A 275,501-nucleotide genomic window follows, 5' to 3' on the forward strand; every position below is an offset into this window, starting at 1 on the left:
TCCTGCTCTCTACTCTGGGGAAACTGCCCCAGGTGGACCAGTCCACATTTATGCAGAGTATACAGTTCATTCCAGTGCCAATGGCCTGCCCAGAGAGGACAAGGCACCTCCTTGTCCACCCCGGGGTTCTGGTGGATCCGAGCAACTCCAGGGCACCAACTTTACCAGGTCAACCACACTCTGGCTTCTTGTACTTGGATCATGTTCAGTTTCTACAACATCTGGTACCCAGGCTGCTTCTATTCTGACTATTTGCACAAGACTTGACATGTATCCCAATCAATTTCTTCTTTCTTTTTTTAAATTTATTTTTCTAACGTATTAAAAAAAAAAAAAACAAAGACAGACACAAGGAAGTAAAATACCCATGCTCTAGACCAGTGCCCACAGCAGGTAGGACTGGGCAAAGCCAGGAACCAGGAACTCAAATCTAGGAATTCCGCACAAGGTAGCAGGTACTCAGGCACTTAAGCTAGTACCACCGCCTTTCAGGGCTCACATGGACAGGAAGCCAGAATTAAGAGTGGGAGCTGCGACTTGAACCAGGTATTCCAGTGTGCAACCTGAGTGTCTCAACTACTAAATTAAATGTTTTCCCTTTTATTTTTTTTTTTGAAGAAAATTATAATTTTATTTCTTAGGATTAAAAAAAATCATTTATATGTGGGATGTATGTGTGTATGTGTGTGTTTTGCTTCCTTCCAATTTCTCAAAACTAAGTATAGAATCGGAGCTCGCTTAGAATCCATTTCCATCATTCCTATTTCTCAGAGAAGCCCACAGACTCCTGTCTGAGAGTCTTCCCCAAAGCCCCCTACCCCATTGCTCCTCCTTTTTGCCACAGAGGTGACCTCCCCAGAATCACCTTGCCTAATCATTCATCATAAAGTGGCCCTATGCTATTACCTTACTTTACCATTTAGAGCATTCCTGAGATATTATCTATTAAATGTGTTTACTTCTTTATTCTCATTCTTTGCAACAGGACCACATGAGAGCAGGATGTCATCTGCCTACCCGGATCATTGGATTTGCACAATGCTCAATGGATGGACCGGATGGGTAGATTAATGGATGGTGGTGTGTGGAGGAATGGATAAAAGAGTAGATGGATGGATGGGTGGTTGGGTGGAGAAATGGATGGATTTTGGGGTGGGTAGATGGGTAAATTTCTGAATAAATGCAGAGTTTGTCCATGAGTGCCGACGAAGTGCTTTAGGTGGGTGGATGGATGGGTGGGTGGGTGGATTGATGGATGGACAGAGTTTTTCAATACTACTGAAGCATCTCAGGAAGTCTTTCCAGCCCATCTCACCACTTATTATCCTTGTGACCTTGGGCACAATGCTTAATTCCCCTAAGTCTCAACTTCCTCATTTGTTGGCTATCATAGGGACTGTATCATAGTTTAAGTAGTTTATGAAACCCTTAAATAGCACAGCATTCAGGATAACACACCACACGACTGTAGTCTGAGCAGGCACACATTTTTTCATGGCATGTACACAGAGCACCAAGGAGCCCGCCTGTGCCTGCCAATACTGTCCTGATCGCTAGCCTAGTCACGCAAGGAAAGCGAAAGGCAGCCCAGCTTCATTCTTGGCTACCCCTCTCTCCCTTTGAAGTTCACAGAACGTTTGCTAGCTGACCCCACCCAAGCTGACGTCAAGTTCATTTTTTGCCCTTGGCTGTGCTGAGTCCTGTTGCCTAGGAATGGAACATTTGAGTGCCTCTGCCAGTCTCCCGGGCTTCCCAGGGCCCTGGCCTCTGGCAGGAAGGACAGACTGAGGGTGTGGCCTGGTTTTTCTGGTGCAGGGAGGCGGGAAGAGAAAAAAGGTCATTCCAGAGGACGGAAGAGTGTGCTCAGGGGAGAGGGAAGGAATGGAGGGTGAGAAAAACACTGGCTGGCAAGGTCCAGGATTCTCAGTATTTGCAGTGTACTTTAAAAATCCATTTGTTTATTTCAAGGACAGAGAAATCGGGGTTGAGTGGGAACCTTCCATTTCAGATCTGGGTAAGGCTGAAGCCAGGAGCCAGGACCTCCATTCTAGTCTTCCACACGGATGGTGGAGACTCGAGCCTTCTGGCCATCTTCTGCTGCTTTCTCAGGAACATTTGCAAGCAGATGGATCAGAAATGGAGCGGCCATAACTACAACTGGCCTTCTGAGCTATCAAAGTCTCATGACCATTCTGCAATGCAATCTAATTACAGATAGTGCCACTGAGGCTGAGAGATGTTAAATAACTTGTCAATTCATAAGAAGGGAAGGAGGAGGGAAAGAAGGAAGAAAGGAAGGAACAAAGGAAGGAACAAAGAAAGGAAGGAAAGAAAAGGCTCCCTCCTTGCCTCTCAAATCAATCAATACAATTAAAAAAAAAAAAAAGAGGGAAAGAGAAAGGCAGCACAGCCTCGGACAGCACTGCAGCCAGAGGTCAGTTCCTGTGGCCGGAATATGAAGGATGCTTCCTTCCTCAAGATCCCTTGTAAAACTGCCATTTGGGTTTTAAGGGTTTGGAGTTTTCCCCGCTTCTGTTGTGGAATTAATACGTTTCCAGCATATGCGCAGAGGAGGGGCGCCACCTGCAGGTCAGAGTGTGCAGTTCTCAAACTTTTCCTTCTACAGACCAAGCGAAGGTTTGGATTTGCCCAGCCATTCATCCAACTCTAGTGAATTCCCATTCCTTGGAGACACTGTGGAGTGTGCCGAACGGATCTAACACCAATTACTCAAGAGGGTAAGTAAGTCTTTCGAAAAAAGACTTCCTGCACAGGATAGGGACAAGCTGGGATTTGAACCCTGGTCTTTGGATTCTAAAGCATGTTTGTTTTTTGTTTTTTTTTTTTTAAGAGAAGAATTAGTTTTTTTTTTTATTGCTTTGAAAGGCAGACCTATGGGAAAAGTGGGAAGCATCTTCTATTTGCTGGTCCACTCCCCCAACTGGCTGCAATCTCCAGTGTTGAGCCAGGCTGATACCAGGAGCCAGAAACTCCATCTGTGTCTCCCATAAGGGTTGTGGAGGATTATGTGTGTTGGTGATCATTTGCTGTTTCCCAAGTGCAGCAACAGGATGCTGAATTGGAAGTGGAGCAGCTGGGACTTGAACCAGCACTCAAAAATGGATGTAAACATTGCAAGCGGTCACTTAACCCACTTCACCACAACACCAGTCCCTGGAACTCACGCTTAACCTTTACATTAAAATGCAGCCATTAAACAAGTTGGAGATGGAACATGTCATCTTTCCCTGTCTCCTTCTCCATTGCCCATCTCCATACATGGTACTACCTGCCTTCTAATCCCACTGCCCCAGCCAAAAACCCCACACCTAATCACTCACCTAATTTGTTAAGTCTGCTCATAAATGCTTTTTCATTTAAAATGCTTATATGTGATGTGTTGAAGAGGCAGAGAAAGAGAGAGTGAATGCCCTACGCTGGTTCAGTCCTTGAAAGCCCACAACAGTGGGGACAGAGCCAGGTAGCCTGCCTCAGATATTTTGTTGTCGTAGTAAAAAAAAAAAAAAAAAAATCTGACTGTTACAAAGCCCTAACCCCCAGTATGTGATTGAAAATTAGACCTTGGGCTGATGCTGTGGAGTAGTAAGCTAAGCCTCTGTCTGTGGCACTGTATCCAATATGGGAACCAGTTCATGTCCCAGATGTTCCACTTCCCATCCAGATCCCTGTTTGTGGACTGGGAAAGCAGCAGAGGATGGTTCAAGTCCTTGTGCCCCCGCACCCACATGGCAGACCCAGGAATAGCTCCTGGATCTTGGTTTTGAATGGCCCAGCTCTCTGGCTCTTGTGGCCATTTTGGGAGGTGAACCAGCAGATGGAAGACATCTCTCACTGTCTCCCTATCTCTCTGTAACTCTTTCAAATAAAAAAAAAAATAAAAATAATAAAAGATTACCTTTTAAGATAGAACCGAGTTACCATGGGATTATTAGCTTGGCCCTAACCCCATATCACTGATGTGCTGCTAAGAAGAGGGGACCAGGACACAGAAAACCCAGGACAAGCAGGTGAGGACACGGCAGGAAGGTAAGCCAGGAGAGTGGCCTCAGGAGGAGCACCTCCTGCTGAGCACCTGCAGAGCCCAGACAATTCTTGCTGCTTCAGCCATTGCCTTTGAGGCATTTCCTTACAGTAGCCCTTCAAATGGATCCAATCCAGAGGAGAGAACAGCTTGAAAGAGGTTGAAGGACTTGGTCTGTGCAGCTACTTAGCAACACACGACTTGCATTCTGCCCTGGAATCACTGCTTTCCATTGTGTAGCCACTCTCCTGACTCAGACTGTATTGTCTGCTTTCTTGATTTGGGGACATCTCATTACTGCAAGGGGGAGCCAGGGTTCTTCTCACTATTCCTAGACCCTCTGGCTGAGCTGGGCGCTTTGTGACCATGTGTTTTTTTTTTTTAAAGATTTATTTTTATTATTTTCTCATTGGAAAGGCGGATATACAGAGAGGAGAGACAGAGAGGAAGATCTTCCATCCAATGATTCACTCCCCAAGTGAGCGCAACGGGCCGATACTATGCCGATCCGAAGCCAGGAGCCTCTTCCGGGTCTCCCACGCAGGTGCAGGGTCCCAAAGCCTTGGGCCGTCCTCGACTGCTTTCCCGGGCCACAGGCAGGGAGCTGGAAGGGAAGCGGGGCTGCCGGGATTAGAACCGGCGCCCATATGGGATCCCGGGCGTGCTAGGCGAGGACCTTAACCACTTGCGCCACCGCGCCGGGCCCGACCATGTGTTTTTTGTTATGATTTTTCACTTTAGTTATTACTGTATGATTGCCACATTTGAAGGGGTAAGCAGGAGCCCCTTGGCAAAGTCCCAGCCTCCAAGAGAAACGTGCAATGGAGCCACTGTCTCCAGAAATGGAGCATGACTCAGCTCTGAATCTCCAAATATAGAGTGGGGGGTGACTGGTGTAAAAAAGTCATGCATAGAACTTGAAGTTAGAGCTGTTCTATTTAGAAAGGAAGAAAGAACGAGGAACAAGCAAGTCCGTGTGTGTGTGTGTGTGTGTGTGTGTGTGTGTGTGTGTGTGTGTCCGGGCACACTCTTACTCACTGACCTTCAGGGTTTTGGAAAGGAGGCTGTGAGGAGCTGTGCCTGTGATTCTTTTCTTTAGGTCATAAAGACAAAGTGATGGGTTCTGCACAGTAGTCTAGAGGCTAAAGTCCCCACCTTGCATGTTCTGGGATCCCATATGAGTGCCAGTTCTGGTCCTGGACACTCCTCTTCCCATCCAACTCCCTGCTTGTGGCCTGGGAAAACAGTGGAAGCCGGCCCAAAGCCTAGGGACCCTGCACCTGCGTGGGAGACCTGAGAAAAGCTCCCGGATCCTTGTTTTGGATTGGTTCGGCTCTGGCAGTTGCGGCCACTTGAAGAGTGAATCAGTGGGTAGATCTTTCTGTCTCTCCTCCTCTATGTATACCTGACTTTCCAATGAAAACAAGTAAATCTTAAAAACATAATAATAATAATGTGGTGCTAAGCTGTGAAAGGGGAGTGGACAGCAAGAGGTGGAAGTCCCTAACAGCCCCTAAAAGCTGAAGGTGAGCATCCCAGGGAGCAGAGCTTGGCAGGGGCTCCTCCTGAGACAAGGTGGCAGCCTGCTGGGTGTCAGAGAGCTCTATGCAGGGCAGAGCTGCCCCACCAGGTTGTAGATAATGTTGGTAATACAGGTAAAAGAAGCTAGCGAGGACACGCATCCACAGTAAAGGGCCTAAGGCCTGGAACACAGTTGGCTCCTGTAGGAAGGTTCTAGAAGGTGCCATCAGGCCTGGGGCAAAGAATGTGAGATCACCAAGCAACTGACTATTCAGTGTGTGGCTGCAGCCCAGGGCTTGCAGTTCTCTCAATGCCGTGGGGCCACTAACCTCGCAGCAGGGAGAAGAGAAAGCCAAGATCATAGCCCAAAGGCACCAGGAAAGAAGCCCTCGCCTCCCCCTGGCTCCCTCTGCTGGCAAACCCTCATCCTGGGTTCACAGTTAAGTGCCTGGGGCACATTCTCCCAGAGCAGGTGCAACAAGGGAAAGTGGAGCTGGGAGGCAGTCCACTGATAACCGCAGGAGCCACGGCCAGGCTTGAAGACAGGCACTGGCCTCTGTCTTTCGTGAAGAGTTCCATAGGAGGTAGTCTAGGGTTTGTGGGCTATGAGCTCTGAAAATTGGCTTGAGGAGGCCAACTGTCATTACACAGAAGAAGTGCAGCAGATGTGAGGGGGTGACAAAAGGATTGAAACATCAAGGAATTAAAATGTAAGTTTATTTTGTTGCAAAAAAAAAAAGAACATTCACATGTTTTTTTTGTTTTTAATTTAAAGATTTGTTGTGTTTATCTGAGGGCAGAGAGAGCGCGTGAGCTTCCAGAGAAGGTAAAGAAACCTTCCCTTCATCACACTGCCTGGCAGATGTGGAATCTGATGACCAAGCTGCCGGACTCCCTGGCCTGCATTCCACACCATTATGTGCACAGCCTGGCGCACACAGGCAGATGTTCTCATCTGAGCTGCTGTCTGGGCTGCGTGTCGCAGGGAAATCATACTGAGTGCCCTGATCGAAGGCAGGTCAGGACACCCAACCAGAGGGAAATCCTCACGACCCTGTGGCAAAGCCTTCTCCTAAAATGTCCCAGACACTTGGAGTTGAGAGCTGAGGGCTCTGACCACTCGGTGGCACCTGGCCGATCGCTAGGCCAGCTCTGGCTGGAGTGGCTGGCTAGGTTAGGGTCCTGTTTTCAGGCCCTCTTCTCATGCTCCCTCCTTTCACCTTGGCAGATGGTGAAACATTCCCCAATCAAGGATAGGACATTTGCTTGGCAATCTCTTAAGACTTTACAAATGTGACAGATGTTCCCTGGGGGAGTCTGATCACATATGCAAGATCAGGTTTAACAAAATAAACGCTAACATTCTTATCCCTGCATTTGGCACTATGTTGGTCTAATTTCCTTACAATCTTTCCAATTCTGACAGCAACCTGGGAAGTTAGGTCCCTGATGAAAAAACAGGAGTACTAAAGGACAAAGATAAATTGTTTCACTAAAGTGATTACTCTGTCAAGGAGACTGTTAGATGGGATTCTTTGGGAAGGTGGGGACCGCAAAGATCGGCAAGGTGGACATAACGCTCGCTCGTCTCTGAATCCACCTCCTCGTGTACGTTCAGCGTGCTACGGAAATACAACGTACGGGATTCACCGCAACATTAGAAGGAGCTAGGGCCAAATCCCAGTCATGTGACAGAAAACTTTAAAAAATTATTTTATTTGTTTGTTTGAAGGGCTTTTGAGAGAGAGAGAGAGAAGGAGAGAGAGAATCTTCCATCCTATTTTATATTTGCCTAACAGTCAACAGTGACCAGTACTGGACCAGAGAGAATCCAAGAGCTCAGGCCTCCATCTGGGTCTCCTGCGTGGTGAAGCAGCAAACACAGCACTTGAGGTATCTTCTGCCCTTTCCCAGACACATTAACTGGGGACTGGATCAGAAGTAGAGCAGTAGGGACTTGAACCAGTGTTCATACGGGATGCCGGTGTTGTAGCTGGCAGGTCCACCTGCTGTGCCGCAATGCTGGTCCCCAGGGACCCCTTTTCTTTGATGAGATTGAGTGCTCATAACAGTTCCGTGTGTCATGTGAAGGAGTTTGTAAAGCAACCATCCCCAGGTGACAGCAGTGCTGTCTGCCTCCAAGTCAGGGTTAGGAAGGTGATGCGTCCCTCTGCAGCAAAGGTTGAGCAGGTTTGCCAGGCACTCCCATTTAAAGTCAGGCCTCCACCAAGCTTGGAGCTGTTCCGCTGTGACATAAATGCAGCAACTTCTCCATGACCCATGGGACTAACGAAGCAAGGAGAGATGACAAAAACACAACCCTCCTGTGTGCTGTACCACAAACGGCAAAGTCTTGTTTCTGACCCCGGAATCTGGTGTCTCCCACCAGCACCAGTGAAGCTGTGGCTGGCTGACTTATGACCCTTCGTAGTTCTTAGCACTGTCACCCAATGACACACACTTTCTTCCCTCCCATTGCACTTTAATCTCCTGCCCTTGGGCTCCCAGCACAGCGTGAAGATGTTTTGGCCAAGCCATTGCCAATCACAGGTAACTGCCCTTTGGAGAGTGTGCTTGACCCCCCAGACAAACTCCTCCCAGACTTCTACACCCCTTGACACCAGGGGCACACTCTCCTTTCAAAGCGTTCTGCTGGGCCCGGGAGCCCTCTCCTGCGCCTCCCTCATCTGGTCCCTGCCCTGGCTCCTTTCCACTTAGCAGTTCCTCGGATGTCTTGCTAGTCCTTGTGGCGCTCCACCTGCCTTCCCTGGCTGATCTCACTTGCACTGTGGGTGTCAGGAACCTTGTCATATAGTGAGGATGACACCCCAAATTCCAGCTCTGCTCCAGGCTCCTGAGTGAAGTTCTGCAGCCTGGTGGTGGTGAGCAGCTTCACCTCCAGCTTCAGTGCTCCAAGTAGAAGCCTGGCCCATCATCAATATCAGCTCATCCCTTCTAACCTGTATCCACTCTCCTTGAGATGCTCACAGCCACTCCATCGCTCCAGGAGCCATCCTTGTCCCCCTGCTGTATTCCACACCGCAGAGCCACTCTATCATTGAGTGTTGTCTTTTGAACTATTTCTAGCATCCATTCCCCATCCTCTTCCGATTCACTCCTGCTGCTGCTGGACCCCTCTGGATCAGATCCTTCCTGCCTCAGACTATTGCCGTGTCCTGCTAACGGTACTTCCTGGCTTCTCTTGGCCCTTGTAAAGCCTTTCCATCTCTGTTCCTTAAATATAAGCCAAATCAAGCCACTTCCCTGCCTAGCTCAGTATGTCCAACGTTATCCAGCAACACAACCCGCCATGCTTTCTGACTCTATGTCTCACTCCTTCTCTTCTTCAAGTATTTCTCCCATTGGTCGCCCAGAGCCGCTATCATTCAGAGTGGAAAGCAGGTAGGGAGGAGGTGTCTAAAACTCAAGCAGAAACACTAGCTGGCTTTAATATGTATGGTGTGGAACCAGGAAATCACACAATGTTGCATTAAACACTAGCCATTCATCTTTTTTTTAACCTACCTCAAACCCAAAAATGAGAGCATTTGGTTTTTCTTGAAAAGATAAAAGTCGCAGTTTGCATCAGGTGCCACATTTCTATCCAATTACTCACCATCAGCTTTCCCTCCCACCCCCCTGCTTACTTCTCAGGGTCGCCTTGAGAACCAAGCCCAAGATTCCTTCATTCTACCCAGGGAAGGGCTCATGGACTGCGGGTTTCTTGATGCTGTATGCATATCTACGAACATGGCATTCCACATGCGTGTAGCGTTGGTACGAGTATGGACCCAAATATGACATGTCTCCTAAGTATCATGGCTACATAAATATTACGGATAACGGACGTGTACGCGCATACATTTGATGTCTTCGTTCTCTAAGCAAACAGAACCAACACTCCTGACTGTCCACCAGGAGGTGCCAAGGAGGCGAAAGTCCTGCGGTACCTCGGCGGTTGTGGAGGTGGCGATGGATGCAGCAGCGATGGAACCCGAGCTTCCCTTTTAAACAATCTGTATAAGTCAAGCAAGCAGATCCGCGTTATTTGGGAGGGAACCTGGTCGCAATACCTTTCCCGTGCGTAGTGCCCGAGCTCGCCGACCTCATGGAGAGACGCTGGAGGCGGCAGCTGGAGCTCCGTTGGCGGCTGCAGCCGGCAGTAACCCGACCCCGCCGGCGCGGGGACTGAAGAGGCGCCGGGGAGAGCGGCAATCTGTGAACAAAAGCCCCTGGCGCGGGGCTGGAGCCTGGGGACGTGAGTAAGTGAACCCGCGCTGGGAGCTGGAGCTGCGGGTACGGGCGCTCAAGGAGCCCATCCCGCCGGGATGCGCTGGGGAAACTGGTGGGCATTTAGAGGGGACTGACTGGGCGGAGGGGCCCTTGAGTGCCTTCCGACTAGGAGGCGATCGGGTGCGTCTAGGAGGCTGTGGCCGCCCTCTCCATTCCTCGCGTGCAGCCGCTGGGGGTTGGGGTGACAGAGGCAGGCAGAGCTCCTAGCAAGCCTTGCCTAAGAAGCGGCAGCAAGAATCCGCCAGCCCTCCCGGAAGGTCCTTTGGGGATTTCTCTCAGCCCTGCCAGCACCCATGGGTGGGTGGGCCCCGCGCATGAATCTCCTTGGGCAATGAGAAACCAACCCTCACCTTTTCCCCTTAGGCAAACGGGATCCTTGTGGCCATGCACTTTGGGATGAACAGGTCTCTTTGTTGTTCTTGCAAAGCGGCAGCCCGCCTAAGCTACCAATACACTAATCCTCCCGGGAATCCTCCAGCGCCTCCCTCCCCGGTGGCCGCCTGTACCGCAATCTTTCCATTTTAACCTGCAGCAGGAAGGGGCGCGCGTCCAGCGGGCAAGACGCCAACGACCAGCAGTGGCGGCAGGGGGCAGGTGGCCTCCCCGCAGGCCTCCACCCGGCACGCTGGGGCTGCGCTCTGAGCACCCGCGGCCCCCATCCCCGGCTCCCCGGCCAGTGTTTTCCAGGGCATCGGGTTTGGGATTTCCGTTCCACCAGGCCTCTGAGCCTAATCCTAAAGAGGATTAAGCGGGGAGAGATGGCTATGAATGCGGAGGGGGCGACAGCTCTCAGATGCGTTCCCCTATGTCCCTCTCTGTCCCCCGCAGAGACTCCAATCACGGACGCGGCTCAACCATGGTGGACCCGGTGCCTGAGGAGGAGAAGGAAGGCGCCGAGCCCAGCGACGGCTCGGGAGGGGATGCGGCCGCGGCGTCAGTGCCCCCGGAAGCCCAGGGCGCCCAGCAGCCCGTGGCCTCCTCAGCGTCTGCCTCGGCTGCGGCTGCAGCAGGACCCGGCAAAGCCGAAGTCCCGTGCGCGGCCGAAGGTGGGCGGCGGGAGCAGTCCCCGCTGCTACATCTTGACCTCTTCAACTTCGACTGTCCCGAAGCCGAGGGCAGCCGCTATGTGCTGACCAGCCCTCGCTCGCTGGAGGCCTGCGCCCGCTGCGCCGTCAAACCCGTGGAGCTGCTGCCACGGGCCCTGGCCGACCTGGTACGCGAGGCCCCTGGCCGCTCCATGCGGGTGGCCACCGGCCTGTACGAGGCGTACGAGGCAGAGCGACGCGCCAAGCTGCAGCAGTGCCGGGCCGAGCGCGAGCGCATCGTGCGCGAGGAGAAGCGGCGCCTCTTCACGCCGTTGGGCCCCGCGGCCGTCGCGGCATCGGCCCCGAGTGCGGGCAGCAGCAGTAGCTGCAGCAGCGCTAGCCTGCCGGCCTCGCCAGCCCCGCGCGCGCCCCGCAAGGCCTCCTCTAGTCCCTCCCCGGCCCGGACCCAACCTCCGCCCGCGGGCTCTCGGACAGGTAGGAAGAGCCACTCGCTGGACTCTCTTTCCCGTCGGCGGGAGGGCGCGCTCAGCTCCGAATCCGGCGCGTCCTCCTCGTCCTACAGCGGGGAGAGCCTGCGGGAGCTGCGCTGGCCGCCGCGGGCCTCGGCAAGGAACAGCTATCCGGCGGGGTCGGCGGCCTCCGCCCCTAACCCTCTGGGCCGCCCTTCCGCCCTGACCTTGGTTCCCATCACCGGCCGCAGCTTCAGCCTTGGTGACCTGAGCCACTCGCCGCAGACGGCGCAGCACGTGGAGCGCATCGTGCGTCAAGTGCGCGCCGAGCGCGGCCTGCGCGGGGTGCCCGAACGCGACCGGAAGATAGCGGCTCTGATGCTGGCTCGCCATCAGGAGGAGCGCCTGCTGCTGGAACAGCGCGCCGCGGCCCATGGGCAGTGGGAGCAGCAGCGCGTGCGAGCCGAGCAGCGACGGGAGCGCGAGGAACGCGAGAAGCAGCGTGCGCTGGAGCAGGGCCGCCGTGCGTGGGCCGCGCAGGTGGAGGAGCGCCGAGGCCGTCGGGGCCGCGAGGAGCGCGAGGCGGCACAGCAGCGGCAGCGGCAGTACGAGCGCAGCGAGGAGCGGCGCCGGGAGCTGGCTGAACGGCAGGGTCTGCTGCGGCGCGAGCGGGTGGAGCGCGCGGCGCGGGAGGACCGGCTGCGCAAGCTGCAACAGGAACAGAATCTGAAGCAGCGCGAGGAGGGCCTGCAGGAAGGGCGCCAGCGGGCCGAGCAGGTGCGCAGGGAACGTGCCCAGCGCGCGGCCCGCGCCAAGCAGACGCAGGAAGGCCAGCTGCGCCGGGAGAAGCGGGAGCTGAGCCGGGCCGAGCGGGCGCGCCACGAGGCGCTGCTGCAGGGCCGGGCCCGGCAGCAGCGAGAGGAACGAGAGGGCCTGAGGAGCTCCTTGGAGGCCAGCTTGGGCCGCGCGCAGGAGAACTACGAGCAGGTGGTGGAGCAGCGCACCCGGGAGCTGCGGGAGCGGGCCCGGCGGGAGGAACTGCAGGGGAGGCGGGCCAAGGAGGCAGCCGAACGCCAAGAGCGGCAGCACCAGGCGCACTTGGAGGCACTGGCCCGGGCCGGGGAGCGAAGGTTGCAGCACGCGACGCAGGTGGCCGAGGAGGCGGTGCAACAGAAGGCGCGGCGCGCTGTCCAGACTCGGCTGGAGAAAGAACGGACCCAGCGTGCCAACAAGGAGAAGGTGGAGAAGGACGAAGACTGCCGCCGGCGGGAACTGATTCAGGCCATCGGGCGCAAGCTGGAGCGCAGCGAGCAGCTGTCGAGGGAGCGGCGCAGCGCGCTGGAGAGCGCCCGCTCCACGGCCCGGGCCTCCTTCCACGTGCGGGAAAAGGTTCGCGAGGAGACCAACACGCGTTCCTTCGACCGCATGGTGCGGGAAGCCCAACTCCACGCCAGCTTGGATCGCAAGTGACCGCTGCCCTGCGCCGATCCAAGTGGCACGCTACTGAGGCAGTGTGAGAGGGTGGACTGGACGTGTGGGAGCTACCTGTCAGGCCTCCCTTTGTTTTTAAACACTCACTTACTTTGGAGATGACGCGGCACAATCTTTCCTTGCACCTGACCCTGATGGCTTGCACACCAGCCTTTGCCAAACTCCTCTACGTGTCTTGAGGGTTGGAATAGACAGGGATTTGGGGGTGGGGTGGAGAGATTGAAGGTGATTGTCCCGCACCCCCTGTAACAGTCCTGTTTTCCCTTTGGGACATTGGTGTCTGGGAAGACACTTGGGTTGCTGCACTGCTCACCTCCGTGGCTCTGACAAGGCGAGTTGCACAAAGGCTAGTGGCCTCCAAGAGAAGCACAGCTCCTTGAAGGTGTCCGGGTGCCCCCAAGGGACCCCAACCGTTATACTGATTTGTGTCTGCTTGACTTTTCGTTGGTCACCTGAGCAAATTTTCAACCGAGTCCCCTAGGTTTTCTGGTTAGACAATCATCCCAAGATGATTTGTGTCTTTTTGTTTCCACTTTCCTGATTCTCCCAGAGGGCACAGGAATCTGGTTGGTTTGATGATGTTGTTTAGCTTTAATGGAAATCCCAGCCCCACCCCCACTCCAGTGGAGAAGCTGTGGTCCTTAGGCAGCCGTGCTGCACTCTCTCGGACATCCTTGCAGGATGGGTTCCAGGGAGTGGGCATCTCCTGTCCACCTCCCAGTCAGGGCCCAGGGCTTCACAGACAGTAGCCATGCCTTAAAAAGCGGAGCCACCTTAAATTTCTGGTCCCAAATGCAGACTCAAGGGTGGGCCCCAGGCATTTTGGGGTGCAGGGTTCCCTCTGTGAAGCACAACAAGGGTCTCTTTGGCTGTGGCTGCAGATGGTGTTGAAACTGCCCTTGGCTGAGGGTCGTACTTACTGTGGTTGCTGATGTATCCATCCCTCTTCCCTTCTGTCCCCTGTAACCAAAAGGTATTTCCTCCATCTCTCTCATCTCTCTGTCTCTCGGTGCCTCGCCTTTCCCACCCTCCAGATTAGGTGGTCAAGATTTCTCTCTTGGGACCTCGGGGTCTGCTGGACCCAAGGCCCACTGCAGGGTTCTGTGAGACTCTTCTCTGTGCCTTTCCTTGACCTGGAGCTGGGAAGCAGGTGGGCCGATGTCCGCCTGGTTTGTTTCTGGGAACTTGGATTTCCTGGCCTTGCATTGTGGACACAGATGGTTATTTAGCCTTTGGGGAAAACACTTGCAACAGCAGATCCCAAAGGCTGTGTTCCGTTGTCACCAAGGTGATCTTACCCCACCTTCCCTCTTGAAGTGCTTCCCTTCCACGAAGCCAAAAGTGGCCCCTAGCCTTATCCACCCCTTAACTCTACCTTCATCAGAAAAGGTCAAAAATGAAACATTTTTTTTTTTACAGTAAAGTAAGATCAGGAAATTTTTTTAAAGTACCAAAAGGGGAAAAAAAAAGGCAATCAGGGTAAAAAAAATTTTTTTAACCTACATTAGACATATTTCCTGTGGATTTTGCTAGGCAGAGTTCTCCCTAAAATGCTTGCACACACACACACCACTTTGTCAGCCCCCTGTCCCCACCTCACCCCCTCGTATGCCGACAAGTATAGGAAGTGTTGTGTAGAAGGAAGTAGTGCTTAGCTGGTGCACTGAAAACGTTGTGAAGCTAGGAAAGGAGCTGTGTCCTAAGGAAGGTTACTTAGTGAATGGTGTACAGTGTTTTCTTGTTGGTAACCAGGTTGTCAGTGAGCTGTAATGGTGTTGTTCGTGAGTCAGGAGCATTTAACTAAAAGGTCCGTGTGATGCTGGTTTTTACCCTGTGGTTCCTGAGTTTGCTTACCTGGCTTTTGAAAAGTCACAGAATGTACCACCACGATGAGATCATTAACTTCCAAATCATGTGATCATTAACTTCCAAATCATGTGTGCTCATATGAGGAAGCAATCTGGTCTTTGGGATGAAGCTCCAAAAGGTATACAGGTGAGCTTCCCTGGCCCTTTTTACTCTGTTTTCTGATTCACTGGGTCCTTCTGGCTCGATTATCTCTCCAGGTTTCCTTGGTTTCCCTACCTCTCCAGTGGGGATCGTGTCTGCTGCCCAGAACCCAAGTGTCCCTCCTTGTTCTGTGGCTGTGGACCTGCGGGGACAATCACTACAAACACGAAGGGTCACATGACTGTACCGGAGCCTGATTGAGTAATACAGGCGAAACAACTGATGCAGAAAGAAGTGATCTTGAAAAGCACCTTGCAGATCACAATGCCATGTGTGATGGAAGGCCCAGGCCTGGGTGTCACCAGCTTAGAAGTGAGCACTTGGACAGAAGCAACATGCAAAGACTTTGGATTCTTAAAAGAAATTCCACAGAGTCAAGTAGAAGTAAAAGAAAAAGAAAGGCCAAATCTACTCACCAGTAAAGAATGGTTCCCTCCTATTCTGGATCATCTGCTCTCTATTCTAGCAGAAATGATCATGTTTTTTAAAGAGGAGCTGTTTCCAGAATCTTCTTGGGGTCCCCTGTGGTGGTTTCTTATTCCTCAGTGCAGCCAGAGAACATTTTGTGGGGCACAGGAAAGGTGAGAGGTTAAGGTTACTAATGCATATTCCAATGGGCCACATTGTCCCTGAGTGGCATTCCAGTGCTGTCAATTGGCCTAAGAGTACCAAGCTGGAAGTTTCCTTACTGCCCAGGAGATTGTAGCCTTGAAATGACTACAGACCTTCACATTTCCCTCTTGGAACATCTCCTTGTTCAATAAGCAAAGACTGTGCAGTGGAGTGACACGGAAGGAGATGGGTTGGAAGAAGCTTTAGTTCGCTGGTTATCAAGGAAGCAAGCAAGATCAAACCATTTCAGATGAAATCTTCGGTGAAGCTAGTTCAGTGTCCTTTTAAGGCAATGACCAATGCCTACACAGCATCTGGACACTAAGGCAGAAGTTTCTTCTTGGAAACACAGACTGGGACTCTTCAATGGGGGCAGTAGCTGGGATTTGTTGAAGAAAGTATCTGTGAGATGCTGAAGCTAGACAAGTGTCTTAGTCCATTTTACGTTGCTCCAACCAAATACTGAAGGCTGGGTAATTTGTAAAGAAGTTTGTTTAGCTTGCTGTTCTCAAGATGCAAGAACATGCACTGACATCTGTTTGGTTCTGTGAGTGCCTCACCGCTTATGGCATCACATGGTAGAGACTACACAGAAGTGAAAATGGGAGGCAGGAAGTAAGAGAGTGGGGAGGGGCCAGTCTTAACTCTTTTGTATCAATTGCCTTCTTGGGAACTGAGCTGCTCCTTCATGGTGCACTCCGCTGTACAAAACCTTCATCAGCCTTTTCACGAGAGTGGACTACCCAAAGACCTGAGGCCCCTGCACTGAGCTCCATCCTTTCACTGCCCCACCACCTCACTCCTGCCACTCTGGGAACCAGCACAGGATCCTTTGAAGAGCAGACAATACTCTCACCACAGTGATGAGAATGTAATTTGTGTTCAGTCTCTTGTGTAGAGGCCTCCATCCATCACTGCCTCTCTTGACACAGAAGGCTGGCTCTACAAGAGCAGCTGTTTCTTGCTTGGCGTTTAATCCCCACGCAGCCAATGGTCTAGCACTTCCCACGTGGGAAACAGAAATGCTGGATGGAGTGAGGGTAGAGGGAGGAATAAATAATGGGCATGTGATGGTTGACCAAAGTGAATCTGTATAAGACAAATCAGGTAGACAGTCCTCCGTCCAGTCAACAGATAATCACTGACGCCGGCTATGTTCCAAGCACTGCTCTTGCTGCTGGTAAAAACAAAAACCACTAAGTCTGTTTAATGATTGTCCCTTGGAATCGTTAAGTGTTGTGATGTTGTGAACAGATATTTTTGCTTCTCCCACCTGGCTTCCCTACCTTGCCACCCAGGTATCCCTCCACAGGCCGATCCAATGGTGGACCAAGCCTTTTCCATTCGCTGGAGACAAGCCGCACACCAGTCAACCATCATTAAGTTATTGTTTCTGTCTTTCCCTCAGAGATGATTTGATGAATCTGTTCAAATGTAGAATGTCATGCATCCAATCAACTCTAAATGGCAGTAAAAAGATTAATCACCTTCAAGGTCATTATGTGTCACACCCTTAAGAGAGGTGACATAGCCAGTGCTCATGGAGTCAAAGAATGGAGCCACTGACCATCGTAAAGGTTACAGACTCTATCCTTCAGTTATTGCTGAGTTAAGAAAGTCAGCATTTCCAAAATTTTTCTGTTTTGTTTTTTTTTAAAAAAAACTTTAATCTTATTTGAAAGGCATAGAGACAGATAACTATACACCAGAAATCCCTCAACTGCTGGTTTAGTCTTCAAATGCCCGCAACACTCAGGGCTGAGCCAGACCAAAACCAGGAGCCTGGAATTCAATCAGCATCTCCCACATGGGTGGCAGAGACCCAACTACTTGAACCTTCACCTGTTGCTTCCCAGGGAGCACATTAGTAGGAAGCTGGATCAGAAGTGGAGCCAGGACTCAAACCAGGCACCGGTACATGGGCCTCTTAACTGGTATGCACAGAATGCCCGCCCTCATTACTGAATGGACAAGAGTATACACAATATCCAAGTTCTCAAGACTCGTAATTGTAGTTTCTTGGTAGACTTGTCTTTTCTGCATTACATGACCACATCTCCACCTTGCATGTCCCAGAAGCATTTGACAGATGAGCACAAAGAAGCTTGGCATTGCTTGGCATGTCCTGGAAGGGGACTGTCAGAGGGTGGGCATTTGGCACAACTTAGACTCTGCTTGAGTCACCTGCTTCCCACACATGGGTGCCTGGTATGAGTCCTGGCTTTTCCACTTCTGATCCAGCTTCCTGCTAATGTGCACACCCTGGGATGCAGAAGGTAATGGTTCAAGTATTTGGGTCTCTGTCACCTACACAGGAGACCCAAATTGAGTTCCAGGCTCCTGACTTTGGCCTGGTCCAGGCTTTGTGTTATGGGTATTTGGGATCAACCAATGTCCCTCTCTGCCTTTCAAATAAATTGAAGGTATATATATGTTTTAAGAGGCTTTCAGGAATCTAGCAGCTGACAACCTCAGTTTTAGAGATGCTTTTATTTGAGTCTGTGCTGTATTTGGCTTTGGGTGTCTGATGTAGCACATCAGTATACATCTACACTTGGGGTTTGTTGATGTGTATCTTTGCACAAAGGCACGTTATGTGTCCACGTGTGTCCTCTGTTATGGGGAGGCCCCTTCCATTCCCCTGCAGTCACCCAGTGCTTCACTACTAACCCTGAGGTTGTCCTAGCATCAATGGGGCAGGGCTAGAACAGATGGAAGAACTAACAGCCATGATTAGGATATGGGATCAGGGTTGGGAGGTGATGCATTTCTGGAGGAATGCAATTGATGTCATCGCTTCCAATGCTATTCCTTTGCAGTTCAGCACCAACAACAGTACTTGAAGAAGTTCGGGAAAGACAATGTTAAGATTGTTGCAAAAAAATTTTTGAAATCCATGCCTATGAAGAGCCTCAAAAAAAGTTTATGGAAATACATTTATTAAATAATATGTATGGATTTCAAGTATCTTTTGCAGCAAAACAAACATCACTTACTTCCATTTTCCAGACTTTGTGAGGTATTCTCTGTCATGTCCCACACAAGCATGAGAAACAAGGCCAAGCTGCCATTTTGATGCATCCGCCCTTTCTTCCTCTCCCCTAGTACTGTCGCAATGGCATGCTTTTGTGTCAGACACTTGCACACTGCACAGGACTCTGAGCAACCTGATCCATGTGCACTCGCACACCACGCCCCCAGCCATTCCACTTCCACGTTCTTGCAGAGGGATGGAATGTGAAGCCATCTTACTCTTCCAAGGAACAATAAGCTCTGAAAAACCAAGCTGCCCCTTGGTGGGCATTCATGGCCTCCACCTACCTCCAGTCCCAAGGCTGTCTCAGGCTCTGGGATGTAAGACTGGCGTCTGTGTTTCCTAAAGCCGTCACTGAGCCTTCTGAGTGATGAAACATGTTCCTTGTGCCACTGTTGGTCTCTTTCCCAGAGTGTCCTCTCATACATGGTGAGAGATCGAATGGGATATGAAATTTAGATGCCAAAACATTGACATTTGGGGAACACAGCAGAGTAACAAGATGTGTACAAGGTCTCGATAATGCAGTCCATGTGGTCAAGACCACTTCAGGGCAAAGAGTCTATAAAATGGAAACAATCAATAGATTCTGCTTGGTAGAGAGTCATTAAACATGTACGTGCTTAGAAAACAGCACAGCTGGGGGCTAAAGACTCTCAATTCCTGGGCGCTGTGATGCTGGATTAGGATGGGTAGGAAAGGAGGATTAAACTTTAGCCAAGTTGACTCGAATGGTAGCTCCTTCTGGAATAAAGGAAACGGCTCTAGATTTGTGGTTCCCACAGTAACAGACAGTAGCCTGAGGTTTGGAAAGCAGGTGGGATTATGCTGTTTACCAAAATACCTTGTTTGGCAATAAAACTGACATCTGATGATAATTGTGGACATTTTTTTTTACACTTCCTACATGATGACTAAAATGACAAGACACTTTAAAGATTTATTTTTTTTGGACCCGGCGCGGTGGCGCAAGTGGTTAAGGTCCTCACCTTGCATGCCCGGGATCCCATATGGGCGCCGGTTCTAATCCCGGCAGCCCGCTTCCCTTCTAGCTCCCTGCCTGTGGCCCGGGAAAGCAGCAGAGGACAGCCCAAAGCTTTGGGACCCTGCACCCACGTGGGAGACCCGGAAGAGGCTCCTGGCTTCAGATCGGCATAGCATCAACCGTTGTGCTCACTTGGGGAGTGAAAGCCAATGTGTGCTAAGCACTGATGCTATGCAGGTAAGCACTACACCAATGTGGTAGGGACTGTGGTTATTCCCATTTTACAGATGATAGAATGGAGACATCCGGTTAACAGCTGAGGGCTCATCCTGAGGTGGCTACTTTGAAGCCTGTAGCATCCCAGGAGCTTAAGGACAGCAGTATCTAGCTCCCTAAGTGGTGAGCCCCAGTCTACACTCTCTGTGCCCACCTGGAATGAGGCAGGATGCAATTCAGCTAGCTGGCTGGCACTGGGACGCTCCAGAGGGCCCCCCTGCCATAAACCATTCCCATCAGTTCAGTGTTACAGCTTCTGGGGGGTGAGACCCTGCTCCTCAATCCAGGTCATCCACATGGGTGGCAGGGAGCTAAGTACTTGAGCCATCACCGCTGCCCCCTAAGGTCCCTAAGGTGCCTCCCAAGAGGCAGATATTGAACCCAGCCACTCCAGTCTGGGGCATGGGCATCTTAACCATTAGGCTCAGCATCTGCCCCCATTCTTCTTCTGACTGCCATTGTGCTACAGCTCTCTCTGATGCATGCTGGGTCCTTGGATTCTGACCTTACTGAGTGCTTGTAAGTGTCCAGGTCTTACTTCCAATTTTCTCTAGGTGTACAGTTTTCTAGAAGGCTTCATCTCAGTAAAGACAGAAGAAGAAGAAGAAAGAAGGCTAGGGGGAGGAGGAGAGCTGTCCATTAAAGTGGTTGGATTAAAAATTTGCCCTCTTTTTCTTTGTTTTTGAGCTGCTAGCTGTCCAAATCTTTTTTCCTTTGGTTGTTGCCTGCCTTCATTTGTTCACACATAGGTCAGTGTTTCAGTGTTTGCTTTCCTTACTAGGTAGAGCTAGAGAGTGCCTGAGAAAACCTAGCAGTTCACCTGAAGCCAGAGGGCTGGACCTACTTGCTCCTGCTACACCAGTAACATCTTCCAGACAAGCACTTCCTGCTTCTTGCTAAAAACCCATCACCAAACAACAAGTGAACTGAAGTTGTTTGTCTGATGTGGATCCTGGGTGTCATTGTTGGCTTCTGTTGCCACAGGCAGGCTGAGAACTGAACCTGGGCTTCCACTTCCTACAGCCACTAAAAGAAGCAATACATCAAAGGGGGGGGGAAGAGAGGAAGCAAAAGCTCCTGGGAAGGGAGAAGGTTGATGTATGAAAGGATATTCATATAAGTACAGGGGGGGAATTTGGCTCAAGACTGCGGTTAATGGTCCCGTCTCTCCTGTTGTAGGGTCTGGGTTCAAGTCCTGACTCAGATTTTGATTCTAGCTTCCTGCCAGTGTACACCTGGGGGCTAGCAAACCTATGACAGCAAACCTAGTTGGGTCATTAGCAGCCAGATGGGGTTCCTGGCTGCAGGCTTGCCCAGTTCTGTTTGCTATACAAATCTGGGTTATGGATCATTGGATTGTACTCGGTCTACTCTCTCGCCCTTTCAAAAAACAAAATGCACAAGCAATGAGCATATGTGGTTGTTTGTGCTTATGATGAGAACAGTTCACTATTTGACCCACTTCTTCTCCACATGGGCATCAGATTGGATCTCCTCTCTGCCTCAAGGAGAACAAAGTTTGCAGCCTCTTCCCAGGGAAAGGCAACATGCTCTGCCACGTGGAGGGCACAACTGACAACAGGTGCATGACCTGAAGACTTCAGTGCACAGGGCCCTGGACTTAGCAATGACTGATTGATTTTTTTTAAAATATGTATTAACTTATTTCAGAGGCAAACTTATATAGAGAAGGAGGGAGAGAGAAAGAGAGAGAGAGATCTTCCATTTGTTAGTTCATTCTCTAAATAGCCACAATGGCCAGAGTTGGGTCAGGTGCAAAGTTGAGAATCTGTAACTACATTTGGATTTCCCATGTAGGTGGTAGGGGACCAAGTACTTGAGGCTATCTTCTGCTGTTTTCCTAAGTACATGAACAGGATGCTAGATCAGAAGTAAAAGAGCTAGGATTTGAACCAGCTGTTTAGAATGCTGGCAGCACAAGTGGCTTCATCTGCCATGTCACAAAACTAGCTAGAATGATTTTTACATTTTGTTCTAGAAAAATTTATTTACTAGTGATAAGTATTTATTACTTATTATATAAACAAAGTCTCTCTGGCTCTCTCTCTCTCTCGCTCTCTCTCTCTCTCTCTCTCTCTCTCTCACACACACACACACACACACACACACACAGAGCCTTCCATCAGCTGATTTACTCCCCAGCTGGTAGGGCTGAGACTAGGCCAGGGTTAAGCTACGAGTCAAGAACCCCATCCAGGTCTCCAATGTGGTTGACAGGGGCCCAAGCACTCGGGGGTCATTCCCCACTACTTTTCCCGGTCATGTCAGCAGGGAGCTGGATTGAAAGCAGAATGATCAGAACTTGTATCAGCACCCTCATATGGGAATTTGGGATGCTGGCATCAGCAGCAACGGCTCAACACACTGTAACACAATTTTGCCCTTTGGAATGATTTAAAAAGCTATAGATTATAATTATTGGGCAATTGATGATCTATAGCTGATTTTCTTTAATATTCTTTTTGTCAAATTCTGGGAAAAGTGCCAGATTTCCCTGAAGCTTTCAGTTCTGCTGAGTAATATGAACCTTCCCTATTCATCTAATTTTGACCTACAGAGCAGCAGACAGTATGGTGACAGATGTCCTAAAATGGACTGCCTGAAGCCCCTACTGGAACTGGGTGTGGGGAAGAGATGCCCAGATGGCCAGGACACCCAGATCCCTTGAGGAGCTGGCCCAGACAGGCCAAGGGCAGCCTGCGTGCACACACGGACTGAGAGCTGCAGCTTTTCTGCCTGCATGAAGCATAACTGCCGTGCACCGCCCAAACAGTCTCCTCCCCCAGGCTGGGCTGCAGACAGTTGCTTTCACCAGAATCAGCAAACTCTTCTGCAGAGGCTGTGTCCTTCTGTCTGACAGCGGCTCCCAAGGCTCTCAGCACGCTGCTGCCTGCCCAGCATACCAAGCAGTAAGTAGTGTCTGGGGCTCCAGGCTTTCCGCTGCAGCCAGCATCCCTGGCACCAGCTCTACCCTCCAGGGGTCCTTCCCGCCCCCCCCCCCCGCCCCTGAATGTGGCTTTTCCACAAGCCCACTTGTTTCCAGGTGGCAGAAATCTGCCTGCCACCCAACAATGTGCTTCTAAAACCTTCTCCATGACAACGCAGGGTGGTGAGCATGAGCTGCAGGCTCGGAGCCAGCCAGAGAGAGGCCCTGAGGCAGGCAGTGCAGAGAGGCACAGAGGTGGCTGGGGACACCAGAATGCTGCTTTGGCAATAAGGCAGTGTGAATGAGGGGAGGGTGAAGGGGGCACAAATCCACCCTGAACCCAAGAAGCCTGTCTCAGTCTGCGATCTGTAGCAGAATCTGGAAACTAGATAATATACAAAATATAGAAGCTGACCCCAAGCTGCAGCCGGCAGAAGCTAAGAGATGGCCCTCCAGGGACAGGACTGTGGGATTCCGTTTTCTACCACCAGAGAGAGCTAAACCAGCATCATGGCCTTGCGACAGCATTTCCTTCCTTTCATAAACACTAGTCTCACTCCTACTTATTTACTTCTTGAAGATGTATTCATCTATTTGGAAGTCAGAGTTACAGAGAGAGAGACAGAAGGAGAGACAGAGAGATCTTCCATCTGCTGGTTCATTTCCCAGATGGCTGCAACTGCCAGGGCTGGGTCAGGTTGAATTCAGGAGCAAGGAGATTCCTCTAGATCTCCCACATGGGTGCTGGAGCCCAAACACTTGGACCATCTTCCACTGCTTTTCCCAGGCTGTCAGCAGGCAGCTAGATGGGAAATAGAACAACTGGGATGCACACTAGTGCCCTTATGGAATGCTGGCGTTACAGGCAACAGCTTTACCCATCATGCCATAAGGCAGTCTCCACCCCAGTCTCACTGTGAGGCAGAAGGCAGCAGCACCCCCCTGCTCTGGGGTGAGCTCAGGTCCTAAAGGTTTGTCTATACCCCCAGTTTGGAGCGCTCCCAAGAGCTGCTGCAGGCGCCAGCCACATGGTAGTGGGACATGAGTCGTGCATGTGGAGGTGTGCCTAGGACTGCGGTTGGTGCTGCGCATGTATTCCCTGATGCAGAGGCTGGCGGAGTGAGGCAGGCAGGCTGTGTCCTCCGGAACCTCAGGCATAATGAGAGCCACTAGAACACTCAAAGAAGAGTCTGGCCAAAGAAATGCAAGTGCTAATAAATGTGGCAGTGTCTAAATGCTGCCAAGGTCACTGCTCTTGGGAAGTGTCTTCAAGGAAAGGCTGGCCTGGGGCCAGTGTCCATGCCTTGCAGATTTGACTGCCAAGTCCTTGGAGCGTGTCTAAGTCCCTCTATGCTGTGACCAGAGGAGTCTACCAGGTCTCTCTTATTCTAGATTTATAGACAGCTCTCTATAGTTGTACAGGTGCAGAAAATAAACTACAAAAAGAATTTGCACACTTTTTTCCAATTACACTTGATAATACAGGGGCTGGTGTTGGCACTACAGTTAAGACTCCATAGGATACACCTGCATCCCGTGTCGGAGTGCCCACGTTCGGGTCCTAGCCTGCTCTGACTCCAGCTTCCTGCTGACGGACACCCTGGAAAACAACAGGTGATGGCTGCAATTGTTGGATCCTCATCACTCGTGTGGGAAACCCAAGCTGAGTTCCCAGCTTCCACCTGTCCCAGTCCTGGCCATTGTGGACATTTGGGGAGTAAGCCAGTAGACAGGAAATCTGTTTCTCTGCCTTCCTCTTTGCTTCTCCCCGACTCCATCTCTCAAATAAAAATAAATTTTTTTTAAAAATTGAACTTGATATGTAATTTTATCCCCTTGTTACCAAAATTTAAAATTCTAATTTTGTCTAGGTTTTCAAGACAAACATAATCTCATGAGGGTGAGCTCACTTCATGAGTTTAATCAGAACATCCCAGGGATAAATGATATTGCCTTTGGCTCTCCTGGCTAGAAAATATAGTGTGTGATTAAGTAGCTGTGTGTGAAGCAAGGAGGTGGACGGGGCACTGATGGACCCTGAGAAATCTGCGTCAGAAGGAAAGAGAAGGCTCCTCGGAGGAACACAACCAAGGGAGAAGAGAGATTAGGTGATGTGCCCAAGGCCACAGTTGCAACAATGGATTCAAAATTCTAAGCTAACTGCTCATGCTCACAGGGTGTCTGGAAAAGAAAAAAAAAATGTAGATTGGATTTGACTACTGTCCACATGTCCTCTGGGCGAGTACTACTTACCACGACCTACTCTGACCAATGGGACATGAATGAAAGCTCTGGAGGGTTTTTTTTTTTTAAGATTTCTTTATTTTCATTGGAAAGTCAAACATACAGAGAGGAGGAGAGACAGAGAGGAAGAACCTCCGTCCAATGATTCACTCCCCAAGTGAGCCCAACGGCTGATGCTATGCTGATCCGAAGCCAGGATCCAGGAACTTCTTCCGTGTCTCCCACACGGGTGCAGGGTCCCAAAGCTTTGGGCCATCCTCGACTGCCTTCCCAGACAACAAGCAGGGAGCTGGATGGGAAGTGGAGCCGCCGGGATTAGAACCGGCGCCCACATAGGATCCTGGCACATTCAAGGTGAGGACTCTAGCTGCTAGACTTCCTTTCTGGCAGAGCTAGTTACCCAGAAGATAGGAAAGGCTATGGGAGACTACAGGAGTCACTGGCAGAGGGTGACAATGGCATGACACAGCAAGGAGTAAATGAAGCGGGCAGAGCAGCAAAGCAGTGCCTGAGAGGGCTGGGCCATTCTGAGTGCAAGAGAAGCAAGGTGCAGGTTTGGCTCTGAGGCCTCATGATGCCTGGGGGTTGAGTCCCAGGATGCATAAGGACCTCCCAGACCTGCAGGTGTGAAAGTGAGCCTGATCTTTAAGGTGACTGATCCATGGGATGGTTGTGAAAGATCATTCGTAGACATGGGGTCTCCATCCCACCCAGGGCAGGAGCCCTTCCCACTGCATACCTGAGGGTCAAATGCCATTATCAGTTCAAGCACATTTGGTGCCTGGGGCCTTCCACACCTGTGCAGCCAGGATCCCTGGCAGACAGTTCTGGGTATCCTGATGCCCTTATGAATAGTCCAGCACAAAGAAGACAGCCTGTACAGCCACAGCGAGTGCCTAAGGCTTGGATGTCCACACACATGTCCAATCTATCTAGCGATGAAAAAGTTTATGGAGGCCAGAGCTCCACCCACGCCCAACGGAGTACGAGTCCCTGTGTGAGACACTTCTCTTCCCCGAGACCGAGACCCTGGGCTGTCTGATTTCCCACCACCAGGACTGCTGGGTGTGTTCTTTCACTGCTCGCCTCCTTAGCTACAACCTTGAAGAAAAATCACGCTGAGATTTGCAACGGATTTGGCCGATGAATTATTCAGCATGGCTCCTGACTCAGGGGAAGTATTTGGTTTCTGATGCCTCTGAGCTGGGGAAACCATAGACAGCACGTGGCAGGATGTATCTGCTGGGGTCTGAGCGAGTAGCTGGGAGGAAGAGAGCAAGCGAGGCAGGGGAAGACAAAGAGGAAAGAAACACACAGCAGAACTCTCCTCCAATCCTATCTTAGATGCACCCCAGTACTTGAGCTCATTCTGGGTTTCAGCTGTGGTTGTGGGAACTTTCTGCAGCAACATTTCCCCTTGTCCCCGGGACTGCATAGGAGTTAAGGGATGGGGTGCAGACCTTGTGTACCCCAGAGCCTTGATCTACAGCAGGAACTGGAACTCCAGTGCCAAGAAAGAACCAAGCCTGTGAAGGCCACCCTCCACCTCAACTTAGTCCTGTTTCCAGAGTAAGTCAAGGAAGAGAGATGGGGAAAGGCTTTCTTCAACTGCCTTCCCAGGCCATAAGCAGAAAGCTGGATGGGAAACAGGACTGCCGGGATTAGAACTGGCACCCATATGGGAACCCAACGCATGCAAGGCAAAGACTTCAGCTGCTAGGCTACTGTGTGCCAGGCCCCCCAGTTCCATCTTTCATGGCAGTGGAACTATGGGCATATCACTAGGGCACAGAGTGAATGGGGTGAAAATGAGATCACAGGATCTGGCCAGAGACCCTCCAGTCCCGTCCTATCACAGCAAATGCAAGCTGGGAAGCGTTCCTGTGCTGCCAGACCAGGCTACCTGGGAACAGGAACATTTTCAAGGAGGCTAGGGGCTTCTCCTGAACCCCATGGTGAGGAAAGGCGAGGCAAAGGAGAAGCATGCCAAGCAAGTGAGAGATTCAGAGATCCTCGCAAAGCAGGTCCAGGCTCCCCATCTCATCTGTGCCCAGAGAGGAAGGGCATGTAGAGCTAGGGCATTTCCTCCTGCCCTGGGCACTGGCATGTTTCAGTCTTGGCATCAGTCTGTTCCTTAGACAGGCCTGGAGCTGATGCCCCGCTCCAGCTTCTAACTCCAGCTTCCACTAATTCAGAACTTGACGGGGAGAAGGGATGGCTTGAGTTTGTTTTGGGCTTCCTGCCCTCCACAGGGGAGACTTTAATTGAGTTCCTAGCTCCCAGCTTCAAGCAGCCCAGCCCCAGCAGCTGTGGGCATTTGGTGCCTAAGTGGAACGAGATCTCTGCGGTCAGTAGTCTGACTCAGACTGCTCATCTTTAGAAGGGAAAGCCATGGAGACAGCAGCCCCCAAAGGGTGGCTGGGGAGAGCACAGTGCAATGCATGAGCGATGGGCACCAAGGAGCCTCCCAGTAGCACATCGGGTCTGCACAGGTCCCCAGATGCTCACTCCCTTGATGGTACAGCCCTCTGTCTGCAAGCTGCTTAAATGCTGAGAACAGAGCACATGCCAGAGGCACCCTAACAATGCGTGGTGGCAGGCCATCTGGTCCCCGCCTACCTCTGCAGCTGGTGTGTACAGTTAGCATGAGAGTTTTAGAAGAGTTTCACAACTTCTGCCAATCAGGCACCAGGCAGCCTCATGTCAGGATGGGGTCACTAGGATTTGCAATCTGGTCCTTAACGCTACAGTTGCAGAAATCCTTCTGAATCCTGATGGCTCCCAAGAAAGAGGTGCATGCCAGCCCGCCCTGCCAGGCTATTCTCAACAACACAAGGCTATTCTCCATGGGGGTGGGGAGGAGCACCCCCTCCTTTGCTCAGAGCACACACTTGCTGGGACTGCGTAACTCCACTCAGCATACATAGAGACCAGGAATTCCTTGGAGAAAGACTGGAGCCACAGGGCACTGGGTGGGCTCCCTGGGTCTCGTCTGTTGCTCTGGTGCAAGGACATGGTGATGGCCCACCACAACCTGCGCATCGAGAGTCTTCGTCTGCTCAGTGCCTGGAGGCCCTGAGCCCTTCTACAGCCTGGACCAGCTGCTCCCTTGAGAACCCTGGTCTCTCCTTTTTCTTGAACTGTTCTACCAAGCAAACTTGAGGGCATACACACACAGACTTTTTTTTATCTGCAGGTTCACTTCCCAAATGGCTGCAAACAGTCAGAGCTGGCACGAGCTGAAGCCAGGAGCCTGGAGCACCATCGGATCTTCCACATGGACAGAAGAGGTTCTAGTATTTGGCCTTCTGCTGCCTTCCCAGGTGTCTTAGCAGGGAGCTGGAATGAAAGTGGAGCAGCCAAGGCTTGAGCCAGTGCTCAGATGGGATGCCAAAGTGTCTCAGGTATTGACATAATCCATGCACCACACACAGGCCCAATAATGAGCATTTTAAATTTCATTAGCGTGTAGGAGGTATTTAGAGTGTAGGGCATTGTACTCACAGGGCCTGGCCTGTTTTGTTTTGTTTTGTTTTGTTTTAAGATATGACAGAATGACAAAGGGAGAGAGATGGACTCAGAGATTTTTCCACCCACTGGTTCACTCCCCAAATGGTTGTTACAGCCAGGTTCGGGGCAGGAGTTAAATATTCTATCCTGGTCTCCCATGTGGGCAGCAGGGGCCCAATCATTGACTGGTGGGGGACGGAGGGTGTGTGAGGGAGAGGGCACCCTTTGCACCTTCCCAGGCAAATTAGCAGGAAGCTGGATGGATATGGATGCTGACTTTGCAAGCAGTAACCTAAACCACTGCACTACAGTGCAGACCCCAGGTTCATCCTGTCTTGGAGGAAGTGAGTGGGACCGTAATATATAGTTATCAATTATAAACTCGCACAGCAGAAGAAAGGGATCCATTCCCTAACTGTGCCTTCTGAACACAGGAAGCTCTAGCCAGCTGGAGGAGATGATCTGGGGATTCCTGTGCCAGCAAGGGTACCTGGCGCTCCCTGGCGGGACCGCGTGATGTAGCCACTGATGACTGCGGAGACCCAGGACTCCACCTCGGCCTCTACAATCTCAACCAAGGAAGCCCTTTGCCCAGCACAGGCAGCCCTAGAAGACCGTCGCTGACTTTGCAGACTAGATCCTGGGATCCTTTGCTCTGTGAATCTGACTTTCCAATTAAAAAAAAAAAAAAAAAAAACCTTCAAAGAAAAAAAAAGCATGAAGCCTTAACCCAATAGGGCTGGCTCCCCTAGAGGAAGAGGAAGAGAGAGGTAAGTGTCTGGATGAGTGATTAAAGCACCTCAGTTGATGCTTAGATTCAAATCCCGGCTCCTGATATCAGCTTCCTCCTGATGTGCACCCCGGGAGGCAACAGGTGCTTGTGCCCCAGCCACTCTACCAACCCACAGTGGAGGCCCAGCAACTGGAGAGTGGCCCAGCAACTGGAGAGTGGACCAGCAGATAGGAGTTCACAGTCTCTGCCCCTCTATGGATTTAAGATAATTTTTTAACGTTAAAGCTGGAGATGCCAGCGGATGCACCTGTGTCTTGCCGTGCAAGCACAAAGGGATCGTACCAGCACTCAGTAAGTGGACAGTCACCTCTGAGCCAGAGGAAGCATCACCGTGAGAACTGTGACAAAGGAGTTTCTGCTGTTTAGACTCCCTCCCAGCGTGTGGTGCTCTCCAGGGGCTCTGGCTGCCTGCTAGAAGGCAGATGCTTGCTGCTCTAGACCCACAGGCACCTGCCCAGGCTCCCTTCCCAGGACTCCAAACACCCTCACTTGCTCCACTCTATTACCCAGGGAGCCCTCAGTGCCTTGAGTGATGCAATGACTTTCTCCACTATGTGTTGCTTATCCTGTCTGTCTCTCCTGCTAGCAGTGTGAGTAACCGTGAGGACTGGCACTTTGCCTCTGCACCACTGACATAGCCCAAGGCCTAGAACAGTGCCTGGTGCCCACTGGGCATCCACTGCATCCCTGTCTGGTAAAGCAATGACTTTTCCTTCTCAGAGGTGCAAAGAGAACCTGAGAGTGGCTCCTGTTTACCTTGCATCTCTAAAAGGGAAACAGCCCAACATGGCATGTGGGTGGACACAAGGGCTGACTAGGCTTGACCATGGCCCTGGCTTTGGACAGCCAGTGGGAAGTGTGTGGCTCAGGAGGTTACAGATAAGGGCAGGTGGCAGGGCCTCCCTCCTTTGAGAGTCACATGATTGGTTTCAACAAGGAGCTGGATTTCCCCAGTTGAAGCAGGGACCTCCTATGCACACAGTGAGTGCAAAGGCCCAGAGACAGGCAGCTATGTGGGAATTCCGATTTGCAAGGAGATGAGGAGATAAGCCCAGAAGGGGCGAGAGTTATCTTGCTCAGGCACTTGCACTTCATTGTGTTGGGAGTCTGGGGCCCCTGAGGGACTTGGACAGGGAAAGCAGGCTGGGTGAGTGACTTGTTAACGTCCAGGTGGCTGCCAGAGGAGGAGAAGCTGGAGGAAAGGAAGCCATTTGGGAGAGGTTATTTCAGCAACCCAGTGCGCCTGCACACACTGGAAGATGCACGAAGCCCAGAAACACGCATCCGTGCTAACTGGTGACAGCCATGCCCAGGCAAAGCTAGCACCCCAGGGTGGGAAGCCCAAGCCCAGGGAGGGCAGCCTAAACCCAGTGCCACAACCTATACCCAAGTAGCTTTGTCTCTCTCTCTCTCTTTTTTTTCAACAGGCAAGTGTCAGTCAAAACACTTCAGCTTCAGCCTTTTCCTTAACAGCCGCCCATTAGGCGGTTGCCATGCCGACCACTGCCGACCCAGTCTTCCAGAAGCAGGAGCTGAAGGCCAGAAAGGATGTGGTCCTCCTGCTGAGGTGGTGGCTGCCGCCCACGTCCCTCATCCTCTGATGCAGCAGTCTGGGCCAGCACACCCCTACAAACACACAGCTCACTGCACACCCCCTACAAACACACACACACACACACACACACATCCTCTTCACTCCCACCCAGCTTGAGTGCACTCACCTAAGCCCGTATTCCCCCGACACATGACCCAGCCGAGTCGGGAGAGACCTGGGCTGCAGAGGGCCAGCTAACCTCCTGGGGATGGCCCCAGGATGCTCTGTGTGGGTGCCAAGCTGGTGCTCCCACAGTGGGAGGGAGCAAGGTTATAGCATAAAGATGCAGGGACAGGCAGAGCACTGACCCTCTCACGGCCCTCATTCTGAGGCCTCCCAGCGTCAGAAGCCTCCATGTTCTGTCATCGCAGCCAGAAATATCCCCTCTCCAGTGCCCTCTTCTCTGTTAGCTCCCATCCTTCCCTTTGGCAGCATCTAGAGAAATCACTTCCTGGGTCGGCATGGCAGAGTGGCCTAAGCCACCACCTGCAATGCCAGCTCCCATCCCCCACCGTAGCAGAGTTCCAGTGCTCCTTGCTAAGAAGCACAGAAGGCAGCCCAAAATGGCCCAGGTGTTTAGGCTCCTGCCACCCATGTTTGAGACCTCGATGGCGTTCCTGGCTTCAGCCTGGCCCAGACCTGGCTGTTGTGGCTACTTGGAAAGTCACCAAATGCAAGATTTCCACTCCTCACCACATCCCCGTCTCTCTCTCCTCCCAAACCATGATCCACCTTTCAAATAAGTAAATATTTTTTTTAAGTAATCACTTCCCTCTTCTGTGTTTCAATTTCCACAGCTTTTCCATCTTTCTGCTCTTCCGAAATTGTGAGGGTAGAAGTGAGATAGGGAAGAGAATTGGTCACAGTGACATGATAGGGATGAGAGACAGAGCAGTGCAGAGAGAGGCACAAACACTCAGAACCCCGGCGCAGCGGCTGGCAGGTGGCATGGCCAACCATCATCAGACTGCTGCTGAAGGGCGACCCATCCCACTGCCACACAGGGGACAAGAGTGGCCATAGCCCCCAGCTCTCTCCCTTTCTTGGGAATTCTGCTGTCCTTGGAGGCCTCGGTGTCCCAGTTTCATATCATGGGCTTCATCCTCAGTGTCAGGTGGAATGAGATTCGACAGAGTGTGCTTGGTAGGCGTGTGTGTGTGTGTGCGTGTGCGTGCACCCCACAGAAACGGAAAATCTTTTTGAGTAATTGGACACTGGAATAGCAGGGTCCCCTAGGGGCTGGTGAGGGAAATGTGGACGTTGTGTGGATTTCTGCGTGACCCACCTGGGGCAGGCTCCACAGCCGACCTGCACTCACCCCAGCGTCTGTGTCTCCTGCCCGCTGCCCTGAGCCGTACCAGGCATAGTACTGACCGAGGATGCCACCCAGTGGCATTGTGGCAGGTGCCACCTGCAGTGGAAATGCTGCCAACAGAACTGTGGCACTGAGCTTTCTTCTAAGCTTCTTATTTTATACTTTCAGAACAGACCTATTATAGATTCAGCTAGTCATAAATTCTTTTCTTGTCACAGAATGCACAGGAAGTAGGAATGCCAGAAATTGGCTTGGGTCCTTCAGGAATTTTGCATTTCAAGTCTGATCCCTGTCTTTGCCGGCGGCGTCCAAGGCATTGGGGCTGTTGGTGATGAAGCATCTCTCAGGAGACTGTGTACAGAGCTCACTGTCATATAAGTGGCGTCTTTAGAAACCTTTGTTACAGGGACTGGCACCACAACATTGTAGGCTAATCTTCTGCCAATGGTGTCAGCATCCCATGGAGGTGCCTGTTCAAGTTCTGGCCACTCCACTTCCAACCTAGCTTCCTACTTATGGCCTAAGAAGGAGGAGGAAGGCCTAAGTCCTTGAACCCCAACACCCATGTGGGAGACTGGAAGAAGTTCCTGGCTCCTAGCTTCAGATTAGCTCAGCTCTGAGGGTCAACAGGTGGCCGTGCCGGCTCTTCTCTGTGCAGACAGACCGCTATGGACAGGTCCCCCTCCACACAGCTCGAATGATAGGAAGGCGGCACCTGTTCATCTGGTGGACAGTTGGAAGCTTCTGGAAGATCCCCCAGAGCAGAAAGGCCCTGAGAAACAGCAGCACTGGAGAAGGGTTTGAGATCTGCGCCCATGCAGGACATAACAAGAACATGCTGCGTAGAGGACGGCGTACCCCGCTTACACAGCCTAGTGACATCATGGCGTCCTGATGGGCGGAAGCTACACAGCGCTAAGTCACTTGACCACACCGTTCCAGGAGGAGGCCCTGGCGCTCACACAGTGCACAACGGCCAGTACACACACCCCTTTTACACAGCCTTTCTTCAGCTGCCTTTCTTCAGCCCCCCACCCCCACTCCAGAGCCCCACATTCCCAGCTGTTCCCATTGGCTGCTCTCTCCCTAAAAGGGGTTCTGTTTATTCCGTGGGACTCAGAGCCTGGGGCAGGCGGGAAAACAGGCAGGGGAGGGGGTCTGTGGAGGAAGGCAGCAGGGGAATGGATGGAGGCAGAAGGAAGGACCTGGGGGCGCGAATGAGCACCCAGACGTCCCGAAGAGATGAGCCAGCGCTGAAGATTTCTGAGTAGATTCTCAAGGCTGCCAACAGAATATCCCCATTTTTGAGTAAAGGCATGAATCTGTCTCTAAAATGTCACATTTGTTCAGCGGACACCAGAAAGAATACTACTAGCCTGGAGCTCAAATGGTCTGCAAGCTGCACCGGCATCTCTCTCTCCCCCCATCAGAGAAGAGGATGCGAGGACAAAGAAAGGGCGAAGCAGTGCGGAGGTGCCTGGTCCGTGGTGAATTGGTAATGAACAAGGTTGGAGCCGCCTTTTGTTTCCCATCTGAGAGAGAGAGCAACTGCGGGACTGAGCACCAATCACTCAGGACCTTGGCAGTGACAAAGCCCGCCCCTTCCTACAGGAGCGCGCCCAGGGCGCAGGCCGGCTCGGCGCCTGCTGCCACCTGCTGCAGAGAGGGAGGCAGTGCACCTGCCGGCGTGCCTCAGCACCGGGCAAGGGCGGCTGAGGGAGTGGAGTTGGGGCGATAATTGGGAAAGGAAAGGGTGGACACCCACTTCCCCTGACTCTGCTGTCTTCAGATACAAGCAAGACCCTCTCCCCACTAGCCAAAAAAAATTGTCAGAAGGATAAGATTTCAACCAAGTTTTCTTAAATGTATGCTTATGGAATAGTATTTATTTAAAAAAGGAAGTAAATTCTGGGTGCTGCTATGATGTTAAAGAACCCTAAGGACACACAGACATCAAGGGTGACCAATTGGTCTGGCCTTTAAGGCTAGTTAAGAGGACCCAGCACGAAGTCCCAGTGGCTAAATCCTCACCTTGACATGCACTGGGATCCCATGTGGGTACTGCTTTGTGTCCTGGCTGCTCCACTTCCCATCCAGCTCCCTGCTTGTGGCCTGGGAAAGCAGCAGAGGATGGCCCAAAGCCTTGGGACCCTGCATCCATGTGGGAGACCCTGGAAAGCTCCTGGCTTCAGATTGGCTCAGCTCTGACCATTGTGGACACCAGGGGAGTGAAGCAACAGATGGAAGATCTGTCTCTCCTTCTCTCTCTCTGTGACTCTTTCAAGTTAAATAAATCTTTAAATTAAAAAAAAAAATTTGCTGCATAGTTCTATTTATTTGAGGAATCTAAAGGGGAAATCATTGTTTACCAGGTAAACATTTTGTAAGATGGGAAGTCTGGGACTGGTTGCACAACAATGCAAACACATTCACCACTGCTGAATTGCATACCTACAAACGGCTCAAATGACAGATGTTGTCAAGTATGTTTTGCTAAAAATGAAAAAAAATGGAGCCTGTGCATCCTTTTAGAATAGCTAAAAACGAGGCAGGCATGTGGCACAGTGGGTGAAGCTGTTGCTCGGGACCCCCGCATCTCTTGAGTGTTCTGAATCTGATCTCACTGCCTGTGAAAGCACAGCAATGATGGCTCAGTCGGATGCTTGCCGTTAATGTGGGGTACCTGGGTGAAATTGTCAGCGCCCAGCTTGGGCCTGGCCAGCCCTGGCTGCTGCATGTATCATGAGAATGAACCAGCAGCTTTGTCTCTTTCTCTGCCTTTCAAAAAATTAAATAAAAAGAAAAGATGTTTTTCATGAGCCTTTGGCAATCCCCTTGTATAATCGTTAAACAAAGCAAAACCCCTTCCTCATCAGGAGAGGCGGCTGTCAGCTTGCAGTGGAGACTGCGAAACTAACAGGTCTTAAAACTAGGTGTCCTTCGAGTTCTGTTCATGGTCTATGCTGAACTTGGAAGAAAATCCCGCTGGTAGACCTGGGTACGGAGAAACAGTCAGGACCTCAGGGTGGGAGCGCAGGTTCCCCAGTTCACGATGAAGAAGTACAGGAGGCGACTTGGCCAGGAGTCCTTGATTTTAGCCAGAGAAACATGGACTGGGGCGTGCGGATGGCCAGCTACAATCCCACCCTCAGCCTGCAGGGGGCAGCATCTCTCCAGCAACCGCCATATCATGTCCTTAAAAAACACTGCAGGGTGCACATTTAATTGGTTAAGAACAAGCTTTTGTTTTTACAAATTAAAAAAAAAAAATCAGATCGATGTATTTCCAGTAAGGAGTTTCCACCCCTATATATTTTCACTTGGAGAGGCCAGTCTTTTTCTATTTCCTGCCGTAGGTACTTAGCAAGCTTTTAACAAATAAACACTTATGGGCTGATCTTGTTGAAGATAACCCAGACTTGCCTGAGGCATTTAAAGCCCAGGGTGAAAGTTGGAGGAAAGGAAGGAAGGAGGGACTGGTACATCCGATGCTGTGAACGGCCGTGCACTCCCACAGGCATGTTAAAAATGTAACTGCCAACAAAAAGGAAAAAAAAAAAGTATCTGCCACGGTGGTCATACTAACAGGTATACGGCTTCAGGGTGATGAGGCAATGAAGGCTCGATGAGGGCTCTGCCTTCATCAGTGGGTTCACTATTGCAGGAGGGGGTCTCTCACCCCTTTGCCCTCCCGCCAGTCGGTGAGGAGACAAAAAGGTTGACCCCATTCGCCAGCACCTTGATCTTGGGAACAGCCAAAGCTGTAAGCCAACGACCCCACCTCAGCTGTGGCAGCACAGACCAATCTCAGGCCCGCTCTTTCCTTTCTGCTGAAATTGGAAATATCCACAGAGATCTTGCTCCCAAGGCAAGCCACCAGTCACGTAATTCTTTGGGAACAACCAAAAATAACGGTAGCTTGGGTGTGTCTATGTTCCCGCCATTGGATAAAGCAGTGCGGGTTTATGCAGGTTTCTACGTGGACTCAGCCCTCTCAGACACATTGTTCCCTGGGTACCCGACCCGACTCCCGAAAACTGGCTGAAGCCACAGTTGGGAAAGGGCCACAGCGATGTGAATGTCACCAAGCACTCCTGCGCAGGGGCAGGGCTGCCCTGCAAGGGTGTGTGTGTGTGTGATCTCCCTGCAGGCAAGTGTGTATTCCCCAGTCCTCTTGCTGCAGGACAGTCTATGGGCTCCCCTGGGGTGGGGATGGAGCCCGCAGCTTCCCCTGGCCCTGCACCACCACTTGTCCCCCTCTTAGAACATCTTGGCTTCCCAAGCAGCCCAGACTCTGCACTGCGCACTGAACACCGCCAGAGTCCCAAGAGTGCCCTGGTGGCCGATGGCTCTCTCTTCTGCAAGTCCAACAGACCCCTGCCTGGCCGCAGGCCCATCTGCTGGGGTCCGCGGTCACTCAACCTCAGCGGGGCAAGGTTCTGAGGGACAGGAGGCAGATGGCTGCCAAGTGGGGAGACATCTGTGGTCTCACGCCCAGCTGTGGCCACAGCCACCTTCTTCCTTCCTGGGTTTTCATCACGTCCCCTGGCAGAGCCTCATCCCACAGCCAGTGCAGGCAAGGCTGTGGCCCTGTGCCCTGGGCTGCCAGCCCACCGCCTTTTCTTCTCGACCCCCAACATGTGGTGTGTCTGTGAGGGCAGAGGTAAAGAGAGGGCCAGAAACCCAGGGATGGGGGAAAGGGAACTGGGATGTGAAAGGCAGGGTCACAGCAGGCGTACAGTCCTCCCCAGGGAAGAGACACCTTGACCCGAAGGAGCCAAGGCCACCGAGAGGAGCCTTCCTCACCCCCGCCCCAGCCCCTGAGCCAGCCAGCTTGGGCCCCAAGGAGACAGCCGGCTGGCACTGAGGGAGAGACAGGCCCCAGATCCACCAGGAGAAAAATGAGGTGAAGCCAGGCCTCCCCCCGCCAGGCCATCCCCTCCCGGTGGAGAGCTGATCCCGGAGGCTTGGGAAGGGTCCACGTCACTTTCCAGCGCCGCTGCTGCCACGAGGGAGCGCAGAAGGGGCGGCAGGCTGGGCCGCCATGATGTGGTAGATGGACTCCCGGAAGCGCTGGTCCCGACTGAGGCGCTTGGCCACTTCCTTCAGCTCCTCGATGTTGTTGGCCTCCAGCTGGGAAGTCATGAAGGACTCGGAAGGCTTCACTGGGAAGACAGCGCCCGTTGGGCCTGCACTGAAGGTCCAAGGCCCGACCCCACCTCCACCCCAGGTGCTGGCTGGGGGCTTCCCCCCTGGGCTCCTGGGACTCCAAGAAACCCCAGACTATTTGCCCAAGGCTGCTCGGGCCAAGTTCCCCGGAGCTGTACTGGCCAGGCTTGGTGCAGGACCAGCGCTGCCTGCTAGCCACGCTGTCCCTCCCCCAGCAGGCCGTGGCCACCCAGCCCGCACTCACTGTCATTCCAGGAGGTGCTGGAGCGGCGCCGGTGGAAGCGGCAGCTCTTGATGCGGCGCGTGGCGGCCTTGTGGATGTACACCGAGTTCTTCATGATGACTGGCATCTTGGCTTCCAGCTCGGCGTTCCGGATGCATTCCTCAAAGAACCCTGCGGCCAGGCCCAGGAGGGGTGAGTGCCATCCGCAGCCTCCTCTCTCCCCCCACCCGTCACCTCCCAAAGCCCCGGTGGGTGCAGCTGGCCTAGGTTGAGTCCATTGCAGAGCCACCTGCAGAAGGGGCCCCCAGGCCCCTCCAGCCGCAGTCTGTAACCTTCTCACACAGGTCTGCCCCAAAGGAGCTCTGAGACTTAAGAAGGGACGGAAGCTCCAGGAGTCCCACTCCCTGCACCCCAGGCCACCAGCTGGAAGGAAGCAGTGCCCCATGCCAGTAGGCAGCGTGGAGCAGGATCCCATCGTGCAGCCTACTTGCCAGGGCTGGGGTAGGGATAGGGCAGTTGGGGGAGGGGCAGTGCAGGAGGGCAGAGCTTACTTTTCAGATGGCTAACATCCGCCCGCATCCTCTCCTCCTTCTCCTTGTTCCGCACCTTGGAGTTGAGGCCTTGTTCCAGACTCCGCAAGGCGCCCTCTGCCTCCCGCAGCCGCTTCTCCAGGTCCATGCGGACCTTCACCTCAGCCTGAGCAAAGCGGGGGAAGTTAAGGGAGAGGCTGGGTAAGCTTTCCCAGATTCCTCTTGGCTCAGTGGGCTGGGGTGGAAGTTACTAGAACCAGCCTCCGTGGCTGACAGCCAGCAGCCATCTGTACCCAGGCTCACCGCTTCCCCTCCTGTGGCTCCTCCTCCATCTCCCCGGGATGGGACCTGCTTGCCAAGTGCGCCCAGATCACTGGGAACCTTGCAGAGTGTAAGGAGGGGCCCAGTCCCCTGGGAGGGAGGGAGACACCCCCGCACCCTGAGCTCCTGCTCGGCCTGCTGCTTCTCCGCTGTCAGCTCCTGTAGTGAGTTCTGCAGCGCCTGTGACTGGCTCGAGTAAAACTCCCGCTCCTCCTCCAGGGCCCGTGAGCGCGCTTCATTCTCCTTCATCCTGCAGGGGCGCAAGAGGGGGCTGTGACCTAACTGCTCAGTGACCAGAAGCAAGGGGAGGCTGGCCCTTCCCAGACACCTGGCTGGGGAAAACCTCCAGCTTTCCCTGAACTTTCTGGGACACCACCCAGATGACGGCAGGGACAGCCTGATGGGAACCCCCTGCGTAGACTGAGGTCCAGGACCCAGGGCTTGCCGGTTCTGTGGCCTCATCAGAGGAGCCCTCTGGGGCTGTTTCCTCATAGGTACCAGGACCTGAGAGACTCAGCCCAGTCTGCCAGGAGCACCCGACTACAGCCCTCGACAAAATGACTAAGTCGGCTGTGGGCAATGCATGGTCTCTTCCCGTCCGCCTAGTGGGCAAACTGAAGAGTCAGCAGAAAGAATGAAGAGTCCGGCGTGGCCAGTGCCAGTGAGAGCCCAGGGGTTGTGAGCACCGGCTGGAGGCGCTCCTCACCGCTTCTCTGCCAAGAGCTTCTCCTCCAGCAGCTGCCTCATCTTCTCCTCAATCTGACGGAGGTTGTTCTGCAGGCTGCCGCTGGGCGGGGGCGGCTGCGGCTGGTTCTCGTTCTCCTCCAGCATCTCCAGGGTTTTCTTTTTCTCTAGGGAGAGCTCCTGGGCAGGGGGAGGAAGGAGAGCAGGAGGCGCGTGGGTGGCTGCCCTCACCTCCGTTTTCATCCCTCCTCTCTGTCTCCTGTGATGGACACCAAAAATATTTCCTCCCCCTCAGGTACAAGGCCAAGATCTCCCTTACCAACCACAAACACCAGGTGGTACTGCTGTGATTTCATATGGTTTAAGTGTCCACCAGTATTGTGTGTATTAAAATTAAACTTGTCAGGCCTGGCACGGTAGACTAGAAGCCAAAGTCCTCGCCTTGCATGCGCCTTGATGCCCACATGGGTGCCAGTTCGTGTCCTAGCTGCTCCACCTCCCATCCACCTCACTGCTTGTAGCCTAGGAAAGCAGTAGAGGACAGCCAAAAGCCTTGGGACCCTGCACCTGCTTAGGAGACCCAGAAGAAGTTCCTGGCTCCTGGCTTCAGATCAGCTCAGCTCCAGCTATTGCGGCCACTTGGGGAGTGAACCAGCAGATGGAAGATCTTTCTGTCTGTCTCTGCTTCTCTCTGGAAATCTGTCTTTATAATAACAATAAATAAATATTTTTTAAAAAAGCTAAATCTGCCTCCCCACTTTGTAAATCTGCCTTTCAAATAAACATAAATAAGTCTTAAAAAAAAATACTCATGGGAACCACCTGCCATAATGTGACGATAAGGACACAAAGGCACCCCAAGCAAAGGCCCAGTCATTGAATAGAAATGAGAAAGCTGCTTGGTTGTCAAGGCAATCAGTGGGTTCAGTAGCCTGCACGGGTCATGTCCCACACCCCGGGCTCTCTCCAGGCGCTGGGCTGAGTCTGGTGAAGTTCACAGCTTGGAAACCTAGAGTGTGAAGTCTCACACCAGCTGCACAAAATGCCACGGGCGCCCTGGGCTCAGAGCAAGCACCTGCACAGAGCCATCCGAGGAGGCTGGCTAAGGAGACATTGGAACTGAGTCTTAAGAGGATGCATAGGAGTCGTCCGGGCAGAGAAGAAGTGGGAAGGTTGTGATGCATAAAAGAACAGCGTAAGGAGGCTGCAAGAGCTTGGCTTCCCCGGGGCACAGAGCTCAGGGGCTGGAGCAGGGGTTGCACGGCTTTGCAGGCAGAGGAGGGCGGCAGAGCGGGGTGGTAAGGGAAGAGAGCTGGGACCGCTATCTGCACTTTGTCCTGGGCACACACCACCTGTTCATGAGCTATTATTAGACATAGGTGACCTGGCAGTTCATTTTCATTCTTGTTCAATTTCACACAGCAGCACAAGAAGGACGCAGAAGATGGCTCCACAGTCTACTCTAACCGTCAGCCTTAAAGAGGGTGGATTTCCTGACTGATCCTAGCAGGGGCAAGCTGGGATTTGCTCCCTGAGTCTGAAATCAACCAGTGCCTGCTCTGGGTCTCAGGTGCTGCCTGGGGCAGTAACCCAGGGGCATATAGCCTTTCAGTCCGTGCCCCTTGGGCTCTGCTTGCTTTGCAGATAATCCATGAGGAACACTGTAAGCTAACCAGCATCAGGTGGCCCACCCGGTGGGCAGCAGCTCTCACCTCCAACGTCTGCTGCAAGGATTCCGTGAGCTGCCTCAATTCCTTCTTCTCTTGCTCCACGCCCTTGAGGCACCGAGCGGTCAGTTCCAGCTCCCTGTGGGCACGGAGGGCGAGATGTGGCAGTGCCCACCTCCCTCCAACCTCCTCCCCACAAAGAAATATTTCCATGTCCCCTCTCAATGGGGCCCCAAAGTATGCCTGGTGGCCAGCCCCTCGGCATGCCTGGATCCCAAAACTAAAGGAAGGAAATCCCAGCCAAGCAAGGCTGGAGTCACCTGCTCCAGGGGTACACTCAGCCTGTCACAGTGATGAACCTGAGGTTACTCCAAGGCAAAGAGAGGCGTCTGAGAATGAAAGGGCCTCACTCCACAGCCCCAAGCTCCCTAGACAGCATGTGTAACATCCGTATGCATTCTGACATTGCACATGGCTAAGGCTTCTTTCTGGGATGACAAATTGAAGCTATATATGTGGGAAGACCACTTGTGATTTTTCCCTCTCTTAAATACCTGTCTAACTGACTCTCTTTCATAAGGCTGTTGCAAGAAAAAAATGTACAAGATATCACTAAGAAAAAGTGGTGGTAGTGATGATGATAATGGTGATGAAGGTGGTGGCAGCAATGATGGTGATGGTGGTGATAGTGACACCATCCAACTAAAAGGTATGGCAATGATGGCAGCAATGATCGTGATGGTGGTGGTGGTACTAGTAATATCACCAGTTGGGTGATCGGGTAATGATGGTTAATGATTATGGCAATGGGCATGTTGATGCTGAAGGTGATTATCAATATCACCCAGGGCACTAGTCATCAAATTTCTGGCTAGACCACATCAGAATCACCTGAGGTGCTTTTTTAAAAATATGATGGCTGGATAACACCTTTGAGAGATTCTAATTCAGTCAGTAAGCATAACATGTAAACACAAGGCGGTTTCAAAAGGTTCATGGAGGGACAGCATTGGGGTATAAGTGAAACAGCAATATCCCCTATGGGCACCAGTTTGAGTCTTAGCTGCCTCTCCTCTTCCAACCCAGCTCCCTGCTAATGCACCTGGAAGAGCAGAGGAAGATGACCCAAGTGCTTGGGCACCTGCCACCCGAGTAAGAGACTCAGATGAAGTCCTGGCTTTGGCCTGGCCCAGCCCTAACTTTTGCAATCATTGGGGGAGTGAACCAGTAGAGAGAATCTCTGTCTATCTATCTCTCTCTTTCAAATAAATAAAATACATCATTAAAAGTTCATGGGAAATGATTGTTAGAGAAAAACTATACATGAATTTCAAAGGTTTTTTTTTTTTTTTTTTTTTTTTTTTAAGCACCAAAATAAGGATCTTTTAATTCTTCCAAGCACTTTTTTCAGGACCGTCACACATGTGCAAGTGACAGCATAGGAAAGACTGCATGACAAAAGAAGAAGTAGGGGGTCGGTCTTGGCCCTCCAAGCCAGCCTGCTCCTGTCTGACACAGAGGAAGAGGCATCCAGGGGAATAGGCATATTGCTCAGAGGGGTATCTGCCTGCAGTCACCCACGCCGCATGCTATAGGCAGCAGAAATGACCCATTTGCGGGGATGGGAGTCCTGTCTCTCCTTTTGGGCACCCCAAAGGCCCAAGCACTGGATGGACTCAACAAAGCGGTAAGCCCTGGGTGGAACCCTCTCCAGGCCTGGCTGTGGGCTCTGCAAGGCCAAAGTGGGACACAGCTTCCCCTCCCCTCTTCCTCTTCCCCCCTGCCCTCCTGCAGCCAGCACCATCACCTCTTGATTTGCTCCTGCTCCATTCTCAGCTCCTGTACCACCTCCTCAAACTGCTGCTTTTCAGCCTCCAGCACCTGGTTAAGGCGCTCCAGCTCCTGCACAGAACCAGAGAGGAAGAATCAGTGGTAGCCGGGGATCCCAAGATCAGGAACCCCCACTCTGACCCAAGGGACTCCCTGGGATTGACGATGGTCTGGGGCCTAGGCTGGACCAGACTTGGAATGAAGACCTGAGGAGCCCTGGCACCACTCAGTGACATAGTCTTCACAAACTCCAAGTCTGCAATGGAACTTGACTGGTAAGAAGGCATGTGGCATGCGGAAGGTAGAACTTAGAAATGATCCTGATGTTATTTCCCATGGCTGGATGTGCCTGGAAAGCCAGACATCTAATCCCCTGTGTGCTCCAGGATACCATCCTGATCCCTAAGGCAGATTGACTGGCCCTTCAGCCCACTGAAGGAGGTGAACAGGCACTTCCAGGAAACATCCCTTTGCTAGAAGTGGCAAAGAGAAGCCATTCCCAACTCAAAAGTTAAGGAGTAGGATTTTTTTCCCCATGGCATCTGGCGGGCAATGAGCATGAGTGTGTTCATTCTGTCAGTCCCAGCAGCGGGGAAGGGCCATGAAGCCCATGATACATCCCAGGGCACTAGCCTAGCATCACCCAGAAAGGCTGTGCCCTCCCCCCCCGGGGATTCTTTTGTTTGGAAGTCCAATGGCAAGTGGTATGGGCGTGGGGATACATTTCTGGTAAGGTTTGGCTTGAAGTATTTTTATGACAACTGCTTTGTCTCTCCACATTTTGCACCATGGGGATATGGGGGCAGGAAGGGGAGAATTATTCCTACATCCACTTTCTCATTTTCTAGTTCCAAATTGCACTCTTCATTTTTAGCTGGGGCCTTTGTTCTCAAATACAGTGGAGACCCACAGGAAGCAGGACTGCCCACAGGAATGAGCTGCCATTGGCTTGAGATGTGGAGAAGGTTTAATACATAGAGTCTGATTTAAAGCCCTGGCCCTGACCTCTACCCCTAACCTGCTTCACCCATACAAACACTATTCCCTTCCCTTTTAGTCACTGTTGGTGTCAGGACACGGCTCATTCATTATAAACCAGTCTCAGTTCGCCAAACGTTGTCCTCCCAAAAGACACTCACTGGCATTATGAAAAAATTAGAGATTTCAAAACATTTTTTGCACCCAAAACCCCTCATCTGTGCATTCCATTTTCTATAAGCTTGTTGAAGTGCCTTCATATCCTGAGGCTGTACCTGGGCACACTGTGTGGCTGCAGGGCACCTGTTCCTGCTGGGTGGGCCGGGAGACTGGGTGAAGTCCATGCAAGGAGTGTACGCAGAAACAGGGTAATTCCATCAGTGCCCTTACTAGACCGGGGGTGGCGTGCTGGGGTCTCTTCCCCTGCCACTAGCAAGAGCAGAGGCTCCTCCAGCCTGGATCCCCAGGAATGGGGAGCAAAGAGTGGAACTCGCAGCTGACTGCCACCCTGGAGTGAGAACTGCAACTTTGCTGTTAAAAGCCACACATACCTAGGGATACGTTTATTGCAGAGGACATAGACTAGCCTGCATCTAAAGAGTTAAAATCTCATCTTGTCAAACCCCTTTTTTAATAATAAAAATGTTCAGAGCTTCAAAAAAGCTTGAAACTCCTCTATTCGAATAAGAGATATCTTCAAAACGTTCGTGGAAAATGCATACAAGTAAAAAAAATTCAGTGCCATAACAGGTCAATCCTTCAATGCAGTGCTGGCATTCTATATGGTGCTGGTTTGTGTCCCAGCTGCTCCACTTTCAATTCAGTACCCTGCTTATGAACTGGGAAAACAACGGAGGATTCTGTATCCACATGGTAACACCAGAAAGAAGTTCCTGGTTCCTAGCTTTAGATTGGCTCAGCTCTGGCTGTTGCAGCCATTTGGGGAGTGAACCAGTACATTGAAGAGTTCTCCATCATCTCTCTCTGTAAAATCTGCCTTTCAGATAAAAATAAAATAAACTTGTTAAAAAAAAAAAAAACTATGCATGGATTTCAAAACTTACTACACGGAAATAAACATGTCTGCCATTTTCCCAGAAACTTCTTGAAGCCCCCCATACATTCTCAGTAGCTGACACATGTATTACTATTGATCAACTTCTCTCTATTCCCAGATTCTAACAGAGCTGACCGTGACATCGTCGAAGCCCTTTGTCATAGTGTACAACTCTCCACAATGGTGTCTTTTTGTATTGCACACGAGATTACCAATGGCCGGCAGTCCTTAGGTGACAGGATGGGGACTGGCCAGCCGAGAGTCAGAGAGAGGTCAGAGGACAGAGATTTTCAGCCTCATTACCAAAAGCTGGTTGAGTTGATGGCCAAAGGTCAATGATTTAACCAGCCACGCCCATGTGGAATCTCTAGGTGAACCTCCCAGGACTGGTTTGGGGCCCTGGGCAGTGGAGGAACCTGGAGGGTGGCATTCCCCAGCAGGGTGGAGGCTCAGCATCTTTGCCCAGATGCCTCACCCTCCACATCTCTTCACTGGTGTCCTTTGCAATATCCTTTATAACCAACTGGCAAATGTGTTTCCCTGAGGTCTACAAACCACTCTAGCAAATCGGTCAAACTCAAGGAGGGAGGTCAAGGAGAACCCCAATTTCCCTGATATTCTTCTCCCACTTGCAATCATTTTCCTTTGCGTAACAGAACCCTGAGCTGTCTCCTCGCAGCTGATGGTAGCAACAGGTGACTGATGAATGTCCTTCCTCTGCCTAGCATTGATGAGGATTCTTCAGATACTTTCATGGAATAATGGAATTAAACAACAAGTTCATTTTTGTGTCACAATTTTGGAAACTCATACATAGTGTTTTTCATAATTCACATGTCCAGGAGATGCTAAAGGAGGGGCTCAAACCCCAGACAGTGAGGTGAGCCAGGATGGAAAGCTCCATGCACTGCTGGCGGCAGTGTCAGTCAAAGATTCCGGAAGGCAATTTGGCAACTGCATCAGGAATCTTCCAAGCTCTTGCCATTTGTAGCTGGCATTTGGTGCAGCAGCCAAGTCACTGCTTGAGATATGTGCATCCCATATTGGACAGAGGGCCTGGCTCCTATGCCTTCCAGCCCAGCTTCCTGCAAATGTACATCCTGTGAGGCAGGAAATGATGGCCCAGGTGTACTTGGGGCCCTGCCACCCACATGCTAGATGGATTCCTGGCCATGGCTGTTGCAGTCATCTGGGGAGAGAACCAGCAGTTGGAAAATCTCTTTCTTTGTCTCTTCACTTCCCACACCTGCTACCTTTGCAATGACTGAGTCTGGTACCCAAGCAGACCTTAAGAAACAGCAGTGATGAGGTTTCTACCACACTTATGGGAGACCCAGATTGTGTTCCTGGCTTTAGCTCTGCCCCAATCCCAGACATTGTGGGCGCCTAGGTAGTGCAATAGCAGGAGAGAGTTCTCCTCTCAAATAAGTAAAAAAAAAAAAAAAAAAAAAAAAAAATCACTAAAAAATTTCCTAAGAGGGTAGTATTATAGAAGCTTCATGAAGCCACCACCTGCAGTGCTGACATCCCATATGGGAGCTGGGCTGAGTTCCAGCTGTTCAACTTCTGATCCAGCTTCCTGCTGATGTGCCGGGAAAGCAGCAGAGCATGGTCCAAGTCATTGGGTCCTGGCACCATGTGGGTGCCTGACCTAGAAGAAGCTCCTGGTTCCTGGCTTTGGTCCAGCCCAGCCCTGGTCATTTGGCCATTTGGGAAATGAACCAACAGATGGAAAAATGTCTGTCTGTCTCTTCTTCTCTCTCTGTAACTTTGTCTTTCATTGCAAAGTCAGATAGAGAGGAGGAAGATATTCTGTCTGCTGATTCACTCTCTTTGGCCACAATGACTAGAGCTGAGCCAATCCAAAGCCAGGAGCCAGGAGCTTCTTCTAGGATTCCCACACAGGTGCAGGGTCCCAAGGCTTTGGGCCATCCTCCACTGCTTTCTCAGACTACAAGCAGAGAGCTAAATGGGAAGTAGGGCCACCGGTACACAAACTGGTACCCATATGGGATCCTAGTGCATACAAGGCAAGCACTTTAGCCCATAAAATAAATCTTAAAAAAAAAAAAAAGAAACAAACAAAAACCATTTTAAAACCTTGTTTTCAAATAATGTTGAATGAAAATGGTGTGTTAGTTAAAGTGTCATAAAAAAGCAAACCACAAATCTGAATATATCCAAGATAATGTTAGAGATACATTATATAAAAATAATACATGGGGGAAGACTGAAATGAAAAACACTAAAAACTTGGCAGCAGTTATCTGTTAATTACATTAAAAGGGACAAAGTGTATTTGCTTATGCATATTTTTCCATGCTTGCTACAAGGAGCAGCAGGAGAAATGGTAGTCTCTTACCACTAAGAAGGAAAAAGAATCTTGACTTCAGCCTAGACTGGCCTGGCCCTAACCATTGAGAGTTTTGGGGGTGAATGGTGTGAACTAGCAGTTGGAAAATCTGTGTGTGTTTGGTAGGGGAGGGAGGCTGAGTTTCCCCACCGCTCATCACTCTGCCTTTCAAATAAATAAACAAACATTTTAAAAAACAATTAGAGCAGCAACCGCTGATGTAGAAAATAAGAAATCAAGAAAGAAAATCAACAAAAACCCCACAATCTGTTGTTTCTGGATCACTAAAATCTATAAGCCTCTAACCAGTAGGAATAAGAGAGAGAGAGAAACCAAGTCACAAGTTACTAATTTCAGAAATGGACGAGAAGAGGGAACATCACTACACACTCCACAGACAAGAAAAGGTCAGTAAAGCGATATCGCAAACAAGTACATGCCATAATCGTGTAGCTAATGGGGACTGTTCCTGTCAAAACTCACAAGAGAAGAAATGGATAATGTGAACAGACCTAACTACATTCAAGAAACTGAATCAAGAATTAAGAACCTTCCAAAATGGAAAGTAGAAGGCCCAGATGGGTTGACTGGTAGATTCCATCAGACATTTAAGAAAGACATGATATGTCTTTATATGCTCTTCTGGAAGATTAAAGTCTAGGGAATACTCCATAATTCATTCTAGATTGCCCCTAAAATCAAAACCTGGAGAACATAGTATAAGAAAATAAAACTGGGGCTGATGTGATAACTCAACTGGCTAATCCTTCATCTGCAAGAACCAGCATTCCATATGGGAACCAGTTTGTGTCCTGGCTGCTCTATTTCCAATCCAGCTCCCTGTTTATGGCCTGTGAAACCAGCAGAAGATCATCTAAAGTCTTAGGACCCTTCACCCTGAAGAGTCTCCTGGCTCCTGGCTTTGGATCTACTCAGCTCCAGCTGTCCTGGTCATCTAGGGAGTAAATCAGCAAATGGAAGATCTTTTTCTGTCTCTCCTTCTCTCTGTAAATCTACCTCACTAACAAAAATAAACAAATCTTTAAAAAGAACTAAAAAAGAAAACTATAGTCTGATACTGCTCATGAACATAAATGTAAAAATTCTCAGCAAAATTTTATCAATCCAAAACCAATGATATACAAAAAATTCTATTCTACTACCAAGTGAGATTTATTCCAGGTGTACAAAGCTGGTTCAACATTCCAAAATCAATTAACCTTAGGGTAGGCAATGCTCTCTATCACTTTGCTTTTCAAAAAACGAAATCTTAAAAAAAAAAATTAAAGGTCACTCAAACTAACACCATATTTAGTGATGAAAAGCTCAAAGTATTTCCTCTAAAATCAGAAACAGGGCAGGGAGTTTCCCTCTTATAAGTGCTTGCTAACTTTCTCCTGGTAGTTCTAGAAATGCAGTAAGACGGGCAGGCATGACTTTGACCTCAGAGGGGTCAACTGACACGCTCAAGTTCACATCATAAGGGGTCAGGTGGGTCATGGGTCTCGCTTTCGACCATAACGTCCGTCTGAGACCACACAAGTCATCAGACATCGGGCCAAATGCCTTTCCGCACAGCTTGGGGCACATGCAGATGCTCTCCGAGTTGCAGAAGAGATGGGAGGATACAGAAACAGGATAAGCAAGCGAAGGAAGGAAAACCCAGCAGAAGCGTTCAGGTGTGGCCAAAGCAGAAACAGAATCTGACCCGCAAGAGGAACCTGGGAGGAAGCATCTCCTCAACTGCCCAGCCAGGCCTCCACTATAGGCACCAGCTGGGCCCACATTTGTACCAAAAAGACAAAAAAAAAAAAAAAGAGTCCACAAGCTTTCGGCTTCCTCCTTCAACGCGCTGTGGCACTAAGTGAGGCCTGTGTGTAGCAGATCTCCGCTGTCCTAATTTCCTGATAAAGACCTAGATAGAGTGTCTAAATTTTCCTCTAGCGGCCTGCTGCCCCAGATTTCTCCTCTCTGATGGATAAGTCAGTCTCCCTCCCCACTGGTGCCCAGGCTGTCACTCTGTGCCCCACTGGACTTCCAGAATCACCTGTTTTTAAGTTGCTAAGTGAACAGAAGAAGTCCCACCAGAAACATACGGGACCGTGCGAGGAAAACATGAAAACTTAAAGTCGGGACCTGGATGACAGACACGGAGGCCCATCCGTGGGGACAGAGAGGAGGGAGAAAAGAGACTCCATGCTGATCCTCAGGACCAGTCCTCAAATCTGTGCCTCCAAATAACATCCTTAATTGTTGTGGTGTGAATATTTTCTTCCCTTTATAATCAATAAGATGATTCAGAAGTCCTGCCAGGAGAGTAAATAGGCACAACTAACTGATCTGGGAAGAAGGAAAACAAAGGTGTATTTTTCTATCGGATTAAAGTCTTGGGGAAACGTGCTGCAAGAACCAAACCTGTGGGTTTAGGGCAGGCTTCCAGCCTAGCCAGGAACACACCTGTGTTTTGTGTCAATTCCTGACGCTGGGTCCCAACTCCAACTTCCTGCTAATACAGCCCTCCCTGGGAGGCAGTGGTGAGAACTCTAATAATTAGCTCCCTACACCCACATGGGATGCCTGGATTGAATCCCCGGCCCCCCAGTTTCCACCCTGAGCCTAACCCCAGCCACTGAGAGCACTTGGCCATTGACCAGGAGATAAGAGCTTTCTCTGGATGTAGATGGGCCGTCCTGTTCACACACTGAGTCATCCCATCAACATTGCTCAAGCACGCATCTCCCAGGGCTGTGCCAGGCCTATGAAGGGGACATGATGCCTCTGGGCTGTAGGACCCATTTGGGAGCTCCCAATACAAACTGGATGGGAAGGGCAGGGATTCCTGAGAGACAAAGTCACAGTCAGGCACTGAGCCAAGGCTGGTGGCGCTTGTCCAAGGACCGGCTCAACAGGCAAGAAACAAAGTGAGTGGGCAAAGAGAAGTGGGCTAACTTGGGCGCTCCTTCTGAGTGTCCTAACAAACCACTCTGCACCCTCAGGCCTCAGACAGTTCACAGTGGATCTGGTCTATAACTAATAGCAGCATCATAACACTACAACGCCATTGCGTGCATACTCTGCACCACGCACTTTTTATACACAGCTTCTCACTTGCCCCTCACAATATCAGTTCTATTATTACCCCCATTTTCCAGATGAGAGATTAAGTAACTTGCTCAAGGTCAGGACCAGTGTAGTGGCACAGTGGGTTAAGCTGCCCCCTTATAACACCAATATCACAGAGCACTGGTTCATGTCCCTGCTGGACATGAATCCCTTTCCTGGAAAGAAATGCACCTTGGAAAATAGCAGAGGATACCTTGAGTGCTTGGGATCCCACCACCCACCCCACAACATTCCAGGCTCCTGGCCCATCTCTGGCTAATGGGACTTGTTGAGGAGTAAACCAAGCGATAGAGGATCTCTTTGTCTCTTGGTCTGTTCTTCCCCTGGGTCACTTTTCTCTTTCAAATAAATTACTCAATCCTTTTAAAAAAATCACCCCCACCCCAAAACAAAGCAAAACAAACAAAACAAAACTTGCCACACTTTGCCCAAGGTCATACAATGAGAAGGTCAAACACAGGTCCGGGTGGCGTGGCTCCAGAGCCTGTATGCTGACCACTGCCCTGCCCTGCCCTCCGGGGGTAGTGATGGCATCTCCGGGCAGGCAAGGTCCACACTGCACACAGATCTGCACGGGAGAGCACTACAGCGGTGCTCCACCTCCCGATGACCCCAGAGCCTCCCCGTGGGTCCCTGCAGTGGAATCAGGCCTGCTGGGGACTTGTTCTCAGGATGTGACATGGAGGACATGAAGGCACCTCTGAGCTCATCAGACCAAATCAATCACACTCAGAAGCCCCTGTGTGGGAGAAGGCCATCACGACCTGCAGCGGACGCTGCTGCCATGCAGCTCCTTGCCTCCTGATGCCATGGATCATGTTTCTGGTTGGTTTCTTCTAGGGTCTCTCAGCTCACCCTTTGTACATTCCTTTCAGGGATTGGCTTCTCACCCAGAAGTAACACAAAGTCCCGCCCAAGCACGGTCAGTTCACATGGCTTCCTGCTCCTTCCCGTTCCTCCAGGGCCCAGCTTTCCCACCTTAATTTTCTAATACCAGGAACACAAGCAAGGACAATCCAGCCAATATGAAAGACCCTGGGCATCTACTGGGCATACCCACCTCTCTCTGTTCCCTCTGAAGACACAGTTCTTCCGTCTCTTCCATCAGTTTGTCTGCCAAGGCAAATGCACACATACACACACACATGAAAGATCCATTCCAGAGCCAAAGGCCTGGAAAGGCAGGGGCCCCAGGTGGCTCTGTCACCCCCGGCACTTACCAAGGAAGAGGTGCATCCTGCTACCCAGGGGTGGGGGCGGCTATGGTGACAGAAGCTGCTTCGCTGGCCTGCCCTGCGAACCTCCCATCCCTTCTGCTTTGAGTGCTCATAGGGTGGCTATAGCCCTCTGCTCTCTCCCAGCCATACTCATGTCTGGCCAGAAGGAGCGGGCAAACTGCTGTGGTGGGAGGGAGAGGTGCCTGTGTGCTTCCCACAAGCTCTTACAGGTGTTTTCTTGTGTTGCCTGGTTCCTGTACATGCCTAAAAGTTATGGGCTATTTCTCTCTCCATTTTAAGAGGTAGAAATTTTAGACCTAGACAGGCAGGCTGTCTAAAAACGCACATATCCACAACTCTTAAGTGACCAGGCTGGGGCCAAAGCCCAGGTTCCTAATTACTGGGCACCTCTGCCTCCAGCCACCCTGGCTAAAGAGAACATGTATTGCACCAGAAAACTCTCCAGGCATCAAGCTTGTCTCAGGCATCGCTTAGCTGGCCAGGTCCAGCCTGAGAAACCTGCATCTTCGATTGATATTCCCCCATCAAGCCCTGGGCTATATCATCAATCCAGCCCTCCAACCAACCTAAATACTCCTGCTTTTCCTTAGCCAACTGAAGCCCCTGGGCCTCCAGGCTTTTGATCATGGCTTCTCCCAGCTGGGCATTCTTCCAAGTCCTGGGGAAGGAGGACAGATGGGACAGAGGAGAGAAGCGGAAGAGACACAAAATCACTGACATTGAAGGGTGGAGGGGAATGCACCTGCTTTGGACTCATTCATCCTTCCTGAGCCTCAGTGTGCACTGTCTCTAAGAGCCAGGCTCAGCACCAGCATCCATCAGTTACAGTCACTGGAGGTTGGCTTGGGCTGCAAAATGCCTCCCCTCCCCACCCCCGCCGCACTTGCACAGTAAGGAAGAGATTTCTTGCCAGCAGACCATTGTCTACACAGCCGAATGCTCTCCATCTAGCACAAGGCCAGGTGCAGCACACAGTGCACTTGTTGGATGAAATGCAGGGCCCTGCTAGTGTCCACAGGGGTTGGGGCAGGGCTGAGCTATCGTGTGATCTGGATCCTGAGTTACAAAGCACTAGCTGAGGCCCCTGCTCCAGTTCATTTTGAGCCAGTGGAGTAGACAAGAATATGGAGAGGTGCCAACTCCAGCTTGGGATGTTGGGTCCACTCCAATGATGTCTACGCTGCCATCTTATGACTTTAGTCACGAGCCAGGTTCCCTTGGGTGGCCGTTATAGATGCTCCAAACCCTGGTTTGTCTCTGTGCCCATCAAGATTTCAGAGAAGAGGCAGGGAGTTCAAAGTCAACCAAGCCCATGCCCCACCCCCCCCAACCCTCCCTGGCTCACACACTTACACCTTCCCAGACTCCTGCAGCATCTCCAGCCACTGCGTCTGTTCAAACTCAGACTCTGCCGCCAGCAGGATGTTCCCCTGCCAGGGAGAGGGGCCATGGAAGCACCTGAGAGTCCCAGCTCTGCTCTCCCACCTCCACCCCCACAGCTTGGGACACCCCACCCCTCCCAGGCCAGGCTGCCCCAGACAGCGAAGGCAGCTTCACTTACATGGAAGTCCTGGTGGGAGATCTTCATGGCATAGGGCATGCTGGGCTCTTCCTTGGCCTCCACTAGGCAGCCCCCCAGGGGGATGACACCCTGAGGAAGAATCAGAACAAGCTGTCCCCACCCTGCCCAGCTCGGGTCATTCAGAGACCCTAGCTAAGAGCCATAGGCCAGAAGTCAGACTGTAGCAACAGGCAGCTCCACCACCCCCACCAGTCCTGCAGCCTCCTGGCATTCCCTCCATGGCCCTGCTAGCCCTCTCCATGGAGCCCTGGAGAGGGATTCCCTCACCTTGGGATGAATATTGAAGTACTTATTGGTCTCAAAGCTCTTCTTCTCACTCTCAGAGTAGTAAAGTAGAAAGCTCTCTTTGATGATGAAAAACCTGCAGTAGGCAGTGGACAAGGAAATAGGGAGGGTCCTTCAGATGCTAAGAGCACTCTTGGGGCCCCATACTCACAGTGGAGCTCATGGGGATGCTGGCTTATGCTTGTCCACACCAACTCACACCCCACATCAGCACAAGGGCCTCCACTGGTTGTGGCCATCCTTCCCGGCAATGCTCACACACCAGGGCAGTGCAGTGGAAGACCCAGGCCCACCGTCTAGCTCAGGCTACCTCCTTCCCCTGCCCTGACGCATCACCCTTGGCACAGCTGTATAGAGGTGGTTCTGTCCCCGAGCATCCTCAGCCCTTCGAACTATCACCTCCCGGCTTAGGGTCTCCTGAAAGCGTGGAGGGAGGAGCGGAAAAAACAGGATCCCAAGTTGGGTATTCAGGTGCAGTCACACAGGCCGGCCCCCTGTGACTGGTTGCTGCAGCCCTGAAGCCCACACAGGATGAGTTCAGAATTTCCTTGTGTCTCTGACTGTGTCACCACTCCCTTTCCAAACCTCAGGTCACTGCAACTTAAGTCTTTGCAGCTGTCCGGAAGCTGACAGCCTTGATGCCAACAGGTGGTATACATGGCCTGCCCTGGGGACTCTCACTCTTGAATAACTGAGTACCCTCCACCCAGCGCAAAGCCAGACACAGCACACACCTGGCTGATGACTGGTGCTGACTATGGCAAGACATCACATGGCCCCCTGGGCAAAGTTCCACTGGGCTTTCAAGCAAGTCCCAAAGTTTGGGGTCACCTGGTATGCCTGTCTGCTTCCTCTATGGTCCCTGCAAGCATGACAGTGATGCGGGGGAAGTCAACAGACTGTGATGAGCCTGCAAACTGTTGTATGCATGTGTGTGTGTGTGTGTGTGTGTGTGTGTGTGTGTCAGGGGGGTGGATGGAAGCAGGGGTTCAGAGCAAGGTATGTTGGAGCCATCTGGGACAGGCTCACAGTGGCCAACAGCTCTGTCTTCAGTGACAGAGTGTCCATAACTTGCTACTGGTCATGGTGGAAGGATTTACATCATGAAAATAAAATTCTAAAAACAAGAGCTAGTTGGTAAACCTTTACCAGGGTACCAGTGGTTGAAACAGCCCTCTTGGGGCCTAAGGGGCCAGAGTTCTGACACAACATGTAAAGCTGTAGTTTAAAGTGTTATCATCCTATATAGGCACTGGTTTGAGTCCTGGCTCTACCATTTCTGATTCAGCTCCCTGCTAACAGTCTGGGAAAGCAGCAGAGGATGGCTCAAGTGCTTGGGTGCCTGCACTCATATGGCTGATCCAGAAGAAGTTCTTGGCTCCTGGCTTTGAACTAGCTTAGCTCTGACCACTGTGGTCACTTGGGGAGTGAACCAGCAGATGGAAGATCTCTATCACTCCATGTCTCTGTCTCATTCACTATTTTTCTGTAACTCTACCTTTCAAATAAAGAAATAAATACTTTTTAAAGATTTTTAAATTTTTATTGGAAAGGCAGATCAGATTTACAGGAAGAAGGAGAAAGACAAAGATCTTCCATTCACTGGTTCACTTTCAACAGCCAGAGCTGAGCTGATTTGAAGCCAGGAGCTTCTTTCGGGCCTCCCACGCGGTGCAGGGTCCCAAGGCTTTGGGCCGTCCTTGACTGTTTCCCCACGGCACAAGCAGGGAGCTAGAAGGGAAGTGGAGCAACCAATCCTTGAACCAGCACCCGTATTGGATCCTAGCTCATGCAAGTTGAGGATTTAACCACTGGGTTATTGTGCTGGGCCCAAGAAATAAATGCTTTGTAATATTTTTTATTTAAAAGGTAGATTTATAGAGAGAAGGAAAGAGAGACCTCTCTTCTATTTGCTGGTCCATTTCCTAAATGGCAGCAATGAAGAGATGCTGAGCTGATCTGAACCCAGGAGCTTCTTCAGGTCTCCCACATGGGTACAGGGGCTCAAGGACTTGGGCCATCCTCTGTTGCTTTACCAGGCCACAAGCAGAGATTGGAAATGGAATAATTGGAATACAAACTGGCACCCATATGGGATGCCAGCGTCACAGGGTAGAGGATTAGCATGTCGTACCACTATGCTGGCCCCCAAGAAATAAATCTTAAAAGAAAAAAGAAAAAGTCATGAAGTCAGCAAATTCCTGAAGGCTCCACCCCCACACCATCCTTCGCAAGGCCACAGCTGTCAACCTGGGACTGCTGCCAGCTGCCCTCCTCCTCTCCCGGCTCTGGGCTTTGGCCTCACGCCTCCCTATTGTCTTCATCTTCGCTGACCCTCTCCACTCAGGCATGTACCCAATGCAGCCCTGTGGAGCCCAACCTGCTAATGCCAGCTCCTCCCTGGGAACACTTGAAGCCCACCTGCTGCAGTGACATTCTAGGCGTCCCCTGGCCACCCAGGGTGGCTACCGCTGCCCTCCAGAGTGCCTGAGCTCCTAGCATATGCTGGGTTCACTGCCTCCTCCACAATGTCTGCAGGGACCAGAACGTGGAAACTGGGCTGCTGCATCTGTAACAGCCTCCCTCCTGCTCTCCATCTGGTCCACCCCTGGGCACCAGCCCAGCCCCATGCCGCTGGAGCTCCTCCGGCACAGCCTGACTTGGCTGTGTACTTGGCACTTGGTACTTACTGCCACACCCTCCTGAAGAGTCTCTAGAGACCAGGGCTGTGCAAGGTAGGCGTCCTCTGCCTGTCCTATGGAACTGCAAAGAATTAAGAGCACAGGCTTTGGGGCCAGACAGACCCTCCATTTCCAGCTGTGGGACTTAGGGGAGCAGTCAGCTGACCACCCTGCACCTCAGTCTCTCCACCCAGAGAATGGGGGTAATGACACCTACCTTAACTAGCCATGGTTAGAACCAAATGCAATTTTATTCATCGCTCTGCCCCCTTCCTAGATGCCCCAGGACAGGGAGAAAGGGTGAGATGAGAGTGACAGGCTGCCCTCGGGCCCACCTCTGCTCCTCCTCTGCTGCCTCATGGCTTCTGAAATCCTGCTGTGGACTGCATTGTGCCTCATCCCCAGATGGGACTGAATTGGAGGCCAGGTCTTTAGGGATCATGTTGGATGAGGACCTAAGAGGAGGGCCCTTATTCAGCAAAGCTGTGGCCTCCATTTCTGTCTCTGCCTTTCCCTCCGCTCCCTTCTGCTTGCTCTGTTTCTCTCTCCTTCTCCCTCTGCCAGGTGAGGACATACCAAGATGGCAGCCATCTGTAAGACAGGAAGAGAGCTCTCCTGAGACCGATCCCAGCCTCCCAGCCTCAGGACTGTGAGAAATGTACATGAATGGTACCTCGTGGCCTCGGCTGCCTCAGACACATCCCTTCTTGCCTCCCCACTGCTTCCGGAGCCCCACTCCACTCAACAGAGCACAGGCATGGAGGAACCTGGCTCCTCCAGCTTCAGCCACAGGTGCACTCTTAGGTTTGCCCAGTGTTCCCCCTGCCTCTGTAAGACAGGGGAACTGACGCCAGTGCTGCGGTATAGTATGCAAAGCTGCCGGCTGAGGCACAGCATCCCCTTTGGGTGTTGGTTCAAACCCTGCTGTACCACTTGCAATCCAGCTTCTACCAATGCAACTGGGGAAGCAAAAGAAGATGGATCGTGTGCTTGGGCCTCTTCATCCACGCGGGAGACCAAGAAGAACCTACTGGCTACAGACTGGCCCAGCTTGGACATCTGGGGAGTGAATCAGTGGATTGAAGATCTCTTTCTTCCACTTCTTCTTCTCTCTATAACTATGCTTTCCCCATCCCCATCCCATTTTTTTGAAGATTTATTCATTTTTATTGGAAAGACAGAATTATAGAGAGAATGAGAGACAAAGAGAAATATCTTCCATCCACTTGTGTACTCTCCATGTAACCACAAAGGCCAGAGTTGAGCCTATCTGAAGCCAGGAGCCAGGAATTTCTTCCTGGACTCCCATATGGTACAGGGTCCTAAGGCTTTAGGCCATCCTCTGCTGCTTACTCATGCCACAAGCAGGGAGCTGGATGGGAAGCAGAACAGGTGGGATACAAACCAACGTCCATATGGGATCTAAGTGCATGCAACGCAAGGAGTAGCCACTTAGTCACTGAGTCATCGTGCCAGGCTTGTAACTATGCCTTGAAAAAAAAAAAAAAGGACAGGGTCACTGATGTGGGCCACCTATGGCCTATGTCTTTGAGAGTTGTAGTGACAACTACCTTACTGAGCCTACAAGTCAGCAGGAACTCCCTCTCTACCAGGTGCCTGACACGCTGGTGTGGGTAAGAGAGAAAACGGCCTTTTCCACAAAGCTGGTGGGAGAATTAGGGGTTAGATAGTGAATGTATGAGCAGATGCTCATAAATGCCATGGAAGAGAATAAAGCAGGAGTTGGGGGGGGGTGGGAGGGGACTGGGAGTGATAAGGTATCAGACAGCATGGCCAGGGACAGCCTAATTAAGAAGATGGCCTTGAGCGAGTGGTGGTGGTCCAGGCAGAAGAGCTACAGATGCAAAGGTCCTGGGAGAGAAGTGTGCCTGGCTCCGAGAGCAACTGCAAGACTGGCAGCATAGATCACACAACAAAGCAACAGCCCGGCTCGCAAGCCATTCCTGCCCGCAAGCCATTCCTCCACCCAAGCAGTGGCTGCATTTGTGCAGCTAAGTGCATTTGATACTCCCAGTTGACTTAAGTGCTCTTTGCATTTTACCAGGGCAAAATATAGCAGAAAGGTGCCAGCTCTTGCTCAGAGTCATGCTGCTGGTTGGCTCTGAGTTAGAGAGGCAGCCACAAAGGTCTGAGGGCATGAAGAGCATGGCCCATGTTGCCCAGCAGAAGGCTCACCCCTCCTGGCTGCTGTGAGAACAGATCATTGGGGCCATCATGGCAGGGCAGGAGAGGCGGTTTCCATATGAGCTCCCTGCCGTGTGTCATCAGAGATCAAGAGAAGAGCCAGTGGCTAGAGGCTGACACCTGGGAAGAAAATGTGACGTTCATGTCAGAGGTCGATCACCAGTGCTGGCTGACTCCTCTCCTGGTCTCAAAGAATAGTACTTCATGGCCACTGCTGTGGTGCAGTGGGTGAAGCTGCTGCCAGTAACAGCAGCATCCCATAGAAAGGTTCCAGTCCCAGCTACTCCAGACCCCTGCTAATGCATCTGAAAGGGTAGCAGAAGATGGCCCAGTGCTTGGGCTCCTGCTATCCACATATTTTCACCTCTAGCTTAAAGGGCCCCTTGCAAAGTGCCAAGACATTCGCTTTCCTAAGTGTTTTATTGACATCATCTTGTTTCAGTTCCTCACAACTCTCAGAGATCAAGTGTGGAAGCTTTATCTGGTGAGGAAACTGAGGCACTACCGTAAGCACTTGTTAAGCGCAAATGTGGAACTCGGAGATCTCCATAGATAAAGTCCAAGTTCTCAGCTGTGTTGGTCCCTCCTCCTCCCATGACCTGGAAGGACTTGTCTTCCCAGAGCTTGTCTTTGTAGGTGACTGCTGTATCACCTGGTATAGCCAGCCACATGTAATGCCAGACCCTGGCATTTAGTGGTTTACCTTCAGGGTGCTTATAACTGAATGTAGGAGGGAAAAGGCAGGCATCAATAATGTAACAAATAGCTATTTTACCAAGCTGTTGCTTTGTGCCAGGCAGTATTATAGGAATGACATTGAAAAAAAAAAAACCAGATATTTATTCATCTGAAAGAATGAACAACAATGAGAGTGAGAGTGAGAGCAAGAGAGAGAGAATGAGAATTTTCCGTCCACTGGTTCACTCCCCAAATGGCAACAGTTGAAGCCAGGAGCCAGGAATTCCATCCTGGTCTCCCATGTAGGTGGCAGAAGCCCAAGTCCTTGGGCCATCTTGTGCTACCTTCCCAGGCACATCAACAGGAAGTTGGATTAGAAGTAGAGTTGCTGGCTCTTGAACCAGCACTTGGAAATGCAATGCTGGCATCACAAGTGTTGGCTTAAGTCCCTGGACCACCAGACTAACTCCAACAGGACTGAATTCATTCACTCCTCAGAGGAGGCAGATGAGGAAATGGGGCGGAGAGAAGTTAAGTAACATGTCCCAGATTGCACAGTTGGTAAACAGAGGAGCTAGGATAACTGGAAAGTGCCAGGATTGGGGCAACATTGCAGAGCACCCTACAGCATGGCTGGGCCCTGCTGGGCATGCAAGCCAATGCTGTTAAGCATCTGAAGGTATGAGAGAGGTTTGTGTGAGGAGCCAGAAGAAGCAGACAGGGAGAAATGAGTGGTTTAGAGATTAGCTGAAGACATTCTTGACAGGAGGTGATGTTAAAACAGTGTTTGGAAGAACGAATAGGAGTATCTTGGGAGTTTGGGAGGAAGAGAAGGGGACAGACATGTTCCAGACAATGGGAACAGCACATGCAAAGAACAGCATGTCCAAGGTTATGGAAACATGGCAGGTTCACTGCTGACAAGTGCAAAAGGGTTGATCCATAGGCAGGGAGAGCGGGCAGGAGGGGTGGGTTAAGGCCAGAGAGAAAAGTGGGACCTGAGCAGGGCAAAGGGAGGTCCGTCCTTGCAAGGAGACCAGGCCTGTGCAGGAAGGAACAGTTGGGGAGCCCTTGGTGGGTTTTCAGCAGGACACTTGTGAAGGTCAATCATATTAGACAGAGGAAGGAGGGTCTTGAGGGGTCCATGCAAAACAAATGGGAAAATCAGAGCTACTGAGAAATAAAATCAGCAGGTCTTGTTGAATAATTAGACAAGGACAAGGTGAACAGTCTGACACCATGGTGAAGACTTCTACTTGAGTGACAGGATGATCATAAGTGCTCTCCAACAAGACCTAAGCACCCAAATAAGGACCCCCAGGTGCCAACAGGTTTCTCTACTACTGTTGTATGTATCCTATTAAAAAATTTATGTATGGACCCAGCACAGTAGCCTAGTGGTTAAAGTCCTTGCCTTGTACGCACTGGGATCCCATATGGGCAATGGGCACCATTTTGTATCCTGGCTGCTCCACTTCCCATCCAGCTCCCTCCTTATGGCTTGGGAAAGCAGTCAAGGACGGCCCAAAGCCTTGGGACCCTCACCTACGTGGGAGACCTGAAAGAGTTCCTTGCTCCTGGCTTCGGATTGGCTCAGCTCCAGCCGTTGCGCTCACTCGGGGAGTGGACCATCAGATGGAAGATCTTCCTCTCTGTCTCTCCTCCTCTCTGTATATCTCCTTTCCAATAAAATTAAATAATTTTTTTTAAAAAAAGTTAAAACAAAAGATTTCTCTATTTTCACTGGAAAGGCAGATACACAGAGAGAAGAGACACAGAGATTCACTGCCCAAGTGGCTGCAACAGCCAGAGCTGAGCTGATCCGAAGCCAGGAGCAAGGAGCTTCCTCCAGATCTCCCATGTGGACACAGGCTACCAAGGCCTTGGGTCATCTTCCATTGCCCTCCCAAGCCACAAACAGGGAGCTTGATGGGAAGTAGAGCAGCTGGGACATGAACCGACGCTGTAATGGGATCCCAGCACATGCAAGGTGAAGCCTTCAGCCACTAGGCCATCGCATGGGGCCTGGAGAAAGGCCTTCAGTGCTGCCAGATGCAAATGTCAAGTCTGGGAGCAGGAGCTGCAGGAGGGCTTGAGATAAAAGAGGGAGAGAGATTTGAATTTGAAGAAAACTCCTGAGGACAGAGGGAAGCAGGAGGGAAGGGGGTGCTGAGGAGGGGAGATCCTGGAGAAGAGGTAAGAGTCTGGGCCCCAAAGACGCCATCATGTCCGGGGTCCGAACAGCTCGAGAAACCAGGGAGCTAAGACTCAATTTGAGCGTGTTCGTGCACACAGAGCCGAGCCGCTTTCATTTAATGGCACCTCTGTGTTCTCTCCCTGGAGGCGAGCAATATGTTGAGTCCTGACCTGGGGTTGTGTAACAAGGTCCACCCGCATGGAAGACAAAGACACACAGGAGGGGTCGGGGTTCAGGACCTCCTGGGGCCAGCAGAAACCATGCAACTTCCTCAGGACAGCAGAGTGGGTCTGGACGCTTCGTTTACCTCGTTTTGTGTGGGTAGTAAGAATACAGTGGATGTCTGAGCTTTCCACGGGACATGCAGCCTGGGCCTCTCTCTCTCCAGGCACAAACTTCCAGAAGAGGCCCAGCACCCAGCCTCCCAGGCCCCTCAGGGAAGTGGGTGGTGAACAGGAGTGTGGGGCTGGCACCAGGAAGGCCAGCTTATCAGATATGTCCTTTTCAGGAGTGACAGGAGGAAAGCAGAAACAAGAGCCCACTGTGTCCCTGGAGCCTCACTGTGTGTCTTTTTTTGTCCCATCTGGGTGGCCTGGTTGGCTCTTCCTGGCTCAGGCTGTTTGTCTGGCACCAGGAAAGCTACCTGGGAGACACCCGTGCTTACAGATAAGATCAAATTCAAGGGTGCTTGAGGTGTTTTCAGCACGATTGTCCAAATCATACGGCAAAAAGCACAGAAGTGCCGACTGACAGAGCTGGAGCGCTGGCAGCGGCACAACCTGATGTCCACTACCTGGTGATACCCTCTAGGCCTTTCTGGAACTATCCGCTGAAAAGCCACATCTGATCCACCCTGGTCATGCAGCTGACCTAGAACTTTCCCCCATGCCCACAGATGTTCTCAAAAGACATGGTTTACTTTTTATTTATTTTTAAAAAGTTTTGTTTTATTTATTTATTTTTGTTTAATTTATATCCGAAAGGTAGCGTTTCAAAGAGAGGGAGAGACAGAGATCTTCCACCTGCCGGTTCACTTCCCCAAACAGCCACAAAGACCCGGCCAATCTGAAGCCAGGGGTTTCCCATGCATGTGCAGGAGTCCAAGGATTTGAGCCATCCCCCACTGCTTTCCCTGACAGGGGGCTGAATGGGAAATGGAGCAGCCAGGATACGAACTGGCATCCATGTGGGCTGCCAGTGCCCCAGGCTGAGGTTTAGTAGGCTATACCAAGGTGCTGGCGCCAAAAAGACATCGCTTATTTTTTTAAGTTATTTATTTTGAGCTTATCTGAAATACAGAAAGACAAAGATGAAGAAAAATCTTCCTCGCATTGATTCATACCCTAAAGGCTTGCAACAGCCAAGAATGGACCTGGTCAAAGGCAGGAAGTAGTGTCAACAGCCTAAGATAAAACCTTGGCCCTAAACCACTCTGAGAAGAAAGTCCTCCCGCTAAACATTTTTGGCTTGGTGACAGCCATCTGCAAAGAGCCTCAGTCCGTACAGGTTTGAGATTTGGGGCCACGCGGCCCCTTTCTCAGAATGGGTTGAGCTGGGACTTAGCACCTGCAGCGCCATGGCGGAGGAGAGCCATCAGCCTCAGCCATCAGCCTCACCCTCTGCACGCCTCTTCCCAGTCCACTCACCTCTGCTAATCAAGGCTTTTGGTTGCTGTGGGTAACAGATTCCGCCTATTGAGAGCTCTGGCCCGGGAAGGCATTGAGGGGTGGGACTGGGGGGAGCTGGAGGCAGAGGCACTAAGACTGACCCACAGGGGAAGAGGTTTTCTGGAACCCAGCTGGCTGCAGCCGGTTCCATCCTGCCACTGGCTGTTTATGCAGCACCGAGCCTCTACAGACCCCCTCCCCTGGGCCACCCCAGCCAGGCATCGATCGCCCTAATGGCAAGACTCTGCAACAGCCGGCCTCCGCTGCCCTGTCCCCAAGCTTTCCTGTGGCTGCTGACCAGTTCAGGTTCAGACACTCCCTTTCACAAATGGAAATGGGAGTCCAGGGGGTTCTGCTGGAAAGCAAGAGGGTTTGCTCTGAGCCTCATGTCTCCCCCACCCACCCACTCTCCAGAGCCTCCCTGGGTGGCTCTGTAGACGACCCAAGGCTAAGAGGGGCAGTGTGTGTCTGTGTGTTTTCCCAGACATGGCGACAGGGACACAGACCTACAGTGGCCATGAGGGATGTCACCTCTTTCCTGAGCCCCTGGGAACAAGGATGGTAGCTGTCGAGTAGCTATAAGAGATGGAACACAGGGAGCTGGGAGACTGGGCTCAGAGCTATATTTGAGGAGCAAGTATATTTGTTGGCCCTGGATGGTTTCTGGGGTGATTCCAGAAATAGGAGGGGACCCTAAAGCTCTCCAGTCTCCCCCACCTTCACCTTGGGTGTGTCTTCAGCTGGGAGGGTTACGCCGACACTTCCCAGCCTTGGATCCAAGTGCGGGTAATGGGGCCAGAAATCCACCCAGTACCTGCGTGGTGAGGGAAGGCAGGAGGGATAGCTTAGGGGGGAAGGGCAAGTCATGGACTTGGCATTTCCTGGGGGCTGCAATCAAGTGAAAATGCCTGGTATGAAGAATGATGGATGAGAGGGTTCAGGCTCATGCCAGACCCCACAGAGCAGAAGTACTGGCTGCCCGGGGTAGCAGAGGCAGAGGAAGTAGGGAGTGGGATGCAGAGGAGTCTCCTGCTAGAGCTCCCGGGATCTCCAGGCTGCCTTCCCAGTGCCGCCCTGCTAGAGACAGGCTGGCCCCTCAGTGGAGGCTCCAGCTCCATGAGCAGTGCCTGGATGCCTGTCACACACTCTTCCCACTGCCCCAGCCTTTGCTGGAAAGATCAGAGCTAAGCTTAGCTGTGGGGGACCTCAAGGGGCCTGTATCCCATTAAATCCCAGGGAGAAGGCTGTCAGAAGTAACCACAGCACATGCACGCACCCAGCTGTGTAAAATCTGAAAGGCACTCCAAAGCTCCATTTGTTCTGCGGTCTCACAGAAATATTTAATTATTCATCAAGGCAGAGCACCAGAGCTAACCACTCCTACTCCCCCGTGAGCCTCAGAACCCCGCCCCTCCCGCCCCTGCGCAGGACCACACTCGTGCTGTGGGGCGGGGGATTCGGGACATCCAGATGAACCCCTGATTTCCTGGGTGAGCCAGAGTCCAGTTCCAGAGGGCACACAAGTTCCCCGTTATCCATACCTCGCAGCCCCATTTGTAAGGGCAAAGCGGACTACTGGCTGCTTGGGAATCTCCTCAGAGTTGGGGACCAGGAAGCTGGTGTTTAAGGACAAGGTGGGGGCAGAGCAGTCCCTTCAAAGGATCCACCCCTGCCTGACTGGTTGCTTGTTCCCTCCCCGCCGCTCCCAGCAGCGCTCCACCTGGTCCACATCACAAATATCCACACAGCGGTTAAGAAGCTACTTGGAGCGTCTGGGTTCCAATCCCAGCTCCAGCTCCCCACGAATGTGTGTGCACCCTAGGAAGCAGCAGGTGGTGGCTCCAGGACCTGGGGCCCTGCCACCTATGTGGGAGACCTGGATGACAATCCTGGCTCATGGCTTCAACTTGCCTCAGCCAGCTGTTGGGGGGCATTTGGGAAGTGAACCAGCAGACAGATGGAAGATCTCTCTCTATGCTTTTCAAATAACACAAGCAAGTCAATAATTATACACATGAATTACAAATAATTGCATGTAATCACATATAATTACATGTAATTACAGATGCTTATTTGCTTATTTGTGTTTATTTATTTATTGTTGATTTCAGCGGCAGAGATAGCAGCCTTGCTAAAGAAGCCGGCCCAGGGTTGGGAGTGGGCGGGAAGCCCCTCCCGCGCATCAGGGGAGGGAGCTGGCACCGGTGTCCCGGGAGGAGACCATCTCTGACTGGAAGATGGGTTTGACCCTCCACGGGAGATTGTTGTTTCCAACCTGGCCCAGCCGGGCCCTAGTCACAGTCATCCGCATCTCTTCAGCCCACCAGCGCGTGGCCCGCTGCGGGACCCAGGCCCATTCTCCAGGCCAGCGGCCCACCCCACGCCTCCCAGCCCTCGCGCCTGGATGTCCCTCAACCCCAGCTTAAGAACCAGGGACAGACTTCGCAGAGTGGAAACGGGGCAGGTCAAGGTCACAGCGTGGTAGTGGGGAAGCAGAGGCTGGGGGGCGTCCTCAGCCACGGGGGGGGGCCCTCCCGGTGGTTTTCTCGGGCCGGAAGACGCACACTCACCGCCGGGACCACTTGGCCGAGGACCTCCCGAAGGGCCGTTTCCACAGCACCCCGTAGAGCTGCACTTTGGTGCTGATATCTAGCGCGTCGGAGTCGGCCTGCTCCAGGGACGGCGACGGCGACACCGAGTTGGACTTGGACGTGAACATATTGCCTCGGCGGGGCTGCCCTCGGCCCAGCCTGGCCCTCCACTGAGGCCGACAGGGACAGGGCGGGCGGCTGGTGGCCGTGGACAAGTGGCTCCTGCTGGGGTCTCGGGGCACCGTCGGGGATGCGTCCCAGTGAGTCGTGGCCCCGCTGGCCCCAGCCGGGAGCTGCCGCATCCAAACGCGAAGGGGAAGCGAATGCGCGCTAGGGCGAGCGGGGCGCGCAACCCGCGACTCCTACTCAGGTTCGGGATTGCGGCGGGCCCGGCGGGAACTGGGCGGGAGGGTGGCTCAGCCTCGGGCGGCAGCATCTTCCCCCCGCCCCCCAACCCCCGCCTACTCCCTCCCCCACCCTCCCCCCTCGCCCCACCGCCCCACAGCCCCAATTCTGGTGGCCCCGATTGGCTGGGAGTGGCAGGTGAGCCGGAGGGAGGCAGGCTTGGAGCGCCAATCAGGACGGGCGCCGGCTGCGGAGCTGGGCTCCGTGCGCCCGGAAGGTCCTGGCGGGTCCTCCCTCCCCCGGGCCCGGGAATTTGCCCACAGACCTCGCTGTCCCCAACTTCAGGGGTCTTTGCCCCACCCCAGGTTCTCTGTGGTGGTGCGGAGCCTAGGTGGGGCGGGGAGTGGGTCGTCGGAGGATGCATGTGTTTGGTGATGGGCTGGGGCCAGGGGCTTGGTTAGACTTGGGTAAGTGCCCACAGGCCCGCCCCAAGGAGAGGTTCGGTCAGGGAAGCCGCCCCGCCCCGCTCCTCCCGCGGGTTTCGCCTCGCGCAGCCGCCTAGTCGGGATTGGATTTCTCTTCCCGGAACTGGACGGTCTGTGTCGGCATTTGGCACTCGCTGCCAATCTGGAACTGTCACTGCGGCTCGTGTTCTGATTTATTCTCTGTGCTCCTGGGTCGTGTTCCCTGCGTTCGGTGCCCTGCCGCTTCCGCTCCCCGCATCCAGGTCGGGCTCTGCCGGTCCCTGCCCTCTCGGCAGGTGGAAGCACTGGGTTCCTGAGGCAGGAGACCGCCCGGACAGCTAGCACGCCCCAGCCACCTTATTCCAAAGGAGGGAGCCAGGGCTCACGCGTGCCCATGGGGCTGCCACTGGCGGGCGATCTGGAGAGAGAGCTTAAACACAGCTCTGAGCAGTCCACGACACTTAATTCACTTGCCCCAGTGAGGCATTCACTTTTTTCTCCAGAAAGTTCGTGGGAAATAGATAAAAAGTGAGTTCTATTTTGGTGCGAAAATATTTCACAAACCACCCAGACAAGGGTTTTTCAAAATGTCTGTGAAAAATACATGGTTGGAGCAAACGGATGGGGTATACCTGTTGTCTTACCTGCCTGGCTCTTTCTTATCTCTTACCCGCCCTCAGGAGTTTCTGCCTCAGGAGTTACTTTTAATGTAGTTAAGGAATATAGTTAAGAAGGGGGACCTTCCAGGGGGGCTTCCTGAGTCTCCATCCAGAGGGGCTACCTGCCTTGGGGGGGGTGGGTCTCTCGCGGCTGGGGGTTCTCTGCAGTACACCCCAGGACGCAGCTGGACACTGGACTCCAAGTGGGAGGAAACGAGCTGGAAGATAATGATGGTGAGCACCCAGGGGTGGGTTCCAAGGGGATATTTCATGTTTGTGCCTATGTTTGACATATGTTCAAATGCTTAGGAAGCTTCCCACTTTGGGGCAATCTTTGTTTTTCCAAGATGGAAGCTAAAATCCATGTTAGGAATGATGAGAGAAATTTGGGTTGCCAAGCCGGGTGGGGAGCAGGAGGGGGGAAAGGTTTTTGACCTTGCAGGTTAATAAATCCTGTCTCCAGTGTCTGTGCTCAAGTCCCAGCTGTGCTCTGGACTCCAGCTTCCTGCTAAGGCGTGCCCCAGGAGGGAGCAGGGTATGGCCCCAGGGACTGAGTTCCTGCCCCCTGCGGGGAGACCTAGACTGCCTGGCCCCTGGCCTGGCTGTTGTTGGCATCTGGGGAGTGACCTAGATGGTCTCTGTCTCTCACTGTCTCTACCTCTCAAATAAATTTTTTAAATAAGGCTTTTGTTTTTCTTAAATTCTGCCACGTGATGAAGAGGCAGAGAAGAGGACTGAATCCATTGACAGCTGCTGCCCACACACAAAGAAGTATCTCACATTTGCGAAATGTGTGCAGACACCAAGGCAGCCGCCACATCCGTCCTTGTCCCTGTCCTAGCAAGGCCACCAGCATACATGTCCTTCTAGGGACTGTCCTCCGGACGCAGGGCTGTCCTCACCCCGTGTTATACCGCCAGCGTAAGCAACCGTGTTTCCTTCCCCCGTGTGACCTGATGCAGATGCCCTGGGTTTATGGGGACAGACATCTGGGTGCTGTCTTGCCCCTTTTCTGGCTAGCATCTAGAAAGGCTTGATACACCTTCCTATTTCTGAGCATCTCTTGGTCTCAAGAAACCTGAGGGGTGGAGGGTGCTCATCGTGGGCAGGGGGACAGGACAGGGAGTTGTGACAAATGTGAGGCAAGTGTAAATGCAAGCAGGTGCCCTTCATGGAAGGCGGTGCCCTGCTCTGGACCTCGGGGGTAGCTGCAGGTTGCATTCTCAGTGCAGGAGCAGTGCAGACTCTGGCTGCAGCACAGTGGCAGGGAGATGGGCTCCAGGCAGCCTGGGGACAGCCGTAGCTTTCCACTAAGGCCACCTCCTCCAAAGCGTGCTTTAGGGCTTTGTTCTTGGAAGCGTCCTTGTAGCCCAGGCTCTCTATGCCACCCTCCCCCCACCATTCATTTCAATAAATTCATTCCTTTTCTGCTGAATCAGGTCAGTGGTGGCCTGGGCTGCTTGTGGTAACTAGCCAAGAGCAGAGACCAGAGGGGAGCACCGGAGACAGGCAGGCTGCCTGGCATCATCCAGAAGTCCTTTCCCAGGGCTGAGAGAGCCCTGGGAAGGCCCTGGGGCTCTCAGAGCAGAATTGGGTGCAGGTTTTTCTCTGATTAACAGAAAGGATCCTGGGGGAATCCCAGTGCCTATAAAACTGTACCACATAATACAATGTTAATAACAATTAAAACAAGTAAAACTTAAAAAAAAACCAGAAAGGATCCAATCCTTGCCTGCCCCCTCTGCATGCCAAGACTTTAGCTGACAGGTGAAGGCTCTGCCACTTGCAGCCATTTGAGGTCAGCAGTGTGAGTCTGATGGAGCTTTGGACACTTGTGTGCCTTCTGTCCCCCTGCATGAACCAGTCTGGAGCTGCCAGGTCAGGTCAGCCCTGCAAGAAGCCCACTTGTGCTTCCCCAGTTGGCGGGAGTGCTGGCTGTTTAGCTGATAGTTCTGCTGAAGACAAAACAAGCCAAGTGCCAGCCTAGCCCCTGACCTGATCAAGTGCGTCAGGGCTGCCTGGTCTTATCTGGAACCAGGAGAGAGAGCAGTCAGGCCTGGCTGGAGCCGCTGTGGCAGCCGCCGCTGTGTGTGGTGTGTCCCCCAGGGGTGCCTGTGTCAGAGGTTTGGCTCTCCATGGGTGGGGGCGAGGACCTCCACAAGGTGAGCCTCGAAGGAGGTCCTCGGGTCATTCAAAAGCATTATCAAAGTAGGATTCCTAAGGATCTTGTGACATTGAGCCAGTACTGTGTGGTTTCCTGTAGGGTGATGCTCCTGCTATCATCACTGGCCATGAAGCGACAGTCAAGGGCAGGGGAGTGGGGTTCTTGCGGGGCCAACTCCCAAACTGTGAGTTAAACAAACCTTTAAAATGCTGGCCTGCCTATGCATCATTACAGCAATGAGAAACTCAACAAAGCACCAAGAGCAAGATGTCAATTTGGTTTCCCTTGCACTAGACTGGGTACAAGGGGATTTCAAAAGTTGATGGAATAAGGGAATTAAGAGATTTTACTGCAATTAGAAAAAAAAAAATCCATGCCTAGTCTTTTTGTAATTTGCATTTTCCATGAACTTTTAAAAGGCCCCTTGTAGGTTTTGCTGTCAGCAGTAGGATCAACCTTTTGCTAGGTTCCTGTCCTCTCACTGCCCAGCTGCTCACCCCCGAGACCCCTTCCCCTCCTCTCCTGCTCACAGGAGGGCCTTCCTGGCCTTCCAGCCACCAGTTACTTCATGGCACTACTGTGAGCTCTAGGTGTCCAAGGGAATTTGCCCTGGGCTGCACAAGGCTAGGAAACGCTGAAGACTCAAGAGCTCCCTCCTGTGGGTGATGTGTGCATGAAAACATTCATTTTGTTTCTGGCAGCAAGTAGTGTTTGATTTGGGGTGAGGGATAGAGGTGAATTCTGGCCAGCAAGCCCATAGCCATTCATTGTTCCAGCGTCACACATCCTTTCATGGCAGCCACTAAGAGAGCCGGGGTGTTGGTCCCTCGTGCAGAAAAGAAGTGTACATTTATGGGGTCAGTACAGAGGCTGTGCTCAGTGAAAAGGTCTCAGACAGGTTACCTTACCTGTCATCTTGGGATGTTTCTTCTAGACCCAACAGCATGTTTTTGTTTATTTTGTCTTGTTCCCCCCCACCTGACACACACACACACACACACACACACACACACACACACACACACACACACACTCCTGGTTTTTCCAAATCCTGAACAGGATGGAAAAAGGGACAGAGAGAACATAATTGAGGTTCCTGGTTTCTGTCTGGCCCAGGCCAGGTGTTGCAGCCATTTGAGGGGTGAACCAGTGGATGTAGGTTTTCTCTGTCTCCCTCTGTCACTTTTTCAACCTAAAATTGCTATTGTAGCAAAGCTGCGGGGGGCAGGGGGGGGTGTGAGCAGGCAGCATCAGCTACAAAAAATCTCCAACAACGGTGGCCTAACACATTCTGTGATGAACTACATCCCATTGTAATATCATCACCGCAAAATAATAACCATGGCTGACACTCTTGCTCCCAGCATGCACCTGATGCCAGGTTACTTCTGACACTTCCTAAAAGGAAGGAAAATGAGAAGTCACCAAATTGCTGGAAATCTCCACCCAAAGCACCACCCTTCCCACCTCCCCATCTCCAGATCACATAAAGGGGTGACCTGTCACTTCACAGGAAGCAGCCTGCTCTCCAGCCCTGCCTACACTGAGTGTGGACTTCACCTGGCTAATAAATCTTACCCTGTTAACCCGAATTCTTTTCTGCACTGGAGAGAACCTGGACCTACCACAAGCCAGCTCCACCTTGTGGGGGTCAGAGGCGTCCCTAGAGACATTATCACTTGGAGCCTGCTGACTACTGTACTGGAGGACAGCTGCAGTCAGGCCAGCCAGGACCACAGCTCATTGCTCAGAGCAGCAGTCAGAATTATAAAGACCATGTCTAGATCCAATTTGCTGTTGAGTTTTGAAGCAGCACAAACTCCCACATGTGCCTTTTCCTCCTCCAGCCAGCAGCACCTCCTAGGCACATGTTCTTGGTAGCCATCAGGCCTCACCCCTGAAGGATTTCCTGCCCACCTCCTAACTGCGTCCTCTGCTGGCTAGGCTCGGGTCTCACAGCCCCTGACCACACCTGCAGGGCCCGGAGCTGACTTGCTTCGTAATGCTTTGCCCACTGTGTTCTCCCTAAGTGCCGAATTCCTGTGTCACAAGGCACAGTAGCAGTGACTTAGCACCCTTAGAAGGGCTTCTATCAACCCAGCGTCGTCAAATGCTTCCTCCCACCCACGGCCACCCCTCCCCTACAACACCCACACAAAGTTTCTCAATTTCTATTTAAAAAGCTGGGCAGTGCTAACTCTGCGGCAATCAGCAGCTCCCCCAGAAATGGGATCCAAGTCTTCCAATCCCAGAATCCATGAAACATGGCTGAAGACTGTTGACACTGGATTAGGAACCCAGTGAACTTCCCACCTGGACACTCACTCCCCAGATGGCTGTGCCTGGGTGACGCCAAGGGCAGACATCACAACTCCATCCTGATCTCCCACTTGGATGGGGAAGTCATCCCCCTCTGCTTTCCTAGGTGCAGTAACAAGCAGCTGCAGCAGCAGAGCGGCGGCGGCCTGACCTGGTGCCCCAACATGGGCTGCCAGCATCGCAAGTAGACAACTAAGCCACTGCACCATAGCAACATCTCCCTCGACTTCTTGATGATTTTTTTAAAAAAGATTTATTTTTATTACAAAGTCAGATATACAGAGAGGAGGAGAGATAGAGAGGAAGATCTTCACTCCAATGAGTCACTCCCCAAGTGAGCACAATGGCCGGTGCTGTGCTGATTTGAAGCCGGGAGCCAGGAGCCTCTTCCGGATTTCCCATGCGGGTGCAGGGTCCCAAGTTTTTGAGCCATCCTCAACTGCTTTCCCAGGCCATAAGCAGGAGCTGGGTGGGAAGCGGAGCTGCCGGGATTAGAACCCGGAGCGTTCAAGGTGAGGGTTTTAGCTGCTAGGCCACGGCGCCAGGCCCTGTGCCTGATTTTTCTGTTGCTAACTTGCAAACAGACCTCTCCAATTGGGAGGCAGAGGCAAAGCAACATGAGGTCGGCAGCGCTTTCTATCGGGGTTCAGGCCTGCAGCTGAGGAAAGACGACATGGAAATGGTGGGGTTCCCTCAAGGTAGTGTTCCCTCAAGGTAGACCAATTCATTCAACCACAGTTTACGGAGAGCCTGGAGGTGATACCCTGGAGGGGGAGAAAGACTGAAAAAGTAAGAATATGAAAGTTGATCCAACGGGACTGGTGCGGTGGGACAAGCCAAGCCACTGCTTGGGACAGCCACATCCCATGTCAGAAGCTGGCTTCCCTGCAGCTCTGCTCCAGCTTGCTGACAGCATGGCCGGGAGGGAGCAGATGATGGTTCACATACTAGGTTCCTGCTAGGACACAAGGACAGAGTTCCTAGCTCCTGGCTTTGGCCTGTCCTAGCTGACAGACGCAGACATTTGGGGAGTGAATCAGTGGATGGAAGATTTCTGTCTCTCCACATCACACTATCTTTCAATAAAATTCCCTCCTCTAGGGGAAAAAAAAAGTATCAACACTACAGAAAAAAGAATCAGAAGAGCATAAGGAGCCCGAGGGTGCAGACCGCTCAAGTAGGTGGCCACTGTCGGCCTGATGCAAGCAGACCTTGGCTCCAGACCTGGAGGCGAGGAGGCTGGGGGAACAGCAATCCAGATACATGGCTGCTGACTTCGTAGATTATAAAATACCATGCTACGAAGTAGCTCATTTGTAAAAACAAACATACATACACACACACACACACAGATAAAAAGAATGGCTGGGTATTTTAGTCAAGTCCTTCCACCACTACTAAATTAGAAAAAAAAATTTCCATTTTGTTTGAAAGACAAGGATCTTGGGAGATTCCCTGGTTCACCCCACAAATGCCTACAGCAGCTGGGTCAGGACGAAGCCAGAAGCAGGAGCCCGCTGGCGTACCCCGGGAGGGCGGCAGGAGCCAACTGGTCCTCACCTGCTCCCTAGTAGGTATATTAGCAGGAAGCTGGAATTGAAACAGGAGCTGGGATTTGAACTCAGAAATCACAGGAATTCCACATTAACACATCTCCTTTGCTGGTTTCCTTCACGAAGAGTGCTTTTCCAGTAACCAGCTGTAGTATGTGTGTTACATACAGAAAACTGGCACAAAGCAGAGGTCTCAATGACACATGGCCAGATCTAGCATTTATTATATTAAAGTAAAAAGGGAAAGGGACCCAGCATTAAAGTCCACAGGAGAGAAAACATTGGCCAAATCCACGTTTTACTTCTATTTAAATCTCTACGTCCAGGGTTGGCTGCTAACAGCATCCATACAGACATACTATGCCTTTCCAGGTGAATCTGCCTCGGCTGGCATGTTGCCTGCTTATCTTTCCTGGGAGATGCTTTCATGAACAGTACTTGCTAACCAAGGTAAGGCAGCACAGCATGTTAAGCTGCCACCCGGGACCCCTTCTGCTAAGTCAGACTGCCTGGTTCAAGTCCCAGCTACTCTGTGCTTGCAATAAAGCGTCCTGCTAATGTGCCTGGGATACGGCAGGTGGTCCCTGCCGGACATGGAGACGCAGATGGAGGTCTTGGCTCCTGGCCTTACTCTGGCCCAGCCCTGACAGTTGCAGCTATTTATGGCGTGAACTAGCAAATGGGAGATCTTTTTGTCTTCCAATTAATCTTTTTTAAAAAATGGTAAGGCAAAACCCCAAACAGTGACTCCATGTTTTCTGTAGATAAGATGCTACCTTGCACTCAGTCTTCCCTTCCTTCCCTAAAGGACGTGTGTGTTGTAGGAACACCTTTCCAGTGTCTTTCACAGCTCTGTTACCTTTCATGATGCCCCAGTGTAGGTCTGGTTTGGTCTTCAAACAAGCTGTCAGGAGGACTGCAATAAGCCACTCACATAAGATGTGCACTAATAAAAATTTAATATCATAAAACAAATCAGGAAACAATTATTTAACCATTCACAATTAAAGTGGAAAGAGACAAAATCATAAGGCAGCCATCCATGGAATGATTTCATGTTTACAAAGGATCCAGAAAAAGGGACATTTAAAACTACTGCCCAGGCCACCGAGCCAAGGCAATTGTAGTGTGTTCCTAATCTCCCAGGAGACTCCAACTTGCAGGAAGATGCTGAAAGGTCAAGGCCAGGCTCCCGTGTTCAGCAACTGTGTTAGATCTATTGATGGCCGTCTCATCCTTTCTCATAAGCCACTGATCTTCAGGTCTCCCACGGTGAACTGAGGTGTCTCCAGCTCACACAGGTTACGTCCCGAGGCTTCAAATCACAGCAGCTCCAACAGTGGGTGTTGGGGGCCACTCTGTAGCAAGCAGGGAGTTTCCAACCCAAGGATGCGTCCCCCACAGAACATCCATGGAGGGCTCTAACCTTGCACTGCAGCAGGGGCAGGGGTGGATCTGGTCTTTACTCTCAGTCCAAGGGATCCGAAAGGCAGAACATTCTGGGCTGGGAGGAGGCTTGTGCTGTTGACATAAATTTCCCAGGTTCAGAACCCAGCTACTGCGTACCAGGGACGTAACACCCTGCAGCGCTGGTGTGTCCTCCTAGTTCTAATTCTTGAAAAATTAGGTAAACACCAAGAAATCGGCTGCTACAAAAAAGAAATCACACTTTCCCCCTTTCTACAAAGAAATGACACTTCAAAACAGCCACTCCCTTTCTTTTTTTCTAATGAGCTAAAACACTCCAACAAAGGCAGCTCAGCTATTTTGAAATAAAAAGATGAAGTGGGGCAGGGCAGGTGGACAGAACACACAGGCTTTTTGATTAGTTCCATTTCCAACAGTATGTACTGGTGTAGTTCCTTTGCCCAAAACACAGAAAACTGAATCCAATCTGGCACATCACCGTTTTGGTGAAATGGCAACTGAGAGTCGGGAAGGGGAGCGGGTTAGTGTTGTTCTACTTCACTTGCCTCTAGGAGGACACTTGGAACCTGAAGTCTATCTCCACTGGGAGGAGGGAGCTGAAATGCAATTAGATATTCGCTTTGGTTCTGAGGCAGGACCATACTCTCCCACCACTGACCTCACCTCTTTGGTAGCCAATCATTCCATCTGTAATCATGGCAGCAATTCCAGTTTCACCAGTGTCTTCCAACGTGTCAGAGCAGTAAGGCATCCACATCTCAGGAGGCAGTTTTAAACACGAGGAACGGAACCAAAATGTGCCAGAGGGAGCACTAGTATGGCCTCTCGTGGGATACTGCCCACGGCAGGAACAAGCCTCCCTCTGCATGGGCTGCTGGCTCCCCTGGCTGCCTGGGAGCCCTGGAAGGTGTGTATGGCTATTTCTGCCTGCTGCCCAGGAGAGGAACAAGCACCTCCCTAAGCAGCAGCTGTGCAATCTGGGAAAGCCCATTGCTTCTGAGAGCTGACAGGTCTGGAAAGGTTTGTTAACAGTGAGGTCCATGGGGGAAGGCAAACTTGGAAGTTGAATGGTTCAATCCTTATGAGATATTCAAGCCAATTTTTTAAAGCAGGATGGCAAGGCACTGCTGAAAGAGACTTTGGCCAGCAGACACAAACTTCTGCCCATTGCACACATCAATATTATAGAAAATACTACTATCCAAACCAAGCCAGACTCTAAAATCTTTCTGTCCCTCTTTATTTTAAAATGTTGTGCAATGGTTGCCAGCCACTATATAGAAAGACTACATTTTTTTTTTTTTTGCTGCTTTCTCCATTGCAGCCAGCAGAGGGTCTGCAAGTTTACTTCCACAGCTGCTGACCCAGTAGTGACAAATCTAGAAAAGAACAAAAAAAAAAAAAAAAAAAAAAAAAAAAGCAACCACGGCATGCTGGCTTCTGCCTCATTTTTTTTATAAAACATTTTTACAAATGACTAAACTCACTACCCTGAACAAATCAGTCTTTGTTCCCTCTTAATGTGTTTTGAAATGGTACAGAAAATCAAAATAAATTAATAATACATTATTATACACTTATTTGACAAAACAGGGCTTATGCAAATTTTGGCAAATATGAAAAAAATTCCCCTAGTTTATTAAACACTTTCTGCTATCTCAGTTGTCTGAAGGTGATGGAGTCACTCACACGAGGGGGTGGTATTTCAAGGACTTAACAAACTGCACTTGACACAAAGGTGACTTCCGTGAAGGACAGACACTGTTAGCATCACCATCACAGTTCAGTAAGTGGTTGTCCTCGCGAGGATTCATCTCACGCAAGGATGGACATCGCCATCAGCAGTGAGCAGCAGGTGGTGGGGAGGGAGCCCAGAGGGAAACAGGAGAAGAAAAGCAGGGAAGAGATGAAGAGACAGACATGATTTCAATAAGCTTTCAACCGACAGGCAAACACTGCCCAGGTGTGACACCGACAGACCTTCCTTACTGTTTCAGTCAGGGCCTCCTGTGAAAAGATACACAGCACCCCAAGCTGACCAAGTGTTTAGCCAGAGAGAAAAACACATATAAGAAACAACAACAACAAAAATTTCACAGGTTTTGGTAGTCTTATTTTTAAAAGGTTACTACAAAGATGTCAATAATTACTCAAATTCACTTAAAATTTAGTATCCCTTCATTTCCAAAGATAAATTGTGTTTTAATTGTTCTCAAAGGAAAGCATAGACCTGACCTTAGCTGAACTCAGCTCCTCTGAACAATGTGCTAGGGCCAGGTGTTCTGCAACAGAGAACATGACAAGCAATGCTCCAAAGGCCTGGTCACCTCTTCAGCAGCCAGCTCCACCCACGAGGGATGGCAGACTGTACTGCGAGAGGCACGTGCAGAATGAGTGTCTAAGTCTCTGCTGACATGCCTTTCCAGGCACAGCTCTTCCAAGTATAAAGTCACCTTCGGTGACTTGCATCAATTCCCCAATGGACCGCAGTCACCCTCATCTCTAAGAGACTGGGTGCTAAGACCTTCTCTCAAGGCAATGGCCCAGACGCTAAAGCTTCAGGCCTACATGGTGAGAACCATATCACACATGGATGAATAGGCACCAGAGCCTTGAAACCAACAAGAAAGACTTTAGATCCGTTACAGAACATTGTACCTTCACAATTACTATTTCATTGTGAGTATGAAGGTCTCCACTTTTCTTTAAAACTAAATTCCATCTTCCCTGAGAATAGGGTTAATAGAAACATCGAAATTCAGAATCCAAAGACAACACAATGGAATGTCTATATCTAATTGTAATGTGTTGCTTCTACTCTAAAAGCATTCCCATTTCTCCAGGTTTTCATCTCACCTCCCTCCAGACTCTAGGAATACAGGTGGAGATGGGCAAGGCCAGACAAGAGACTGAGGAAGTGAGAAGCTCTCACGAGCCGCCTGTTCTCACTGGAGGACAGCCACAGTGTGGGGCTGGAGCCTGAACATCTAGTGCTGGTGTCCTATTGACAGGATGAGTGGGATGAGACAACCTAGAACCAGGGCTGCCACCTCCAGGCGACTCAGGCCTCGCCCTCCCGCGGTGTCCGGTTTGTGGCTGTGCCCCATTCCGCCCACTTCAGGGAGGACATGTACTGTGGCCACGTAAAGAAAGGTCCCGGCAGAGAAAAGCATGGCTACTCCAGTGGCATTGACCTCTGACAAGGCTTCTTTACTGCTCTGTGAATTAAAAGAGAGAACGAAAAAACGGAGTCAGGTCAGCCTCAGGAAAGAAGTCCCCATGCAACACTGACTATTCACACCTAGAACTGTTCGGACACGTGAAGCTGTTTTGCATTCAGAGTGATTTTATCGTACTTGTTGACAAGAAGGTTCCAGATAGGCCTGGAAAATAATAGTAATGGACACATTTGCCTTAAGAAATTTTAGTATAAACTGGCAACTTATAATTGTGTGTGTGTGTATGAATATATATATGAGTATTTATGGAGACATACAAAATATGATTTACAAACACAATTAAATCAACCTAAGCAACAGATCTATCACCCCAAATTACGTACCATTTTTGTGGTAGGAATATATAATATTTATTCCCTTGTAATTTTTAGATATATAATAATATTCTATTATGAACCACATTTATCACATTTGCTATTTAAAACAAACTTGGAGGGCCAGCTGAACAGGTTTTCCCGGCATTCTTCTTGCGATGGAGTCCACAGCACATTAATGCAGATGTCTCAGGCATGAATCCATGTACGCTCTATCTGACAAGCATTCCCTGTGCGCCAGGTTCTAGGCCAAGTGCCTGAGATGCAGTTAGCAATCAAGATACAGTAGCTGCTCTCACGGAGCTTAAAATCACCTCATAAGCTAATCACCATGCAGCTAATTTCAACTTTTACCATTAAAAAAGTAGACTAAGATGTCTAATTATAATTTAAGAAAAGAATATGCAGAGAGGGTGTTTGTTTATCCTATGTGCCACCTTGGGTTGCACGGGTTCAATCCACCTCTGGCTCCAGATCTCAGCTTCCTATTAATGAATTAACCATTTCAGCCCCTAGGAGGTGGCAGATCCTACCCCACACTGAACTCCCAAGCCCCTGGCTTCTGACCGCTATGGACATTCAGGCAATTCATGGGATTGTGCTCTCCCTTTAAAAAAAGAAAAGGAAAGAAAAAAGCTCTAGGGCCCTGCGCAAAGTGTAGCGTTAAGGTCCTTGTCTTGAACGTGCTAGGATCCCATATGGGCTCTGGTTCTAATCCTGGCGGCCCTGTTTCCCATCCAGCTCCCTGCCTGTGGCCTGGGAAAGTAGTCGAGGATGGCCCAAGACTTTGGGACCCTGCACCTGCGTGGGAGACCGGGAGGAGGCTCCTGGCTTCGGATTGGCTCAGCAGCAGCTGTTGCAGCCACTTGGGGAGTGAATCTTCAGACAGAAGATCTTCTTCTGTCTCTCCTCTTTGTATATGCACCTTTCCAATAAAAATTAATAAATCTTTAAAAATAAATAAATAAATAATAAAGAAAGTTCTAAAAACTTACATTGACCCGTGAAGTGATAAAAAATATATTTGGGGCCTGGTGCAACTGCTTAGTGGATAAATCATCGCTTTGAATGCTCCGGGATCCCCATATGGGCGCCAGTTCTAATACCGGCAGCCCTGCTTCCCATCTAGCTCCCTGCTTGTGGCCTGGGAAAGCAGTAGCAGATGGCCCAAAGCCTTGTGACCCCGCACTCATATGAGAGACCCGGAGGAAGTTCCTGGCTCCTGGCTTAAGATCGGCTCAGTTCTAGCTGCTGTGGCCACCCAGGGAATGATTTTTTTCACTGTCTCTCCTCTCTGTAAATCGTTCTGATAAAAAAAAAAATCTTTAAAAATTCATATATTGTATATTTGATCTTAGTTATAAGGCCAAGAAGTGATGAGAGTAATTTCTTTGAAGCCTTATTTATTTGAAAGAGTTACACAGAGAGAAGAGGCAGAGCACGTGCTCTGGTTTGTTCCCCACATGGCTGCAATGGACAAGGCTGCCAGACTGAAGCTAGAAGATAGGGGCTTCAGAACCTCCCACATGGGGGTAGACACTTAAGCACTTGGGCTATCTTCCACTGCTTTCCTAGGTGCTGGACTGGAAGTGCAACAGTCAGGACTTGAACCAGTGCTTATGAGATGCCAGCAGTGGTTTGATCGTCTAAATAATATTTTTAAAGGAACTAGATATCGGGGTGGCAGGGTGGCATACAGGCTAATTCCCTGCCTGTGGCCATGCCAGCATTCTGTATGGATGTCAGTTCATGTCCTGACGGCTCCACCTTTGACCCAGCTCTCTGCTTACAGCCTGGGACGGTAGTGAAGGATGACTGAAGTTCTTGGGCCGTGCACCCACATGGGAGGCCAGAAGAAACTCACGCCTCCTAGTTTTCAATCAGCTCAGCCCTGGCCGTGGCAGCCACTTGGAGAATGAGCTAGTGGATGCAAGACCTCACTCTCTTTTCTTTGTTAAATCTGTCTTTCAAATTAAGTTCACACATACACACACACACACTTTTTAAAAAAGGATCAATGTATATTCTCTTGATTGAAAGAAGGTAAGGTTGAGATGAACTTGAGATGAACAGAAAGGGGTTCTGTAACAATTAACTCCTGAGATCAATAACCTCTTGATTAACAGGAAATGAACCATTTCATGTTTCACATATCCCTTTCAGTGCAAGTTTTATTTTATCAAACACTGAGTCGATCTGACACTCCAAAGTCGATGACCTTCACAGAGGGCACGTGGGAAAGCAGGTGGAGTCAGTGTGGTTCGAAGATTTTCCCAGCAGGTAACCTTAGGCAAAAATGGGTAGGGCTGTTGCTGCTACACAGCAGCCCAAACAGTTACAAAGCGCAGAAAGGTCCTGCTTGGAAACAGAATGCTGACAAATGACACAAGTCACACCGGGTCTGCAGCCAGGAGAAGAAGGCGGGTCTTAGCTAAATACCGTTCCAGCTCTGCATGTACTCTACTCTTGCCACTTACGATTTATGTGGCTACCTCAACATTAAGCGCTGATGGCTCTGACTTACTGGGTAAGTTATGTGTTAAGTATTGAAATAGTATCACATACTTGTGCAAATATTCTTGGAACTTTTAAGGAAGTTTTCTAATCAGATGAACAAGGAAATGCTAGATTTAATGAAAACAATTGACTTGGAATTAAGACATACCTTCATAGAGGCTTTTACTTTTATCTTTAGTTTGTCAGGGCCATTTAGTTCAAAACTTCAACATTCAAAAATCACAAGGTGCACACACGTAGCCTAGCAGTTAAGACACCTATGTTTTCTCATAATGGAATGCCCGCTGGGCTCAACTCCTGGTTTTGGCTCCCAACTCCAGCTTCCCCTAGGTGCAGACCTCAGGACGCAGAATTGACAGTTCAAATTAACCAGGTGCCAGCCAGCCACATGGGACACCTGGATTTGGTTCCTAGTTTTCAGTTTTGGCCAGCCCTGGCTGCTGTGGTTACTGGGGAGGCCATCCAGTAGATAGGAAGTCTCTGTCTTTCTCTGTCTCAGAAATAAGTAATAATTCAAAAGAAATCTTATGTTCCAACAGAAGCAGCAGCTTATCTAGATAAGCTAGAAATGCTTACCTTGCTTAGTCCTAAGTATGTCACCAGGGACATAACTGGTGCTGCCAGTGCAAAGACCAACAAGTGCTTTCTGATCCGATTCCGCTCTAGACCCGCATGCATTAAGAAGGAAACAAGCCCAAAAGCAGCCGGTGCCTGAAAATAAAAAATTCCAGAAGTATGGATTGCTTCTACATCAAGAGGAAGATGTCATGCGACTGCGAGTTTTCAAATCCAAAAGTCAGGCACAGTACCCAAGATGGAGTTCTCTAGGTGGGGGCGGGGAAGGGGAGGGGTTAAGGGAAATCCCAGAAGCCTATGGAACTGTATCATAAAATGATAAATAATAATAACAATAAATAAGGCAAAAAAAAAAAAAAAGATGGAGTTCTCTGCCTTTCGGAAATTCACACCCTAATCCAACAAGAGATCCTATTTGTGTCATGGGTGCTTCTTGGGAGAAAGGAAAACAAGAAAAAGAAAATTCTTAGTCAAAATTTACTATGAAATACAGAAGACTGAACACTTTGTATTTACAGACAAAAAATATTAAAGCTCAAGAAAACAGTAGCAAAAAGTACTTAGGAATAGATACAGTTAGTTTTCCAAATGACAGCAACCCTAAAAGTAACTTTCCCACCCAGAAAAACACGTAAGAGCCAAGAGAACTTCAATTATGAACAAATTAAGTATTAAATCTCCTACCCAGTTCTGCTTACCTTGTGTAGCATTATTGCCACAAACACAATCAGCTGGACACTAGTCTGTGAGGTGGAGGCTGCCGCTCCCAAAGCAACGCCATCAGCTACACAGAGGAACAAGCAAAACAAAGCACTATAAATAGCAACAGCAATGGCATAGTGGCTGAGTGGGTGGGCTTTCAGGTCAGGAAGAGTGGGATCAACCTCTGGAACGCTACCCTTTCTGAACCTCAGCCTTGGCATCATTAAAATCGTTTCAGTAAAGCATGCATTTTTAAGGTTTCCATAATATTAAAGGAGATATCATATGTAAAGAGCGCAACACCTGGCCTGGAGTATTCACTATGTTACTTCTGTTGTTAACAGAAAAGGCATAGCATTCAAAAATCCACCGGTTAATTATCATAACAGAAATGTCAGAGAAAAATTTCGAAGTCAGCCATCTCTGTACATTACAGATGAGACAAAAACTCGAATATTTCCCATAGATGATTTCTACACAGTAAGTATTAGCTGAACGGAGGAATTTTACTGGGAAAGCACACCACTCTAGAAGTTGGCACACCAATGTGCCACCTTTGACATGTCATTGCTTGTCATTCACTGAGACAATCCTTCTCTTGAAACTCAGTTTGAGTTAAATTCTAAATCGTGACCCAATAGCAAAGCTGGGATTTCTGCATTTTATAGACCACATCTACTTAACCATGACTCTTGGGTACACACAGGCAGCAAGACTGTTCAATAAAAAATTGCCAAATATCTTACCCTGATAAGATTCTAGAGCAGAGGTCAGAAAAGTTTTTCTTAAAGGGCCTAGTAGTAAATATTTTGGGTTTTGTGAGGCAATTTGGTCTCTTGCTACAAAAGTCTGTTGTTGCCACAATGGCAGGCACTTAGGTTAGCCAGGTAAGCTTCCACATCACATACCAGAGTGTCTGGTTCAATTCCCCACTCCGGCTTCCAACTCCAGCTTCCTGGGAAGCAGCAGTGATAACTCAGGTAACAGGGCTCATTCGACTCCCATGGAGACTTGGACTGACTTCTTGATTCCTGGCTTTGGCCTTAACCCAGTTCCAATCATTATGGACATTTAGGGATGCACCAATGAGTAAACGGATTTAAAAAAATACACGAACATGTAGGTATAGTGGTATTCCAATAAAACTACTGAAATATAATTTTCATATACCACGAAATAGTTTTTTAAAATAACCAACCATTAGAAATAACAGGTACCATCCTTAGCTTGCAGACTGACACAGGGTATGCAGAGTTTGTGCTGGAGGACTTCATTAGCAACCTTTGCCAAGGTCAGCCCAAGAGCATTCACTGTGGACGGTCCCAGGAATATAAACACATGCCTTCCCGCATGACCAAAACCCACAAGGCTCCAATGCAGCTGAAGCCTACCTGCAGCATGGACGACCAGGCCCAGCGTGGTGGTGATTTTGGAACTGCTAGGCCTTGAGGTTTCTGGATCTGATGTGAAACAGAGAAAGCAATAATGTGAGGCAGAAACTGAACATCAGGCCGGAGGTGGGAGAATTTTCTAAAAGTCTCTAAGCTAGAGTGTTACTTTTTTTTTTTTATTGCTGTCTCTTCTTTGTTTCAAACACCTAGATATTTTCCCTGCTCTCAAAAGGCAGGCAGGCGAGAACTTATTAGAACCAGTCTTCCCTAAACATACAAATTCAGCTGCCAACTAACTCACACTCCTTCGTTTCCTGCTCTCCCGTGGAAGGTGCCTATCGCCTCAGACCGGTTCTCCTCAGCAATTTGTCAGCGCATATGTCCTCCAGTCTCCTGAAACTTCATTTTCATCCTGCTATCTGTCATATCTGCCTTTCCTGTTGTTGCCAACATCTTAACCTAAACCTTCACCAACTCAAACCTGAATTAGTAATAGGCTGCCACTGGTTTTTCCTTACTCTCATTTTCCCCTTACCTAATTCATCTTACATGTCCTTGTCACATGTATTTTTCAGAACCCTCTTCTTGTGATGTGTCAATTAAGTAGTTAAGAATCTGCTGCTTTTCAAATTCAGACCCAAGAGCGCTATTAGGTAGGTTCGTAAGCCCTTTATCAACTGATTCTATGTTGCCTTTCCCTATCAAATCCAGCTGAGCCAGTTTAACACCTTCTTACAAAAACATTCTTACCAGAGAATCTCCTCACCCTAATTCTTGGCAAGTATTCAGTGTCCCTTCTGCTCAACTTAAAACCTAGATACTGCTGCAAGTCTAAATCCAGGCCTACCATCCCTAAGACAGAACCAAAGGTTAATTCCAACTTAAAACAGCTCCCCGTGATGTGACATTTGGCACAGCATTTAAGATGTCACTTAGGAGACGTGCCTCCCATTAAGTGCCTGGGGTCCCGCCTTAGTTTGGATTTCAATTCCTGTTTCGTGTCAATGCATACCACAGAAGGCAGCAGACAGCGGCCCAAGTACTGGGTCCTAGCCACTCGTTTAGAAGACCCAGATAGAGTCCAGGCTTCTGGCACTGAGAGAATCCTTCTTTCTGGCCCAGCTGTGGCTATTGCAGATATTTGGGAAGCGAATAAGTGAATGGAAGATCTGTTTCTGTGTTGCAAATACAATGAAAAAAAAAATTTTTTTTAAAGAGAACTCCTTTCCGATACTACTCCAAGGATTTCTTTACATTGCCGCTATTTCTATTAAAAAATATTGTATATTTCCAGATTGACTATAGTCAACAAAGAAATATTTTACTTTTCTCTTCAACATTTCTGCCTCATTTTTGGGTACTCAATCCTGTGGTACCCAAAAATGACGCTTAATAAATTCTTATTGCAGTTCTGGCTCAGTAGCCTAGCAACTGAAATTCTTGCCTTGCACATGTCAGGATTCCATATGGACGCCGGTTCTAATCCTGCTGGGCCTGCTATCATCCAGTTCCCTGCTTCTGGCCTGGGAAAGCAGTCGAGGACGGCCCAAAGCCTTGGGACCCTGCACCCGTGTGGGAGACCCGGAAGAAGCTCCTGGCTTTAGATCGGTTCAGCTCTGGCTGTTGTGGCCGCTTGGGGACTGAATCCGTGGATGGAAGATCTTCCTCTCTGTATATCTGCCTTTCCAATATAAAATAAAATATTTAAAAAAAAAAATCTCCTCAATGGGGAGGAGGCTACCATTGAAATTACCTTAAAAATCCTTATTGGAGGGTAAAAAGATTTAGCTGTTTCATATGAAGATGTTAGCAGGCAAATACATAAACAGCATCAACATTATATAATCTGAAATGAGGGACATCAAAATGCCAGGTCAAATGACAGACAGATATCAGTCAAATAAATTCCAGGGAATTATTTTTACGCCCTCTTTAAAACTTTTCATTTCTCCCTTTATCTCCCCCTTTACCCCAGATATAGGAAAAAAACCAATGTGGAAATAGTCTTACTGACTTTCCTGTAGCCCTTGAACCTTTGTGCCCTAATTAACTATGCAAAGATTGTCAAAAATAAAGAAAAAAAAGGAAAAAACCCTTCTTTTCCCTCCTTTTAATTTTTGTTTGTATTTAATATTTTTGAGGTACTTAGCATACAAAAACAAAGGTTTACAATGGAAAAGGCAGATAAGGAAGAGAGACAGAGACTGGCAGGGTTCTCATCTCCTGATTCTCTCTCCAAACGCCCAACAGTCAGGGTTGCTCCCTGCAGGAGCCTGGAACTCACTTCCTCCAGCCCATGGCATACTGGTGAACAAATGCTTGTTTTCCAGCTGACCCTGTATGTGGCATATTGTTTGGTTTTTGTAATAAGCAAACATATATTCACTTCCTTTGTACGCTCTAGATGCTCACCCACATTTTTTACTTTCCTTTCACTGAATGATATCTCCTGAAAACTGGCCCCTATGCATTCAGATATCTCATTCCTTATATTTTTTCTCAAGCTATATAACGGTGTGCATATCACAATTTATCATTCAACTAATCTAGAATTCTAGCTGTCCTTGCTCAAGAGAAGCTACTACTGTGTTTTAGTACATTTGTTATAAAATCTTTGTAAATCAGGACATTCTATATTAACAGCCATTAACAAACAACAACTGAACACTGAACTTAGCTCAAGTGTTGGCTTGTTAAAGATATCTTATAATTCAATGCTTGTAAGCCACCTAGCAATAATAGCTTCAGGTCTAGCTTGCTTAGGACTTAATGTATTATCTGGTCAATTATAAAGAGATGGAATGCGTTATGGAATTACAAATTTATTCTGCTCTGCTAACAATATTTCAACATAATTGTTTTCTTTGGTAATCCTACTAGCTATGCTTTAAGAATTTAAAAACAATATTTCAAAAGGCTAAAAACCTCTGCCCTCCCCTTAACCAAATGTAACAACTCTAAGACAAGCGGCGTAATAAACCAATAAACACTTCTCTATGCCACATCCACAACTCAACAGCTCCCCTAAGTGAATAAAATGTTCACAGGAGCCCAAGGAAGACAAGAGCGTCAACACTATACTAAGGTCAAGGATGCAGACTGAATTCTTTACTTCTCTAACTTTCTAAACTACAAATGTACTGCCTTTCCAGAAAGATCCACAGCCACTCACCATCAGTAGCATGCATGTGGGAGCTGCCAATCTGGTCCACCAGCAACATGAACACGAAGCCCAGGACGAGGGAAACACCGATGTAGGCATGGAGCTGCGTGTGGTCATGTCCATGCTCATGTTCACGGACAACCGCTACGTCTGCCGCCTTGTCCGATGCAATCACATTCTGTGTTTCACTTGCTTGGTGGGGTTTTCCTGGAGAATAAGCCATAAACAGAACCTTTGTCTTTCCTCTACAAATATTTTCACGTGAGAAGCATCCTTCTTCTGTGTTTTAAGCTCTACTTACATCAAGGACACCCACTTTCCAAACTGTAATCCAATCATAAACTTCACGATGAAAAAAACTCCCCAGTGTCTTCTGCTTTGGGCCGACCTTCTGACTGCCTATTACACTCAAAACCTGGGAAGTGGCAGCCAATCACCACGCAGGGAAACAATCATTCCCAGAGGAACTGCAGCTTCAAATCACTGTGTGAGAAATTCATGCCAATCTCAGCACAAACTACAGTAAGTTTTATTCTGATGAAAACAGGTGAACAAAGAGAAGTAACAATGAACAAAATTAAAATCAAGTTCACCTAGGTTTGGTATCTACATTGTTATAAAAATTACAAAGAACATGTTGAGAATAAAATTTTCATTTTTAAAAAGAATAATGAAGAGCAATACATCCTGCAGTCTAAATTCAGTTCTAGAAACACAGTGTTTATGAGGAAACTGAATATTAAATGACTTCTGACCAAATGATACCTCTAATTAGTTCTATATATTTGACTGTAAAACACAAGTGATTAAAGGTAAAAAAAAAAAAATATTGTTGTTTTCATGAACTGAGGCTTAACACTCTAGATATCACTTAAGTTATAAATGATAACTCAGCACACATGGTCCTGCAGCCACACCACCTCTCGTCTCCACCCATACCTTCCCTCTCCCTGAGAAACTAAATCAGATGATTCTTTTTTCCTACAAGTACTTTCACTTATTTCTTTCTAAATGCCCAACTCTTTTAAAAGAAATTAACTTCAGTGGGGTGCAATTTACATGCAACAAAGCACAGTGAGTATCTACGAATGTGAACTACCACCAAGGTGGAAGCAGAGAGCACAGAGCTCTCCTGCTCTGCTCTGCAGCCAGTGCTGCCCCATCATCAGCTCTCACCTGCTTCGTCCACCTACACAGCCTACCCTGGTGTTGGATCCCCTAGAAGTGGCACTGTGCAGCTGGCACTCTTTTATATAAGAACATGCTTGACACACTCTTTTCAGAATTACTCCTGCTTTGTAATGCCAACAGTAGTTTTTGCTTTTCCTGAGTAGCATTGCTTCGTATGAACACATCAGAATCTACTTACCCATCTGCCTGTTGAGGGACACTTGGCTTATTTCTAGCTTATGTCCATTACAAGTAAAACTGGTATTCAAGCATAGAACTGTATGACAGGCCTTTTCTTCAGTACGCGACTCAAAGCAAAACAGTGCGGATGTTGTGGCACAGGTGGTTAGTGCGGATGGAATTCCAGACTGTTGGCTTAAGTCTGGGCTAGCCCTGGCTGTTGTGACCGACCATTCAGAGTGAAATGCCAGTTGGAAGATCTTTCTCTGTCTCTCCCTCTAACTCTATCTTTCAAATAAATAAATCTTTTCAAAAACTGTCAAATGTTTTTGTAAAGTAGTTGCACTACTTTAAAATTAACTTGTTATTTAATTAGAGAGAGAGAGAGAGAAAATTCTTCCAAATACTGGTTCCCGCCACAAAGGGCGACAACAGCCACGGCTAGGGCGGAAGCCAAAGCTGAGGTCAGGTGAAGAAAGGCCATGTAGGTCTCTCATGTGAGTGGCACGAGCTCAAACTCCCCAGCTGTCGCTGCGGCCTCCGCGGTCTGCACTGCCAGAAGCCGGAGCCAGAGAAGCAGCTGAGAATGGAGCCCAGGTATTCCAGTGTGGAGCCCAGGAATATTAACTGGTTTACTGCTAAGCCAAATGCCTGCCCCTGTTTATACTATTAAACACGGCTAGCAGTAATTTATGAAAGTTCTTGTTATTTCATACCACTGTCAACATTCGATACCGCAAGGTTTTTAAACTTCAACCATTTTTATACACTTTATCATGTTGGTTGCAGAGATTGTTTTAATTATTATTTTTTTAATTTTTATGCCTTTTACTTATTTTTCTGGCCATACAGCAGACTAGAATCTGGATAGGCTTCCAAGCACAACATTAAGAGGTTGCTGAGAAGAAATGGCCTCACTGTTACCGACATTATCAGTTGGATTTACAAATATGCCCCCTCTTTTTTTAAGACTTTATTTTTATTGGAAAGTCAGATATGCAGAGAGGAGGAGAGACAGAGAGGAAGATCTTTCATCCAATGATTCACTCCCCAAGCAGCCACAACTGAGCCGATCTGAAGACAGGAGCCCAAAGACTCTTCTGGCTTTCCAACATGAGTACAGGGTCCCAAGGCCTTGGGCCGTCCTGGACTGCTTTCCCAGGCCACAAGCAGGGAGCTGGGTGTGAACTAGCGCCCATGTGGGATCCTGGAGTGTTCAAGGTGAGGACCCTAATTTTCTGATAAATTTTTTCATGAATGAAACCTTAATTTTGTCAAATGCTCATCTACACTAATTAAAAAGAATCATGTGGTTTTTGAATGTTAATTAGGAAGTTAAATTGATATATGGATACTAATCAATATTTGTTTTGCATTGCTGGAAAAAATGCAAGGATATCAGGCATCAACATGTTATCCTTTATTTATTATTTTTTGTCATCCCATATTTTTATATTGCTGGGTTCAGTTTACTATCAGTTGGTAAAGGACTGTGAAATCTACATTTATGATGGAAATTTCCCTTTAGCTATTTTCTTAAGTCTCCATTATTATATCAGCATCTTAAAATGAGCTACATTGCTTCTTTAAGACACAGGAAAAAACTCCCAGTCACTACATTTTCATTTTATTAATCTAAACAAGGTCTCTAAATATCAGAGCTAAAACCTAACATTAAATGGGTTTTGAAATTCCTGAAATGAGATTTTTTTTAATTAAAAAAAAAATTTTATGACAACTCAGGAGTAAGCACTGTGCACATGTGTTGACTAGAGTCCCTGGCTATTTCCAATCCAGACCCCTGCTAACATGCCTAAGGAAGACCCAAATGGAGTTCTCAACTCCTGACTTCCGCCTGGCCCAGTACCGGCTGTTGCAGCCCTCAGGGGAGTAAACCAGCAGATGGACAATTTCTTTTTCTCTATCTCTCCCTCTGACATTTTCTTTCAAATAAGTAAATCAAACAAACAAACAAAAAAAAAAAAACTCAGTTAAAAAAATGAATTTTATATCATGATTTAGTGAGCACACTAATAAAGTAAAAATTAGATCCAAAGTTCAACAAACATAGGAGTGGATGCTTAGCCTAGTTCTTAGTTACTGGTGGCAGTGATGGTGGACAATTTCACACTTGGCTGTATACTGTCACCAAGTATACGTTCCTAAATGGCTGACATCAACTTTTATGTATACAGTATTTTACAGACAGCATTTTAGTACTTAAAATTCAGCATTCTCACGTTGGATACTAAGATGGCAGAACTCCCTTTTCAAGCAGGTCTGTGGGCAGGGTGAGTAGATCAGCATGGTCTTCAGAATGTGAAATAAATGAAGTAAAATACTAGGTTTTATCTAAAGACCAGTTAGGGTGGGGTATGTTTCTTTCTTTTTTTTTTTTTAAGACGGAGGCAGAGAGAGACCGTCTATCCCTAGTCCACTATCCAAATGGCCGCAACAGCCTGGTCAGGACCAGGCCAAAGTAGAGACCAACACTCCATTCTGCTTTGTGCAGTAGCAGGAAGCTGGCTTGGAAGCTGGGACTTGGCCCCGACACTCCAATGAGGGGTCGGGCAGTGCTCGTCTTCCTATGCCTGGTTAACTTCTTAGCACAGTGTCCTCTGGGTTCAAGTTCTTCCACAGAGTTCTAGCTAGCTTGCCACAGATGTCAGGGTTCTTTCTTCTTAAAGGTTGAATAGCTTTCCAGTGTGTGGTGTGTGTGTGTGTGTGTTTGTGTGAATATGTGTGTATCTATGTGTGTGCGTCTTAATTTACCTATATATCCACTGAGATAGTTATACCGATTCCCTACTTTGGTTATTACAAATAATACCATCATTAATATGAAAAAACAGTTATCTCTTTAAGATACCAATATGTCGGGCCCAGCGCGGTGGTGCAAGTGGTTAAAGGTCCTCGCCTTGCACGCCCGGGATCCCATATGGGCACCGGTTCTAATCCCGGCAGCCCCGCTTCCCTTCCAGCTCCCTGCTTGTGGCCTGGGAAAGCAGTCGAGGACAGCCCAAGGCTTTGGGAACCTGCACCCGCGTGGGAGACCCCGAAGAGGCTCCTGGCTTCGGATTGGCGTAGTATCGACCCGTTGCGCTAACTTGGGGAGTGAATCATCGGATGGAAGATCTTCCTCTCTGTCTCTCCTCTCTGTATATCCGCCTTTCCAATGAAAAAATAATAAAAATAAATCTTTAAAAAAAAAAAAAAAAAAGATACCAATATGTCTTTTGGATGTATACAGAAAAGTAGGATTTCTGGATTACAGCTCAGTTTTTAGTTTATTTGAGAAAAATTTTCCATTGCAGCTGTTTTACCCGCCCACCACTAGCTCACAGAGGATCTCTTTTTGCAGACATGGGCAGAAGCCGGGAGCCAGGGTCTCCATCTGGGTTTCCCAAACGAGTGGCAGAATTCCAAGCATGGGTCACCAATCACCTGCTGCCTCCCAGGAACCTTTAGCAAGCAACTGGGTAGGAAACAGAGGTGGGACTTCATATCAGATAGTTTAATCCGCTATGCCACAACAACTATCCCCAATTTTTTGTCATTTTAATAACAGAGTAATTGGTAACAATCAGCATTTTTTCATCTACCCTTTGGCCATTTTTATGTCTTCTTTTAAAAAATGTCTACCCAGGCTCTTTGCCTATTTTTTATAATTAAGCTATTATTTATTAGTGTTCTTGATACTGAATTGCTTGAATTCCTTACATATTTTGGATATTAATTCCTTATCACAAGTATGAGTTTGCAAATATTTACTCCCATTCAATAGGTTGTCTCTTTACTGTTATGCAAAAATGATTTAGTCTGGGTGGGGGTTGGCACTGTGCAGCTAGCTAAACTAGTGTATCACTGGGGATTCCTGCAACCCCATTTAAAGGGTCTGCTCAAGCATTAGCTGTTCTCACTTCCAATCCAGATTCCCGCTAATGTGCCTTGGGCAGCAGATGAAGGCTCAAGTACTCAAGTTCCCGCCACCCACACAGAAGATCCAGATGGAGTTCCTAGCTCCGGGTTTCAGCCTACACTGGTCCAGCCCCAACTAATGTGTAGGCATTTAGGGAGTGAACCTACAGACACTCGGAATCTCTGTCAGCCTCCGAGATAAATAAAACTCAACAACAAGACAAGCTTTTTTAATGAACTCCATTTGACTATATTTGGCTTTTTGTGCCTCTACCTTTGGGATCTTATCTTAAAAAAAGAAACACTGCCTAGCTCAACATTAAGAACTTGTGCTCTGGTAGTTTTATGTGGTTGCACGGATCTTTACATTTATTTGTGTACTTTCACTTTATTTGGTAGATAAGAGATCGAGATCCTCCACCAGTACTTGCCAAATGCTGGCAGCAAGGCAGGGTTGGGAACAAAGCCAGAAGCCTGGAAAACCCATTCAGGTCCCTCAAGTGGGTGGTAAGGACCCAAGTACTAGAGCTATCATCAGGTGCCACCTTCCTGGGGGTATATCAGCAGGAAGTACCTCTCCAGGACCCAAACCAGGCACCTCAGTATGTATAAGGCGTCCCAAGGGGCAATCTAACCTCCCTGAGGGTTTTAGGCTTTGCAGTAAAGTCTTTAAATCGCTAAATTAATTTCCTACACACAATATGAGATGTAGGTCCAATTTCATTCTTTTGTGTGTAAATATAGTTTTTCTAACATCACTTACTGAAGAGATTGTCTTTTTCCTATTGTATGTTCCTGCCAAAGATCAACTGACTTTAAGTGTGTAGATCTGTTTCTGGGCTCCTTTGTGTTCCACTGGTCATGGTGTCTGCTTTATACCGTTACCATGCTGCTTTGATTACAGTACTTCAATGTCTCCAATTTTGTTCTTGCTCAAAACTGCTTTGGCTTTCACGAATTTTACAAGCTTCTTCTATTCTGTGAAAAAACAACATTGGAATTTTGATAGGGACCATCGAACTATGTAATTGCTTTGGATAATATAAACACTTTAATATTAATTTTTCCAATTCAAGAACACAAGATGTTTTATTTGTGTCTGCTTCAATTTCTTCCATCCATATATTATGGTTTTCAGTATATAAAACCTTTACCTATTTATTCCTAAACATTTTATTATTTTTATGCTATTATAAATAGAACCGCTCTCTTTTTGTGTATACAGTTAGCGCATAAAAATAAAAATTTTTGTAGGCATGTTGATCTTATATTCTATAACTTCATGTTTTCTAACAGTTACTTATACTTCTAGGGTTTTCTATATATAAAATCACCTCTTTTGCTGACACAAATTTTACTTCTTCCTAACTTGGAAGCCTTTGTCTTTTTCTTACCCAACTGCTTGAGTCCCTCTTTTAATTAAGCATACAGTAAAATAACAGAAGATGCCACAGATAATTGTACTTCATTAAAGAATATGATATGTTAGTCACTGCTCCCACTAGCAAGCATGTGAACTGGGATCAAGAGCAGACCAGGCTGGGCAGGGTGACAATACCTGGTGGCCTACAGGTGAACTGGGTTGGGGGAGAGCCAGGCCGGGCTTACTGACTTTACATACTAGTGCATGCATAAACCAGAATTAACTGCAGATTGGTTGGGATTTGCTGCAGCATCCCAACCATCTGCTGGCAAGTGCTGAGAATGGGGGCAAATCCTGTCAAGCTAGACTGCAGAACCACCTGCAAGATTCTGTACGGGGAGTGGACCCAGCAGGAAACAGTGGGCATTTTCTGATGAGCATGAGAACCAGGGCTGGGGCTGGAACTGGCTAGGCAGGCGATGGCACCTGCTAGCATGCACAGGGGCTGGACAGTGGAGTCAGCTGGACTGAATTAGGCTTCAATGCCCACTGACATGTATGAGAACTGAATAGAATAGGGAACAGAGTGGCCCAATCTGCTGCACATACTGGCAAGCACAGGAATCAGGGCTGTGGGTGGGCCTAATGAGAGCCATTGGGGGTCACTCTGACTAGACTACAGCTCCTGCTGGTGTACGTGAGTGCCAAGTGTGTGGTGGGCAGGATTGGGCTGGGCCACAACACCCATTGGTTTGCACAGAGACAGGGCTGGAGAAATGACCAAACAATTGCAATTACCAGTGTGCATGTAGGAGGATGTGGGTGACAGAGCCAGACCCCGTACTGGCAAGCACACACAGGAGTCTTGTCTGGGATTGTCTCAGATGAGATTTCTTTGGGGATTTCCCCCAACTGAACTCCAACCATGTAGAAAATTGCAGGATCTGTGGTCTGAAGTGCATGGAGTGCATATGTCAGAGCTGGACCTCCTCAGTGGCTTAGATGGAGCAGTGGACGGCATACCCAGATGCACACGGAGGATATGACAGTCTATGCAGGATATGGAGCCTGCAGAGGACATCTGGTATCACAGCAGATGAAGAAGGGCAAAACAAATTATCAATTACCTCAAACGTTGACATCAAATATCTGGGCCAATGGACCTTGAAAGGATTCCCTCATCCTTGCAGTGGTAAAATTGAGAGCATTTCAGAACTATCAATACCACTTCAGCAGAACCATAGGACCATGTTCCACATTGGAGACGCTGGAATGACACTGGGTGGCTATTCTCCATCCCTGGGTACTGAGGTCATTGGGAGTTGGGAGGTTGGGTGCAACTTCTCCCCTTTTAACTCTCCCCTTCCCCCAGATACAGGATGATGAAAAAGAAAATTTGGAAACATTGGTCTCACCTATTTTCTCCTAATCTTCGATCTTTCCCATCATATGTAAACATCATTATAAAAAAAATTGTTATACTCTTAGGAAAACTGCAAAAATTAGTAGAATACTTCAAACTGAAGTATTTTAATTTTTAAAAGATTTATCTTATTTATTTGAAAGGTACCTTTACAGAGAAAGGGGAAGGGAGGGGAACAGAGATCTTCCAATATCTGTTTCACTTCCCAAATAATCAAAATGGCCAGGCCTAAGACAGGAGATAAGAATTCCCTTGCCATCTCCCATTTTGTACAGGAACTCAAATACTTGAGCTATCTTCTGCCTTTCAGGCACATTAATAGGGAACTGGATGTGAAAGAGGAGCAGTCAGGACTGGAACGGGTGCCCATAGGGAATGCTGGCACTCCAAGCTGCAGCTTTACTCACTATATCACAGTGCTGCCTCCCACACTGATCTTTTTTTAATATTTATTTATTCATTTTATTGGGAAGGCAGATTTATAGAGAGGAGGAAAGAGAGAAAGATCTTCCATATGCTGTTTCACTCCCCAAGTGGCCACCATCGCCAAAGTTGAGCTGAGCTGATCTAAATCCAGGAGCCTCATCTGGGCCTCCCATGTGGGTCCCAAGTCTTTGGTCAATTCTGTACTGCTTACTCAGGCCACAAGCAGGAAACTGGACGGGAAGTGGAGCAGTCAGGACAAGAAGTGGAGCAGCTAGTACCCATATGGGATCCAGGCACAGGCAAGCCGAGAATTTAGCTACTGGGACCATCATGCTGGGCCCACATGAACTATTCCTAACAGCAAGGATTTTAACAATTATCCAAACAGTTATGAATTAATCAGTTAGTTCTTTGAACTAGCGGTCTTTCTTCCCAAACACACATATTCCAAATTGTGTGGTTTTAAATTTTAGCACCAACAAAAACAAGCACTATAAGTCAATAAAGTTCATATAGTTCCTAAAATCTGTTTTTACAGGAAGCCATTTTCTCAGATGAACATGATTAATCATCTAATTTTGGTGAATTCAGACCTATAATTAAAGAACAGTGTGTGAGAGGTTCTTTTTCACATTAGTATTTAATGCTTATTAAAAGCATCAGAGTACTTAGTAAGCATGGTATACTGAGCTCTGACAAAATACATACAAAAGAAAAAATATGTCTATATGTACATATAATTATAAGGTTCAGAGAAGAAAGAAACGTAAGCTATAATGACACGCAAACAAGCTTGAAGTAGAGTTGGCTGGAGACGGGGCCGCCCCGGGTCTCCTGATTCCTGACGGTCTCTCGGTGAAGCTCCTGTCCTCTTCTGCAGTCAGCCTCACAGCTATCACGTGCAACCTGTGCAGCCACTGTCTGGTCACCAAATGTCCACACTAGGCCCAAGAATGGAAGCACCCTGGATAAAGGACAGTTCTTTTCCTCTAACAAGAGCTGGGAGATACCTAGTAAGAAACTTAGACAGTGCCTACCTCAGTACTATTCCTCATGGCCAGCAGACTTTCAGGATTTGACTCAATGACTTCCCACAGCCATGCACTTACTCCTTCACAGGTAACTGAAGTCTCACGATATGTAGTAACCTGCTTTTGCTGAGTTAGGGTTTGGACGTGAAGTCTCTCCCCAAATCTCACATGTTAAAGGCCTGCTTCCCAAGGTGGAGCTGTTGGGAGGTGACAGAATGTGGGGCTCAGTAGGAGATCCTTAAGTCACTGGGGGTATGCCTTCTGAAAGGAGTTCTCATGAGAAGCCATAGCCTTGGCCCCACTCCATCTTCTGCTTCTTGTCTTGCCTGTGTGGTCCTTCCTCTCTGTGCTCCACCATCAGCTCCCTCCCCCACCCTGGGTCTCCTGGTAGAGCCAAGCCTGCACCACGCCGTGTGGACTCTGAGACTCCAGGACGGTGAGTTACAGCAGCATGTCACTACAGAAAGGACACACTGAGTAATACTCTGAGCTCTGAGTCACAAATGCAGATTGGCTTTTCACGTGGTTCACAGAAGGCAAGGTCCACATTACGTAGCTGGTGAGGGAGCCAAGTCCCCACTGAGTATTTACCTTCAGGCCAACACTACTCTTCCCTGCTCACTGTTACTGAGGTCAGGAAAGCATTCTGCAACATTTTAATCCATTCTTGCAGGGGTCCTTATCAATTACCTACAAGTTTACTATAAAATATACTTGAATCTAAATGTATAAAGTTACATATTTTGCTAACTTAAGAATACTAACAAAACAATCACTGTTATGTGGGCTTTAGGTTTCTGCATGGGTATTTTAAAAAGAAGCAACACACAAAAAAGAAAAAGACTAAAATTATACATTAGTGCAAATAAATATTAAGTGTTCTTCATGAATTGGGGTATTCAATTCATACTAAAGATATGTCTAATGGCAAACATGTCAAAATCTCTCTCTCCTAAGAACTCATGTTATGGCAGAATTCCATGGAACACATGAACTGTGTTCAAGAAAAAAGCACCAAGCTTTTCTGTCCAACCCTCCACACCAATGTGTCTCAAGTCAGGCTCCTCTCTTACCCTCCAGCAGATCTTCATAAAGCGCATGGACCCCTTCGGGCACGATGACCGCCAGGGCAGTTCCACAGAGAAGGCCAGCACCCAAGACAGTCACCAACTTCAGTCGCTCCTAGAAACAACAAAAGAGATCCTGGAAAATACCGATCAATGTCGATGTGCCAGTCATCAAGCAGGGGGCTGCTCATTCGTGAGACCACCATCCACAGCAGACAGCGAAAATGCGAACACTCCACTGCATGAGCAATCAGGGCTGATTCAAACAAGGAGATGCTTTTTTTTTCTTCTAAAAATTTATTTTTACTGGAAAGTCAGATATACAGAAAGGAGGAGAGACAGAGACTGATCTTCTGTCCAATGATTCACTCCCCAAGTGACCACAATGGCGGGAGTTGAGCCAATCTGAAGGCAGGAGCCAGGAGCTCTTCCGGCTCTCCCGTGCGGGTGCAGGGTCTCAAGGCTTTGGGCCTCCTTGACTGCTTTCCCAGGCCACAAGCAGGGAGCTGGATGGGAAGTGGAGCTTGCAGGATGAGAACTGGTGCCCATATGGAATCCTGACATGTTCAAGGTGAGGACTTCTAGCCACTAGGCCACCACGCTCGGCCAGAGACTCTTATTTTTTAAATGGCCAGGATGGCAATGGTATGAAAAAATATCTATTCATGACAGAAAGGAATGAATATACTGCTCTTACATTGGAAAAAAATGGGAATTGCTTCAATCTATATCAACCATAGTTTGGTATTTTAGATTTCAAGCCTCAAAAATGTGAATTCTGGGCCCGGCACGGTGGCGCAGTGGTTAAGGTCCTCACCTTGCACACCCAGGATCCCATATGGGTGCCGTTTCTAACCCCGGCAGCCCCGCTTCCCATCCAGCTACCCTGCCTGTGGCCCGGGAAAGCAGTCGAGGACGGCCCAAAGCTTTGGGACCCTGCACCCGCGTGGGAGACCGGGAGGAGGCTCCTGGCTTTGGATCGGCATAGCATCAGCCGTTGTGCTCACTTGGGGAGTGAATCATCGGACGGAAGATCTTCCTCTCTGTCTCTCCTCTCTGAATATCCGCCTTTCCAATAAAAATAATAAAAAAATAAATCTTAAAAAAAATGTGAATTCTTTGATTCACAAATTTTGCCTTTAGAATCCAGTCTAAGAAAGCACTGAGCAAAGATGAATACTTCTCACAAGCGCAAACCTGAAAATAATCTAAACGTGCAACAGAGGAGACTGTCTAAACATCACAGCACCACAACACTCAGCCATGAAAAAGCCTGAGGTGACTAGTCATGGATATAAACAGCTACAATATACTGCCAGAGGGAAAAGCTGATGACAAAATATATATGTTGGCAATCTTATAAGAAAATACACAATCAAAACAGGTACATGCCAAAATGTGAGATTGGGAAGCTGCCACCACAGGTGACAGCTCGACTCACGAGGCCACAGTGCTGTTCCCAAATCTTTGTCTTTTCTAGTTTACTAAATGCCCTCGTAATGCGGTTACTCCTAGCAGTCATTTGAGACAAGCCATCAGAGTAGAGGGAATGCTATATAAAAAGACAGTTCTATTCTGTATAAAAGGTGACAGGGTAATTAGTGTTTTTATCATGTTCCTTTTTTTTTTAAAAACTTTTATTGGAAAGACAGATTTACAGAAAGAAGAGATAAAGATCTTCCATCCACTGATACATTCCTCAAGTAGCTGCAATGGCCAGAGCTGAGCCGGTCTGAAGCCAGGAGCTAGAAGTTTCTTCCAGGTCTCCCATGTGAAGGTCCCAAGGCTTTGGGCTGTCCTCTATTGCTTTCCTAGGCCACAAGCAGGGAGCTGGAAGGCAAGTGGAACAGTTGAGGATACAAACCAGCACTCATATGGGATCGCAGTGCATGCAAGATGAGGACTTCAGCCACTAGGCTTCTGTACTGGGCCCCAGGCTCCTTTTTAAAAAATAAATTCCCGGTTATAAAGTATCACTCCTATGAACAGACAATATCCAGGGCAAAAGTGAACTGAACTGAATCTACCATTTTCTTCCAGGAACTTGTTTCGTAACCTGCCAGTTTAAACTACTGTCAACATTTTCATTTAATTATATTTTATTTGAAAAATAGAAGGACACAGATTAACCCTCTATGCTGTGGCTCTGGAATCCCATATGGGCACGGGGTTGCACCCCAGCTGCTTCACCTCCCACTCAGCTCCCTACCTGTGGCCTGGAAAAATGACGGAGAATGATTCAAGTTGGGTCCCTGAACCCACATGGGAGACCCAAAAGAAGCTCCTGGCTCTCAGCTTCAGATCAACCCAGCTCTGACTGCTGTGGCCATTTGGGGAAAGAAACACTGGATGGGAAGCCTTCTGTCTCTGTAAAATCTTCCTTTCAAATAAAAATAAACCTAAAGAATAATTTAAAAATGTTAAAGAGAAAGATCTTCCAATTCCTAGTTTGTTCCCTAAAAACTAAGAACACTCAATGCTAGGGGCGAGAAACTCAATTCTCTCCCACATGGATGGCAGGGACCCAAATACTTGAGCCGTCGCCTGTTGCCTCCCAGGGTGAGCATCAGCCTTGGGAAGCTGGATGGTTAACTCAGCCAACACGTGACCTGAGGCGCTCTGACATGGGACTGTTCTCAGCAGCATCTTTATCCCTGTACTCACTGCTAGCCCCTCACTTCTGCCACTCTGGAAAAGAGAAACGAAACAGGCTTCTGCTTTGTAAATTGATGAAAACAAAACAAAACAAAAAAGAGAGAGAAAGATAATACAGGTGCACCTACAATAGAATGAGCTGACACATCAAACACTAAATTAATTTTGATTGATTACATACCTGAACCTAAGACTAACACTGAAAAGCTTCTCAGAGTAAAGGTAAGATATCTTTGCAAGCTTGAGATTGGCAGGATTTCTAGGCAATGCAAAAAAAAAAAAGTAAAAGAAAAATATTAAACACCAAAACCTAAAACACTTGTTGACTCATTAAGAAAATGACATGGTACAACGTAGAGAGTTGAAGAAAATATTCATGGCACACACATTTGTAGAGCATGCCACGCTGACACCGACTCTCCAGCTTGGAGGCACGTGTTTCCCCAGCTGCTGGGGGTGTTGTGCGTCGCTGAGACTCTGAGGCAATGACCTTGTGCCAAAGACAAACGACCATCCTGAGATGCAGTATAAAGCCTAATCCTCAGCCTTGGGGCTTGCGTGGGCATCCCATATGGGCACTGGCTCTAGTCTCAGCCATTCTACTTCCCACCCAGCTCCCTGAGAAAAAGAGCAAAGGATGGCCCAAATGTGTGGGCCACTGCTGATCAGGTGGGAGTCGTAGAAGAAGCCCCTGGTTCCAGCCTGGCTTAGCTCTAGCCATTGTGACCATACGTAATTCCAACTACAAAGAAAAGAAATAAGGAAGGAAGGAAGGACGGACGGACAGACAGATAAGAGGAGGAGGAGGAAGAAGAAAGAATAAGAATCAGCACTCAAAAAGAAATCACTGTTTGGGATTGCAGTTTCAATTTTTATTTGAGAAAAATTTCTTGGGGCTGGCACTGTACATGGTAAGCTGAGCCTCAACCTGTGAGGTGCCATCCCACATGCGCTCTGAGTCACGTCACAGCTGTTGCGCTTCTGATCCTGCCCCCTGCTTATGGCCTGGAGGCTAACTGAGGTCCTCCAGCCTCTGCACCCACATGGAGACCCGGAACAGGCTAGACCACTGTGGCAGCGAATCATTAGATGGAATCGCTGTGTCTCTCCTCTCTGTAACTTTTTTTTTTGCCTTTCAAATAAAAATTAAATGAATTCTTAACTACTTGAATCATCTTACATTCAATCTAACTTATTTCAAGCACTAGTGATATGGCACTATGCTATTGACTTGGCTATCTTCCTTCCTGAAACTTCACAACTTGGATTCAAAATCAAATTGTGCATCTATCATGCAACACATCTCCTCCCTTTGTTATGGTTAATCACTACAGTATTTAAATGAAACGCAGCTCAAGATAAAAACAGAGTTCCAAAGTTATAGTTTCTGTCAGAGGAATAAAATATTTGCCCAGGAGGGGCATGAACTGTGCAATGCCTTTGGTTTTACGTTATCTCATATTAGAATTTAACAGTTGCATCCTGACTGAGCCAAAGGATAGACCAGATGTATTAATTAAAACAACAGCTTGTACTCAATGCCATTAACTACAAGCACAAAGCTTTGAAGTCAGTTTAATTTTCTTGGCAGACACTATGATAGTAAATGACTTACCATTTCCTGCTCACAGAAACAGTCAACAAACTATTTGGTTTAACTAAATACAAGCCAACAGACTTTTGATACAAAAACAGTTTATCTTAGTCCTCACGCCATGCCCACTTTAGCAATCAAAGCATCAAAGAACAAAAATGTATCTATTATCAAAGAATTAAAGGCTGGTCCCTTCAAATCTCCAGGGACCAAGGAGAATTTAAACAAAGGCATTCTTTGTAATTTTGTAAATAGGCCTACTCCAAGGAGGTGCTTCCTAAAGTCACTTTAGGCACTGCATCATCTGTGCTAAGTGGTGGTAAAAAGCGAAGCTGAGGGGACCTGTGTGGTAGCATAGGGGTTAAAGTCCTTGCTTTGCACACACTGGGATCCCATAAGGGTGCTGCTTCTAATCCCAGCAGCCCCGCTTCCCACCCAGCTCCCTGCTTATGAACCTGGGAAAGCAGGATGGTCCAAGTCCTTGGGCCACTGCACCTGCCGGGCAGACCCAGAAGAAGCTCCTGGTTCTTGGCTCCAGACCAGCTCAGTTGTGGCCGTTGCAGCTACTTGAGGAGTGAATCAGCAGATGGAAGACCGTTCTGCCTGTCTCTCCTTCTCTTTATAAATCTGACTTTCCAATCAAAATTAGTAAATCTTAAAAAAAAAAAGGGGGGGGGATAGACAAAAGATCTTCCTCTCTCCCCTCCTCCTCTCCGAGTATCTGCCTTTCCAATGAAAATAAATAAATCTTTGAAAAAAAAAAATCTTGCTCAGGTAACAATAATGTTGAACTGCACTGTACTGCACAATTACATTCAAAATTAGTGCTTTAGTCATACTAAACTCCAAACTCATATGCAGACTAAACTCCAAACTCATACTTGCCTTTCCTGTGCTCACTTGGCAATTTATGCTGTTTTAACACAAGAAAAACACACGCCCTTTTAACTCAAACTGCTCTCTTGGCAAGTAGGCAAGCTGAGAGACAGGCTTCAGAAATGCTTACAACAATGCGATTATTAGAAGTATAGGCATAATTTTAAATCTATTGAATTAGCAACAATACATGTAGGCTTGTATTTAAATGTCCCTTTCTCCATTTCATTTTTCTAATATTTCGTTTTTACAAATGGACTGGTCTGGACTGAGATAGAACCTAAAGAACACACACGAGCCCTGGAGCAGATCATTTGAGGAGCGCTGCTCTCCAGCACACACAGCTTGCTCTCTTTCCCAGCTCCCTGACAGAAGACATTCCAAGTAAACACTCCAAAAATCCTTAAGCAATCAGTGGAAAATCCCACTTCGGCCACCTCTTTGTCAATTTATGGATCAGTGCTGCTGCCAAATTGAGTTTATACCAGGTAAGGCAGGTTCTCAACCTGTTTATATAGCATGGGTATTTACAGCCAAAGAAAGCATCTCATTAGCAACTTAGTCAAGAAAACAAGGCAGTGTTAAACAGTACGTGCACTGCCTTTCCTGGACAGGACTGTGTGAAGCACCAGGGCCTCCTCTGCTGGCTTAGTTTTTGCCCTTTCCATGGAGGACTGGCATTCTGATTACCATAGTCACTTATACTTGCTTTGTCTTTTGTTTTATAGATTACTAGGCATTGAAGACCAAAGAGTTTACAACAAAGATGGATTTGGGGTAAGGAATGCTGAGAAAGTAAAAGGGAAAGCGGAGGCCTGTCAGCCTTTTGCTCGGCATCAGATGGACTCCACTCCAGCAATTTCAGACAACTGGACCACAAAGTCTTTCTAAATACTCACCTGGCCATATTTAAAGGCTATATTGGTCATTTGGTCATTATTCCTGCTCTGAGAAATTTCAAAGTCTTTATTTCATACTTTCTCTATGAACAAAACATTTGCAAGATTAAGAACATGAAAACAAGCCTATCTTTTCATGTCAATGGAAACAAACTGTAAAATAGGTTTACCTGACCCTTTTGTAACATCAGCCCCTAAGAAAAGGTAGAGTTCCTTAAAAAGGAAAGTCACTTAAGACAACGCAGGAGTTTCTAGAAGCAGAAACTGCACTGCAGCTCCCCGTGGATGAAGTATAGCTTCCCAGATTCATCATTTCAACAGTTTGACTATAGATCCACATATCCCAGTAGCACCCCACGTCTCGAAAAAAGTATACTTCTTGGGAGAAAAAAAACACCAACTGTATTTTAAGTCTCACTTTGTTATATTTATCTTATTATTATGTTACAAGTAATTGCGATTTTTATTCTAACAGCCCGAAATGCAGTGAAATGCAGTGCTCCGGCTGTAACAAGCAGCAGTTACTATGGATGCTGACTTCTAGCACTTTACTACCTAGAGCTGGGAAAGACCATCTGACTGTCAATCTGGAAAGCCACAAACGACACGGCACCCCAACGACCTTTACCCCTTGTCCGCGGCCTGGTTAACAATGCCACCCACACAGACATTCCCTTTCTGTGAAAAAGAAAACAGCATATACCTCCACGTTGCACTCATCACTCAGCAAAGTTTGAGAATACCCTGAAATTATGAGCATTTTAACCATTTTATAGAAATAAGTCTTACTGGTTGCTTATTTGAATTAATTTGTAGTTAAGTCTTTCAATGTGCAACCCAATGTTAGCCCTAACAAAGCCAATTCAACTCTAATGCAGTTGTACAAAAATCTGGTTTATATGAGAGAAAAGAAAGCCTGCTCACAAAATCTTGGGCAGGCCAAGTGCCCCAATTAACACAGCTGTTACCTTTAGGGACTTCAGGCAAACAAAACAAAAATACAGTAATAATAAAACTGAGTGTTTTGCTAACCTAAAAAAGTCTGAATTGAATCTATAAGGTGGCTTCAAAAAGTTTGTGAAAAGTCGAATTAGAAGGGCTGGTGTTAACACATGGCCGGGTTAACCTGGATCCCTAATGGGTGCTGGTCCAAGTTCCCAGCCACAACTTGTTACACCTGCGGTCCAGCTTCTAGCTAATGTGTCTGGGAAGGCAGTTTAAGACGGCCCCAATGCTCGGGCCCTGCACCCACACGGGAGACCTGGATGCGGCCCAGGGCTCCTGGCTCTGGCCTAAGTTGGGTCTGACCCAACTGCAGCTGTTGCAGCTATTCCAGAGTGAGCCAGAAGATAGAGGACCTCTGTCCATCTCTCCCTCTGTAACTTCTAAACAAAGTAACTCTTAAACAAACAAACAAACAAAAGGGGGGGCAATGGCTCAATTGGCCTATCCTCCACCTTCAAACACTAGGATCCCGAACGGGTGCCCGTGGGTGTCCTGGCTGCTCCACTTCCCATCCAGTTCTCTGCTTAAAGCCTGGGAAAGCAGTAGAGGACTGCCCAATGCCTTGGGATCCTGCACCCAAGTGGGAGACCCGGAAGAAGCTCCTGGCTTCATATCAGCTCAACTCTGGCCGTTGCGGCCACTTAGGGAATGAATCGTTGGACGGAAGATCTTTATTTCTCCTTCTCTTTGTAAGTACACTTCCCGTGAACTTTTTAAGCTCCCTCAAACAGGGCTACCTTACACAACAGGTGCATGTACTTCAAGAATGTTTTATGTTTTCATCTACTTGAGTGAGCGAGAGAAAAGACCAAAAGAGGGAAGGAGGGAAAGGGGAGAGAGAGAGAGAGAGAGATAGGGATTTATATCCTATAAATCCTCTGCTTCACTTCCCCAAAGCCCACAAGAGCCTGGGCTGGGCCAGGCCTCAAGTCAGGAGCCTGGAATTCCACCCAAGTCTCCCTTGTGATCGGGAGGGACCCAAACATGTGGGGATCCTCACCTGCCTTTCAGGGTACAACAGTAGGCAGCTGGACCAAAAGCAGAGGATCCAGGACTCGGCTGAGGGATGCGCGCATCCCAACACGAGTCCCAGGTATCCTGGACCTTTGCCTCAATGAACAGAGTGGCTAAGAACTGCTTAATAAAAAAAAAAAAAAAATCAAGCTTTTTAAAAGCAGAGCTCTAAATGCAGTACATGGCATGAACCTGTACAAACTCCATAATCCGAGTTTAGTTCACTCATCTGTATCTCAAAGGGTTCTAAAATGAAGCTAGGTAAAGTACATAACAAGAAAACGCTGCCATTGGAGGCTGAGGTGTGCGGACAAAAGGCATGGCTCCAGTGGTGGCCAGCCTTCCAGCTGGCTGCAGCCAGTACCTCCCCCAAACTTCTCCGCCCTCTTCCTGCCACCCAGCTGGCTCGCCTGTCCCTCCTCCCACCTCACCTGTCCTTTCTACCTTGGGCCCTCTGCCCCCTCCACCCCCCCACCCCCCCCTGAAGGCACTCTAAGGACAAGCCTCCTTGATTGCCAAATTCCAGAACAAACTCATAAAACCCTGCGACTTGTGAATATAATCCTTTCTCTCTCTAAATCTTTAACCACTATGCACCACAGGACGATATAAAGGAACTACATTTTGACTGACCAATGCTTTGATCTTCCTGCCTTCCCTCTCTGTTAGTGTTTATTCGACACAGGATAACCCAGATAACCCAAGGGGTAAAACATAATAAATCAAAAATGCATTTCAAGGCAAATTTCAGAACAAGTGCTGCAATGCACTTCTTCAAAGAAATGTAACCTAAGAACCTACTCGTTTCTTTTTCTTCTTACCTACCCTCTAGTATAGATAATACCCCCCAAAAGACCCTTAGATTTCCTCAACCAAACATCTGGCTTTCTCAAGAAGTTACGCATATGGACAATCCTCCAGTTACCTTCTTGCTAACAGTCTGGACTCCTTGACACTTTTAACAATGAACAGGAATGGGGGCATGACACCACCCTCCAGGCAATGCCCAGAGCGCCCAGTCTTTGCAGGCAAGTTCTGCAATGTCCCGGGAGGTCCCCGCCCACCCTAGACGATCGGCTCTAGTTCTGGATAACGCTGGGTTTTTGTTTTTGCTACGCCTCGGAGCTACCTCTCTGTTCTTCCTTCCTGAAAGACTTTCAGCTTTGGAGATGAACCAAAAGGCAGCACTGCCCTGACAATTGCCACGACTGAGCGAGAACCCCCTCGACCCGAGAGCTCACAGAACACGGAGAAACGTCTTACCTCGGAGAAATTCACAGCCAAGGGAATGATGCCGGCCACGTAACATCCCACCAGCATAGCCAGAGACAGCAAACTGATGGACAGGAAATCATCCATTCTGCTCTCTTCTAGCCAACCACCACCACCAGGTTCCAAAACTCAGCTTCCCGAAACACGTGTGGCGGTGGCCAGGGAGCAGGCGAGCTTTCCGACTCTTCCGGCCTCCCTACCAGCAGGTGTGTCCACGAGGCGCCTTTCCCTTGAACGCACCTGAAACGACTCCCCGCCCTCCCTCCCACCCCACCCCCCTTTTGTTTGTTTGTGGCTGATACTAGCACCAGAGAACTTTTCGGCAATCCTGGGATCCAGCCCGCGGGTTGGCAGGTACCAGGCACCGGATCCTCGAGACTTACAAAAGGAGAGGGAGTATATGCCAACGAGTCACTTCTTCGGTCTTCGACTCCCCTCTCCCTCCAGACAACGTCCCGGGCGGCAGCGGCGGCGGAGGCCGGTCCCAGGGAAGCTGCTGGTTCCCGGCGGCGCCCCGGCTTCCCCGAAGCCGGCCCTGCGGTCACTCGCGCCCGCAGAAATGGGACCAGCCCACCGGTCCCAGCCAACTGTCCGCCAAGTCTGGAATGGGGGAAAGGAGTCCCGTCGGTCTTTAACGAGAAGTGCTAGGGATTCAGCAGCAAAAATGACATAAAGGTGTCTTTGCCCTATCCCCGGCGCTGCCCATGGTCCTCTCCTCCGCCGGGCCTGGACCCGGAGTCGCGGATACCACAGCAGCCATGGCCGCCAAGTGGCACTTCTTCATTACACCCACTTCCGGGTAATTTCACCACCACCCCGCCTCGCTTCAGAAAAGCATTTCCGGGTTACAACCGACCTATGGCCCGGGCTGCTTCTGCTGCCGCCATTTTTGAGGAGGGCTGATGAAGAGAGACCCGATGTCCCTGTCTCTTCCAGCCATTGTTTTACGCTTACGGGTAATCAAAAGAGTATGGAAGACAGACTCTTTAAATTTTTAAAAATCTCACTTTTCCTAAAGCGCCAAGGCTTTGGCTACGCAGTTCTTCGCCCTTATCCAAGATGGCTGAAACAGAATCCGCGTCGACTCTAGCCGCCGGAAGCGTGTGCGCCTCTATGGTGCCGAGGGTTCTTGTGCGTCGCGCTCCCGACGACTTCCGCCCGGCTCCTCTCGCGGGGATTGGCTGTTGGCGGCGTTGCGGCTTGGCTCGTGTGCGGCGACGGTGTCGGTAGCGGCTGCAAAGACCGGAGTTTGGCGCGATGGTGAGAAAGGCCCGGGCTGCCCCCGAGCACCCGCGTCGCTGCGGGCGACCCGCGCCCCTACATCCCGGTCCCTTCCGGGCCCGATCCTTCCCGCGCGCGCGTGCGGGCCCCCGCAGCTCGAGGCCCGCCGCCGCTCCCGCTTCCCGCCGCCTGCCCGTAGGCCCCGGATCCCGGCTCGGCCCCCGAGTGCGCGCCCGCCCCGGCCTGGCCGTGTGCCGTGGGTCCGAGGCCACGCTTTGCTCTCGCTGGGTGGAGGGAGGCGGGCGGGTGGTGCCCGGCCCTCCCTCCACGCGCGGTAACATGCTGCTGTAGGAACAATGGCCGAGGGACGGATAACAAATCCTCTCCCGGAAACTTGACAGACGCCCCAGCTGCCTGGACCGATCCTGGGAACGCAGAGGGCTCCTATCTGCTCTCCAGGCGGGCTTTGTCGAGCATCCCCTTTGGTTTTCCTGCGCTCTACCCTGTCCCGCTCCCTCCCCCACTTTGTCTTCGGGTCCCCCAGGGCCCCATCCCGCCTTCTCTGAAGACTCCACAAAGTGCCTCGTTAGGCATCAACTGTCCTCAATCCTGCTGGTCGTCCCTTGTCTAAGTCCCTCGGGGGCTAGAGGCAGGGGAGATAGGCCCCACTCGAGGTCCGGTCTCCCGAGGCTGAGCCGGGCAGTGGTGGAATGGGTGGGTTTTTGTGTTTAAATCCAAAAAGAGATGTACATGGGGACCACGAAAAATTCAGGGGAACTTCCATCTGGAAAACTTTTTTCTCTTTCTGGCTACTTAAGTTGTTACCAGGGAACTTGTTCAGAAGGCGCTGTCCAGAGTCGATTTATTTCAATGTTTGACCCAAAAACATGATTCTCTCCCAGAAAGCACTGTAAATTAGTTTGGCTTCTCAAGTTCCATAACTAGCAGTGTGGCCTTGGACAAGTCATTCTGCCGCTTTGAGTGGCTGCCTTTTATGCCACCATGTGGTACTTGGTATAAATGCTCCGATTAAGGTCTGAGAACATAGCAACGGCAGCTCACCCATCCCACCACCCCTCCTTGGATGGCTGTCACCGTGATTGCAAGTAGAATTAAGCACCCGAAGTTGTGTTTGAAGTGAGCGATTATCCGTTCCTAGCTGTTGGTTCCTGCCTCCACAGCCGGGGCCTTTGGGGCGATGGAGAGGAAGGCTTCCCCTCCTCCTCTATAGTTTTTGGGGAAAGTACCTGAAGTTAGTGGACACATTGTAGGTACTGTGAAATTTCAGCAATAACACACTGCCTCCGTTTCTGCTGCCTCATCCTCAGGGTGCAAGGATTTCCTGAAGGAAATTCTGTATCAGTTCCACCCCTACCCAACTATGAGTTTTCACCATCTTCACTTGCTGTTATGTAAATACAACAGTATTTACTGCAAACTAAATAACTAGAAAACCCGGTACCCCTGAGAAAGGACACGTACCAAGTCCGCCCAGAAAGTGGGGGAAACCGATAAGGCAAACATTTGGATTTTTTTGGTGAAACCAAAGGGTTCTGAAAAGCAGCTCCAGAAAAGAAAGTAATCAAAACTTATTTGAGGGTTGTTTGTGATACTTAAAAGCTGGCACCAGGAAAGCACTTCCACTTAAAAAATTGTAACCATTTTGAGTGCAGTTTTTTATAAGATTTATTTATTTTTATTGGAAAGTCAGATTTATGGAGAGAAGGAGACACAGAAAAATCTTCTGCCAACCCAAAGCCAGGAGCCAGGAACTTCCTCCAGATCTCCCACACAGGTGCAGGGTCTCAAGGCCTTGGCCGTCCTTGACTGCTTTCCCAGGCCACAAGCAGGGAGCTGGATGGGAAAAAGGGCCACCATGACATGAACTGGCACCCATATGGGATCCTAGCGCGATTGCAAGGCAAGGATTTTGGCACTAGGTTGTTGTGCTGAGCCCTGCTAAGGGTCATTCGAAGGCTAGTTATTTTGTGTGGGGAAGGAATGCTGGTGTTGCCAAAGCAAATATCAGTAGCTTGATTCAGGATTGAGTTTACAGTGAAGTTACATCATGCTAGCATTTCACTGATCGGCCTCCTGTGGCGAATAATTGGGCAGGGGCAGGAGCTCAGGCTGGGTGTCATGCCTTCCCCACCACTTCCAAGGGACATTTGGCAATGTCTGAGTGTATTGCTGGTTGTCACAGTCTTGGGCAGGCAGAGGGTTGCTGGCATCCGAACTGGGAAGACCAAGTCTGTTGTTCTTCAGGCATGTTCATTTCTTACAATACACATTCCTTATAACCCTTTTGTTTGAGTCTAGTGTTTAGAAATGTGTGATTTTGATAAAGATGGCTCTTTGAGGCCGCATAGTTTACTCACAGTGATGTTAACCATGCTTTAATTTTTCATATTGCCGGTTTTATATTATTCCTTGATATTAGAGTGTAAGGCCTGAAGGAAATGTGATTCCACTGTTGTGCAAAGGTTGGGAAAAGAATACAGGCTAACACAAGGCTTGGGATGATTTTATTTTCATCAACTCATATCTGTTTTTACTGGGAACGAACTTGGACTGGAGGTAAAAGGAGCTTGAGAAAGCCCTCTTGTGGGCCTTGGGAGGCAGAGGCAGGCGTCCAGTTCCTGATACCACGATTGGGTGCAGACTGTAAGAGGAAGGCGGGGTGGCAGGCGGCGGGGCACCATGGTGACCACATCCAGAGGGGTGCAGGTTCCTGCTGCCCCGCTTCTGAGCCCGTTCCTGCTGGGTCCCTGAGGAGCAGCAGCGGATGGCTGAGGTGCTGGTATTCCTGCACCGAATAGGAGATCTGGCCCTCAGGGAGTGGATTGCTCTGTCTGTCTCAACCTTTTAAATAAATGTTAGAAATGAAAACTGCAGGTGAACACAGTAATTATGTTTTAATATCAATCATTATGTCCTAAAAAGAGTTTTATATAATACTGTGAATTTCTCAAATATCAACTTTGAAAACACTTTTTCCCCTGCAGTCTCACACCATTTTGCTGGTGCAGCCGACCAAGAGGCCGGAAGGCAGAACGTATGCGGACTATGAGTCTGTGAACGAGTGCATGGAAGGTGAGCCCCACGCCGAGTCCTCCCCAGGCTACACTTAAGAATTTATTCTTTTGTTCAGGAAAATGGGTGCTTAGGATAGACCATACTTGTTGATTATTTCAGATGTTGACTTTATAAGCCTTTCCTGCTGAAACCATTTGCTTCAAAGTTAAGCCTTGTATGTAAGGCTTCTCATTGTTTTCTAGATCTTCTGCTGGTTGTTACTTGGTTGTGCTGTGGACCTGTTATACAGATAACCATGTATATTCTTAAAGCTAGGTCCATGCTATGGAGTAGTGCGTTAAGCCTCTCCCTGTGGTGCCAACATCCCATATGGGCACCAGTTCAAGACCCAGCTGCTTCACTCCTGCTCCTGGCTCCCAGCTTTAGACTGGGCCAGCTCTGCTGTTGGAGCCGTTTAGAGAGTGAGCCAGCAGGCGGGAAATGTCTCTTCTCCCTCTGTGGCTTGGACTTTCAGATCAAACAAACTGGCAAGATGGAGTAGCTAAGGCCCTAGGGGTGGCTGCTGAGTCTTGGTTGGCTTAACAATTGTTGATTTGCTCCCAGTCCATCAGAATGGTGTTAGGATATAAAGCTTATTAGCTCCTTTAGGAAAGGTGAATAGAACCAAATCAGTGTCATTCATTGTGTATTAGGTAAGTAAAGGTCATTGGCCACTTGGCGTTGAACTTTCTGAGTTTTGGCAGATGTGTAGTGGTATATATCTACGCTCATGGTTCATTTGAATAGCCCAGAAAGTCCTTCATTCTTCCACCTGCTTCTCCCCAAACCCTGGGCCATCACTACTACTGCCTCTGATTTTGCCATTTCCAGAATGTTATGTGGGAATTACACGCTTTGTCGTTTTCGCATTGGTGCTTCTACCTAGGAAAATACCTGTGAACGTCTTCCATGGTGGGTGGATGTGTGCTTATAGTTTATCTTGTTTTGTCACAGAATGGTACTGAATTGTGTGAATGTGCCACACAGCGTCCACCCACTTAGGACGACCTGCTTGCCTTTTCACACTTGTGTATCACTGAGTCCTGGGGGGCCTACGTGTCACCTCTTAGGTAAACCCCTAGGAGTGTGGGTGTCGGCTCATGTGGTCTGATGTGGGGTGGGCTTTGAAATAAACTGCGACTCTTGAGGAATGGCGTTCCCACTAGCAGTGATGGCGAGTTCCTATGCTTGTCATCCTTGCCTGTGTTTGGAGTCCTTGTTGTAGGTTCTAGTTATTCTGGAATCAGTGTGGTGACACCTCATTGTTTCAGTTTATACATCCGTGGTGATGTTGTGTTGAGCCTCTTGTTTATGCTTACTTACCTATTGTTTGTGCATCTTTGGCGAGGTGCCTATTCAGATCTTCCGGCTCTTTTTTTTTTTTTTTTTAAACATTATTTTTATTTGAAAGAGTTACAGAGTTACAGAGAGGAGAAACAGAGGAGTCTTCCATCAACCGGCTCACTCCCAGAATGGCCACACGGCTGGAGCTGAGCCAGAGCCAGGAACCTCTTCCAGGACTCCCATACGGGTGCAGGGTCCCAAGTCCTTGGGTCATCTTCCACTGCTTTCCCAGGCCACAAGCAGGGAGCTAGGTTGGAAATGGAGCAGCTGGGAACGAACTTAGGCTCATATGGGGACGCTGGTGCTGCAGGTGGAGGATTAGTGTACTGTGCCACAGCAATGGCCCCATTCCACCCTGTTTGTGACTTATTGGTGAGTCTTAGGGAGGCTTTATGTAATTCAAATGAGTGTACTTTTGTTTTTAATATTTATGGACAGGGCCTGGCATGCTGATCTAGCAGCCCAAAGCCTTGGGACCCTGCACCACATGGGAGACCTGGAAGAAATTCCTGACTCCTGGCTTCAGATTGGCTCAGCTCCAGCCATTGCAGCTGCCTAGGGGGTGAATCATCAGATAGAAGATCTTCTCTGTCTCCTCCTCTCTATATATCTGACTTTCCAATAAAAATAAATCTTAAAAAAAAAAAAAGATTTATGGATAGATCTTTCATCTAGTTTGCTCCCCAAATGGCCACAACAGCCAGAGCCAAGCCGACCCAAAGCCAGGAGCTTCTTCCAGGACTCCCGTGCGGATGCAGGGTCCCAAGACTTTTGAGCCATGCCATGGCATCAGCAGTGAGCCGAGTTGTGTCGTGAATGGGTGAGTGGAGCAGCCAACACACAAACCAGTACCCATATGGGTTACTGGCGCTTACATGAGAAGAATTAGCTAGTTGAGCCATTTCTCCTGCCCATTTTTCATTTTGTTTGATCTTCCATATACTGGTTTTCTCCCAGATGCCTGTGGTAGCTAGGGCTAGGCTGCACAGAAGCCAGAAGCACCATCTTGCATCACCACGTGGGCGGCAGTAACCCAGGTGTTTGTGCCATCACCTGTTGCTCCCCAGGGAGCACGTTGGCAGGAGGCTGGCTTGGACGCAGGGGCCGTCCTCCGCCCAGTGCTCCTAGACCATCTTCAGTGGGTTTTCTATCTTGCTTGTGTAATCTATGAGTCCAGCTTCTTTCTGTTGTGTGCATTTATTAAGTTGTCCTGGAGACAACCAGTCTTGTTCCATTGAATTATTTTGGCTCCCTTGTGGAAAAGCAGTTGCCCATAAGTCTGTGGGTTTATTCTGGTCATTTTATTCCATTGGTGTATGTTCCTATCCTTATGGAAGACCTATCCTGTCTTGATTGGAGTAGCTTTATGTAGAGTTTCTAGTGTTTTTCAATTCATGAACTTAGGATATATTTCTATTTGTTTTAAGTCTTTACTTTCAATGGCGTTTGTAGTTTCCAGGGTACAGATAATGTCCTCCTCCTTTTGTTAAATTTACCTACAAAAAAAAATTTTTTTTATGCTGTTGTAAGTGGTTTTCTTCATTTTCAGGTTCTTTGCTATCAAGAGTGCTGAAATATAATGAATTTTTACATTGATCGTATCTCCTGTAACTGCTGCACTGATGTATCCTGGTGATTTATTGGTGATTTCCTTAGCACTCTGCACCTACAGGATCATCCCCGAGTGTAGGTGGATGGACTTTGTTTCCAGTCTGGTGCCTCCTGGGCCATGTAGAAGAGTGAAGGCAAGGGCAGTTTTCCAGTCTGTCTAGCCTTAGCAGAAGAGCCCACAGTCTCTCATGTCAAGTATCGTGGTAGCTGCTGGTTAATGCCTTTGTAAGATGAGCAATGAATGTACTTGCCTCGTTTTTATTTCTTTTCATTTAGTAACCCATGAGCGATATTCTGTGGTTTTGATGTTGTGTGCCAACAGCAATCAGAAACCATAAAGTAGTTTCTAAAGTGGTTGAAAGTATTTTTTTTTTTTTTTAATATTTAGAAAGTTTTAAGATTTTATTTGAAAAGTGGAGTAACAGGAGAGTTGGAGGGATAGATCACTCCCCTGGGACCCCACCTCCCAGGGCCAGGCCAAGTGGCAGGAGTGCAAGTACTTTGGCCATCATCTCCTGCCTCTCAGGCGCCTTCGCAGGAAGCTGATTGACAGGCGTAGGAGCCAGGATTCCAACCGATCAAGGGTAGGAATCTCCTGAACCCCAGGGCCCTCCCCAAATGTTGTTTTTTCTAACCAGGACATTTGTGGGGTTTGAGAGGTACCTAGAGCCATCTTTGTATTGCTTTTAGGACATGTTTTTCCAAATAATGCTTATGTCACCTGTCTGTTTTTTGTAGTAATCTTTTAAAAATAGTTGATAGGGGTCAGTGTTGTGACATAGCAAGTTAAGCTGCTGTCTGCAGTGCAGCCACTTCTTACCCAGCTCCCTGCTAATGCACCTGGGAAAGCAGGGGCAGGTTCTCCAAGTTTCTGGGTCCCTGCACTCCTGTGGGAGGCCTAGATGAGGCTCCTGGCTGCACTCTGGCCTGGCCTGGGTCGTTACAGCATTTGGGGAGTGAACCAGCAGATGAAAAGACTTCTCTCCATCTCATTTACTTGACTTTCACATAAATGAAATCTTCAAAAACAAAAAAGGTAGTTAGTATTAGGGACGAGAAAGGAATGATTCACTGAATAAGTTAAATAGCTAATAGGTTCTTTAGATAATCATGCAGCGCTGTAGGCTTGCCAGCAGTGGTTTTACTCATTTCATTATCCTTTGTTTGAGTGAGTACATGCTCATTACTTGTGCTGACTGTGTCTGTTGTTTCACATAATATCTTCAGTAATAGCTGATGGAGAAGTATTATAGTGTGACAAGTAAGGCTCGTGAAATGGAGTCATTTGCCCCAAGGTTTCTTCATTGATAAAGGCAGAGCTGGAATTCTGGTCCCTCCCAGTCCCAGTGCTGGATCTTGATCCTGTGTTAGTACGGTCCTTTAGCTGGTTTCCGTGTGTGTGTGTGTGTGTGTGTGTGTGTGTGTGTGTGTGTGTGAGAGAGAGAGAGAGAGAGTGAGTGTTTTGTTGCATTAACATTTCAAAACAGTTGGAATCATTAGGTGACATCTATAAAATCCTTTAAGCACCAGCAGTTTGGAGTTAACTTCTGTGTCTGGTGACTATTTTTGCTAGTGGCGCAAATGAAGGAAAGGTGTTGATCCTGCTGTCCCTTTTCCAGCCCAGCTCGTCATCAGACTTAATGTGGTATTAACTGCTCATCTGAAAGTTCATGTGATTGTAAGATCTTACTGTTTTTCTCCCCGTCCTAGGTGTTTGTAAAATGTACGAGGAACATCTGAAAAGAATGAATCCCAACAGTCCATCAATCACATATGATATCAGTCAGTTATTTGATTTTATCGACGATCTGGCAGACCTCAGCTGCCTTGTGTAAGTGTCAGCTGCCTCGTGGTCTCACTCGTGTTTTTCTGTCTTGTCTGTCTGAGGTGAGGGATGGTGGCAAGGGCTCACTGTGTGAGAGCAATCTCCGCATTTTGCACACTGAGTAACTAATATTTCTTGGCCATGGATCTTAAATTGAGTACGTAAAGCCAAAAGCAGAGGAACATTTGGAAAACTTTTACTGATTGGTATAGTTACTGTGCACAGGGTGCTGATAAAAGAAATTTCATCTCCTAGAGCCTTTCTCCCCCTTAATTTTTACCACTGCTACCAAGGAGAATAACAGGTTGTGTTATTCACCTCAGATTATTTATTTGCGAGCGAGCTCCCATCCATTGGCTCACTTCCCAAATGCCCATGACCGCCAGGACTGGGCCAGGCCGAAGCTGGCAGACAGGGCCTCCCCGTGATGTCACACGTGGGTCGCTGGAACACAGCACTGTGGTGTAGGACACAGGCTTCCTAGCTCTTGGACCAAATACCTGCCCTGAGTTGCTGTCCGTGCCTCTTCAGTGTTGAAGCCATTTTGCTTTGCTTCCCCAGATCATTCAGGTGATCTGGTTTTGGTCATTAATGAGATGTGCAAATTACAAAGTCTTTATTATAACTTCAAAAGCTGTGAGCCTCTAGTAGAGCTATGGGTGAGTGTCGGTAGTTGGTCTGCGTTTCTTCTGACGTGTCTCATAGAAGCACACACAGTCAGCAAGTGTTTGAGTGCTACGTGTATACCTGGCACGTTTGTCACTAATACTTTCGGGGCCCAGTATAATCACCCCCAGATGCTCAAGTTCCCACATAAGCTGGCATGTAACATTGTGGACATAGTTATACCGTATTGTTTAGGGAACTGTGATAAAAAAAAAAAATGTTTGTACCTGTTCATTACAAAGTTTATTTTTCCCAAATATTTCTGACCCCATAGTTGGTTGGACCCTGGGGATGGGGAGGTCAACTATATGTTCTACAAGGGAAGTGACATACCAAATAGACAAGTAAATTAGAAAATAAAGGAGCTGGGCCTGGCACGATGTACTTGTGGCTAAAGTCCTCACCTTGAACATGCCAGGTTCCCATATGACCGCCGGTTCTAATCCCGGCAGCCCTGCTTCCCATCCAGCTCCCTGCTTGTGGCCTGGGAAAGCAACCAAGGACAGCTTGAGGCCTTGGGACCCTGTACCCACGAGGGCTGCTGGCTTTGGAACAGCGCTCTCTCTGGCTGTTGCAACTACTTAGGGAGTGAACCAGCGGACAGAAGATCATTCTCTCAGCATCTCCTTCTCTCTGTCAGTCTCTCCAGTAAGAATAAGGGAATCTTTAAAAATGGAGAGAGATTAGATTAAATATAACCAGATACCGCAGAATGATAAAACAAGAGAAAGACTTACTTATTATCTTCTACTTCAGAGAGATCTTCGTCTGCTGATCCCCTCCCCAAGCAATGCCCAGGGCTAGCCAGGCAGGTGCTAAGAGCCTAGGACTTCATCCTGGGCTCCCACATGTTTGGCGGGAGCTCAAGCACATAAGCCTTCTGGGATGCATTAACAGGAGGCTGGATCAGAAGCCTGGTAGCCAGGACTCCAGCCAGGCAGGCATTCAGTGTGGGATTTCGGTATTGCAGGTGGTAGTTTAACTTGCTGTACTATACCTACCGTGTGTCTTAATGTTGAAAAACATTGTGACCTCTAAAAACTTTGAGGATTGGATTTAGAACCATTTTTCTCACATGACTTTGGTTCTATCCCATTTGAGTTATTTCCAAAACGTCACCTGTGGCTGTGGCTTTCTGTGGTAGTTCATCCCGCTGCTTTCTTGAATCAAGTAAATTATGTTTTGAACTGTTTATTTTCAAGCCACGGATGGAGCCTGCTGTCTGTAAATTGTTGTGTCCTCAAGGCTTCTGTCAGGTATATAGGAACATGACCCTTAGACTTTTTTTAAAGAGAAAGAAAACCCAGGTGAGCAGTGGAGGTACAGTTTTACTTGGTGACATGACTAAACCCAGGGCAGACTGACCGTGCATGGCACGCACGGTCTACATTTTGTGTGCTCGCACACAGTATGGATTGTTTGCACGTCTTTTTAGTCTTTGAGTTTCCAATAACTAAGAGCCTTTAATGTGCAGGTGTGCTTGAAGACAGGAGGCTGAGGTGATGAGAAGGTCTCCACTCAGGAAGACAGTTTGCTCTTGAGGGCACTGCTGACCTCACTGCTCAGGCTGTGGCGTCTGCCCTTTCCTACAGCAGTAAGCTGTGAAGCTCGTCTGCCAGCAGCGGGGCACTTTATTAATGCACTTGTTACTGTCACTTTCTCAAGTGTTATCAGTCATCAACATATAGCCTGCCACAAAGAGGGTATTACTCTTTTGTGCGTCAGAAAATAGCATACAAGTTGAGATTTTTTACGAGCTTGGATGATCTTGTTAGAGAGAGGCAATGGCCCAGATAAGATCTTCCCACCAGAAATGGTATTCTGAGAAATTCTATTTCCTTTTCATTTATGTCCATTGTTATTCAATATTATAGTCTGTCTTGCCACACCTTAAAGTATAGTAGGTTAGTACTTATTTAAGTATGAAGCTTGGGAGAGTCAAAATTATTTCATTTTTTAGAGTTTTTTTTTTTTTTTTACTTTAAAAAGAGCATTAGTAAAAACCAGATGTGTACTTGGCCAACCATTTTGTAAAATGTGCGTTTTTAACCGAGCCGATTCTGCCCTTCTCTGGAGGGAGCCTGTGCTGCTGCTTGTGTGAAGCAGTTCTAGGGAATTTATTCTCCTGGCCAAAAGTTGGGAGTGTTGGTTTCTGGCTAGATTTTCAGTGAGGTCCCTGGAGTCAGGGGTGTTTAAACTCCCCCACGTGTCCAGTGTCATTTAGCTATTAAGTTGCTCCATTTCTTTGAACATTAGTGTCCTCCTTCATTACAAGGAGATGATGTAAAAGGGCTGGTATGAACTAATTCAGATTAAAGCAATACTTAATGCCTGGTTACATCTTAATTTTTTAAATGTTATTTGTGAATGTCGATTGTAGTTGGATATGATTTTTTGCCGAGAGGTTAAAAAATGAGACAAGACAATACTTGAGGAATTAGTTCTTTTGCTTCTTAGAGTGTCCCTTAAATGTCTTTATCAGCAGGCCTATGAAGTGGGCCCTGGCTGCAGTGTGCCCAGCAGGTGGTGCCCACAGCTAGAAGTCTCAAGTGCTGATTGTGATTGCAGTGAGAGGTGCTGGGTGCTTGCTTTGTCACTGTGGCCTCCCTTTGGCTCCAGTCAGCTGCACTGCTTCTGTTTTGAATTTGAGTTCTGGAGGCATTTCTTGTTTCAGGAAGGCCTGAGTCCTTGCTGGAATAAGCAAATTTTGAAACACAGTTATAATTTTTTTTTTTTGGTACTTTACCTGGGTGAGAAAAGCACAAAATCTTTGTAGCAGTAACGTGTGTAAAGGTTTCTTAGGTGATTCAGAATAAAGTTAGCAAATTCTAATGTTTTGTAGTGTTTGTCTTTTAACCATGAAAGGTGCTATAAAAATAGAAGCTGTGTGAGAGAAAGAGCATGTGGCTTCTGGCCATGTTCGGTCAGGGAGTAGAGTCCTGGGTCTTGGCGGCTCCTCCACCACAGGATTGCACCGGTTGATCTCCGGTTCGTGCGTGGGAGAGGTGCGCCTGTGTCCTGGGTAGTTAAGGTTTGAAGGCCGAAGCACGTGACGGTACGTCACCGCTCTAACTTTGCTTCTTACCTTTCTTCTCCTCAGTTACCGGGCTGACACCCAGACGTACCAGCCTTATAACAAAGACTGGATCAAAGAGAAGATCTACGTGCTGCTCCGCCGGCAGGCCCAGCAGGCGGGGAAGTGATGGAGCCGCCGCAGCGTGGGCTGGGGGCGGGCTCGGAGCACACATGTGTACAGAGCTGTAGTGGGGGTTTCCATTTTGTTACACTCTAGTCAGGATTGAATGTATTACAGGAAATGTGAGGCTCTTGTTCAATCTGCAACCCCTATTGCCTCTTTTTTGTTTTTTTGGTTTTTTTTTTTTGGTTTTTGTTGTTTTTTTTTTTTTTTTACTGAAAACATTTTTATGAGGATTTAGATGGAGATTTTCTTTGTCAGTTAATATTGGTTCCAGAACTTCAGACTGTTGATCTGCTTTTGTAACAGTCACTATACTAACCCTTGGAGACGGGATGGGGGGTGGCTCAGTTATGTCCTCAGGACAAACTCTTAGTGGAAAATAAATGTTCTTTAGTTATATTTTCCTGAGTGGTGGTGGTTTCATTTCTAAGCATTTGGGTTTTCTTGCAAAGTATTATCAGTTTCAAAACCAATAGCCTACTACTACATGAAATAAAGCATTTGAAGGAATTTTGCATATGTACTGAATGCATTTTGCAGTGGTTTATGCAAAGCTAATAAACTTTCACTTCATTTTTTTTAGAGTCATTATGTGAGACTAGTGGTGGCTCTAAGGTTTGTGCCAACCATTGATGAGTACATTATACAGATGTTTGTGGACTTGGACTGGAGAACATTTCCAGGGACTCACCATATATTAAAAGTATCCCAAATCAAAAATAAATTTAGGGCCTGGTGTGATGACTCAGTGGTTAAATCCTCAGCTTGCAAGTGCTGGGGTCTCATGTCCCGGTGCCCTATACTTCCCATCCAGCTCCCTGCTTGTGGCCTGGGAAAGCAGTGGAGGACAGCCCAAAAATTCCATGGAAAAGCGTTAGGAACAACCATGCATAGGGTTGTTGTTTTGTTTTGTATTTTTTTTTATTTCTTTATTTGCTTTGATGTATAGTCCACCCCACCCCCCATTTTTTTTCATAGTACAGACTTTTCCATGGACACTTTGAAGCACCCTTTAAGGCGTGGACTTCAGAGTTGCTTTATACCAGAGTGAAACTAGCTTTTAGTATTTTTTCCCCCACAACTGTTTTGGCCTTTCAGTCTTCAACTATGTAGACACTCCTGATTCTAAGATTATCAGTTTGGAGACAGCTATTGTTCCCCCAGCTTGCCCCCACACATTTGAGCCATAACTTTCTTTTTGAGTTAAAGAATCTTTACATGTGCTGAGTTTTTCTATAAAATAGACCCATTGGTGAAATGTCACCACTTGGAACAAGGGTATCGGGGAACTTGAGTATAGCTGTGCATATGTGGTTCCGCTCAGCTCTCCCATTAGTTCACAGGCATCCCAGGGAGTTTGATGCACGAATCACAGCAGTATCTGTTAAAACTCAGCCACATTTTAATGCTCAAACCAGCCAGGACTGGTTTGAGTCCTGGCTGCTGCACTTCCCAGCCAGATATCTGCTAATGGCCTGGGAAAGCAGAATGGACCAAACATTGGGCCCTGAATACACATGGGAGGCCCAGAAGAAGCTTCTGGCTCCTGGGTTCAGACTGGTTGTGTTCTTTGCGTTTTGGAATATGAACCAGCAGATGGGAGATCTCTGCCTTTCCTTGTCTGTAACTGATTTTCAACTAAAATAAGTAAATCTTTAAAATATCCTCAGAAAATCAAATCAACTCAAAGTTAATCATTTTGTCCTGTTTTTTCACTTGGCCTGGTCTCCTAGTATAGTTTTTCTAACAGATAAGATCTTGGCTTCATTTTGTGAAAATACTTGAACGCAAGTCTGCTTGGAATGAAATCCCTTGGTTTGGGGGCTGGGTACTTTGTGTTCTTTGGCTTATTGGGGAAGGTAGGATTAATGAGCGATGTGAAGATACTCGGGCTCTAGGGGGTGGGTGGCAAGAGCAGAAAGAAGGATGGTATTTTGAATCTTAACCACAAGTTGAGGAGGAGGGGGCCGGCACAATAGCTCAGTTGACTGATGCTCTGTCTACAAGCGCTGGAATGGACACCGGTTTGTGTCCCAGCTACCGCACTTAGCTTTACATCTCAGTAACCCAGCCTCCATTACCAAGTTGTTTTTAGTATTTGAAGATGGCAGTGGAAACAAGGATTAATTTGTGAACTATCTTAAATATTACTTTATTTGTAAGGATACTTTTAAGAAAAATAAAGATGGCACTCATGTTCACACTGAGGCCTAGCATTTTACTGCTTAGAAAATAGTCTCCATGTCAGCAGTCCTGGGGAGCAGGAAGTGATTATTGTCTATACATGGAGGCAACAAGACTCAGATTTTCCAAGTAATTGGTCTAGATGATAGGATCACAGAGTCTGCTTGGTGAAAAAGACAAGGTTTAAACCTCACACATCTTGAGGAAGGTGGAAAACCACCAAGTGAGCTGAGCAGCAGATCCCTGGGGACTTTTCAGAGTTGATCAGTACTTGTATTGGGAACCTGAGGAGGTCACACTGACAGCAGTTTATTCAGCATACAGCAGGCAGAGCAGCTTGCCCAGATGGTCACCAACTGCTTCCTCGTGGCTGGGAGTTCCGAGGGTAGTCACAGCCATCCAAGAATACCTCTGAAGACAGGTGCTCAAGCCCTTCCGGCTTGGAGGCCTCCTTTGCAGAGAACCAGTGGATAGCATATCAACCCTGTCTCTCGGTGTGCTTTCTGCCTGTGAAACAAAGTGAAAATGATAAGAATCTGGTCTGAGATCACCTCAGACAAAGTTTCTTGGTGGATCTCCCCAATCGAACTGCTGGACCCAGAACCCTAACCATGAAGAGATGTGCCAGGTTCCATGGTCTGCCATGGAGGGCAAGTGCCAGAGCCGATCTGCCTCAGAGGCTCAGACAGAGCAGTGGAGAGCATAACCAGGTGCACATGGAAGATATGGCAGTCTATCAGAACCTGCAGAGGACACCTGGCACCACAACAGAGGACAGAAAAAATCAACTACCTCAGCTATATGTTGACAATGAAAAATAGGGCAAACAGAGACTAAGGTGGACTGTGTCAATCAGTGGATTCTGCAGTGACTTCATCGTGCTTGAAATGGCAAGATTGGCAGCAATTCATAACTGTTGAACTATCAAAACCACTTGAGCAGAACCCTCGGAGCATGCCCCACATCAGGGACCTGGGATGGGAGAGGGTGGGTGTAGCTTCTCCCTTTATCTCCCCCTTTACCAGATACAGGAAAAAAAGTGGAAATAGTAGTCTTACCCACTTTTCCTGTAACCCTTGACCCTTTGTGCCCTAATTCAAGATTGTCAAAAAGATTGCTTGTGAGCCGGGAGAGCAGTGGAGGATGGCCCAGGACCTTGGGACCCTACACCCGTGTAGGGGACCTGGAGGAAGCTCCTGGCTCCTGACTTCAGATCAGCTCAGCATTTTTGTGAGGCAGCAGATTGGCCAAATGGGAAGTGAACCGACGGATGGAAGATCTTTGTCTTTATTTCTCTGTAAGTCTGACTTTCCAATAAAAAATAAGTCTTAGAAAGGATTGCATTTGTGTCATTTGAAGAGATGTAAGTTTAGGTGTACATTAACCTAAAGAAGAGGAAGTGACATGGGAAGCTGAGAGTGTGTTTAATGAGCTTGACACATTTAAGTAGGTCAGATAGGTTGCTGTCTGGGGGAAGGACTAGGTGTGTCACAGGCCTTGGCGATGGGGGAAGGATGGGGCAGATGAACACATTTTTGGTGGAAGTAGTTGGCACGCCATGACTCAGACCAGAGGCGTTCACAGAGCGAGAGAAAGGAGTCTTAGACGTTGAAGGGTTTTTATTTTCAGTGTATTTAAAACCAGCCATGTCCAGCCTGTGCGGTGTCACAGATGCTTCACCTACTGCCTCCTTCCTGCATGTTTAGTATCCTAATTTACAACTGAAAAAAAAACTTTCTTGAGAAACAATTAAGAGCAGTTATCCAAGATTGTGCAAGAAAACCCAATGTTGAAGTGATATTCTTTCCATCATTCCAGTGATCCCAGTTACCAGTGCACCTGCACCAGCTGGCATTGAGATGTAAACTAGGTTCTCCAGGCCAGCATGTTGTGACACAGTAGGTTAAGCTGCTGTCTGCAACCCTGGCACCCCACCTCAGAGCACAGGGATTTGAGTCCCATCTGCTCACTTCTCATCCAGCTCCCTGTCTGTGGTCTGGGAAAGTGGAGGATAGCCCAAGTCCTCGGACTCCCGTGCCCATGCGGGAGATCCAGAAGAAGCTCCTGGCTCCTGGTTCTGCCCTGACTCACTTTCAGATGTTGCCTTAGGAATATGAACCAGTGGATGAACAATCTCAACTCTCTCTCCCGCGGTGTACCACCCTGCCTTGCAAATGAAGAAGTCTTAAAAAGAGAGAAAAAAACCATGTTCTCAGACCCTCTAGGAGTCAGCCAAGAATTTTTTATAACTATCTTAATAATACAGAAACTATTCTTAGCCTGCCAGCCATACCAAAACAAACTGCAACTTGGTTTTGGCCCGTGGGCTCAAGTTCATGGCCGTCTGCTCTGGAAACTTGATCCGATCAGTATAAGTTGGGAACTGGGAAAATAAGGATTTCTGAAAAGCTCATCATTTTAGAGTAACAAGGACCAGATTTGACAACTGGGCTGCCGGGCATTGTCCAAGAAGGGACTGCTATCCAGACATCAGATGTCGGCCAGCTTGGGGCTGTGAGCAAATGAGACCTAAGCCCTACACCTATGCCTAGGGCTGGCTCAAGGTCCTAGGTCTTGCAGAAGGGAGGGGTTTGAGGCAGCCGGGAGTGGTAGGGCCAACATCTGGAAGGAAAGAACTATTCAGAAGAAGAACTGACTGCATATGCATCTCCAGACATCTTGCATCCCAGGCCGGGCTGGGACTGGCAGAAATCAAAACAATTCTCAGAGATCGTGCAGGACAGGAGGCACAAGCTAGCCAGTCCTACAACAGCCAGCCAGTCCTGAGTGAGCAATCTGATCATGCTGTGAAGACCCAGAGTGTTCCGCTTCAATGACAAGACAGGAGTACCTGAGTCAGCACTGTGCAGCAGCTTAGGCTGCCTCCTGCAATGCCAGTTCGAGTCCCAGGTGTTCTGCTTCCAATTCAGTAAGCCCCAGCCACCCATGTTGGAGACCATAATGGAGTCCCAAACTCATGGCTTCGTCCTATCTCAGCTCACACCATTGTGGCTGTTTGGGAAGTTAACCAGTACCTAAAATTTATTTCTCTCTGTAATTCTATCTTTCAGATATATAAGTACGACTCTTTCTTTAAAAAAAAAAAGTATTTTAAAATAATTATTGGTTGATTTGAAAGAACTACAGAGAAAGGTCTTCTATCCACTGATTCACTCCCCAGTGGCCAAAACAGCCAGAACTGGGCCAGTCTGAAGTCAGGAGCCTGGTGCTTCGTCTGGGTCTCCCACGTGGGTGCAGGGGCCCAAGGACTTGGGCCATACTCTGGTGCTTTCCCAGGCACATTAGCAAAGAACTGTGTTGGAAATGGAGCAGCTGATACTCCAACCAGTGCCCACATGGGATGCAGACAGTGGCTTTATGTGCTATGCCAACAGCGCTGGTCGTAATAAATAAATCTTTAAAAAAGAAAAAAAGGACTGAACTGTCCCTTACGCACGGCTACTCTAGACCTACCCTAGCAGAGTTCAAAATCAGATCTCCATGCCCCGTGAGAAACTTCATCGTGTGCCAAAATAAAGTCCGACACTCATTAATGGGATGATAACAATAGCAGAGTTGAATAAAGTAATGTTTGTGTTCGCCACCCAGCGAAACGTCTGGGCATGCAGAGAAACAGGAAAATATGACTCACCCCTGGAGAGTTCGCTCGGTCAGCAGAAGTCAAACGAGAAATGGCCAGAGATGAAGAAAGCAACACCCCAGGCCGGCAGAGAGCCACCTCCGACTGGAGGAGCCCTGCAAATGTGAATGCACGAGGAAGAAAATGGAAGAAGCTTGACAGAAAAATATTTTTTAGGACCTACCATGCCATTTCCCACAGGAGCCACATCATTAGACATTCCCTTCAGTGGCATATGGAGGTGGGGGGGCGGGCCCCAGCTGTCTCATATCCTCGCCAACACTTAACTAGAAAGGTGGAGTTGGAGTTGGCCAGGCTGAAGCCGGGAGCCCCATGTGGGTCTCCTGTGTGAACAGCACACAGGCCATGCTTTACTGCTTTCCCAAGGACATTGTCAGGAAGCTGGAAGTGGAAAGGCTGTGACTCATACCTACATTGTGACAGAAGAAGGCATCCCACATGGCGGCTTAATGCACTACACCACAACACTCACACCATGAAGATAACTTTTAAAACATGATTTCTGGGCCAAGCGCAGTAGCCTAGTGGCTAAAATCTTAGCCTTGAACGTGTCGGGATCCCATATGGGCACCGGTTCATGTCCCAGTGATCCCACTTCTATCCAGCTCCCTGCTTGTGGCCTGGGAAAGCAGTGAAGGATGACCCAAAGCCTTGGGACCCTGCACCTGCGTGGGAGACCCAGAAGAGGCTGCCAGGATTAGAACCGACGCCCATATGGGATCCTGGTGTATGCAAGGCAAGGATTTTAACTGCTAGGCTACTGCACTGGGCCCTTCCTCTCACAGTCTTTAAATGTAGAGTAAAATTTTGTATCTGCAATAAAGAAAAATTCATTGTGTGAATTTAACAGCAGATTCGACATTGAAAGGAAGGAAAAAAGCAGAGAACTTGAAGATAGATCAGTAGAAACTTAAAAATTAGAGTCAGCATTGCTGTGCATCAGGTTAAGCCACAGCCAGCATCCCATATGCGTGCTGGTTTCAGTCCTGGCTGTACCACTTCTGCTCCAGTTCCCTGCTAATACATCTGAGAAAACAACAGAGTATGGTCCCAGCACCTGGGTCCCTGCTGCCCCTGTGGGAGACTCAGATGGCGTTCCAGGCTCCTGGCTTCAACCTGATCCAGCCTGGCTGTTGCAGCTGTCTGGGGAGTGAGCCAGCGGCTGGACAGTGTCTCTTAGCTCTCCCTCTCTCTGTAACTCTGCCTTTCAAATAAAGAAAGTAAACGTGAAGTTAATAAAGGCTTTTTGAAAAGAAACTTCAGAACTAAAGCAGAAGGGAGAATGTTTTGAAAAACGAGCCAAGCTTTAGTGACTTGAAGGGCAGCGACAGGTGGTCTAACATGTATAATTGCAATCTCAAGAAAAAGAAGGTAGAGACACACAGAACCACAAAAAAAAAAAAAAAAGAGAGAGAGAGAGAGACAGAGAGGTTGAAAAAAAGCAGGTAGAAATTCATATTTCACATGTTTCATGAGAACTCTATACTCAGATCCAAAGGATAGACCAATCTACACAAAAGCAAAACACACATCCCAGCATGCATGCTGCATGCTAATTAAACTGATGAAAACTATTGTTAAAGAGGCATTCTTAACGGGAGCCGAAGGGAGGACACGGCAGGTACCGTGGGACAAGCGGGAATGACAGCAGACTTCCCATTCTGAAACTATGCAAGCCAGAACAAAGGGGAATGACATCTTTTTTAAATGCTGAGAGGGAAAGTGTCAACTTAGAATTCCACATTTGGCAAAAACATCATGCCAGGAACAAAAGGGGATGGGGACAAGATAAAATATTCTTGAGTGTTGGCTTCAGCAGCACATATACAAGAATCGGAATATAGACAAGACTCAAATGACTCTGTGCAAAGATGACATGCAAATTTATGAATCCTTCCATATTTCCATTTAAAATGTTCTCACCACACACACACACACACACACACACACACAAAAGTCTGTGAGAGAACACATACATCAATTAGCCTGACTTAGCCATTCCACAGAGCACACATGAATCCAAATGTCAAGTTTGGAGCAGGAGTTTAGCCCAGCAGATTAAGATATAATCAGCTTAAACAAATTTTTTTGACATGTGTTTGAGAGGAAGAGAGAAAAAGTATGTCGTGCTCCCATAACAGCCACGGCTTGGTGAAGTCAAAGCCAAGAATGGGAGGAAACCCAGTGTAGGTCTCGTGCCTGGGCAGCAGGGACCCCACTAGCTGCGTCATCACTGCTCCCCTCTCCGGGTCTGTTGCAAAGCTGGAATGAGGAGCTAGAGCCAGATAATTGGATATTAGGGTCTTCACCAGTATAGTTTTTCATTTTTGTTTAAAGGGCACAATGACTCGCCTTGTGGTGCAGCAGCTTCAACTACCATGTGTGATGCTGGCATCCATAGCATAGCATCATTTCCAGTCCTGGCTGCTCCACTTTTTATTTTTAACTTTACTAGGATAGTAGATTAACACAGAGAAGGAGAAACAGAGAGAAAGATCTTCCATCTTCTGGCCACTTCCCAATTGGCTGAGTCCATCCAAAGCCAGGAGAGGTTGCCTCTGGCAGGTCTCCAAAGCAGTTGCAGGGTCCCAAGGCTTTGGGCCATCCTGGATTGCTTTCCCAAGCCACAGCCAGGGGGCTGGATGGGAAGTAAAGCAGCCAGGACACAAACCTGTGTCAATTTGGGATGCCAGCACTTGCAGGCAGAGGATTAATCTGTTGAACCATCAATGCCAGCCCCTTAACCAGCATCCTAACAGCTAGGCCCAACATACATAGGTCCGCCCAGCCAACATTGGTTGTCTCAGATTTTATTTCAAGAATATTTAAAAAAAATTTTTTTTTAATTGATGGGCCTGGCACGGCTGCCTAGTGGCTAAAGTCCTTGCCTTGCATGCACCAAGGTCCCATATAGGTGCCAGTTCATATCCCAGCTGTCCCGCTCTCCAAATGGATGTGATGGCCGGAGTTGAGCCAATATTCAGCACAGAGTCAGGAGCTTATTCTAGGTCTTCCACGTGGGTGCAGCATCCCAAAGATTTGGACTATCCTCTGCTGCCTTCCCAGTCCATAAGCAGGGAGCTGGACCAGAAGCAGAGTAACTGAGATGTGAACCAGTGTCTATATGTGAGGCCGGTGCTTGCAGATGGAAGATTAGCTTGTTAAGCCACCATGCCAGCCCCAGGAGCCTGAATCTTAGTCTGGGGTTCCTATGTGGGTTGTTGAGCTCCCTGTTCTCGCGCCGTCACTGCTACCTCCCAAGGTGCACATTAGCAGGCAGCTGGGATTGGAAGTGGAGCCAGGATTCCAACCTGGGGCACTCTGATCTGGAAAGTAGGCTTGTGCTGCAAGAAATGCGAAAATTAATTCCTCAGGTAAATGCAAACAAACTGTACTCTGGGTCTACAGAGAAAAAAAAAACATGAAAAGCACCAGAAATGGTAAATATATGGGCAAATATAAAAAGATGTTTCTCATTTTAAGATGTCTTTAGTAAATAATTTACTGCTTAAAGTGAAATGCACCGTGCAGTTTGTAACAGAATTTAAATGTATGACATTTATATTTAAATGTATGACAGCAGTGGAAAGGACAGTCCAGGGAAATGGAAACAGAGCACTGAGATGGTTCTTAACATGAATGTGAATTTATAGAGTATCATTTGAAGCTAGACTGAAAAGTTAGAGATGTTTATTTGTAAACTCTGGAGCAGCCACTTGGGAAGGCTACTCAGTACAAACGAATGTAGGATAGCAGAGTATGGTGGACATCTGGAGCCAGAAGAGTTGCCATGGTAACGCTGACTCCCACCTTTGGCTCCAAGAATTTGTGCTCCAGGACTTACTCTATTCCAGGACTCCAGAACAAAGAACAGGTGGGCAAATAGATAACAAACAGCAGGGTGGTGGATTTATGTCATCATGTCGATAATTATATTAAAATGTAACTGATCTAAACACGCGAATTAAAAGACTGGATTGTCAGACTATATCAATAAAATCACGCACAACCATACACAGTCTACAGGAGACCCACTGTAAAGACACAAATAAATTATAAACAAAAACATGGGAGGGAAACATGCCATGCAGACGCCAAGGGTACTTAGTGTCAGGCGAGCAGACTTTATAATGAAAACTACTTCTAGAGATTTAAAGAAGGATATTTTGAATTGTGTAATTGATAAAGGGTCTCAAGAGAAGCATGTATTGGGGCACAGCAGGCTAAACCACCACTTCGACATCTGCACCCCATATCTGGGTGCGTAAGATCAAGTCCCACCTCCATTTTTCTTTGTCTCTCTAAAGACTTATTTATTGAGCTACAGAGAGAGAAGGAGAGACAGAGAGAGATCTTGTATCTGCTGGTTCACTTCCCAGACGGGCACTATGGCCAGGGCTGGGCCAGGCCAAAGCCAGGAGTCAGAAGCTTCATCTGGGTCTCACACGTGGATGGCAAGGACCCAAGCACTGGGCCATCTTCTGCTGCTTTTCAAGCACATTAGCAGGGAGCTGAAGTAGAAATGGAGCAGCTGGGAGTCAAATGGCACCCTTTTGGGATGCCAGTATTTCAGGCAGACGCTTTATTGGCTGTACCACAATGCTGGTCCTCTACCTACACTTCTGATCCAGTTTCCTGATAACACACTTGGGAAATAGCAGAGGATGGCCCAAGTACTTGGGTTCTGGCCACCCACATGAGAGACCTGGATGGAATTCCTGGCTTCTGGCTTTGTTCTGGCTCAGTCTTACATGCCGTGGGCATTTGCAGAATGATCCAGTAGAAAGAAACTCTCTCTCTCTCTTCCTTTCTGTCATACTATTTTTCACATCAATTCATCTTTTTTTTTTTTTTAAAAAAAAGATTTATTTATTTTTATTGGGAAGGCAGATATATAGAGAGGGGGAGAGACAGAGAGGAAGATCTTCCATCCACCGATTCACTCCCCAAGCAGCCTCAACAGCTAGAACTAAGCCAATCTAAAGCCAGGAGCCAGGAACTTCTTCCAGGTCTCCCACGTGGGTGCAGGGTCCCAAGGCTTTGGGCTGTCCTCAACTGCTTTCCCAGGCCACAAGCAGGGAGCTGGATGGAAGTGGGGCTGCCAGGATTGGAGCCAATGCCCATATGGGATTCCAGGCATGCAAGGTGAGGACCTTAACCACTACACTATCAGTTGGGCCCACATCCATACATCTTAAAGAAAAAAATAATACATGAGGGCCAGTGCAATGGCTCAATTGGCTAGTCCTCTGCTGACAAGCACCAGGATCCCATATGGACACTGGTTTGTGTCCTCATTGCTGCACTTCCCATCTAGCTCCCTGCTTGTGGCCTGGGAAAGCCACAAAGAAAGGATGACTCTAAATCTTGAGACCCTCACCCTCATGGGAGACCTGGAAGACCTGGCTCTTGGGTTCAGATCAGCGAGCTCCGGCTGTCAGTTATGGCCAACCATTGTGGCCACTTGGAGAGTGAACCAGCATATGGAAGATCTTTCTCTTTATCGCTCCTCTCGGTAAATCTGCTTTCTAATAAAAATAATTAAATCTTTTTTAAAAAAAAATACATGAAACAAGTTTTCCCAGGAGATTATGATGCATACTGTCACACTACTTTTTTAAAAAAAAAAATTTATTGATCTATTTATTTATTTGAAAGGCAGGGTAAGAGAGAGATGGAGAGAGACTCTTCCAAATTGGTTCACTCCCCAAATGGCAACATCAGCCATGCTGGACTAAGCCAAATCCAGGAGCCTGGAGCCTAGAACTCCTTCTGGGTCTCCCGTGTGGGCACAGGGACCCAACCACTTGGGCCATCTCTTCTTGCTTTCTAGGTGTGTTATAGCAGGAAGCTGGATTGGAAGTGAAGCATCCTGGACCCGAACTGGTGTTCATGTGGGATGACGGCACTGCTGGTGGCAATGTAACCTCCTGTACCATGACGCCAGCCTCTTACCAGTACTTAGTCTGAATGCCATTTAACTGAGGGTCTTATTTTATTTGGCTGGTCTGAGATAGATTTGGATTTTTTAAAAAGATTTATGTATTTTTATTGGAATAGCAGATTTACAAAAAAAGAGAACAAAATCTTCCATCTGCTGGTTCACTCTCCAGATGGCTATTGTGGCTGGAGTTGAGCCAATCTGAAGCCAGGGACCAGGAGCCTCTTCCAGCTCTCCCACATGGGTGCAGGGTCCTAAAGCCTTGGGCTATCCTCTACAGCTTTTCCAGGCCACAGCAGGGATCTGGATGGGAAGTGGAGCAACCAGAACACAAACTGACACTCATGGGATGCTAGCACTTGAAGGTAGAGGATTAGCCAGTTGAGCCAATGCACTGGTCCCCAGATACTTTGTGTTTTTAACAAACTCCTGGTGACCACACTGTGAATATAAAGGGATTGTACGCCACACTGCTTTCCATGAGTCAACACACAGGGAAGAGCTGCTGTGTGTGAAGTGCACAGTAAACAGTGATCGAATCTGAGTAAGCGTAGCAAAACACATGGTTAGCTACAAAAGAGAAAAACAAATGATTGGGGAGGGAGAGTGTGGACACAAAAGAGCATACACTTTAGTTCCAGGAGCAAAACCAAACCGTCACAAAAGAGAATGCCAGGATGGGAGGTATACTCAGGGCACCAGGGATCCTACGTAGCTGGTACAATGTCAGAAGGCAGCCCAGCTCTCCACTGGGCATCAAGACGAGGAGGAGACACAAACCTGAGCTCAGGAGGCCATGGTGGAGGGTGGAGATGTGGACAGCAGCTCCCGCGGCCCAGGGAGCAACACAGTTATGGAAGTCTTCAAGGAGCCAGCATCTCCCCTTCGCCTGTCCTGTCTGCTCCCCTCCACAGTTTAGCAAATGGACTTGCTCTTAAAGAGACGTTCTGCCTTCGAAGACGGCGGTCACCGTCCCTCGGGCTGCCTTGAGCAAGCCTGTGTCAACTGGTCTGGCACACTCCTTTCTGCTCGGTAATTATATGCCTCCACTTGACGTTCAGTTGGAGACATATTGTGAAAAGGTTGGTTTAAAAGCCTTTTCTGTGCCAAAGGTAATTTTCTTTTATGCTTTTCAAGAGAGCAGGGAGAGGGCTAATGAGAACTGATTACATCACTTAGCGGAGACAGGCTCTGTGTCCTTGTCAAGGGATGTTTGAATTGAAGGTCCCTGGACTGTAATTTAAAGGAAATGGGATAGATCATGAGTTCTTCCCTGGACACCTGGTGAAGAAATGGTTGCCATGGTAACAACCAACTCCTACCTTTGCCCACAAGCATTTGTGGGAGGACTCCGCACTGGTGCAGGATTCCGGAGCCCAGCCAAGTAGATCGAAGGAAAAAGAGTAAGGCTGAGTTTTTTAGTGTCCACCAGGGGGACAGGGATTGAAGAGTCCCTGGCAGTTCTGGTCCTGTTGTTCCAAGAGCCATGGCCATTCCCAACAGGGTGTGGGAGCCCAGGTGCCCATCGGGAGCACGGTCACCCACTGGCAGCCACACTGCTATTCTAGGAAGAACGGGCCTGAGCATGCATCCAGGTTACCTAGCCCATCGTAGCGGAAGTTGCACCTGTAGTGATGGGGGACGTAGCTTCTTGTTCCTTTAGAGGAGCAGTAGGGCATTAGGGCATAGGCACCAGAAGACTGCTGAGAATAAACATGGACATTCTGGCTTTTTTAGAGTGCGCAGGAAGCTTCAGAAACTTCATAGAAATGTGCATCATGAAAAAAACCAGACACAGATTCTGCAAATTTTTGTACCAAAATAAACTTTCATCTGTTCATCCCACTTTCTATGAGCCTCTTGAAATCCCCCTGTATACTGAAATATTTGCAGGTACAATGGCATAATACCTAAGATTTGTTTCCAATAATCTCGTGGCAGGATGTAGATGAAAAAAGATTGGCCATAAATGAATCATTGTAGAAACCTCCATTTAAAATCTCCCATGATGGGAAGTTAAGTAAAATAAAAGAGATTCAGTAATAGCTTGGTGCACTCTCTGGAGCCCTGTGCATCTGACTACAGTGCTGAAACCGAGGAGCACATTTCTGAGAGTGGTCAGGCTGACTCGACCCTTACACCTGCAGACACCGGCAGGGCTTTGCTGCTCACCGCCTTCATGGTCACACTCCAGTCAAACTGTTCACATTGCCTAACTGCCTCCCTTATTTGGAGTTCCAAGGAGAGGGGTCTAAGTTCGTAAAGCAAAGCCTATTGGGACCACTTAAGGAAGATGGACATGGGAGCATATAGTGGGCTACACCCCCACATGAAACACCAGTTCCAGGTCCGCTGCTCTACTTCTGACACAGCTCTCTGCTAATGTCCCTGGGGGCAGCGAAGATAGACCAGATGTTTCGGGCCCTGCCATCCACATGGGAAATGAGGATGGAGTTTCAGGCTTCTGGCTTTGACCTGGGCCCAGTCTTGCCTGTTGCAACTATTTGGGGAGTGAAACCAGGAGCAAAACTAAGCCAAACAGATCTTCTTCTCTGTCTCTCCTCCTCTCTATATATCTGACTTTGCAATAAAATAAAATCTTTATAAAAAACAAACAAAAACCCAAATGTTTGGAAAAAAAAACCTTTGCCCCAGTGTACTTGGCTGCTTGGCAAGAGGCACCTGTGCCGGGCTGGTGTTCCCCAGCATGGGAGCCCCATGAGCTGTTTAGAGCCCTGGAAGCTGCATTTTTGACACATACAAATGAGCCTGGCTTGGGGCAATAAACAGAGGCAGCCTTAGACTACATCTGGTGAAAGACAAGCACTCTCACCCAGCCCCATCCCAGGCAGCTTCTGACTGGACACGGTGCCAACGCAAAAGGGGCACAAAGCCACATTTTCCAAGCTACCAGCTCTGTCCAGCCCTGGACACAGGCGTCCCTGCAGGAGACATGGGTCCTCAAGGCCAGATCTTCAACCAGCCTTTCAGCTCATCTCAGTGATCTGGCCCTACCTGGTTGGGGGAAGTGAGCTGTCATGCTGGGGACCCCAGGGGACGCCCGCCCCGGCAGTCAGGAGACTTTATTAAGCAACTGATACTGTCTTGCTCGCTTGAGACCACTCCACACTGAGGACCGGCAGTCCCCAAGGTGGTTGGATTGCTGTCTGTTTGCAAATTAGATCTTCCTCTAGTGGACGAATAGGCTCTAAAATGCATGAACCCGGCTGGGTGGTGCAGATGGAGCCAAGGAGATCGGATGCCCCTCTAGTGACAACACTAACGGCTCCATTTCACCTGGCAGGCCTGTACCAATCCAGATGGAACTCATTCCAGCTCGCCTACCCACCTGCTTATAGCTCTTCCTGTTGAAAATAGTTGCTTGTCAGCCGGCAACTAAAAACTAAACATAAGATGGGATTTCTCTTGCTCATTTTCCATATCCGTTGGCTACACACATGCTATCCCCGCCTTTGTCTTCCTGCCTGCATTCACTCATTTCTTCATTTCTTTCCACAAATGCTTCCTGGGCACTCGCTGTGTGCCAAACACAAGTGGATCTCCAGGAATGCAAGGGCTGACAGGACAGTTAAACACGATGCCTACCCTTGTACATGTCATCCTCTCCGGGTTCCCGATCAGTCCCTTTGCTGTTGCGCTAACAGAATACGGCAGGCCGGGGCTTTTATTAAAAAAAAAAAAATCACATTGAACAAGTTCAAGAACCTGGAGGCCAAAAGTTGCCTCTGTGCCGCCACTGGTGAGGGCCTCCTCAACTGTCACACACACCGGGAAGGGAAAAAGCAACTTTGGAACAAGCTGTAGTGGCCTGCCGCAAGGCACCGCCTCCCAGCTCCCACTATCTTTCAGTGTTGCTACTGTGGGAACCCAGCTTTGAGCCCAGGAACCCTCGTTGGTCTCGTTCAAACCAGATCAAATCCATGACGGGTTTGAATCACCGGCCCCAGGCTCCGCCCTTCTCACCTGCAGCCATTCCCTAAACCATCCTCCCAGGTAACCCTGGCTCTGTCTGCTCTCTTCTTCTGCTCTCCTGGACACTCCTGGGGTCATGAATACATAAATAAATATCTGCATCAGTGTGAGTAGCTGCTGAGTGAGAAGAATGTTGAAGAGAAAACCTGGGGAATGCTAGCCTCCAGGGAAGCAATCTCATTTTACTTAAAACTTGCTTGACTGAAGACTCTGTAGACTTTTGCAATTTGTATGCAAATAAACCAAAGTTGCCCAGATCCGGAGCAGAGACCTAGCCCTGGGCAAAAGCTGAAATACTGACTGCACCTCCATCAGCTTCTCCTCGCTGCCAGGTGAAATGGAAACCTCAGAGAGTTTCAGAACTACAGCTTCTACCGCCTAAGCCTTGTGACAAATTCATTAATATGGAAGACCGTGCTCCATCCAGCAGCTGCCTCCCCATCGGCTTCTGCCGCATCCTCTCCGCTGTGCTTGCCTCATCCTCATCCTCACATTTATTATCTGTTCTATCCAGCACGGGTTTGGCATTTGCTTGCAAAGGCTGGGTCTCCACTGGGTAAGACCGCAGTCGACTTCATGCAAGCCCAAGCCCACGGCCAGAGGAGAAGAGAAAGCTGACAGGCAGCCCAACACCCAGAGACTTGGGAACTGAGGGAGGACAGAGATGCGTTGTCCTCATCCTCACTCAAACACTGAACACCTGCCACGCCCTGGCTGTGGTCTAATGGGAGTTCAGAGGGGACAGGCAATTTTTCTTTTAAGATGTATTTTATTTATTTGAAAGTTAGTGTGTGTGTGTGTGTGTGTGTGTGTGTGTAACAGAGAGAGAGGGAGAGAGGGAGAGACAAAGGAAAAGAAAGATCTTTCTTCTGCTGGTTCATTCCCCAAATGGCTGCAACAACCAGGGGTGGGCCAGCATAAAGTCAGGAGCTGGAACACCACCCAGGCCTCACAAATAAGTAGCAGGGGCCCAAGCTCTTGGATCATTTTCTACTGCCTTCCCAGGCACATGAACAGGGAGCTGAATCAGAAGTGGAGCACTGGGCCCAGCACAGTAGCCTAGTGGCTAAAGTCCTCACCTTTCACATGCAAGGATCCCATATGGCTACTGGTCCTTATCCTGATAGCCCTGCTTCCCATCCAGCTCCCTGTTTGTGGCCTGGAAAAGCAGTTGAGGACAGCCCAAAGCCTTGGGACCCTGCACTCACATGGGAGACCTGGAAGAGGCTCCAGGCTCCTGGCTTAGGATCAACTCAGCTCTGGCCGCTGCAGTTACTTGGCGAGTGAATCTGCAGACAGAAGATCTTCTCTGTCTCTCCTTCTTTCTGTATATCTGACTTTGCAATAAAAATAAATACATCTTTTTTTTAAAAAAAAGTGGAGCATCCCAGGACTCAAACAGGTGCTCTGATACTGTAAGTGGCAGCTTAAACCAGAACAGCTTAACCAACTACACCACAATGGCAGCCCTAGATAAGGGCAATTTTAGTACAATCCTGAGTCAAGGTAAAAGGGGAAGTAGAGGAACTCAGGGAGCCCCTGGGAGGAGGGGTGTTCGTTAGAGGCTAGAGATGAGGGTAGAAAATCTCAGGGAAGCACCTGTCACTGCTGCCCATTGCTCGCATCTGCTGCCCCATCTCCAGGATCCATCACCATCAGGACTCCTCTGTCTGCCCAGTTCATAAGCTCAACACGTCCCTGACTTGGATACATGCCCCCTCTTAGAGACCTGGGCACCCTGGCTAAAGTTGGGGCTGGGTTTGCAGTCAAGGCCTTCCCAGAGAGGTTCATTCATTCATTCCGGTTATGACCACCCTTCTGTGTAGGGCTCTGTGGTCAGGTCTGAGCAGAACAAATATGAAGGAACTTCAGAAAGTCCATGGAGGGGCCAATGTTGTGATGTAGCACGTTAAGCTACCACTTACGGCACCTGACTGCTAGTTCAGGTTCCAGCTACTCTACTTCCCATCTGGCTCCCTACTATTGGCCTTAGAAACATGGGAAGGCAGCCCAAGTGCCGCTCAGGTGGGAAACCCGGATGAAGTTCCTACCTCCCAGCTTTGGCCTAGCCCAGCCCCAGCCATTGTGGCGTAGTAGATAAAGCCACCACCTGCTGTACCAGCCTCACATAGGGGCACCTTAACCACTGCGCCACCGCGCCGGGCCCTAAAGATTTATTTTATTTATTTGAAAGGCAGAGTTTTAGAGAAGAGAGAGAGGGGGGTCTTCCATCCATTGGTTCACTCTCCGAATGAATGTGATGACTAGGGCTAGGCCAGACCAAAGCCAGAGGCCAGAGCTTCTTCTTGGTCTCCTATGTGGATGGAATGGCCCAGGCATTTGGCCCATCCCCCACTGCTTTCTCAGGCACAGTAGCAGAGAGCTGGATTGAAAGTAAAGCAGTTGGGACTGGAGCCAGAGCCCATATGGGATGCCAACACTGCAAATGGTGGCTTAACCCGTTATGCCGCAGGACCTGCCCCAGTTACGATTGAAAGTTAATTTATTGTCTCTTTTATCTATTTTAAGGGCAGAGAGACATATACAGAGAACATGATCTTCCAATTGTTAATTTACTCCCCAAATGCTCACAATAACTAGGCATGGTCTGAGTCAAAGCCAGAGCTCAGGAACTTTATTCGGATGTTCCATGTGAATGGCAGGGCCCCAAATACTTGAGTCATCATCTGCTGCCTCCCTGGGTACACATTAGCAGGAAATTGGAAATGAGAGCAAAGATGAGCTCAAACCCAGCCACTGCAATGTGAGATGCAGGCATGTCAAGTGGTGGCTCACACACGGCATGAGGTGGCCGCTGCACAGATGTGGATTCCTGAGGCTAGGGTTCATTTTCATCTTGATTGCTTTTGAGTCATCCCCCATAGCAATGGGCATGGCGTGTCATCTACTCCCAGAAATCAGTTCTTAGTCAACGTAACAGCACTGACCTACTAAACATCTAGAGAGCACCAGGTACTTGGCAATCACTGTCCAAATCAGTCCTTTTAAAATCCTTTAGGGTCTTTTTTGTTAGAGGCTGGGAAGCCATTATTCCAAAAGACACATCTAGTAAGTGGCAAAGTGGGGCACTGGCCCAGCTGATGGACCCTCAAGAGTCCATGGCCCCTAGAACACTCATCCCTGTATGTCGTGGGGTTGAGCTGGATGAGAAACAACTGTCCTCAGATGGTCCCAGAGCCATTGGCCAGCCCAGCCACTCAGCTAGACCAGCTGTGGAACGGCCCCTCCCGGCTGCACATCCAGGCCTTTGCTCAGGCCTGCCAGCAGAGGCCTCCTCCCTCCTGGAAAAAAAACATGACTCAATCCACAGGGGACACAGAGAACATTGCTGGGACATCACCAACTCCAGCTTCCCTCCCTGCTCCCTGCTGGTAGAGGACCACACCCCCCTGCAGCTAGAAGACAGCCCCTCTCCTCAGTAGGCTTGGGTTGCTCTGCTGCCCACCACCACCCCCGCATCCTTAGAGAGCAGTGATGACGTGTCTGGGTTTTTCTTCCTGTGTGTAGTGAGGAGAGCCCTCCTGAACAGTAGACAAAGAGCCTGGGATCCAGAAATCGCTCCCTGTTAGGTCAGTGCGAGGCTGGTCCCGGGCAGATGTCCTTGCAGCTCAGGGTACAGCTCCTGCTGATTATGCAAGGACCCTTGTTGTTAATGACTAGTCCTAGGGCTTGGCTGAGTTCCCCCAGAGGTGAGGCAGGATTAAGGCAAAGAACTTTAGTTCCCAGAAGAGAGCATGTGACAAAGAAAAACTTGGAGAAGACCAAGACAGGATACCTGACTTGGGGATGCCAGGGCTACAGCCCTTCCAGGCTGGGAGTGGGAGTGAGGTGCCAAGGGGTTAGCCAGCCTGGCTTGGGAAGGAGCGGGCTGGGCTGTGCTCCTAAAAGGACAGATGGACATGGACAGGGATGGCAGTCGGGCTGCTTTCTGCAGTGACTTGGCATCCCAGGCCCTGGGTGCTGTTGCCAACTTGTATACTCAGCGGGTCAGCATTTTGCTCCAGCATCCTTGGACCCACAAGAAGTCAGAAGTCCTGGAGAATCCTGGGTTTGCAGCCCTCGGTCATAGCTGGAGGTCAGATCAGAAATCATGTCCCTGAGAGAGTAGCATTACCCCGGCCTGTAGACTACAGCTGTTTAGGTGTATCACAGCTGCATTTATCTTTACCTGACAGGTTCAGCTTCTGATCACAGAACTGCTGGGGGGTGGTCCTGTGGTTCCCATGGAAGCATTAGGCAGGGCATCTGCTATCCAATTATGCAAGGTTGGGCGGGTGGGATGCTTTCCAAAATGTCACTGTTGGTTCGGCCCAGGGCCTTCTTGTGTGGGACAGGAAGGGAAGGACAACTCAGAGGGGCTAGGGCTGGCTTCTGAGAAAGGAGAGGGTGGCTTGGCTGAAGGCAAGTGAGGCTGCAGGGCTGGATCCAGAGAGCACCAGAGTTTTCCATTTCCAGGAATCTGAAAGGTACCTGGTAAGATCACAAGAAGCTGGTTCAATCTGACCTGAGGTGGTTCCCGGGCTCTGGGCCTAGATCCATGGCAGCAGAATGCCCATGGCACTCCAGCCAAGACAGTGCCAGAGTCTCTGGGGCTCCCCAAAGTGCTCAGGTGGAGAAGTTAGCTGGGGCGAGGGGAGGGTTAGGTGTGAACATGTCCAGCCTGGTTGGGAGCTCAGGCTGGAGGGTAGCACCCCAGGGTCACAGCTCTGGACTCAGAAAGGAAGACACAGGTGCACGTGAGCATGTAAGAAGTGGTTTTATTCCAGGTTTGTAATTCTTAAAGACGAGGTCCTCGAGGACAGCTAGTGGCACATGCTTTGGTCAAGAGGGAAAGCAAAACAGAACAGGGCTGCGTCCCCTCCACAGGATGGTGGACGAGGGCAAAGTCTGGCTTGGCCACAGGAGTGGAGGGAGAGACCCTTTGAGCAGCAGTCCTCTTACATTCAACCAGGGGAGCCCACGCTTCCTAGCCCCACAGGGCTGGCCCAAGCCTGGTCCCTTTCCTCCCCGGAGCGGAGGTGGTTAACACAGCCTCTAGGGGGGGGCCTCTACCCAGGCCCCAGTTCTGTCCTAGGCTGTGGCAGGAAGCTTCCTAGAGGAATAGGGGTCCAAGGCACTCCCCCAGTGGCAGCGGATGGGAGGAAGGAGAAATGTGGCCATGAGAGCCAAGGGACCCAGCCGGAGTGCAGAGCCCTGACAGGTGGGAGCACTGCACAGAGGCCGCTGGTGAGAGCCAGGAGCTAGAGGAAACCACCAGAAACAGGTGCTGCGGCCCACTGCTCCAGCCCGAGGGCCACGGGCAGTGTGCAGGATGACAGCAGTTTGGGGATACCAGGGAGGGAGACCAGGAGGCAGCAACTCCAATCTGGATCAGAGATTCAGCCCCTTTAGGGATCAGAGGGGACCTCCTTTTAGAAGCTAGGGAAACCCATAGGTCCTTTCTCCATGGTAGTGTACATAGGCACCCACATACAGTATTGGGGTGGTAGTGGTGGAGATGGGGGTCATTGTTGGAAGATTTCTAGACCTTCTGGAATCCAGGAGCTTCCAATGAGTGCACAACTCTGTAGTCTATGAAAGGTATCTTAGGATACCCATGTCTTCCCCAGGCTGCTTGGCTTCAGAAGGAGACCTACCTGCCCCCCACCAGGAGTCCTGGTGCCAACAGTCTCTTGCCCAAAATCCCACTGCCTGAGCCAGTGGGTAGGGGAGAGGGGCACAGCAAGAAGGGGTTCCAAGACAAGGCCATGGAGCAGAGTGGGTAGATGTGTTGTCAGTGGCTGGCACAAAGAACTGGGAGTTCGCTACACAACCAGGAGCCACCAGCCAGCCTCCCAGTGCTCTGCAGTGGCTGGCCTTCCGTTGGAATCCTTCCTGTAGTCGGGAAGGGAAGAAGGTGGTTAGCCAGGTGACACAGCCCCTATGTGACACATGGGTTGTTCCTGCTCCAAAAAACAGGTCCCAATCCCACCGGTCACCCCAACCCACAGAGCTATATTTACAGAAGCAAACGCCTTTGTGAAAGCAGGGATCTGAGAGTGTGAATGAGGCTGGGGCTGCCCAGGGGCCCAGGGCACCAGCTGGACATCAAGGTCCCAGAGAGAGTAGGCAGAAGTGAAGTCTGTTGAATGAAGGACACATCAAGTCTGTCCCTAGAAGTCCCCCTGCAGCTTCTTGCTGAGTATATGGGCACCCACAGAGCTGGGATAGGAGACATCTTGAGGCTCTAGCCCCAAGGCTGGCCAGGTGTGGACAGGGCTACATCCTGGAGAGGACCCCTTATGCTTTTGGGACTCGGGTATTCCTCCCTCTGAGTCCTTGGACAAATTCCCTGTTCTCTGCTCCTGGATCCCTTCCCTCCCACACCCAGCCCATCCAGCACTGTCCTGGACTCAATCTTGGCACCCTCATCCCTCACCCCTGTATTTGATTTGCCCTTCAGGTGCTCCCTCTGAGCCTGCCTTCCCTCCTCCCAGCCTTCAGCCTCCCCACACTTTCACCTCTCACACCTGTCCTCACAGGCAGGCCCCAAGACCCTGCTGGGCCCTGTGGGATTCCGTCCTTGTGTTCCCCAGGCAATAGGGAGAGGAAGGGCCTACCACATCCCCCACTGCTGGGGGGTGGAGGGGGTGCATCAGAGCGGAGGACAAAGGGTCAGGCACCTGCCCAGCCAGTCTACACCCCAACCATCTCCATCCTTGGGGCAAGGCTGGGACAGCCACAAAGGGCATGGGGGATGCCCCCTGCGTCCTCCACGATCCAGCTGGAGAAACGTGTGTGTGTGTGTGTGTGTGTGTGTGTGTGTGTGTGTGTGTGTGTGTGTGTATCATGGAGGGGCAGGAGACAGTGTAAACACGCCTCAGTCACTCCCCAATCCCTCCACCCTCAAATCTGGTCCCAAAGTCTCATGCAAAGGCCACTTGAGATCCGGGAACTACCGTCAGGTGTGTGGCAGCAGCTGCCACTGCTGAGCCGGGGCGTCGGCCTGACACTTGCTTGTGGCCAGCTGGCCGGGCTTGGTCTCCAGGCAGAGGCCGCTGACTGAGTGCTGGATAAGCGTGCCTTTTCGCCTCCATTTCTGGGAGGAAGGAAGGGAGTGAGAAAGCAGTCATGAAACAAGATGCAAAATACTTGATGCCTTCATCTTACAGGGAGTTACACGGTCTCACAGGCAAGGGGAGCTGGCGAATACAAAGATCAAGTTTATTTTGGTGCAGAAAAAAACTGAAATCTGTGCCTGGTTTTCTTCTCAAACAGTGTTTTCCATGAAGCTTGTGGAGAGCCCTTGTATGTGTGAAAGTACCTCACATACCCAGGACATTCCTTCTCATAGAAAGCAGACTGCTGCGTGTCCCCAGATGAGGGGCTGTCCTGCCCCCAGCCCTATGCCAGGTCTCCCCCAGTGGGGTCTGCTGTTTGTGCAGCCTGGTAGAGTTACCCTCCAGACCTGAAACCTCCATGCTGAGGCCCAGGAGCTGGATCCAACCCAACCAAGAACTGTGTTTGGCCTGCAAAATGTTTATTTACAATTTGGCTTAGTTGCCTCATAACAATCTACATTCCTGTCTTTTGGGTAGACATTTTCTTTTTGAAATTTGGATTTATTTGAGAGAGAAGGAGGGAAACAAAAAGAGTTCGTCTATTCACTGGCTCATTCCCCAAATGCCCGGGAGTGGTGAGGGTTGGCCCCAGGTGGAGTCCAGGAGCCAGGAGTCCACCTGGGACTCCCGTGGCAGGTGCCAAGGACCCAAGCACCTGAGCTGTCATCTGCTCCCTAGCAGGAAGTGGAATCAAGAGACAGCCAGGATTCATATCCACGCACTCAAATAGGAAGTGAGCCGCTATGCCCAAAGCCTGCCCCGAGGACCCTCATTGGTTGGGGTTGAGGATTCCATCTCTGCTTTGGGGCAGGGGGAGTCTCTCGCTCTCCATCCAGTTTGCCTCTGCTCTTGGCTGGACCACATTTTCCTCTTACAAGGTGTTCCCCACCAGCAGGCGCAAGAGGCTGTGAGTCCCAGTCCGGGTGAATCTCCTGTTTGTACAAGTGTTTCTGTAGCTCTGGGTCTCTGACCTGGCCTGGAGCCGTGAGGGCAGCTGAGGAAAGATGATGCATCTGGCAGGATGATGGGGAGGCAGAGGCACAAAGGGGATCCCGGGGCAGTCCCTTCACCTTCTGCTGCCCGATCTCCTCCCAGGTATGACAGGGATGGAGAAGTGGGGAGAGGGCAGAGAGGCGTCCTTCTAGAACATTCTAGAAGTATCTGGATGGAGAATGGAGTATTTGGAACACTGAGAAGGGACAGGAGGCTGAGACCCAGGTTTTAAGACTCAGCCAGACAGGTTTATTTTTAGTTTCATTCTGCTTTCCCTCCTACGCAGTCTTCTCTCCTTTTATCTGCTACCTGGTCTGCACAGCAGGTGGGAATGCTGGTAACTACGTGTGGGAGGAGATCCGAGGGCCCTGGGAGGTAAGGGGGGGGGGGCGTTCTCATTGTAGTAACTGGGGAGGGGGGAGGAGCCAGCTGCCGGGCCAGGGCTGCCCTTGCGAATGCAGAGCTGAGAAGCAGCAGCCCCTCTGGACCCATATAGTTCCAACAGGGCATAAGGTTGCAGTGGTGGGTGGGCAAAGGCCCATGGCCCCCTGCGTCTCACAGCATCCTGTTGTTCCATGCTCTTCTAGGCCTTCCCATTTTCCCGACATTGAATCCCCGAACAATGCCAGCAGAGGGAGCATGTGCCCACTTCCTGGGGTGGGAGAGCTGGGTCCCAGTGCCCTCTCTGAACTGCACAGCCTGGCATGGCACTCACTGTCCCTCTGCGGCCAGCAGGCCCCTGGCAAAGTGGTGGCTGCCTCTGTCCTCCCCCTGCTTCCCCACCAGACTTTAGCTCCTCTGGGGTCACGTGTGTGTTCTTTCATCCTTGTGGCCAGCATGATGTGTACAGCCCCCAGCATAAAGTAGTCTACCTGTTCATGAATGGCCCAATCTTTGGGTTGTGCTTCTCACTCCCTACCAGTGCTATCAGGCACAGTTCCAGGGCCTCTCTGACTGTCCCCGCACTCAGTTCTGGGCCTTCCCACAGCCTCAAACCTACAGGGCAGGCTGGAAGTAGGCAGCAGTGGGGAACCTGGGGGCAGAGAACACCTGGGCTGGGACCTGCTGACTCCATCGGGTGCATGAAATCCATCTGCCTTGGCAACAGGAACAACGGGGGACCAAGCAGGGAAGCTCAGATTCCAGAAGGTGCCATATACAGGCTGGAGGAAGAGGAAGTGGCTGCTTCTCTGGAGTGGAATAGCAAACTGCCAGTCGCCCCTGAAGGGAGAGGCAGCACAGGCAGGCAGAGAACCCTGCAGGTTAGTAAGAGAGCCAGCCTCCAGGGCCCCATGCTGACCCGCTGTGCCGGCTGGCCAGCACCAGGCACATGGAAGCTACCAAGAATAGTGGGCGAGGGCTGAGCTGGGCAGCCTCTGGCCTTTGGCTCCTACTCCCTGCTCCCCACCCCCTCCCAGCCCACCCGCAGGAAGGGAGCTGCTGACTGGAAACCTGGCTTCTAGCTGTGCCCTGTCACTAGCTGCTGGGGACCGAGCAAGTGACAGTCTCTCTGACCCTAGACAGGTTGGGTGGCCTTGCCTCCCAGGATTAGCAGAGAGATGGTATGAGTGGGAGGACCTGAGCAGATGGGATAGGCAGCAGGCACATGACGCTGGCCATGCCAGCTCAGAAATGAGGGTGTCTGGGGCACAAGTTCCCCAGTCAGCTGGTAGTTAAAACAGGATTGTTGTTGGTGAACTGGCAGCTTATGATAGTGGGTTTAGCAGGCACATGGACCCGGCTTAATCCAAGTTTCACTCCTTTCCATTCCCAGATTTGGGATCTGACTCAGCAAGCCTCAATTATCTCACCTATTAATGGAGACAGTAGGGCCCAGCGCAGTAGCCTAGCAGCTAAAGTCCTCACCTTGCATGTACTGAGATCCCATATGGGCGTCAGTTCTAATCCCAGTGGCCCCACTTGCCATCCAGCTCCCTGCCCGTGGCCTGGGAAAATAGTTGAGGGTGGCCCAAAGCCTTGCGACCCTGCACCTGCGTGGGAGACCCAGAGGCAGCTCCTGGCTCCTGGCTTAGGATAGGCACAGCTCTGGCTGTTGCAGCCATTTGGGGAGTGAACCAGTGGATGGAAGATCTTTCTCTGTCTTTCCTTCTCTCTGTAAATCTGCTTTTCCAATAAAAATAAAATAAATCTTTAAAACAGATGTATAGGACTCATGTCACCTGGTGGCTGAGGAGAATAGAGGAGACGATGTATGTGCAAAGTTGTTGAGCTGTGTTGTCAAGAGCAAGAGCACAGCTTAAACGAGACAGATGTGAAGGCAACTTGGAAAGCTCATGGAAAATGGAGCTGAAAGGTAAGATTAGTTTGGAGCAAAATTTTTTAAAATTCATTTTGAATCCATCATGGTCATCCATGTAGGTGGCAGGGCCCAAGCACTTGAACCATATTTCACTGCCTTGCAGGTACCTGGGACATGAACTGGTGCTGCAATGGGAAGCTAATGTCACAGGCAGCGACTTAACCTGCTTCACCACGACAGTGGCCACCAAACAAATTGATCTTTTAATTTCACTGTCCCGGAACTCTCTGAGCGAGTCCCCTTGCCATCACTGGCCTCACAAAGCTCGACAGGCACTAGCAAACATGTTAGACATTTGCCAAAGTCTTTGCTCATGAGTAAGGTACAGACAGTGCCGTAGGCCCTAGGAACCTCACCAAAGATGGCTTGCTTGAGCCTACAGGTCTCCACCTGCCAAGGCTGGGCGCCCAGTTCTTGCGTGGCCCTCCCGGGGTGAGGAGACTTACCTGCTTGCCTTCTCTGGGGTTGCATGCCTGCAGCATGACTGGGGAGCCGGGCGAGGACATTAAGGTGGAGGTGGCGGCCAGGCACCTGCCCTGTTGCTGGATAAGGTGGTCACTGAAGAGCCAGGCCTGCAGATGAGGAGCGGGAAGAGCAAGTCAGAACATACCGCCCCTGGGTGGGCATCTGGACCCACGATTAAGCTGCTCCTTGTGAAGGCCACATCCCAAACCAGCTCCTTGGGTTCGAGCCCTGATCTACTCCTGATCACAGTTTCCTGTTAAACCTCCGCCTGGTGGGGAGCAGCCAGTAGTCCAGGTGGTTGTGCCCCTACGGGATTCCTGGAGATAAACTCAACCCAGGCTCCGGGCTCCTGGGGTCAGCCTGGTATTTGGGGAGTGAGCCAGCAGATGGAAGATCTCTCTCTCTCTCTTTCTGCCTACCAAATAAATACAATCTAGTAAACATTCTAGATCATAAAACCAGTGCTAAGTGAATATATGCCATAGTTATGTGACAAAATAAATAGGAGGCTACTCCAAAAAAGTTGACGAAAATGGAATGAAATGATAACTTGTTGTAAATGTTGTTTTAAATGTTATGTTGAAGTCCATACACAGGTCTTCAAAGAGGGCATGAGAAATATGGATAATGAAAAAAAACTCTGCATGGGTTTCCAAACCTTGGGAAAAAAAAAAAAGAGAGAGAGAGAGAGAGAGAGAGAAGAAAAAAAGCCTCATATATTTAAATTCTGCTTTTTCTACAAACTTTTTGAGTATGCTTGTACACTGCATGTTTTGTAGAATTTTCTCCTAATAATTATAGAGACTAGAGGTGGGCACATTGGTACTCACTGTATAATTCTTCCCATTTTTCTCTATATTTTAAGCTTTTCATAAGAACATATTGGAGGGCCAAGTGCGATAGCCTAGTGGCTAAAATTCTTGCCTTGCATACTCTAGGATTTTATATGGGTGCCAGCTCAACTCCTGGCTTGCGCCAGTTCCCATTCAGCTCCCTGCTTGTGGCTTGGGAAAGCAGTTGAGGATGACCCAAAGCCTTGGGACCCTGTGTGACAGACCTAGAGGAGGCTCTCGGCTCCTGACTTCAGATCAGCTCAGCTTTGGTCATTGTGGCCACTTGGGGAATCAATCGGCAGACAGAAGAACTTTCTCTCTGTCTCTCCTTCTCTCTGTAAATCTGACTTTCCAATAAAAACAGACATGTTGGAGGTGGGCATAGCTGGGCTGGAGCCATGCACCAAGGGATTTGGGGGAAGGGAGACTGACAGGACGTAAGATCAGCAGAGCCAGGGAGCTGGACCACCTGCTCTAGGTCACATGTTTGTTCGCTTGCGATTTCGTCTTTGTTGTTTTTGTGTTTTTCTTTTGTGTGTGTGTTTCTTCTTCTTTTAAAGGCATATTTATTTATTTTTTTTAAAGATTTATTTTTATTATTTTTTCATTGGAAAGGCAGATATACAGAGAGGAGAGACAGAGAGGAAGATCTTCCATCCGATGTTTCACTCCCCAAGTGAGCGCAACGGTCGATGCTATGCCGATCCGAAGCCAGGAGCCTCTTCCGGGTCTCCCACATGGGTGCAGGGTCCCAAAGCTTTGGGCTGTCCTCGACTGCTTTCCCAGGCCACAGGCAGGGAGCTGGAAGGGAAGCGGGGCTGCCGGGATTAGAACCGGCGCCCATATGGGATCCCGGGCGTGCTAGGTGAGGACCTTAACCACTTGCGCCACTGCGCCGAGCCCAAGGCATATTTATTTTTATTGGAAAGTCAGATACACAGAGAGGAGGAAAGACAGAGAGGAAGATCTTCCGTCCGATGATTCACTCCACAAGTGACCACAAAAGCCTGAGCTGAGTCAATCCGAAGCTAGGAGCCAGGAGCTTCTTCCTGGTCTCCCAAACAGGTGCAGGGTCCTAAGGCCTTGAGCCATCTTCGACTGCTTTCCCAGGCCACAAGCAGGGAGATGGATGGGAAGCGGACCTGCTGGGATTAGAACCAGTGCCCATATGGGATCCTGGCATGTACAAGGCAAGGACTTTAGCTGCTAGCCTACTGCACCATGCCCTTTTTTCTTCTATTTTTAAATTTGAGAGAGAAAGTAAGAGAAAACACTGTCCTCTGCTGGGCCACTCCCCGAAAGCTGGACACCCAAGTGGTGAGCTGGGAGTGTCACCCAGGTCTCCCATAGACGAGGCGAGTAACCGTCATCACCACCTCCCAGGGTCTGCTTAGTGAAGCCGGAGCCAGGAGCTGAACCCAGGCACTCCAGTGTGGGACATGCATGTCCCTCCTGGAGCCTTAACTGCTGGGCCTGTCCCCTGCTCCGGTTCTGATGCAGGCAAGCCTTGACACTGTTAAGTTGCACCGAGGAGTTTCAGAAGTCTGTTGCCAAGGGAGAACCAGGGACCACTGGGGTCACACATCCTGCTCTGCAAGGAGAAGCTCACATATCAGGCACAGAGTGTGGGCCCCTTAAGGAAGGCCCAGGGACAGGATGTGCCGAAGGAAGCCCCTTACTCAACTAGCGCCCCGTGCCCCTGGCTGCTCTCCCACTCCCAGGCCAACCCCAGGTCCTAGGCTGCTTACCTGGGCTGGAGGGGGGCTCTTGGCAGACCCCCGGCAGATCCCCATGCCGAGCAGGAAGTCACCAGCTGTGTTCTGGCCCTGGGATTCTAAGCAATTGACCCCTTGTTTAATGATGCCCGGGAGTACCTCCTTCACGGGGACACTGAGAGGAAAGATGGCAGTCAGGCTAGGCTTCTGCCCTCCCTGCTGGTCCACCCAGGTCTCTGTGGGCAGGGACAGGCCTCACCAACACCGGGTGGGAGGTGGGCAGAGCAGGCATTCTTTGATGTGGATACCCAGTAGCCTCTCTGTCGAGCCAGGACCTTCTTCCTTCCTCAGGCTGTCTGGAAGCCCATGGAGACCCAAAACTGCCTCACCCATAGGGCCTGGGTGGAAGCATCCCACTTTCTCTCTCATGCCTCCTCCAGACTCTTGGGCTGTAGGGTGCAGAGCTCCAGAGCAGAGGCTAAGCATTCCTGGTGCCCCTGGCTAACTCTGGCCCAGTTTGCCCCAATTGCACCATGCAGTGGTTGCTGCTTTTTATTAGTTGGCAAAAATCACAACATTTGAAGAAAAACCTGGACTGGCTCTATTTGAAAAAAAGATCAGACCATACTGAATTCACATGGCAGCTGCTGCCGCTTGGGACTTTTGCACTCCCAGTTTGCCACAGGCCTCACAAATCCTTATTGTCTCTCCCTGACCCCCTTGACTTTCTTTTGTCACTTGGCCCATCAGAAAGAACTGGAGTTTGCAAGGTGCAAGACACTGTGGGTGCCTTGGCCAGGGGCCACAGGTCATGTTCTTCCTGTCTACGGGAACACAGTGCCTGCTAAGGCCTCCTGGAGGTCTCTGCTCAGAAGAGTGCAGCTTGGTGGTGGTGGTGGTGGCACGGGGAGGGAGTAGGGCTTAGGTCTGCAGCTGCTTCCTTTTAGGGAAGCCCTTTGAAGGGAGGATGCCATTAAACTTTAGGATGCCCTTTCCTCAAGAAAATCCACTTCCATCTGTTGGGAAAGTGACTTTGGGGCTGACACTGTGACTCCATGGATTGAGCCCCCGCCTGCAACATTGGCATCCCATATGGGCACTGGTTCTAGTGCCAATTGCTCCACTTCCTATCTAATTCTCTGTTACTGCACCTGAGAAAATAATGGGAGATAATCCTGAGTTCTTGGGTTCCTGGCACCTATGTGAGAAGACCCAGGTGCAGTTCAAAGCTTCTGGCTTCTACCTGACCACTGTGGCCATTTGAGGAATGAGCCAACAGATGGAAGATTCCTCTCTCTCTCTCTCCCCCTTTCAAAGAAATAAATATTTATAGAAAAAAGAAACCTGTCCTAATATACGGATTTTGTTAGATGAGGGGTGTTTATCATCATCTGCTTGGAAATATAATCAATGTGTCACGTCTGCTTGTAACTGGTACCCTCCCAAATAGGGTGGGTTTACACAGTGCACAGCCTGCACAACCGTTCCTGCTGCTCTTCCTAATTATCATCAGGAATTTGCTGTGGCTGAGGCTGACTACAGAGCACTTTCCTGCAGGCCAGCCTTCCACTGAGCTTCTGCAAGTGTGCACCCCGCTCAGGATCTGCACCCCCGCCCCCGAGCCTTGGGATCTCCCACCTAACCCACCTCTTCTACCCTCGCCTGGTTCCTACACTCAGGAGCCAGGGTTCAGCGACCCAGGGAGGAATGAGTTCTGGAGTTCCCAGCAGTCACATGGTGACAGAGCAAACCAAAGATGACTCAGGCACTTCATTTAATAGAGCCAGCTTCCCGCATTCTCTGTCTTGTGATCCATCCAGGTTTCTTTCTCCTTCTTTTCAAGATTGTTATTGATTTGAAAGGCAGACCAAGGGATCGTCCGTCCGCTGGTTCATCCCCCAAAAGCCCTCCACAATCATGGCTGGGCCAGACCTTAAGTGACAGCCCAGATCTCCATCCAGGTCCCTCACGCAAAACCACATGAACTGTCACCCGCTGCCTCCTGGGGTGCACATAAGTCGGATGCTGGAATGGAGAGTCAGGTAGGACTTGAACCCAGGCACTCCGATCTGGAATTCAGTGCCCCAGGCAGTTGTAACTGCTGTGCTAACCATCTGCCCCCTGGATCAGGATTCAGACAGAGCACTTTCTCCTCTTGGTCCTCAGGGGACCCTGTGCCAGGGAATGTGGCGTGGAAAGGAAGGATACATTCCCAGGTCTCTCACCGTTGAGCTTCTCAGCTCCTGCTGCTGGTCCAGGGGTCTCTAGGCTCCATACAAATGCCCTGTGACCTCTGACAGGAAGTAAAAGAGGAACTTCTCCCCCTCAGCCTCTCTGAAATGGCACACGGCAACTAACACTATCCCCTTAAAAGCAGTTCCCTCAGGAAGCTGCTCATTTATCGCCGAGTTAGAAATTCATGACCTTCCTCTCAAAGCTATTGTCCAGGGAGCCAGGGGCTCTCGGTGCTGTCAGCTTGCTTCCAAAGATGCTGCTGTTCTCAGATGGCTCTGGAATTTCTTGGAAACAGCAAGCAGAGTCGACAGAGGCAGGCCATATCTAGGACTGGGGATTCTATTACCCGAGTTAATCATCTGGCTTATTCACTGGACTTGGCTATAACCTCTCCATGGCTGTTGACCAAAAATAATTAAGCCTGTCCTCAAAAAACAAAGATTGAGAAAAGATTGCTTTTCTCAAGGATATGTAAACTTTGAGGGGTGGAACATTCCAGAAAGCCAGGCAGTGACCTTGGGGTAGGTCAGTTCTGTTCCCCAAGGTGAGGGCTATTGAGGGACCATGCTCATTTCAGACATCCCTGAGCCATTCTGGTCACACCACTTCCTCAAAGTGTTTGCCAGGTGACTATTTTGCAACTATGGCAGATAAAGCAATGAGCAAACTCAAGAAAAATCATGGAGCTAAATCATGGGGAAATGATACCAAAATGAACTACCTGGCAGATATGTGGGAGTTTCAAAAAGTTCATGGAAAAGGGAATGAAATGCTCATTTTGGAACGGGCACTGGGCCAAGAAGTGAAGGCACTTGTCTCCTTCTCTGGGTTTAATTCTTGGCTCTCACTGTTAACCTCAACTTCCTGCCGATGCCCCCCGGCGTGGCATGGGGTTGGTTCAAGTTGCTGAGTCCCTGCCACCCGTGTGGGAGGCCCAGATAGAGCTCCTAGTTGCCAGATTTGGCTCCCACTGCGTCAGCTTGGGGGCACTTGAGGAATATAACACATGGCAGGGAGCTCTATTTCTGTCTCTCAAATAATTTATTAGCAAAGAAGATATGTTTACTTTGGTGCAAAAAATTCAGTTTTCTCCTTAATACTCATTTTCTGTACATTTCTTGAAGACTGCTTGTATTCATGGATTTCAATCATTTTTTGGATGGGCACCAAAGTACACAGATCTTTTCATGACAAGGCCCAAGCCCTTGGGTCCTTGCACCTACGTGGGAGACCTGGAGAAAGCTCCTACTCCTGGCTGCAGCCTGGTCTAGCTCTAGCAGTAATAGCCATTTGGGGAGTGAAGGAGCAGACAGAAGATCTCTCTCTCTCCCTCTCTCCTCTCTCTCTGCTGTTCGGCCTATCAAATAGATAAATCTTAAACATGAAAAGAACCTCTGTGCACGTGCCATTGGCACTTCGCTTTGTTCTCATTGGCTCTCGTGCTTTGACAGCCCTTACGATTATATTAGCAAATGACTGGTTTATTTACACCCATGGCTGGCAAGCTGGCTGTTGTGGCCAGTGGTCAGCAGCGTTTTGTCCTGGCTGCTTTATATCCTTAGGATGCACTCCCCCCAGGAGGGAGAGAGCCAGTTTAAAGAGGACAGCTGCGTCTGTGGCCTTGGCCTCAGTTGCAGGGCTGCATTCCGAAGTATGGAATAACGTCCCTCTTGAGGCGTAAGAACCGATCCCTAAGTTTCTGCCACATCCGCTTTGCAACTCCTGGAAATGGTCTCTCAGTCTTCCCTCCCAGGGCCTGCACATGAAGGCAAACCCCAGGGGCTAGGAGGAGCGTGTACCTCAAGGCAGGGGTCATCAGGCTGCCAGCCTCCTCCCCAGGGTCAGGCCTATTACACTCACGTGAGCTCTGGGTAGACATTCTCCAGGTACCAGCGGAAGGACTTGCAGTTCATCTTCTTCCTCTGCTCGATCCGTGTGGCCACGCTGAAAAAGGAGACACACGTGCACATTTTCCATGTATTTTTGAAGACTGTTGCTATGTCCTCCACTGTGATCCAAGACACACTATGCACCTGTGTAGGACACCACACACACGCCACTGAGAATTTCCTAACACAATGTTTAGCCCTCGCTGGAATCAACGCTGAGCTTTCATTCTGTTCTGTACTAATCTAACTCATAGTATTTTTCTTCTTCCCCCTCTGCTCTCTTTCAATGCTGATCACGACCCACTAAATTGCTTTCACAACCCATCTGCTTTTTGAGAATGCTTAACTAGACTGGAGTCTTCACAGCCCACGACAGGGAAACAGGCCAATGGATCCCAGGGCTGAGCAGGCGGTGGAGGGGAAAGCCCAAATGTTTTCTGCAGACAGTCCCTTCCTGAGTCTGCCCACGGGTGTCCCTGTTCCTGCCAGCAGCAGTGGAGGGCACCAAGCAGTATTCTCTCACGGCCTTAGCCTGGGCAGTGGCAGGCACCTGCAGGACCCAGGTCTTGCTCTCCTGGGATCCAGGGGAGCCCGCCCTAGTGAGGGCTATCTTTAGGGAGATGACCTGTGGTGGCACCCACATAGAGGGAGGGAGACAAGGGGGTAAAGGGCAGGCGCCCACCTGCCAAAGGCTTTCCCGATGGCGGAGGGCCGGGCCTCATAGTAGTACTGCTTGTATTCGTCCATCCACACCTCCGCGGTGCGCTTGGTGTTCCTGGAAGAATGGAAGAGCAGAATAAGGTCCCTAGGGAAGGCCACAGCGAGGCGGAGTCAGGGTTGCATGAACTCCCTGTTCGTCAACGAGAAGGATATGGTTTGGGAGATGAGTGCCATGGAGCACAGGCGTGCATGCAAAGCGACCTGGACTGGCGAGGCAGAAACCAGCGTACTCTCTAACTAAAGAATCTACTTGGCAGAAACCCAGTGCCTGCCAGGTGGCAGCAAGGCCATGTTCAAGAGCACATGTGCAACAAAGCACTGGCAGTCAGCAAAATGCCCTTTACCTGGTGGAGAACAAGGTGGCCTCCACAAAGGGTGCTCCATGGTTGGCACGCAACTGATGCCCCCTGCCTCACACGGCACACAGTGGCCAAGACATCGGTGTCAGGAAAGCTGCAGCCTGGCCCCATTTCCTTTTCCATAAAAGCGGCAGCACAGCCTTGAGGCTGTGTGTGTCAGTCTCTGTGCATATGATCCACAGAGGCAGAGGTGCAGAGCTGCTGGCTGAGAACAGCAGTTACTCCTGTAGAGCTAAGCGGGCCACCCAGGAGGAAGCTGGGCCAAAACCACTTTGGCTTCTTCTCTTCCACAGTGTGAGGAACTGGATCCTCACTGAACCTGCATGGGTCTGTGCATCTGACATTGACAATGGCACTCCCTGAATTTTTGCAGTGAACATGAATCACTGTTATAAAAATGGGACGAGGTAGGCTGACGAAAGTCTCAGCTACCCTGCCTTAGCTATTCCGTTAGGACAGGTAGGTCCGTGAGTGTAGGCCATAGCCATGTCCCCAGAAGCAGGTGCATCCTGTACCTGGGGACTTGGCTGGACAGACACCTGATCAATCAGGGTCAGGATACTGGCACCCAAAACCAGCACCTGGGAGTCAGAGAGAGAGGGCAGCAGCAAAACTCAGAGAGTAAAATATGTAGGCTATTATGGGAATGCATAAAAAGCAAGCAGGGAGGGAGAGGACTTTATTTCTTCTTGGGAAGCTTTGGGAAGTCCTCACTGCGAAGAGCTGAGCTCTGACACCAGCAAGAGAGTCAATTGGTATCAACATCTCGGTCCAAGATGACCAGGGACCAAGGCAGGCCTGCTGGCAGCTTCCTTGTCCCACCCCTGGAGTTCCCACAATCCCAGAATGTCAGATCTGGCAGGGGACAAATGGGGAAACCAAGGCCCAAAAAGTGAAAAGGGAGTGGTGTATGTGCAGTTATATGCTGAGTAAGCGGCAGAACTGGAGTCTAGAGCCCAGGTGTGTCATTCCCCATCCATTGCCCTGTCCGCTGACACCCACCTGATGTAGGTGAGGGCATTGCCCTCAGGGAAGTTGTAGGGGTGCCGCTTCCTGAAGACGTGGCCCACGCGGCTGCAGGGGATGATCTCCAAGCTCCCACCGCACATCCACACCCTGAAAGATAGCTCTGCAGGACACGGCATGAGTCAGCCAGCAAGGAGCTGCCTGGCAAGGCCCCCTGAGGCGCGATGGGAAGGGGCTCGGTCTCCTCTCCACGGTGTCTCTCGGGGTGGGGAAATTCTGGGGTCAGAGCTCCTGGGCCTGACTCAGTGAAGTGCTCATGTTCCTGACCTGTTGATCTCCCCCTAAACATATGTGCGTGCACACACGTGCACACACAGAAACATGCAGGGACACACCAACTCCATGCCACAGTTTGAATACGATTTGGCCCTGACAAACATGCAGGAGCTTAATACCCCAAGTCTGCCTGTCCCTTTTAAAAAATATATTTTGAAAGTTAAAGTTACAGAGAGAAAGAGGGAGCCAGAGATCTTCCACCCTCTGGCTCACTTCCCAGATGGCCACAATGGCCAGTGCTGGACCATGCCAAAGTCACGAGCTGGGAGCTTCATCCAGGTGTCCCACATGAATGGCAGGGATCCAAGGCCTTCTGGGCCATCATCTGCTGCTTTCTCAGGAGCATTAGCTTGGAGCTGGATCAGAGGTAGAATAGCCGGGACACAATGGGATCCACATGGGATACCAGTGTTATAGGCAGTAGTTTTACCTGCTATACCAAAATGCCAGCCCTAATTTCCCCACATCTTAGCTTCATGGTACTAAGAAGGCAGAAACTTGATCCAATGATGGTGTCTAGAAATGAGGCCTCCAGGGAGGGGTCTATGGTGAGTTTAGGTTATTAGAATGGAGACCCTGTGACTGAATGCTGCTGGCTGGCTTCACACAGAGAGACAACAGGGAGGTGCTGACGCACGCGCTCCTGTCTCCCAGCCCTGGATTCTCTGGGCTGCCTCAGGCTTGGCTGTATGGGAAGCCAGTAGCGGGTGGGGGCCCTGGGTCTTGGGCCTCCAGAACTGGGTGTCCAGACAAACCTATTCCATCCTGGGTAGTCTTTTTTTTTTTTTTTTTGGACAGGGTTTATTTTATCTATTTAAAAGACAGAATGACACAGAGAGAGGGAGAGACATAGAGATCTTCCATCTGCTATCACTCCTTGAATGACTGTAACAGCCAGAAGCTGACCTCTGCAAGTTGTGTCAAAGATAGCTCCTGCTTTGAATCAGAATCACAAGCTTTTACTGAGCATCTATTACTGGCTATTTATCATACACTGTTTGCGATTCCCTCTTACCAGGTGGAGGGATCCAAGTACTCAAACAATGAATGAAATACACAAGTAACAAGAAAGAAAATAAGTAAAAGATGCAGATTTCCACTCTCTACAACAGATTCATTGGAGAAAGCTTAACCAGGGCAGAGGGTGAAGGGGTGTGTGTGGAGTAGGGGTGCCGTGTTTCTAATGAAGTTGGTTAGGGACACGCTCACTGACAAGAGGACATGGGAACTGAAACAGAGGGGGGAGTGCAACACTGTGTTGTTAGGGAATGAGCACCCCAAGCCCAGGGGCAGGGTCTGAATGAAAGGCTGGCAAGTTCAAGGGCAACAAGGAGGCCAAGGGCAGCTGGAGTGAGGTAGGATGAGAGAAGTGGAAGGTGAGGGCAGGGTTCACGGGCTACAGCTGTGCTGGGAAAAACTGCTAACACAGGCCTGGTAGTCCCAGTAGGGTCTTCAGGTTTGCTCTGAGCGGACATGGGAGCAGATTTGGGGCAGAGAAGGAATATGATCCAGCTACGGGCTTTGTTTTTAACTTTTATTATTTATTCGAGAGACAAAGAGACAATATGTGGGGAGAGTAAGAGAGAGAGAGAAGAATGAGCTACCACCTGCTGGTTCGCTCCCCAAGTGCCCACAATGTCTGTGACCTAGACTAGGTTGGGCTTCTGAAGCTAGGAGCTGGGAACTAAATCCAGATCTAATCATTAGGCTGGAACCTAATTATGAGAGCAATCATCAATGCCTCCCCAAGGTTGCTTCCGCAGGAAGCTAGAGTCAGGAGCGGCAGCTGGGCCTCAAAGCCAGGCACTCCCACGGGGGGCGGTGGGTGGCTGAACCATCAGTGCCTGTGCCTAGCTAGGTTTTCAGAGAATCCCCAACCTGTATCCCAAAGTTTGCAGGTTCAGCAGCCCCCTCAAGGTGGCCCCTGAGCTGCAGAGTCTGGTTGTCCCCAGAGGCCTGAGGATGCAGGAACAGGTCTTGGTTGTGAAATCTCCTTTCCTTCAACAAAGAATTAAAAAAAAAAAAAAAAAAAAAGGCCCAGGCCTAGGAGTCTGAGCACAGCAGCCAGCCTGGACCTTTCTTTGAATTTCTTCTAAGAAACAAAACCCTTGCCAGCACCACTCAGTGGTTCCCCTTTAAGTTGCCCAGCACTGGGCACTGGCCTCCGGCAGAGGTGGGAGGGCGCTATTTGATCATTCACTTGTTTCTGCATCAATCCCCAGCCTGAGAAGGAAAGAAAGAAAAGAAAGCCTTCGAGAATGGCAGCTTCCCAGCCTCCAAAGGCTTTCTGGAACCCGGACAGGCAGAGCTCCCTAGGGGGGCCCATGACACAAAGGGGATCATTTGGGCCCCAAACCCATAAAAGGGCATTTGGACGAATAGGCACTCAACGGCACCTCTTCCAAACATCAGCCTGAAAATGGTGAGTAATGAAGGGATGGCCCATGCCCAACCCCAACCCCACCTGTCTCCACTGCACTGGTTTTCCTACCTGTCTAATGGAGGACATACAGACCAGCCCTGCTGATTGGCCAAGAAACCTGGCTGGGCTAAAAAGAAGGCAGTGTGCCAGGAGGGTGGGACCTGGTGCCAGGGTCCTTCCCAGACAGACTTGGAGCTGTTCAGGTTCCCAGGGACCTGTCAGTGACTCCCCACCCTGCTCTGTCTGGGAGACTGCCCACTGGAAAACGAGGTGAGAGTAGAGGCAGGTCTTTCCCTCTGCCTCTTCCCCAAGAGCCCACAACCCAAAACTATAGGGACGTGCTTTCCCAGCATCTCCTAGCTCCTGGCAGTTACAGCCCTGCAAAGCATAGTGCCCCAGACCTCACTCACTCTGCATGTTTAAGTGAGCGCACAGGTCCAGCCAGTGGCCGCCAGCCCCGTCTCTATGTTCCCACCTGTCAATTCCCCAGCCTCAATGAGGTAGTGTCACACATCCGGGGCCAAGCAGCTTGCAGGTGGCAAGGGCTGGGTGCGTTCTCAAGCCTTGTGACCCACTGCCACCTTCCAACCCTCTCAACCTCTCTGCTGGACCACGTGGCCCTCGACTCCCCCAGACTGCCAGACCTCTGTGTTAGCTGGTTGTGTGGCTCTGGACAAACGGCTAGCCCTCCCTGTGCCTTAGGGTTTGGTGTATTTGTTTTAATCAGTACTATGGATGTTAATAGCATTTATATCAGTGGACCTTAGGATTAAACTACTTCCTAAGGCACTGGGGTAAGGGGTGACTATGGTTAGAATTGCTGTTGCACCTGCTGGCATTATTTCTCAACTCACCAAAATTCTCTCCACCCCAGATATCCATCTGGGCATCATACTTTCCCAAGTGGTTAAACCAGGCCTTGTCAATGACGAAGATTCCTCCAGCTATGACAGGCGTCCTGGGAACAAGAAGGGGAGATTGGTGAGGGGGGAGTGACACGTGAGCTGGAAAAGCTGGGAGCCCTTCCTGAAACTCCAAGACCCAAGGTCACTGGTCCTCACACACCTGCTTGCAAAGTCACTAGGGCAGGACATGTGGCTAAGGACCCCTAAGCTCCTATACCTGTTCCCGCGGCCTCTGTCCTCTTTGCTCTTGCAGGCTGGGTCCGAAGGCCCCAAACCATCAGTACTTCAGTTGAACACCAACCCAGGGAAGAGGGGTCTCCCTAGAACCCACAGCAGGCTGACCTGATGGGCTTGGTCGGGTCTGTCCTGGTCATCTTCTGCTCCAGGGGGATCTGCTCCCATTTGAAATGCAGGCTCCAGTCAAATCCTAGGACCAGAGCAGAGTGAAGGCGTGGCTCAGGGCAGCCTCCCCCACTGGAGGAGGAGCCTGGGCTCTGCATGCATGGGTTTCTGAATGCAAGGCTCCACATTCAGAAGACGCCAGCCTCTGTCCTTATGGAGTCTACGCCCCACTGGGTGAGCCCGAGACCTTGGCTACAGAGACAGGTGGGTGGAGATGTTGTCTAGGGTAAAAGGAGGGGATCCCACATCAAGGCAGTGAAGGTGCATTTGAGGAAATACCTGCACTATAGCAGGGTCCCAGGCAGATATTCTAGGACAGCGAATTCCAGGCGGAGGCCACAGCAGATACACAAGGCCCCCAAGTTCCTAATATGGAAATGCCTGGCTAACCCCTCAACCCCAACAACTAACCAACGGCTGGGTCCATTAACTGGGAGCCCAGGCCTCAAATGGGAAATCCCTACAGCCAACTGGCTCCAACACCAGAGTCACAGGGGGCAGGAACTGTCTCATATGGAAATATTCTGCCTGCATTATACACTGTGGTAGCTACTAACCCCATGTAGCGCTTGAGCACTTGTAATGCTGCTAAGAACAACAAAAGGACTGAATTTCAAATTCGACTTCCCTTTAAGTCATTCAAATGGTCAAATGCGGCTATTGTTAACTGCATTCAACAGCACAGCTTTAGAACTGACACCAGAGTGGTCCAAAAGAAACACAATATAAGCCACAAATGGAATTTAAAAGGATCTCATCATCCTAGCCAAAGAATAAGAATATATGAGACTAATTTGAATAAAGAATTTTAATGAAATACCAGGGTACTTCAAAATGTTCATGAAAAATGGAATTCAGAGATAAGTTTATTTTGGTCCCTCCCAAAAAATCAAAATCCACACAGACAAGAAGTCTTTAAGACATTCATGAAATATGTATTATGAAAGAACTGGGCATGGATTTTGATTTTCTTTTTTGCATTGAAATTAGCTTTTAATCTGAATTTTCCACAAAGTTTTTGAAACACTCTTGCATATTCAAAATACTATCCTGTTAACATATAGTCAACATAAACATTTACTAAGGAGATAGTTTATATTCTTTCACACTAAGTCTTGGAAACCTGGTGTGTGTTTTTATGCCCACGGCATATCTCAATTCCAACGTTTTGACACTTATCTCAAGAGCCACCCTGGCTGAGAGCCACCATATTACGACACGGTGACACAACAGGTGTCTTGCCCATCTCTGGGATGTGACTGCTAAGGGCTCATGGCAGCTCAGGGCTCCCCCAGCCCCACTCTCAGGACGGCTGTCACATTATAACCTGTGTCCAGGACTGTGGCAAGATCCTCTTGGGACTGACAGCGTTACAGGGTGGGGAGGGGAGAAGGAAAGAGGAGGGGTCCATGTGGCTCTTGCAGTTGCCAGCCCTTTGCCCTCAACCCCAGGGCTCCAAACAATCCCTTTTTGACAACAAGGTGGGGGGATCATAGGACCCTGGCACCATGGGGAAGGGTACCTAACCTCACCTGCTGCTTTTCAAGCCTAGAACCAATGCCCTGGGAGCAGAACCCACCTCCACGAAGGTCAGCAGATGCTGCGAGGTAGGCAAAATTATCCAGGCTGATGACGTCAATGATGGGGCTCACCACGCGGGTGTGGTCCTAGGAGAGGAGATGCACAATGGCATAAGACTCCTTTGCAAACATAGGCCCAGATGCTGCTCTGGGGAAATGGGTCTGACAGGTCCCAGTGCCTCCTGCAGGATGGGCTCAGGGGTGTCCTGGAGTGATTTGTTCTACCACTGGCCCCTGGCTCCTGGAAGGTCACACCTGGGTCTCCTAAGCACACTCCTCTCCAGTCCTTGAGCCCCACTGGGATTCTGCCCCCCTCAGCAAAGCCTTTCCTGACGACTGGCAGGCTAACAGCCCACTTCCTCTTCTAAGCTGTGTTCATGATGATAGTCTAGACAATTCCTGCCCGAGGTGGCCGATTCAGCTGCTGGTTGGGGCTTCTTTGTTGTTCATTGTCATTCATCTCTGTAAATATTGGGGTTGAGTCTTTCCAGCTGGGCCACCAGCAGCTTGAGGGCACAGACCCTCTGGTCCCTATGGAAACCAGCCATAGCCGCTTCAAGATCAGACCCAACATTGCCTTCAGCACCCCCCATAACACAAGCCCACCCAGTGGGTGAGTCAAGTGGATTTCACTGAGTTCTTGGGGTGCTGGTGATGCATGATGTCATTCACCATGTTTAGCAATGTACACCAACCCAGGGAGGAGGGGTCTCCCCAGAGACCTGTCTTCTTGTTTCCTGTCTTCTTGCTTCCCTCATGGGGGAACCAGATGCTCAACTCTCTCTTCCTCTCTATTCTTTCACCTCAAGATCCTCTGGTCTGTTCTTGGAACCCCTTCTGTCCCTCCATTCATCTAGTCTCAGAATAACAGATGGAGAACATGTGAAGAGCAGTTCAGGGGTTCAGCGCCCCCTAGGGCGGGGGAAGGAACACACATCTTCTCTATAAACTTTTTTCATGCTGAGCTCCAATGCACCCACCACACAGTTCACCATTCCAAAAGGGAAGGGAGGCTTTCAGAAGTCCAGGGGGCTTTAGCACCTGCACAAGGTTGTAGCGGCCTTCCCACCATCAAGTGGCAAATGTTTTCATCACTTCAGTGAGCACCCTGACCGACCTCTGATTTCCAGACATGTTTATTTGAACATCTAATACATAATATGTGGCCTTTTGTGCCTGGACTTTATTTTGCACAAGGACTTCAAATTCATTCTCACTGCACCATCCTTCATGTGTTTCTATGGGTGGATAACACAGTTACGGACACCGTTTGGGTATCCTTCCTTCGGCTGCTAAGCAACGGAGTGGTTCCACCTTTTGGTTTTTCTGAATAGCGCTGCTCTGAACGTGGGTGGACGAGCTTTCGTACAGACACGGGTTTTTATTTTTCTCAATTATGTGAGGAGACTTCAAATGTTCATGGAAATGGCACATTTATTTTGGTGCAAAAAAATCTGAAACTCATGCATAGAAGATGTCTTCAAAAACTTCACTGAAAATGTGTATTATGAAAAAAAAAAACCTATGTGCGGATTTTGAAATGCTTGCACCAGAGTAACTTTATTTATTTTTTAAAAATTATTTTGAGAAGAAAAGTCATAGATGGAGACGGCAAGCTCCCACCTGCAGGCTCACTTGAAACACACCCTGAACAGCCAGGGGGACGAAGCCAGGAGCCAGAAACGGCTGGCAGGGATTCAGTTACTTGGGCCAGCAGCACTCCATCCTCAAGTGTGCACCTGCAGGGATCAGGAGCCAGCATCGGGGGCTGAACCCAGGTGTTTGTATGGAAGGCAGGTGTCCTGACAGCTTCATCTCTGTTCTAAAAGTCTGCCCCTCCCACCCATTTCTCTCTTTTTAGAGTTATTTATTTATTTGAAAGGCAGACTCACAGAAAGAGAGGGAGAGACAGACAGGAAAAAGAGATTTTTTTTCCATTTTCTGATTCACTCTCCAAATGGCCACAGCAGCAAGGACTGAGCCAGGTCTCCCACATGGGTGCAAGGGTCCAAGCTCTTGGACAGTCCTTTGCTTCTTTTTTTTGCTTTTTTTTGCAAGCTCTCAGATTTGTGCTCATCATTGATTCTCCCTTCGCCTGCTTCCCTCCACTCTCTATGGCCTCCAAGCTCAAGCAACCCTCCCTCCAACCCAGGGCACTGCCTCCTCCAGGAGATAAACAACTCCCATGTACAGACAGGGCCTCAGCACACACCCGGGTCTCCCTCGCTTCACCCCGTCTAGCTGTCCCAACCAGGCAAACATCACAATTATCCCCACTCTCGGATAGGAAAGCTCAGTGAGTGATGTCACTTGGGATGGCACGGTGGGGGGCGGGAAGCAGAGCATTCAGCCCAGCTTCCCAACGTGTTCCACCAGCCCACGTGACAAGCCCCTGTTCACAAATCCCCAGGGATGGGGACCGGCTCACCTCTTTCACCCGCTGCAGCATGGGCTGCAGCCACTCGATGTTCACTTCGCAGTGGCTGTCCAGAAAGGTGAGGATGGTAGCGCTGGCCACATCTGCCCCTCGGACTCGAGACCGAATCAGCCCTGCAATGGGAGGGGTCGGGGACTGGCTGCTGGCGGTGAACCAGACTGGCTTCTCAGCTATCGCCCCAGAGTCCCTCAGGAACTGGGATGATGCCTCAGATGCCTGTGAGTGCACCTTCCTGGTGGCTTCTGTTGGCTTCCTGCCTGCCTCACTGTGTCCCCCTCTTGCTCTCATGACCCCGGGGTCATGCCCTGAATGCCATCCATGTATCAGACCAACAATCAGTTCAGTGAGTGGAGAATGCAAGGGCAACTGGGCTACAATGCCTGTCCCTCACCTCCCAGGAGCCTCTAGGTGGTCCCCCCCTCCAGCCACATCACCATAAAAGCCTCCAGACTATGCTGTCTGCATGCCAGCCCCTGTGCTCGCCTAGAACATGGCACTTAGCCTCTTTGAACCTCAGGTTTCCTGTCTAGGAGATTCAGAAAGAAAATGCTCCCCGTCTATCAGGAGCAAACAGGACAACAAGGAGAGAGCCTGGTATCCCACACACCTTCCATGGGTTAGGTTCTGCTCTTTGTCTACCCACGCTACCCGATGAGCTCAATGACTGCTTTGGACAGCTCCTTGCGCCCAGCTGGTCACGCCCCTGCTAAGGCAGCTCCCTGTGCCTTGTGAGCTGTAGGGGGCTCTCCCTCTGAGAGCCTGGAATTTAAGCGGCTTCTGGAGGGGCTGTTAGCACTCTACCTGCCTGATGTCTGCTGGCAGCACCCCAGCCTAGCCTGCCCTCCCTGGCTCCCTTCACCTTTGTCCCCCTCTCTCAACTCCGCCACCAAGGCCCACTCCTTATTCTCGGCTCTCTCCAGCTCTCCGTGGGCTCCCTCTCTCTTGACAGTGATGCTATTTCCATATAACTATGTCCAGCCTGTTGCTGTGACAGATTTAAACCCCTTGGCCACAAGGACCAGCACCATGCTTTGTACTTCTCTGTCGTCCCTTAGAGTGCTGTGCTCAATGCCATGCTGTGGCTGGTGTTCCAGACCACAGCCTTTCCACACGGCCTATCTAGTTTAATGCTGACAATAACCTAGCTAGACAGACAGGCACTGTTCTCCCGCATCTCAGAAGAGACAACAAGGTCTACCAGAGCTAGATGGACAGTCATGCCAGGAGAGGGGCGGGCCTGGGAAGGAGGAATCTCTCCTGTAGACCCTGGCCCCAGCCATCAGGAGCACAGCAGGGCCTCGCTGGCCTGCTGTGAGAATGCTTCCCAAGGAATAGGGTCTAAGGACTCACCCTCCCGCCGGTCATTGCGCAGGCACTTGACCTTGGGAATCCTGGTCAGGAGCAGACAGTCTTCAGCTGAAGGTGGAGAGAAGGAAGGCAAGCTCACTCAGGCTTGGGTGCTGGACCACAATGGGTTTGGCTGCCATGGGCACCACCCAGAAGCTGTCCTCCCCGACCGGGTGTTGCAAGGGACTGGGGACGAGGTAGAGTGAAGGGCCTGGTCATTGCTACTGCCCAAAGGGCTGCTCTGCTTCCTACTCCCAGGCCAGACTGAGGGGTTGCCTGCACCCATGCATGACTGCACCTCCTCTCTGGGTGCTCCAAGGGCACCAACCCTGGCTACCAGCCCGGCTCTCAGAGCCCTGTGGAAGGAACATGCTCCTACATACAATAATTGGGATAATAAAACATGCTGTAGGTGTTGCTCCCCCTTTTAAAAGGCCATTTATTTAATGGGGTGGGAGAGGGAAAAGGAGATAGGGAGTGGAGAGAATGTTCTCATATGACGGTTGGCTGTCCAAATGTGCGCAAAGGCTGGGCTAGGCCATGGCCAAAGCTGGGAGCTGGGAACTCAATCCAAGTCTCCCTTATGTGTGGGTGGCCGCCCTCAGCAACCTGAGCAATCATGGCTGCCTCCCAGGCAGCTGGAGTCAGGAGCTACAATCAGGCACTGAATGCAGGCAATCCAAAATGGCATATGGGTATCTAAACTGCTAAGACAAATGCTCACTTCCCGCTCTTTTAAGGTCCTCTCATTGGGGTGCCAGCCAAAGCAACACCCCTTTTTTCCTTTGCTCTGGTACCAGCTAGGGAGGAGCCTAGAAAGCCCCACAGGGAGCCCCCTGAGATCAGAAAGGTCATCCGGTGTTAGCCAGGACTATGCCAGGCATGCCTGCCTCCTGCCTCTGGGGAGACAGAAGCAGGGGTGGCACAGGGTCAGGTGCAATACTCACGATCTGAACTGAAGTCATCCACTAAAATGATCTCCTGGATCAAGCTGGCAGGAGTTCGGTTGAGGACACTGCAGTAGCCGTGGGGACAGAGACAGAGCCGCAACTCAGCAACCACCTACCAGTCTGTGCCATGCAGCTCACCTGGCACTCAGCTGCCAGGTCAGCACACTGGCCGGGGGCATCTGCTCTTAGTCTTCCCTCATCAGAGGCTGGGAAGCATGCATGTCTTGGCTAAACCAGGGCTCACCCAAGGACATGGCTGTCCCTGTTGTCTGGATCATCAGGCCCTTGGGCCCACCCCCAGGTGGCAGGGCAGGCTGTTAAGAAGGCACGAACTGGGGCTGCTCTAATGCCCATGGCTTTGACCAACCTGCCCAGGGACAGGAGCATTAGCCAGCTCGCGTTGCTGGGTGGGGCTCCTGGGCAGGAAGCTATTCCCCAGGAGCCCTCTTCCCCTGTCCCTGGAACATCGCTGGGCACGCCTTCCCATTCTTATCTCAGTTCATGGAGGAAATGTGATAAAGGAGGGCTAAACTGCACCACGAGCGGAAAGGGTACTTCTCTGTGACCTCAGCTCGCCCCTCCCTGCCTTCCTCTGCCCTTGATCCCTGAATTTCTGTCCTGATTCTCAAGCCACCACCTTGCGTTTGATGGTTGTGGGCTCTTGGGGAATCTCCTTGACTCTAGGTCACCCATCTCAGTTTCTCAAGGTGGGGACCTCTCCTCCAGGGGCTACCTGGTGATGGCACCCCATCTTCATGAACTCCCCTTGCCAGAGGTGGGTGCTGCAGGTCATAGAAACTGTGAGGGGGGGCAGCACTGCTGCGATGAGGGTCCCCCCAGGCACCGGCTTACCTCTTGACCGTGCGCAGGAGGGTGGAGCGGGCCTCGTTGTGGAAGGTGATGATGACGCTGGTGGCCGGCAGGTCCAGAGAGTAGGACATGGATGGGCAACTGTGGAGGGAGCAGGGAGATCAGCAGTAGCCCCAGGGCCAGGCCTCTCCCACACATCACACTGCAGCCCACACTGGCCCAGCACGCAGGTGCCACACAGCCTGGGGTCTGAGGAGAAGAAGCAAGCAACAGGGGTCCTAAGAGATCAGGGCTTTTTCTTTTTTTTTTTTTTAAAGCTTTTTATTTAAAAAATATTTAAAATTCAGAATGACAGAAAGATAGAATCTTCCTTCTGCTGGTTCATTTCCCAAATGGCCACAATGGCCAGAGGTGGGCCAGCCTAAAGTCAGCAGCCAGGAACATCACCTGGGTCTTTGACATGGATACAAGGGTCGCAAACACTTGGACCATCCTCTGCTTCCTTCCCAGATGCATTAGGAGACAGCTGGCTTAGAAGCTGAGTAACAGGGACCTGAACCAGTGTTCATAGGGGATGCTAACGTCCCAGGCAGTGGCTTGGCGTGTTGTGCTACAACCTTGGCCCCTGACCCTCACCAGCAGCTCAGGGTTTCGTTAGCTCCAGACGCCATGTGGCCTTCTCCTCCTGCAGAAAGGGAATGAAGCCATCCATTGCCCTGGGCATCAGCCTGCCTGGTGGGCTATCACCGCACACTGGACTCCAGTTACCCCCACCCTGGGTGTTTATCCCACTGTCTGCTGTGCATGGCACAAGTTCCCAGGCCCCTTCCTGCCCTGCAACGCGGACCGTGTCACACAGGCACGAGTCCCACTAGCTTGGCACCCCCGTGGAAGAAATTCTGACACTTAATTCTTTTCCATGAGAGAGATGTGGAACTGGCGTGGAGGTGGGGCAGGAGCAGACTTGGCTGGCTGAGAAGGGGCTCTGTGCTTGTCCCCCATTCACCTGCTGCCCAGGAAGGAGGGACTCTGAGTAAGGGATGACAGGGGACAAACTACCCACACCCTATCTGGAGGGTGTACTTAACCTACCCCTCCCCCCCCACACACACTCCTCCCATGAGGATTTCTGAGGATTTCTGAGGGTTTGGCCCTCCCCCTCTTCTGGCCCTGGGCTGGTGGAGTCTTCTCTGTGCCTTGGACAGGGATCCCGGGATGGAGGGCTGGACCAGGAGCTTGGCAGACAGTCTGGAGTCCAGCACAAATGGCAGCCAGGAGAATCAAGGGGAAGGGCACGGCTCATACCAGCACACCCGGCTCCACCACAGGACACCCAGCATGTCCTTTGTTCTACCTACACACACATCACACAGCACACACATGCACACATACTCACACGCACACTCAATTCACCTTTGCCCCAGAGGGTGCTTGGCAGCAACTTGTAGCACCTTCCCACTTGCCATAGCCTAGCCCAGAGATGAGCTTTGTGGGTCATTCTGAGCTGCCAATGGACAGTGGGTGAGCTCTGGTAGTGCCCTCTGGTGGCTGAACATTTGTACAGAGCCCAGAGCAGGTGCCAAGACCCTGAGGCAAGTGTGGCAACAGGAGAGGGCATGGTGGTGTGGCAGATGGAGTGTTCAGACAGAGGAAAGAGTTTGAGAGGGAACAAGACAGGGAGGACAGAGGAGGATGGGGCTCAGCGGGCAGGGAGGAGGGAGGTAGAGGGAGGGAAAGGCCAGGTAGCAAGGAACGCTGTGTCCTTAGATCAGGGGCTCAGGACAAGGAGACTGCCAGTGGTGGTAAGACTCGAGGTTATGGACCCCGAGCTGAGTCAGAGCTGGGATCGGATGCTGGTACCCTTGATCCCGATCTAGGAGAACTAATGGCAGGACTGGGGTGCATTTCTGGGAGTGGCTGAAGAAGTGGGGACAGGAAAAAGAGATGTCAATGGAGGCTTGTCCCAGCATCCCACTGCTTGCACTGCGCAAGACTGGTGGCCCTTCTTCAACTTGGGCCTCACCAGCAAGGTAACGTGCCAACAGCACTGGGCCCATCCATGCCCCCTAGCCGCCTATGGTTCCCAGAAGGTTTCTTTTCTTGGAATGCCAGACCAAGGTGCCCAGGGGTCTGCCTGGCCCCATATGAGGGGCATCCTTGACCTAGCAACCTCTCAGGGGCCAGTGAAATAAAGAGAGGGCAGGCAAGTCCTGAAGACAATGGTCTGACAGGTTCACAGCCCCCTCAGTTCCTTTTCTCTACCTGTCTTTCTCCATCATGGCCGACAGAAGCCATACCTGTAATGGCGGGTGTCGCGAATGGGCCGGTCAGGGCTCAGCTTGTCGCTCTCCAGCTGGTTGAATGCATGCTGCCTGTAGGGGTCCTCTCCAGGCTTCAGCAGCTTGGCCGACAGGTAGGCCTTCTCGTCAAAGCCCTTGGAGGGTGTCCCTGTCACCTGAGACAAAGGTCCCCGTCAGCTGGAGTAGCCCACCATGCACACGGAAGGCGACAGCTGACGGCGCTGCGAGGAGAGCATTAGCTCCCCTAGGGGACAGATCAGGCCACTGAGGCACGAGAGGCTTAAAAAACAGTCCTCAAGGTCAGAGCTGGTAAGTCACAAGGTCTGGATTCCAACAGACCATTCTAGCTCCAACACCTGCTCTCTTTCTCTCTCCCTTAACTGTTTGTTTGTTTGTTTGTTTAGTTTGGGGCCAGTGCCATGCTATAACAGGCCAAGCCTCCACTTTTAATGCTAGCATTCCACTATGGGCGAGCATTCATGTCCCAGCTACTCCACTTCTGATCCAACTTCCTGCTTATGACCTGAGAGAGCAATACAAGATGACTCAAGCCCTGGAATCCCTGCTCCCATGTGGGAGACCGGGAGGAAGCTCCTGACTCTGGCTTCAGATAAGCTCAGCTTCTGGGAGCGAACCAGAAGATGGAAAATCTCTTTCTGTATCTCCTTTTCACTCTGCAAAATTTGCCTTTCTAATAATAAATCATTTTTTTAAAAGTGTGGAGCAGCTGGGACTTGAACTGACACCCATATGGCATATCAGTGTCACACTATTCCACTGTGCCCCAACACCCACACACTTAATCAATGTTCTTTGTCCTAAGGGGACTGCAAACTACAGCACAGTGCCTGCCACGTCCCCTATAGATTGGCATCTCCAAGGGAGGAGCCAGGCACGAGCCCCAGTCTGGGACGGACATTTGGCAGCGCTGCTGCAAAGACAAGTAAACCCCACAGATAAAAAGGTAGAGCCTGCAGGGTGCCAAGGCCCAGGTAGATGAGCCTTGTTGGGGACCACCCTTACTGCCGATATGCCCCAGGCACACATACCGGGTCCACAGTCCCAAGTGCTGGGAGAGATGGATGACAGGTGTCACGGACCAAACCTCCCCACTCGTTAGTCACGCCCCCTCCCCATGCTTCCCAGTCTCTAGTGAGCGTGTGCTATAACTCAGTCCCTTCCAGCTCCCAAGTTCCTCCTTTTGCATTTTACCCCATTCTTTTGCCATGAAATTTCTGTGTCTTTGTCCCATGAGAGCCTCAAATTCAGTCTCCCTAGATGAATTCAATTGTGTCCCCTCTTGCAGAGATGGGTACATCAGGCCACCCTCAATGTCTTTTCCCACACTCTGCAATCTGACTTTTGATCTGCCCTGGGCATCCAGTCATGGGGGTATCCTATTCCTGTGGATATGCTGCTAGTATCAACACACAATCATCCACTAAAAACTTGTATGCACACACATGGTCCAGAGGTTGGGAATATGCGACTAAACCAAAGAAGGTATGGTTCCAAGATGAGGAAGTTAGAAATGTGTCCCCTTTCCTGCCCAATTCCATGTTAGGCATGGCCACAGAAGATCATCAAGAGGAAATCCCAATGCAACCATGGTAATGGGTAACTCGAGAATGGGTCGCAAAGTCTCCCTCTACCCCCAGCCCAACTGAGACAATGCCCATCGACTGGGGACCACTGAACGTGGCTCTCCTTTACACTGGACACCTAGAAGGTACCCATCATGTGTTTGCTGAGGATGGATGGATGGATGGATGGATACTGAAATACTGTCCATACTCTCAAACCATTTGTAATCAATTGGGGACAGAGCAACATCAAACAGATGGGCTCCTCTGACACATCCTGTGGCCTCCAGTGACCTCTCCCACATAAAGCCTGGCACTCCCAGCAGCCCACCGGACCCCCTAGGAGCCATTTCCTAATGCCCTGCCTCCTGCAGCCTCTGCCGATGGCCTTGTTGCTTTGCTCCAGTCACACTGCCCTCTTGGCTATTCCTTAAGCCCATTAGGCACCTTTCCCTTGAACCCTTTTGTTCCTTCTGGAAGATTCTTCTTCCAGACACTGCAGGACTTCCTCTTTGGCCTCCTACAGGACTCTGCTCCAACCTTCCCTCCTCTGTGAGCCTTCCCCGACCACCCTGTGTAAAATTGTAACCCCAGCCCAGGCCATGCCCTGCTGTTATTGTTTTCCTTTTAGCTCTTAGCACCACATGAGACTCTGCATATACTTTGATTACTTGTATTACTGTGGGGCAGTTTTTCTTCACAGCAGTATAAATTTCACCAGGGTAAGGGTTGTCTGTTTGGGGAAAGGTTGGATCTCAAAGCCCAGAGCAGTGCCTAGGTGATGGTCAGCTCCCCAAAGCAACGACTGATGAATAAATGAGTAATGAGTGATCATGACCTCCAGATCTCTTCTCCTTTGCTCCCTCTTCCACACACACTAGGCACAACACCTCACTTGAAACTGAGCTGGACCAGGCAGGGAACAGGTAGTTTTTGCTTGTGTTGGGGATATGCTTCCCCATTCACCTACTGTTATTTGCCATCCTCCTGTCCCACCAACACCCCAGGAATGAGCACAGGGGTGGGGGGGGGTGAGCAAAAGAAGCACCAAGACCAATAGGAGTACTGCAGCCTTAGACATAGTGATTGGCTCAGGAAAGGTCATGTGAATCCAGCTAAGCCAATCAGAATCTTTCTATGAGACGTTGTTTGTTTACACACACACTTCAATGACAGAGAGGGGGAATACAACAGTACATTTGGCAAAGCACCATATCTGCTACGTCACTCCTCAAATGCCTTCAGAGGCAGAGTCTGGGCTGAGGATGAAGCCAGAAGCCAGCAATTCACTCTGGGTCTCCCATGAGGGTGGGAGGGATTCAGCCGCTTGAACCATCACTGGCTGCTTCCCAAAGGGGCGCATTAGACTGGGTCACTTGAGGCATTTCCCTGTTGCCTCCAGGGTGTGCACTGGCAAGACGCCAGAGTGGAGAGCAGAGCCCAGTCACCTGAAATGGGATCCAGGCATCCAGAGCAGCACCTCCAGCTCACCCCTCCCTGAGACCGTTCCATACAATGAGCTCTTTCTCCTCATTACTGGGAGGTTGGGAAATGAAGATCTTCTTGTCTATCATGTGGAGAAATCTTGTCTGAAGAACAGACCAAGAAGAAGCAACCAGAGCTGAGAGATGGAACGAAAGAGCTCCAACTGAATGGTGTGAGTCCCTGATCCAGTTTTTGGTGTCAGTCTTTGTCGTTGTTGCTGATTGGTTGGAGCCAAGTGTCTTTTTCCAATACTCCAAAGCTCATAGACATTACCAGTCATTCAGCCCTTTCGGAAAGTCATCCTCCAAGAATAAAAAAGCAGAATCCAAACCTAAGCCACAGATGGCCCCAACACAGTGGAAGTGGCAGCTGTGCCCTGCAAGAGAGCAGGTTACTCTCTGGCATCGGGCCCCGTGGCTTAAGTCCATGGCTGGGTGGGAACAGGGCTATGTTCGGGCTTTGAGGCAGGGAATCCATCTGGGCCACGACTTGGGAAGCCCTCGCGTTGCCATGGTGAGGAACAAAGGAGTGACGGCCTGAGGAGCCTCCCACAGTCTTCCAGCCTCTGTCTGGGTCCTTCTAGAGAGTGCCAAGGCTGGCACTTCTGCATCCAATAAGGTCAATCACATCTGTTTAAGCTGAAATAACAATTCAACTCCACAAAACGCAAGGACTAACTTCACATCTTGGAGAGCTTTATTCTCAGTCCATCACTTTGATTCAACTTTGAAATATGCCTGACTTGCTTCATTTTTTTTTTCTTCCAATACATTTGCTTATGGCTTCCTGGCCTGCTAAATTTAGTAAGCAAACAGCAAAGGGGGGAGGTTTAAAATAAGCATGAGAAACATTTTCTGTGTCATTTTAATCAGAAACAGCTCAACCCCAATCTTCCACCTTGTAAACTTTCTTTTAAGACATAAACCTACCCCTCAATTTTAGATTTAAACAACTCTAACTCCTTTTAAATAATTGCCGTCCAGTTCTTTTTACTGCCAGTTAAAACAGGTACCTGCTGGGTTTGCCTTTCACTGAATTTCAGTGAAAGTGCAAATAAAAAGGTCCTGGCCTTATTTTATGGATGCCTCCTGATTTAATTTTATTTTCTTGAGTCTTGGCTAAACTATAAACACCTGGTGAACAAAGTATGTATCCCGACACCACTGCCTCTTCACGCTTCCCCCCATCCCACTCCACCTGTCTCCTGGGAGCACGGTCTCATCGGATGCTCCGTCCCAAGTTGAAAGACTGCCATTCATTAGATGAGCCGGAAAGCCAAGTGCATGATTCACCAGCTCCGAGCCCAATAGCTTGGATCCCCACTGTTGCAGACAGAAAGGCAGACCTGCCTCGGGCAGCAGCAGCCCACTCGGATGCCAGACTCTCATCCAGCCAGACCAGACGGGGCGGGCAGCATAGGGTAGGAAGCTCAGCTATGTATGAGGGAACAGGGAGAAAGGTGCTAGGGGCTCGGGGGATCCCACCCTAGACATGCCCCCATCTTCCACTTCCCAGACAATAATTACAGTGATGACTAGTCAGGGTCCTGAGATCTGACCTGGGCCGGTGCTTAGGGTTCTCGGGGCTTTAGAAAGTCACTCTGTCAGAGCTTGCTTTTTTACTTGGGCAGATAGGATATGTAGTATGATTATGATTGTTATTGTTATTTTCTTGCCTGCCTTTTGTCTGGTTCTCTTTGGCCACACAATACAATCACGTGAAAAGATGTTTTATTGCAGCACTGTTCACAATTGTCAAGATACGGAATCAACCGAATAGTCCACCAGTGCATAAATGAAGAAATTGTGGTATTGTTTTTTAAAGATGTATTTATTTTTATTGGAAAGTCAGATATATTGAGAGGAGAAAAGACAGAGAGGAAGATTTTCTGTCTGATGATTCATTCCCCAAGTGACCGCAATGACCTGGGCTGTGCCGATCTGAGTCCTCCACTGCTTTCCCAGGCTGCAAGCAGGGAGCTGGATAGGAAGTGGAGCTGCCAGGATTAGAACCGGCACCCATATGGGATCCCTGGTGTGTTCAAGGTGAGGACTTTAGCTGCTAGGCCACTGTGCTGGGTCCTCTAACTGCCATTCTTAAGAAGCCTCACTGTGGGCCTGGTGTGCTGGTCTAGTTTCCACCCCCTGCCCAGCCCATAGGCCACTTGGGTTGCAAAGTTCTGAGGATGGTCCCCACCAGAGACAGATGGTGTGATAGCTCAGCTTGGGTCTGCAAAGGGTATCTGCACCCAGCCTGATTCGCATCACAGCTGCTGTGACTATAGGCTTGAGGGGGCAGTGTGAGGGTCTTGTAAGTGGTGAGCCCATGCTGAAGGCTCACTAAGGGCCTGCTATGCCCTGGTTGCTATGCCAGGTGCCTGTGGGCAGCTGCAAGCAGCAAACATAGGAGCTCACATTCACCTTATTTTTGCAGAGGTAGAAACCTGAGGTCCAGAGGGATGATGCCATGTTCAAGGTCCCAGGCAGCCAAGCAGCGAGGTGGGGCTGGAATCAGGGCTGTCTGCCTGTCAGGCCAAAGCACAAAGCCTTGTCTGTGTGCCTGCAGACAGCTCTTGCGCCTAGATGTGCCCAGCACTCTTGTGTCATTCTGAGTTCCTCAGCTCCACAACAAGCTGACCTCTGGTGCCCAGCCCACAACCAGGCCCTGACAAGTGCAAGCAGGAGGCTGCCTCCCTCCTTGGCTCAGGGATTAGAGGAGCATCAGCTCATGGCTCACATAGACTTGCCCAGTGCTGTCACCTCTTGGCTTGAACATGGACTTGGAAACACCTCTCTGCTGATGGCTCAAAAGAACATGGGAAAAAGAAAAAGAAAAATGACTGATGTTTGTGCTTCACAGAGAGAAACAGCACGTGGCCAGCTTTCTCCAGGTTAGCGTAGGTCCTGGTGGGACACCCCCAGGGTCCTGATGACCCTTAGCTGTACACAGATGTCAGGAAAGACAAGACCAAGTCTTACTCAGGGGCTTCTCTGCCCAGCAATTTCTGCTCTAAGGCCGAGGGAAAGAGGTGTGAAGAATTCTGAGTAAAGGTTCCCCCAGGACCCAACAAACTCCCTCCCAGCTGACATACAGTTCAGGTCAAAGCCTGTTATGCTGCAGTCACAGGTGTTAATTGTCAAGGTCCACGTGCAATTACTTCACAGCAGGTGCTTCGCAGTCAGAATCCTCTAAAGTGGGAAAACCACTTCACGACAGACACAGAACACACAGCGCAGCCACCGCAAAGGTAATGACAGCCTCCTGCACCCTCCCCACACCCCCAAACTGAGGCCAAGATCCCCTGGGCCAAGGTCAAGTTCAACCCATTAGAACTAAACCAGACTTGAAGCACCAGCCAGGCCTCTTAGTTTGTAACACTTTTCAGAAGAGAGTCAAATTAGGGTAGCAGCTGGTGGGGTATGTTATTGGCTTGGGGGTCAAATTTACCAGGACCTTACCTGTGGTTTAGGACTGGCATTGAAATAATTCAGTTATACCCAGGGGACAGAGCATGACAGAGCTGGGTTTATAAATCATGAAAGAAGAAAGTCTTTATGAAGTATAAATATGAACAGAGAGGGGAAGACGGGACTTGGGAAAGGGCAACCTGCTGTGTGTGAGTTTCAGGGGGAGTGTCCCAAAACTCAGTTTCCATTGTGGAGATATGGGCAGGTGACGCCTTGGGAGAGTGACTGAGATCCAAGCCCTGCTCCCACAACTGACTCCAAGCCCTTCACAGCAACTTCAGCAGGAAGTCTCCCTTTGGCTGCTTTGTCTTGTGCCAGGTGGAGAGACTGTGTTCCCCTGTGGGTCTCCAGGCAGCAGCTTGGAAGCAGAGAGAGCTGTTCTCGCCAGACACCACGCAGGCCAGGCCCTGACTCTCAGACTTCCTGGCCTTCACAAGGGAAACGTCTCTGTTGTTCCGAGCCAGCCAGTCTACAGCGTTCTGTTACGACAGCATACACACGCTACGTCAGGGATACCGCTGGGCCCCTTGCACTGGCAGCTACTCCTGCAGCCCAGACTCTTATCTAGGAGCAATCTACCAAGTGCCCACAAAATCTGAAAGTGGATAGTGCTGATCTGATTTAAACACTCATTTTGATTACTTTTGGGATGAGCTAAAGGCATAGTTTTGTTCACAGTGAAGTCAGAGACACAAATGTTTTGATCACAGCATGTCACAGGCCTGTGGAAAACGCAGCATTCGCTGCCATTTTGTACAGCACACTGAACCGTGCGTTGCCAACATGCAACCACATGGCCCCATCGTACGATGAAGTGATCTAAATAAACCACTGGCCCTGTGTGCTCGTCCAAGTTTGCCTTTATGGCCACCCACCCTGTAGTTAAGCAGACCTCACAGGGGAGACATAGCTTATCCTTGAGAAAGACTCGGTGATGGAGAAACGTAAACCTTCTCAGCTTCCTCTGTAGACTCAAGCAATCCCGATCAGATAACAATCCCGGGGAAGGAGGGGTGGGGGAGGCTCAGCTGGAAGCATTTAAACATGAGAGCATAATCAGGGGAAAGCTGAAAAAAAATTAAAAGATGGGGAAATAGCCTATTCAGGTATTCAGACACGTTGTCAGAGCACAGACTTCCTATAGCTGAATGCTATTGTTGGAAAGCCAAACAAATCAATCAGAGAGAACAGAGGGGGCAGAAGAAGCCCAAGGCACACAAAAGGTTGACGGAGAGATACAGTTGCACTTCAAGTGCTGGTGGGGAGCCAGTGACATGGTGTTTGGTGGATGATGCCAGGAAAATTGGCAATGAGGAGGGGAATAAAGCTGAGCACATTTCTTAAGCCAAAATAAACCCCAGGTGGCTTCAACATTTAAATCTGAAAAGCAAACTAAAAAGTATAGAGGAAAAACATGGATCCTGTTTTTTTTTTCTAATTTTTTTTTTCTAATCTTGGACATAAATCCCTGATGCAATAAAAGAAAACAGTATCTAAGGCTTAGTATGTTTTATAATTTCCTTGTTTATTGGAAAGTCAGAGCTGCAGATAGGGAGAGAGAGATTTCCATCTGCTGGTTCGCTCTTGGCTGCTCGTTTGGATGGGCTCAGTTCCGGCTATTGGGGCTACTCGGGGAATGAAGCAGCGGGTGAAAAATCTTTCTGTCTCTCCTCCTCTCTGTATATCTGACTTTCCAATAGAAAAAAAAAGCAATAGACTTTTTAAAAAGCTTTGTTTATATATTCAATTTATTTGTTTGGATGTCAGAGAGAGAATACCTTCCATTCGCTGATTTAGTCTCTAAATGCCCACAACAGCAGAGTCTAGACCAGGTCAAAGTCAGGAGCCTGGAACTCCACTTGGGCTTTCCACATAGGTGGCAAGGCTTCAAATATATATTTTAAATACATATATATAAGATTTATTTATTTTTATTGGAAATTCAGATACACAGAGAGAAGTAGAGACAAAAGGAAGATCTTCCATCCGATGATTAACTCCCCAAGTAACCATAATGGTTGGAGCTGAGCCGATTCGAAGCCAAAGGCTTATTCCGGGTATCCCACATGGCTGCAGGGTCCCAAGGCTTTGGGCTGTCCTCCACTGCTTTCCCAGGCCACAAGCAGGGAGCTGGATGGGAAGTGAGCTGCCAGGACACGAACCGGCGCCTATATGTGATCCTGATGCAGGCAAGGCAAAGACTTTAGCCACTAGTCTACCACGCCAGCCTTGGATCCAAATATCTTATCCATCCCCTTCTGCCTCCTGGAGTGTGCATTAGCAAGAAGTTGGATAGGAAGTAGCCTGGGGACATGAACCTAGGCACTTCAATATGAGGCAGGGCTGTTCCAAATGGCATCTCAATTGCCGTGCCAAAGCCAACCCTCATCCTAGAATTGTTATTTATTTGAAAGGCAGACAAAGAGAGAGAGAGAAGACAGAGAATGAGAGATCTCCTGCATGCCAGTTTCACTCCCTAAAGGTCCATAAGAACCAGAGCGGAGCCGAGCCAAACTCAGGAAGCAGCAGCCAAGTTTTCTCTCCAGGTCTCACACACAGAGGGCAGGGACCCAAGTGCTTGAGCTATATCACCTGCTGCCTCTCAGGGTGGGAGTTAGCTGCAAGTTGGAAGTAAGAGCACACCCAGGGCTTGGACCCAGGTACTCCAGTATGAGAGGCAGGCATTCCAAATGCCTATTTAACCACTGTGCCAAATACACGTCCTCTTATGTTAGAATTCTAAAACAAGTGTTGGAGGGAATAGCTTAGATATATACAGTGTGGTTCATCTTACATGAATAGCCCAGACAAATGCAAACACACAGCTATCTGGGAAAAATGCAGGACAAACCTTTGGCAAGTGGCCCTAGTGTAAGCTGGCAAACTGAAGAATTCCAGTTATATAAACCATACTTACAGACAAGCATTTGTTCTTTTGTAATGAAACTCTTCGGGGGGAGGGGAAAGATGGAATTGAATTCTTTTCTACTTAAAAGGTTGAGCTAATTATTGTCATCATCCGGCATCCTCACGTTCCGAGTGAAAGTCAGGGTTTAAGGAATGGATGAAATGTTAAGTCCCTGTTCAGCGGTGACACTGGGGGGCAGAAGTGGGGGTCCACAGTGGCTCACTCCTGATGGCTGAGGGGCAGAGAAGACAGTTGAGCACAGGGGTGCGCCCAGGGGATACTTCACAAATGTTCCATCATTCCAGTGACCTTTGAAGGCCCAGCTTGTCTTCCCCTGATCTCTCCCCCCGAGCACGAGCTAACATCTGAAAGGAGGCTAGGAACGAGCCAGATATGTCCACAATGTCTATGCCCGCTGCAGCATTTTCCCGGTAGCTAAGTAAGTCATGGAAGTGTCCATGACAACTGAACTGCTAAAGAACATGTGGTCTACACACACGGGAACTTCCTTTTCAGCCTCAGACAAGGAAGAGATCCTTTCATTTGTGACCACATGGAGAGAATCGGAGAGTTCCTTACAAAGTGAAATAAGCCAGATACAGACAAGTACCTCATGTTCTCATGTATAGAAGGGATCTTCAGGTGCAAAACCTAGTGGCTAAATCCTCACCTTGCATATTCTGAGATCCCATATGGATGCCAGTTCGTGTCCCAGATGTTCGACTTCCCATCCAGCTCCCTGCTTGTGGCCTGGGAAAACAGTAGAGGATGACCTAAAGCCTTAGGACGCTGCACCTGCTTGGAAGGCCTGGAAGAAGCTCCTGGCTCCTGGCTTAGGATCAGATGCTCAGCTCCAGCTGTTGTGGCTACTTGGGGAGTGAGCCAGTAAAAGAAAGATCTTTCTCTTTGTCTCTCCTTCTGATATGCCTTTCTAATAAAACTAAACAAATATTTTTAAATGTTTTTTTTAAACGTTCTAATCTTGGAAGACATCAGGTGTTTGAAATCATGGATTGGTTGGTTGGTTGGGTCTGGTTGTCCCATAGGAAACCTCCAAATTCAAATATCCCTTTGTTCTCCTTAAATAAGTTCAACTATACTTGGTCAATACATAGGAACAATAGCAACAACAAAGCTTGCCAAGAAGCCAAGCCCTGATCAAGAGCCATGAGCCTGCCCTGCCCTGCAGACTTCAACCACATGACACTCCAAAGAGGCTGATATTTGGACACATAGATGATTGGTGCCATTTCCCTCTTCATTTTAGGTGCATTCCCTCCACCCCATCTCTGCGCGCACACACACACACACACACACACACACACCATCTTCACTTTCTCCAAAGTGCCAGGTGTGCTTAACTTAGTAAGTTAGCTGAAGGGGACAGGCAGGCCAAGAAATGCTGAGAAGAGCTGTCAGCCCAGTCCTTAGGGCTAGTCCTCAAGTCATTCTGCAGCAGGTGTGAGCTAAGCTGAGCACAGCAGTTTTCAGCTGTAGCAAGCAGGTAATGATACTGCCTGGGGGTGCAAGCATCTTAAACAAAATTGCAGCGAATCCAGGGGGAAATCGTTGTGCAGGGAGAGGGACTTCAGCTTGCTTTTCCAGGGCCTCTGGACACTAAATGATCAGCAGCAACATCCATTTGGCCCGTCACTGTCCAATGCATATTTACAGCAGATCAGAGAGGAACTACCACTACAGTGAGGGCAAGGGCTCTGGACAGACATCTCTGTGCATGACCCATCTCTGCTCAGCACATAGTAAGCACACAGAGTGTGTGTGCACCTGAAGATGTGTGTGCACAATGTGTATAGAAACCTGACTTCTGCAGGAGCCAGAGGAGCAGCCAGCAGCTCTGATTTTTTTTTTTAAAGAAAAAAGATTGATCTGTTTGAAAAGCAGATAAAGATCTTCCATTTATTGGTTCACTTTCTAGATTGCTGCAACAGGCAGACTGAAGTCAGGATCTTTAGAATTCCAGCAAGCTCTTCCATGTGGGTGGCAGGGGCCCAAGCACTTGGGCCATCATCCACTGCCTTCCCAGGTACATGAGCAGGTAGCTGCATGGGAAGCCGAGCAGCCAGGACTTGAACCAGCACTCCAATATGGGGTGCCAGTGTTGTAAGCAGTTTAACTAATGTGCCTTGATACCAACCTGCAGCTCTTATTAAGTGTCACCAAAACTCCCTCAGGGACCTGAAGTTTTAGCAGAGGATATGAATGCCAAGGGTCTTTAGATCAGGAACACCCTAGAAAGCAGGTTATCCTGGCAGTCCCCAACCCCAACCCCAGCCAGGAGGCTTCTGCCAAGGTTATGAGCCAGGGAGATGTGCCCCGGAGGGACAGAATGGTATGCTTCACTGTGGTGGCACAGTCTTCCATGGGGAATGACATTATTGTACGTTAATGGTGACTAATGTTTTTCTTGCTTAACCTAATATCTTTGAATGGTACATTAAATTGTTTGTAAGCCACATGCATGCTTATTAAATGAGTACCCTTTTGGAAGACAGTCTGGCAGTACATTCCTTGTGCTGTATCCTTTGGCACATGGCCTTTTCGATTTCATTCTGTCTGTTACCTCCCGCCAACCCTGGCAAAGTGCCCCAGATCTCCCATTTGCCCAGAAGATGTAAACTTCACTTTCGAGAGGAAGAGAATAACATGTATAAATATGCCCTTTCCCTCAGGGTCCCTACATGAAACAGGATTCACATGACAGATAAATATTAGGCACAAAAATGTTCGGTTTTATATATGGGAATGAAAATTCAAAAAAAAAATCTAAATATCAACTGAGAAAAGAGTACCAAAAATTTGTAATCACCCACTGAATAGGATATTTGGCAGTCCTTTACAACATTTCCTATACGCTATGGGAAAATAAGCACCCTTCTATACATTATTGGTGGCAGTGTAAACTGGTACAAGTTTTCAAGAAGCAAACTTAACAGTATGATTTGAAAAAATTGGAACGAGGAGCGTAGGTGCTTAGCTCAGCAGTTAAGAAGCCAGTCCCCCAGCAGAGAACCAGGGTTTGATACCTGATCCCAGCCTCCTGCTAATGCAGACCCTGACAGGCAACAGTGACGAGGTCCCTGCTGCCCACGTGGGACACCTAGACTGAGTTCCTGGTTCCTGACTTTGGCTGTCCTTACTGAGGCCACTGCGGGCATTTGAGGAATAAACCAAAAGACGGTAGCTCTTGTTCTCTGTCTCTTCCTGTCTTTCTCATATGACTCGATTTTAGGAACATTTCCTAAGGCAATAAGTTTTAAAAATCCATATGTAGAAAGAAGGATGAGGGAAAAAAGATTCCCAGCACTCGGGACTTGGTGTAATAAATCATAGATATCCATGATATGACCATGAGTAGCTAAGTCAATTTTATAAAGAACAAAGTTGCAGGCATCCTACTACTTGATTTGAAAATATATTGCAAATGTACAGTATTCAAAAACAGCATGATATTGGCACAAAGATATATAGATATATACACAGACCTATGGAGCTGAACAGGGGGCCCCAGAAATAAATCTGCACATACACATCAGCTGTCTTTGACAAGGATGCCAAGAACACACAACGGGGAAAGACAGTCACTTCTATTAATATGAGTAGTGTTGGAAAAACAAGATATCCACATGCAAAGGATGAGTTAGATCTCTGTCTTACATCACTCCTAAAATCAGCTCAAAATGGATTAAAGACTTACACTTGGATCTGAAAGTGTGAAATCCCCAGAAGAAAACATAATGGAAGAACCGTGCAACATTGTTCTTGTTTTGTTGATCTCACTGCAACCATTCCAAAAGCATGGGTGGCACAAGGAAAAATTTTTGCCCATCTAAGGACAAGATGAACAGCGTAAAAACCCACTTGCACACAGAGAGAAAATAGCTGCAATCCATGTATCTGTTCAAGAGTTAATTTCCACACTACAGGAAGATCTCTTGTAACTCATTAGGAAAAAACCCAATAACCTGATTTTAAAATGGGCTAAGGATGGGGCCAGAGTTGTGGGACCGCAGCTTAAGCAGACAATTGAGATGCCAATGTCCCAGGTTGGGGTGATCGCTGGGACCCTAGTGTCTCTGTCCCGCCCCAGCTCCCTGTTAATGTACCTGAGAAGAAAGCAGAAGATAGTCCAAGTTCTTGGGTCCTTTCCAAGCATGTGAGAGACCTGGGTGCAGTTCAGGTCTGGCTCTGGACCAGCTTGGCCTGTACCAGTCTTCCATTTTGGATGGAAGCTCTCTCTATCTGCCTCTCTCTATCTATCATCTATCTATGTGTGTGTGCATGTGTATGTCCCTCTCTCACAATGTCAATTTGCCTGTAAATACATAAGTAAAAATCCTTTTAGAATGGGGTTAGGAGGCCAGCACTATCATATAACTCATACAGTGGCTGCCTATGGTGCTGCATCCCATTTGGGTCTAGTTTGATTCCTGGTTGCTCTATTTCCAATCCAGATCCCTGCTAACCCACTTAGGAAAGCAAGAGAAAATGGTCCAACTGCTTGGTTCTCTGAAACCAGATAGGAGACCCAGAAGAAGCTCTTGGATCCTGGCTTCAAATTGGCTCAACTTCAACTGTTGCAGCCATTTGAGGAGTGAACCAGTGGATCTTTCTCTGTAATTCTGACTTTCAAATTAAAAAGTCATGTGCTAAAGGCTTGAATAAACATTTATCTACAGGAAATATATAAATGGCCAACAGGCATATGAAAAAAAAAATGTTCAGGGTTTGGCCCATTGGCTCAGTGGCTAAATCCTCATGTTGCATGAGACGGGATCCCACATGGATTCCAGTTCATGTCCTGGCTGCTCCACTTGCTACCCAGCTCCTTGCTTGTGTGTGTCCTAGGAAAGCAGTAGAGGATGACCCAAAGGCCTGGGACCCTGTACCAGCATGGGAGACCTGGAAGAAGCTCCTGGCTCAGGATCAGCTCAGCTCCAGCCATTGTGGCTACCTGAGGAGTGAACCAGCAGAAGTCTGTACATCTGCCTTTTCCAATGAAAATAAATGTGTTTTTTTTTTAAAAAAAAAAAGAAAGAAAGAAAGAAAGGACCTTGAAGCTATCTGAGCAATCCTGTACTTACTACAGTACTATTTACAATAGCCAAAGTGTGGAGACAGTCTAGATGTCCAACAACAAATGAGTGACTCAAGCAAACATTGGTTAAGACACAGCTTAGGAGTCTCTGGGTTCAATCCCTCCCCAGCACCTGGTTCCAGCTTCCTTCCCGTGCAGATCCTGGCAGGCAGCAGTAATGGCTCATGTAATTGGGTCCCTGTCACTCACATGGAAAACCTGGGACAAATTCTGGTTCTTGTCCTCAGCTCCACCCAGTCTCAAGGGCAATGCAAGAAAAAGAAATTGAGGGATGAATTTGTGGAGGAGAACACGGCTCTTGCACTCTCAAACTAGTAAATAAAACCTCTTTTCAAAGAATCCCATCTAGCCCCTATAGACAAGGTCATTGCCATTTGTGACAGCATGAAAGAACCTTGAGCACATGATGACTGAAATAAGCTAGGCACAGAAAGACAGCTACTACGCCATTCCACTTATATAAGGTATCCAGAATGTCCGATCTGTACAGATCAAAATGTCGGGGTTGTCAAAAGCTGGAGGACCAGGACCTGGGGTGTTTCCAGTCAACAAGCACAGAGTTTCCATCCAGCAAGATGAATGAACCCTGGACATCTAGAGTACCAGCAAGCATGGATCACACAGATTTGCTAAGGGGTAAAGCCCATGTGAAGTGTTCTCACCATGTAGAAAACACTGTGTATGGAATTTCTCCTTTCTTTAACATATGATCTACTAGGAGTCACTTAAATATTCTGAACCTCCATCTTTTCATTCATGAAATTAATATAACAAAACCTGAGAACAAAGTGATAAGTCCCTAATTAGCAGAATCCATTGCCATTACTAAGAACGAAGCTGCCACCTGCAGCACTAGCATCCCATATGGGGACGCCTTTGAGTCTTGGCTACTCCACTTTGATTCAGTCTCCCGATAATATGATTGGGAAGACAATGTAGGAGGACCGCATGGGAGACCTGGATGAAGCTCCAGGCTTCTGCCTGTTTGAGCCCCAACCGCAGAAGCCATGTGGAGTGTGTGTGTGCACACACATGCACACGTGCCTCTTTTTGTCTCTGTAATTCTGCGTCTCAAAGAAACAATTCTAAGAAAGAAAGAAAGAAAGAAGGAAAGAAAGAAAAAAAGAAAGAAAGAAAAAGAAAGAAAGAAAGAAAGAAAGAAAGAAGGAAAGAAAGAAAGAAAGAAAGAAAGAAAGAAAGAAAGAAAGAAAGAAAGAAAGAAAGAAAGAAAGAAAGAAAGAAAGGAAGGAAGGAAGGAAGGAAGGAAGGAAGAAAGAAAGAAAGAAAGAAAGAAAGAACGAAAGAAAGAAATTTTTAAAATCAGGGACAGATGTTCGCCAGTGACAGTTACATGTTAGGAAAACAAGTGACAAAGCAGCATGTGCACTGTAATTCTTATTTTGTTTATCTGGATGCTCTAATTTATCTTAATGAATAATTATTACCTGTGAAACCAGGAAAAAAAATCACAGCAATAGGCCTCACTGTGACAGTTCTGTTAAGCACAAACATACATAAATGCTTGCACAATAACAGGAGGAAAGGGCAGATACTGATTGTATATGCTCGGTGATTGCAGTTATGTAAAAATTATGGATCTTGACAAAAAAAGGCTTACTGAAAAAATAAAAACTATGATTTGTTAGGATGAGCAGATTATGGGTAATTTTCTTTCCTTTTGGTTATTGGCTATGTTTATGTGATTTTTATTTCTTGAGTGGGAGAAAGAAACACAACCCCTTTTAGACATTTTCTTCTGGGGCCTCTCCCTTGGAACGGTTGTCTTCATGGGAAGGAAGGCTGCTTACTAAAAATAAACACCCCCCAGGTCCAGCTGACTGCCACTTTGCATGGGAAAAGGACAGTCTCTTTCCCAAAGGCTAAGGCTTTCTCTTCCTGGCCCTGAGTGAATTCTTTATCATCCCTACCCTGATCCCTGACCTGTGACCCCTGACCCCAAGCCAGCCTGCTGATGGTGGATTCATCAGTGTGCCCTTCGGGTTCTCCAGCACTTTCAACATCTTCTCCCCATTTTTAGTTACTTGGGACTCTATGAATAAGGCTGGCCAGTCTCTCAGTCTTACTGTCTCAGCATCTTGCTGGGCATAATGACAAATTAGTGTAAGCCACTATTTAAATATTGAGTGGTTGATTCAAGAGGCAGAAGGGAAGCACAAGTTTCCATCCACGAGTTTGCTCCCCAAGTATTCATGGCTGAAGCTGGGAACTTGGAACTCAGCCCAGGTCTCACCCATGGGTATCCAGAACTTAGTCATCACTACGTCTTCCCAGGGTCTGTATTAGCAGGGAATGAGACTCAAAAGCCAAGAATTGAACCCAGGTACTGAGACGGTTCTCCGCATCTTTTTAAAAAGACTGTTTATGTATCTGAAAGTCAGAATTAAAAGGTAAGAGTGAGGGAGAAGAGAAAGAGAGATCTATCTTCCACCACCTGCTGATTCATTTCCCAGATGGCCACAGCTGGCTGGGCCAGGCCAAAGCCAGGCACCAGGAGCTTCTTCAAGGTCTCTCACATGGGCGATAGAGATTGTGCTATTCCCAGGTCATTTGCAGGAAGCTGGATCAGAAGTGGACTCAACCTGGTGCCTATCTGAGATGCCAGTGATGCCAGTGTCACAGAAGGCAGTTTGACCTGCTACATCGCAGCACCAGGACCTCTGAGTCTCTCACATCTTAACTGTTGAGCCAAACACTTGTCTAAACTGTTATGAATGGATCAGTGCCTATTTAGCCTTTCCAGAAACAGACCGCAACGGCTGGTGCTGCACCGATCCGAAGCCAGGAGCCTTGGAACTTTCTCCAGGTCTCCCACGCAGGTGCAGGGTCCCAAGGCTTTGGGCTGTCCTTGACTGCTTTCCCAGGCCACAAGCAGGGAGCTGGATGGGAAGTGGAGGAGCTAGGATTAGAACTGGTGCCCATATGGGATCCCAGAGCATTCAAGCCGCTAAGCCACCGTGCCGGGCACTGGCTCAGTGTTTAATTTGCTGCATATGAGAATGTCTACATTCGAGTCTTAACCTTGCTCCCAATTCCAGCTTCTTACTAACATACACCCTGGAAGGCAGCAGGTAATGGTTCAAGCAATTGACTCCTTGTCGCCCACAGGGGAGATTCAGATTGAATTCCAGGCTCCTGGCTTTGCTCTGGTCCAACTTCAGCTGTTGAGGGCATCTGGAGAGTGAATGAGATTTCTCTCTTTTTTGTTTTTCAAATAAATAAATAAATCATAAAAATGAATCCATTACTAAAAGTAGTTTGAAAGTACTGCTTTAGAAAACTAACAGTAGAAAGTTCTCATAAATATTAGATAGAAAAAAAAATTCAAATCAATATAATTCTAGTTAGCGTACATACACACCAGTGCCGGGGAGATAAACACAATACAGAGACAATAGCTACTCTGAAAAGACCTTTTAAGAAAAAAAAAAATAGCTATAGGGGCTGGTTGTGGCACAGTGGTTTAAGCTGCTCCCTGTAGTACCAGCATCCCTTCTCAGTGCTAATTTGAGTCCCAGTTGCTCTTCTTCTAACCTGGCTCTCTATTATCGTATTTGGAAAAGCAGCAGAAGATGGTCCAAGTACTTGGCCCTCTCATCCACGTGGGAGACTTGCCTGGAGTTCCAGGCTTCTGCCTTCAGCCTGGTCAAATTCTGGCCATTGCTGCCATTTGGTGAGCAAACCAGGAGATGGAAAAATCTCACATTCTCTCTCTTCTCCCTCTTTTTCTCTCTCTGTCTCTCTGTGTGTCTGTGTGTGTGTCCCTCTCTCTATAACTTTGCCTTTCAAAAACTAAACCAAAATAAATAAAAAACGGCAATTATTTTCTCTAAATATTGGGATTTATTGGTGATTTTTGAAGATCTCCAGGATATGTTTTTTTTTCATAACTTCTACCATGAACTAATGCATTTTTGATTTGAAAAAGAACCATTATGAAAAGCCTCTGTTCTCCTAGATGACATTGACTTGGACTTCATCAAGTCTGTATGTCTGCAATCCTCACATTTGAGTCAGGGTCTCTCTGGAGCAGTGGATGCAACAAATCCCTGTGTCACCCGTGCAAGGAATGCACCCACACAACAGCCTGCTATACCCTCACACCCCGTTTTGGATTATAGAACACAATTCCTTCAACTCTGCCAGCCTAGTGGGCTCCTTGTTCTGTCCCTGAGGCCACGGTTCTTAGCTGTTGGGGGATGAGAAGTTGGGGCAGGAGTCATGCACCTGCTCTGAGACCTTGTTCAAAGTTACGGACTCAGGGTGAGCATTGGTGCGCGGCAGGTTAAGCTGCCCCCTGTGTGTGACACTGGCAGCCCGTATTTGAATGCTGGTTCAAGTCCCAGCTGCTTTGCTTCTGATCCAGCTCCCTACTAATATACCTGGGAAAGTAACCGAAGAAGGCCCAAGTGCATGCGCTGCTGCAACCCAAGTGGCAGACCAGGGTAAAACTTCAGAAACCTCGCTTCAGTCTGGTGCAGCCGTGGCTGTTGCACCATTTGGAGAGTTAACCTGTGGAAGGAAGGAAGGATTCTTTCTGTCTCTCCCTCTCTGCCATTCTGCCTTTCAAATAAATAATTACATACATCTTTTTTTTTTAATCCATACATTCTTTGCTCAAGGGGGAAAAGCACACACATAACCCATGCAGCTGTGAGTGGTCACAAACCTCAGAGAGCCATTCTCGGAGCCCCTGCTGAAATCCCCTGCTGCTGGCAGCCGCCGGAGCCCTGACACACCAAGGGCCTTGGGGGCCAGACTGGCTAAATATGGATTAAAATGAAAAAGGGACAAGCCAGGGATAGAATCTAGCTCAGCATTCCCAGGGCACTGTCTCACAGCAAGCACATTTAAAACAGAGAGAGAGGAGTGTGTGTGTGAGAGAGAGAGTGCCATAATGCACTCTTTTTTTAAAAATATTTTTTAAAGATTTATTTATTTTTATTGGAAAGTCAGGTATGCAGAGAAGAGGAGAGACAGAGACGAAGATCTTCTGTCCAATGATTCACTCCCCAAGTGACCACAATGACCAGTGCTGCGCCGATCCGAAGCCAGGAGCCACTTCCAGATCTCCTGCAGGGGTGCAGGGTCCCAAGGCTTTGGGCCGTCCTTGACTGCTTTCCCAGGCCACAAGCAGGGAGCTGGATGGGAAGCAGGGCTGCTGGGATAAGAACTGGTGCCCATATGAGATCCCAGCAGGTTCAAGGCGAGGACTTTAGTCACTAGGCCACCATGCCTGGCCCCATAATGCACTCTTAGTACCTCTGAAAAGCATTTGAGCTGGGAAGTAGGCAGGGATAGGAAGAAGAGCCATGAATTTAAACTTGGTGCCTCTTGCTTCCTCTACACCTCTAGGAAGGCAGGGTGGGCACTGCTTCCATTCCAAGTCGGCTCCTTCAACTGACAAAGGGCAGAAGGCTACCAGGAGCCTGGGAGGCCCTGCATGTGGGGGGCACACCTTGGCAGTCACCCCCTCCACCCTCATCTGACTGACATGGCAAATGTTCTATAGATGATTCCATGGTCTCTCCTTACTCCAACACACGGAACAACTCCTGCAGACCGCCAACACCCTCTGCCCTGGGGACCTCCAGCAGGTGGAAAGTAAGAGCAGTTTCCTGGGAGATCAGGAAAGGGTACTCTGAGGTCCCTGGGGAACAGCCGATCTTGGAGGAGCCCAGCAGGTGCAAGGGCTGAAAAACAGCCTCAGCGGATCGTGACATGCGTGTGCTCATGTGTGGGTTGGGATATGATGTGTTTTCTCAGATCATGCATGCATGTGTGCTGCATGTGTGTGGATAAGGTACACATGCCTTGATTCCAAGACACTGTGAGCTTCACTCTGTGGTTACAGAATTGTCAGTCTTGGAGGTGGTTCTGTCTGAATGTCTGAACTGTTTGCAGACAAGCAGGCAGCAACACAGGAAACAGCCTTCAACTCACATCTACACGCTCAGAGTTCAGAGCAGCAGCTCAGGGACTGGGAGGAGGGGAGGCCTCCAGGGCCTCATCTGTCATCTTGCTTCTGGGGCTGCTGGAGTTCTTGCCCAGCTCAGAACAGCTCCCTTAGGCCCTGAAGGGAGGTCTCGGGAGATTGGGGGAGAGCCTTCAAACCAGTCTGCAGCCTGACAGCCCCAGGGGAAAGAGGGCAGATATACCAGACCTGCGGATGATACAGGCACAAGGAGAAACGGTCAGGTAGGCTAGGGGTGGTGGACACACGGGGTGTGAAGGTGGAAGCTGCATGTTGGCCCTGGTTCCTGGTGACCAGGTCCACTAAAGAAAGGAGTTAGGCCTGTGCCTGTCAAGGCAGGGCTCGTGTGCCTCAAGGACATGCTGTACTCCATCAGAGGACACACAAAAGACAAGATCGCCGCCATTGCCACTTCCTTGCACTCAAATGCTTCTTTCACTCAACAAGAACTAAGAACAAGAGCTATACAAACTGCTTGTGCATTGTAGTACATATTTATTTCTTTATTTACAACTCTATTTAAAAAGGCAGAGAGACTTCCCATCTATTGGATGCCTGCAACAGCCAGGGTTGGACCAGGCCCAAGCCAGGATCTGATAACTCACTCTGAGCCTGCCATGTTAAGTGGATGGCAGGGATCAAAATACTTGAGCTGCTTCCCAGGGTTTGCAGTAGCAGAAAGTTGAAACTGACAATAGAGCTGGGACTTGCACCCAAGTACTCCCATGTGGGATGTGGAAGACCCAAGCTGTGGTTTAACCACTATGCCAAATGCCAGCCCCAGCTCATGCATCTTTAAAGGAAACACGAGGTAGGAATAGCTTGGCAGGACCTCAGGCTCTGCACCCTCTAGAGAAAAATGTTTCTTCTCCTTGGCAGGTGAGAGGCTCTGGGGCAGGTCTAAGAAGCCCTGCTTATGTGGTGCCAGGAGAGAGGGCAATGAGTGAATTAAGGCCTCTAGGGAGTAAATGCAGTCAGAACAAACAAAACGACCAACGACCAGGCCCTGAGCCCTGAGGCCCTCTGAAGCTCTAGCATCTAGCAGGAGGAAGCCCCCCGCTCGCCCCCGCCCAACACAGACAAAAGAGGAAGGTACGATGAGACAGCAAGAGCAGGTGTTATGGCTCAGCTTGTAATGCTGGCATCCTATATCCAAGCTGGATGCTCCACTTCTGATCCAACTCCCTGCTAATGCACCTAGGAAACAAGAGCTGATAGTACAAATTTGGGCCCATGAAACCACGTGAGAGACCCAGGAATTCCTGACTTCGGACTTTGGCCTCAATCAACCCTAGCTGTTGCAAGCATTTGGGAAGATAGATAAATAGATAAAGACAGACAAATTTTTTTTTTTTTTTTTTTTTTTTTGTAAAAAGCAAGGAAAGGGAGCAATAGTGTCAAAACAGCTGAAAAGAATGAGAACTGGGCCATTGGTGACCTTGACAAGAGCAGGTTTGGAGACATGGCAAGAACATGTCTTCTTCCAAGCGGAAGGAGAGAAACAGCGTGCAGGGCCACACAGCTCTGCCTGGAAGTCCTGCTGCTTTTGTACCCACGACACTAACACCCAGAGATGGTATGCTGTCTCTCCAGGGTTACGGCATGTGCCGAGACCAGCCCCAGGGGTGGGCACCTACCCTGGTCACCTCAGCCTGAACTTCACACAGGTACATGCCATTCTCTGGTTCAAGCTCAAGGCCTCAGGCTGGGGTGACATCCAAAGTAAAGGCTCAGGATCTCTGGGCACATGGCATGCCATGCTTGCATCCCTGAGCTCTCAGAGGGTGCAGGCCAGGAGCCCTGAGCGCCCCAGGTTCAGGCTCGCACCTGTCCCCTAGACACCAGCTAGGCTCAGTCACAGGCACTGCTGTAGCTCCTCACCCAAGAGGGTGCCCCATGAAGCCTCTACCAGCTCTTCCCAGCCGAGCCCAGATTTGCTTTATTAAATTGTCTCTGGCCCCAGGGACCTGGTACTGCAACAACCGTTACCACGGCAACCACACAGCCAGCCCGCTGTTCTGGCTGACAGCCGAGAACCTCCTGCTGCTTGCTTGGTTTGGGGAACTACTGGGAAGGCCACCCCCAATGTATCTGAGGGGCTGGCACAAGCTGGGTGAAAGTGAGAAGAACGCAGAAGGACTGGGAATGCATTCAAGAATTTCAAAGCTCCATGCTTTTGGGGATTGTCTACAATTCCCACCAACAGATTGGGGCTGAGAGAAATATACAACGAATGACCTATGCCAGATAGGTCCCCACACCTTGTGATGCCAGGCACTTCTCCAAGGACACCATCCATGCCTTCTGCCCCCTCTGTGAACAAAAGGATGGAGGGACCTCCAGCACAAAGAGGGCACATACAGCCAGGTGACAATCTGCCAGTGCATGTGCAGGCACTGGCCATTTACCAGCCCCGACACAAACCTGGTGTTGATGGGCTCCATGGCCTGTGCCTGTCCCATGGCTTCGTGACTTCCTCAGCAAGCAGCTGCTTCCTCCAACCAGTCCCAGGGGTCTCCAGTATGAATTGGAGTTGAATGATGAGATGGGAATCACACAGACCAAGTTCAAGTCCTGGCTCCTTTGCTTGCTACCTGTTTAACATTAGGCAAATTTATGACCTCACTGGCTTGTGGTTTCTTTAGATATAAAATGGGGTGGAGTCCAGTCCCAATCTTATTCGAGTATTCTAGAAGTCACTGAGATTGAGTGCAGAAAGCAGGTGAGACAAAGCGCCCAGCCCACAGCAGGGTCCCAGGAAGCAGGGAGCAGGGCCATCTTTGTCTCTGTGACCATCAGCCCTGATGATGGCTGTGCTGATTAGCACAGGTGCAGGCTGGAGACATAATAAAATAAAAGAATTGAGGAGCCAGCACAGTAGCCTAGTGGGTAAAGTCCTCACCTTGCATGCACCCAGATCCCATATGAGCGCCAGTTCCTATCCCGGCTGCTCCACTTCCCTTCTAGCTCCCTACTTGTGGCCTGGGAAAGCAGTCGAGGATGGCCCAAAGCCTTGGGACCCTGCACTCACGTGGAAAACATGGAAGAAGCTCCTGGCTCTGGATTGGCTGAACGCAGGCCCTTGTGGCCCTTTGAAGAGGAACCAGTAGATAGAAAATCTTTCTCTCCTCTCTGTAAATCTTTCTAATAAAAATGAGTAAATCTTTTTAAAAAGGAAAGAAATTAACTAAAACCCATATGCTCAAAAAGAAGTTAAAGAGTAGAATGGGATAATGTTTAGGATTTGGTATAAAATATTCTAGACATAAAAATCATGGAAGAAGTCTCAACGAAGCACCAATGGAAACAAAAGGTGAATGTTAAACATCGATGGTATTTGATGGGTCTGTGAGGACTCACTTTATGAGGAATCTTCAAAAAGTTCATAAAAATGGGGTTTATGAAAAAGAATTTCAGGTGTATTTTTAAAATATTTTCTGCAGAAATCAAATTATCTTAATTCCATTTTCTACAACATTTTTGAAGTGTTCTCATGTACTTGACATTTTTCATGATTACCAAAATTTTGACAGCTGGCATGGTGGCACTGCACACTAAGCCACTGCCTGGGGTGCTGGCATCCCCTATCAGCGCCAGTTTGAACCCTGGCTGCTACTCTGCTCTCAGCTAAAGCACCTGGGACAACAGTGGAAAATGGTCCAAGTGCATGGCCCCTGTTCCCCACGTGGAAGACCAGATGTAGTTACTGACTCTGGGCTTCACTGGCCATTTGGGGAATGAAGGGGTAGATAGAAGATTGCTCTCTCCTTTGCTTTCTCTCTCTATGGTTTTCTGCCTTTCACATAAATAAATTATATGTATACTATGTATGTGTGTGTATATATATGTACACACACACACAGAGGACCAAATGTTTAACCGCCAGACTGACATCCCCTCATTCAGGCTATTAGATGAGGACTAAATAAAAATAAATAATACACAGAGCTTGATATATATATAGTAGGGACTTGATAGATGCTAACAGGGAGGAAACCGCTATTTAATTGACTCAAGTGGTTTGGTTATGTCTAATTATATTCTGAAACAGTCAGGGAGAAGAAAGCCAAGCCTGCTTGGGACACAGTGTGTCTGGCAGACGAGTCCTGAGCCCCACAGCCCAGCCACTGGGGTTAGCCTCCCCGGGGAGGGGTGGTAGGGTCAGTGAGGCAGTGGGCTGAGGAGTCCAGAGCTCAGGTGTCGGGGCAAGACAGCACAAGTCTATCCCGGCTCCTTCTCACTGCTGTGGTCATCGGATGGCAATATTTGGAATTCGTTACATCTCAGTTTTTACCTCCTTAGAGTGGATTGAAAAAAAAAAAGAAGTTCGTGAAGATTGCACACTGTAGTGTGGGCAAAGGACTCAGCACAGTGCATGGCGCATGCTCAGGGCTTCACCCACAGAGGTAACTGCCTTCTACCCAAGTTTCTCATCACCCACAAATGCATTCCTCCCTGAAGAGAATTAAGTAGGAACATGATCTGAATGCCATGTACCCTTGGCATGCGATCAAACTTGTTCTAGCATGGCCAAAGGTGCCAATAACCAGAGAAAGCCAGGTCTGAGTTCGCTAAAAAGGCCTTGGGGACAAATCTCCAAGGTTCCTATGCAACATTTTAAAAAATTATTTGTTGATTTTACTTGAAAGGCAGAGTTACAAAGACGGTGAGAGGAAGAGACAGAGAGATCTTCCATTCACTGATTCACTCTCCAAATGGCCACAATAGCTTGAGCTGAACCAACGTTGAAGCCAGGAGCTTCTTCTGGGTTTCCCACGTGGGTGCAGGGACCCAAAATCTTGGACCATCCTCTGCTTCTTTTCCAGGCCACTGCCAGGGAGCCAGATAAGAAGTAGAGCAGGTAGGACTTGAAATGGTATCCATATGGAATCGCTACCGCAGGCGGAGGATTAATTTGCTATGCAAGCGTGCCAGTCCCATTCTTTTTATTTTATTATTACTTTTAAGATTTATTTATTTGAAATGCAAAGTGACAAAGAGGAAGGGAGGTAAGAGAGAGAGAGAGAAAGATCCTCCAGCCATTGGCTCACGCTCCAAATGGCCACAACAGCCAAGTCAGGCCAAGCCAAAGAACTGCCAAGAAGTCTGCCCAGGTCTCCTCCATGGGTGGCAGGAGCCTAAGCACTGGAGAAAACAACAGGGAACTGGGTTGGAAACAGGGTAGAAAAGAACACTGGGATACAGGATGCCAGCATTGTAAACTGTGGCTTAACCTGCTCAGGCATGATGCCTGCCCGTATAATGTTGAGAAGAGAGAGACTGAGACTTGCTCTTGCAAAAGCATCTCTCTAGCCCTTGCCCCCAAGGAAGACCCCTGGGGTTGTTACTAAGTGTGAACAGAGCGCCACGGAGCCCAAAGTTGCGGGAAAGGGTGGGCCTGCAGCAAGGCATGAGCCAGGCTCCCTTCTGCGCCTATCCTGAGAGGGTACTGAGAGCAGGCGCTGCGATGGGCCGGCCCCTGCCCAGAAGCCTCGGAGGCTCCTTCCTTCCCGCCCACCCCTCCAATGTCAAGGGCTATGGGCTCACAGAGACCCTCACTGCTGGACTGAGATGCTATTCAGAGCCGAGGGACGAGACATCCATCCAGGGACTTGCCCTAAGCCAGTCTGTGTTCCAGAAGATGCTTTCAGGAACTGCATTCTTAACACAAATCTTCCATCGCTGGCCACCAGAGCCTTCCTCTTTTCCTAGCCTTGGCGTTTGCTGCTGTCCATTTAGAATCACCAGCAGTGAGTCCGTGGGAGCATCTCTGGGGAGGCGCCAAACGCTGAGGACTCTGGAAGTTGGCCCCTGCAGGGCTGTTCCCAGCCACAGGCAGCCTGGGTTGCCTCTGACGTCACAGGACAGCTTTGTCTGCCCCCGCCTTCCTGTTTGCTCAGCAGGCCGTCCAAGATGTTCTTTTCCCAAGGCACAACAGGGTCCTTCTCCCTGGAGCAGCCAGTCCAGTCAATGAAAAGCAACCAGTGGGACCTAAGCGTGCAGACCTGAGAGCCCCTTCAGAGGGCAGTGCAGATGACAGGCGCCGTCCCGGGGAGCACCTCAGCCAGCACTCTACAACGGTGCACGCCCGAGCCCCGCCACCAGGCAAGTGACCATAACACACAGATTCACAGGAACACGCAGAACCTGCTCCACCTTGCTGAGAAAGGCCTGGCTTTCTGGCAAGGTCTCTTCTGCCACCATCAGGGATGCCAGCGAGAGGGGCCCCGGCAGACCCCTGGGAGGCATCCATGGCTTCCTTCCACATGAGCAGCCATGGGGCTTAGGGTGAGCCCGTCTGCACAGGTGCCCAGCTTGAGAGCAGCAGCAAATCTGTAAAATCTGAGCCGGCCAGTTGAGGCCAGGCCTTCAGCAGTCTGCATCAAGGAGACTTGCCTAGCCTGGTTCCAGCCTGCTCAGTAGCTGCATCCCACTACCTCCCCTCGTGGTTGTGCTTGGTCATTCTGACTTCCAGATGGAGATTTCTGACATGCCTGACCAGGCCTTATACAGAGAGTCTTCAAAAAGTTCATGGGAAATGCACAGGATTCCAATATTTTTGTGCAAAAACAAACTTATCTCCTAATTCCATATTCCCATAATTTTAAAATAAAATGTTAATACAGAATTAGAAAAAGAGAGATTCCATCCAATGGGTCACTCCCTAAATGTCCGCAGAGTCCGGAACTGGGCTGGTCTGAGCCAGGAACCAGGAGATTCTTCTAGGTCTCCCACACAGGGTTCAAGGGCCCAAGGACTTAGGCCATACTCTGCTGCCTTCCCAGCTGCATTAGCAGAGAGCTGGATCAGAAGTGGGAAAACTAGGACTCTAACCAAAATCCATATGGGACACTGGCGCTACAGGCGGCAGCTTTGGATGCTATGCCACAGTGCTGGCCCTCTACAAACTTCTAGAAGTCTCCTTTGTTTGATGTCGTTTGATTGAGGGGTCCATTATGCCACTTTCAAAGATTTATTTTTACTTATTTGGAAGAGAATGCAGTGAGCCAGAGGATGAGTGCAGGAAAGGAGAGTGAGAAAGAGAGAGATTGTCCATCCCACTGGTTCACTTCTCAAATGGCCACAACTGAAGCTGAACCAAACAGAAGCTGGGAACTAAGAGCCCTATTCACATCTCCTTCGTGGATGTTAGGAGACTAACCATTTTCTTGCTGTTTTCCTAGGCATATCAGCAGGGAGCTGGATCAAAGTGGGATTTGAACTGACAGTTCAACCGACCATGCCACAACACCAGCCCCTGACAAACTTACTTTTAATTCCACAGACTGTTTGCAGCCCCTTTGCATAAGTTAGGATGTTATGGTTCCATCAAACTCATAAGTGCTATGTGGGCTCAACTATCTTTCATCTCCCTGAGGCTTCCAGTGCCTCAGAGGAAGACTCTAGAAGGCCTCTACCCACCAGCTAGGGAAAAGGCCCAGGCCACCATAGACCCTCAGGCCCTGGCCCACAGGTGCAGTCTCAGTCTCTGGTGAAGACTTCAGACCTGTGTTAGCTTTCTGCTGCTGAATAGAGGACCCACAGACTTCAGCATTGGTAGAATCCTTCTGGAAACTTCTAGGCCTTAAGGATGTGTAGAGGTTCCAGGAACTTCATCATTATCAAATACTTCCAGATGGTACCTTAGTGAGTCCGGGACCATAGCTTTATTTGCTGGCTGCAGAGTCCATGCACCCCCTCAAGGGATAGCGGGGGCTACTGGTGGCAGCTGCTGTGTCGTGCAGGCCAGCATGCCAGTGGAGCTCAGCCTTGGTGGCATCTTTTCACCAGCGATGGCGTCACAGGCTTTTTCACAGCTGGCCGGCAAGCCACTCCAGCTGCCTAGCAGTTTGCCCTAATGCAGAACAAATGGCCTGTGGCTTTTTGAGGAGGAAGCCTGGTGCAGTGGGAGGAGTGGTGGCTAGCAAGCTGGGTGGGGGGCCTTCCCTTCCAGCCCTTGTCTACCCAAGGAAGCTCTGCAACTTTAGACAAATGACACTTGCTCTTGACCTTGGTTCTTTCGCGCTGTACATCAGCCCCCTCAGACACATTCCAGGTCATTTCATCAGCCCCTGCTGGAAGGCAGTGCACAAGGATTCGACACAGGCAACGGCTGAGAGTGCTGCCAGCTAACTTTGAACTTGAAAGCTCCCCGATTGCAAAAAATTCCTTGGGCTCTGAGCCGCCTTGGTCCTGGAGAACTCAGGGAGCCCCTGGTGCTGTTGTAGGGTTTTCACCAGGCTCTCAGAATTGGTTCCCAAGTTCACAGATGAGGCTCAAGTGGGAGTGGATGGGGGCCTGCGGTTAGGACATAATGCTTGCACGTCTCACTGTGACGCAAGAGCATCATGGTAAGCTGGGGTTTCACCTCAGATCTGAACACAGAGGGAAGCCTGAAGACCGAACTAGAGGCGAGAGAGGTGGGCTGTGTTGGCTCTATTGCTGTGTGCCTTTGGGTGGCTCACTTAACCTCTCTGAGCTAGTTACCTCAGCAGCAAATGACAGGTTGCACTTGAGGATTTCTGCTCAGGTACATATTATTGTGGATACCCTGTAGCCTCAGAGCTAGGAGGACAAGGAAACGCAAAGTCGTGGAGGGGTCCCAGTGCAGGATGCCCCAGCGGCAGTTGTGCTCACCAAACTGAATTTCCAGCCACACCTTAAAGGCAGCCAGGAGAACTGTCTAGTTCTCATGGTTTGCTAAGAGACAGTTTGCCCCTCAGTTCCTCCTTGCAAGGATCCAGCCACCGTTTACTGAGCACGTGAGTAAGAGGCACTGATCTAGGCCCACAACAGCCACTGTACCTTAGGCCCCTGCTCGTGAAGTCCTGGGTACCCAAGCTCTAGGGTGCGTACTCAGAAGCAACACAGCAACCGGATCAACAGCGGTGGAGTCAAAGATGCAGAAAGAGCCGCTATCTAAGTAGAGAGTATCCCATAGAATGACAGTTCCCCCAAGACCTCCCAACAGCCAGTGCAAGCACCAGCCAGGCCCCGTGGGCCACTTTCAGTGCCCCGGCTTGTTGTGGAGGTTCCCCTCGGGAGACCAGCAGCACCGAGGGAATCATGTGTTTATCCTGGAGACTGGCCCCAACCTATCAACTCCTCTCCACTTTTTCCAGGAATCAGACACAGGTCAGGGCAGGATGGCTCGAGTCCTTAGGGCCCTGCACCTGTGTGAGAGACCCAGAAGAAGCTTCTGGCTTCAGATGGGACCAGCTCCAGCAGTTACAGCCATTTGGGGAGTGAATCAGCAGATAGAAGATAGCTCTCTCTCTCTCTTTTCTCACTCTTTCTGCCTTTCAAATAAATTAATCAATCTTGGGAAAAATTTAAAAAAAGACTGGCCTGTAGTCTCTGTGGCCCAGCTCAGGAAGATGAGTCCTCCTGGGAGGTAAGAAACTGAGAGATGGCACAGGGCAGGAAAGGACTCCCAGCCAAAGAACCAGGAGGCTGGGAGATGAGGATCAGGGGTGTGCCCAGGAGGCGAAGAGACAGTGAAGGCGACAACCCCAAGGGAGGGCCTCTGAGGTCTCGGGTGTCCTTGCAAAAACTCCTTTCTCTGTAGCAACTCCAATAGGCCTTGCTTCCAGGCAGTTACAGGAGCCTCAGCTACAGAGGAGATGTAGATGATGACGTGTAACAGATGCAAAGCAGACAGCCTGATATGAAAATCAGAGGACCTTACTGAAAAGCCAGTCAATTGACCCCCCATGCACTGGTCTAGAGCCAAGCAGTTCCAGGAAAATGATAACACCACATTTGGAGCAGCAGCTAAGACCTTGCTTGGCACGCGCATGCGGCGTATCAGAGTGCCTACGTTCATGTTCCAGTCCCATTTCTGATTCCAGTTTCCTGTTAATGTGTACCCTGTGGGTAACAGGAGATGACAGCTCAAATACTTGGGTCCCTGCCAGCCCCATGCAAGACCTAGACTGCATTTGGCTTAACCCAGCCCCAGCTGTTGTGGGCAACTAGGGAGTAAACCACTGAATGAAAGCTCTCTCTTTCTCTCTCTCTCTCTCCTCTCTCTTTCCTTAATAAATACTTTTCTTGGGCCTGGCATAATAGTGTAGCAGTTTAAGTCCTTGCATTGAACACACTGGGATCCCATATGGGTGCCAGTTCTTATCCCGGTGGCCCTGCTTCCCATCCAGTTCCCTGCTTAAGGCCTGGGAATGCAGTTGAGCATGGCCCAAAGCTTTGGGACCCTGCATCTGCGTGGGAGACCCGAAGGAAGCTCCTGGCTCCTGGCTTTGGATTGGCTCAGCTCCAGCCGTTGAGGCCACTTGGGGAGTGAACAATCAGACAGAAGATCTTCCTCTCTGTCTCTCCTCCTCTCTGTATATCTGCCTTTCCAATAAAAATAATACATACTTGTTTTATTATTTTAAAAATAGTAAGAACAGGGACTAGCATCATGTTAGTCCCCTGTTTGTAGTGCCAGCATCCCATGTGGGCGCCATTTCAAGTCCCAGCTGTTCCACTTCCTAATCCAGCTGCCTCTTATGGTCTGGGAAAGCAGCGGCAAATTCTTGAGGCATCTTTTCCTACTTTCTCAAGCCATAAAAAAGGAAATGGAGCAGCTGAGGATGTGAACCATCTCCCATAAAGGATGTTGGCACTGCAGTGGGGAGGATTAGCCTGTTACACCACTGCACTGGCCCCTCCCATAAACTTCCTGATGTTCTCTCATAGCAAGAATTACTCTGTTTATTTTAGTTTAATTAAAGAGTATCATATTAAATCATTTTGTTGTCCAACTGGGTTTTCCCTCCCCAACATCTAATGTTTAAAAGCTCAACTCATTTTGGTCTATTTTGATCTAGTTTCTTTCACTACTGCAAGAGGTTGACTACACATGGAACTCCCTGGGGTGTAAGTGACAATGAAGCTTTCCTGATCCCAGAGCCTCCACTGTGGAAACCAAGATAGGGACCTACCACAGCCTACATCCTTCCAGTTCATAAAACCTCCCAACTCCCTGGAAGACGCCCCTGCATCTTCCCACAGCTTTGGCACCTGCCAAGATCACCTTTTCCTCGCCCTAATCCTTTCGCAAACCCATGAATATCTTGCTGCCCTCCGAGGTTGCACCTCCTGGCTTCAAGTCATAAGAAAATTAAGATTCTTACACAAACCCATCTTCCCCACTTGCCACAAGCTGTGCTCCAAAGGTGGTGGGCATCTACTCCAGCTTTGGCCCCATGCAGCCCTGGTTGGGAACTGGGCTCTGTTGAAGCAGAGCAGAACTTGCAACATGAATCCCAACACTCTGGCTCCAATGTTGGCACCCCTAACCAGCAGTTCATGCCCCACCCTGAACAGAGGGATCCATAGCCAGAAATCTACCCCTGGGAAGTGGGAGGGAGGGAGCAAGGGATAAGGAAAAGAATCAGCTGTCCCCGCTCGCTCCATACCCTTAAGGCTCCGAGCCTTCCTCTTGGGTTTACAGCCCCCACCATCGCCTTTGCTGCTGGGAGACTGCCCTGGTCAGAGTCAAGTGGAAGCAGCGAACATTGAGGGTCTCCAGGCAGAAACACTACTAGAGTTTTTGCACATCTCCCAGGTGGGGTTCTGGCCCATGGAGATGAGCAATGCCTCCTCCAGGCAAGCCCCTTCCCTGCCCGTACTCAGTGGCCAACACAGCCGAAAGATCCCTCAGCAAAGACCACTTCATCTGGGGCAGGATTAGAGAGTGCATGAAAGACCCATGTTCTTACATCCCTTTCCAAGTCTTCACAGACATGGCAAATCGATCACCACCTCTTTCACCCTCTCAGCCTGGGAGCAACTTCAGCATCCTTTCCCCACAGTGCCCTGGGCAGCTACTTCCATAGGCTCTGAGCTGGCATCACGGCTGCAGCTTATTTGTCATTCTGGTTCTAACAGGACAGAGATGAAACACCAAGAGCAGCAGACTGGAACTAATCCCTCTACTCTCCAGGGCAGTAAAAGGTTTCCCACCTCCACGGCTCCTAACCCTCCTCCAAAGCCCATTTTCATCACAGCAAGAGCTGGAAGGGATTTCTGAAAGAGAAGAGGTGGGGCGGGTGGTGACTGACCCTGCTTTTAATAATGGTCTGAAGACCAGGGCCTAAGCTAGGGGGTGTGCTGTGCCCACAAGTGATGGATTTCCAACAGCTGGACCAGAAAGATTCATGTTAAAGTCAAGGTAAACCAAGTGGGCGCGGGGGGGGGAGGGGTGGGTAGCTACATTCTTTAAACTTCAGAAATTTCATGGAATGGCTCAACTGGCTAATCTTCCCCTTACAAGTGCCAGGATCCCATATGGGCTCCAGTTCATGTCCCAGCTGCTCCACTTCCCATTTAGCTCCCTGCTTGTGGCCTGGGAAAGCAGTCAAGGATGGCTCAAAGCCTTGGGATCCTGTACCCCCATGGGAGACCTGGAGGAAGCTTTTGGCTCCTGGCTTTGGATTGACTCAGCTCCCGCTGTTGCGGCCACTCAGGGAGTGAAGCAGCAGATGATGATTCTTCTGTCTCTCCTTCTCTGTGTAAAACTGCCTCTCCAATGAAAATAAAATAAATATATATTTTAAAGTCTTATTTATTTTTATTGGAAAGTCAGATACCTAGAGGGGAGGAACGACAGATAGGAAGATCTTCTTCCACCTGCTGATTCACTCCCCAAGTAGTCACAATGGCCAGAGCTGAGCCAATCCAAAGCCAGGCGCCAGGAGCCTCTTCTGGGTCTCCTATGCAGGGTGCAGGGTCCCAAGCCTTTGGGCCGTCCTTAACTACTTTCTCGGGCCTCAAGTAGGGAACTCGATGGAAGCAGGGCTGCCAGGACACAAACCGGCATCCATATGGGATCCTGGCACTTGCAAGGTAAGGATTTAGCCAATTAAACCATCATGCTAGGCCCACTGACTTTCAGTTTGCACCAAAATCCACGTGTCTTTTTTCTAAAAAGGATTAATTAGTTAATTAATTAATTAATTTGGAAGGCAGAGAGATACCTTCTATCTACTGACTCACTTCCCAAATGGCTGCCAGGGCTGGGCCAGGTGAAATTTAGGAACCAGGGAACACAACCCAGGTCTCCTGCAACAGTAGCGGGGCCCAAGTCCTCAGGCCATCATCTGCTGCCCCCTAAGCCCATTAACAGGGAGTTGGATCAGATATGGAGCAGCCAGGACCCAAACTGGCACTCTGCTATGGAATACTGGTGTTGCACGCAGCAGTTTAAACTGATATGCCACAACACCAGTGCCTCAACTTCTAATTGTGTTTCATAAACATTTTGAAAACCCTTTGTATTTAGGCGATGATAAATTCTCTGCTGTACCCCCTCCCAAATTAGGCTTGATGATGTTGGAGTGCACCCAAGGATGAGTCATTTTGAAGTTTTGGGAAAAGGTTCTTGCCATTTCCATGCCCCCAAAAGGTGACAGCAAGATCACAAGTGGGCAGCTTCTGCTTTTGACCCCATGGCCTGACTGCTCCAAAGGGCACTCCTTGCCTGCCTCTGCAGGGTGTTGGCCCCAACCCCTGGTTCCCTTTCTTCATTGAGCCCCTTGGACCCGTGGACTATTTGGGGCTAACCATTCGACCCCTTCTAGCAAATAGAACCACAGCAGACATCACTAATCATGTGTTTTTTCTCCATCCCCAGGAAAATGTCCCAAGACTCCCCCCACCCTGTCCTCCTCACACACACCCATCTCCCAACCCCAGTGAGAGCTTTCTTCCACAGGGGAGAGATGACTCCCAAGCAAACAACCGGACCACAGATCTGCAAGAAATTGCACGCCAACACCCCAGGAGCTGACTACCAACTTGGCAGCTTTGAAAGGCAACATGAGTCCCGCTGGCTGTTGCACTCCAAGGTCAGTCGCCCTTGAAACAAAAGGCCTTGAGAGGTCCGAAGACTTCACAGTCTGTGTAAAGAAGCTAAAACCCAGAATCGCTGAGAGAAGAGAAAGGGAAGAAAATGTGACATCCGGCACGCCACCTGAAGGGGCGTGGCAAACAGGGCATGGCTAACGGGTACAGCCCACAGGGACATGGCACTGAGCAGCTGTGATGGGTGCAGTGCGCCTGGGACACAGAAGCCCCATCAGCCTGTCGCCTGGGCATGGTGGAAGCCATGGGGTCAATGATGCCGAGGGCATAACCACCTGCCTCCTGACGCCATCCCCTCCATCTGCTGCTGGCCCGAAAAAAGCCACAGGGCCCAGGACCACATACCTACACACACACCACACCATACTTATACACACATATATACATGCACACTCGGCCCAAAACCCTATATACATCGCACACCCCACATGCCCTATATATAAACACCACACCACATGCACACATATACGCCATAAACACACCATATACATACACACACTTAGCCCTAAACCCCATATGTACTTTACAATTCCACAAGCTCTGTACACAGCACATGACACACACACATACCACATCATACATATATACCCACTATACATACCACTCCATATACCCATGCACACACATCTCCTGTACTAGCACCATACCACACATACAACCCCACACACACCACACTCCCTACACACACACACACTCCAATCTACACCACATATACATCATAGATGCCACACATACCCCACAACCCACACTGTCACATTTGTGCACACAATATCACATACATATATCATACACCCCATTGCACACACCACACACAAAGTCCATACACATCTCACACCCACATACACTCAATCCATACACACCATACCCACCATTCCACACACATACAAGCCATACATATGCCCCACAGACATACATCAAACACATATCCCACACTACATTCACACATACCATATGCCCCCATAAACACACACCACAACAATCACACCACACCACAAATACATAAATACCTCACACTCCATATGCATGTATCATATGCACACATAGCACACACACTCCATATTTGAGCCACACAGACATACGTACACAACATAAAACATATATGCACATACTGCACACTCCATATGTACATATCACACCACACCCCATCACAACACACAACCCCCCCCACACACACATATACACCACAACACACAAACCAGTACCTCGCTCATCCCACATGCTTAGGTATTGGTAGAGTCCAAAACCACAGAACATTTTCCAGAAAACTTACATTCACCTCGTTAAGAGTGAGCTCTGATCATCTTGGTAGAAAATCTCCAGTGATTCACATTGCTCCCTGGCTTCCCAGGCCACTACCCAGAGTGTCACTTATTGCTTCCTGCTGATTCAGAGCTGATCTCCAGCTAAGCCCACACCAGCCTCGGAGGCCTGGCCGTGGCCTCCACCACTGGCTATGTTCTCACTGGCTCAGCCTGCCCCAGCAAAATGCACCGAGCACACACCCTCCTGGGACAGTGTCCTGGGGCCTTGGCTGTCTGGATATGGCCTCCCTCCTATCTGCCTGGCTCCCACCCTCCCCTCATGCCTCAGCTCAAACATCACCTTCTTCTAGATCTTTCCCTGGCCATGCCGCATACCTATCCTTCTGACTCCTTCCATTGCTTAGTTTAGTTTCATGGTGTTTGCCACCACCTTGGATATAACATGTTGATTTCCTAGAGAATTGAGGTTCCTGATACACAGCAGGTGCTCGGTAAGCGATGATCAAGAGAAGGAATGCATGCTGCACTCTGCTCACGCATGTGTTTTACGGTACAGGGGCGGGAGTGTTACTCACACATTCTGTGGCCCTTCCAAGCTGCCCCCTTGCTGTCAGCTGCCCCTTGTCGGTGTGTCAGCAGCTCCAAGCAACTTCCCCATCCTGCTTTGTCTAATTGGCTGCATTCGTAACCTAGGAAGCACTGAAGGTTGCTAGGAGATGACCAAGCTCTCGAGTTACTTCCACCGGTTTCTGGAAGTAGCGTTAGTGTCCAAGCTGGGACCGGCACGCTTGACTCTCCCCTTCCTGGCCCCAGGCTTTAGCTAGCTCAGCCCTAGCTGTTGCTGACATCTGAGGAGTGAACCAGTGGGATGGAAAATCTCTCTCTCCCCATCACCATCATCTTTCCCTCTCTCTTTAACATTTTGTCTTTTAAATGATATATTTTTTTAAAGGAGGTTTACACTGTGATTAAGGAATCAGGAGTGACTTTTAGTCATCCAATAGTTTAAAAAATTTCATCCTTGGATCAGTGAAATCAGCAGTATTTCAGAATTATGCAAACCACTTGGACAGAACCCTCGGAATATGTACACATTGAGACTCTGGGTTGGTATGAGGTGGCGGTTCCTCGTCCCTGGATACTGGGATGTGTGGAAAGTCACGAGTGGTTTCCCCCTATGTCTCTCCCCTTCCCCCAGGAACAACTAGAAGAAATAGCCAATTTGGAAGCAATGAGTTCACCCAATTTTCCCTAAACTTCGAGCCTTCCCACCCTGATCAATCATATAATCATTATTTTAAAAATACAATTTATAAATAATAATAATAATAATAGTCTTTCTCCTGGCTCCCAGCTTCCGATCGGCTCAGTTTTGGCTGTTGTGGCCACTTGGGCAGTGAACCAGTGGATGGAAGATCTTTTTCTCTGTCTCTCCTTTTCTCTGTAAATCTGATTTTCCAATAAAGATCAATAAATCTTTTTTTAAAAAATGATCCTTGTTGATTTTTTCATTTTATTCTCAGTAGATACTATAGAAAATATTCATGGAAAAAAAGCAAATGATAGAAGGAGGTTTATATTTTGTTCTATATGGTTTTTTGCTCATTTTTTTTAAAGTACTCAAAAAATGCTTTTGGAGTGAATACAAAACAAGGTGCTTATCCGGGTACTCCAGGCAAGAACATGAATATAATCGTACCTGGATATCTGAGGTGTATGGATTCCAGGATGCTGCGCTGGTACCATAAGCCACAGATGCTCAAATCCTTTGTCTAAAATGCCATACTATTTTCAAATAGCCTACACACCCTCCCATCTACATTAAATAATCTCTGGATCACTTATAAAAACAAACACAATGGAAAGGCTGCGTAAGTGGCTGTTGTGCTGTATTGGATAGGGAATAAAAACTAGGAAAGAATTCTGGGTATGTCCATTTTCCCCCAATATTTTGTAACTGATATTGAACAGACCTGTTTGCATAGAACCTGCAAAGACAGAAGGTCCCCCACCCATCAGACTTGGCTCTCGGGTGAGAAGACCTCATTTCTGATGCATTCACTAGGTGTCAGGCCACGCTTAACCTGCTCACTCACTCAACAAGGGTACTTAATCATGGTTTCTAAGTCATCAGGCTCCTGAGGCAGAGGTTGTAAACCAACCAATACAGAATCCAATATAGAATCCAAGTATCCAATGACTGTGGCTCCATCAATCCAACACAGAGTGGACAGCGATTACGGAGGCTGGGCAGGTCCAGATCAAAGACCACGACAAACATTCAGAGGAAACACTCAGCAGCTTGACACGGCTTCCATGGTCTGCGGCCGCCTGAGTACGCACACTGAGTGAGGGAGCTGAACGCAGGACCTAGTGGCGTCATCTCACCGCCCTGCTCCTCTCAGCAAGCCTTGGGTCTTCATCCAGGCAACCTCCTCACATCTTTGCCCCGCCATTCCATTAACCAGGAAGGTGCCACAGGCGGACTCCAAAAACGAAGTGTAACTCCACCACTTCTGAGTGCAATGGGAGCTCTGCCGGAGGCTTCCCTTTGACCTCAGGACACCCTTCCGTCACAGCAAGACAATCTCCTACAGCGACTGGGTCTGGTCTTGCTGACCCTGACCACCAGGGTGCCCTCTTGAGTGGCATTTCCAGACCTGAGGACTTCTGCTGCTCAGAGCTCCCAGACACCAGCACCAGACAAGCATATCCTGCTCCCAGGACCCTTGGGGGAGGGTGGGGAGCTGATGGTACAGCATCAGGCACCTGCCAGGAGGATGCATAGCACCCCAAAACTCCTCCCATGTTCCTGGGCCTCCAGCCTTCCAAGAAGGGTTCCTCCCACCCCACCCTGGTCTTGAATGCTTCTGGGTTGGCCCGGTGTCTCACTGGCAGGTCCCAACACAGCACGCAACAGACCCTAACTGTCACTGCCATGGCCTTGACACCCGAACCCTTGGGGCAAGGGAACTGCGAGTGTCTCATGCTTTTCTCACACATGGCACCCAGACAAATTAAATACACAATCATTTTCTATCACTTAGGCAAACCCAACTCCCTTAGCTCCAAAATGCACACATTATAAATAAAATATAAACTCACCCAGAACTCCCTGAAACCTCCACTCTCACTCTCAGAGAACAGCGCCAGGAAAGCCGTCAGCTGTTCCCTGTCTGCCAGGAGGGCGAGGATCCAGCAAGCCTGGAGCTGACTGTGGGACCTCCCCAGCAGGCAGGGCCTCTGCACACATAAACCCCGCCCCAGGAGAGTCCTCGAGAAATGAAAGTGCTACCATCTGCTAATCTTGCAAATCATTTAACCTAAAGAGAACACACACAACAGCCAAGGTCCTGAGATACCAGGTATTTGATCCAGGGTTAGTCAGCAGCGGCCCAATTTCAGGATGAAAAAAACTCCAGTTTAGGGGCTAGCATTGTAGCACAGTCAGTTAAGCTGCTGCCTGCAATGCCAGACACTGCCAGACACTGCATGTGAATACCAGTTTAGGCCCCAGCTGCTCCACTTGGGATTCAGCTCCCTGCTAATATGCCTGGGAAAGCAATGAAGGATGGCCCAAGTCCTTAGGCCTCCTGTACTCATGTGGAAGACCCAGATGGAGATTCTGGCTCCTGGCTTCAGCCTAGCTCAGTCCCAGCTGTTGCCGCCATCTGAGGAGTAAATCAGCAGATGAAAGATTCTTTCTTTTTATGATTCTTTCTTTCAAGTAAACAAGTAAGTTATAGAATAAATAAATAACAACTCCAATTTAGCAAAAGTTTTGGCAAACCCTTCTTAAGTAGGAGACACCTGTCACCAATGAGACATCCATGCCATGAACATTGAAGATGGCTGACCTTTTGCAAAAATGAGGAGAGGTGAAAATTGATGTATCACCTTGGCCTTCCACCCACTCCTCTGTGTCCCAAATCAGAACCACCACTAATGCCCCCACCCCCAAGGTGAGAGACCTCTGAAGACTCAAGGACCTGCTCTGCTTCCCACAATAGCTCCGTCCCATGGCAACGAGAACTGACGCAAACTCAAGGCCCTGGCTCCAGATGCCTGGCCTTGCCTAGCAAGTGCAGTGCAGAAAAAAAAAAAAGAATAAGCCTTGAGCCACGTTGCACACGGCCACATCGGGGGACAATCAGTCCCTTCCTTTAGTTATACAGATCTCACCACACATGGGTTGACAGTAGGGCAGAATAGCACGAATCAAGACCTCTGCGAGAAGGCTGGCCCATACAGTTGCCATGCCAACACTCCACGATGCCAAACAAGCATCTGCAAGGTCCAGACGCAACTTGGCTGGCTTCAAGAGATGAGATGTTGCAAAGGCAGAGCCGCCTCCTGGTCCCGGCCCTCCCTCTCTCTGCTCAGCTCCCTGATGTCTCAGGGAATGATGATGATGACAGTGTCTGAATCTGTCCAGCCTCTGACGGCACGGATGGCCACCTCATTCTCTAAGTATCCGTAAATCCACACGCAGCACCCTGGTTCACCCAAAGGACTGCTTTTGGAAACAGTGTGTTGCTAACCACCAATTTCAAAGGAAATGCAGTCTGTCCTGACTCCTCACCTCCAGCCAAGTTGGAGCTGGGAATGAACTAGCAAGGGCGAAATGAAGAGGATGGGACAGGCATTTGGCCTGGAGTTGCGAAGTCTCCCATAGGGAAGAGCCTGGGCTTAGTACCCAGCTTCACTCTCAGCTCCAGTGTCCTGCTTGGCTTGGGCAGGCGTTTGGGAAGCTACCTACCTATGGACTGAGTTCCTGACTTCTGGCTTCTGCTCCTGCTGGGAGGCCATTGTGAACATTTGGGAAATGAATCAATGCCTCTCCAATAAGTAAATATTAACCCAAACTACATGGCTGCCAGGTATCTCATCTCAAACTTAGCTTCCAGTTCTCAGTTCCTTTCTCCTATGCAGGAAGTCAAATCCTGCAGTAGGGCAGGGAGGCAGTAAGAAAGGGCTAAAGGACTTCATTGGCACCCTGTGACTTCCCATCCTCATCCTTCAAAACCGATTGTGCCTCCTGCGCCAACTACTCATTGCAGGGCTCCCATAGGGTGAGCACCTTTCCCACACAACTACACCCGGCAGAGGGCTAGGAGGGGCAGGAGGAAGGAGGAAGGTGAAGAAGGGGCTCAGGGCCCAGAGGTCTGAAGCAGAGGCTCTGATGAACAGCCTTCCTGTAACTTCTTCCCTCCCTCCTCCTTCCCTTGCAGGGCTCTGACGGTGCCCGGTGCCCCGAAGTTCCACCGGGCGCCTGGTCAGCCCAGGGCTCCCCTGCCATTTCCTGGGCCACTTTCCCTGGGTCTGAGACTGATTCTGAGAGGAGGAATGGGGGTGGAGCTGGGGCTGGCTGGGTCTGAGCGGCTCTCAGGGTTGCCTCCTCCTGCCATCTCTGGCCAACCCTGCAGATCTCAACACTCTGGGCTTCCAGCGCAGTCGGCCTCCCTCCTCCTCAGTCTTTCTGTCCAAACGCCCACCAATGCTCCGGGAGCAGCGTTTCCAGGACGGGGCAGAAGCGGCCAGGCCACCACGCGTCCACACGGATGCCCCACGGATTCCTGCGGTGCAGAGCTCAAGATGAACAAGCACCTGCCGACCTGGCTTCTCTCCCGTAGAGCTCACCGTGCCTCTTCCCCCGGCCCAGATCTTTCAATGTCACTATTGTCCCCAGCTCCGCCGCTTTAGGTCCTCCTGGTGCCCGACGGGCCAAGCAGCGGGTACACTCCATCCCCCACCCCGCAGCCGATCCAGAAGGTCACCCAAGCTGTCGCCCACCGCCCGCCGCAGTCGGAAGACCGCGTGCGCCTGAGCGCGCTCTCGGCGGGTACCACAGGCTGCAGTCTCAACAGGTGCCCCTGCCTGGCCACACGCAGCTGTCACCAGGGCGAAGGCGGAGACAGGAACGCCCTCTACAGGATGGCTGGGACCTCGTACGCCCCCGCCGGGGTCCCCAAGGCTCCGACGGCCCCCGCAGCTCCTCCGTAGGGGCGCCTGCCCGGCTCCATCGCCTTTGTTTCCACGGTGGCTTAGACTATGCGGGGCTGCTAGGGAATGACCATCGCCCTCTGCTCAGGTTCTTGGTGGGGTGGTAGGGGTGAGGAAGAGTCCTAATGTTGGGGTGAGGGATGCAGACAGACCTTTCCTGGACTCAGAAAAGACAGCAGGGTGTCAGTACGGGGAAACCGGTTCAAGTAGACGCGGGTTGAGAACAGGGCTCGAAGGTTGGAGCCTCGCGCCCCTCCGCTGCCCACGCCCCCCACCTGACGTCTTTTGGCCCCAAGAGACTGGAAAAGGGGCGCGCACTTCCACCTACGCGCTCGGCCGCGCGCCGCTCCCACGGCCCGCCAAGCCTCGGGCCCGGCAGCGCCGTGAGGGAAGAGTCGCCACGTTCCCAGTCGCGCGCACCCCGGGCCCACCAAACTTGCAGCACTTTCTCCCAGCCCTCATCCACTGTCACTCTCCCTTCAAACCGGCACCACTCCCCCGGCCCCTCCAGCCCGGCCCGGGTTGCCATAACAACGAGCTGGAATGCTCCGACAGATACAAAGCCTGCTCGGCGCGGCGGGCACTCAGCCCCCCGGCCGGGCCCCGCGTCCTCCCTCGGCGGGGATGGCCCGCGCGCCGCAAGAGGGGGACTCACAATGAGCGGGATGGTGCGGTCCTCACGGAGCTGCTCCGGTCTCCCACCGGCCCTCGGCGCGCCCCGGCCGCCGGAGGATGCTGCGTGGGCTCGGTTGTCCTGCCATAAGTAGTAGAAAGTGCCCAGGATCCAGGCTACAGTCAGGATGGCGATAGCGTTGGCGCGGATTTTCCTCATGGTGGGGCGGACGAGCGCCCCGAGTTGGTGGGGGGGCCGGGCCGGCTGCTCTCCGGGCCGGGGCGGGGGCGCTCGCAGCCCCAGCTGTTTGTTTGCGCTCGCGCCCGGCTGCTCAGTCCTGCAGAGCAGAAAAAGGAGCGAGATGGGGCGGGTTGGGGGGTGATAGCGAGAGAGACAGGAGCGCCGAGCGATCCTCACGGTCCTAATGCCCTTCAGCCCCGAGCGCGCGCGTCCCCCGGGCGCCCATTCATTCACCAGCACAGCCCGCTCCGCGCTCCAGCCGCCACCGGTCACTGCGCCCCGGGAAGCGGAGGCGCGGGCCTTGCTTCTCGCGCCCGGGGACCCGGCGAAACGAATGCCCGCGGCCGAATGGCGACGGGCCAGAAGCCAGCCTCCTCTGCCAGAGCCGGCGCTCCCCGCCACCCAACCCACCCAAGCACCGGGCGGCTGCCCCCGCGCGGCTCTGCTCGGCGCCGCTTCCCCTGGACTCACCCCCGGCCCGAGCGGCCCTGAGTCAGCGGCTGGAGATGCGCGACCCCCGGGCCTGGGCCCGCCTCGCAAAGAGCTGCAGTTCCGGGCCGCGCTTTCAACTGCTCTCTGGCGCGGGGTTCAAGGTGTGTGCGGCGAGTCCTTGGGATGAAGCGGCTGAGCCGGCAGGAGGCAGAGGCCGGAGTTGGTGCTGGAAGCCTCCGCAGCCCACGGTTCCGCGCTGCCTTAGACCCGCCCTGAGGAGGGATTGGAAGCTGGCGTTCGGAAATTGGTGCAAGGAGAATGGGGTGGGAGGGGGTGCAGCCACCTCACGTCTTTCACTAGCCAGGGGCTTACGGCGGCGTTCAAGGCGCTCCCCTCCACTCCGCCTCGCTGTCTGCTGGCCGCGTCCGAGGTATCCTCATCACCGTTTCATCAACGCAGGCAAAGGCAGGCCAGACAGGCCAGATGATTCTCCCGCTGGGCTAAGCGGTAGACAGACCCCATTCTCTCCGTCTGACACCACCTCCCACCAAAGTGCAAAACCCGGTGGGGAGAGAGCGGACACTGACAGCGTGGAGTTTGCGCAGGCGGCCTGAGGGCAGTAAGGAATGGCTGGGGCAGAGGGCAAGGTGGACTGGATTGGTGACCGGCACACTCTAGGAACAGATGAGAGATTAGCAGGAAGTAGGCATCACAGAGGAAGAAAATGTATTGTGAAATGATCTTCTGGGAGACTTCTCCCGCAAAGTGGACAAACCCCTTGACTAAATTCCAAAGGGGAAAAGAAGCGGAGGACTGGGGTGGGGGGAGGGTGGGCTGCAGTCTGCAGCAGTAATGGGAGCAGAGATTCAGGGCATGGAAGTGCTTGATGAGTTTGGAGAAGCACTGTCCAGCACTGCACAGAGGCCAGGACGCTGGATGGATTCCGTGGGAGCTGGAAGGGGGGGCGGCATGTGTGGACTCAGGAGAGCTGAGTAGGCAGCCAGTTGCTTCCTGGTGGGAGTGCTGGGCACTGCAACCCAGGAAGACCTAGATAGCCCCTCCCCACCAGTTTCCAAATGAAGCCACTAGTGCCACCCCATCCCCACTGCCCCGAGGCATACAAGTGAAGGAAGGCAGCATTCGTTGGTTCATTCCTTCAGCATGCAGGACTGGCCATGCCTGTGACAGGTGCACCCTATCCATTACTGAGAAAGAGAATAAAGCTCTTGGCTGACTTTATGCTGCAGAAAGCCCAGGTCTCCTCCATGACTGCGATTCCCATGCTTATCACAAGGATGTCTAAATTTGTCCAAAACCAGGCCCAGCAGCACTGTGAGCCTCTGAACATAAGAATGCCCAAAGAGGTTCTCACAGGGGGTCTGTGACGGTAGCTGAGGGTCAGCTCTGTGACACAGCGAGTTATGCTGCTGCTTGCATTGCCAGCATCCTATGTCAAACCACTGGCTCTGGCTGCTCTGATGCACGTTCCTGCTAACATGCCTAGAAAGGCAGCAGGAGGTGGCTCAAGCCTTGGGTTCCCCACACCCACATGGGAGACCTGGGATGAAGTTCCTGGCTTTGGCCTGCCCATCCCTGGTTGTTCTGATAATTTGAGGAGTAAACCAGTGGATGGAAAATCTCTTCCTTCTCTGTCACTTCACCTGTCAGATAAATAAATAAATCCTTCTTCCTTGCTTACTTTTTTCTTAATGATTTTTTTTTATTGGAAAGGCATATATACAAATAGGAAGAAGGCAGTCCGCTGATTCACTCTCCAAGTGACTACTGCAACAGCCAGAGCTGAGTCTATCCAAAGCCAGGAGCCAGGAGCTTCTTTCAGGTCTCCCATGCAGGTTCAGAGTCCCAAGGCTTTGGGCTGTCCTCAACTGCTTTCCCAGGCCACAAGCAGAGAGTTGGATGGGAAACAGGACCACCAGGATTAAAAACAGCGTCCACATGGGATCTTGGCACATGGAAGGTAAGGACTTTAGCCGCTAGGCTACTGTGCCAGGCCCTCTTTTTTTTTTTTTTTTTTTTTTTTAAGGAACCTGGAGGCCATTGCACAAGCTATATGTGGTCACAAACCACAATGGCTAGTGCGTGCACAGACCATGGAGCTGACTAGCCTTGCCTCCTAGGTCCCTCTAGCCTGGGAATTTATTGTGACTGCAAGGCAGCCAGGGCTGATTTGTGTAGATGGATAAAAACCACTATACAGCCACTGGAATCACAGGCCAAAGCCAGCAGTCTTGTGCCTTAGGATTCAGGCTCCTGGACAGTCCCCCCAGGCAACTAAGAAAGGTGAAGGGACCTGTCCTGCACACCCCCATTCTCACATAGGCTCTAAGAAGTCAGCTCCTAGAAGCCCTGAGGAACCACACTCAGCCCCTACTCTCTCCCCAGCCTGTGCTGTGCCTAATGTAGATGCCCTTGGTCTTGAACCTCCTGGTAAAAGGCTCTGACTCACCCTGCCCCCCAGCATGGTTGGCTGGGGTTGGACCACACCAAGCTGACAGCCCTGATGAAGGCCCCTTGAGGACCAGGAGGGAGGAACTAGAGTTGGGCAGGGCTGCCACAAGGCTCATGGCTTACTCCCCAGGACTCCGCCGTGAGCATGCCGCACACATTTACAGCTAACAGTGTGGTGCACGCTCTGAGGATTCTGCCCAACTGGTTTCCAAATATTTTGAAATGCTGTTGATTCTGCTGATCCAAGGATGACAAAACCCAGGAGTCCATTGGCTGACACAGTCAACCTTACAGTCTCCATTCACCCTGATTTTTGCTGCCATTGTTTAGCTGGGGTAGTTCTCCAATTGCTCTGTCCTCCTTCCTCTGCTATGGTGCTAGATGTCCTCTGTAGGCTCCAATGGACTGCCATATCCTCCATGTGTATCTAGGTATGCCATCCACTGCTCTGTCTTTTCCAATAAGGAAGACGAGTTTATGCAGGTGGGATCAAAGGCCCAGGCCAGGTAACCTGGTCTCCGCAGGACACCCTGCCCCCAGGGCTCACAGACCGGGCATCCACAGTGCTCAGACTGGCATGTCTTGCCTCACCTCGGCATCCACCAGTGGTTGTTTCAACCTGGCTCTGTCTAGCCTGGTCCCCGTTCCAGCTCCTGCTGGTGGGTGCTGCAGCCGGATCCATTCCAACCAGCCCTCAGTCCCAGTCCTAATGTAGACTGGCTGGTGTCGTGGCCCAACCCAGCTTGTCCTGCACCCCATCCTGGTTCTCAGATTTACCAGTGGATGTTAAGAACTAGCGCAGCCTGGCCTGTCCCCAGATCTGACCCACATGTATGCCGATGGTACTATAAGCTGGCATGGTCTGAGCTGCTGCTTACCTTGGTTCTTGCACTTACCTGCAGGGACTGCGTCCTGACAAAGCAGAGGAACATCTTTTTATTTATTTATTTTTTAATCAAAGACTTCATCACCTGCTCTGTATCAGAACAGGCTCCTGGGGAAGGCTTGGAACAGACCCTGGCTCAATCTCCTGGAGATCAGATGAAAGACCAGAGAGAATTCGAGTCGAACAGACCTGTGGCCCTGGTCCTGCTTTTCTTTCCATCTGAAGCCTATAATGGGTAACTCCATTTTGTTCCCTTTTATTTTTACTTTCCATGATATAGCTCCATCAGCTCAGGGATTTCCCCTTGCACTCTCCCAGCCCCCTCCCCCTCCACTGCTTTCCCTTATCACAATTGTTATTCCTTCAGCAACGGTCCCAAGTCCATCATTCTGCTACTTCAGTGGGATTCCTCCATTTTCCTGGTGAAGCTGGGCAGCGGAAATAAAGAGAATGTCCCTGGGACTGGTATATATTTGAACCTCTCAGCTGGGCTGAAAATACCTACTGAGACCTTTTGGAGGGTAATTTCTACTCCCTTACCAGTCAAAATAACTGAACAGGAAGAAAAAGCTGTTAATGCAGGAGCTGTGTAACATGAGATCCACACTGCTTGGAAATTTACCATTTCATAGCAATTGAGGGCTTTTACACAGCCAATGTTGACAGTCCGCTATGACCTGCTGCCACCCACGAAGCCACCCTCTGGGGCCATCAAAAGGCCCATCAACCCGTCTGTCTTGAATACTGAGAGTGCCCACCGTGTCAGGAGCTGGTGTCGGGCAGGTAATTTTAAAAAATCATCCTGTTGTTTGGTCAGCACAAAAATCTTCCTCCTCCTGGTAAGCTGGTGGTCACCAGCTGGGGCCAATGGAGCCAATGGTGGCAGAGCTGCCAGGTGGCATGGGCTGGCACTTCACCCCCCTCACTATCCCCACCCCAGGTCCACGCATGGCTCATTCTCTCCGTCTGCTCTGATATGTTTCCCTCCCGCCCAACCAGAAAATGCCTGCCTGTTTGCAAGTAAGGGCTTTGGTGCAAAAGTACTAGGAAGGTCTTTCCTGATGCTAATGAGCATTTTAGGGTTCTATTTACTAGTTTGAATATTTCAAACTATTACCTCCCCCCCCCCCCCGCAAAATCAGTGGCAATCAGTGGCCAACACCTTAGCATGATAGGCTAAACTTTACCCTGTAGCACTGGCATCCAAATGGGTACCCATTTGAGTCCTGACTGCTGTTTGTTTGTTTGTTTCTTTCTTTCTTTTTTATTTTTTATTTTCTGACTGCTCTATTTCTAATCGAGCTCTCTGCTAACGTGGCTGGGAAAACAGCAGGGGATGGTCCAGGTCCTTGGACCCATGCGCCCACGTGGGAGACCCGGGGAAAGCTCCTGACTCTTGGTTTTGGATTGGCCCAGCTCCAGTATTGTGAGCATTTAGGGAGTGAGCCAGCAGATGGAAGATCTCTGTCTTTCCTTTTCCCTGTAACTGCTTTTCAAATAAAAGTAAACTAAATCTTACACACTCACAGAATGACATATACACTCAAGCAACTTAAAATACTCCCTTTGATCAAGAATCTAAACCCTGCAGATAAGCAGGGATAGCGAAGGAGCACTGCAAGGATATGCAAGGAATTGGCGCCCCCAGGGAACCCCCAGCAGAGGGGAGGAACAAGGAGACAGCATTTATTCCCTGCACATCCTTTCTCACCTCCAGAACCTCTAGCATTGATTTCCTCCTCACCTAAACATTGCTCTAAGGAGAACATTCTCCTTTCTCTTTCTCCCACCACAGGCCTCTGTGTGGTTTGGGTCCCAGGGAAGATGCGCCTGGCCAGCAATGGAGCTGTAAGCCAGCTGCCCCGACTGCCCCACAAGCCGGCAGGGATCCTGACAGGCACACCCTGGCTGGCTTCCTTGACTGTGCCACTCTGCACAGTACTGCAGGGACTTCGTTCAGAGGGTTCCACAGTGTTGGCAACCCAAAGGGCACAGAGGCCTGAGACCGGCCATTCAAAGCCAGCCTGCCACTTTGTTTTCTACTGCGACTAATGTGCACAAAGGGACAAAGCAGAGGCAAAGGGCTGGAGATGAGAGGCGGGAAGGACTCTCCGTGGCAACCTTTTCCTCCTGGCCTCACCCTGCTTGGCACAGTGGGGCTGCTGCCTCTCCATCCACCTCGGCTTTCTCCTCTTGGCCGGCTCCTTATTAGCCTTTGCTCACAATGTCTCATCCCCACCGGCCTTCCTTCCCCATTACTCATCTGCATCCTCCTCCGGTACCTCTCATGACCCCACTTATGGCTAACCTGTTGCCAGGCCACACTGCCAAGATGAAGCTGCCCCATCTGGAGCTGTCACCTGCCACTCAGCTGAGACTGCTCGAGGCAGACTCCAGCTACTTCCCCTCCCCACACCCTACCTTTTTCGGAGCCAACACAGCCAGTTTCCCATTCTCAAAGCGCCTTCCCTTTGCATTGTGTCCTGTCGTGAATTCAGAGAACACAGTTACCATATGCTTAAGGTCACTCATAGGTCTCGTGACCCATCTCTGTGGCTGGGGTGGAGAGAGACCATGCTGCACTGGGTCTCTGCATGTCCTCTCTATAAACACGCCCCACGAGCTGCCCACGAGCTGACCCGGGAACGCTGGAACGCTGGCTGCCGCCTCTGCCGCCTCTGGGGCAAGCAACTCCCGCCTCCGCAGCTGCATGTCCAGCAGGGATGGAGCCGCTCCCAGCAGCCAGGTGGGAAGGCAGCGCAGTGGACATGCACAGACCCTAGGAGAGGAAGAGATACAGGGCACAAGGAAAGGTAGTTTTAGGAGAAAAGGCTGACAGCTAACACCAGTGTAGGAAATATTAAGACCAGAAAGGCCTGAAGAGAAACCGTGCAGAGAGCAGCGTTGTGGGGTCAGGGAGGAGGCAGGGGGCCAGCCGGGCGGTAGCCAAGCAGCTGGAGGCCAGAGGACTGCGTCAATCTCCCGGGAAGGGGTCACTCACCTTCCAAGCTTCCAGGCTTATTGGCTGCAGCAAGCACAATCTATTTCAAACACGCCATGCGTTTTGCCTCATGTTTTCCTGCCCAGAAAATGCTGCAGCCAGAGGCTGAAGAAACCAGTTCCAGCTTTAGGACCTCAGCAGAGACCTTGAGGACCCCTACCCCTCTTGAATGGCCCCCCTGCTTCTAGCCTCCCCCGTGCAGGCTGTGTCCCTGGCATACTGAGCACAGCTCTCCCGAACCCGCCCGTGGGGTCCTCTGCAATGGGGACAGACCTTTGTCCTCAGGCTCGCCAGAGAGCCGATGCTGCTTAAGTGCGACAGCTCTCCGAGGGAGCTTCCTGGCCAGTGGGGATTTTGTAATGAGGGCTGAAAGGTACTGAGTGATGCACCTGGAGCAAGACAAAGAAGGCAGAAGAAAGGGCATCAGGGATCAAAATTTCTCCAAGGAAGCCACAAGGAGTTTGACCTGGAAACACCAAGTGCTGAACTGCTTTGCCTGGACTGCACGTCTCCTGAAGGAAGGACTGCTGGGCACCTGCCAGAGGAAGTAGAAAATAAGTCTGGAAGCTATAAGGCCCCAAAGAAAGCCATTCAGCAAAGCTTTGAGGGTTAGCAGGTGAACAGACTGTCTCCCTAGCCCTTAAAGCCAATTAGTAAGGACCCAGTGTGATAGTCCATGGCTAAATCCTCACGTTGCACGTGCTGGGGTCCCATGTGGGCAGATTCGTGTCCTGGCTGCTCCACTTCCCATTCAGCTCCCTGCCTCTAGCCTGAGAAAGCAGTAGAGGACGGCCCAATGCCTTGGGACCCTGCACTTGTGTGGGAGACCTGGAAGCAGCTCTTGGCTTCAGATCAGCTCAGCTCCAGCCACTGTGGCTACTTGGGGAGTGAACCAAAGGATGGAAGATCTTTCTGTCTCTCCTCTTTGTAAATCTGCCTTTAGAGGGGAAAAAAAAAGAGGAAACACTGAACAGTTTCACCAAAAAAAAAAAAAAAAAAAAAAAAGCACAATGAGTAAAATACTGCCAGGTAAGACAAGTAAAGGATTTTCAAAAAAAATTCATGGGGTCTGTGTTGTGGTGTAGCAAGTTAAGTTTCCAAGTGGGATTTCAGCATCCCAATGGGTACCAATTTGAGGACCAGCTGCTCCAATTCTGATCCAGGTCCCTGCTAATGCACCTCGGAAAGCCATGGAAGATGCCCCAAGTGCTTGGCTTCTGTACTCATGTGGGAGACGCAGAAGCTCCCAGTTCTTGGCTTTGTCCTAGATATCCTAATGCGTCAATCATCAGCATGGATCCATTCATTGGTAACCTAGGATTTCAGGGTTCACATGAGTTTGGGAAGTCAAATCCTGCCCACCTGATAAGAAAAATCAAGGAAATGTGGGCTGTAAAAACAAAGCACATATACAATCTCTCTAAAGGGTGTGCAATACACAAATAATAGTGACACAGGGACAGTATTGTGCCACAGAGGGTTATCCTACCACTTAGGACACCACCATCGTATATCAGAGTACCAATTCAAGTCTAACCTACCCTGCATCCCATCCCAGCTTGTAGTTTATTTGGCTGAGAAGGCAGGAGCACGTGGCCCCATGTGCCTGGATCCCTTCCACCTAAGTGGGAGACCAGCATGGAGCTCCTGGATTCTGGCTCTGTCGTAGTTCAGCTCTGGCTGTCGTGGCCACTTGGGGGGAGGGAACCAGCAGATACGAATGTTCTCTTTCTCTTTTAAGTAACAGTAACACCAGCTACTTTCCAGGAGGGAAAGGACATGAGAGATCTCCTTTTTATTATGTGTTTCAAAAACGTTTTTGTGCTATGTGCCCATCAGACATGTTTTAAAAAAGCTAATTTATTAAAATAAACGTCATGAAGCTTTACAGGAGCCAAGTCTACCAGATGTGACACAGGGGCGAACTGCCTAGACCCAGACCACTATGCCTCAATCCTATCTGTGACCAGGATTTACTGTTTCAGAGTAGATGAATGGACAACTTTTCAATCCCAAGTTGCCCATCATCAGGTTCAAGGATAGGTTCTTTCCTGTGATGTTAAAAACCTTGGTCCTGCCCAGAACAAGCCATGTGGGAAGTTTCCCACTGGCATACATTTGGCATGGGTCGGGGGCAGAACAGACTGAACCAGTTCACATCACCCACTGGCAAATCGGAGCACCAGAAGAGTGTGGGTCGAGCCAGGTTTGGTTGCGACAAAAACCAGTGCACATTACGGAATGCCAAGGTGAAGTGACCTATACCGGATGTGACCACAGAGCCCAACCAGCACACGTGAGAGCCAGGGAGGGAGGGGAAGGAGCTGGAAGGGGGACTGTGGGAGGACTCCCCCTGCTGGATAGTTCCTCCCACTGGAGAGCATGAGCTGGGATAGGGGCAGACCAGGCTAAGCAGGGCTACAACACCTGTGGGCCTCATGTGGACTAGATCAGGGAAAAGCCAGGCTGGGCTGATTGTTCCTACTGGTGCTAACAAAAATTAGAGTGGGTGAGGGTTGGTTGGGCTTAGCCACAGCATCAGCTGGCAGAAGCTGGCACTGGGGGTTAATTCTGTCAAGTTACGCTGCAGAACCCCCTGGAGAGTGCATAATCCGGGAGTGGGAGTGGCCTAGAAGGGAAATAGTGGGCTCCTCCCTCTTGGGTTACCACTCCCACTGGAGGGCACAAAAACCAGGACAGGGGCTGGGGTGGCTAGAAAGAAAGGACCCAACAGCATGTGTGTGGGCTGGATAGTTGGGCTGGTTGTGTTGAACCAGGTTTCATTGCCCATTGACATGTACAAGAGCTGAATGGGATGTGGGACAGACTGGATTAGTCTGCTACACATACTGGCAAACCAGGATAGGGGCGGGCCTGGTGGGGGTTATTGTGGGTCGCTCTGACGAGGCTGCAGCTCCCACTGGTTTATGTGAGGGCTGAGTGTGTGCTGGGAAGAATCAGGCTGGACTGCAAAACCATTGGTTCCAGTGGAAGACAGGGCTGGAAACAGAACTGACCCAGCAATTGCAACCACCAACTGATTGGGGCAGTGGACTGTACAGGGCCCTGTACTTGCAAGTACACACAATAATCTGGTCTGGGAACACCTCAGACAAAGTTTCTTTGGGGATCTCCCCAACTGAAATGCCAGACTCAGAACCCTAACCATGAAAAGACAGAGGACAGAAGTCAGAGTCAGTCAAAAGACAAAAAGACAAAAGACAGAGTCAGTCAACCACCTCAGCTATATGTTGGCAGTGAAAAACTGGGCAAACGGAGACTCTGTGATGGACTATGTCAATCAGTGGATTCTTCAAAGACCTCATTGTGCTTGGAATGGTGAGACTGCCAGCAATTCATAACTGTTGAACTATCAAAACCACTTGAGCAAGACCCTCGAAGCATGCTCCACATCAGGGACCTGGGATGCGTGGGAGACTGGGTGTGGCTTCTCCCTTTATCTTCCCCTTTACCCAAGATGCATAACATAAGCAATGTGGAAATAATAGTCTTACCCACTTTCCTATAGCTCTTGAACCTTTTTGCCCTAATTAACTATGTGAAGAATGTCAAAAATAAAGGGGAAAAAAACCCCAAAAAACCCTTGGTCCTGGATGGTTACTGGGATGGATGCATTTGTCAAAACCTGTCAAGCTGCACTCTTCAGATCTGTGTGCTTTGCTGTAGCTTCTTTGTGTTTCCATTGGATAAAGTATTGTTAGCAACACCATTCCAGTCCTTGTGTCAAAAATAAGCCACAGAGTCACTGCATGGAGGGTTTGGTGGGTTGCTGCTTCAGAGAAAGCTGTTGTTTTAAGAAAACAACTCTATGTGGACTTTTTTGCAAAAACTTGCTGTTTGGAAACCACCACTACGAGCATGTGCTTTTGGTTAAGCATTCCATGGCTGAAACGCAACTCGGGGCTGAAATGCCGAGGAGATGAGGCAAAATCTTGGCCAAGGTCAAGTTCTGATGATGGTTTGAGAGGACAGCAGCCAACTGCTCTGCACTTGTATAATACTTGACGGTGGGGCAGCCGGGGGAGATTGGGAACTACCCCAAGTCCTCTTACGCTCCTTGGCAGAGCCAGCTTTAGCCCTGTTTGTTGGATCCAAGAACTCGGAGGAAACCATATGTGCTGTAACGCAGGCCTCCCAAGCCTCCAGGGCCAAACGTGCAGATCTTGATTAGGAAGAAGCCAAGTCAGCTGACTGGGGCTTTCGCTGGCTCTGTAGATGTAACAAAGCTGGTCAGAAGTTTAGATCAATTAGGTCCCACCTGGAAGAAGGCAGACATGAACCTGAACTTCTTTGAAAGTGTGCTCACTATTTCTGGAGCAAGAAAAGATGAGCACAAGTTGGCAGAAACTAGGGGCTCCTGTGAACGGCTGTGAAAGGAGATCTGAGTTGAGCATACTCAGAACAAACCGGCGCTAACACACAGAAAAGCCTGTGCTCTGTGTCCGTCACGGAAACCAATTGCACAGATGGTCTGGAAAAACATATCTGCTGTCGGTGCATGGAAACCGGCGATTCAGAGACATCTTACGGGATGCAAACCTTACATTTCACACACATCCATCTGAGCTGCTGCCCAGGCCAAGGCCAGGGTAAGCAGGGCAAAGTCCACAGAGGCCAGGGTCAGACAAATAAGTCCACAGACTGATCCCGAGTCGGTCATGTTTCAAGACTCCCAGATGAATAACAGTGGGCCAAATAGTAGTAAGAATAAAAGAGGGCGGGAGGAAATTTTACTTATCAGCTTAAGGTTTGCCTTTGAAGTACCCAGTTTTAGTCAGTTCTCTATCAGTGATGTATTATTACTAATTTCCCTTCACCTGAAAACCTCAACCACATCATGCCCTTTCAGAGCAGCGCACAGCTGTGACCTTTGTGACAGCATGCACCCTGTGAGAATCAAGCCAGGAGGGGTGGAGCAGGCCCTGTGACACTCCTGACCCCCACGCACTCATCCAGTGTCCAAGGGGCCTCCAGCAAGAGCTGGCCTCAAATCTGAGAAGGAAGCAACACATCAGAGACACACGGAGACGTTGAAGCACAGGGAGCGACTCGGGCAGCTCCTGGCAGGCTGCTGGAACAGGACTTGCGGTCCCAGGTCACGTCTGCCTGTTAGCCCTGCTCTGCCACCTGAAGCAACAAAACTCACAAATGTGCCAGGCAGAAATCTGGCCAGGACCAGAATACAATGTGGGGCATGGCTGAGAAGATCAGCCGAATCCTAAATAGAGGCTTCGCTGCACTGTGTGACGGCTATCTTTTTTTTTTTTTTCAGGTAAAGATTATTTATTTATTTATTTAATAGACAGGGTTTACATAGAAAGGGAAAAACGGAGACGGAGATCTTGCACTCACTGGTTCACTCCCTAAAAGGCTGCAATAGCCAGGTCTGAGCTGGGTCAAAAATTAGAACCAGAAACCCTATCCTGCTCTCCCAAGCGGATGGCAGAGACCCAAGCACTTGGGTCATCACCCTCCCTCTGCCGGCCCAAGCACATTAGCTTGCACTGGCTCTTGGGTACTAGCACTCAGAGCAGTGGTTAACCGTCTGCACCGTAAGGCTGCTCCCATAGAGTTAATCAATCTTTCGGCCAATCTCATCATCTCACCGAATTCCTGAAGGAATCAGGTGCTCAATAGTGGCAGTCTTAGAGTAGATAGGATGAAAGACCAGGAAAAGAGAGAAGATTCACTTAGAATACATAGTAATTAGTAAACAAGAAAAAAACGAGCAGTTCTCCACAGGGTGAGGCATAAGGAAGGGAAAAAAAGAAGAGAGAACGAAAGTTAAGCTGGAGGCAGGCCAAAGCAGGAAGGTAGCGACACTAACGTGTTACGGCCCTACAGCAGCAGCAGAAGAGGGTGCTGACGGCAGCTCCTCTGCCTGCTGGGAGCCTAGGAGTCTAACAGGAGGGACTGACACATCAGCAGAGCTGTCATCAGAGCTCTATGCATGACACAGGTGAGAACAAACCGCTTCCTGAGCAACAAGAAACCCCCCCAGACCACGCCTCCTTCACCCCGGGGTGGTGAACTGCTAACCCGTCTCTCACCTCTGCTTACTCACAGGGTTTATTTACCTGAAAGGCAGAGTCACAGAGAGTAGACCCAGAGGAGACTTTCCATCTGTCGACTCACTCCCTAAACGGGCACAACAGCACAGCTGGGCCACACTGAGGAACTTCACCGAGCTTCTCCCACAAGGGCGCAGGGGCCCAGGCACTTGGGCCATCTTTCACTGATTTCCCAGATGTATTGGCAGGCAGCTGGACTGCAAGTGGACAGCCAGGATTCAAAAAGGCATCCAGGTGAGAGAAGGCCAGCACCACAGACAGAGGCTTCACTCACTATACCACAGCACTGGCCTCTATCACCTTTCTTTTAAAATAAGTTCTTTTTTTATTTTCTTCTTAACCTTGTATTTTCAAGTCAATTATGTTTCTAAAAGACACCGACTGCAGGAGGGCAATGAAGCAACACGGGGCAGGAGACACGGCAGGGGAGGCCGCCTTTGAGCGCTCACTGGCACTCCCGTGGAAGCCTGTGGGACACCATGAGACACGGGCAGCCGTCCCTCGCCGCCAGTTGGTACCCGCTGCGGAGTGAGCGCTCTCCTCTTCACGGTGTAGCTTCAAAGGTCCAAAGAAATACCGGAAACACTGGAGACGACTCCGCATGTCCATCGCTCATGACCAGGAACCGGAACAAGCAAAGCTCTCACGCTGCAGCGATGCTCAGCTGAGCGGAGCCTCCCGCGAGGTGGGGGGGAGCCAGGCAGCAGTCCGTGGATCTGTAGGATGTCCAGTTCTGGCTTAGGCCTTACACACATCTTTAGATTCTGAAAGTAAACTCGTTATCATTTACCCTTGTGCTACTGGAGGGAGGGGGGCGGATAACACACATGGAGTTTGTTTTGTTTTTCAAAGATTTATTTGTTTTTACCTGGAAGGCAGATTTACAGAGAGAAGGAGACAGAATGAGAAATATCTTCCATCTGCTTGTTCACTCCCTCAAAGGCCATGAGGGCAGGAGCTGAGCTGATCTGAAGCCAGGAGCCAGGAGCCACAAGTTCCCTGATGGTCTCCCAGGTCAGTGTTAGGTCCCGAGTGTAAGATCCTCCACTGATTTCCTCAGCCATAAGCAGAGAGCTGGAGGGGAAACGGAGCAGCCAGGACAGGACCCAGCACCATTACGGGATCCCGGGGCTTGTAGGCAGAGGATTAGCCAACTTAACTATTGCGTTGGCCTTGAGATAAATTAGTTTTATTCTCTTTCCAGACCCTTCTTTTATAAGAAGACATATTATGTTTATATCAGAGGAAAAAACATTTTGTTATAAAACATATTACTCTAAAATCTCTCATTTGAGATGGCACCTGTCAGCCCTAAAGCTGAGGGCAGATGCAGAGGATGACGATTCAAAGCCGCACAGCAGAGCAAACCTCCTGGGCTGGGAGAGGAACCCTGCACGCCCTGCCTGGCTCTTCCTCCGCCCTCACTGGGTCTGGCCAGAAGCTCTCCTGTGGCCACAACACCCACATGAGCCCCACGTGTTTCTCAGCTCCCAACATGGGGATCAGACAAAACAAAAATCCATATTTGCACTTCTCAGAGGAAGAAAGTTTTCTTAAAATGACTCAAAAACAGATAAGGGTTAGGCTCAGTAACTGTACCAGAGCCACTTAAGAATGAGTTTAAACACAAAGCTACGAGCGCCACCTTGTGGCAAGCCTGACTCCAAACAGGAATAGGTACTGCTGTTTTCCTTTCTTCTCCAAGGCCCCCTCCACCCCAGGCCCTGCACAACACAGCCAGGAGGCACAGGCCTACAATTCACCTACCATACTGGGAAGACATCCCTCAAAGTGGCTAGTGCCACTGGCTTTCACGAATTTCTAGTTTAGATCCCAGAAATGCCTATTCTAAGGGCCAGTCCGATATGCATGGCATCACTTGTGGACTATACACCAATTATCAGCTTAAAATCAGCCTGCTATAGACTTATTGAATTGTGAGTCCTGACTGTGGTTGCATCAGCACGATGCTGCCTCTTTGTAGGGCCTGCTGGCCTGATGTTCCCCACTCCTGTGGTAGAAGGCCAAAATACAGGCTGTGGGGCAGCTGCTACTGGCCTATGGTGCCGTGTGTGTGTGTGTGTGTGTGTGTGTGTGTGTGTGTGTGTGTGTGTGTGTATGTGTATGGATTGCACGGGGCAGGCACCTGCAGGGTAGATAACTCCTCCCCCACGCACAGTCCGTTTTATAAAAAGCCACACAGAAGAGTGTTAACATGGACAAGCAGTGAGTCTTGTGCTTAGAAGTTTTAATCGATCAAGGTTAGACCAGTCATCACCAACTTGGGTACAATTCCAAAACAGAGCTCTCGTTGGTTCAGACCTTAAAATGTCCTTTTTAAACTTGTTAAGATCTTGTAAAATGTAAAAGTTTCCTTAGTATTTTTAGAAAAAGTACGATCACTAATAAGTTAATTTTATATTCAAGGCAGTGACTAACGTTTTGAAAGATGAAACATCACCCTCCCAAACATCTACGGGGCTCCCTGACCCTGGGGCCCCGGGCCTCAGGCGAAATGGCAAGGTGGTTCCAGGGTCACTGACCTCTAGAGTACATTACGTGCCAAAACAAGGTCGGTGTCACCAAATTCATGGAACCCAAAGTACATGGAGCTGACAGTTTCTGGAAAAATAGAATGTCCCCCTTAGGAAGGGAGAGAGCCAGAAATGCTTGCAGTGCTGGGCAGGGGGCATGCAAGAAGCAAGCAAACATCACAGAGGGAAGAGCTGAGCCAGGAACCGAAGCACTGGGCACACCGGGAGGACAGCCCAGCGCTTGCCCTGGCCCCACCGCCCCACCTCTACTTGCAGCAGAGGGCTTCCCTGAAAGGGGGCAGCGCGCACGGCAGCGGGACACTGCTGTGTTTCTTCCAGTGTGACAAGGGGAGCACAGTCAAGCCTGGGAGACCAACGGAAGCAAGCCACTTGGGATCGGTGAGTCACAGGAGAGCATGAAGCCAAAGAAAATGATCCTAGGGGAAGGGCTGCCCTGGGCGTCCGACCTCTGCCAGGGCACTGAGGCCAATCGGTGTGCTTCACAGGCAGGCAGTGTGCTAAAAAAATGACGATCTAAGAGTCTGGACAAGTGGCTTCTTGGAGAAATCCTTAGTTTCCAGTGGTGCAGGAAAGGCAAAAGGGGAGTGGAAATACAGGTCGAGGCCTTTCCTGCTCACAAAAACCAAACAAGAGGGGGAAAAAAGCATGCGTACTGCTCTTGCTCAATTAAAATCCAAAAACCCTGAGCTGCCCTTAAGATCGCACCCTGACGGCTCCAGGAGATCCAGGATCAGTACAGGCTAGCATCCTGACCCGGGCTCTGACAACTGATAATGATGCAGTCCAACAGGAAGACGGGACCACTCCACCTCGGCCGTGGCCTCCCACCCGTCCTAACCTGAGCAGGGGCAGCACTCATGACAGCTTGATTGGAAGGTCGTCCCCGTATTTCCGGAGCAGCTTCTGATGGTTGTGATCCACCGACCACTGCTGGGGCAGGTGTGTGGGCTGCATGGAGTCCAGGAAGTGCTGGCGCCAGCGGCTCTCCAGCTGCATGAGGGAGCGCAGGCCACCCTGGATGTGACACTGTACCACCTTGAGCCCGTGTGGGACGTAGTTTTCATTGGAGATCCTGCAGAGACATGAACGTCAAAGGGCATGAGAGAAACAAGCATGAGATGGTGGCATAAACAGCCTCAAACGCTGCTGGCCCGGGGTCTTGCAGGAGGTGGTTAGACTCCTGCAGGCTGGCGCTTTAAATCGGTGCCAAGCCTCCTTTTCTCATCCATGCTTATTTTTGTGGTTGAGCCCCACAGCTCACAATCCAAAGAGAAGGCCTTTGGAAGCTGTGAGCTACACCCAGGGGCAGGTTGGTACCCAGGGTCGAGTGCCCCCTGGGGAAGCCCCACGGTCTAGCTGATGGGGGTGGGGGAAGAACACTGGGCTGTTGCGGAGCCCAAGACCCCCCAGAGGCCAACTCCCCCTTCTTTAAAGGCTTTCATTCAGAGTCAAACTCGGTGTCCACGGGAGCCTGGGATGCGATCCAGCTGCTCCAGGTTTTCACAACAGTGTGAACGCCAGAGCGTAAATCGCAGCAGGCTATGTTTTCCTGACTGCCTTCCCTCGCATAGAAAGCAGGCCAGGCGGTCCTGGTGAGCAGTGTCCCGGGATGAAGCTGCTGAGGCCCGTGGCTGTGCACTGGGGGCCGCAGAGCGGGAAGACGGAGTCTCTGTCTCCTTCCCAAACGGGAAGCCCTCAGGACCTGCTCTGACACCACGGGAACAGTGCCCTTTTATGGTCCTCCAACCCCATGAGCCAGGGCACCTTTCTCAAGGAGGCAGCTGGCCGCCATGGAATCCTGTCTCTCTACATCAGCTCTCGCCCCTCCCTCCCAAGCGCCTCCTCACCAGGCGGCAGGTTGATTTAGCTGATGAGCTTGCCGCTGACTTGCCTGTCTCCCAACAGCTGTTCTCAGTCTCTCTGTTGTTGTTCTATACAGAGAAACATTTACTGAGTGATTAACAACTGGTGTTTGCATGGATAAGTTAAAGAAATACTCTGTTACAACATCTCCTGGTAGAAACGCAAAGGGCAAATTAGCTCCGTTATTTCTTCTTCCCATTTTGATATTCAATTTTCTTTTTTTTTTTTTAAAGATTTATTTTTATTATTTTTTCATTGGAAAGGCGGATATACAGAGAGGAGAGACAGAGAGGAAGATCTTCCGTCCAATGATTCACTCCCCAAGTGAGCGCAACGGGCCGATACTATGCCGATCCGAAGCCAGGAGCCTCTTCCGGGTCTCCCACGCGGGTGCAGGTTCCCAAAGCTTTGGGCCGTCCTCGACTGCTTTCCCAGGCCACAGGCAGGGAGCTGGAAGGGAAGCGGGGCTGCCGGGATTAGAACTGGCGCCCATATGGGATCCCGGGCGTGCAAGGCGAGGACCTTTAACCACTTGCGCCACCGCGCCAGGCCCCCTCCTAAATATTTTAAAATCCAGTCTTCTTCAAGGGGCTGGCTATTCTCAGCCTGAAGCCTAACATCCACACACCCAGTTCAGCACGGCCTGTGGCTGCAGGGAGATGGGTGGGGGAGGGTTCAGGAAATACATTTGGGAATTAATCAAGCTCATTAATGTGTCATATAACATCAATATAACCTCAAACAATCACATATAAAACTTATAAAACAACATGCATTTTACAACTCACAAAACGGGGATAAAATTCAATAATAAAGTTTTTCATATAACAAAATTATTTTTAAAAGCCTTTAAAAATTATCATAACTTGGAAATATTTTTTTTTAAATGCAAGCTATATTATTAGCAGTTACCAGTAATATCTAAACCTTATTTTAGCAGGTTGCAGTAAGAAAAATTATGGTGGGGCCAACATTGCGGCATAGTGGGTGAAGTCTCTGCCTGTGATGCCAGCATCCCTATGGGTGTTGGGTTGAGACCTAGACGCTCCATATTCTATCCTGCTCCCAGCCGACGGCCTGGAAAAAACAAAGATGGCCCAAGTACTTGGGCCTCTGCCACCCATGTAGTAAACAGGTGTGAAGCTCCTGGTTCCTGGCTTTGGCCTGGCTAAGACCGGGCTGTCATGGAATCTGGGGATGAAACCAGCAGATAGAAAATCTCTCCGTCTCTCTCTCTGTCTCTCCTGCTCTCTCTGTAACTCAGACTTTGAAAAAATAAGTAATTTTTAAAAACAAATAATTACAGGGCCCAGTGTGGTAGCCTAGTTCTAAAATCCCCACCTTGTATGTTCCAGGATTCCATATGGGCACTAGTTCTAATCCCAGCAACCCCGCTTCCCATCCAGCTCCCTGTTTGCGGCCTGGGAAAGCAGATAGGGATGGCCTTGGGACCCTGTACCCACGGGGGAGATCCGGAAAAGGCTCTGGGCTCCTGGCTTCGGATAAGCTCAGTTCCAGCTGTTGTGGCCGCTTGGGGAGTGAATTAACAGACAGAAGATCTTTCTCTCTGTCTCTCCTCTCTGTATATCGAACTTTCCAATCAAAATAAAACAAATCTTTTTTTAAAAATTAAATAAATAATGACAGCAATTTATTGAAGGTTTGTTAGCTTAGATACAGTGTATAAATGCCTGTTGAATAGGCATATGCAGGATCTGTGATGGATCAGCAGCCTGGGTAAAATTCTTGTCTCTGAAAATAGATAAATATTTGTGACTATAATTAATTTTAATTGGCTGTTTTCTTCTTATTAGTGAAGTCCTTCTCAATTTTTATTTATTTATTATTGTACTACCTTTTTATTTGAAAGGCAGACAGTAAGACAGTTTCCATTTTCTGCTTTGCTCCCCAAGCACCTGCAGCCCCCCACGTCTCACATTAGTAGGAAGCCGAGAAATCAGGGCTTGAGCCAGGCACCCCGGGCATCCTAAGGCATGGTAACTGCCAAATGTCCACCCACCCCTTACTTTTTTTTGTTGTTCTTTATAGATTCATTTGCTTTTTTTTTTTTACAAGGCTGGGTCGCAGAAAAAAAGAGAATCTTTCATCCACTGTATCACCCCCCAGGTGGTTGGGCTATGCCAAAGCCACGGGCCGGCAGCATTCTCAAGATTTCCCATATGGATGGCAGAGGCCCAGGGACCTGAACCATCCTCTCTTGCCTTCCCGGGTCACTAGCAGGGAGCTTGGCACAGCAGCCAAGATGCAAACTGGTGCCTATATGAGATGCTAGCCTCATAGGTGGCAGCTTTACTCACTATGTGACAACCCCAGCACCTACTTTGTGTGTGTTTGTGGATAACAAACACTATGAGCAGCTGCTATCAGGATTTTGTGAACTTACTGGCTCAAAGACCTCATCCGCCAAAACTGCTGAAAAAAGGGAGAGTCTGGAAACAAAACTGTACCTCCCAGCCCCGGGACTCATCACCTGAGTCATGCAGCCTTTCATTTTTAGGATCAGAAACATCTGAGCTAGGGGCTCTGAGCTAAGTCATATGAATTTAACTGTACACATAGGGAAGCAGGGAGAAAGCAAGGGAGGAGGGAAGAAGAGAAAATTCATGGAGCTAGAACAGCAGGTCTGCCCAGCATTCCATGCAGTAGGCCAGTCCCTGGAGCGCAGCTGAGACAGGAGACGTGACCCTACAGTTCTCACACTCCTGGGGGAGGCCAGGGATGTGAGCTCACCAAAACAGCACTTGGCGTGAAGCTTCCAATGCCCAGGCAGCCCTGGAGTGTTATTTTTGTCTCATGTGCTGACTTCTTGTGTAAGACCCAACTCTTGCGTGTAAACTCTCCCACTACTCATGAAGAGGCCTGGACTAAAGTATGTGGCATCAAAGAGTCAAGGAAAGACACCCTAGGAACAGCCAGTCTACTGTGGAAAGACAAATCTCAACGAGATTGTCCTAACCCATTCCCGAGGCATCTTAAAGCCCTAGATGCATACTGCGCTGAGCACGAGGCCCAGGCCCCCTCCCTTGCAAGCCCTCTCCCAAAGGGGTGAGGGTGATGTCCCTGGCCTAGTCAGCTGTACCTGGTCTCCAGGTTGGCGGCCTCCTGCAGCATCTCCTCCGTGACGGTGTCCGTGTTGTAAAACTCTCTCAGTGCTTGCAGCAGCTCCTCCTTGCGATGTGCAGGCAGGCTTTCGGCGTTGAGCAGGGCCCTGGCCCCAGAACGCACCTGCCGGCGCTCGGGGTCCTCCAGCAGGCGCAAGCCCTCCTCGGAGCCGATGGGGGCCTGGAACTCCTTGGCCAGCTGCTGCTTCAGGTGGTTGTCGTAGTAGTTGGAGATGGCGTGGCAGGAGGTGCAGAGCAGCAGCACGTCATGCGAGTTGTGGTCCTTCATCTCAATGGGGAAGTGCTTGCGGTACTCGTGGGGAATCACGTTCTTCCTAGAACAGGGAGAGCAGAGCTCATCAGCACGGGACTCCAAGCACAGGCCACACGGGCAGGGAGCTGCTGGGATCCCAATCTGGGCCTTGAGGGCCACAACCAAAAGACACTCCTTAAAGCCAATTCCACTCTTGGCCCTGCATGAGTCTCAGGGTCCCAGCTGCCTGCCTCCCCTGTTTCTCAGATCTCTCGAACCTCCTAGTCAGTCTCATAGCAAAAAGTATTTGCTATGAGGCTGTCATGCTCTAGAAGGAAAAGTTACTTAGAGAAATGTAAGGATATCCGAATGGTCCCCGACCGCCAGAAAGCAACTCTGCGAAGCCTGGTGGCCTGAGAGGGGCAGCACCCCTCATGCAGGAAATCCCTCATGCGAACACGACTTCCTGGGTTCCCCAAGGCCCACCGCAGTGTTTGTTGTTCTGAGGGGAACAAAGTACTCAGGGCAGACCAGGCAGCAGCAAGGGTGCAGGGGAAGGAGCAGCCAACGGAGTCTCACACAGCAGCCAAGGAGAAGGCACAAACATCCGAGCCCCTAGGCCACTCCCCATTGTGCATGGACCTTGACATGAAAAGCAGCACAGCCCAGAGCAGTCTCCGGGAACAACACCAAGCCTCAGAAAGTTCGCCAGCCACTCAGGGAGAAGACAAGGACCCAGCTCCTAAAGGATGTGGTGCTTGGTCCTTCCTGAGCGAGAGAGAGCTGTGCTCTCTACCTGCAGGGGACCAGGAAGCTGTCATAGGGCCTTGTATTCCAGGAACCAAGACGTGGCTCTGGGAGGACGGGGCCAGCCATCGGGAAACCTGGTTAGCGCATGGGGGACGAGCTTCTCAGCCAAGCGGGCAAGTTCTGGCTACACCCCAATGTCTGCGTGAGGCAGCCGGTCAGGGCAGCTCACAACCCCGCTCACCGGATGTAGGAGTCCCGCTTGCCGCACACCACGCACAGGTTCTCTTTGACCATCAGGTAGTAGTCTCCCGGGGATTCAGGCCTGCCCGCGGGCTCAAAGCGGAGCTTCACCACAAAGGGCTCTTCGCTCACCAGTTCTGGGAAGGAAGGAGGAGGTCAGAGCCAACTGTCCCACCCCATCCACCCACAGGTATCCCCCCACATCCAGGGAGATGATACAGCTGTGCCCTGCTGGGTCCCAACAGAACGGCCGCGTGTCTCCAGACCTGTCATCTTCCATCCACCCACCCCCTGACCTTGCAGCCCACTCCTACTGGTGCCCACGCGCCCTCAGCCCAGAGACGCCAAGCCAGCAGCATGTCGCACCTCCAATGCCTTTGTGCAGGTACCACTGGGCTTTTCTTCGGTCACAGGTGCAGAGAGGCTGTCCGTCAGGAGCGTGAAGGAAGCAGTTATCATAAAGAGGTGATTTCCTGTCGGGAGGGAGAGAGAAACCTCAGAGAGAGCCACCTGCTTGTCAAGGCCTCCGTGGTCTTCCCATTCTCAAACCGATCTTCACACCAGGGTCACCCACACAGATTACGGAAAAAACAAGCAGGGCAAGAAACCAGTTAGCTCTCCATCTACACTGGGTGAGGAGGCAGAAACTAACAATAAATTCATTGTTGCCTCTAGTTCTCATGCTCGTTGATGAAGACATTAGGCGGTGAACCAGGCGGCGCTTACACAGCTCTGCCCTGACACACACACACCGATGCTACAAGAGGGCACCAAGTAACCACACAACGGAACTTTACACTTGATCTTGGCCAAAAGGCCGAGAAGCAATTCACACAACAGAACTTTAAAGCTCAAGCTAAACTAGTGAGGGCCACATGAATTTATTTCTAGCTCTCATGTAAAATTTTCTCCACTTTATTTATTTTTAATTGAAAAGGCAGATTTACAGAGAGAAGAGACCATGAATAAGATCTTCCATCCATTCACTCCCCAAGTGGCCACAATGGCCGGAGCTGAGCCAATCTGAAGCCAGGAGCTTCTTCCAAGTCTCCCATGTAGGTGTAGGATTTCAAGGCTTTGGGCCGTCCTCTGTTGCCTTCCCAGGCCACAAACCAGCAGTCTATATGGGATCCTGGCACACACAAGGTGAGAATTTAGCTTACTAGACTATCGTGCCTGGACCCAAATTTTCTCCACTTTTCAATCACCCATTTCCTAAAGGCATTTTCCTACAGGGACCAAACTTCTATTCCAAAGTAAACGGAGTCATCTCCCAACAACGAAAGTAAAGGTTGTACTGGAAAAGTCGTGCTGGTTAGAGAACGATGCTGATTTACAGCTGCGTCTCATTCGAAATTATCCAATACCAAGCAAGCGAGAAAGGAGGGGATGTACTGCTCCTGCAGGTACCCAGCTCCTCCAGGAGTCCCTTTCATAGTCAACTGAAGCAAACAAAGGAGACTAGATATCTCCCCATTTTCAGGGAGGTCCAAGTCACATCAGGCTCAGTGACAAAGTCAGGCTAAGTGGTCCTCATTTCCATTCCAATTGTGCAAAGAGTAAAAGAAAAAAAAAATAATAAGGGGAGACAGATGTTGTAGCATAGAAAGTAAAACTGACGCCTGAGATAACAGCATCCCATACGGGCACCTGTGTGAAATCTGGCTGCTCCACTTCCCATCCAGCTCCCTGCTCATGTGCCTGGGAAAGCAGCAGAGGATGACACAAGTACTTGGGCCCCTGTACCCATGTGGGAGACCCTGGTTCCTGGCTTCAGCCTGGCCCAGCTCTGGTTGTTGTGGACATTTGGGGCGTGAATCAGCAGATGGAAGATCTCTCTCTCTCCATGCCCCCACTCCACTGGCCCCATAACTCTACCTTTCAAATAAATTTTAAAAATTAAATATTTGAAAAAATAAATAATAATTTAAAAAAAGGGGAAAAAGAGAAAACACACAAAATAAAGCAAAGGATGGCCCAAATGTCCTTGAATAAAAAGGACAAGAAAACACACCCTGGACAGCTTCCTGACAGGCCTTCACCCCAAACCCCCACATCGCATCACAGCCCTGCTGGAGGCAAGAGAAGAACCAGTTACCTGGCTGAATAGCCCACGCCCAGGGGCTTTCGCTTATGTCTTCTGGGGTCTCTCCCTTGCTGGCTGCCAGGCACTGCCCCATCGTTCTTAGCCTTCTTATTTCTTGGCTTCTGCGGCGACTCTGTGGCTTCCCTGTTAACCTCTTCTCCCAACCTGCTGAACGCTTTGCTGCGGAACGGGACGTCTACCATGTGCCGGCATTTCTCCAGGACTTCCCTCCAGCCAGTGTGGTCATGGCTCTCTTCTGCAGTAGAACTCCTCGACACAGAGCATCCGAGGAGATGCAGAAAGAGAGCCACCGACACCTGGGCGTCCCTGGCGGCATACGTCACCTGGAGAGAAAAGTCGGACATCAGTGGCACCCGGAAGGCACAGCAGAGACCAGCTCCAGACACAGTCAGGAAGACGCACACTTGAGAATCCCAATTCAAAATGCTCAATAACCTACCATTAAAAAAAGTATCACAAAAGACCTCAGAATGTATCAAAGTAAATTGCACAGGATAAAAATTCTCACTTGCTCATTTTTTTAAAATGAGGGTTGGCACTGTGGCACAGCCAATTAAGTTACAGTCTGCAGTATTGGCATTTCATGTGGGCGCTGGTTCAAGTCCCAGCTACTCTGTTTCTGATCTAGCCCCCTGCTACTGTGCCTGGAAAGGCAGCAGAGGATGCACGAGAGACCTGCATGAAACTCCTGGCTCCTGGTCTCGGCCTGAATCAGGCTTAGCTCTTGCAGCTTTTCAGGGAGAATGAGCCAGCACGAATATTTTTCTTTTTATTCTGGCTTTTTTTTCCTTCTGTCTCTGCAACTCTATCTTTTAAACAAATACGTAAGTCTTAAAAAAAAAAAAAAAAGGAACCCTTCTTCCAAGGGACTAGTGAAAGGCAACCCAGTCATACACAAAACTAGTCAAGGGTCCAGTGTGGTATCCTAGTGGCTAAATCCTCACCTTACACGTGCTAGGATCCCACATGTGCACTCGCTTCTGTCTCGGCTGCTCCACTTCCCTTCCAGCTCCCTGCTTGTGGCCTGGGAAAGCAATCGAGGACAACCCAAAGTCTTGGGATCCTGTACCCGTGTGGGATACCCAGAAGAGGTTCCTGGCTCCTGGCTTCAGATTGGCTTAGGTCAGGCCATTGCAACCACTTAGGGAATGAATAAACAGACAGAAATCCTTCTCTCTGTAAATCTTCCTTCCCCAAAAAAGATAAATGAATCATAAAAAAAACCCTAGTCAAGATGAAAGTTATTAGCTTTTCCTGACAAAGGGTATAAGACTCCAAAAGTCCTTTCATAACCAAGCCAGGTAAATAATTCTATTATTACCTGGCTTTAGAATAAAACAAGTTCAGACAAAATTTTCCACCTAGAGCTAATAATCTAAAAATCCATCAGGAGATTTTTCTCCCAAAGAAAAGAGTGTGCTTGAATGTGGAAAGAATGCTTTTTAACACACTGCTTCCAAATATGCAGCAACAAATGGTGCTGGGAGACAAGTAGACACCCACATGTGAAAGAATGAATTTAGAATCTAGTCTCCCTCTCTCTAAGATTTAATTTTATTTTTATTGGAAAGACAGATTTATAGAGAGGAGGAAAGATAGACAAAGATCTTTCATCCACTGTTTCACTCCCCAAATATCTGCAAAGACCAGAGCTGAGGAGATCCGAAGGCAGGAGCTTCTTCCAGGTCTCCCACAGGCGTGCAGAGTCCCAGGGCTCTGGGTCGTCCTCGAATGCTTTCCCAGGCCACAAGCAGGGAGCTGGGTGGGAAGTGGGGCTGCCGGGATGAGAACTGGTGACCATATGGGATCCTGGCATATGCAAGGAGATGATACAGTCACCGAGCCATTACACTGGGCCTTGGAATCTTATCTCTAATGACACATAAAAATCAACTAAGAATACATCACTAACCTAAGTGCAAAAGTTACAGGAAAATGTATGTAGTAAATTTTCACAACTTTGCATTAGGCAATACTTCATTGGATATATACAAAATGCATAAGCAACAAAAGAAAAAGTCAGACAATTAGAGCTCATCAGAATTACAACATTTATGTTTGATCTCATCAAGATGCAAATATAACCTGAACAATGGGAGAAAACATTTTTATTTTTTTATAACTCTTTTAAAAAAACTCCGTATGGGATCCCGGCACATTCAAGGCATTGCAAAGTCAGATATATAGAGAGAGGAGGAGACACAGAGAGGAAGATCTTCCGTCTGATGATTCACTTCCCCAAGTGGCCGCAACAGCCAGTGTTGCACCGATCCGAAGTCAGGAGCCAGGAGCTCTTCTGGGTCTCCTACATGGGTGCAGAGTGCCTAGGATTTGAGCCATTCTCAACTGCTTTCCCAGGCCACAAGCAGGGAGCTGGATGGGAAGCAGGGCTGCTGGGATTACAACTGTCACCCATATGGGATCCCGGTGTGTTCAAGGCTAGGACTTTAACTGCAGGCTACGGCACAGGGCCCAGAAAATATTTTTAAATAGCATTAGCATATCTGGGTAAGGGATTAGTATCCAGAATATATAAACAACTCTTTTTCTTGGAGAAAGTCATATTTACAGAGAGGATAGTGAGAAAGATCTTCTATCTGCTGGTTCACTACACAAGTGGCTATAATGGCCAGAGCTGGACTAATCTGAAGCCAGGAGCCAGGAGCATCTTCTGGATCTCCCACACGGGTGCAGGGTCCCAAGGCTTTGGGCTGTGCTCAACTGCTTTCCCAGGTTATGAGCAGGGAGCTGGAAGGGAGGTCCAGCAGCCGGGACACGAATTGGTGCCCATATGGGATGCCAGGGCACGCAAGGTAAGGACTCCAGGCACTAGGCTACTACACCAAACCCTATATAAATAACTCTTAAAACTCAGTGACTGGGCCCGGCGCGGTGGCGCAAGTGGTTAAGTCCTCGCCTTGCACGCCCGGGATCCCATATGGGCGCCGGTTCTAATCCCGGCAGCCCCGCTTCCCTTCCAGCTCCCTGCCTGTGGCCTGGGAAAGCAGTCGAGGACGGCCCAAAGCTTTGGGACCCTGCGCCCGCGTGGGAGACCCGGAAGAGGCTCCTGGCTTCGGATCGGCATAGTATCGGCCCGTTGCGGCTCACTTGGGGAGTGAATCATCGGACGGAAGATCTTCCTCTCTGTCTCTCCTCTCTGTATATCCGCCTTTCCAATAAAAAATAATAAAAATAAATCTTTAAAAAAAAAAAAAAAAAAAAAAAGAATCAAATAATAAAAATAAAAAAAAACTCAGTGACAGGGGCTGGCACTGTGGCATAGAGGGTCAAGCTATTACCTACACTGTCAGCATTCCATATCCAAGCACTGCTTTGTGTCTCAGCTGCTGATGCACCTGGGAAAGCAGCAGATGATGGTTAAGCACTTAGGTTCCTGCATCCCACGTGGGAGACATGAATGGACTTCCTGGCTCCCATCTTCTACCTGGCCTACCCTTTGGCACTGCACCACTTGGGAAGTATGCCAGCAGAAAGAAGATCTCATTCTCTCTCTTTCTCCCTTTCTCGCTATCACTCTTTCCAATAAATATGTGTGTGTGTTTAAACTACACGTTTATTTTCATTAGAAAAAAAAAAAAAAAAACCTCTTTTCTAAATCGCCTGGCATACAGTAAGCATTCGAAAGTACATTTGGAATTCTTACTTTTTTATGTAAGTGGCATATGCATTATTGTATACTAGTCTATCCAATACTTTTACAGTATTTGGAGATTAGAATATTAAAAACAATTATGCCTTTGGTGGCAACAATTCTTACTTTTCCCAGCTACTCTGATAAGGATACCTTGTTCCAGGGCAGGTGCAAGTTGAGCAGTCCACGGCCTATGCTGGAGTACCTGGGCCTAGTACCCAGCTCCAGCTCCGGCTCTCTGCCGACGCAGACCCTGGGGGATGACAGAGATGACTAAGGTAGTTGGTGTCCTGCCGCCCACAGGGAGTTCTAGGCTCCCGGCATCAGCCTGACACAGTCCTGGCTGTTGTGAGTTTTGGGCAAATGAACCAGTGGAGGAGACTGCTCTCTTGAAGAAATAAACAACAACAAATTTTTTGAAAGAGTACCTGTTCCTCTGTAAGAGTCTCAGCATCCCAGTTGCTGCAACGAAGTAGAAGGGACTTGTCAAGGGGAAAGTTCAAAACAGTCTCGGCGAGTGATTTCAGGCTAAGCCCGTTACAGAGCAAATTGCTTCTAGAAAAAATAAATAAAAGTATGTATCAAAAGTTGGTAACGGATATGAACAGGAAAATCAAGAAAATACAAATAAATGGCAAAAAACATCTAGATAACCGATATTCTCACTAAATCATTCAAAAAAAGACAATTTTTCCATCAAATTGAAAAATTTTTAAAAATTAACTATAAATGGTATCAGTAGAACATGAAGAAGCAAAAAATCTCATCTAAAATTCTTGTATATTTTGATATCCCTATGAGATGAGTTTAATAATAACACAAAAATTGGAAGATGCTGTCCCACCCTGGAGTTGCCGGGGTTCACCTGCTGGTGCTGGCCCTTGACCCCAGCTCTCTGTCATGGCAGACCCCTGGAAGGCAGCTGCTAAACAGTCAAAGCAACTGGGTTCCTGAACCTGACGTGGGCGACATGGGCTGGATTCACCCCAGCTTCAGTTCCAGTTATTGCTGTCATTGAGGGAGCAGGCAGGCCAACGGAGGCTCACTCTATCTCTGTGCTTCTCAAAAAAGATAAAATTTGAAACTTATTCTAACCACAGTATACATAATAGGATCCTTACTGTAGCTTTTTTTTTAAGATTTAGTTTTATTTTTATTGGAAAGTCAGATATACAGAGAGGAGGAGAGATAGAGAGGAAGATCTTCCATCTGTTGATTCACTCCCCAAGTGGCTGCAATGGTTGGTGCCATGCCGATCTGAAGCCAGGAGCCAGGAGCTCTTCCAGGTCTTCCACATGAGTGCAGGGTCCCAAGGCTTTGTGCCATCCTCCACTGCTTTCCCAGAATACAAGCAGAGAGCTGGATGGGAAGTGGAGCTACTGGGATTAGAACTGGCACCCATATGGGATCCCAGTGCGTGCAAGGCGAGGACTTTAGCTGCTAGGCCACCATGCCAGGTTCTGTACCATGATTTTAGTAAGAAAGAACTACAAACAACCCAATCTACTATTAATATGAATATTCGCATAGTCTCAAATTTGAAAAATTGATAAGGCCAGTTTTATTGAGGAGATAAAAATGCAACAGAGTCATTATAATAACAATGTGTTTTTTCTGTTCACCAAACACCAGAGGGGGCAAGTGTTGTGCCATGGTGGATTAAGCTATTGCTTGGGATACCATCATCCCATATTCAGGTGTGGGTACCAGCTACTCCCTGCTTCCAATCTGGCTTCCTGCAAATGTATCCTGAAATGCAGCAGATAATGGCTTAAGTGGCTGAGGCTCTGCCACCCACGTGGCATGAAGTTCCTGGCTACTATAGTCATTTCAGAAATAAACCAGAAGATAGATGATTATTTTTCACACCTCTTGTCCTTCTGGCTTACAAAAATAAAGGGTGGGGGCCCAGCATGGAAGCCTAGTGGCTAAAGTCCTCACCTTGAATGCGCCAGAATTCCATATGGGCACCGGTTCTAATCCTGATGTCCCCGCCTCCCATCCAGTTCCTTGCTTGTGGTCTGGGAAAGCAGTCAAGGACAGCCCAAAGCCTCAAGACCCTGCACCCATGTAGGAGACCTGGAAAGAAGTTCCGTGTTCCTGACTTTGGATCAGCGCTGCTCTGGTGGTTGTGGCTACTCGGGGAGTGAATCAACAGATGGAAGATCTTCCTCTCTGTCTCTCCTTCTCTCTATATATCTGACTTCCCAATAAAAATAAAATGAATCTTTAAAAAAAAGAAAAAATGAAGGAAGGGAAGGAGGAAGGAAAGAAGGAAGAAAAGGAAGGAAGGAAGGAAGGAAGCAAGCAAGCAAACAAGCAAGGGCGGGCAGGCTGGCATGACATTTCAACAAGATAATCCTCTTGCTGCAGGGCCCAGCATCCCAAATGGGTGCCGGTTCTAGTGATGGCTGCTCCACTTCCAATCCCTGCTTGTAGACTGGGAAAGCAATGGGGGAATGGCTCAAGTCCTTGGGCTCCTGCAACTGTGGAGGGCTGCTCCTGGAGGAGGTTGCTAGCTCCCGGCTTTGGATCGCCTCAGCTCCCACCACTGTGGCCACTTGAGGAGTGAACTAGTGCATAGAATTTGTCTCTCTCCTTCTGTCTCTACTTTTCAGTATAAATCTGCCTTTCAAATAAAACTAAAGAAACCTTTTAAAACAATCTTAAAGATGAGGGGCAAGTTTTGTGGCTCAGAAAGTTAAGCTACAGCTTGGGATGCCATCACCGCATCTTAGAGTGTTTTGTCTACGCCAGGCTACTCTGCACTTCCAACCTAGGCTCCTGCTAATGCACCTGCTAATACAGGTAGGCAGAAGATAATGCCTACCTGAAGTGCTTGGGCTTCTGCACTCACATGGCAGGGACTCTGGCAAACTGAACAGTGCATATTCCTCTAAAAGGAATAGCCACTACCCAGCCAGCTGCAGCTATGGACCTGGTATAATTAGATCATCTGATTTTTCAAGAGAAGCCAGGAATACACTTTTTTTTTTTTACATTAAATAAATACTCTGAACTTTAAAAAAATATTTTTAAACCACATGTGAAAAAAAATATACCAAAGGACATTGGTAGTCCTAATTTAGCTGGTGGGGTCATCTGTTTATCACCTGTATTTTACAGTTAACAATTAGTCTTAAAAAGACAGCTTGTAGGTAACTGAAGTTTTCTCAGTAGCTGTGACGTCTCAGGAATTCGGCGGGCATCTCGGAGGCCTCTCGTTGGTGAAGCCGTTCAAGTGCTACCCCTGACTGATTCCAGGCTCTGCAGACCTCGCTCACCGAGATGCCTGCCCCTCAAGGTTACCCGAGTCCAGTACGCACAGACACCCCACCTCTGCTGCACTGCCAGGTAGCGCAGGTCCAGGCAGCCCCTGACTGCGAGGCCGTAGTCCTGCAGAAGCTTGCTGGCATCTTCCGAACATCCCACTCCAACTTTTAAAATGCTGCCATCCGCCAAGATGTCCAGTAGTGTTCTTGGTAGCATTCTTCCTCCATACATCAGCTTGGGCAAGCGAACCAAGACACAGAGGCCACTTGGGGAGGCCATTTGCAGGAGTGACAGAGGACTGGCTCTGCCTTCCCAGTTCACCTGCAACACAAGAAGAGCTGGGTTCATGCCCTAGGGTAGTCGCAAGCAAGCCCTGCAATGATGGCAGGAACACCTAAGCTTCAGCCTTCCAACGGGAGTTATCAGGCCAGATTTGGGGTAAAATCTAACAAGTAGCCCATCCTAACTAATGCAATGGGCTTTGTGAGGGGCATCCTGGGCCAAAGTCCCAGAAGGTGCAAACTGCAGGGCCTGAAACATGAGCAGTCCACAAACAGTGACCAGCTGACCCAGAGAAGCTCGGAGACACACTGGCAGTCATACAACACTCCACATTTACACCAGACATAAAAGCTGAGGAGAGGTTGGGCCCGGCGCGGTGGCGCAAGTGGTTAAGTCCTCGCCTTGCAACCCCGGGATCCCATATGGGCGCCGGTTCTAATCCCGGCAGCCCCGCTTCCCTTCCAGCTCCCTGCTTGTGGCCTGGGAAAGCAGTGGAGGACGGCCCAAAGCTTTGGGAACCTGCACCCGTGCGGGAGACCCGGAAGAGGCTCCTGGCTTCGGATCGGCATAGTATCGGCCCGTTGCGCTCACTTGGGGAGTGAATCATCGGACGGAAGATCTTCCTCTCTCTCTCTCTCCTCTCTCTGTATATCCGCCTTTCCAATGAAAAAATAATAAAAAAATAAATCTTTAAAAAAAAAAAAAAAGCTGAGGAGAGGTGTGCCCACTGAGAACACAGCTCTCCAACTACCCAGACCCCAAGGACCCACCAGACTTTCTTACCTTATCACCGCCTCCAGAACCTATTTGGAAAATCAAGTAGAAATACACTCTGACTGTGAAATAAATAATTATCTTTCAAATATCCTTAAAGTATAGCAATACAATTATGTATAGCGTGTGATGACAATAAATTACTATAATACTGATTTACCTACTTACTATACTTTCTATCATTATTTTAGAGTGTAATTCTACTTTTGAAAAATGCTTTAAGGGACCAGCGTGGTGGCCTAGTGGCTGAAGTCCTCGCCCAAAGCCTTGGGACTGTGCACCCACGTGGGAAACCTGGAGGAAGTTCCTGGCTCCTGGCTTCAGAATGCAGCAGCACCTGCCATTGTAGTCATTTGGGGAGTGAATCATCAGACTGAAGATCTTCCTCTCTGTCTCTCCTCCTCTCTGTATATCTGACTTTGCAGTAAAAATAACTAAATCTTTTTTTAAAAAAAATGCTTTAAAACAGTGTGTGGTACTTTGCCAGCTACAGGTACAAATGTTTTATGTTTACCTCATCTATTGATTGATAAGAGGTCATGGCCAGTGACTGACCTACATCATCTAAGTTTACAGAAACACACTTTCCGACATCTGTACAATGACAGACTGCCTCAGGCATTTCTCAGCTTGCAGCCTCATTAAGCAATACATAACTATGCGTATACGTTTATTTATAAATTACACATGTGTATTACTGTACTAACATGCTACATTATTAAGTATTCAAGAAAGTATAATTTTAAATGAATGGTCCCATCAGCCATTCTAGACAGAATTTCAAACGCTCTTCCCTGTGTTTCCATGATTCACTTAAGGAACATTTTGCTTAGAGACTCTCCTTCCTGCAGACCAATGGGTAATCCGTTTTAGCTTTGGTACTTTAAAAGTCCAGTGGGTTTCTGGGAAGACCTATGATTCTCTCCATGACCCCACGATGGCAGCAGAGAGTAAAGAAGGATGTAGGAGCACATTCTGTGCTGGAGCAGATTGTTTGGAAAGTTATTCAGTTAACATCAGACCACACCATTGAAGCAAGCATGAACTTGCCAAAATACAACTGCCAGAGTGAAGGCCCAATGTGAACAGAGAGCAACAAGGACAGGTCGGGAAGACAGTAGGAGACAAAATCATGGATGCTGACAGTGGCCAGAATATCTAAGTAGGAAATGGTATTGCAGGGCAATGGGTTGAATTATCCACGATACAGACATCCCACATAAGCACCAGTTCAAGTCCAGGCTGCTCCACTTCTGATCCAGCTCCACACCAATGCACCTGAGAGAACAGGAGAGGGCCCAAGTGCTTGGGCACCTGCATGCCAGTGAGACCTAGAGGGAGAGGTGCAGACTCCTGGCTTCAAACTGGCTCAGACTCAGCCGCTGTGGCTATTAAGATGAGTGAACCAATAGATGGAAGATTTTTCTTTGTCTCTCCCTCTCTCTCTGTATCTCTGTCTTTCAAAAAAGTAAAGTAAAATAATCTTTAAAACAGAGAGCATATAAGTAATTATCTGGCATGATAGCCTAATAGTTAAAGCCCTCATCTTGTATGCCCTGGGATCCCATATGACCACTGGTTCGTATCCTGGCAGCTCCACTTCCCATCCAGCTCCCTGCCTGTGGCCTGGGAAAGCAGTAGAGGACGGCCCAAAGCCTTGGGACCCTGCACCCATGTGGGAAACCGAAGGAAGCTCCTGGCTCCAAATCAGTTCAGCTCCAGGAATTGTGGCCATTTGGGGAGTGAACCAGCAGATGGAAGATCTTTCTCTCTGTCTCTCCTTCTCTTTATGGATCTACCTTTCCAATTAAAAAAAAAATAGTAATTCTTTCTTTTTCTAAATAAATAAAAAATCATGACCAAGAGTGCATTTCAGGGCCCGGCGCGGTGGCGCAGTGCTTAAGGTCCTCGCCTTGCACGCCCGGGATCCCATATGGGCGCCGGTTCTAATCCCGGTAGCCCCGCTTCCCTTCCAGCTCCCTGCCTGTGGCCTGGGAAAGCAGTCGAGGACGGCCCAAAGCTTTGGGACCCTGCACCCGCGTGGGAGACCTGGAAGAGGCTCCTGGCTTCGGACCGGCATAGCATCGGCTGTTGTGCTCACTTGGGGAGTGAATCATCGGATGGAAGATCTTCCTCTCTGTCTCTCCTCTCTTTATATCCGCTTTTCCAATAAAAATAATAATAATAATAATAAAAAGAGTGCATTTCAGGCAGGCCTGAAGCTTGAGCCCACAGAATGTTCCTGCGGAAAGCACCTTTATGCCACTCCATCTTTATTGCACCTGTAGGGACATATGTAGTCAGAATCTCCAGAAAAGATCAGGCAGCAGCTTTAAGGGGCAAGAAAGGTATTGGATATTTCCACCCAATCTCCTCAGAAGAAAGTAATCCTGCCTTCTGAAACATGGTAGAACCCTCCTTTTTATTTCATTTCACTTTCCTTTTCAGATTTATTTATTTTTATTGCAAAGTCAGATATACAGAGAGGAGGAGAGACAGAGAGAAAATTTTCTGTCTGATGATTCACTCCCCAAGTGACTACAATGGCAGGTGCTGCTCCATTCTGAAGCCAGGAGCCAGGAACTTCCTCCAAGTCTCCCACGTGGGTGCAGGGTCCCAAAACCTTGGGCCACCCTCGACTGCTTTCCCAGGAAACAAGCAGGGAGCTGGATGGGAAGTGGGGATGTCAGGATTAGAACCAGGGCCCATACAGGATCCTGGCGAGTTCAAGGCAAGGACTTTAGCTGCTAGGCCATTGCGCTGGGCCCAGAACCCTCATTTTGTACTGAGTGTTTCCCCTCAGTGCTGTATCAGCAAGGCTAACTCAGGAAGATCTGGAAACCCATACATCCCCTGGGGAGCATACAGCTCTATGCTTCTTGGACTCTCCATATATCTTGGCATTCAATAAAGTTAACAATCACAATCTGTTTATGCCTGACTTTTAATCCTATCACTGGTGGGCTTGGCAGCCCTCAGGGAAGAGACTAATCTCCTGAGGATAGGAAAGACTAGGGTTAACACAGCAGAATCCAGATCTCTCTTAGGAACATGCTAAGTCTGGGATGAATGTCAGACATTCCAGGGGAGACAGCAAGCAAGCAGGTGGATAAAAAAGGCTGGCATTCTAATTTTGAGAGTTGTCAGCATGGCAATGATATTTAAAGCTATAAAAGTAGATGAGATCACAGGAAAAGAATGGAGATTAGAAGACATAAATTAGTGGCCCACGGACCCATCTGTTGACCCACAGATAAGTTGTCATATTTAAAAACTTGTGCAACAATTTTTTTAATTAGTAGAGTTCACATTTTTAAAAACCCATATTTCAAGTTCCTCTTCAAAGAACTTGGTAGTTTGGTAACACTTGGCTTAAACTATATGGCAGCTTACTCATTTATACAAGGCATGAATTCTCTGATTCACCATACTGTCTTTTCAACATTTAGGCCAACCGTCTTCTAATACAAAGAAATATTCCTCAGATCCACAACACAAGCTAAATGGAAAATCCTGGATACTTTGTGTGTTAAAAATAAAAAGAAAGAAAGAAATAGAATATATTTCTCAATGAATTAATGAACAGTATTATGTATCCAAAAATACACTCCTGCCATACTATTCATTTATATGACCTGTCTGTAATTTGCAGTTCCTGAGATGGCTACAGAAGACTCCACATCTAAGTAACTTTTTTTTTTTGATCTTTTCTAAGTCACTTTTATGTTACATATCAGTCAGAAGGGAAATCGATAAAGGAAACAGAGAAGCCCGCTGCTCCACTTCTAATCAGCCCCCCACTCATACGCCTGAGAAAGCAGCAGAAGCCCCTGCACCCACATGGAGACGCATGAAGTTCCTGGCTCTGGCTTCAGCCTGGCTCAGCCTCAGACATTGCAGCCATTTGGGATGTAAAGCAATGGATGGATAATCTCTCTCTCTCTTCCTCCCTTCTTCATCCTGTTCTCCCTTACCATCTCTCTTTGTAACTTGGATTTCAGATAAAATAAATCTTTAAAACACTCAAGAAAACATAGAAGAGCACAGCAGTGCGGCCTAACGGCAAAAGTTCTCACCTTGAACACACACTGGGATCGCATATGGGCGCCAGTTCTAATCCCGGCAGCTCCACTTCCCATCCAGCTCCCTGCTTCTGGCCTGGGAAAGCAGTCGAAGATGGCCCAAGGTCTTGGGACCCTGCACCCGTATGGGAGACTTGGAGGAAGTTCCTGGCTCCTGGCTTCAGAATGGAGCAGCACCTGCCATTGTAGTCACTTGGGGAGTGAATCATCAGACAGAAAATTTTCTCTCTGTCTCTCCTCCTCTCTGTATATCTGACTTTGTAATAAATAAATCTTTTTAAAAAAAGAAAAAAAAATAACTAATGGCAGTTACACAAAAATGAATGAAGGAGAAAGAGAAACAGTAATAGAAGAAGAGACAGAGCAAGGATGGGTGACTTTCTCATGGTTTCTGTCACAGCAATTAGGAAAATTCAGTGAGATATGGCATCCACTCATAAGCAAACATTTCAAAGGTCCAAATAAAGTGAATTTTGTATTATTTGCCACTTTACTACATAATTAAGTTATATTAGTATTTCTTAAATTTTTATTGGAAAGTCAGATATACAGAGAGGAGGAGAGACAGAGAGGAAGATCTTCCATCCACTGATTCACTCCCCAGGTGACCGCAACTTGGCCAGAGCTGAGCCATTTCGAAGGCAGGAGCCAGGAGCTCTTTTCGGATCTCCCACACGGGTACAGGGTCCCAAGGCTTTGGGCCGTCCTCAACTGCTTTCCCAGGCCACAAGCAGGGAGCTGGATGGGAAGTGGAGCTGCTGGGATTAGAACCGGTAACCATATGGAATCCTGGGGCTTGTAAGGCAAGGACTTTAGCTGCTGGGCTACTGTGCTGGGCCCAAGGTATGTTATTATTAAGCTTATCTCTGTTAACAATTATTCATTTCAGACTACCCTGTCTATACTGTTTAGTTTGAAATAATGACGGCGATTTGAAAATATAAATTTTCCTGATCTACCAAAGATTTTTAAAAACTGTTGTTACAGATAAATTTCGAAAATTATATGAAGAGATACGCATTTTTCTACACTGACATAACTGTGTGTAGGACGTTACAGCCCCCGATCCTCCCACTGGCCCAAGGTCAGAAGCAGCTTTAGCACTGGCTGATGCTGGGCACCCTCAGTGGGCGAGGGCTCAGGGCTTTTGTGACTCCTCTCCCTACACTGTCACACGGTCACACAATGTGTGACTCCTACTGATCTGTGACTACTTCCTGTGGGAAGTGAGGACAACAACAGTCTCTTCTTGTCTATGAAATAACTATGAAAATAAATGAAGTGATACCGGTGAAACAGCATCCTGCATTTCTAACGTTAGCTGTTATCTTTCTCAATCCTTACTTAGGTCCTCATTCTTATTTCAACAAACCTGTCTTCTCCACTTTCTTATGAAAATGCTACTGAAAATACGAATGGTAGCTAATGTTTCAAGAACACATATTACCTGTGCTGAAGACTTTATAGGTGTGATCTATTTGCATCCTGAGAAAAGCCATTGGCAGCTAAGTACCATTTTATCTCTACCATCAACAGCCAGGCTAAGCAGTTTGTCCGTGTTCATAAGCAATCTCATAACCCGAGGACAGCAGCCGCTGGCCAGGACCTCCCGTGAGCATGGTGAGAACAAGCCAACTCTCCTTGCACCTTATCCGCTACCTGACCTTCCAAGGCCCAAGTCAGGAAGAGATTTCTTTTTTTGCTTTCCATTTTCGACTTACCCACTCGCAGTCAATTCCAAGAACTGGAAAATCTTCCAAGTCGCTTCTAAGCAAGGGCTCGATCTGCTCCCACTCCGCCCCCTGAGACACGATCACCACCTTCCCTTGGAGGATCCTGTCCTCCCAGGAGGTTCCGGGCGGGAGGGAGTGCGGCTGGTCCTCTGTGGGAGTGGGCGGTTCCCCACTGCCCCGCACTTGCTGCTGCTGCTGCTGCGGCTGCTCCTCCTCCTGCACCTGCTGCTGCTGCTGCTGCTGGGTCACGGGGCTTGTCCTTCTCCACCGCTGCTGTATGCCTCTCCACAGGACAAATCCTCCCACAGCCACACCCAGAAGGGTGGTCACACTCAAAGCCACGAAGTTGGGCCTCGACATCCTGGGTTCTACTGTTCAGGAAAACACATCACTAGTTCCGCAATCTGCAAAACAGAAACAAACATGTTTATGATTTATATGCAGAATATAAACTTATACATAAACAGGCTTTCTCCTAAGTGTTTCAATTATAATCCCTGTGACCCTAAAGCAAAATCACTACTGCACACTAAGTGAAACAATGTTCTAATCTTTTTTTTTATTAAAGATTTATTTTTGTTATTATTTTTTTTTTATTGGAAAGGCGGATATACAGAGAGGAGAGACAGAGAGGAAGATCTTCCGTCCGATGATTCACTCCCCAAGTGAGCGCAACAGCCGATACTATGCCGATCTGAAGCCAGGAGCCTCTTCTGGGTCTCCCACGCGGGTGCAGGTTCCCAAAGCTTTGGGCCGTCCTCGACTGCCTTCCCAGGCCACAGGCAGGGAGCTGGAAGGGAAGCGGGGCTGCCGGGATTAGAACCGGCGCCCATATGGGATCCCGGGCGTGCAAGGCGAGGACCTTAAGCACTGCGCCACCGCGCCGGGCCATCAAATGCCAATTTATTAGTGAGTGAATTTTTTAGTACAGGGACCTTCTTCAAAATGTTTGTATTTTACTTATATACTTAAAATAAATTATTTTTATTGCAAAGTCACATATACAGAGAGGAGGACAGAGAGGAAGATCTGTCCGATGATTCACTCCCCAAGTGACCATAACTGCCAGAGCTGTGCCGATTTGAAGCCAGGAGCTAGGAACTTCCTCCAGGTCTCCCATGCGGGTGCAGAATCCCAAAGCTTTGGGCCGTCCTCGACTGCTTTCCCAGGCCAGAAGCAGGGAGCTAGATGGGAAGCAGGGCCGCCGGGATGAGAACTGGTGCCCATATGGGATCCTGGCACGTTCAAAGCAAGGACGTAAGTCACTAGGCTATGTTCCAGGTCTGATGTTTTTATTTCTATGGGAAGGACAGAAAGTAGAGACAGAAGAATCTTCTATCTGCTGGTTCACTCCCCCAAAACTGAGCCAATCTAAAGCCAGGAGCCTCGTCCCAGGCTCTCACACAGGTCACCAAAGCTTTGGGCCATCCTCCACTGCTTTCCCAAACATAAGCAGTGGAGCTGCACCAGAAGTGGAACAGCTGGAACACAAAGCGATGCCATATGGGGTGCCAGCACTTGAAGGTGGAAGATCAGCCAATTAAGCCATTGCAACAGCCCCCTAATCTTTTAAAACTTTAATTTCCTAACAGTTAAATGAAAGCTTTCACTTCTCATTTTAAAAGCAATTTGCTAGAGACTGATTTTACTGACTTTGCTTTTCTGGCAGGTGTGGGAGTGGGGGAGTGCAGGAAACCGGCCTGAGTAAACACATTCCTGTTGGTCCAGCAAGTCTCCCTAGTTGGCCACAGGGACTGACTCAGGAGGGTCACACAAAAGGAGAGACACAGCCGCGGTGCGCACAAGGGGATGGCATAGCGAAAGGTCTACTCAGGTAGGCGTGGGCATGTAAGTGAGTGGACACACACTGTCCCGCTGTCATTGTGCTTGGGATGCATCTTTTGTTTCCCATTCTGGAGAGAGATATGAGTGGACACAGTACTTACTACTCCACAGCTGAAACAGCACAGTCAAGGACTGAACATAACCGTTAAGTGGCTCCTGTGGCTTGATATTAATTCAGATGTTGAATGTTCACCACAGAACATGACTGGAAAGTCACGGAAGCAGGGCCTAAGGGAGGTCCTTGGGGCACTGATGTAGGCGCAGGGTTGTTACGAAAGCCTGAATTTGGTACCAGCCTCTCTCCCCCTCACTCGTCACATGGTCATGCCTTTGCAAGTTCTACCACCCCCACCAGCTGCCACACCAATGGGGGCCCCCTAATCATGGGCTTAATCCTCCAAAACTGAGCTGGATATATTTGAAAAGCAGGACTACACAGAGAAGAGACACAGATCTTTTATCCACTGATTCACTCCCCAAATAGCTGCAATGGTGCAATGGCCAGAGCTGGATCTTTTCAAAGCAGAGCCACAGCTTCCTCTGGGTCTCCCATGTGGGTATAGGCATCCCAAAACTTGAGCCATCCTCTGCTGCTTTTCCAGGCAATAAACAGGGAGCTGGATTGGAAGTGGAGCAGCCAGGACTCAAACCAGCAACCATATGGGATGTTAGTGCTGCAGGCAGAGGCTTAGCCAACTATGCCATCATGCTGGCTCCAATAAATACTGTTCTTTTATGAAGTTAGTTGTTTCGGGACTTTAGGTGTAGTACCAAAAAGGTGACTAGCATAGCGGTCCTCAGTGTCATCCAGGGAGGAAACTCCAGGCAGCACCACCGAGCACAGCTGATGGCCTCACGCAGGAAGAAGGCCTGCTATGGGCAGATACTTGGTTCATTCAACGGAAGTCAGGGATCTGCACTGTTCATGAAATGTCACCACCTTTAAGTGTTAACAATAAACTCTCAGTTTTTAAAAATATTGTGCCAACCAAACAAAAACACTCTGGGTGCTGGGCTACCCATCTGTGGGGCTCTGGCCTCAGATGCAAACCGCCCAGAGCTGCAACAATCTGCTGCACCCCACCCACGCTTTCCCTGCGGAGGATGTCCCGACGAGTGTGTGCCATTTTTAAAGAATCACTTCAAATGTGAAGCAACTCTGAAATTATAATCATGCCCATATGCACAGAGATATTTGGCTACTGTAGGAAAGCTGGAACGGTAATGATTATTAACTGTAACAAAAAGTAATAATAGAGATGGTGATTTTAGAAATAAATTTCACTTTGCTCCAGTTGGTTCAAAAACTGTGCCTCATGCCTCGTAGGTGCTTTCCCCAGTGCTTCTGCTGAAGAGGAAATTGAGGCTTACTGAGACTGAATAATGTAGACAGAGAAACCTCTATCATCATATGCTGAGAAGACAGAAAATCCTTGCCACTTTAAGCAAATTCTGGAAAAAATCATAGAAAAGATTTGTTAACAAGAAACAAATAAAATAAGGGAAAAAGGCTTGTTAAGAAGCAGGGTGGGTCTTTTGGTATAGTATAGTTATACTCAGAGCTGCTCATGTCCCCTAACCAGGTGCTGGTTCAAGTCCCATTACCTCTACTTCCAAACAAGCTTCCTGTTGATGGCCGGAAGTAGCAGATGATGTTCAGATTTCTGAGTTCCAGCCGCTCATGGGGAAACCGGAGCGAGTTTCTGGCTTGCAGCTTCGTACTGACCCAGCCCTGGCTACCTGTGAGCATTCCGGGAACCTGCTTTTCCTTCTCCCTCTGCCCCCGTCTCTCTGTTCTCTCTGTCTCGCTCACTGTCATTCTGCCATTCAAACAAAGATTCAAAAATGAATAAACAGATTTAAAAAAAAAGAAGGAAATGGTCAGGAGCCAGGAACAGAAGAAGGAACACACAATGGATGGGGGCAAAGTTGGGCAGAAACCAGGCTCCCAGCAGCCCCAGCACAGGGCTACACCAGCGCTGGGTCAGAAGGGTAGGCTGGCAGGCTACCACCATGGCCCAGTTTGTCCGTAACCTCTCGGAGAAGGTCCCGGTGCCAGTGAGCGCTGTGTGACTTCCTCGAAGCCTTGAATGGCCACATTTTAGCACTATGCCAAGGCTGAGCTGGTTCCTCCAACCCGTGCTGAGATCCCTACAGCGATTCAAAGCCTGAAAGAAAAATAGTCCACAGTGCTCAGAATGGTAGCTTCAAACAGCTCAGTTAGGAAGCTACGCTGAATGGCTTGGTGGCCACTAAGGTGTGGATGTGGTTTTATATCAGTGAGATCATAGCAAGCATGGCATCCTTGGCTATAATGTTTAAAGACCAGTCTTCAACATCTGACTTATTATTTGAATGGTTTTGGACCATGCATATTGAAACTGTTATCTGAATAAAATACATTTTTAAAAAATGTAGACTGCCAGCACAGGCCACAGCTGGGACCTAGGAGAGTACTGCCTTGCCCATCCACAAGGACCTGGAAGTGCCCAACCACCAAGGCCAAGGCCAATGCCTAGGGCATGGACAGAGAGAGCACATACTCCCAAGCCAGTGCTATGGACAGGCACAGGGCCTAAGTTCATAACATCCTCACCAAGGAGCCCCAGGGCCAAGACACTGAATTTGAATCCATTCAGACTTGATAAATTCTGCAGGAAGCAAGCAGAGTCATAAAAATGCTTGAAGTGTGCCCCGTATGCGCCGGCGCCGGATCTTCTCAACCACAAAAGAACTATGGAAAGACGGGCCTTCGTCTCCAAAGGCTCACAAACGAATCCAAACAAAGAGCGGGCATTTGTCCCAGCTGTTAAGCCCCCAGTCAGGGCGGCCACATCCTACACTGGAATGTCTGGATTCAAGCCCCAGAGCCACCACCGATTCAAGCCTCCCACTCATACTCATTATGGGGGGCAGCAGGTGATGGCTCAAGTCGTTGGGTCCTTGTCCCACATGGGAGACCTGAACCAGGCTGCCAGCCGCAGACTCAGCTGAGCCTTGTCCAGCAGGTGCAGGCATGTGGGGAATGAACCAGCAGACGGGAGATCTCTCTCCCTCTCTCTCTCTCTTCTTTCTCTCTTCTCTCTTTATCCCTTTCAGAAAAAATAAAAGTTTTTTTTTTTTTTTAAAGGTCTACTTGTACTTAAAAATCAGAGTTACAGCAAGAAGGGAGTGAGTGAGAGGGAAAAAGAAATAGAGAAATCTCCCACCCACTGATTCACTCCCCAAATGGGCTGGTCCTAACCTGGGACCAGGAGTTTCTTCCAGGCCTTCCAGGTGGGGTGCAGCGGCCCAAGGCCCTGCGCTATCCTGCACTGCTTTGCCAGATCATTAGCAAATGAAATAGCCAGGACTTGAATGGGTGGTGGTATGGCCTGTTACGCCATCATGCTGGCCACAGAACAATTTTATTTTTAATTTTAAAAATAGTATCTTTTACCATTTTTTTTGAAATGTCACAATGTACTGAACACTGAAAAAATTTAATTTGGGACTTACTTATCAGGCAAGTCAAACAGATCAGACACACACAGGGAGAATTCGTAAACTGGAGATCAATCCCGGAAGTATCCAAAATGCAACACAGAGAGGTGAAGAGGTGGAAGGGGCCAACATTAAGAGAACACACTGAGAAATCCATTTTCCACACATAAAGACCTGGAAACGTCAGATTGGGTCCAGCTCCGAGTCTCACATAGGGAAAAGGAAATCCTTCCACAAAACGATTGGCATAAGTATGTTCATAGTAGTTATATTCATAATAGCCAAAAATTGAAACAGACCACATAGTACATGTATACAAAGGAATGCTACTGTGCAAGAAAAAGGAGTGAAGTGAGTCCTGCAACATGGATGCATCCTCAACCGCTCGAAACCAATTCAGAAGCCAGATATGAGAGAGATACCACATGCTCCAATTTTGGGAAACTTTTGGACGTTAAACGTTTCTCTGTGGTGGAAAAACTCGTGAATGGTAGTTGCTATAAAGACAGGGTGACAGGAAAAGAAACTTAAACTGAATTGTGAATGAATTCTGAATGACAAAAAGGACTCATTCATGCCAAATGCTAGCAAAGAACATTCCAAACCAGAGGGAACTTCCTGGGATGGTGGTTAAGTGCCACATCTTGATAGAGCCCTGGGTTACAAAGCTGTACATATGTATGAAAACTCAGGGAGATGCTCGACTTTTCTCCTGCTGACCTGACAAACTGTTGGTCTAGCCACTGTCCTTCCTGCTGGAGTGCAAGTCCCCTGCGTGGGCTGCTTCTCCATCGCATCACAGAGCACATCACCTCCACTAGGCATTTATTAAATGCATGAAATTTAGTTCAACCTGCATGTGCTAACATCGTGATGATAAATGACTCTAATTCAATCATCAGATTAAAACATTCTGTTATTCACATTAAAAAAATTATTTTCTTTATTGAAACTTAATGCTATAAAGAAGAAATGTGATTCAATTCTGTACTGGGAATGAGAAAAACCAAACCTTGCTGAAGGCCCGCTCTGGGATCCAAATTTCTCAGTGGCCCACTGACTGCCCTAACTGGAACCACCTGACATTCAATTTTTTTGCATAAATGGCCAACATCCATCCATTAGCAGTGGTTACCAAGGGTGGCGGGACTATGAACAACTTATTATTCAAGCACCAAACAAGTATGTATACCTTCATCATTAGCAAAACACAAATGCTGTTTTTTTAACACAGTGCTCTTTTTTTAAAATTTATTTATTTTTGTTGGAAAGGCAGATTTACAAAGAAAAGGAGAAACAGAAAGAAAGATCGTCTGCCCCCTGATTCACTCTCCAAGTGGCTGCAAAGGCTGTAGCTTAGCCAATCCGAAGCCAGGAGCCAGGAGCTTCTTCCAGGTCTCCCATATGGATTTGGACCATCCTCTACTGCTTTCCTAGGCCATAAGTAGGGAATTAGAGGGGAAGTAAAGTGGCCAGGACACAAACTGGCACCTCTACACGACTCCTTCCCTTGAAGGGGGAAGATTAATCAACTGAGCTATGGCGCCAGTCCCTAACACAGTACTCTATTTTTTAATACATATTATACAGAGAGGAGGAGAGAGACAAAGAGAAAAACCTATCTGCTGATTCACTCCCCAAGTGGCCACAACAGCTGAAGCTGCGCCGATCCAAAGCCAGGAGCCTAGAGCCTCTTCTGGGTCTCCCAAGTGGGTGCAAGGTCCCAAGCTTTGGGACGTCCTCAATTTCTTTCCCAGGCTACAAGCAGGGAGGGAGCTGGATGGGAAACAGGGCCGCCAGGATTAGACATAGAACCCATATGGGATCACAGCATACAAGGCGAGAACTTTAGCTGCTAGGCTACTGCACAGGGACCCACACTGCGCTTTAGAGATAGGACAAATAAATATCACACTTGACAAAATAATTGCATCTAATCTAATTAAGTGATTAGGTCAAAAGTGTTCAGAGATGCCTGGCACCATAGCTTAGTGGCTAAAGTCCTTTCCATGCATGCACTGGGACCCCATACGGGTACCAGTCCATGTCCTGGCCACCCTGCTTCGCATCCAGCTCCCTGCTTGTGGCCTGGGAAAGCAGTCGAGGACAGCCCAAGCTTTGGGACCCTGTGCCCACGTGGGAGACCCAGAAGAGGCTCCTGACTTCGGATTGGCTCAGCTCCAGCCGTTGCGGCTGCCTGGGGAGTGAATCATCAGATGGAAGATCTTCCTCTCTGTCTCTCCTCTCTGTATATCCGCCAATAAAAATAAAAATAAATTTTTTAAAAAAGATAAATATTTTTAAAATAAATATATCAAATTATGAAGATGTCCTATGAAAAGGTAAAAAATCATCTTATTGACAATGCACATACTGATTTTAAGGTGACTTTTTGTTTTGCTGTAGTAATATATGCATAACACAGCATTTACCATTTTAGCCATTTTTAAGTGTGCAGTTCAGTTACCCTGGGCACACTGACAAGGGTCCCCAGTGGTCACCACCCCATGTCCAAAACCCCTCCATCACCTCACAGAAGCTTCATAACTCAGCTGTAACCTGCTCCCCTCCTTCCAGGTAACTCTAGGAACCTCTGTGAAATCCATACTTACTTCTTTATCTATGTTAAAATGATGTTTGAATATACTACACTACATAAAGTTGCATTCAATTCGTATCTTTCTATACTTAAATTGATTCATTTTACTTGGAAAGTCAGAGTTACAAAAAGAGGAGAAAGAGAGAACTCTTTTGTCTGGGCCCAGCAGTGTGGCCTAGTGGCTAAAGTCCTCGCCTTGAATGCGCCAGGATCCCATATGGGCACCGGTTCTAATCCCGGCAGCCCCACTTCCCATCCAGCTCCCTGCTTGTGGCCTGGGAAAGCAGTCGAAATAGCCGAATGCTTTGAGACTGCTGGGGTCCGTGTGGTGGCTGTGGAAGACAGGAAGGTGTGTAGACTATTGTTCCATTGCAGGCAGAGCCACAAGGAGTTTCCCGCTGTATGGCAGGGCCCTGCGGATGTCTCTACAACCACCCAATGCAGCTCCACCTCCTTCTGCATGGACACCGGACAACCCCACTGAGAATTCTATAATCTATTTAGGCATTGTCTGCCTCTGCAGAGTTAATGTTTACTACCAATGTGAGCTTGGAAGTTGATGTTGCTGATACCATTTTAACCAAAGGGCCTTTTATTATTGCTGCCCCCACTGACCACATGCTGATCAAGGGTGCTAAATCCCCAGGTGCAGTGGGAATCTATTCTTTCCCTCTTTCCTTGATCTTTAGGTCCTTCCTTCTGTGATGCATTTTCTCCCTTAACTGATTCAAGATTAAGTTGTAGAATGAGGACTGTAGCAGGAACGTGTTACTGATTGAGATGCACCATCTACTGAGAACTTCCTGACCACAGGGTCGGGATGGATAACATCCTGCTTTAAGGTGAACAAAGGGCAGAATTAGCCTTAGAAACAACCACTTGACCATGACATAGTAAGTCTGAGTCAGAGTTTGGCTGCTTCTGTATAAATAAAGCAGACAGCTTTCCCGCACTGTCCATCATGATCATGAAATCACGGTGGTCCACTTATTTCCTCTTCACGCCTCATCCACACACCCTTCTCGAGTTCCGAACTCAGCTGGACGCTGGACTCCGGCTCCTGGCTCCTGGCTCCTGCTTTGGGCTGCCTCAGTTCCAGCTGTTCCATTGATTCACTCCCCAAGTGGCCACAATAGTTGGAGTTGAGACAATCCGAAGCCAGGAGCCCAGAGCCTCTTCTGGGTCTTACATACGGGTGCAGGGTCCCAAGGCTTTGGGCCGTCCTCCACTGCTTTCCCAGGCCACAAGCGGGGAGCTGGATGGAAGTGGAGCTGCCAGGATTAGAACTGGCGCCCGTATGGGATCCCTGCATGTTCAAGGCGAGGACTTTAGCTGCTAGGCCACGCTGCTGGGCCTGACCCCGATTTTTTTTAAAGCAATAAAGCATATGACTTTCAATAAAATTATTTCAGAAGACACTAACCGTAATACATAGCAAAGCACAACATTTCAGGCCCAGAGCAGTAGCCTAATGGTTAAAGTCCTCGATTGTATGGGCCAGAATTCCATGTGGGTACAGCTCATGGCTGCTCTACTTTCCTTCCAGCAACCTGTGTGCGGCCTGGGAAAGCAGAGGAAGATGGCCCAAGGCCTTGGGACACATTGCCTGCATGGGAGAGCCCAGATAGAAGCTCCTGGCTCCTGGCTTCAGATTGGTTCAGCTCCAGCCACTGCAGCCACTTGGCAAGCCAACCAGCAAACACAAGACCTTTCTATCTCTCCTACTCTCTGTAAATCTGATCATCCAATAGAAATAAATAATCCTAAAAAGAAAAAGGCAACAATTCTTTTTTTTCCCCCCCATGTTTATTTATTTTATTTGAAATGCCTGCGACAGACAGGGCTAGGGCAGATTAAAGCCAGAAGCCAAAACTCAATCAAGTTCCTATGTGGGTGGCAGGGAGCCAATCACTTGAGTCACCACCCACTGCCTCCCAGGGAGCTGGAGGCAGCAACACAACAGGATTCAAACCCTGCTATTCTGGGGGCCCAATGTGGTAGCCTAGTGACTAAATCCTCACTTTGCATGGGCCAGGATCCCTTATGGGTACCTGTTTGTGTCCCAGCAGCCCCGCTTCCCATCCAGCTCCCTGCTGGCTGGCTTCCCATCCAGCTCCCTGCTGGCGGTCTAGGAAAGCATTCGAGGACGGCCCAAGACCTTGGACCCTGCACCTATGTGGGAGACCTAGAGGAAGCTCCTAGCTCCTGGCTTCAGATCAGCTCAGTTCCGAATGTTGCAGTCGCTTGACAAGTGAATCGTCAGATGTAAGATCTTCCTCTGTCTCCCCTCCTCTCTGTATATCTGCCTTTCTAATAAAAATATATAAATCCTAAAAAATTTTTTTTTTCTTAGCATCACTAGGGCACTATAAATTAACACCAAGGATAAACCATTTTCAAGACAACAGAACAAAAAAAAGACTGACGTCATAAATTGGGAAGCATGGACATGTTTAGGCACTGCCACGCAGAGGCCAGCAGAAGGCTCTTTTCTGCTGTGTCGCGCTTAACAGTGAAACACTGGAGACCATCTCTGGCTTCTCACACACTGTGCAGTGATGACACGGTACGGGGCCCGTCCCAGGAGTCACAAGTCATAAAAATGCAGATTTTGTACCAAAAAAAAAAAGAAAGTCCAAATTTTGTATGAATGTTTTGAAGTGTCCTCAGAGTATGTACTCTACCTACTGAAAGAATTGCAAGACCCATTTTTATGCATAAAATATCAAGCTGCAGAATAGTACAGTATTCCATGTTTGCAAAAAACACGTATTTGTAAAAGCTTAACATAAAACCTTAGCAACACGTATCCTACCTGTGCACAGCTCTGTCCACGAAACAGGAATGGAGAAATACACTCCACATTAATAACAGTGCTTGCTTTGGGGAAACAGAATTAGTAAAGATGATAGAGACGGAAGAAAATACCGATCAAAAAGAATCTTGTTTCAAAATTTCATATGAATTTTTTTGAACAAGACTGAACAGACCATGTCTAAAACAAACACAAAAAGTGAATGTGTATCTGACAGAAGCTCCAGTGGGCCGCAGGCAGCCACTCTTCCCCTAACTGCATCTCCTGCCTCCCGCACGTCCTAATTTGGGTTATCAACAAAATCTTTCGGTGAGCAAATGGAAGATCTTTCTCTCCATCTCTCCTTCCCTCTGTTAAAAAAGTCTGACTTTCCAATAAAACATAGTAATAATAATCTTCAAAAAAATCTTTCGGTGCAATTTTTTCTCTCCTTGCAATACAACTAAGAAAGTACAACCAATTCTAATTTGGCGTTGTCAAGGAGTGGGCAGATAAGGGAGTTTTTGGCTTTATTTTTTGTTGTTCTTGCTGCGTGTGTGTGTGTGTGTGTGTGTGTTAGTTCAACGAGGTATAAAAGCCGTGTGGTTGTATTTTAATGAACAGGTGCCCGGGTTGTAATAAGAAATTGAAGTCGTTATTTTGACCTATCTCGGGGATGTGAAAAGAGGCAAGCCGTGGCTCCCGTCAGGGCCCAGAATAGCAGCAGGTGTGGGCTGCGCGGGAGAGGCGGCCTCGGGGCGGCGCGGCCCCACGCGCGCCGGGGACCGAGCGCCGGCTGCCGGGCCGAGGAGTCGCCCGGTGCCGCGGGCGGGGCCTCCAACCCATCCCGACGGGTCAGGACACCCCGAGAGTCCACGGGCTGCTGCCAAACGCCCGGGGACGGACGTGGGTGCCCGGGATCGCGCACCTGGGCACTCAGCCACCCCTTCCCGGGTGAAGCTGCCGAGGAGAGGGGAGAAGGGGAGAGGGACGGGACCCCCCGGCTCCGAGTTCAGGGGGCTCTCTCTCCTCAGACAGGAGCCCCCGCACGCCCTAGCATCCTTCCCTCCACGACCCCTCGCGATCCGCGCCCTCCTCCCCGCGCACAATCCGCAGGGCCGGAGAGCCAGCCCCCGCGCGGCGCTTACCTGCGGCCTCGCTCCCGGCGCCAACACCTGCGGTACCTCACGCTTCAAGAGCTGGAACCTCCGTGACTGCCTGCGCGCACCCACCCGGATCCGCTTGGTCCGCAACCACTTCCGGCCCCGTGGCCGGACCGACGGATGTCGCCCGAGGGACGCGTGAGAACGGGGGGAGCCATCTTGTACGGAAGCTGCTGGAGCAATAGTTGTCATTCCAGTTTATCGTCTGTGGAACAATGGATGTGTTTAGCTTGGGCAGGCTTCTTAAGAGTGCTGCTTTTTTTCTGAGGTGATATTTTGTATTTTATGTTTTGGTTTGGAAATAGCAGCCTCTAGAACACGAGAGAAATGCAGTGTGAGACATCTGATTTTCATGATCCTGGTGGTGTTTTTGCCCTACGTTCATTTTCATGACTGTTAAATGGCCGTAAGTAGGGGAGAGACACTATCTAAGCAATGTAAGACTCATTAGCTGTGCGTGTTAGCCCCTAGTCGGTGTGATAAATTAAGCCCTCTTTGTAACAATAACCACAATACTTTCCTTTTTATATTAAGAACTTCATTCAGTGGGCCTTTATGAACAACTATTATATGTGAGGCGACTGGTGTATGCCGTATAGTGTTCCTTTGTTGTGCAGTGTGTGAAACAGAAGAAATGACATCTGCATAAATAACCAATATAAAACATACCAGCTGACACTGGATGCTCGCAAAGTGGTAGGAACTTTGCAAAGCACTTTAGCTCATTAGTAAACAAGAACCTGATTGCGCCTCTCATCAATTACACTAACTCCATTTCAGAGGAAAGAGGTCTAAGTACCCTTAGGGGGAAATTTTCAGAAAATACATAGAATTAACCCCTTGCATTTGGGGGTTACACCTCCTTGAAAAACCAGCAAACAATAAAGAGGAAATGCAATTTAAAACCACGAGCAGATATGAGCCTAAATAAGAGACCATAATAAGTTGTGACCCCGCTTTATGAAAAAGTATTTATTGCAAAGGGTCTAATGCTGTGACGTGGAATGGGGATATTAGACCCAAATGTGTAAACCTTCAATGCCGCAGGAAGCTGAAAGGCCCAGAGGTCACAGTGGGCCTTCTGTATATAAATTTCCTCCCTTTAGTATATATATATATATTTTTTTTTATCAATAATGTCCTTCCTCATTAACAAAATTATTTTTATTCATTTGAAAGGAAAAAAGATCTCCCACATGCTGATTCATTCGCCAACTATCTAACAGTCAGGGTGGACTGGGCCAATGCCAGGAGTCTAGAACTCCTCATCTCCCACATGGCTGGCAGGTGTTCAAGTACTTAAATCATCATCTGTTGCCTCCCGGGGTAGACATGAGCAGGAAGCTGGATCAGAAGCGGAGTGGAGACTTGAACCCATGTCCTCTGATAGGGAATGTGGATGTCCGAAGTGGCTGCCAAATGCCCACCCCAACCCCACTTCCTGTTTCATAGTTAGGATTACTGGTGAGGTTTGGCTTTATAATTTGTCTTCAGGTTTCAGTATATTCAAGAAAAGACCTTGACTGGATGTGGGAAATAATTTGATCCTGTAGTTGGAATGCAATGGGACCCGGTGTGGTGCTTGTGGCTAAAGTCCTCGCCTTGAACGCGCCCGGGATCCCATATGGGCGCCAGTTCTAATACCAGAAGCTCTACTTCCCATCTAGCTCCCTGCTTGTGGCCTGGGAAAGCAGTTGACGATGACCCAAAGCCTTGGGACCCTGCACATGTGTGGGAGACCCAGAAGAGGCTCTGAGCTCCTGGCTTCCGATTGGCTCAGCTCTGGTCGTTGTGGCCGCTTGGAAAGTAAACACTTGGATAGAAGATCTTCCTTTCTGTCTCTCCTCCTCTCTGTGTATCTGACTTTACAATAAAAATAAATAAATCTAAAAAAAAAAGTTGGAATGCAATGACAAGCATGGTCAAGTCCCCCCTCTGCCTCTGTGCTTGGGTCCCTGCTGCCCATATGCCCCAGAACATTCGCCTTGTTGTGTCCTCGGCTTGGAATGCTCCTCCCCAGACACCCACAGGACGCCTCCTTCACCTTTGCAGCTCTTCACTCACATGTGAATGACACATTCCTCGGCGTCCCCAGTCAGTGCCGTGGTACTGATCAGCATCTAACATGTAGCTGACTTCTTCACCTGAATTTCTTTCTATGCCTCCCATTCCTTTAGAATAGAAGTTTCTTTTTCTTTTTTTTTTTTAAGATTTATTTTATTTTTATTGGAAAGTCAGATATACAGAGAGGAGGAGAGACAGAGAGGAAGATCTTCTGTCCAATGATTCACTCCCCAAGTGAGCGCAACAGCCGACGTTATGCCAATCCGAAGCCAGGAGCCTCTTCCGGGTCTCCCACGTGGGTGCAGGGTCCCAAGGTTTTTGGGTGTCCTCGACTGCTTTCCCGGGCCACAGGCAGGGAGCTGGAAGGGAAGTGGAGCTGCCAGGATTAGAACCGGCGCCCATATGGGATCCCAGGCGTGCAAGGCGAGTACCTTAACCACCGTGCCACCGCGCCAGGCCCAGAATAGAAGTTTCTTGAGGGCAAGGAATATTCCCTGTTTTGTTCACTGCTCTATCTTCAATGCATGCAGCAGTGTGGACGTGCCACAACTCTTTGTTGAGCGTAGCTGTTTAGCCTACTGGTTAAAATGGGCACACTTAACAATTTAGAAGGAAAGGGGCCTGGCGCAATAGCATAGTGGTTAAAGTCCTCGCCTTGCACACCCGGGATCCCATATGGTCGCTGGTTCTAATCCCAGCAGCCCCACTTCCCATCCAGCTTCCTGCTGTGGCCTGGGAAAGCAGTCCAGGATGGCCCAAGGCAGTGGGACCCTGAACCTACATGGGAGAACCAGAAGAGCTCCTGGCTCCTCGTTTCAGATCCTCGTTTCAGCATCACAGTGACTGGTTACAGTCCAGCTGCTTCCCTTCCAGTCTAGGAGTTCTAGGTTCCTGGCTTTGCCCTGGCTCAGCTTTCACCATTAAAGCCATGTGGATAGTAAACCGAAGCATGCTAGATCTTCCTCTCTGTAACTCTGCCTTTCAAATGAATATATGGACATGGACATGAAAACAAATTATGAATAGAACACGACCCCTGGGAAGGTAAAATGAGATAATTCAAAACACACGCAGAGGGGCCAGTGCCATGGCATAGTTGGCTGAGCTTCTACCTGCAGTGCTGTCATGCCATATCTGTGCATGGCACCAGCTGCTCCACTTCCCATCCACTCCCTGCATATGACCAGGGAAAGCAGCAGAGACTGGATTAAATCCGTGGGCCCCTGTAACATGTAGGAGACCTGGAAGAAGCTCCTGGTTTCAGATCTCAGCTCTAGCTATTGTGGATTTTCGTCTCTCCTGTCTATAAATCTGCCTTTCAAAAATTTTAATGGAGGAGATTAGGGCCCAGCGCCATAACATAGTGCCTAAAATCCTTACCTTGCATGCACCAGAATCCCATATGGGATCTAATCCTGGTGGCCCTGGTTCCCAGGCAGCTCCCTGCCTATGGCCTGGGAAAGCAGTGGAGGATGGCTCAGAGCCTTGGGACCCTGCACCTGTGTGGGAGACCCGGAAGAGGCTCCAGGTTCCTCTCTTCAGATTGACTCAGCTCTGGCCATTGTGACCACTTTAGGAATGAATCAGCGAATGGAAGATCTTCCTCTCTGTCTCTTCTCTACTCTCTGTATATCTGACTGTGCAATCAAGATAAATCTTAAAAGTGAAGGTGATTCTTGGATGATTCTTTTTTCTTGATACAATGATGTTTGAATGACAGTCCTGTGGAGAAGTTCAGCTGATGGCCTCTGAGGTCGTTGTGTCGTGGATAGGAGATCTAGGCTAAGGACACATGTTTAAGGAGTATGCTTAGTTGTTGGGGTCATACCCACAAAATTCTTGTACCTCACTCAGGTCCTTGAGGTGTTGTAGCTCCATTTCACCATGTTATGCCGCTCTGTACATGTGGAAATTGAACCGCAGTGATGATGTAATTGCACAGCTGATGAAGGATGGAGCCATCTTACCCAGGCCTCTCCAGTCGGCTGACTCTGCCTAAGCCTCATGTTCCTCTGCAATGGAGGGGGAGTGATACCCAGTCCCTTACACCACAGGCCCACGATGGCCTGAAATGGATGCATCCGGCCTATGCGGATGGTCCACTGGGGCACTGGAAGATGAGCTTGGCTTTCTATTTGCATTTCAAATCTAAAAAAAGAGAGAAAAGGAGATTCAACTTTGCTAATATTTAATAACAGATAGACACTGGTATGCTTATTTGGTCTGGATGCCAGCTAACTTTTTTTTTTTACTTACTTTCTTATTTATTTGAAAAGCAGAGAGAGAGCGAGAGAGATAGAGAGATCTTCCATCTACTGGTTCACTCCCTATATGCCTGTAGTAGCCAGGGTTGGGCCAGGCAGAAGCCTGGAGCTAGGAACTCCCTCTAGGTCTTTCCCATGGGTAGCAAGGAGCCAAGTGCTTGGGCTGTCATTCACTGCTTCCTCGATGCATAAGCAGGGCTATGGATCTGCAGCAGAGCAGGTGGGATTCCAGTTTGGCACTCAGATATGGGATGCACGGATCCCATGTAATAGCATAACCCACTGTGCTAAGATGCCAGCCCCCATTCTGATGCCTTGAAAAAATGTTTATTTATTCATTTGAAAGACTGTTACAAAGAGAAAGAGGGAGAAGAGAGCTGGGCAGATGTTTTTATCTGCTGGCTCACTCGCCAGTGGGTGGCAATGGCTGGGGCTTGGCTTGATCCAAGCTGGGAGGCAGGGATTTCTTCCAGGTTGCCCATGTGGGTGCAAAGGCCCAAGCATCTGAGCTATTTTCTACTGTTTTCCCAGGCTACTGTTTTCTGAACTGAATCAGAAATGGAGCAGCCAGGACTTGAACTGGCTGGTGCCCATATGGGATGCTGGCACCCCAGGCAGCAGTTTCAGCTGCTGTGCCATAGCCCCCCGTTGTGAGATCTGTGCAGAGACGTCATATTTCTACAGAGTAGACGGAACGATAATGGCACTCCTCCAGGGGGTGATATCAATGTGTTAATTTTTGGAGAAATGAGAGTATGCCATGGCAAGAGACTCCGTTATACAGTAGTCTGTGATGAAATGGTGATTGATGATGAAAATATTTGGCTTGCCTCAGAATGCTGCTAGGTATCTCTGCTGAAGTATTAAAATAGTTGTCACAATCTATAAATAACTTGCACTTTTCTTTTGCAAGAAGACAAGCATTTGAACTTTGTTGGCTTTTCTGATGATAATCAGGCAGCTGTCAGCATTATGCTATTTTACCGGTACTAAGAAGCAATATTTTAAAGCTTCCTTCAACGTGAAGTTGATATTTTGATAACTGAGAAAACAGCTGCTCTGTGAAAGCCATTGTGAAGGAAGATTTTGAAAAATGATATTTGGAAGTGTTTCCAAGTTTAGTATATATATATATATTTTTTTTTTGGCAAAAAATATCTACTGCTTATAAAAACACTGGCAATAATTTGTTGCTGTATTTAAAATCTTCAAAGCAAAAAAGATTCAGATTCAGTATATTTTAGTATTTATGTTTGTGTAAAATATAAAATGTTATTGCATGCTGATTAACTGCTAATGTAGAAGGTTTAACTCCTTGGAGATAAAAAGTCACCTCCACTTCCATAAAAACCTCCACAAAATACATCAGACTGGAAATAAATTTAATCAATTAAATAAGCTCAGTCAACTTTTATTCCCTTTGGATCCTTTATATTTTTGTCATGTATCTTTGCATTAAAAACAGGTAACAGGCCCAGTGTGGTGGCCTAGCAACTAAAGTCCTCACCTTAAATGTGTCACCAGGATCCCATATGGGTGCCAGTTCTAATCCCGGCAGCTCCACTTCCCATCCAGCTCCCTGCTGGTGGCCTAGGAAAGCATTCGAGGACGACCCAGAGCCCTGGGACTCTGCACGCCTGTGGGAGACCTGGAAGAAGTTCCTGGCTCCTGGCTCCGGATAGGGCAGCACTGGTCATTACGGTCACTTGGGGAGTAAATCATTGGATGGAGGATCTTCCTTTCTGTCTCTCCTCCTCTCTATATATCTGACTTTCCAGTAAAAAATAAATAAATCTTTAAAAAGAAAAAACAGGTAACATGGGGGCAGTGGCCAGCATGCAGTGCAGCCAGGTAAACTGTCGATTATGACAGTAGTGTCCTATGTTGTAGTGTCGCTTGGAGTTTGTACTGGCTCTGTGTGTGACTCCAGCTTCGTCCTCATGTGCACCCTGGAAGACAGCGTGTGAGGCTTTTGTGTTTGGACCCCTGCCACCCACACTCGGGACCTGCATTGAGTTCCTGGACCCTGGCCTCAGCCTGATCAACTCTATTTGTTGGGCGCATTGGAGGGTGAACCAGCAGAAGGGAACTGTCTTTCAAAAACAATAAAAAAGCTACTTTTACTTTGGTAGAAAAATCTTTCAGCTTATAGGTTACTTGATTGGCTCAGCTCCAGCCGTTGCTGCTGCCTGGGGAGTGAATCATTGGACGGAAGACCTTCCTCTCTGTATATCCACCTTTCCAATAAAAATAAAATAAATCTTTTTAAAAAATTATGAAATATAGTGTTATAGAAAATCTGTCATCTGCTGATTCACTCCTCAAGTGGCCTCAATGGCTAAGGGTGAAATAGGCAGAAGCCAGGAGCCTCTTTTAGGTCTCCCACTTGGGTACCGGGGTCCAAGCACTTGGTCCTTCTTCTGCTTTCCCCAGATCATTTGTAGGGAGCTAGATTGGAAGTGGAACAGTGCCCATATGAGATGCTAGCCTTGAGGTGGCAGCTCAGCTTGCTATGCCACAGAGCTGGCCTCCCCTGTGTTGTGTTTTTTTTTTTAATTTGAAAGGCATATATACAGAGAAAAGGAGATACAGAGAGAAAGAGAGAAAGATCCTCAATCTACTGGTTCACCCCCAAACAGCTGCAGTGGCAGGAGCTGAGCTAATCCAAACCCAGGAGCTTCTAGGTTTTTCATGCAGCTGCAGCATCCCAAGGCTTTGGGCCATCCTCTGCTGCTTTCCCAGTCCACAAGCAAGGAGCTGGATGGGAAGTGGAGCAGGCAGGACTTGAACTGATGCCCATATGGGACCCCAGCTAATGCAAAGTGAGAACTTTAGCCACTCATCAGTGGTTTCTAAGCACTCTCTTTCTATATCAAACAAAGCAAAACTCCTTTTTTTTTTTTTTATCCCAAACCTCTCCTCCTCCTCAGACTGTCTCCGTTTCATTTTCTTCCACTCACTGTATAATCAGTTGCTCTTTGGGGTCCTACCCGATCATAGCTTTGGGGAGCTTTGAGATCACAGGTTGAAGAACCTCAGCTTCAAAATCCCAAGCATTTGTTCATGGTTCATTGCTACTAAGAAACTGTGTGAGCCTGCAGGCCAAATGGCTTATGTGACCTTTAGCACTGATGAGTCCCAATTGTTATGAATCAAGGTCCACCTAAGTCTGGTTATCTCATAGGTGGCTCCAAGTAATTAAGTGGGTGCTTACCTTAGTTGCTGGAGGCATGGGCTGTCCAGCTGAGATAGGTAGGGAATGTGTGCTATTTCCCCTCACCTTGCACACTATTGTGAATTTCCCCTTTTCAAGCTATTGTGGACTGCCCCCCGTAAAAACCCTATGAATGTTCTGTTTGGGGCTACACTCCTGCTAAGGGGTGCTTGTCCCGGCCAACCTGCTGGCCGGTCGGTTAGGCACCTGCCTGCTCTCAACCAAGAACCCAGACTCGGATGTGCTGAGCTTCACTTGGATTGACTTTAGACTCCTGGTGATTTCTGGGGATCTCAAAATCTGGGAACAACAAGGTACCTTACAATGAGACTTTAGTGTGGACAAATTCAACCTTTTGTCAGTTTATCAACTTGATAAGACAGATTGAGAGTACTTCTATCTGCTGGCACACTCCTTAAATGTCCACAATGACCAGGGCTAGCCAAGCCTCAAACCAGAAGTCAGGCTAAAACCGGGAGCTGGGAATTCAACCTGGGCCTCCCCTGTGAACCCACGCGCTGGAGCTGGCACTTGTCTTTCAAGGGCTGCATTAGCAGAAAGCTGGAGTCAACTGCCAGATTTGGGAATCTTTATTTATTTATTTATTTTAAAAGATTTGTTTTTATTGCAAAGTCAGAGATATACAGGAGAGAGAGAGGAAGGTCTTCCATCAGATGTTTCACTCCCCAAGTGAGCACAACGGTAGGTGCTAAGCCAATCCAAAGCCAGGAGCCAGGAACTTCTAGGTCTCCCACGGGGGTGCAGGGTCCCAAGGCTTTGGATCGTCCTTGACTGCTTTCCCAGGCCACAAGCAGGGAGCTAGATGGGAAGTGGAGCTGCCAGGATGAGAACTATGGTATCCCGGGCATGAAAGGAGAGTACCTTAACCACTCTTGCCACCGCGCCAGGCCCCAGGCCCTATTTTTAAAAGCTTTATTTTATTTTTATGAGAATGTAATTCATACTCTCCCCAAGTAGTATGTGGGTGTCTCGATAGTCAGGATTATTGCCTCACCCCAAATCCAACATTTTTCAATCACAATGGATACAATTGGCCACTCCCTCATTGATAAGCCCTTTTGTCTTAGCTTGACACTGTCTCAATGTGTATCCTTTTGTGTCAGTGTAATGACTTTCTTTGGTTTATTTTCTCCAACTTTTGGCCACTCCTGCTGTATATCCTAGCCTACCCAAACATCCACCCTAAAGCAGCCCCAGGGGTTGAGTTCTCCTTTCTTCTCACTTGATACTTGCCCTGAATGCCTGCAATCATGCCTGAGGCTTAACAGACCAACCACCTACTGCCAATCTGATGCTGCGTCTGAACACAGGCTCCTGGGAGTACCAAAGGCAGCTTAGGATCAGCTGTATGTGTGAGGCCTTTACCAGGAGTCCTAGTTTATTTCCCTGATATCCTTCATCCTCCTGCTCTAATCCATCACATGTGCCCCTCCCTTTTTACCTTCAGTCTATTTACTCTCATACTTTACTGTGCTGACCTTATCAAAGATACCATCTTCTTCCTTGTCCAAAGTTTCCTAGTCATCCACTCAAATCCTGCCAATCCTGACTCCTCAAGTGCCAAAATCCCCCTATGAAATGTTTATCTGATCACACAAGCTCCCTGTTAAAAACCCTGCACTGATTCTCAGGTGGAGACAAAAATCCGTAACACAGCAGACTCCTGCAGAATTTAGCCGCTATCTAACATGTTCTCACCTGACATGTTCTCCACATTATGTGCTTTAGCCACTGTGGCTTTCTTTTAGATATCTCGCCCCACAGGGTCTTGATTTTCTCATTTTAATTTCCCATTATCATTATCACAGCTAACATTCAGGCCTAAGAGAGAACTCCAAAAGGGTCGTGGAAAATGGAGTTCAAAATGATGGATAAAGCTGCCACCTGCAGCCAGCCTCAGTATCCCACATGTGCCCCAGTTTGAATCTGGGCTGCTTCATTTTCAATCCATCTCCCAGCTAATGAAAGCAGCAGAGCATGGACCAAGAACTTGTGCCCTTGTATCCACATGGGAGACTTGAAAGAAACTCCTGTCTTCTGGCTTCAGAGCAGCCCAGCTCTGACTGTTGCAGCCTTTTAGGGAGTGAACCATCTGATACAAGATCTCTCTGTCTCTTTCTGTTTCTGTAACTCTGCCTTTCAAATCAATAATAAATCTTTAAATATAGACCTGAAAAAAATTTTTTTTTGGAAAGGCAGGTATACAAAGACAAGATAAAAAGATCTTCCTTCCTCTGGCTCACTCCTCAAGTGGCTGCAATGGCCAGAGCTGAGCCAATCTGATGCCAGAAGTCCGGAGCCTCTTCCAGGTCTCCCACGTGGGTATGGGGTCCCAAGGCTTTGGGCCATCCTTGACTGCTTTCCCAGGTCACAAGCAGGGAGCTGGATCGGAGCAGCTGGGACATGAACCAGTGCCCATCTGGCATCCCAGTGGATGCAAGGCGAGGATTTAGCCAGTAGGCTCTCAGATTGGGCCCTATTAACCTGATTTTATGCAAACTTTTTTTTTCATACTACATGGAAAATATGCATTTTGGAAAAAAAAAAACACCTGTAAATTTAAATTTTGTTTAAAAAGAGTTATTTATTATTTACTTGAAAAAACACAGTGACAGAAAGGAAGAGGTCATCCAATCCACTAGTTCATTTCCCCAAATGCTTGCAATAGTTAGGGCTGGGCCAGGCTGAAGTCAGGAGCCAGGAACTTCATTCCGAACTCAGGAGAATGGCAGAGAGTGGCAGATACATAGATACTTATGCTGTCATCTGCTGGGAGTGGCCAGAATGCAAGTCAGCACTTAGATATGGGATGTGGCCAATCCCAAAGGATAGCTGTAAATCGTTGTGCCACAACACCTGCCCCTCAGAAGCAGTAGCTGAACTCACACTTTTACTTCCATTTCTATGAACTTTGTGAAGCACCCTCATATAAGCCAGGCACCTATCTAAGGACTCTACCAAAAATAATTCATCTGTCAGGGCTGGTGCTGTGGGGCAGAGGGTTAAGTACTTGAGCCTCTGCATGTCAATGTCTTGACATTGACACCCCCTATCATACCAGGATGCTGCACTTCCAAACCAGCTCCATGCCTGAGAAAAGCAGTGGAAGATGTGTCAAGTGTTTGGACCTATGCCACCCAAAAGGGAGGCCCAGATGAAGCTCCTGGCTCCTGGCTCTGGTCTAATTCAGCTCTCAGTATTGCAGCCACTTGGGGAATGAACCAGCAGATCACATGGAAGATCTTCCTCTTCCCTCCCTCCATTCCACCCTCCTTCTGTCCCTTCTTCCATTCCCTCCCCTCCCTCTCTCCCTTCCGTCCCTCTTCTCCCTCCCTGCCACTCTTCCTTTTTCCTTCCTTCTTCCTTTATTCCTTCCTTCCTTCTATAGAAAGCCAGAGAGAGAGATGCAAATAGAGCTCCTGTCTGTGGCTAACTCCCCAAATGCCTGCAAGAGCCAGACCTGAGCCAGACCAAAGTATGCCACTGGAAATTCATTTCAGATCTCCCTCATGAACAGCAGGGACCCAGTGCTTGAGGCATGACCTGCTGCAGATTAGCAGGAAGCTGCAGTAGACCTCCAGTCTGGAAATGGAACCCACAACTCTGATGCAGGTCGCAGGCGTCCCAAATGGTGCATTAACTGCTGTGCCATTCATTTTTCTTTTTAAATGATTATCTATTTGAAAGGCAGAGTTAGAGAGAGGAGAGAGAGAGAGAGAGAGGTATCTTTCATCTGCTGGTTCACTTCCCAAATGGCTACAACCAGCAAAGCTGAGCTGATTCAAAGCCAGGAGCCAGAAGTTTCCTCTAGGTCTCCCATGAGGGTCAGAGGCTCAAGTACTTATGCCTGTCTCTGCTGTCTTCCCAGACCACTAAACAGGATGTTGGTGAGTCAACGGACAGGTGCAGGGTCCCAAGGCTTTGGGCCATCCTCGACTGCTTTCCCAGGCCACAAGCAGGGAGCTGGACTGGACGGGAAGTGGGGCTACCAGGATTAGAACCGGTGCCCATATGGGATCCTGGCACATTCAAGGTGAGGACTTTAGCTGCCAGGCTACTGTGCCGGGTCCAACTCTCCCTTTTAAATAAATAAAGAGGCTCTGGATATGCAAAGTCTGGAGGCCTTATTTGGAGATGGTCTTCTTGCAGGCTGGGTCTCAGGGCAGTGCAGAGCACCACGCAGCAAGTGAGTTTCCCTGGAGCTGTGTGGTCTAGCCTCTCACACAGCTACCAGGAGTCAATTCTCAGCCCCACCCTAATGACATCATGAGATCACCCTCCAAGGGCTCCACTTCTAAGACCTTAGTTTATCCCATTAATTTAAGACTGGGAAGATTATACTTCTGCAGGAGTTCAAGGGAACAGAACCATTCAAACCACAGCAAATGTTAGCTTGCCATAAACTACACAAGGAGAGTGCGCTGAACTGTTAATAAAAAAGCAAACAAATGCCACAGGGCATGATTTTCTCAAGTTAGTTACATCACAGGCAGGGCTGCCAGATATAGCAAATAAATACAACATGCCCAATTCAATCTGAATTTCAAATAAACAATGGATATTTCCTTATATCTCAAATATTGCATAGGACAGTCTTATGCTACAACACACAACTCATTGTTCAGCAGAGACTCATACTGAACTGGGTGCCTTTTTAATCTGGTAACTTTAATGATAAGAAGACAAAGGTTTTAGTAATATCCCTTCCTGCTTAGAAAAAGCTGTCAAGGGGCCAACAGATGGCTCAACTAGCTTATCTTCCACCTTCAAGTGCCAGCATCCCACGTGGGTGCTGGTTTGTGTTCTGGCTATTCCATTTCCCATTTTGTTTGTCTGTTTGTGGTCTGTTGAGGGCAATAGAGAATGGCCCAAAGTCTTGGGACTTTGCACTTGAAATGGAGTCCTGCAAGAGGCTCCTTGCTCCTGGCTTTGTATCTGCTCACCTCTGGTCATTGTTGTTGTTTGGGGAGTCAATCAGTGGATCGAAGATCTTTCCTTCTCTCTTTTTCTCTGTAAATCTGCATTTCCAATAAAAATACGGAGTAGCTGTAGGATACTTACAGGCTTGATGGTCTTTACTGCTGCTGTCACTGGGCAGTAAAGGAAGTTTCCCACAAAGCTGGTGTGTGAAAAGATCTTGTCTATTTTTAGGCTGAGGTAAATGGGACAGGAATTTTTTTCCAGGAATTCTGGGGAAAAAAAAGAGTCATAGCTGAAATAGTGGAGAAGGGCGTGCTAAAAGGGTGTGTCTGACATTTTGCATAGCAACCATCACTTAAGACACATCATTACTATGTTGCTCTTGTCCATCTCAAGCAAATAATGTTGGCCTCTTAATTGGAAGGCAGCAGAGGTCCCTGTTCTGAGTGTGTGGACCAACTTTTTCACGCCCAAGGGACAGTGAGATGGGAGCTGAGCAGAAGTGACATAATCCCTGACCTTGGCAGAGACGGTCACAGAAATAATTCTGCATTATGATGCTGCTGTGAAGGGAAGATGTTGGCGCTAGAAATCTAATCAAACAGGTACACTACTAGATTGTGATGTGGTGACTGCATGACTAATACTACACATTACATATGGAGCACACTGAAGTCTGCAGAGGATACCTGGCACCACAACAGAGGGCAGAGGACAGAACAAGTCCATCAACTACTCCAGCCAAGTGTTGGCAGTGAATAACTGGGCAGATGGAGACTCTAAGGTGGACTATGTCAACCAATGGATTCTGGAGAGATTTCATAAGGCTAAGTCAAGTGGCGGGACTTCAGCAATTCAAAACCGTTGAACTACTGAAACCTCATGAGCAGGACCCTAGGAGCATGCCCCACGTCAAGGAGCCTGGAGTGGTGTCGGTGGCTGTCCTCCATCCCAGGGTGCAGAGGTGTTTGAGAGGCTGGGTGTGGCTTCTCTCCGTGTCTCCCCGCTACCTCCAGATACAGGAGGGAAAAAAATGTGGAAATGGTGATCTCACCCACTTTCCTGTAGCCCTTGACCCTAATCAACTATGTAGAAATCATCAAAAACTAATAATTTAAAAAATACTACAGATCATGACAAAGAATCTGGAAAATAAAATGTTTCTTTTTTCACAGTACACATTTTCCTTATTTAGGAGGGCAGTATTCTGCTATGGGTTAACTTCTGGAATTTTTAACTTTGGCAATAATTACTATAACATGCATTTTCAAATTAAACATTTGCATACTTGGAAATATTTCAAGTTATTGCTGTTGTTAGAAAAAAATAGATCATTCTGCTTGATTTCTTCAGTGTTCAGCCCATTTTTCTTTCTTTTTCTTTCTTGATTTATCTTCCTTGGAAAGGCAGATTTAGACAAAGATCTTCCATTCACTGGTTCACTCCATAAATGACCTCAACAGCTACAGCTGAGCTGATCTGAAACCAGGAGCCAGGCACTTCTTCCAGGTCTAACATGAGGGTTTAGGGTCCCAAGGACTTGCAGCCCTTTCTTTCTTTTCATTTCTTTTTCTTTTCTTTTCGCTCCCTCTTTCTTTTTTTTTTTTTTAAGTTTAGTTTAGCAATCTTTAATTATGAGCATTCTCTTCCATTCTTAGAGGAAATTCTGCTGCAGCTTCCATGTTATCCAGGGCAGGGTTGTATTTGGGGGAACTGCTGCATTTCTGAGGCCAGATGAACTGTAGGGGAACTTATAGTTTTTTGGAGGATCCATCAGGAAATTCTCTATGGGGGTTTCTATCAGGCTTTCTGTCTTCTTTCAAGTCCCTGTGCAGCTGCTACTTGTTCGCTATCCAGCAGTGATGGACTTGGTGTATGAAGCTAAAAGTAATACACATGGACTACTGACTGATGGTCAACAGCCTGAAGCCCATTTTTCAAAGGTGGTGGTGCTGTATGCCCCTGAATGCCATCTCTGATCCAAAGGACAATAATTCCTGCTAACTTGAACGGGCAAAACTGGCATCTGCCTGTTTCAGTCGCTGATTACTATTTAATGTCAGGGCATAACTTTTAGGAAAAACACAGCAGCATATTCAAAAGGGTACCTCTAAAGTGACTGGTAAAATTCCGAAGCACTCACACCCAGTTTCCTCACCAGGATCAACCCATGACTCCCAGCCCAGGGCAGCCACTTCAGGCCCGGGAACAGCTGCTGCCACCATCACCTGCTCCAAACTCAAGACCCCTAAAGGCAACTTTTTTTTAAAGACAGAGCTCCTTTCTGCTGTCTCATTCCCTAAATGCCCACAGCAGCCTGGCATTTAGATCAGGCCTAAGCCAGGAGCTGGAATTCAAACCAGAGTGCCTCCTCCCACTGTTGCCTCTTGAAGCCTAGCAAGAAGGGAACCCAAAGCCCGGGTCCTCCAGCGTGGGAGGTGAGGGTCCGTGCCACGGGGCCAGTCGTCGGCTTCACACACAGCAGATGTCACATATCTCAGTCATGTTTTTGATATTGTGAACGCACCTGCAACTGATGGACGGAAGTACTTCTCAGGGCAACTTGGTTTGGGCAGTCCTCTTAGTAAAACCCTCTTCCCCTCCATTCACTGTTCTAGTATCTCCCTGGTTGAACAATTTGGCTCCCTGTCCCCCATTTGTTTTAAAGTGAAGGGACAATTACAGAACTAATGGGGGAGGCGAGGAAGGGGCAGACGTACGAAATCCCCTGGGACTCCGTCTCCCTTCAATGTCCAGTCCTAAATCCCCCTTTGCTTCTACCTGCTAGAGCCGGGGTGGGTTCAGGGAAGGTGTGGGATCGACTGAGGGAGGAGGCCTGGAGGTCCTACCCGCAGTTCAGCTTCCACTTCTTGGTTACTTTGGGCCGCAACCCTACTCCTCCACTCTCCCGTCCCCGAACTCGTCCGCGTCCGCGCTGGGCCTGCAGGGTAAGCTGCCCACCCGCCCGGGCAGCCGAGGAAGGAGACGGCGAGCCCCGCGGCCGGACGGCCACTTTGATTGTTACGCGCATTCAACTTCACAGAGTGCGGGGGGCGCTTGCGGGGGCCTCCGCCCAAGCGCCACTCAAGTCCCGGAGCGCGAAGGAGCAGCCAAGAGGAAGGCGCAGCCACCGCCGCCCGCGGTCTCCAAGCAGCCGCCCGCGTTCTTCCGGCCGGCCCCCCGCCGTGGGGGAAGGGCCGCCGCCCGCGCCGCCGCCGCCGCCGCCGCCGCCGCCCGCATCCTCCCGGTCCCCGTCGTCG

The 275,501-nt window shown here is 49.2% G+C and overlaps 6 protein-coding genes and 1 pseudogene across 13 annotated transcripts; 3 read left to right on the plus strand and 4 right to left on the minus strand.

Annotated features, from left to right (window-relative positions):
* Positions 1–10,712: 10,712 nt before the first annotated feature.
* CCDC177 (coiled-coil domain containing 177) lies at positions 10,713–12,821 on the plus strand. Its single transcript, XM_040975624.1, has one exon. The coding sequence runs from the start codon at positions 10,713–10,715 to the stop codon at positions 12,819–12,821; it is 2,109 nt and encodes a 702-aa protein (XP_040831558.1).
* Positions 12,822–37,145: 24,324 nt separating this feature from the next.
* PLEKHD1 (pleckstrin homology and coiled-coil domain containing D1) lies at positions 37,146–65,349 on the minus strand. Its single transcript, XM_040975713.1, has 13 exons — positions 65,201–65,349; positions 53,185–53,278; positions 52,897–52,986; positions 52,689–52,765; positions 51,902–51,993; positions 51,158–51,210; positions 42,564–42,658; positions 40,802–40,895; positions 39,112–39,269; positions 38,523–38,655; positions 38,106–38,250; positions 37,576–37,725; positions 37,146–37,327 (listed from the first exon to the last, which is right to left on the minus strand). The coding sequence occupies exons 1-13, from the start codon at positions 65,347–65,349 to the stop codon at positions 37,146–37,148; spliced, it is 1,512 nt and encodes a 503-aa protein (XP_040831647.1).
* An 8,321-nt stretch (positions 65,350–73,670) lies between these two features.
* On the minus strand, positions 73,671–106,727 carry SLC39A9 (solute carrier family 39 member 9). Of its 6 annotated transcripts, XM_040975387.1 has the most exons (8): positions 105,940–106,727; positions 96,640–96,748; positions 86,065–86,262; positions 82,893–82,961; positions 81,498–81,583; positions 80,800–80,934; positions 77,270–77,371; positions 73,671–77,154 (listed from the first exon to the last, which is right to left on the minus strand). In XM_040975387.1, exons 1-8 carry the CDS (start codon positions 106,033–106,035, stop codon positions 77,023–77,025), a joined length of 927 nt encoding a protein of 308 aa, XP_040831321.1. In that variant the 5' UTR covers positions 106,036–106,727; the 3' UTR covers positions 73,671–77,022. The 6 variants fall into 6 exon arrangements, with proteins under 6 accessions (XP_040831321.1, XP_040831319.1, XP_040831324.1 ...); XM_040975385.1 differs by having other exon boundaries at positions 73,671–77,371; XM_040975390.1 differs by lacking the exon at positions 86,065–86,262 and having other exon boundaries at positions 73,671–77,371.
* A 378-nt stretch (positions 106,728–107,105) lies between these two features.
* ERH (ERH mRNA splicing and mitosis factor) lies at positions 107,106–118,920 on the plus strand. Its single transcript, XM_040975392.1, has 4 exons — positions 107,106–107,208; positions 110,175–110,262; positions 114,910–115,030; positions 118,791–118,920. The coding sequence occupies exons 1-4, from the start codon at positions 107,206–107,208 to the stop codon at positions 118,891–118,893; spliced, it is 315 nt and encodes a 104-aa protein (XP_040831326.1). The 5' UTR covers positions 107,106–107,205; the 3' UTR covers positions 118,894–118,920.
* Positions 118,921–139,449: 20,529 nt separating this feature from the next.
* GALNT16 (polypeptide N-acetylgalactosaminyltransferase 16) lies at positions 139,450–210,580 on the minus strand. Of its 3 annotated transcripts, none has more exons than XM_040975625.1 (16): positions 210,111–210,440; positions 167,771–167,928; positions 165,516–165,614; positions 164,661–164,728; positions 163,717–163,782; positions 162,358–162,479; positions 159,929–160,016; positions 158,290–158,374; positions 157,897–158,000; positions 154,321–154,447; positions 152,922–153,014; positions 152,211–152,294; positions 148,149–148,290; positions 145,549–145,674; positions 141,628–141,767; positions 139,450–140,563 (listed from the first exon to the last, which is right to left on the minus strand). In XM_040975625.1, exons 1-15 carry the CDS (start codon positions 210,285–210,287, stop codon positions 141,630–141,632), a joined length of 1,677 nt encoding a protein of 558 aa, XP_040831559.1. In that variant the 5' UTR covers positions 210,288–210,440; the 3' UTR covers positions 139,450–140,563; positions 141,628–141,629. The 3 variants fall into 3 exon arrangements, with proteins under 3 accessions (XP_040831559.1, XP_040831562.1, XP_040831561.1); XM_040975627.1 differs by lacking the exon at positions 139,450–140,563 and adding an exon at positions 210,486–210,580 and having other exon boundaries at positions 141,545–141,767; positions 210,111–210,405; XM_040975628.1 differs by lacking the exon at positions 139,450–140,563 and having other exon boundaries at positions 141,528–141,767.
* A 14,818-nt stretch (positions 210,581–225,398) lies between these two features.
* On the minus strand, positions 225,399–259,843 carry EXD2 (exonuclease 3'-5' domain containing 2). The gene is made up of 9 exons (XM_040975393.1): positions 259,744–259,843; positions 247,863–248,278; positions 241,068–241,324; positions 238,159–238,285; positions 234,070–234,401; positions 232,338–232,444; positions 231,973–232,108; positions 230,707–231,063; positions 225,399–226,815 (listed from the first exon to the last, which is right to left on the minus strand). Exons 2-9 carry the CDS (start codon positions 248,232–248,234, stop codon positions 226,599–226,601), a joined length of 1,905 nt encoding a protein of 634 aa, XP_040831327.1. The 5' UTR covers positions 248,235–248,278; positions 259,744–259,843; the 3' UTR covers positions 225,399–226,598.
* LOC121153012 lies at positions 251,733–252,041 on the plus strand (annotated as a pseudogene).
* Positions 259,844–275,501: the final 15,658 nt, after the last annotated feature.

Source organism: Ochotona curzoniae, unplaced genomic scaffold (genome assembly GCF_017591425.1).
Source record: "Ochotona curzoniae isolate NIBS_2020 unplaced genomic scaffold, NIBS_Ocur_1.0 contig_2688, whole genome shotgun sequence".
NCBI classification, from domain to species: domain Eukaryota; kingdom Metazoa; phylum Chordata; class Mammalia; order Lagomorpha; family Ochotonidae; genus Ochotona; species Ochotona curzoniae.

What these genes read in the sequence shown, in the direction of transcription:
- CCDC177 (XM_040975624.1), top strand. Translation starts at nt 10,713, where the DNA reads ATGGTGGACCCGGTGCCTGAGGAGGAGAAGGAAGGCGCCGAGCCCAGC.
- PLEKHD1 (XM_040975713.1), bottom strand. Translation starts at nt 65,349, where the DNA reads ATGTTCACGTCCAAGTCCAACTCGGTGTCGCCGTCGCCGTCCCTGGAG. An exon ending in CCTTGCAGCAGACGTTGGAG is followed by an intron (nt 39,270 to 40,801) that starts GTGAGAGCTGCT and finishes CCCCCTGCCCAG; the next exon opens with GAGCTCTCCCTAGAGAAAAA. An exon ending in AGGCCGAGCAGGAGCTCAGG is followed by an intron (nt 38,251 to 38,522) that starts GTGCGGGGGTGT and finishes CGCTTTGCTCAG; the next exon opens with GCTGAGGTGAAGGTCCGCAT.
- SLC39A9 (XM_040975387.1), bottom strand. Translation starts at nt 106,035, where the DNA reads ATGGATGATTTCCTGTCCATCAGTTTGCTGTCTCTGGCTATGCTGGTG. An exon ending in TGGCTGTGAATTTCTCCGAG is followed by an intron (nt 96,749 to 105,939) that starts GTAAGACGTTTC and finishes TGTTGTTTCTAG; the next exon opens with GAGCGACTGAAGTTGGTGAC. An exon ending in TGGCAATAATGCTACACAAG is followed by an intron (nt 80,935 to 81,497) that starts GTAAGCAGAACT and finishes TTTTATTTTCAG; the next exon opens with GCACCGGCTGCTTTTGGGCT.
- ERH (XM_040975392.1), top strand. An exon ending in TGTGAACGAGTGCATGGAAG is followed by an intron (nt 110,263 to 114,909) that starts GTGAGCCCCACG and finishes TCCCCGTCCTAG; the next exon opens with GTGTTTGTAAAATGTACGAG. An exon ending in GCAGACCTCAGCTGCCTTGT is followed by an intron (nt 115,031 to 118,790) that starts GTAAGTGTCAGC and finishes TCTTCTCCTCAG; the next exon opens with TTACCGGGCTGACACCCAGA.
- GALNT16 (XM_040975625.1), bottom strand. Translation starts at nt 210,287, where the DNA reads ATGAGGAAAATCCGCGCCAACGCTATCGCCATCCTGACTGTAGCCTGG. An exon ending in ATCTGCTGACCTTCGTGGAG is followed by an intron (nt 158,375 to 159,928) that starts GTGGGTTCTGCT and finishes CTCTGGTCCTAG; the next exon opens with GATTTGACTGGAGCCTGCAT. An exon ending in GACCCGACCAAGCCCATCAG is followed by an intron (nt 158,001 to 158,289) that starts GTCAGCCTGCTG and finishes TCTTGTTCCCAG; the next exon opens with GACGCCTGTCATAGCTGGAG.
- EXD2 (XM_040975393.1), bottom strand. Translation starts at nt 248,234, where the DNA reads ATGTCGAGGCCCAACTTCGTGGCTTTGAGTGTGACCACCCTTCTGGGT. An exon ending in TTGGAATTGACTGCGAGTGG is followed by an intron (nt 241,325 to 247,862) that starts GTAAGTCGAAAA and finishes CTTGTGTTGCAG; the next exon opens with GTGAACTGGGAAGGCAGAGC. An exon ending in GGCGTGGGCTATTCAGCCAG is followed by an intron (nt 232,445 to 234,069) that starts GTAACTGGTTCT and finishes CCCTCCCGACAG; the next exon opens with GAAATCACCTCTTTATGATA.